Source organism: Dendrobates tinctorius, unplaced genomic scaffold (assembly GCF_039654945.1).
Source record: "Dendrobates tinctorius isolate UK_male_01 unplaced genomic scaffold, ASM3965494v1 ptg000098l, whole genome shotgun sequence".
Classification (NCBI taxonomy): Eukaryota; Metazoa; Chordata; class Amphibia; order Anura; family Dendrobatidae; genus Dendrobates; species Dendrobates tinctorius.
The window spans coordinates 16846827-17098183 of record NW_027361766.1 but is presented as its reverse complement, the minus strand read 5'-3'; the positions used below and the strand labels follow the sequence as shown (position 1 = coordinate 17098183).

Sequence of the window (251357 nt, the reverse complement as noted above, 5' to 3'; positions counted from 1 at the left end):
ATTTCAGGTACAATTTTTTTTTATTTTTGCAAGGGTAACAGGAGAAATTGGACCCCAAAAGTTATTGTGCAATTTGTCCTGAGTACGCTGATACCACATATGTGGGGGGAACCACTGTTTTGGCTCATGGCAGAGCTCGGAAGGGAAGGAGCGCTGTTTGACTTTTTCAACGCAATATTGGCTGGAATTGAGATCGGACGCCATGTCACGTTTGTGCCAAAACAGTGGAAACCCCCCAATTCTAACTCCAACCCTAACCCCAACACACCCCTAATCCCATCCCTAGCCCTAACCCTAATGGGAAAATGGAAATAATTACATTTTTTAAAATTTTATTATTTTTCCCTTACTATGGGGGTGATAAAGGGATGGGGGTTTGATTTACTATTCATAGCAGGTTTTTATGTTTGGCAGCTGTCACACGCTAAAAGACGCATTTTATTGCAAAAAATAGTTTTTGTATCTCACCACATTTTGAGAGCTATAATTTTTCCATATTTTGGCCCACAGAGTCACTTGAGGTCTTATTTTTTGCGGGATGAGTTGACATTTTTATTGGTACCATTTTCGGGCGCATTACTTTTTTGATCGCTTTTTATTACGATTTTTGGGAGGCACAATGAACAAAAACCAGCATTTCAGGAATTTCTTTGGGGGGGGCATTTATACCGTTCCGAGTGTGGTAAAATTGATAAAGCAGTTTTATTTTTCAGGCCAGTATGATTACAGCGATGCCTCATTTATATCATTTTTTTATGTTTTGCCGCTTTTATACAATAAAAACAATTTTATATAAAAAATAATTTTGCATCGCTTTATTCGGCAAGCTATTTTATTTTTTCGCTGATGTATGGTGGCTCGTTTTTTGCGGGACAAGATGACGTTGTCAGCGGTACCATGTTTATTTATATCCGTCTTTTTGATCGTGTGTTATTACACTTTTGGTTTGGCGGTATGATGATAAAGCATTGTTTTTCTGCATTTTTTTGAAGGGGTTCACTAAAGCGGATAACTAGTGGGACAGTTTTATAGGGCGGGTCATTACGGACGCGGTGATACTAAATGTGTACTTTTATTGTTTTTTGTGTTTTTTTACATAAAGAAATGTATTTATTGGGGAATGTTTTTTTTCTTTATTTAGGAGGTTTTTTAAAATTATTTTTACACAGTATATATATATTTTTGTACTTTTTTGCATTGTCCCAGGGTGGGACATTACTATGCAAAGTCAGATCGCTGATCTGACACTTTGCAGAGCACTGTGTCACATCAGCGATCTGACAGGCAGTGTAGGAGGCTTCTCGGCCCCTGCTCTCAGCAGACACTGAGAAGCCACCTCCCTGCAGGACCCGGAAGGACCCTGTGGCCTGCAGGGAGGAGGTCCTCGGAACAACGCGATCACATCGCGTTATGGGGGTCTCAGGGAAGTACGCAGGGAGCCCCCTCCCTGCACAATGCTTCCCTATGCAACCGGAACACTGCGATCATGTTTCATCACAGTGTGCCGGGTAGAGTTGAGCAAAACGGGTCGGTCAAATTGATAAGTCGCCGACTTTCGCTAAAGTCAGGTTTCGCCGATCGAAACCCGACCATAGCGTGAGGTCGGCCATGAGGTCACCAACCCGCACGCCAAATTCGTGTTTCCCATGATGCTTCCAGCGCCTTTTCTCAGCCAATCATCAAGGACGCACACTGTGGGCAATGCGATGACATCGGCAGCGGCCACCACCATCTTAGAGAAGGGCATTCGTGTGATTGGCTTGCTTTGTGTGGCGTCACAGTGGCTATAAAAGCCCTAACCACCGACCGCCATTTTACTTCTGCCGATCTTAGCATAGAGAGAGGTTGCTGCTGCTGATTCTCAATAGGGAGAGCGTTAGGCAACAAAGAAAAAAAAACTGCTTCTTCTAATAGCGATTTCAACTGTACAGTTAGTGTGCAGCGACAGGGGAGGATTTTTGTGTGTGCAGCAGCGCTGGTGGTTATTAGGCTGCCTTATAAGACTACCTGATAGCTGCATTGCTGTGTGCACACTGCTGTGCAGACTGCTTTTTTAAAAGCAAAAAACTTTTATTCTGATTTTCTGCACAGTTGCAGAGCGTTCATTTTTTCACACACCGTATAGAGGTGTACGCTCCTCACACACTACCGTGTACCAGCTGGTATCACGGACTTATACATGCTGTGTGTGACTCTGTAAAAAAATAGTCGGAGATTTTAAATTTTCCATACATACACCATATAGAGCTCTCCGCTTCTCAAACAGTATCGTATATCTGCTGCTTGTAGTGCGGTCAAATCTATACAGAGACAGCGTGTGTGTGTGAGACTCCGCCAATACATATACGGACATTTCAATTTTTCCATACACCGTATAGAGCTGTCCGCTTGTCAAACAGTATCGTATATCCGTTGTTTGATCACGGTCAAATCTATACAGAGACAGCGTGTGTGTGACTCCGTGAAAAAATAGACAGAGATTTAAAATTTTCCATACATACACCGTATAGAGCTGTCCGCTTGTCAAACAGTATCGTATATCTGCTGTATGATCATGGTCAAATCTATACAGAGACAGCGTGTGTGACTCCGTAAAAAAATAGACGGAGATTTAAAATTTTCCATACATGCACCATATACAGCTGTCCGCTTCTCAAACAGTATCGTATATCTGCTGTTTGGATTACGGTCCAATCTATACAGAGACAGTGCGTGTGTGTGTGAGTGCATAAATAAATAGACTTACATTTCCATTTTTCCATACACCGTATAGAGCTGTTCGATTCTCTAACAGTATCATATATCTGCTGTTGACTCCGTAAAAAAATATCTGTATCAGTATCATATATCTGCTGTTTGATTATGGTCAAACCTATACAGAGACAGCATGTGTGTGTGATTCCGTAAAAAAAATAGACGGAGATTTAAAAATTTCCATACATACACCATATAGAGCTGTACACTCCTCACACACTACCGTGTTGTGAGTTCATTTTTCGGTCCACCAGTTGTGAGTTCTCCTTCCAGGCTCCCTCTGGTGGTAACTGGAGGTAGTGAGGCTGATTTAATCAGTAGAAATCTGCCACCTGATAATGAGGATGACGATTGGACCTCAGGAATCTCAGACTGGATTTAAGACAGCCGATGCCCTAGTCTGGTGCTGGTGATTCCTTCTGGCTTGTCAGGTCCTGGTTTTCAGCTCTGTTCCAGTCATTTCAAGCTAAGTTTTTCTGCTAATGTTCACACTTGATTTTGTTGGTCTATTCAGTTTTTTGTGTGGTCAGCCAGCCCCGGCTGGGGCTGCGCTAATTTCCACTCTTATTTATCTGTATTTGCCATTTGCTTTTTGTCCCTTATTAGATTGGCCTCTTTTTGCTCTGTCTCAGAATATTTCAGAGTGCTGATATAGTGGGAGAAGTCTAGTGACTTCAGGGTTAATTTTGCTATCAGAAGTGTTGACTTTATTTTTGTAGGGTTTTTTGCAGATTGCAGACAGTGTCTTTCCTTTCCTATCCTTTCTAGTTAGTTTGGGCCCCATCATTTGCTGAGCCTATTTTCCTGCCTGTGTTTGTGCTTTCATCTTGTTTCACCGTCAATTCATGTGTGGGGGCTGTCTTTCCTTTGGGGTCTGCTCTGGGGCAGTTAGTTTTCCCCTTTTCTTGCTTCAGGCTTGTTTAGTCCTCCGGCTGTGACAAAGCATCTAGGACCATCGTAGGTATGCTCCACGGCTGCTGCTAGTTGTGTGGTTAGGATCAGGGATCTGCAATCTGCATAGTTACCAACCTCTCTGGTTTTCTGTGACTTAGCTTGTTTTGTTTTTTTCTCCTATTCATAACACTACCATGTACCGGCTGGTATCACGGACAAATACATGCTATCTGTGTGTGACTCCGTAAAAAAATAGACGGAGATTTTCATTTTTCCATACATACACCGTATAGAGCTGTCCGCTTCTGATACAGTACCGTATATCTGCTGGTTGGATTACGGTCAAATACATACTGGGAGAGCGACTATGACTAAGGAAATATATACGGAGATTTAAAATTTTACCTGCACATTATACAGCTATACGCTCCTCATACAGTACCAAATATCTGCTGGTATGTTTGTTACATTTTCACAAACATGAGGAAGTATGGTGGAAGAGGCTGTGAATGTGGGCGGGGGGGCAGCTGGTAGTGATGGTGGTGGTGGTGCATCTGCTGGTTATGCCAAAAGCACAATAGCATCTTTTAAGCAGGAGGTGTTGAGCCTGCGTCATCGTCTGGCACAAGAAGGCCTGTAAAGTTCCCTTTTCTGGGATTCTGGGAGTAGGAAAACCGCTTTTAAAGCAAAAGCATCAGGAACAGATTTTGGCTTACATTGCCGAAACAGCCACCAGTTCTATTGCCTCCTCTTCTGAACTTTCAAAACCTGCAAGCACTGAGTCGTCAGTGCAGGATTCTGGTCAGGAAAAACACCTTTCCTGGTATCCTTCACCCCCACCAAAAGTGAAGGATGCGGCAGCCCACACTTCAGATTACTCCATGGAGCTCTTTTCACATACCACGCCAGGGTTATCCAGTAAAATCCTGAATTTCCCAGTCCAAGATGAATCTGACATGGAGTGCACTGATGCACAGCCACTGCTAGATGATTCTGCTGGTACATTGACCCAAAGCACTACATTGCCCTCAGTCTACTGAGCCAGAATCTGACCCTGATGAAACTCAGGTGCCCCTTCCCGCATACTATACCACCTTACATGGTGACACAGAGGAAGGTGCAGATGAAATTAAAGAGGAGGTGATGGATGACCCAGTTGTTGACCCGGATTGGCATCCTTTGGGGGAAGAGGGTGCCGCTGGCAATAGCTCAGATGAGGAGAAGGATCCGCAGCAGGCATCGACATCACAGCAGTGGTTATCTGGCAGGCCCGTAGCTGTCCAAAAACGTGGAACAAAAAACAAAACAGGTGCAGGACAGCTTGGCCACACGGTCAAATTAACATAGCGTGCAAGCCCTGAAAATTTATACCATAGTGGGAAGAGTGCAGTGTGGCACTTCTTTGTCCAAAATCCTACTAATGAGGCAAAGGTTATTTGTAAGAAGTGCGGAAGGACCTTTAGCCGAGGGAAAAATCTCTGAAATTTGAATGCAACGAATTTGAATACCAGTTGCATGCTTAGACATTTAACCACCATGCACTTGCAAGCGTGGACGGACTTCAAAACCTCAGGTACCACATGTGCACCTGCTCCGACTGAAGGTAGCCAGCAACGCTTCATCGCTTCCCCCACTGTAAGACCACCGCCACCGGTAAGCACACCACCAGCAATAAATGTTGAGGTGTCGTCGCAAGGCCAAAGCAGTCAGGGAATCACAATGGTTTTGCAACGAAACACTGAATCTAGGCCATCAACACCATCACCAACCCCCTCTCAGTCCGTCTGGTCCACCGCTAGTTCTCCCATATGCAGCTCTCAAGTCCAGCACACCCTCTGAGTAGGACAAGAAAGTACTCATCTGCGTACACTGGCTTTGAACGCCTATATTGCCAAACTGATCTCATAAGAGATGATGCCCTTCCGTTTGGTTGAAAGCGAAGCTTTCCAAGAGCTCATGGCCTACACTGTCCCATGCTGTGACCTACCCAGTCGGCACTTCTTTTCTCGAAAAGCCATCCCTGCCCTCCACCTGCATGTGAAAGACCGCATTGTCCATGCACTCAAACAATCAGTGAGTGGAAACGTGCACCTCACAACAGATGCATGGTCGAGTAGGCATGGCCAGGGCTGTTATATGTCCATCATTGCGCACTGGGTTAATGTGGATGCAGGCTCCACAGGGGACAGCGGCAGTGGAACAGTGCTGCCTAGCCCACAGTATAGGAAACAGTTGGCTGTAGGCATTCGACCCTCCTCCTCCAGAAGCAAAAGCTCGTCTTTCAGTTGCATGAGCACTCTATCCATAGCTGCCAGTTTTGCACACGAGTTGTCCCACTATTGGACAGCTAGTGGTAAGCGGCAGCAGACTGTTTTAAAGATGATGTCTTTAGGCGACAACAGACACACCACGGAGGTACTACCTGCAGCGACAAACTGAGTCATGGCTGGGCAGTCTACATCTTGAGCCAGGCAAGGTAGTCAGTGATAACGGCCGGAATTTTGTGGCAGCCATAGCCCTTGCAAAACACACATACCTTGCCTGGCTCACACTTTGACCCGGGTGGTGCAGTGCTTCCTAAATAATTATCCGGAGTTAACAGCCCTGCTCCAAAAGGTGCAAAGACTGTGCTCGCACACTCCCGTACACTCCAGTCGTATGCAGAAGCTGCAGCGATTGCTCCACCTCCCCAAGCATCGCCTAATCATAGACGTTGCAACAAGGTGGAACTCCACCCTGCACATGGTTGAGAGGCTGTGCGAACAGAGGCAGGCTGTAATGCATTTGTAAGAGGATACATGGGCAGGCAGTTTGAGGGCAGACATGGAGTTGTCGGGTGTGCAGTGGTCAAAGCTGAAAGACCTCTGTAAAGTCCTTCAGTGTTTTGAGGAATACACATGGCTGGTAAGCGCAGACGATGCCATCATAAGCATGAGCATCCCACTTATGCGTCTGCTCATGCAAATTTTGACGCACATTAAGGATCAGTGTTATGAATGGGTCACCGAGGAGGAAAAGACTAAACAAGCTAAGTCACAGAAAACCAGAGAGGTTGGCAACTATGCAGACTGCAGATCCCTGATCCCAACCACAACAACCAGCAGCAGCCGTGGAGCGCACCCACGATGGTCCTAGACGCTTTGTCACAGCCGGAGGACTAAATAAGCCTAAAGCAAGAAAAGGGGAAAACTAACTGCCCCAGAGCAGACCCCAAAGGAAAGACAGCACCCTCACATGTATTGACGGTGAAACAAGATGAAAGCACAAACACAGGCAGGAAAATAGGCTGAGCAAATGATGGGGCCCAAACTAACTAGAAAGGATAGGAAAGGAAAGACACTGTCTGCAATCTGCCAAAAACCCTACAAAAATAATGTCCAACACTTCTGATAGCAAAATTAACCCTGAAGTCACTAGACTTCTCCCACTATATCAGCACTCTGAAATATTCTGAGACAGAGCAAAAAGAGGCCAATCTAATAAGGGACAAAAAAGCAAATTGGCAAATACAGACAAATAAGAGTGGAAATTCAGCACAGCCCCAGCCGGGGCTGGCTGACCATACGAAAAACTGAATAGACCAACAAAATCAAATGTGAACATTAGCAGAAAAACTTAGCTTGAAATGACTGGAACAGAGCTGAAAACCAGGACCTGAAAAGCCAGAAGGAATCACCAGCACCAGACTAGGGCGTCGGCTGTCTTAAATCCAGTCTGAGGTTCCTGAGGTCCAATCGTCATCCTCATTATCAGGTGGCAGATCTCTACTCATTAAATCAGCCTCACTACCTCCAGTTACCACCAGAGGGAGCCTGGAAGGAGAACTCACAACTGGTGGACCGGAAAATGAACTCACAACAGATCAGGCGTCTGCAGCGGAGGAGGAGGAAGAGGAGGGAAGCCTTGATGACAGTCAGCCATTGTCTGATCAGGGAACTGTCCTGGACGAGGTGGAGGAAGAAGAGGAGGAGGAGGATGAGGGGGATGATTATTTTGGGGAGGAGGATGCTTCTCTGGGGGCAAGAGAAAATGTTGGCATGGCAAGGTCAGGTACAGGGTTTGTGTGTGACAGGAGGGATGTGGATTTGCCAGAAAGTGCTCCTCCACCCACCACTGTCAGTGCGTCATTGACACCTGGAACATTGGCCCCACATGTGTGATTATGCCTTGCGGATCCTAAAAAGGGACCCCCGCATTGTCAAAATGATGAAGGATGACGACTACTGGTTGGCCAGCATCCTCGATCCACGCTATAAAGGCAAATTGCACAACATCATTCCACAGGAGAACCTAGAGATAATATTGGCTAACAATCAACTTTGGTGAACCGTTTGTTTGAGACATTCCCAGCACACAGTAGCGGTGCTGGTTCTCCCATGAGCCGAAGTGGGCAAAATGGAAGAGGTGTTCGTGGTGCACACAGCCGAAGTGACGTTGGAGACAGGGGTTTCATGACCATGTTGTGGACTGATTTCTCAAGTACCGCTCACATGACTGGTAATACTGCATCAATTGCAAGTGACAGGAGACAGCAGTTGTCAACTTTGGTTACAAACTACTTCTCCCATATCGATGTTCTCCCTCACAGGTCATTCCCCTTTGACTATTGGGCCTGTAATCTGGACACCTGGCCTGAATTGGCACAATATGCCTTACAGGAGCTTGCTTGCCCTGCTGCTAGTGTGCTATCTGAAAGAGTCTTCAGTGCTGCTGGATCAATCCTGACAGAAAAAAAGACCCGTCTGTCGGCCCAAAATGTTGATCCTTTTGGATAAATTATTAGGCTTATTGTGCGCTGCTGAGACCAAGATAAAGTCACCACATGAGAAACTTTTTAACTCTTTATTCCCAACGCGTTTCAAAGTGGAATATCACTTCTTCAGGGGATGTTCAAGGGTTAATGAAATGCAAAGGCAATTTACAAAGGTTCTCATTATTTAACAATTGTACTATCTTAATTTACTTTTATTTTCTAAATTTAAGATAGTACAATTGTTAAATAATGAGAACCTTTGTAAATTGCCTTTGCATTTCATTAACCCTTGAACTCTGACATCTGTTCCCTCATCACATGGGACTTTTTGGCACCCAAATTCAAATTTTGAATGTATTTAACCAGAGAAGGCTGTATCTATTCACTCTATGTCATCCCCTGAAGAAGAAGTGATATTCCACTTTGAAACGCGTTGGGAATAAAGAGTTAAAAAGTTTCTCATGTGGTGACTTTATCTTGGTCTCAGCAGCGCACAATAAGCCTAATAATTTATCCAAAAGGATCTTTATCTGTGGTCACGGACGTGAACCTCGGGCGTGCAGCAGGCTGACATTGATCTACATGCTTTAAACTATCTTGGAAAAGGTGAGTAGATTCCCTGAATTTATTTCATCTGTTACCCAGATAAGACCCTATTGCGCTCTTTCTCTCCTCAGTTTTATCTTGGCCCAAAATGTTGATGATTTAACCTTCATTAAAATGAACCATGCATTGGTTTCAAAGGATTTTGTCCCACCTTCCCCTGATGACTCATAGGTTGCCAGAAATTTGGCTCGCTTTTGTCCTCCTCTTCCTCGGACTTGTCAAATTCCTCCATTTGCAGCTGCTGAATGTACAGAATACACATCAACATATGCCATTTTTTAAACCTCCCTAACTGGGCTTCCCCCCCTTTCCCAAGGGCTGGGGTCACCACCTGGTGCACCCGGGCAAGTGCCGTTGCTCTGAACAGGTGGGTGGGCCCACTCATGGCCGATGGCACTGGCACAGGGCCCCTCATAGTACAATACAGTGTCTCTGACGGTGAGGGGGGCCCCCTCGCCGTCAGACACACCAGCGTACTATGAGGGGCCCTGTGCCAGTACCGTCGCCCACAAGTGAGCCCCCCCTGCTTGCTCATGGCCACAGCACTTGCAAGTTGCAATACTTACCTCTCCCTGCTCCACCAACTTTGCTTCCCCATTGACTTGCATTGGGTTTCATGTTTCAGTCAAACCCCCGACTTTTCACTATAGTCGGCCGATTTCGTTCGACTCGACTTTTGAGAAAGTCGGGTTTCATGAAACCCGACTCGACCCTAAAAAAGGTAAAGTCGCTCATCTCTAGTGCCGGGGGTTAATATGCCGGGAGCAGTCCATGACCGCTCCTGACACCCGGCTGCGATCAGTTGCACTGCCCCCGTGAGCGCAGCTGATCGCATATAACATACTATTCCGTCCATGGGCATTAAGTCCCAGGGCACATGGACGGAATGGTACGTCCAATGTCAGAAAGGGGTTAAAGGGTATCTGTCAGTAGGGTTAACCCTCCTAAATCGTCTATATTGGAGAGTAGTATAAATAAAAAACCTTGATATCGGTGATCTGAGATCTTAAGGCAGATTATTATTATGATTATTATGATCCTGTACAGCTATTGAGCTTTTATAGTAGTTTTTCCACATGTAAAAGTAAAACATTTAAGCATGTGAACATGTTTGGTAATTAGTGACCTACTCGCAACTAACTGTGATAATAAATGCTAGAATATTTAGCTGAATGCGTTAGAAAATTATAGAAAACTGTACTTACCTTCACAATTCTCCTTCATCTTTGCAATTCCTATCCTTAGGATGTGATGTACAGCTTTGGCAAAAATTAAGAGACCACAGCACAGTTTTATAAAAATCAGCTTCTCTACATGTCTGACAGCCATTCCATTCCAGTGTCAGTTGAATTCCAACTAGAGTACACCTCATTCTACTGTATTTAATGTGCTTCTGATTACGTGATCACCTGAACCAAATCTTATTTAATGAAGGAAAGTTTAACCCCTTCACTACCAAGGGTGGTTTGCACGTTAACTCCCGGGCCAATTTTTACAATTCTGACCACTGTACCTTTATGAGGTCATAACTCTGGAACGCTTTCATGGATCCCGGTGATTCTGACATTGTTTTCTCGTGACATATTGTACTTCATGGTAGTGGTAAAATTGCATTCAAATAACTTGCGTTTATTTGTGAAAAAAACGGAAATTTGGCGAAAATTTTGAAAATTTCGCAATTTTCCAACTTTGAATTTTTATGCCCTTAAATCACAGCGATACGGCACACAAAAAACTTAATACATAACATTTCCCATATGTTTACTTTACATCAGCACAATTTTGGATCCAAAATTTTTTTTTGTTAGGAAGTTATAAGGGTTAAAAATTGACCAGCGATTTCTCATTTTTGCAACACCATTTTATTTTTAGGGACCACTTCACATTTGAAGCCACTTTGAGGGGTCTATATGATAGAAAATACCCAAAAGTGACACCATTCTAAAAACTGCACCCCTTAAGGTGCTTAAAACCACATTCAAGAAGTTTATTAACCCTTTAGGTGCGTCACAGGAATTTTTTGAATATTAAAAAAAAAATGAACATTTAGCTTTTTTTCACAAAAAAAATACTTCAGGTTCAATTTTCTTTATTTTACCAAGGGTAACAGGAGAAATTGGACTGCAAAAGTTATTGTGCAATTTGTCCTGAGTACGCTGATACCTGATATGTGGGGGGGAACCACTGTTTCGGCGCATGGCAGACCTCAGTAGGGAAGGAGCGCTGTTTGAGTTTTTCAATGCAAAATTGGCTGGAATTCAGATCGGACGCCATGTCGCGTTTGGAGAGCCCCTGATGTACCTAAACAGTGGAAACCCCCCAAGTGACCCCATTTTGGAAACTAGACCCCCCAAGGAACTTATCTAGATATGTGGTGAGAACTTTGAACCCACAAGGGCTTCACAGAAGTTTATAACGTACAGCGGTACAATTAAAAAATCATATTTTTTCCACAAAAATGATCTTTTCACCCCCAATTTTTATTTTTCCAAAAGTAACAGGACCCTAAAAGATATTGTGCAATTTATCCTGAGTACGCTGATACCCCACATGTGGGTGTAAACCACTATTTGGGCGCATGGCAGAGCTCGGAAGGGAAGCAGCGCCATTTGACGTTTTTGGCTGGAATTGAGATCGGACACCATGTCGCGTTAGGAAAGCCCCTGATGTACCAAAACAGTAGAAACCCCCCACAAATGACACCATTTTGGAAACTAGACCCCCCAAGGAACTTATCTAGATGTGTGGTGAGCACTTTGAACCCCCCAGTGCTTCACTGAAGTTTATAACATCCAGGCGTGAAAATAAAAAAATCGTATTTTTTCCACAAACATCATCTTTTAGTCCCCATTTTTTTATTTTCCCAAGGGTAACAGGAGAAATTGAACCCCAAAAGTTGTTGTCCAATTTGTCCTGAGTACGCTGATACCTCATATGTGGGAGAAAACTACTGTATGGGCACACGTCGGGGCTCGGAAGGGAAGTAGTGACGTTTTGGAATGCAGACTTTGATGGATTGGTCTGCGGGTGTCATGTGCGTTTGGAGAGCCCCTGATGTACCTAAACAGTGGAAACCCCCCACAAGTGACCCCATTTTGGAAACTAGACCCCCTAATGAACTTATCTAGATGTGTGGTGAGCACTTTGAACCCCCCAGTGCTTCACAGAAGCTTATAACGACCGGGCGTGAAAATAAAAATATCGTATTTTTTCAACAAACATCATCTTTTAGTCCCCATTTTTTTTATTTTCCCAAGGGTAACAGGAGAAATTGGACCCCAAAAGTTGTTGTCCAATTTGTCCTGAGTACGCTGATACAGTAGTTTTCTCCCACATATGAGGTATCAGCGTACTCAGGACAAATTGGACAACAACTTTTGGGGTCCAATTTCTCCTGTTACCCTTGGGAAAATAAAAAAAATGGGGACTAAAAGATGATGTTTGTTGAAAAAATACGATATTTTTATTTTCACGCCCGGTCGTTATAAACTTCTGTGAAGCACTGGGGGGTTCAAAGTGCTCACCACACATCTAGATAAGTTCATTAGGGGGTCTAGTTTCCAAAATGGGGTCACTTGTGGGGGGTTTCCACTGTTTAGGTACATCAGGGGCTCTCCAAACGCACATGACACCCGCATACCAATCCATCAAAGTCTGCATTCCAAAACGTCACTACTTCCCTTCCGGGCCCCGACGTGTGCCCATACAGTAGTTTTCTCCCACATATGAGGTATGGGCACACGTCGGGGCTCGGAAGGGAAGTAGTGACGTTTTGGAATGCAGACTTTGATGGATTGGTATGCGGGTGTCATGTGCGTTTGGAGAGCCCCTGATGTACCTAAACTATTGAAACTCCCCACAAGTGACCCCATTTTGGAAACTAGACCCCCCACGGAGCTTATCTAGATGTGTGGAGAGCACTTTGAACCCCCAAGTGCTTCACAGAAGTTTATAACGCCTGGGCGTGAAAATAAAAAAAACATTTTTTTCCGCAAAATTATATTTTTGCCCCCAATTTTTTATTTTCCTAAGGGTAACAGGAGAAATTGGACCCCAAAAGTTGTTTTGTAATTTGTCCTGAGTAGGCTGATACCCTACATGTGGGGGTAAAACACTGTTTGGGCACATGGCAGAGCTTGGAAGGGAAGGAGCACCATTTGACTTTTTCAACACAGAATTGGCTGGAATTGAGATCAGACGCCATGTTGCCTTTGGAGAGCACCTGATGTGCCCAAACAGTGGAAACCCCCAATTATAACTCCAACCCTAACCTCAACACACCCCTAACCCTAATCTGAGCCCTAACCCTAGCCCTAACCCTAGCCCTAACCCTAGCCCTAACCCTAGCCCTAACCCTAGCCCTAGCGGGAAAATGGAAATAAATACATTTTTTTTATTTTATTATTTTTCCCTAACTAAGGGGGTGATATCGGGGGGTTTGATTTACGATTTATGGCGGTTTTTATGTTTGGCGGCTGTCGCACGCTAAAAGACGCTTTTTATTGTAAAAATAGTTTTTGCATCACCACATATTGTGAGCTATAATTTTTCCGTATTTTGACCCACCGAGTCATGTGTGGTCTTATTTTTTGCGGGACGAGTTGACGTTTTTATTGGTACCATTTTCGGGCACGTGACATTTTTTGATCGCTTTTTATTCCGATTTTTGGGGCGCAGAATGAACAAAAACCAGTGTTTCATGAATTTCTTTTGGGGGGGTGCGTTTACACCGTTCCGCGTGCGGTAAAATTGATAACGCGTTTTTATTCTTCGGGTCAGTACGGTTACAGCAATCCTCATTTAGGTCGTTTTTTTATGTTTTGTCGGTTTTTTGCAATGAAAACAATTTTATATAAAAAATAATTATTTTTGTATCGCTTTATTCTGCGAGCTATAACTTTTTTATTTTTTTGCGAATGATACTGTATGGCGGCTCGTTTTTTGCGGGACAAGATGACGTTTTCAGCGGTACCATGCATATTTATATGTGTCTTTTTGATCGCGCGTTATTGCACTTTTTGTTCGGTGGTATGATAATAAATCATTATTTTTTGCTTCGTTTTTTATTTTTATTTTTTAAGGGGTTCGCTAAAGGGGTTAACTAATGGGACAGTTTTATAGGGCAGGTCATTACGGACGCGGCGATACCAAATATGTGTACTTTTATTGTTTTTGTTTTTTTTATTTTGAAAAAATGGATTTATTGGGGAATATTTTTTTTTTTTTTACTAATTTATTTAGCGATTTTTTTAAAATTATTTTTAACACTTTTTTTTTTTTTTTTTACTTTATTACCTTGTCCCAGGTGGGACATCACTGTCCTGTGACAGATCGCTGATCTGTCACATCACAGATCACTGTGACAGATCAGCGATCTGACACAGGCACTGCTGAAGGCTTCCTCATGCCTGCGCTTTGCAGGCACTGAGGAAGCCAGCTTCCTCAGGCCCCCGAAGGCCCCCGTCGCCATCTTGGATTCGGGGGCCTGGAGGAAAGGAGCCCCCCGCAGCAGCACTGCACATTGCGCTGCTGGGGGGGGCTCAGGGAAGCACGGAGGGAGCCCCCTCCCTGCCGATGCTTCCCTTTAACCCCGGTACACCGCGATCGCGTTTGATTGCGGTGTGCAAGGGGTTAACGTGTCGGGGGCGGTCCGTGACCGCCCCTGACACATTGTGCCGGGTGTCAGCTATGATAATTAGCTGACACTCGGCCGCGATCAGCGGCGCTCACCACGTGGGCGCCGCTGATCGAGATGACGGAATATTCCGTCCATGGTAATTAGGTCCATGGTCACATGGACGGAATATTACGTCAATTGTAGGTAAGGGGTTAATAAAACCTGCTGTGTTGTTCACAATCCTCTTGCAATAGGACAAGCTGGATGGCAAAACAAGTGCTAGTAATATCCCAAAAGTAATAGGAATGAAAAAATAACTTTTAACCATGCCAAAAGAGTTGAAAAGAAAAGTTTTGAGTGAGGAAAAGAAGGGCTCAATTCTGGCTTTACTAACAGAGGGATACAGTGAGCGCTCCATCCTTAAAATTTCTAAAACGGCAATCCATTACAACAAGGTCAAGCAGCAGACATTGGGGACAACAAAGCTACAGAACGGCAGAGGGCCCAAACGACTCTCCACTGACCAGGATGACCATCATCTTATTCGAATGTCACTCAGCAAGCTCTGGATGACTGTTATGATTGGGTCACCGAGGAGGAAAGCAAGACCAAGCTAAGCCACATAAAACCAGAGAGGTTGGTAACTAAGCAGATTGCAGACCCTTGATCCTATCCACACAACTAGCAGTAGCTGTGGAGCGTACCTACGATGATCCTAGATGCCTCGACACAGCCGGAGAGCTAAATAAGCCTAAAGCAAGAAAGTGGAAATCTAAACTGCCCCAGAGCAGACCCCAAAGGAATAGATAGCCCCCAAACATATATTGTCGATGAGACAAGATGAAAACACAAACACAGGTAGGAAAATAGACTGAGCAAACGATGGCGCCCACACTAACTAGACAGGACAGGAAAGGAAAGACTCTGTCTGCAATCACGCAAAAAACCCTGCAAAAAATGCCCAACACGTCTGATAGAAAAATACAGAAGTCACTAGACATCGCCCACTATATCAGCACTCTGGTATATTCCGAAAGCAGAGCAAAAGAGCCCAATCTAATAAGGGACAAAAACAAACTGGCACAAGCAGTAACATAAGGATGGATATTCAGCACAGCCCCAGCCGGAGCTGGCTGAACACACAAAACTGAAATAGACAAAACCAGATCAAATGTGAACAATAGCAAAAGAACACTTAGCTGAGCATGCAGGGACTGAGCTGGAAACTAAGAACTCAGGAGGCAGGAAAAAAATCACCAGCAGGTATAGAGGGAGTCGACTGTCTTAAATCCAGTCAGAAACTCCAGATCTCCAGTCATCCTCCTCATTATCAGGTGGCAGGCCTCTGTTACTTAGATCAGCTCCATTACCTCCAGTAACCACCAGAGGGAGCTCGGAAAGAGAACTCGTGAACCCTCTGTCAATACAACCAGCTCCACTACCTTCACTAGTAACCAGAGGTAGGCCAGAAAGCGAATTCACAACAGATGACATCAAATGATCTACAAAAGGAATGGCAAATGGCAGCTGGGGTGAAGTGCATGGCAAGAACAGTTTGTAACAGGCTTCTAGAGGCAGAGCTTAAGTCATGTATAGCTAGAAAAAAGCCTTTCATCAATGAGAAGCCAGGCTGAAGTTTGCCAAAGACCATAAGGATTGGACTATAGAAGACTGGAGTAAGGTAATCTTCTCTGAGTCTAATTTTCAGCTTTGCCCAACACCTGGTCGTCTAATGGTTAGACGGAGACCTGGAGAGGCATACAAGCCACAGTGTCTTGCACCCACTGTGAAATTTGGAGGAGGATCAGTGATGATCCGGGGATGCTTTAGCAAGGCTTGAATTGGGCAGGTTAATGCTTGCGAAGGACGTATGAATCAAGTCGCATACAAGGTTATCCTGAAAAAACAGTTGATTCCTTCTGCTCAGACAATATTCCCTAACTCTTGAGTACTGGTTTTTCCAGCAGGACAATGCGCCATGTTACACAGCTAGGTCAATCAGTGTGTGGATGAAGGACCACCACATCAAATCCCTGTCATGGCTAGCCCAATCTCCAGACCTGAACCCAATTGAAAACCTCTGGAATGTAATCAAGAGGAAGATGGATAATCACAAGCCATCAAACAAAGAACTGCTTAAATTTTTGCACCAGGAGTGGCATAAGGTCACCCAAAAGCAGTGTGAAAGACTGGTGGAAAGCATGCCAAGACGCATGAAAGCTGTGTGTAAAAATCATGGTTATTTCACAAAATATTGATTTCTGAACTCTTCCTGAGTTAAAACCTTAGTATTCTTGTTTCTAAATGATTATGAACTTGTTTTCTTAGCATTATTTGAAGTCTGCAATCACTGCAATTTTTTGTTATTTTGACCATTTCTCATTTTCTGAAAATGAATACAAAATTTAGTGCTTGGAAATTTGAAGACATGTTAGTGGTTTATAGAATGAAAGAGCAATGTACATTTTACTCAAAAATATACCTATAAAGAGAAAAATCAGACAAACTGAAAAATTTGCAGTGGTCTCTAAATTTTTGCCAGATGTACACAAGCCACAGTGTCTCCCTTGTGATGTATGAATACAGCCCCATTGTCCTCTATGTGATATATGCACAGTGGAATGTAAAAATGTTGGCACCTCTGGACAAAATCACTGTTATTGTGAATTGTTAAGCAAGTTGAAGATGAAATGAACTCTAAAAGGTCTAATGTTAAAGATGACACATTTCCTTTGTATTTTAGGCAAACAAAAATATTTACATTTTTTACATTTTAAAAATTACATAAAGGAAAATGGGCCAATTCAAAAGTTTGGGCACACTGCATGGTTAGTACCTAGCTTGTAAACGCTTTTTGAAGTCAGCCAAGAGCCTTTCAATTCTGGTTTGTGTGATTTTCATCCAATCTTCCTTGGAAAATTCTTCCAGTTCTGCTATTTTGAGGTCAGATTTTTAATGATGTTCAGATCAGGGGACTGGAAGGGGCAACACAGAACTTTCAGCTTGCACCTTTTGAGGTAGTCTATTGTGGATACTGATGTGTGTTTTAAGATCTTTATCCATTTGTAGATGCCATCCTCTTCATCTTCAGCTTTTTTACAAATGGTGTTTTGTTTGAACAAGAATTTGTCATAATTCTATTGAATCCATTCATCACTCTACCTGTGAAATGTTCCCCGTGCCATTTTCTGCAACACAGCCCCAAAGCACGATTGAACCACCCCCATGCTTAATGGTTGGCAAGATATTCTTTTTCCGGAAATTTTGTGCCCTTTTTTCTCCACACATACCTTTGATCATTGTGGCCAAAGAGTTCAATTTTAGCCTGATCTGTTCACAAACTGCATCAGGCTTGTTTAGATTTTCTTTTGCATACTTCTGAAGCTGAATTTTTATGGTGAGGACGCAAGAGACATTTTCTACTGATGACACTTCCATCTGTTTGTTGCTGCCATCAATTATTTTTTATAAAGTAAATGGAAAAATATCTAACTTTTATCTTCTAATGTGTTCTATGTTGTGTTGTGAATAAAGTACAGCTCTAAGTGATTTCCAAATCATTGCATAATTGTTTTCTTTACATTTTACACAGCATCACAACTTTTTTTTGGATTTTGGTTGTATAATCCACAGCAGATTACAATCCATACCAGTTTATAATTCTGTATCCAATGATGCATTAACCAGAAGTTCTTGTGGAGCAGTAGGTGTAGTTTGTAGAAATCTGGGACAATGATGGCAACAAAGCTGGGATGGTGGCAATCTCCAAACACATGGCAAGTGAACACATTATAGTCTCAATACTCAGACACAGGGGTATGTCTAAATATGGGCCTTAAAAGTCATTGGGATGTGAGGTTACTGAGCTCAAAGCCACTTGTAAAACCCGAAATGGAGCACACTAAAGGGCTGAAAGAATGATGCCCAATATTGAAGATGAGATAGGTGCGTATCATTTTGTCAGTCCTGAACAACCCCTTTAATTTCTACTGGATCAACCAAACATACTAGGGAACAATTCCATGTTTTTTCTTATTGTCTAGCTTATGCTACATTATTAAAATTACGGTAGTTTGTTGTGTCTTTGAAGGGAGTGCATCTCCTGCCTGTCCTAGCTCTTCTCACGGTGATTAATATGAATATATAGGATGGGGCCAGAATGGAGACATTATTACAGGATGGTGGCAAGGACTAACGGAGGATATTATTATAGGACAGGGGATATTATTACAGGATGGGGGCGTGGACAAACGACATTACAGGATGGTTACAGGTTAAAGGCCATTATTACATAATTAAATTTTTACTGGATTGGGGACAGAATGGGGGATTATTACAGGATGGGGGGCATTACTAGAGCATAGTTACCAATACAGGGGACATTATTACAGGATGTAGAGGCGGACGGGAGATGTTAATTCAGGAGAGGGGCCAGGATGGGGACATTTTTGCAGGATGGGGGCCAAGATCGTGGACATTATTACAGGACGGGGGACTTTACAAGATGCTGGACAGTTAGGGTTTGGATGTGGGACATTATTACCAGATAGAGACCTGGATGAGGAACATTATTACACGATGGAGGACATTATTGCAGGATAGGGGGACATTATTACAGGATGGAGAACATTATTGCAGGATGGGCGTACATTTTTACAGGTTGAGTGACATTATTACTGAATAGGGGCCAGGATGGAGGACATTATTACAGGATGAGGGCCAAGACAGGGGACATTATTACAGGATGAGGGCCAAGACATGGGGACATTACTACTGCTTAGGGACAAGGACATGGAACATTTTTACAGGATGGGGGACATTATTACAGAAAGGGTTCCTGATGGGGTCATTATTACAGGATAGGGGACATTATTACAGGATGCAGGTGTTGATGGGAGACATTAATAGAGGATAGGGGCCAGGATGGGGGACATTTTGGCAGGATGGGGCCAAGACCATGGACATTGTTACAGGATGGGAGACATTATTATAGAAAGGGTCCAGACAGACTGGAAACATTATTACAGGGTGGGGAACATTATCACAGGATAAGGGACATAATTCCATGATGTGGACTAGAACGAGGGACAATTATTACAGGATAGGGACTAAGATGGTGACATTATTATAGAATAGGTGCCAGGACATCTGACCAACATGATGTTGAAATGCCCATATGATTCTAATTACACCACTGCTCATAACACTTCTTCAAGGGTATTATTAAACATCTATATGTGACTGACAGAGAGAGCCAAATACGCTTGACTATCTTTGCCAATCCCATATACTTTGGAGTGGAAATGCATGCACCCTGGACTCACATTTTTGTTATCAGTGGCAGACCCGTTTAAGAATTATTCACATAAGAAAAAAAAATTACCGTAACTAAACAACATTAATCACGGTCCAGCTGTTTTTGATGCTCGAATATATTTATCCACTAGGTGGCACTTTAACCTTTACATTACACAATTCTTTCAATTACTTTCTATGCTTGAGGCATGATTATTTTTTTTACGGAAGTAATCCTATCAATTTCTTTTTATTAGATGTGTGTGTATTTGCATGTAATCAGAGGCATCCATCTAGGACACTAGTTCTTGCCTCCAAAAGACTGCACACTTTGGGAAAAAAAAACCCGAGACTGCTAAATGCCTGCATCCCTCTGGGACAAAATTGAGTAGTGACAGTGAGTCACTGACACAACTCACTCCTCTCTGCCTTCGCTCCAGCCATCGTTCCCTCCATGCACTCAGTTATATTCACATCTATAAGACGCAAATACAATTGATGTGAGTGCTGCCCCGACACAGGAGCAGAGGAGCTGTAATCGTCCCCCTGCTGCGTCAGGAACTCCATCAGAACACAGGCTACTTCAACCTACTCAGGGAACATTGGACGGTGCAATGACATCACTGCATCGTGCTGTGTGTGCTCATTGCTAGAGTTGAGCGATACCGTCCGATACTTCAAAGTATCGGATCGGAATGGATCGGCCGATCTTTTAAAAAAGTATCGGTATCGCCGATTCCGATACCGGAAGTCCCATTCAAGTCTATGGGACTTCCGGTATCGGAATAAGAAAAACCCTGTTTTTGCCTTGTACAGCCTCTCTGGGGTCTGTACGGGCCTTTCGGGGGGCTGTGCCGGCCTGCCAGGGGGTCTGTGCAGGCTCCGGTGGTCTGTGCCGGCCTGCCGGTGGTCTGTGCAGGCTCCGGTGGGCTGTGCCGGCCTGCCGGGGGGCTGTGCAGGCTCCGGTGGGCTGTGCCGGCCTGCCGGGGGGCTGTGCCGGCCTGCCGGGGGGCTGTGCAGGCTCCGGGGGGCTGTGCCGGCCTGCCGGGGGGCTGTGCCGGCCTGCCGGTGGTCTGTGCAGGCTCCGGGGGGCTGTGCCGGCCTGCCGGTGGTCTGTGCAGGCTTCGGGGGTCTGTGCAGGCATCGTCCGATGGGACTACAAGTCCCATCGGGCGATGCCTGCTACCATGACAGTGATTGACACATTAGCCAATGATGGGACAGTAGTAGTCCCATCATCCGGCTAATGTGTTGAATGTAAAAAAAAAAAAAATTACATGCTACATACATACAACATGCATACTACATACATGCTACATTCATACTACATACTACATACATGCTACATTCATACTACATAAATACTACATGCAACATACATACTACATATATACTACATACATACTACATGCATGCTACATACATACTGCATGCTACATACATACTACATGCTACATACATACCACATATATACTACATACATACTACATGCATGCTACATACATACCACATACATACTACATACATACTACATGCATGCTACATACATACTACATGCTACATACTACATATATACTACATGCATGCTACATACATACTACATGCTACATACATACTACATATATACTACATGCATGCTACATACATACTACATGCTACATACATACTTCATATATACTACATGCATGCTACATACATACTACATGCTACATACATACTACATATATACTACATGCATGCTACATACATACTACATACATACTACATGCTACATACATACCACATATATACTACATACATACAATACATTCATACAATACATACATAGACATACAGTACATATAACATAGAGTAACATACTTACCAATACTTGTCACATTGTTCCCCGAAGCCATTGTCTTTTCCGGAATAAATATTAACATAACAAACCACAAAAATACTCACCCACGATCCGAAGCAGTCCACGAGTGTGTCCCACGACGATCTTGGGTAGAGAACTGCAGCATCAGCCGTTCTCTACGGGCTGTAGGAATCCAATGACGGAAGGTAGGTATCCTTCCGCACTGTATTCCTCCGCCACTTAAAAAAAAAAAAGTCCCTAGTCTCACTTTATGCCATTGCTGTGTGGGAATTTCCCACGCAGCAATGGCATAAAGTGAGACTAGGGACTTTTTTTTTTTTAAGTGGCGGAGGAATACAGTGCGGAAGGATACCTACCTTCCGTCATTGGATTCCTGCAGCCCGTAGAGAACGGCAGCATCATCTGATGCTGCAGTTCTCTACCCAAGATCGTCGTGGGACACACTCGTGGACTGCTTCGGATCGTGGGTGAGTATTTTTGTGGTTTGTTATGTTAATATTTATTCCGTAAAAGACAATGGCTTCGGGGAACAATGTGACAAGTATTGGTAAGTATGTTACTCTATGTTATATGTACTGTATGTCTATGTATGTATTGTATGAATGTATTGTATGTAGTATGTATGTAGTATATATGTGGTATGTATGTAGCATGTAGTATGTATGTAGTATATATGTGGTATGTATGTAGCATGTAGTATGTATGTAGTATGTATGTAGCATGCATGTAGCATGCAGTATGTATGTAGCATGCATGTAGTATATATGTAGTATGTATGTAGCATGCATGTAGTATATATGTAGTATGTATGTAGCATGTAGCATGTATATAGTATGTATGTAGTATGTATGTAGCATGTATGTAGTATATATGTGGTATGTATGTAGCATGTAGTATGTATGTAGTATGTATGTAGTATGCATGTAGCATGCAGTATGTATGTAGCATGCATGTAGTATGTATGTAGTATGCATGTAGCATGCAGTATGTATGTAGCATGCATGTAGTATATATGTAGTATGTATGTAGCATGCATGTAGTATATATGTAGTATGTATGTAGCATGTATGTAGTATATATGTAGTATGTATGTAGCATGTAGTATGTATGTAGCATGTATGTAGTATGTATGTAGCATGCATGTAGCATGCATGTAGTATGTATGTAGTATGTATGTAGCATGCAGTATGTAGCATGTATGTAGCATGTATGTAGTATGTATGTAGTATATATGTAGTATGTATGTAGCATGTAGTATGTATGTAGCATGTAGTATGTATGTAACATGTAGTATGTATGTAGCATGCATGTAGTATATATGTAGTATGTATGTAGCATGTAGTATGTATGTAGCATGTAGTATGTATGTAGCATGCATGTAGTATATATGTAGTATGTATGTAGCATGTAGTATGTATGTAGCATGCATGTAGTATGTATGTAGTATGTATGTAGTATTTTTTTTTTTTTTTAACATTTAACACATTAGCCGGATGATGGGACTACTACTGTCCCATCATTGGCTAATGTGTCAATCACTGTCATGGTAGCAGGCATCGCCAGATGGGACTTGTAGTCCCATCGGACGATGCTTGCACAGACCCCCGGACATCGGCACAGCCCCCCGGCAGGCCGGTACAGACCCCCACAGGGTGCACAGACCACCGGCAGGCCGGCACAGCCCCCCGGCAGGCCGGTACAGACCCCCACAGGGTGCACAGACCACCGGCAGGCCGGCACAGCCCCCCGGCAGGCCGGTACAGACCCCGGGCAGTCCACACAGCCCCCGGCAGGCCGGCAGAGACCCCCGGAAGGCCCGAAATGACGGCGCATCATGATGCGCACACACCGCGCATCATGATGACGTCAGGCTGTCAATCAACTTTGAACTTCCGATTCCGATGCCGAATTCCGATATTGAAAAAATATCGGAAGTCGGTATCGGAATTCCGATACAGCAAGTATCGGCCGATACCCGATACTTGCGGTATCGGAATGCTCAACACTACTCATTGCTGTACCAGATAGAAGAAGAGACGGATGCTGCACTGGACGGCAAGTCTGGATTAGGTGCATATAAACTATTTTTTTATTATTCCAATGAACGGGCTATCACAATAGGGGCTGGCTGTGAGGACATTACAAGAGAGGCTGTGAGGAACATCACAAGAGGGGCTGAGGGGACATCATATTATATGGGAGACTGCAGGGGACATTATACTGGGGAATGTGGGTGACTTTACACCTGGACTGTAGGAACATCATACTACATAGGATATGTGTGAGGGAATAGTACTGTAGAGGGGGACTTGCAGGACATTATATTGGGGCTGTGGAGACATACTGCATAAGGGCTGTGGGGGGGCATTATGTAACAAATGGAAGCAGGGGCAAAGATGGTGAAGTGCGCATTCGTTTATTGCTATTTTGGTGGAACCACAAGACCACGGTCGGGGGCTCCGAAGGGGGCGCCACTATGCAAACCCCTGACACCAGTAATAAGACCCCCTCAAACAGGATCAGAGTGGGATGTCAGAAGGACACAGGTGGTACCTCCAGTTAGACCCCGGACACGTGGAAGTTGGCCCAGCGAAACAGGTGCTCAAACAGGTATAACAGTGTAGAACTTGACAGGCAGGATGCGGCTGGCCGGGACAGAGCTGGCAGGCAGTACTGACGTCGTCATAGGTAATGGAGAGACGGACGTCTGAGCTGGATGGAACTTGCATAAGTAGTACTGGTGTCGTCCCAAGGATGGAGTAGCAGGTCCCAGATAATCTGAGACGACAAGCAGTATTAGGTGGGTACTGGCAGGACACAGGCAAAGCACAACAGGTCACAGGATCGTCAGATCACAGAACCGGAAACTAGCAACAGGAAACAGTTGTTGCTCTGGCGCCTTCTCTATGGCAGTGGGGCCAGAAATGGCACACACAAGAATATCATTGGTTAACAACATTTTTGAAAAATGCGCGCTGTCTCTTTAAGAGACTGGGAGCACGCACGCGTGTGACCTAAGCCTCATACCCGAGGATGTGCTGGCCGTGCGCCAGGAAGCAGGAGCAGGGGAGAGAGCCAAGGCAGGGCGGCAGTGAGCAGACTGAGAGCAGGGCCCCCCGATGGGGGCCCCACGGAGGTACGGGCGTCACAGCAGGGGCACAGGGACCCAGCATGGGCATAGGTGTTACAATATCCCCTTCCTTATGCCCCCTCTTTTTCAAGCCTGCGTAAAATCTCTCCAATAGGAGAGGAGCCTGGATGTTCTCTTTGGTCTCCCAAGACCTCTCCTCAGGACCGAAGCCCTTTCAGTCCACCAAGGAGTAGGTCTTACCCCTTACTCTCTTTGTGGCCAAGATATCTTTTACCTCAAAGACATCCTCCTCACTCACAGGATCAGGAGTGGTGCCCAGGTGCTTAAAGAAGGAGCTCAGAACTACAGGTTTGAGGAGGGAAACATGGAAAGAGTTAAGCACATGTAATGAAGCAGGCAATTTCAATTTATACGAGACTGCGTTAATTTGTTTTAAGACTTCAAAAGGACCGATGAAGTGGGGACCAAATTTGTAGGAGGGCATCTTCAAACGGATGTACTTTGAGGAGAGCCATACCTTATCTCCAGGCCGAAAGATTCGAGCATCCAGGCATCTTTTGTCCACATGTCTCTTCATACGTTGTGAAGCTTTTTCCAGGGCGGATTTGGTATCACTCCATATTTTGGAGAATTCCTCTGCAAAGGGGTCAGCTGCAGGGCACCTGAGGGCCCAGAGATGGGAAGAGGGATTCTGGGTTGCAGTCCAAACACAATCTGGAAGGGAGACCTTCCAAGTGGATTCACTTACTTGATTATTATAAGAAAACTCGACCCAGAGCAGTAACTTAACCCAGTCATCATGATGCGCATTGACAAAGTGACGCAGGAAACCGGACAAGACTTGATTGGTCCTCTCCACTTGCCCATTGGATTGAGGATGGTAAGCAGACGAAAAATCCCGTTCTACCTTCATTAGTTTACAGACCGCTCTCCAGAACTTCAAATTAAACTGAACGCCCCTGACGGACACAATGTTGTGGAGAGGAAACCCAAGGAGACGGAAGATGTACTGTACGAAATAGTCAACAAGCTCAGGAGCAAACGTAAGACCAGACAGAGGAACGAAGTGAGCCATCTTCGAAAAGCGATCTACAATGACCCAGACAACGGAGCAGCCAGAAGAGATGGGAATATCCGTAATAAAGTCCATTGCGATGTGCTGCCAGGGAGCAGAAGGGATAGGAAGTGGCAGAAGCTGCTCAGACGGCAAACGTCTTGCGGTCTTGTTACAAGCACACGAAGAACAGGCTGCGACATACTCCAGGATATCTTTGCCCATGGTAGGCCAACAGTAGTAACGGGAGATAAGTTGCAAAGTCTTTCTCTGATCGGCATGTCCGCCCAATTTGGAGGAGTGACCCCACCGAAGGACACGATTTTTGTCCAAAGGGGGCACAGCACAAGAGTTTTTCCTGGGTGAAGCCGAGAGAGTTTGGCAGAGGCTACTGGCCCTAACCTGGACGGGGCAATGATATTTTGCGGTTCTTCCTCTGAGTCGGGAGGCCAGAAAGAGTGCATCGGCCTTGACATTCTTGTCAGCTGGACGAAAGTGAAGAACAAAATTAAAATGAGAAAAACAGGGCCCACCTGGCCTGGCGGGGATTCAATCTCTGTGCTGACTGGAGATAAGCTAGGTTTTTATGATCGGTGAGTCTGACAACCTTATGAACTGTTCCCTCAAGAAGATGTCACCATTCTTGCAGAGCCAACTTGATTGCCAATACTTCCCGATCTCCAAAGGAATGGTTCCTCTCTGAAGTGGAAAAAAACCTTTGAGAAAGAACCACAAGAGACCATATGACCTGTAGAGGATATTTGAGAGAGCATTGCTCCAGTGCCTATGGAGGAAGCATCTACCTTAAGAAAAAATTGTCAGAGTCCGGTCGATGGAGAACGGGCGTGGAAGAGAAGGCTTCCTTCAATGAGGCAAAGGCCTCTTCCGCTTCTAGGGTACAATCCTTGCGATCAACGCCTTTTCAGTTAGAGCCAAGATGGGTGACACTCGCGTAGAGAAATGTGGAATAAATTGGCGATCATAGTTGGCGAAACCCAGGAACTGTTGTATCGCTTTCAGCCCGGACGGTCGAGGCCACTTGAGGATAGCAGATAGTTTCTCCGTATCCATCTTTAGACCTCTGGACGAGACTACATAACCGAGAAAAGGCAGAGAGGATTGCTCAAGGACACATTTCTCAAACTTGGCGTACAGTCTATTCTCTCTGAGCCGCCTTTGTAGATGCTGGCGCACGTGTTTCTGATGAGTGGCTAAGTCTGTGGAGTAAATCAAGATGTCATCCAAGTAGACCACAACACATAAATAGAGAAGATTTCTGAAAATGTCATTTACAAACTCCGGGAAGACCGTGGGTGCATTACTGAGGCCAAATGGCATTACCAAGTATTCATAGTGTCCATCTCGAGTGTTGAAGGCTGTTTTCCATTCGTCCCCTTGACATATACAAATCAGGTTGTAGGCCCCTCTGAAATCTAGTTTGGTGAAGTTATTGGACCCTCGGAGACGATCAAACAGTTCTGAAATAAGTGGTAACGGATATTTATTTTTTACCGTGATCTGGTTTAACCCTTTGTAATCGATACAGGACCGAAGAGATCCGTCCTTTTTCTTAGCGAAGAAGAACCCTGCCCCCGCCGGGGAAAATGATTTCCAGATAAATCCTATAGTCAGGTTCTCCTGAATGTAGTCCGACATGGCCTGGGTCTCTGCATGGGAAAGAGGATAGATTCGCCCCTGAGGGGGAGTTGTTCAGGGAAGCACATCTATGGGACAGTCATAAGACCTGTGTGGAGGTAGTCTCTCTGCTTCCTTTTTCCTAAAGACATTGGAGAAGGCCCAGTAAGAGGAGGGTAAACCCGGTAGGGCAGCTGGCTGAACTAGAGGAGGAACAGGACGAATGGGAGTGATGTAATGATCGGAGCAGAAATCTCCCCAGCGCAGGATTTCTCCAGTCCTCCAATTTAAGACAGGTTCATGCATCTGGAACCAGGGCAAACCTAGAAGCAAGGGGTGAAACAAACCACGCAAAACATAAAAACAGATTCTTTCTGAATATGTTAGACCTACCCGAAGTTCCATTGGCTCAGTCTGGAACTGAACGGGCTCGGTCAGGGGTTTTCCATCTACGGAAGTTGCTAGCAGCAGATTTAGAACGTGCTGGACTGGAATCTGGTAACGGTCCACAACCGATGTTGAATGAGGTTCCCAATGGCTCCAGAATCCAAGTGACAAAGTTCTGAGAATTTAACTGTGCCGAAGGATACAGAAACAGTCATTTGCAGAGATGGAGAGCAATGATCTTTACCCAGGGAAGCCTCTCTTACCGACCCCTAGGCACTGGAGTTTCCCGACCTCTATGAACAGAAGCGGATCCGATGCTCCGAACTACCACAGGAGAAACATTTGCCTTCCATGCAATGTGCCTCCTGGCGCTGCCTGGTCAAGCTCATTTGATTCACTTGCATTGGTTCAGGAAGAGAGACTGGAGACGGAGAAGCAGGCGGTTTTTGGACAGTAAGATCCATACGATAAGGTCTCTTCTCCCGCTTGGACTCCCTGGAATGTTCTTGAAACCGAAGATCAATCCGAGTTGCTAAAGATGTCAGGTCATTCAGATTTGCAGGAGTATCCCAGCCTGCCAGCTCATTCATAGAATCATAGAATCGTAGAGTTGGAAGGGACCTCCTGGGCCATCTGGTCCAACCCCCTGCTGAAAGCAGGATTCGCTAAATCATCCCAGTCAGATGTCTGTCCAGCCTCTGTTTGAAGACTTCCATTGAAGGAGAACTCACGACTTCTCGTGGCAGCTTGTTCCACTCATTGATCACTCTAACTGTCAAAAAGTTTTTTCTAATATCTAATCTGTGTCTCCTCCCATTCAGTTTCATCCCATTGCTTCTAGTCTTTCCTGGTGCAAATGAGAATAAAGTTGATCCTTCTACAATGTGACAGCCCTTTAGATATTTGTAGACAGCTATTAAGTCTCCTCTCAGTCTTCTCTTTTGCAAACTAAACAATCCCAAATCCTGCAACCTTTCCTCATAAGACAGGGTTTGCAGACCGGTCACCATTCTGGTTGCTCTTTTCTGAACTTGCTCCAGTTTGTTGATGTCTTTTTTAAAATGTGGTGCCCAAAACTGGACACAATATTCCAGATGAGGTCTGACCAAAGAGGAGTAGAGGGAAATAATGACTTCACGTGATATAGTATGCTTCTGTTAATACATCCTAGAATTGCATTTGCCTTTTTTGCTGCTGCATCACACTGTTGACTCATATTCAGTCTGTGATCTATTAGTATACCCAAGTCTTTTTCACATGTGCTGTTGCTTAGCCCTATTCCTCCCATTCTGTATATGCTTTTTTCATTTTTATTGCCAAGATGTAGTACTTTGCATTTTTCCCTGTTAAAAACCATTCTGTTAGTTGCTGCCCAATTCTCCAGTTTATTTATATCTTTTTGAATCCTCTCTCTCTCTTCTCTAGTATTAGCTATCCCTCCTAGCTTTGTGTCATCAGCAAATTTAATCAGTTTACCCTCAATTCCTTCATCTAAATCGTTGATAAAGATGTTGAACAATACAGGGCCCAGGACAGAGCCCTGTGGTACCCCACTTGAGACATTCTTCCAACTGGATGTGCAGCCATTTACGACCACTCTTTGGGTCCAATCACTAAGCCAGTTATGAATCCACCTAACAGTTGCCTTGTCCATTCCATACTTAGTCATTTTTTCAATAAGGATTGTATGAGATACTTTGTCAAATGCTTTGCTGAAGTCAAGATATACTATATCTACAGCATTTCCTTGATCCACCCAATCAGTGATACCGTCATAGAAGGAAATTAAGTTAGTCTGACATGACTTATTAGTTACAAACCCATGCTGACTCTGTTTAATCACTTCATTCTTATCCAGGTACTGACATACATGTTGTTTAATAATTTGTTCAAAGATCTTTCCTGGTATAGAAGTCAGACTCACCAGTCTATAGTTGCCTGGGTCCACCTTCTTCCCCTTTTTGAAGATAGGAACAACATTTGCTCTTCTCCAGTCTTCTGGGACTTCTCCTGTTCTTCAAGAATTTTCAAAGATTATGGAGAGGGGTTCAAAAATTTCTTCTGCTATCTCCTTCAGTACTCTGGGGTGTAATTCATCTGGACCTGGAGACTTGAATTCATTTAGGTTAGCTAAGTGTTTCCTCACTATCTTTCTGTTTATAGATATCCTGGATTCTTCTATTCCCTTAATAGGACAGTGAAGAACAGTTGATGTTACATTTCCTTTCTAAGAGAAAACAGATGTAAAATAGGAATTTAAAAGTTCGGCCTTCTCAACATCCTGTCTTACCATTTCATCATTTTCATCCTGTAAAAATCCTATAGCATCTTTGACTTTTCTTTTACTTTTGACATATCCCCAAAATCCTTTATTATTGCTTTTGACATCTCTTGCAAGCCTCAATTCATTGTCAGCTTTAGATAATCTGATTTGTGCCCTGCAGGTTCTGCAGACAGCATTATATTCTTCTTTAGATATGCCTCCCTCTTTCCATTTTATAAAGATTTTTTTCTTCCTTTTTAGCATGTGCTTAAGTTCTGTGTTCATCCATCCTGGCTTCCTTAAATGCTTCCTATTCCCTCTTTTCGGAATTGTTAACAATTGTGCTTTGAGAATTTCATTTTTCAAGATTTCCCATCCTTCCTGGACATTTTTGTCTTCAAGGATATCCAGCCATTGAATCCCTCCAATTCTCTTTCTGAATCCCTTAAAATCTGCCTTTCTGAAATCTAACCTTGAAGTCTGAGTCTTCACAGGTCTTCCTCCTCTAGTTATCCAAAATTCTAAAATAGCATGGTCGCTACCTCCTAGGGTCCCAGCCACTTTTACCTCAACCATTTCCTCCCTGTTTATAAGGATTAGATCCAAGGTAGCAGTTCCCCTTGTTTTCTCCCCTACCTTTTGGAAGATAAAGTTGTCAGCAAGAGAGGATAAGCATTTCGTTGAACTGTTAGTTTTGCCTGAGAGAGATTCCCAACAAATGTCTGGATAGTTGAAATCTCCCATGACAGCTATGTCATATTTTTTGGAGAACTTGGCCATTTGATGCATAAAGAGTTCATCCATATCTTCAGCTTGCACAGGCGGCCTGTAGTAAATGCCAAAATGGTGTCCTTTCCATTGTTCTGTCCTTGTATTCTTACCCGAACAGTTTCCACAGAACTCCCAGTCTCTGAAGCTTCAATCTCTGTGCAGATATACGCGTTTCTAACATACAATGCGACACCTCCTCCTCGTTTATCAAGTCTGTTTCTTGCAAATAAGTTGTATCCTTCTAGTGTTGTATTCCAATCATGTGTATTGTCCCACCAAGTCTCAGTGATTCCAATGACATCATATTTCTTTTCCTGTGTTAGTAGTTCCAATTCTCCTTGTTTGTTGCCCATGCTTTGTGCATTAGTATAGAAACATTTTAGTTTGTGATTGGTTTCTCTTTCTCCAATATTTTTATTAATTAGATTCTTTTGTCTTTGTTCTTCCTTTCCACTTCTAATAGCAGAGTTCTCAATAGCATTTGTCAGGTGTATGGATTTTTCTGGTCTTTTGCTTCCCTTCCCATTTTGTTCTAGTTTAAAGCTGTCCTTACAAATGTAGCAAAGTGACTTCCAAATACATGTTTTCCAGTCTTCGTAAGGTGCACCCCATCTCTAGCAAGTAGTCCATCGTAAAGGTAATTCACTCCGTGATCCATAAATCCAAATCGTTGCTGACGGCACCATCGACGTAGCCAGTTGTTCACCTGCAGAATCTTATTCCACCTCCTTGTTCCATGGCCATCCACTGGGAGGATGGAAGAGAAGACCACCTGCGCTCCCAGTTCTTTCACTTTCTTGCCTAAGTCTTCAAAGTCTCTGCAGATGGTTTCCAGGTCGTTTCTTGCCGTGTCATTTGTCCCCACATGTAGTAGCAGGAATGGGTAGTCATCTGTAGGTCTGAAGAGTCCTGATATCCTGTCAGACACATCTTTAATTTTTGCACCTGGAAGACAGCACATTTCTCTTGAAGTTATATCCGGTCTGCAGATAGCGGCCTCTGTTCCTCTCAACAGGGAATCCCCCATGACCACCACTCTCCGTTTCTTCACAACATTTTTCTTTCTCCATCCAGGAGGACTCTGAAGGCGTACAAGGTTGCTGTTTGTGGGCAAAGTCTTATCCTGATGTATTTCTTCATCATTTTCCTGCGTGAGAGCCTGGTACTGGTTCCTGAGAGTATGGGTGCTGACTGCCTCCTGATCCTCCTGCTTCTCTGGGTCACATGTCTCCATTCCTCTGTTTCTTCAGGTGCACTTCGAATTTCTTCTCTTTCTGTAACATGAAGAGATAATTCTGCTCTGTCTAAGAACTCTTTACCTTCCTTAATGATCTTCAACGTAGCTAACCTCTCTTCGAGATTTTGCAACTTTTCCTCCAAATGGGACACAAGCTTGCATTTGTGGCATGTGAAGTTTGGCTTTTCCACTGGTAAGTCTGTGAACATGTAGCAAGAAATGCAGCTCACCAAATGGCTTCTGGCCTCTTCCATATTGAGATTTCTAAAAAACGATGAAAGATGAGCCAAAATTCGGCACGCGGTTTTCCGATCTCCTCTTTTCAGCTGCAACGGCCAAAACCCAGTGATCGTTGAGCTCACGGAGACTCTTCACTTATCCCAGAAGGCACTGGGAATATGCAAATGATCTCCTCAAGACTCTTCCTTTGGTTTTTATTATTCTTTATTCTCCTGGACAAACCTTCTCAAAAGGTAGCCACAAAGGCCTTGTCATTCCAGGATACCTCTGAGGAAAGGGTCCAGAAACGAACTGCATAATGAGCCACCATGAGATTCTCCTGACAAAGACAAAGCAGCAAGAAAGCTGTCTAGGAAGTATGGCCAGGCTCGTAAAAAGTTCCTGCGGAACGCCTCTAGAAAAGACTGGAGGTTATTAACCAGAGGATCCCATCTCTCCCACAGCGGATTTAGCCAGGCGAGGGCCTCTCCAGCAAGGTATGACATAATGAAGCCCACCTTGGCCCATTCAGAAATGAACATTTGCCCCAGGAGTTCAAAATACAGCATGCATTGATTAATGATCCCCCGATATTGGGCGGGATCGCCATTAAACCGAGGGGGAGCTGCCACACGAAGTCCTTTACCTGCCGTACAACAGGGAACCTGGTAGCCGGTGGTCGCGATGGGAGTAGCTGAGGATATCACTGAGTCCATACGTGTAGACAAGTTGGGCAGATAGGTCGTGATCATGTCCTGCTGATCTTTCAGGCGATTAACCTCTTGACACAACTCTGCAGCTGGAGGTGCATGGGACCCAGCGGATTCCATGGCCGGAGCAATCTGTAACGGACAGACGGAACTGGCAGGCAGTACTGACGTCATCGTAGGTAACGGAGAGACGGACATCTGAGCTGGATGGAACTTGCACAAGTAGTACTGGCTATGTAGCAGGCCGCAGATAATCTGAGAAGACAAGCAGTATTAGCTGGGTATTGGCAGGACACAGGGAAAGCACAACAGGTCACAAGAACGTCAGATCACAGAACCGGAAACTAGCAACAGGAAACAGTTGTTTCTCCGGTGCCCTCTCTATGGCTGAGGGGCCAGAAATAGCACACACAAGAATATCATTAGTTAACATTTTTGTAAAATACACGCTGTCTCTTTAAGAGACTGGGAGCGCGTGCGACCTAAGCCTCATACCCGGGAATGTGCTGGCCGTGCGCCAGGTAGCAGGAGCAGGGGAGAGAGCCAAGGCAGGGCAGCAGGGAGCAGACTGAGAGCAGGGACCCCGATGGGGGCCCTGTGGAGGCACGGGCGTCAAAGCAGGGGGACGGGGACCCTGCGCGGGCACAGGTATTACACATTATACTGAATAGAGGGCTGTGGGAGACGTTATATTCAGGGCTGTGGAGACTGTAAAGGCACTGTGAAGACTATACTGTATAAGGTGGTGTAACGTCTGCCACAGACTCAAAAGGTTACCTTGGATAGACTTGGCACAAGCCACTTTGGCAGACTCAATAGGACCCAGTGGAATGCTACCACGGAAGGGCTTCTGTCCAGATGTAGGAATGGTCGCCAAGCAGGGTCAGAGCTGAGAGGTCATGTATAGGATAAAATCATGGTACGTAAGAATGGACAGAAACAAGCCAGGGTGAACACAAGAATACACTAAACCAAACAGAAGCAGAAGATACACACCTAACCAGGGAAACACTAAACTATATCTGGAAGCTTCCAGCAGCAAGCTGGAAGCCATAGTAGGTTGCGGTGCTTTTCAATTGGCTGAAGCTGGGAGCTGGTAACTTCAGCTGGACAGCACACATCCCCATACTGCCAGACTGGATGGCACTAAAGGTCCCAGCCACTCTAACATCAGTGGCTGGACAGAGCCCATCGTACAGTTTCTGGTTCCGGCATCTTTTCTAAAATCAATGCTGCCTGCAAAGTGAATACAGCGGCGCCTGGCAACACAAGCAGGAGTAGGTTCTGGTGGAGATGTCATAGTACCCCTCTTTTATGATGGGCCTCAGCAACCTAAGAACCAGGCTTATTAGGAAACCGAAGATTAAACTTCCTGATCAGATTTTTGGCGTTGCTATTCTAGAGATAAATGATTTGCATTGAGGACACATAACAGGCATGAAAGAGTCTGGAGATGTTGTGACCATTGTTCTGCCTGCAACATGATCCTGGTTGACTACTCTGGAGGTGGGTCAGTGATGGTCTGGGGATGCAAATCTATATAGGGTCACACAAACCTCCAATTCCCAGTGGTACCCTGATAGACCTTACACTGATATAATGGGTCATGGGTCCCAACTGGTGCAGGACAACATCCAACCTGTCGTAACTATAGAGTCTAGACAGTTGCTGGATGATGAAGAAATTGATGCCATTGACTGGTCCACACCTTTCCCAGACCTGAATCCAATTGAGAACCTCAAGGACATTCTGTTTCAGTTTATCTGACACTGTCAATGCAGAGACAAATGATTGAAAAAAAATTTTAGTGTGCAAAACTAGTAAAACATAAACTTTTATAAGTTTCAGGGGGATCTGCAAATGGTGAACAACAAACAACTATAGGAAACTATGCCCCAAAAGTCAAACAATGCTTTTTCTCATCTGAGCCCAGCCATGTTCTCAAACAGACTCCTTCCCTGTCTCTAACGCTAGTGGTGCCGTAGCTCGTCCTATTCCCCAGAATACTTCTGATGATGAAAATGCAAGGGCCACGTACCTTGCCATTGCTCCTGAATCAGCCCTCAGTCTGTACCCTTCCCCCACCCAGGGAAGAGGGGAGTAATAGTGTACAGTAATACACCAACTAGACTAACAAAGAAATACAAACAGGGATAAAAGAAAATACTAATCATAAAAATATACTCACACAAACAACAGAGGTAAACAACGGGGAGTGGAGGATGGGGTAAAAACAAAGTAGGAGGAGGGGAATTAGCACACACCCAAAACCTAGCAACATTCTCAGATAAATCCACCAAACACATTCTCAAAAAACAATCATAAATCACCATGCAAGCATGAAGCTAGCTCTTGAGTGCTTGCCAGGGCCCAGAATGTATAGGAGAGGGGACTGGCCAACAGTGAACAGCTGAGCCTTAATGCAGGAAAGCTCCCAGGAGCTTTCAACAGAGTAGATTAAAATCCAGGACTGCTAAAAGAAACATGCACCATTTAATATGAAGGTGAAGTGCTTCTAATCAGTGCTGGAGTGGGAGAAAACAGATGCTGCGTTCTTCTGGCTCCTCTCTGTCACAGTAAACTCGTGACACAAAGTTAACATATTGTCGTACTTGAAAAAGCGTAATAATTTACAGGATGATTTTTCTCTTATCAGCCATGGTAAAAACATATCATTTTTAGCTAAAGCTACATATTATTGTAACAAAAGAAGTTTTAGGAGGGAATTCATTAACCCCTTCATGACTGGAGCTTTTTTCGTTTTTGCTTTTTTTTGTTTTTTGCTCTCCTTCCCAGAGCCATAATTTTTATTTTTCTGTCAATATAGCAAAATGAGGGCTTGTTTTTTGTGGGACGAGTTGTACTTTTGAACGACACCATTGGTTTTAACATATCGTGTACTGGAAAACAGGAAAAAAATTCAAATTGCGGTGAAATTGCAAAAAAAAAGTGCAATCCCACTCTTGTTTTTTTTACATTTTTTTTCACCTTGTTCACTAAATGCTAAAACTGACCTGCCATTATGATTCTCGAGGTCATTACGAGTTCATAGACACCTAACATGTCTAGGTTCTTTTTTATCTAAGTGGTGAAATAAAATTCCAACCTTTGTTAAAAAAAAAGTCATTTTCCGCTACCCATAGCGTCTCCATTTTTAGTGATCTCGGGTCAAGTGAGGGCTTATTTTTTGCGTGCCGAGCTGACATTTTTAATGATACCATATGGGTGCAGATACGATCTTTTGATCACCTGTAATTGCATTTTAATGCAATGTGGTGGCGACCAAAAAACTTAATTCTGGCATTTTGACTTTTTTTACTTGCTATTTATTTTTATGATTCTGAATGCGGCAATACCGAATAAGTGTATGTTTGATTTTTTTATTATTTTATTTTGAATGAGGCGAAGGGGGGGATGATTTGAACTTTTATATTTTATTAAAAAAAATTTAATATTTTTAAAAACATTTTTTTTTACTTTTGGCATGCTTCAATAGTCTCCATGGGAGACTAGAAGCTGCCATAACCCGATTGACTCTGCTACATACAGGCAATCAGATCGCCTCTATGTAGCAGAATTGTTGTCTTGCTATGAGCGTTGACAACAGGGCGGCGCTCATAGCAATCAGACACTGACAACCATAGAGGTCTCCAGGAGACCTCTGGTTGTCATGCCAACCTACCAGTGACCAGAAATTTACGCTAGTTCGAGGCTGCCGAGCAAGTGTGGAGTAAGATGCCACATTAGTAGTGTAAGGTATGATGAATTTGATGGGTGGGGACGCCAACGTTTCATCCCACCCATGTCCTACCCATGCCAAGCCCATATTGGTGTAGCCAGGCAAGACTGGCATGTAGAAGCCATAAGTTGCAATATTTTTATGCAACTTCCAAGTTGCACAAAAATATTGCCACTCATTTAGGTGTTTACACCAGATTTCTGGTGTAAGCACCTTAATATATTGCCCCCGTAGTTTTCACACTACCCAATGGTAAAGGATAGGTGAAACATTTCTCTTTCCAATAATGTTTATTAACATTTTTTAAGCCAAACATTTAAAACATTGACGAGGGTAGGGAGAGGAAGGGTACTGGGTAGGGAAAGGGAAACAAAAGGGAAAAGGAAACAAATTAAGGAGAATTCATTTATAGTAAGATGCTATTGCACATCAATATTTAGAGTATTAAAATGTTTTGAAAGGCATATAAAGTAACAAGGCTACAGAAGTTGGTTAACGCATTTTAGTTCAAACCCTAATGTAAGTAAAACAGTGGGGGGACATATACATGAGCGATTATTCAAGGGTAGGTTTCAGACCCAGAGAGCCCATATTTTAGAGAATTTGTTGAAACAGCCATTGGCAATGGCAATCCTATGTTCATAGGTTTTGTGGAGATTCAGTCTACAATATCTTGAAAATTAGGTGGGTCTGTTTTTTTTCCCCAATAGAATATGATGGCATTTTTAACTACAAGAAAAACATGTATTAGCAAAGATCTGTTTGAGGGGTTTGTACCTTCCATATCTAAAGATAACAAAGCCATATGTGGGGTAATTGTATCATTGCTATTGGATAGTTTATTGATGAGACCAGAAATTTGGGCCCACAAGGGTTCTAATTTTGGGCAGCTCCAAAAAATATGGTGAATGAGGTGAAACATATGTGAAATAAAAATGCTCATTGCAACCTTACATAAATTCCATGAGTGGTGTAGCTTCCAAACTGGAGACACTTTGGGGGTGTCTAGCACCTCGGGGAAATCTGCAAGTGACACCCATAAACTATTGCTGCTAATATTGTGCTTCAAAAACCTCAGTGATTCTTCCCTTTTGAGCCTTCCCGTGTGCACAAACACTACTTTTCAACCATAAAATAGGTATTACCGCATTTGGGAGAAATTGCTTTTTACATTTTCTCTTACCAGTAATGAAAATGAAAAATTTCAAGGAAAAACAATATTTTAGTGGAAAATGTTTTTCATTTTTATGACCTAGCATTATAAAGTTTTGTAAAGTCCCTATGGTTTCAAAATGATCACCACACCCCTATATACATTTTCTTGATTAGTGTAGATTCTGAAATCTGGTCACTTTGTGTAGTTTTCTGCTGTTTTAGCACCTTGGAAGCTTTACAAGGGGTGCACAAAACTGGCTGCGACAAATTTGTGCTCCAAAAGCCATATAACATTTCTTCATTTCACGAGTCCCGCCCACCACAATTTAGGTATCACCACATTTTAGAGAAATTGCTTTATGAATCGTGTGGTTACCTTGTTACTTTCCTCCTATTAGCCCTTGTTGAAATGAAAAAAGAATTGGCTAAAGCATTATTTTAGTGGAAAAAAAAACTTATTTTTTAGTTTTTACATCCAAATGTTACAAGGACAGTTCAGATGCACGGAATGCTTGGATAGGCACACATTCAGACACTCAGTTCTCGATTACAGATTCAGATACTGACTGCAGACGGACCAAGGGATGAGGTTCAGGCACTGGCCACACTAGGATCAAAGACTACGGGTTTAGGACTGGCCATGCAAGGACCAGAGATTACAGGTTCATTAAGGGATTACGGGTTCAGGACAGGCCACACAAGGACCAGAGACTTCAGGTGTGGACCTCTAGCACACTAATGGAAACTTGTTGCTTCTGCACCCCCCTATTTTGGAGGGTGCCTTTTAAACAAGATGCCTTCCTGCTATTGACTGGGGACCATCTTGCCGGTGCTCACTCTGGCCCTTTAAGAACAAAGCAGTGCACCACCCTGAAACCTGACAACTAGAAAGCAGTGAGCATGTCGTGGAACACATCGCGAGGCTTGGGCGGTGAGTATGCCGGCATCCCTGCATGAAGGAGGAAGGGAATCATGCAGGGGCGCCGGCAATACACTATGTAGTGTCCCAAGGAAAGGTGTTACCTGTGACTTAAAAGTGTCAGGTACAGCACAGGTTAAGAGCATGTGCTAGAGGTATTCCACAAGTTAGTAGCATGGGCCAGAGGAATACCTTTAGGGGCTCTTTATCAGATTACAATGGTAGCTGATATCACTTTATAAATATTGTCAACGAAAAATTGTACTCTTAGAATTTTTTTATGAAAAGTTTTTAAACTGATTTATATTGACAATTTGTAATTTTCTATGATGAATTTAATAAATTATAATGGGGGCATGGGTAGAATGATGGGAAGGATTCAACACAACTTTAGTAAGCCCTAGTCATGTTTTCTATAATAAAGAAACTTAAATTACACAACTAACCCAAATGCTGGGACAAACACATTTCCAACATGCATTCATTAGCACAGCAGGCAAATAAGGAGTTAATGTAATTAAAAAAATGACAGTATCACCTCAGCAAAGAACTGAAAGGAGGAAAGAGTAGGGGAGAAAAGGCGGAAAGTCTGAATCTTGTGGCTTTCTTAATTTCCTGTTTAAACAAATGCACGCTACAATGTGACAAGAGAGCGAGGTGTAAAAGTGTCTTATCTAGACATCACTAGGAGCTGTGAGAAGTGCATCCATATAGAGAGGCTGGACCTTGAATCCATTACTTCGCCGAGCAGTGCAGGTAACCATTAGATGTCATTTATAAGGGGTTTATATGGTAGAATCAGGGAGGTGGAGCGGCTGTAGCTATTCTGGAATGGGCTGGACTCTTGCATTTCTACTTCTGTATTTTCATTTTCTGTTATGACAGAAGAACCGGTTGATAAATTCATGACTGCATCAGAGAAACAAAAGAATGTTCTAATCTGCTGCAAATCCGAAAAGGAAGACGACATCTGATGTTTTCTGTTGTTAAATGATACGACAGGCAGGTTGCCTGACGTCCGTAGCAATCCTTAACTGACCAGTATGGCCTGTTGTGAATATATATTATTTTTTGGAGCACATATCAGATATTATGGAATTGGAAATATTAACTAACTGCATTAACACCCCCTCCTAATAAATGATGTCAGTGCCTAAGGTAATACATATAAAGCTTAAATGGCATTTATTTCTGTACATAATTTTGCAACAAGTGCATTATTTTCCCTAAGAGCAGATATATATTGTATCAATGGTGGCTACTATTGGCTGGGTAGCCACATGCGGCTTGTCGGCTTCTTTTATGGCTCCTGACTATGCAGGCTGATGATAAATGTTTTCAGTATTCATGAGATAGTCTTGGATTCAATCCTTTTCCATAGATAACTCTGCCCTGATTATCATAGATAATTGATCAATTGAGTTATGCAGTGCGGGCCTCTCCATAGACTGACATGATATAAGTATAACTACAGTTATTTGGCTGCTGACTGGCTGTTCAAGTATAAATGAAGTACAGAAAGGTATGGGCATGTAAAAAAGGGTGCAGTATTATAGAATTAACTCTGGCTCATGTGTATGGGCACTGATAAGCCATAACCATAGTGGCATGTACAAGTTTGGGCACCCCTGATCAAAAGTACTGTCATTGTGAACAGTTATAGCAAGTTGAAGACGAAATTGTCTCTGTCAGGGATTTTATTTTGTCAAGACTTTTTTAATCCCACAAATTCCTAATATCACAGGCCAGGAAGGTCACGAGTACCACCCGCTGTGATCTTTGGAGCGAACAGCTCTCTGCTGCCCTCCCCGGACAATTACACGATTGGCCGACGATCAAAGGAGAAGGCAGCAACCACCTATTCGCACCACTAGGCCGGTTATTGGAAAACTAATGGCGATCGTATGGTCTATACACCTCTGGATACCAACACATGGATTATGTGTATATACCCCAGTACGGTCAACGCTAACTCCACACTAACCCCAGACTACTCGCCGCCACTACCAATCTGTCTGTCAATTGGACACCGCTTACGGTAGCTTATCACTTCGAGGCGCAGTTTACAGGACAGAAGGAACAGAACTATTACATTTTATATTTAATCCAAAGGGAGGCAGTCATTATGAAAAATATACAAAAGATTTTAAAAAGGAGACAAAACAATACAGAATAAACAGGTACAAAGAAATTAAATGGAAAACTTGCTACGCCGATCACAGCGTGATGGAGGGCCAGTACAGCAGAGGTGACAGTGCTATGAAAGGAGGAGAGCCGATAAAGTGGTTTGTAATGTGACATAACTAAACTCAGCTGCACTACTCCCTCCCTACATTGATTCATGCAGGAGGATAGTGTCATAATCCAGGGTGTATCTGACAAAGTAAATGGATAAAGTGAACATTTGTCTCCTTTGGCTGTGTGCCAAAGTGGTGTGATTGCCCCCGGTGGCCATTAGAATTATTGCACTGTGGTGTCGTTTGTTCTAAGTTGTCCCGGTGGTGGTGAGCGGTAGTGCACTTTAGTTTCTTTGGTTAAGTGCACGTAATTATAAAACAGGTGTGATGCTCTATAAGAGTGTCAGGTGTGTTGATCACTGTGGGTGATAGTCATTCACAAGTAAGCCTGGGTGAAAATGGAGCTGAACAAGAGTCCTGGGCAGCCCAATCAGAGGGGACGAGTGGCAGCTATGGAGTCTGCAAGGAGTGCTGGCATGGATTGGTGGAGTCCAACGATGGGGTCTGCTAGAAGGGCTGGCATGGCGTGGTGGAGTCGCAGTTTATGGTGTCAGCAGGAAGTGCTTGTATGGCTTGGTGGAGTGGCGACTATGGTGAGAGTTGCACTCAGCTTGCTGGACTTGGTTGCTGAAAGCTGGACTCAAGCATGCTGGACTTTTTGGCAGAAAAGTTGGACTCAAGCATGCTGGACTTTTTGGCAGAAGCTGGACTCATCTTTGGGACTTTGTTTACTGGGCAGCTGCAACTGGTGGTGGACTCTGCTCCAAGGCTGCACTATGGTGATGGATCCGGTTATGGTGATGGATCCTGTTGGAGGAGAAGATGCACGCAGGTGGTGGGGCTCTGTTGCGGGGAGCACAAGCAACAGAGCAAAAAGCTAAGTGGTGTCCCCCTGTATTGTCATTTTCCCTTATGTGTGTCTAGTGCAGTGGTGGGATTAGTTTCCGCACCAACCAATTCCCTAGTGAGGGTTTAGGTGCAGGGCGAGTCAGGGTTTTAAAGTTCATGTGCGTTGCCTGGTGCGGAATCGGCATAGGGACTGTTGAGCAGTGTCGGGCCTGTCGGGCACTTCTCCGTTCCCTATTGCAGGGCCCCATTGTTATTGTTACCCAGGTTTCCCCTTTATTATTTAAATTCGCCTTACTGGAGGCGGGGTTTCCAGACTTTTGTATATATACGTGTAATATCTAAATTCGCCAGTTGGAGGCGGTGTATCCAGCTGCACGTCTTATTATTTAAATTCGCCCCACTGGAGGCGCTGTATCCAGGGTCACGTGTGTCATATGGGTTCACTTGCGGTACTCGCTGCGTCCAGACACACATAACCATGACAGATAGAGCAGGAAATCAGAACTGTACCATTACATCTCATACATTGAAATATTTGCACTAATCTATTGGGGGATGTATTCTTGATTTTGAGTGTTGTTGCCTGCTTATGATTAGCAAAACCAACAACATGGAGGCATAAAAGAGCCGAAATGGCAGAGAACATTATGCCCATAAATATTTTAGTAAACAATGTAATTTCACGTACAGTGAATATAAATAGTCATAGCAAGGTGCTACATAATTTGCATGGGTGCACGTTGAAATTAATCCAGCAAATTAAAAATGTCACGGTAACATAAATTGCAGGACAGAAAAAAAGTTAATAGACAAGAGTATACTGAGTGTGTCATACAAAGTGCCTTACTGCTCAAAGAATTAGATATATAAAGAATTACTTTGGTGCTTACATGTATTGAAGTTGGTAGAGACACACTCGGGTCCCTACGAAACTAGTGATAACACCCACTTAGACATAAAGTGGTGGTCTGAAACCAAAGGTGAATTTCATATAGAATGTCTAGCTATTTATTTAGTAATCAATTTAAAATTCCCTTCTGTTCCCTGTCTACTCTAACTTCCTATCTGTTTTTTTTTTTACTTTCACCAGTGCTACTGTCACTTCTGCAGCTGCTGTCCCTGCCCTGAAATGAAGTGTCACCAATGAAGTCTGTTTTGGGGGCTGGTCTCTATTCTCCCTGCTTGCAGTGTTCACTACCTTTCAACACGCACTACAGTACACTGTCTTGCCTGCTCATCACTTCTTTTTAGAAACAACAAGGGAGCGCAATGTCAGTAAACATTTAAAGAAATATAGCACACAGAGTGCATACTGATTGTTCTGCCTTCTTCCACGTATGACGCTGTGTGGATTCCAGCATACGGCTTAACCTTTCATCCACTCCCAGAAACAAGACTGTATGGGTTCTTAAGTCTATATTTATTGGGATGATATGGACAACAATGGGAGATGATAACAGATGGTATAGTAGAACACAGTAGTAGATAATATCAGAGGTTGTTGAACACAGTTATGGATGATTCAGGTAAAAACTATAAGAAACAGATAATGCAGCATGTCAGTACTGGTAGACAATATGCAATACACAAATACTGGCAGGTAATCACAGCAATACAGGGTATTATCACAGCAGTAGTAATGATACAGGATGCTGTTATATCGGTAGCATGCATTATAATAGAAGCTGAGCAATATAACATACACAGCAGTAAAAGAGAAAGATATCTAAAACAACTAATGGCTGCCAGCTTTGCACTCACTGACAAGAGGATGCATATCCAGAGGATGCATATAACTAACATGCATTGCAAACATCATGAGGAATGCATTATGGCTTCTAACACAGATGCATAGCATAGTTTACATAAATGCATTAAACCTTACCGGAATCCACTTGTTATAAGCAGTGGTTTTGCAGAGAGCTGAGCAAATGTGAGCTACTCAGAAGATGGCTGAAAATGGTTACATGTTGTTGACCAGGGCAGGAAGAAGGGGCAGTTCTGAACAGTTAACCATTTGGGGGAACAGAAGATTCAAAACACATGAATAAAAAGAAGAAAGGCAATTATGACACCTAATGGCCATAGCTGGGACAGCACTTAAAATATCTTGCTGCACAGAATGGGAAGAACACTGATTATGGATCGGAATTGCTCTATTGAACAGGGACTAGCCCAACCACTGAAATACTGATGACTCTTTATTTCAAATTTCAAGGTAGGTTCAGCAGCTGCAGCATTGATCGCAGCCCAGGCCTAATAAAAACTTCCCATTTGAGTATCCCTGCATGAAATCAGGATTCTCAAACAAAATATTGGGGGAAGTAAAAAAAAAAAGAAGGACCATAGCGTGAGCGGGAACAATAGGAAATTTGTAATTATTAAATTAAATAGGCATTTAGTGTTAGACTCACCTTTTGTTTTAGAGCACCCAATTAACAAAAATTTACTAACAGAGCCAAATAGCATGATTGTTCATATTCCCACAACGAAGAAGCAAATTAAAAAAAAAAATTTCCACTTCGCAGCAACTAATACAGTATCCCAGCTCCCTATGTGCAGTGCGCTACATTTCTTCTTATGTGCCAAATTCCAACCGAGCATATCACTCGGCCATCTTCAGCGCTCCAATTAAGAATAAATAGGGGATAGCTTCCAAACTTGAGAATTCCTCTATCAAGGGATTCTATTAGGACAAAATGCTCAGACCAATCAGAGCATTTTGAATGGAACATAGCCCAAAGGCCACATTCACACATTGAGTATTTGGTGAGGCTCTTACTTCAGTATTTATAAACCAAAACCAGGAGTGGAACAGTCAGGGGAGAAGTACTGTATATTAGAAATGCATCACTTCTGTATTTATCATCCACTCCTGGTTTTGGCTTACAAGTGCGGAGGTAAAATACTGACCAAATACTGAACGTGTAAACGTGGCCTTATTCAAATTGTATTTTTAGTGTCCAAAAATCTGGTGCTATATTTGCCAGAAACCAATGTATCTATCTTCCATCTATCTCCTATGTCTCCATGATTTTGATTATGACCATTAGGCTGCATTAAAGTCCTGTCTTTTTGCTAGCACATTTATAGGAAACTTTTAAGTTAACAAAGTAGCCACTATATGTACAAATATTTTGAATTAAAGATATTCACAATACAACATTTGTATATTATTAATCAATTCTCGACATAACATACATGAACAGCACACTGTGTACACCTATCCTATGGATATTTGATAAATTTAACATGACAGATGGCCCAACCTCTGGGATGATGAGCTATCCCGAGATGAGGGGTTCCAAAGTCCCCTGTTTGAAAAAATCAGTAGTACACATGTGTGACCACTAGAGATGAGCGACTTTGCCTTTTTTAGGGTCGAGTCGGGTTTCATGAAATCGGCCGACTATCGGGAAAAGTCGGAGGTCCGACTGAAACACGAAACTCAAATGCAAGTCAATGGGGAGGCAAAGTCGGCAGGGAGTGGAGGACAGTAAACACCTACAGTGCCCATTTCAATGCCAACGACATCAATTCTTATTACTTAAGCTTGTCAAGCTTAATTTACTTATAATAATAGATATGCATTGAAAACTGTGGGTTATTTGGCTAAAGTTGTGGGGGGGGTAGGGCTGGCTCCAGGTTTTCGTGTGCCCCGGGTGAAAAAGTGTCAGTGGGCCCCTTTAACACATACCCCAATTCATGATGCTTCGATACGGCAGAGAAATATAGGTATAGTACAATGACAAATACTTCACTTCTTACATTACATGACTGATATCTATTTTAAATTCTGCAATAGCTCAAAAACTGGACAGTATATTCCTCCATACAGTATTATGGCCACCACATAGTGCGTCATACAGAATACTGAGCCCCATATATTGCTCCATACAGAATTATTGGTCCCATATAATGTTCCATACAGTATATGATGAGCTCCACATAATGCTACAGTATATGATGGTCCCCATATAATGTGCCATACAGTATAAGACGGTCCCCATAGAGTAGAATGAGCCCCACATATTGCTCCATACAGTATAATGAGTCGCATATAAAGCTCCATACAGTATATGATGGGCTCCATATATTGCTCCATACAGAATGGGCTCCATATAATGCTCCATACAGAATAGGCCCCATATGTGCTCCATATAATGCTCCATACACTATATGATGCCCCATAAATAATGAACCCCATATGATGCTCCAGTATATGATGCTCCAGTATATGATGGTCCCCATGGATGATTCTCCATTGTATGATGGGCCTATATAATGCTCCATATATAATGGGCCCCATATGATGCTGTAGTATATGATGGGTCCCATGGATGATGCTCCAGTGTATGATGGGCCTATACACTGTGTGCAGAATTATAAGGCAAATGAGTATTTTGATCACATCATCCTTTTTATACATGTCCTACTCCAAGCTGTATAGGCTTGAAAGCCAACTGCCAATTATGTAAATCAAGTGATTTGCATCTCTGTAATGAGGAGGGGTGTGGTCTAATGACCTCAACACCCTATATAAGTTGTGCTTAATTATTAGGTAACTTCCGTTCCTTTGGCAAAATGTGTCAGAAGAGAGATTTGACGGACTCTGAAAAGTCAAAAATTGTGAGATGTCTTGCAGAAGGATGCAGCAGTCTTGAAATTGCCAAACTATTGAAGCGTGATCACTGAACAATCAAGCGTTTCATGGCAAATAGCCAACAGGGTCGCAAGAAGCGTGTTGATAAAAAAAGGCTCAAAATAACTGCCCATGAATTGAGGAAAATCAAGCGTGAAGCTGCCAAGATGCCATTTACCACCAGTTTTGCCATATTTCAGAGCTGCAACGTTACTGGAGTATCAAAAAGCACAAGGTGTGCCATACTCAGGGACATGGCCAAGGTAAGGAAGGCTGGAAAAAGACCACCTTTGAACAAGAAACAGATAAAATGTCAAGACTGGGCCAAGAAATATGTTAAGACAGATTTTTGTAAGGTTTTATGGACTGATGAAATGAGAGTGACTCTTGATGGGCCAGATGGATGGGCCCGAGGCTGGATCAGTAAAGGCCAGAGAGCTCCACTCTGGCTCAGACGCCAGCAAGGTGGAGGTGGGGTACTGGTATGGGCTGGTATCATCAAAGATGAACTTGTGGGACCTTTTCGGGTGGAGGATGGAGTGAAGCTCAACTCCCAGACCTACTGCCAGTTTCTGGAAGACCCCTTCTTCAAGCAGTGGTATAGGAAGAAGTCAGTATCGTTCTTGAAAAAATTTCATGCAGGACAATGCTCCATCACATGCATCCAAATACTCCACAGCGTGGCTAGCCAGTAAAGGTCTAAAAGAAGAAAAAATAATGACATGGCCCCCTTGTTCACCTGATCTGAACCCCATAGAGAACCTGTGGTCCCTCATAAAATGTGAGATCTACAGGGAGTGAAAACATTACACCTCTCGGAACAGTGTCAGGGAGGCTGTGGTGGCTGCTGCACGCAATGTTGATCGTAGACAGATCAAGCAACTGACAGAATCTATGGATGGAAGGCTTTTGAGTGTCATCGTAAAGAAAGGTTCTGGGTTGTATCCTGGTCACAAACGGATCATGCACTAATAAAAAGATTTTACTTCACCCTCTCCCTTCTTTGCGCTCCGTTTGTGACCAGGATACAACCCAGAACTGTAACCACTTCCTCTCATGAGGTACCTGGCTGGAGCTGCAATTTTAAATAGCGCACCTATTCCTTGACCGTCTCTACGTTGTCTGATTGTAAAGAAAGGTGGCTATGTTGGTCACTTTTTTTTTGTTTTGAATGTCAGAAATGTTTATTTCTAAATTTTGTGTTGTTATATTGGTTTACCTGGTGAAAATAAACAAGTGAGATGGGTATATATTTGGTTTTTATTAAGTTGCCTAATAATTCTGCACAGTAATAGTTACGTGCACAAGCAGATATCCTCCTAAGATAGCCAAATCTAAAAAAAACCCACTCAAACTTCCAAAAATATTAAGCTTTGATATTTATGAGTCTTTTCGGTTGATTGAGAACATATATTGGCATGTATAAGTATGGGCACCCTTGGTCAAAATTACTGTTGTGACCAGTTAAGCAAGTTGAAGATGGAATGATCTCTAAAAGGGCTAAAGTTAAAGATGACACATTTTCTCTGTATTTTAGGCCAAAAAAATTATATATTGTCATTTTTTACATTTTAAAAATTACAATAAGGAAAATAGGCCAATGCAAAAGTTTGGGCACCTTGCATAGTTAGTAACTAGTAGCCCTCCCTTTTAAAAATATCACAGCTTGTAAACACTTTTAGTAGCCAGCCAAGAGTCTTTCAATTCTTGTTTGATGGATTTTCATCCATTCTTCCTTGGAAAATTCTTCCATTTCTGTGAGATTCCTGGGTCGTCTTGCATGCGCTGCTATTTTGAGGACTAGCCACAGATTTTCAATGATGAGTGAAAAACCTTTAGCTATCGCCCTTTGAGGTAGTCTATTGTGGATTTTGATGTGTGTGATCATTATCCATTTGTAGAAGCCATCCTGTTTTCAAATTCAGTTTTTTTACACATGGTGTTATGTTTGCATCAAGAATTTGTTGAAATTTCAATGAATCCATTCTTCACTCTACCCATAAAATGTTTCCTGTGCCATTGTCTGCAACACAACTCCAAAGCATGATTGATCCATCCCCATGCTTAATGGTTGTAGAGATGTTCTTTTCCTGAAATTCTATGCAATTTTTTCTCTGCACATACCTTTGATCATTGCGACCAAAGAATTTTATTTTAACTTCAACGATTCACAGGACTTGTTTCTAAAATGCATTGGGCTTGTTTAGATGTTCTTTTGCATACCTCTGATGCTGAATTTTATGGTGAGAATGCAGGAGAGGTTTTCTTCTGATGACTCTTCCATGAAGGCCATATTTTATAAGGTGTCTCTGAACAGTAGGACAATTACCACAACTCCAGAATCTGCTAAATCTTTCTGAAGGTCTTTTGCAGTCAAGTGGGGGTTCTAATATGCCTTTCTAGAAATCCTATGAGCAGCTCTCTTTGAAATTTTGCTTGGCCTTCCAGACCTTATCTTGACCTCCACTGTTTCTGTAAACTGCCATTTCTGGATTACATATTGAACTGAGGTAAGGACAACTTGAAAACGCTTTGCCATCTTCTTATAGCCTTCTCCTGCTTTGTGGGCCTCCACCATTTTCATTTTCAGAGTGCTAGGCAGCTGCTTAAAAGAACCCATGGTGGCTGTTTTTTCGCACAAGGTTAGAGGAGGCTTTCTTTCTAAACCTGTGGAATCTGCATCAGCTGGCCTTTCCTAACATTGAGGGTGAACAAGCCATAACCCTTACAGGCTAATTAAGGTCTGAAACCTTGGTCAAAGTTATCTGAGCACGCAAATCTCCAAAGGTGCCCAAACTTTAGCATCAGACCATTTTTTTTTTTGCAATTTTTAAAATGTGAAAAAGTGACAATGTGTATTACTTTTTAGCCTAAAATACAAAACAAATGTGTCATCTTTAACTTTAGGCCTGTTAGAGATCATTTTATCTTCAACTTGCTTAACTGTTCACAATAACAGTAATTTTGACCAGGGGTGCCTAAACTTTTACATGCCACTGTAGTTGTTGTTCAATAATAAAAAGAATCCTCTCAAATACAACTTGCCTAATAATAATTATTCAAACAGTGTATAATGCTCCATATATAATGGGCCCCATTTATAATGCTCCAGTGTATAATGGACCCCATTTATAATGCTCCAGTGTATGATGGGCCACATTTATAATGCTCCAGTGTATGATTGGCCCAATTTATAATGTGCAGTTGTATGATTGGCCCCATTTATAATGCGGAGGTGTATGATTGGCCCCATTTATAATGCTCCAGTGTATAATGGGCCCATCTAATGCTCCATATATGATGCTCCAGTGTATAATGGGCCCTATCTATGATGCTCAAGTGTATGATGGGCCCCATATATAATTCTCCAGTGTATAATGCTCCCCATATATTGCTCCAAACATTAAAAAAATGAAATACCTCTGCTCACTGGGCACTGCTCTACTCTAGACTCCTCAGCGTCACCATCTTCCAGCTCTGCACTTGGACTGTTCAGGCAGAGGGCATACAGACGTGACGTCATCGCGCCGAATGTCACTGTCAGGAAACGCGGAAGAGGTCACAGCGGTGGAGCAGGGAGAGGTAAGTATTGCAAGTGCTGGTGCCATGAGCAAGCAGGGGGGCCCACTCGTGGACGATGGCACTGGCACAGGGCCCCTCATAGTATGACGGTGTCTCTGACAGCGAGTGAGACCCCCACCGTCAGAGACACCTGCGTACTGTGAGGGGCCCTGTGCTAGTGCCGTCACCCATGAGTGCCCCCCCCACCTGCTCAGGGCACCGCCACTTGCCAGGGTGCGCCAGGTGCTGACGCTGGCCCAGGGGGGGTACAGCCCAGTTAGGGAGGTGGAAAAACTCATGTTGAGATGTAGGCTGGACATTCAGCAGCTGCAAATGGAGGAATTGGAGAAGTCGGAGGAAGAGGAGGACAAAGCGAGCCATTTTTGCTGGCAACCTATGTGTCATCAGGGGAAGGTGGGACAAAATCCTTTGAAACCCATGCATGGTTCATTTTAATGAAGGTGAGATCACCAACAGTTTGGGTCGACAGTTGGGTCCTTCTTTCTGTCAGGATTGATCCAGCAGCACTGAAGACTCTTTCTGATAGCACACTACCAGCAGGGCAAGCGAGCTCCTGTAAGGCATATTGTGCAAATTCAGGCCAGGTATCCAGTTTACAGGCCCAGTAGACAAAGGGGAATGAACTGTGAGGGAGAACATTGATAGGGAAGGAGAGGTAATTTTTAACCATAGTTGACAACTGCTTTCTCCTGTCTGTTGCAATCGATTCAGTATTAACAGTCGTGTGAGCGGTACTCGAGAAATCAGTCCACAACATGGTCATGAATCCCCTGTCTCCAACGCCAGTTGGCCGGTGTGTGCACCACGAACACCTCTTCCATTTGGCCCAGTATGACTCGTGGTAGAACCTGCACCACTGCTGTGTGCTTGGAATGCCTCTAACAAACAGTTTGCAAGAGTTGCTTGTTCGCCAATATTAGCTGTAGGTTCTTCTGTGGCATGATGTTCTGTAATTTGCCTTTATAGCGTGGATCGAGGATGCTGGCCAACCAGTAGTCATCATCCTTCATAATTTTGGCAATGCGGGGGTCCCTTCTTAGGATCTGCAATACATAATCACACATGTGGGTCAATGTTCCAGGTGTCAATGATGCACTGACAGTGGTGGGTGGAGGAGCACTTTCTGCCAAATCCACATTCCTCCAGTCACGCACAAACCCTGTACCTGACCTTGGCAAGCCAACATTTGCTCTTACCCCCGAGAAGCATCCTCCCCAAAATAATCATCCCCTCATCCTCCTCTTTCACCACCTCGTCCAGGACAGTTCCCTGAGCAGATAATGGCTGACTGTCATCAAGGCTTCCCTCCTCCTCTTCCTCGTCCGCTGCAGATGCCTGATCCTTAATGTACGTCAAAGTTTGCATGAGCAGACGCATAAATGGGATGCTCATGCTTATGATGGTGTTGTCTGTGCTTACTTTACAGAGGTCTTTCAGCTTTGACCACTGCACACCCGACAACTCTATGTCTGCCCTCAAACTGCCTGCCCGTGTATCCTCCCACAAATGCATTACAGCCTGCCTCTGTTTGCACAGCCTCTCAACCATGTGTATGGTGCAGTTCCACCTTGTTGCAACGTCTATGATTAGTCGGTGCTTGGGGAGGGGGAACGATCGCTGCAACCTCTGCATACAACTGGAGTCTACGGGCGAGTGACGGATGTGCGAGCACAGCCTTCGCACCTTATGGAGCAGGGCTGTTAACTCCGGATAATTATTTAGGAAGCACTGTACCACCAGGTTCAATGTGTGAGCCAGGCAAGGTATGTGTGTGAGTTTTGCAAGGGCTATGGCCGCAACAAAATTACGTCCGTTATCACAGACTACCTGGCCTGGCTCAAGATGTAGACTGCCCAGCCATGACTCAGTTTCTCACTGTAAGTAGTAGGCCAGTACCTCCGCGGTGTGTCTGTTGTCGCCCAAAGACATCATCTTTAAAACAGCCTGCTGACGCTTACCACTAGCTGTTCGATAGTGGGACACCGTGTGCAACACTGGCAGCTGCGGATGGAGTGCTCGTGTGACTGCGCTCTGTCGACGAGCTTTCGCTTCTGGAGGAGGATCGAACACCTATAGCCAGCTCTTTCCTATACCGTGGGCTAGGACTGTTCCACCACTGCTGTCCCCTGTGGGGCCTGCATCCACCATATTAACCCAGTGCGCAATGATGGACACGTAATGGCCCTGGCCATGCCTACTGGCCCATGCATCTGTTGTGAGGTGCACCTTTCCACTCAATGATTGTTTTAGTGCATGGACAATGCGGTCTTTCACATGCAGGTGGAAGGCAGGGATGGCTTTTCTAGAAAAGAAGTGCCGACTGGGTAGGTCATAGCGTGGGACAGTGTAGGCCATGAGCTCTCGGAACACTTCGCTTTCAACCAAACGGAAGGGCATCATCTCTAATGAGATCAGTTTGGCAATGTAGGCGTTCAAAGCCAGTGTACGCGGATGAGAGGATGAGTACTTTCTTGTCGTACTCAGAGTGTCTGCTACGGTGAGCTGGACTTAAGAGCTGCATATGGGGGAACTAGCGGTGGACATGACGGACTGAGAGGGGATTGATGATGGTGATGGTTGTGGTGGTAATGGCCTAGATTCAGTCTTTCATTGCAAAAACATTGTGATTCCCTGACTGCTTTGGCCTTGCGACGACACCTCAACATTTCTTGCTGGTGGTGTGCTTACAGTGGGGGAAGCGATGGAGCGTTGCTGGCTACCTTCAGTCAGAGCAGGTGCACATGTGCTACCTAAGGTTTTGTAGTCCGTCCACGCTTGCAAGTGCATGGTGATTAAATGTCTAAGCATGCAAAAAGTATTCAAATTTTGGAGATTTTTCCCTTGGCTAAAGGTCCTTCCGCTCTTCTTACAGATAACCTTTGCCTCATCAATAGGATTTTGGTCAAAACAGTGCCACACTGCACTCTTCCTACTATGGTATAAATTTTCAGGGCTTGCACGCTGTGCTAATTTGACCGTGTGGCCAAACTGTCCTGCAACTCTATTTGTTTTTTTACCACGTTTTTGGACAGCTACGGGCCTGCCAGATAACTGCTACTGCGATGTCGATGCCTGCTGCGGATCCTTCTCCTCTTCTGAGCTATTGCCAGCGGCACCCTCTTCCCCAATGGATGCCAATCCGGGTCAACAACTGGGTCATCCATCACCTCTTCAATTTCATCTGCACCTTCCTCTGTGTCACCGTGTAAGGTGGTATAGTATGCGGGAAGGGGCACCTGAGTTTCATCAGGGTCAGATTCTGGCTCAGTAGACTGTGAGGGCAATGTAGTGCTCTGGGTCAATGTACCAGCAGAATCATGTAGCAGTTGCTGTGCATCAGTGCAGTCCATGTCAGATTCTTCTTGGACTGGGGATTTCAGGATTTGACTTGATAACCCAGGCATGGTATGTGAAAAGAGCTCCATGGAGTAATCTGAAGTGTGGCATGCCGCATCCTTCACTTTTGGTGGGGGTGAAGGACACAAGGAAAGGTGTTCTTCCTGACCAGAAGCCTGCGCTGACGACTCAGTGCTTTTATTTTTTGAAACTTCAGAAGAGGAGGCGATAGAGCTGGAGGCTGTTTTGGCAATGTAAGCCAAAACCTGTTCCTGATGCTCCGACTTTAAAAGCGGTTTACCTACTCCCTGAAAAGGGAGCCTTCCAGGCCTTCTTGAGCCAGACGATGATGCAGGCTCAACACCTTTTGCCTTAGTTGCTATTGTGCTTTTGGCACTACCAGCAGATGCACCACCACCACCATCAGTACCAGCTGGCCCCCCCCACCCACATCCGCGGCCTCTTCCACCATACTTCCTCATGTTTGGGAAAATGTACCAAAAATACCAGCAGATATATGATACTGTATCAGAAGATACCAGGTGTATATAGTGTTGGGGTAATTTTAAATCTCTGCATATATTTCAGGAGTCACACACAGATGCTCTCAGGCTCAGTATGGATTAGACAAGAATATAAAAAGCTGAAAAAGGGTACTGTATCACAAGCGTACAGCTGTATACAGTCTAGGGGTAATTGTAAATCTTCGTATATATTTCCGGAGTAACACACAGACGCTCACAGGCTCAGTATGGATTAGACAAGAATATAAAAGTTGAAAAAGAGTACTGTATCAGAAGATACCAGGTGTATATAGTGTTGTGGTAATTTTAAATCTCCGTATATATTTCAGGAGTCACACACAGATGCTCTCAGGCTCAGTATGGATTAGACAAGAATATAACAAGCTGAAAAAGGGTACTGTATCAGAAGATACCAGGTGTATATATTGTTGGGGTAATTTTAAAGCTCCGTATATATTTCAGGAGTCACACACAGATGCTCTCAGGCTCAGTATAGATTAGACAAGAATATAAAAAGCTGAAAAAGGGTACTGTGTCACAAGCGTACAGCTGTATACAGTCTAGGGGTAATTGTAAATCTCCGTATACATTTCCGGAGTCACACACAGATAGTCAGCATGTATTTGTCCGTGATACCAGCCTGTACACGGTAGTGTATGAGGAGCGTACAGCTCTATACGGTGTGAGAAAAAATGAACAGCAGTGTACACACAGCAATACAGCTAGCAGGCAGCCTATTAACCATCTCTGCTGCTGCACAAAAGAAAATCCTCCCCTGTCACTGGCAGGCAGCCTAATAACCAGCGCTGCTGCACACAACAAAATCCTCCCCTGTCACTGCACACTAACTGTACAGCACAATTGCTATCAGCACAAGCACAGAATCACTTTTCTTTCCTGCCTAACTCTCTCCCTACTGAGAAACAGCTGCAGCAACCTCTCCCTACGCTAAGATTGGCAGAAGTAAAATGGCGGTCGGCGGTCAGGGCTTTTGTAGCCACTGTGATGCCACACAAAGCAAGTCAATCACTGCAATGCCCTTCTCTAAGATGGTGGTGGCTGCTGCCCATGTCATCTCATTGCCCACAGTGTGTGTCCTTGCTCATTGGCTGAGAAAAGGCACCTGCAAGCATTATGGGAAACGCGACTTTGGCGCTCGGATCGACGACCACATGGCCGACATCACGCTATAATCGGGTTTCGCTTGGCAAAACCCGACTTTAGCGAAAGTCAGCGATTTTTGAATCTGACCGACCTGTTTCGCTCAACTCTAGTGACCACCACTCCATAAAATCTTGTAGGACCAGAGGTCGAATAGGTGATGAATACATCCAGTCAGACAACCAAAGTGCAGCTCTACCTTTGTGCGATATGCTACATGATATTCAAAATTATTACTATGTCTATTACAGTTATTACAGTTTCTAGTAAGATCCAAGATCTTACTAGACACTGCCATGTTTCTAGTTTGGGTGCTTATAGACCAGTGATGGACTGGTGCTGATGGGGGAATTATTGGTTTTTCTCATATGGAAATTACTTATTTTTTGTTTGTATAGTTTGTTGGTAAGAAACCACCGAAAGTTCCCACAACTTCTATACTGAAAATTATCAGTACTAGCAGTGCTAAGAAACTTCCAGATAAAATTGGCTAAACACATTCCCATTGCTGTCTGTTGTACAGAGATAACAGGCTCAAAGGACCTTGCTGAGTATCACTGTCACTACTAGTCGTCACAATTTCTTGTAAAGGCTATGCACAAACCTCTCACTATTGGGGTATGTATTTTATAATCATTATGATAATAGAACTTAATTTTATCTGCATTCCTTCCTTTACATTTTTAAGGTATATTTGCAATTTGACAGATGGTTAGTTTTGTCCTGATGTCCTGTGTTGGTAGCAACAGTAGTCTTCTGTTTGAACAGATCAGTTTTAACTTATGCTACAGTAAAAATGAGGACAGAAAAGTGACATGTCTGTATATCACAGTGTTCTCCGAGTCAACATCAAGTGGGGCATGGCTTCTCCTTTTATTGCAGCCTTGTGGCTGATAAAGTTGAAATGAAAGATCGCTGCAAATTATTTTAGGGAACATTTATAAAAAACTGTCCTTTAACATTGTAGAGCAAATGTATAAAAATGACACAGTGGCATCTGTAAAAGCGACGATCAAGTCAAACTTATTCTTAAAGGTTGTTTTTTTTTTTAAATGTAATTGTGATAACCTTAAAAATAACTACATATATTTCAATAACGCCAATGTTAATTAATGCAATAAATTATTAATAAATGATGATATCAATGCAACTGCTTACTTGTATATTGCATAATATACATCTGTAAGACTTGGCCTACGTTGATATGTCGAGATGCTGAAATCTCAGTGTAGTCATGTTGAGGCCCCAGTATTGCATTGCAAAAATGCATGTAATGAAACTCCATGGTTGTCACATCAGAACCTACTGATTGTGTGTCAGAGTCGCAAATGTTTCTAACTATGTTGGATTCTCTAGTCGCAAGTCACCCGTGACTCACTTGCCGTAGACGTCATTGCAAGTCAATGCGACTACAATTTGCATGCGCCTTGTCTGCATTTATGGAAGAGACCTTCTATCCCATGTAATAATCTAATTGCAAGCCTTTGAATTGATTCTAGCTTTTCAATATACTTTTATAATGTGGATCCCAAACTGGATTGCATATTGCCTCACAAGTGATTTATAGAGAGGTAATAATACCTTGACATCACAGGATTTTATCTTTCTATTTATACACCCTAAAATCTAGTCTACTTTTGCAGCTGCTGCCTGACATTGAGTACTGCTGCTCAGCTTACTTGTAACCAGAATATGCAGGTGCTTCTCCTGTTCTGTAGTCCCTAATATATTTCCATTTAAAGGGAACTTGTCATGTAAAAAAACACTATAACCCTGCAGATATAAGGTTAACCTGCAGGTTAACAGCGTTCTAAACCTGCCCGGTGCCCGCACCTGAGGCCAGCTGCTGGGAGGAAATTAACCTTGTTTTTCCCGGGAACCTCAGACTTTCAGTTATAGGTGTTCCAGCGTGGCTTCAGTCACTGCTCAATGTATAGTGAGTGACAGCTGTAACTGCGCTCCCAGCATTGACTGAAGATGCGCTGGCTCTAGTGCTGAGTCAGTGCCCAGACGCGGTTACAGCTGCCTCACCATATGCACTGCTCGGTGACTGAAGATGCATCGGCTCACCCCTATGACTGAACGCCTGAGGTTACAGGGAAGAATAACATTCATTTCCTTCCATCAGCTGGGCTCTCAGTGGGGGTGCTGGGCAGTTTCAGAACGTTATTTATCTGAAGATTAACCCTATATCTGCAAGTTAATAGTGTTCTTTACATAATAGGTTCTTTTTAACCAGTTTTTACCCATCTGCATATAGTTTCCCCTAGTTCCCACTTCTGGAGCTTCAGTACGAGGCTGTTATGTGATACAGTATTAAATCATTTTCCATTGTTCGAATATCTAACATCAACTGTATTACCAACATCTGCATGACAATCTAGTTTTTATTGGTACCCTTATAATTAGTATGTGGAATATAAAGTTATTGATCACTTTTTATTACATTCTTTTAGAGGCAAAAAGATCTTCAAAAAAATTGAATTCTGAATGTATTTTTTTAAACACCTTTCATTGTCAGGTATAATTGTCATGTTATCATTATTCTGTGGGTTGATACAATCCTTGACAATACCAAATTTGTTTAAGTATCTTTTTGATTTACTTCTTTTGCACAAATAAATCCCTTTAAAAAACAAACAAGAACAAAATAGTTTTCCATACTTAAAATACTGTTGGTCAGGTGACCAGTCACACGGCCACTAGAGGACGCTATGGCTGCCTCTGTTCTGTACACACAGCTCAGCAAGCACAGTCTATATGAAAATTGAAATGGTCAGGGCTGGTTTTAGACAAATTGTGACTCTGGGCCTACTTATGGTGTCTACTTTTGGTATGCCAAAATTACTGTAGCAGATGTTGAGTGAGGACACCTGACGTCGAAGCGGTCCCTGTAGCGAGTTCAGGACTACATTGCTGTCGCTGTCACTGTTTTTGACACATCCTGATGCTGAACGGTGGCTGTTAGGGTACAGTATAGCAGTGTGCAGCTCAGGCAGGAGAAGGATTGGCAGACGTGCGCTCCTCAACTCTGCTGCAGCGCCATACCTCACAACTTTGAAAGATAGGAAAGGGTTGTGACGACTCCTGGAGTAGACCCTCTGCGCCGTGATACCAACCCACCCTGAGCAAGCTCACCTAGTGAGGACCACCCCCTATACAGGGAGCATCAGGGGCAGACCCGGGGGGGTAAAGTACCACGACTGCTGGAACCAAGTGTCCGGCTCACAGAGGACGTGAGAGAGCGTGTCTAGCAAGGTGCAGGTGAGGACACACAGGATACAGGAGTGTACAAAGCGTGGACACGGGCATGCAGGGTACGGGATAGTGCAGGGGGTGTACACGGGGGCATGCTGGGTACAGGAGTGCGTATAGCGTGCACTGACAAGCACGCCCGGGTACGAGGCAAAACAGTGCGTGCAAGGAAGCACACCTGGGTACAAGTTAAAGCAGAGCGCGTGCTGGGAAGCACGCTTGGGTATAAGGCAAAGCAGAGCGCGTCCTGGGAAGCATGCCTGGGTGCAAAGCAAAGTGGAGCACGTGCTGGGAAGCACACCTGGGTACAAGGCAAAGCAGAGCTCGTGTTAGGAGGCATGCCTGGGTACAATGCAAAGAGCACCTGGGTACAAGGAAAAGCAGAGCACCTACTGGGGAGAACGCCAGGGCACAAGGTATGGAACCTGAGTACAGAGAGCAACCAAGCAGGGAACAAGCAGGTCTAGCAAGGGAGCCAGAACGATAATCAGGTGCCGCCTACAGGAAGAGGCAGCCTGATATAGGACATGTGTGCCGAGACTTCCGGGTCAGGTCCTCCTGGACCATAGAGACGTCAGATGGTGCGGCCGCGGTCAGGCTATGGGGAAGCGCATGCGCGCTCGACAAAGTCATGGAGTCGAGTGAACAACCACAGAGTCAAGCGTGGGAGGTGTCGGTGCGCACTCGATGGGACCCCCGGACCGGCCGTGATACGGAAGTGATGACGTCGGGTGCTGAGCCCCAGCGGTGAGAGCGGCATGACAAAGGTATCATGTATAATAGTATGCTTAGCACGTCGGCATACTCGACCAGTCATTTATATGTGCCCATATAGAAATAATGCCCCTAGAGAAATGCATTAGTTTTGCAACACAGTAGGTGTACAACTCTCATGGTCATCACACAATATGATGCCACAACAGTTTCCTCACGCACAGCTAGTATAGTGCTCATAATCACCCCCTTCTCCCCACACAGTATATTGCAAGTTTGGTATTGCCATAATTATATCGACCTGGAAAATGATCTGCACAAGGATCTTTGGAAAAACAAAACCCCGAACCAGGTTATATTCTCATGGCAGCCACTGAGTTTCCCATGACGACGATGCTTCAGGCAAATACCGGTAATTATTTACCTGAGGTGATTTCGCCAGCGGCTTTGCCATCGTTCTTGTGGGGTAACCAGCAGCTTTCATTCTATACTCTCAGTGCTGGGAAGTCACCCGAAGAATGAACGTCACTTTTAATTGTTTCAAGGTTTCTGAACCTTGAAATGGCTAAAAGAAGCAACGTAACTCTACTGTGAGACGACCATAGATTCTCTCATCCGAGACAATTGGAATGATTATGCAAATGACACTCTGATCAAACTCTTGTCAGAGTTTGATTTGTGTTAGTATTAGTATGCCCTTATTCTTCCGGATTAGAGAACTGTAGCACTCTGTGACTATCAGATGGAGAACAAAATTTCTCCATCTTCTCCATTGTATGAGTCCACATGAATTGGACTGCACTCAAATGTCAGTCCAATATTTTCCATGCACCCATAGACTTCAATGGGTAAGTGGTATCCAATTTCTAAATGAAATTCCAGTAAGCTGTGATTTTTTTCTCCGGCAGATTCTGTTCAGGAAAAAATCGTGCATCAGCACTGCCCTAAGGATTAACATTAGTCCTAGTGCTATCCAATAAAAAGTTGGATAGCACTTGTCCGATTTATATGCTGGTGGGAGCGAACCCTAAGATGGAATATATCCACAGCAGTGATGAGCGAGCGTGCTTGCCACTGCCCGATACTTGATCGAGTATCAGGGTGCTCGGGTACACTCGTTTCTCTATCGAGTATCTCGTGTGCTCCAGCGACATGCTCGGATTCCTACCTCGCAGCCAATAAACATACGGGGATTTCCTACCATACACGGTTGTGTCATAGGCTTGTTGGCTACTGGCATTACTGTGATTGGATGGCCACATCATGTTATCAGAGCTTATAGAAGACCCGTGATGCAATACTTGGTGCACGCTCCTCTGGAAGCAGTTCAGGGAGAGTTGATCTAGGAGGGAGACCTTTGATTAGAGCAGGTATATAGGCAGTGTTTAATTGATATTGCAGTACTTGTATATCACTGCTGCATCTTTAAAACAAAAGTTGTCTTTTCTCTAATAAAAGTATTGTTACCTACATTCAGTGTAGGGATAGCTGGTGGAGGATCGATAGTTTTTGGATTAGAGTCATATAGGAAGGGTTTGTTGTCCTACAGTCCTTCTATAGGGATACTGCTGCTGCACAAAAAACAAAAGTCCTTTTCAGGGCTTCATATTTTCTTTTCTCTATTGTGGTGGTGTAGTGACCACTGTGTCCGCTAGGGGGTGCTGTGTGGATGTCCCAGGACGAACGGATAGCCTTGTCCAGAGTGGTAACAGGAGCAGGGTGCTAAAGGATTGTTATGTATCTCAAGGTGGGTAGCCTTGGGATGGAGGCTTGCTTATGTGCTGATCAGCAGAGCTAATCTTTCGATCCAATGTGTCGGGGAAGTCTCCAGGTAGCTGGTGAGATGGGCTGGACCAGTTACCTACAAACCCACCCAGAGGGTGTGTTTGAGAACGCTATTGTAAAGTGTGTATGAGTGGTTGAAGGACCTGTGATGAGGTCATAGCCATGTGACCCGGTGGGCATGGCTACGGACCATATAAGGTGGCCAGGGTACGTCACATGGAGTAAATGCTGGGACCTGGTTGGCCCGTTGTGGAAGGTCCCGTTGGGAGATGAGGCTTCCTTTCCTGACAGCAAGTGAATGCTGTGTTTAATGGCTGCACGTGCCTGATAGTTCCCTGGAGAGAATGGACGTCTGCAGCATGGTGAAGCAGCCATGAGGTAAACCCAGAGAGGGGATATAACTGTGAGGCTAAGAGAGCCTGGGTGCTGGACATGGCACAACCTGTGTGACCACAGGGATGACAGAGTGAAGCTCTGTCATGGATGCTATGCTGTTAATATGAACTTTATGTTGCTGGTCATCGTTTATGATGCCTATATAAACCGCATGGACTGTGATTGTTTTCTGGAAAACCCGTGCCGGATGTGGTTATTTGGCTGCCAAGCGAGTATCCCCTACCCGAATGACAGAGCTACGTTACAATTGGTGGAGAATGCTATGGGCAATGTTGTAGCCTTGTTGCTAGGAGCAACGGAAGAGGACTGCAAATTCGGTTGCTAAGGGCAACGGTTTCCAAAACACATGGTGCAGTGCTGGCAACGCTGAGCCAGGAGGGCTGACGTTTGTGAAAGCCAAGTGATATACTGACAACAGGTCAGTGGAAGAGACTTATAGGGCACCTCTGCGGTAGAGGGATCCGAGAACCTGCACAGCCAGCAGGTGACGTCGTGAAAACCGTGTAATATGCTGACCGGGGTCAGAGAAAGAGACTGTTGATTGCTATAGGGTGCTTCTGAGGATATGAGGTACCCAAGGACCTGTGTGGCCGGCACAGGTAAAGGACAGGTGTTCGTGTTGCACTGACCTGGGTCAGTGGAAAAGACTGTACCTGGAGGGTTCAGTGAGCAAGGTCCTGGAGGGTCAATGTTGGGAGGTTCTGGGAGAAGAATCGGATCCCTGGAGCACGTGGTATGACCTTGGACCTGGTGAGGCGTGAGTGTTGGGCAGTCTCAGGAGGAGATGGATGTCCTGAAGAGCACCCACTGAGCCCCTGAACCTGGTGAGGCCAGTGTGTTGGGAAACCCTGGGAGGAGGGTCGGCTCCCTGAATAGCACCCGGTGCGCCCTGTGTGTTGGACGGTCTCAGGTGGAGACGGGGCATCCTGAATAGCACACAGACAGGACACGTGAGTTTTGTGTGGTGTTTTTTTTTCTTTTCTCTCTAAAATCAGCTTGCTGTGGCTCAGGAGAGTCAAGAAGGTGACAAGCGGCTTGCTGTAACTCGGCGGGGTTACGAAAGTGACAAGCGGCTTGCTGTAACTCGGCGGGGTTACGTAGGGGACAAGCGACTTCCTGTAACTCGGCGGGGTTACGAAGGTGAAACCAGCAGCTGTGTGTGAACGGCAGCCCGTGGTGTCGGTGATCAATGACAGCAGGAGCTGTGGTGGTGCCAGCAAGGACGGGTGTGGTATCGTAAAAGAGACATAAACTGTGTTGTGTGAACTGCTGTCTAAGGAGACCGGTAAAATGGACATGGGGAAATCCCGAAAGGGGGTGGTGGCCCAAATCGGGGTGGTAACCCAAAAGGGGGTGGAGTGCCAGAAGGGGGCGGTGACCCAAACTGGGGTGGTAACCTAAAAAGGGGTGGAGTCCCAGAGGGAGGCTGTGGCCCAAATTGGGATAGTGATCCAGAAAGGGACCGAGTTTGCAAAAGGGGCAGCACTGGGTACCTCAGTGGACATGTCTGGGGAACCGCAGTGTGTGTGTATGTCTTTTGAGGAGTGCGACATGTATTTTCCAGATAACGACGGGCCACAGGTGTGTACTGTGATGCTGCACTGGGAAGGAATCTCTGGTAGACTGGACTCAAAGAGTCAGGTGACCCTGACAGGAACTCCGCTCGTTTTATCTCTGACTGAGAAAAACGTCAGTTCGCTGCGACCATGGAGTCATTGTAAACTATACGGTGGACAGAGTCATGATGGAAATGACAAAGGGGGTTAACTGTCATGGTGGTAGTATGTCACCAAACTTAGTGCATCCCTTTGAGAGGGGCCGGGACTTTGTCTTGTTTGATGATATATGGCAGGAGGATGGAGACATTCCTACTGTTGGGTTATCAGATGTGATGGTGACGCCTGCTAAGCTGGACAGGTCAGTTGTAAAAGTGACCGGAAGAAGGGGTACATCTGCCCAACTTACGGACCTGACGTCTCGTGACATGACGGATGGTGGGCTGGGAGATGAGACGACTGAAGTGGACACACAGTCAGAGGGTAACTGGAGGGTTCTCTTGGATGATCGGCGTGGCTCAGACTCTAGGGGTGACTGTGGCTCTGAGAGAGAGAGAGGGAGCACAGACTAGATGAGCTAGAGAAAGAAGTCTTCGAGCCCAAAGGTCACCTGGCATCGTGGCAAGGTCTGAATAAGTCCCTCAGAGAAGAGGTAGGAGTACTCACAGAAACTGTAAGACGTCTTCTGCGGGAGAAGAAGTAGGACAAAGACTTACAGCGGCCAGGCCTGAGTGATGAACAGAGTGAAGACAAGAAGAATGGAGAGTATGGAAGCAGAGATGATCCATATGAAAGAGAAGCTTGCTGCTGCAGAGCATGCTAAAAGGCAAGCACAGCAGGAAAGAGATGAACTGGCAGATGTGATTGGCAACAACAGTGGTAAAGATGCTCTGGCTTTGGAAGAAAAGAGGCGGTTAGAGTCTCGCATTGTTCAGCTTGAAGAAGTGGAGGAAGAACACGGCAACGTTGAATTAGCCAATGACAGGCCGAGAAAGGCCACACTTCAGGTTGACCAGATGAATGCTGATCTGAAGACAGAACATAGTAATGCTCAGAAGAATGAGAGTGCCCGTCAACAATTAGTTCGTCAGAATAAGGAGTTAGAAGCAAAGGTTGCTCTACTGGAGGAACAGCTTGATGCGGAAATTAAAGTGCGACAATCTGCAAGCAAACAAGTAAGTCATACGGAGAAAAAACTGAAGGTTGTACTAAGGCAAATGGATGATGAAAGGCGTAGTTCTGAGCAGTACACAGACCTGGCAAAGGGAAATAATGTGCGTCTGAAACAGCTAAAACACCAGGTGGAAGAAGCAGAGAAAGAGGCTCAATGTGACAATACGTTGCACTGTAGATTACAGTGTGAACTGGAGGATGTTACAGAGACAGCAGGTGCAATGAACCGTGAGGTTAATGCATTGAAAAGCAAACTTAGACGTGGTGGGGTACCATTTGTTACAAGACGCTTAGATAGAGAAAGGATGGTGACTGAACAGTGTCTGACAACGCAGACAGACAGTGACTGGAGGGTCAAAGACAACGACTGATATTCTGACCGCTGGGGGCGGGGGAGGCCTAACGTAGGGATGAGGCCGTATGACAGATGGAGATGGTTCTCTCGACCTGTGGGGCAGGGTGTAATGAGTGCCCGGTCTCAAGATCCTGGTGTAATGTTGTGTGTTCAGCCCCACAAGTTTGAACAGAGGGGGAAGGTGTGTGGTGTAGTGACCACTGTGTCCGCTAGGGGGCGCTGTGTGGGTGTCCCAGGACGAACGGATAGTTTGTCCAGAGTGGTAACAGGAGCAGGGTGCTAAAGGATCACTATGTATCTCAAGGTGGGTAGCCTTGGGATGGAGGCTTGCTTATGTGCTGATCAGCAGAGCTGATCTTTTGTTCCAATGTGTCAGGGAGAAGTCTCCAGGTAGCTTGTGAGATGTGCGGGACCAGTTACCTACAAACCCACCCAGAGGGTGTGTTTGAGAATGCTATTGTAAAGTGTGTATGAGTGGTTGAAGGACCTATGATGAGGTCATAGCCATGTGACCCGGTGGGCGTGGCTACGGACCATATAAGGTGGCCAAGGTAGGTCACATGTAGTGAATGCTGGGACCTGGTTGGTCCGTTGTGGAAGGTCCCGCTGGGAGATGGGGCTTCCTTTCCTGACAGCAAGTGAACGCTGTGTTTAATGGCTGCACGTGCCTGATAGTTCCCTGGAGGGAATGGACGTCTGCAGCGTGGTGAAGCAGCCATGAGGTAAACCCAGAGAGGGGATATAACTGTGAGGCTAAGAGAGCCTGGGTGCTGGACATGGCACAACCTGTGTGACCACAGGGATGACAGAGTGAAGCTCTGTCATGGACGCTATGCTGTTAATATGAACTTTATGTTGCTGGTCATGGTTTATGATGCCTAAATAAACCGCATGGACTGTGATTGTTTTCTGGAAAACCCGTGCCGAATGTGGTTATTTGGCTGCCAAGCGAGTATCCCCTACCCGAATGACAGCGCTACCTTACACTATTAATACCAGAAAGTTTTGCGACATATATTGTATACCTAATTTAAAATGTGCAAATCATGCTGTAAGGGATGGGAAAGTGGAAGTCCTGTTGCTGGTGCACCGTAGGCCAGGTGAAACTGTGCCTGCTGCGGGAGCACAACAAACACACTCATCCACAAAATCTTGTCCCACTTTGGAGGGGGGGAGCGGGACACCACTTTTGAATCCAGAATTTTGAGAACAAGTGGTTGGTTAGATGGCAGATAATGCTTCCAGTATATTTTCCAGCACCACCCTGTGTTCCACGCGGTCCAGTCTCACTGGCAAAGAGTCTGGGCCACATATCCTCACTCTGATCCACCATGATGAGTCCCAAGGAGACAAATGATCCCACATTTGGACACTCTGAGATTCTCCTTACATTTCCTTTTATTGATTCTCAACCTGCATGTTTCAAGAGGAGATTGTGTGTAGTGATGCCCAAATATTTAAGCAGCCACAGTCAGAATAAGATGACGTTGGGGAATGCAATTAGTGTCTCAAGAGATGATGATGAGATACAGTGTATAAGGCCCTCCTTTATGTCTAATACAGGGTGTATCAGAGTCCCTCTTTCTTCTAATTTTTGGCAGTTCTTGCATTGTCCGCATAGGCTTTGTGAGTTTGAGTCTCATTCATAAATTAAACAGGATGTCTCTGACCATGTCACATACCCCAGATGCCCAGATAACATAGTAAAATTTTAAAATTACATTTAGGGTATGTTCACACTGGGCATTTTTGCAGCATTTTTTTTCTGCAGCAAAACCTGATTCTTGGCAGGAAAGAAGTTGTGCAAAAACGCATGTTTTAGTGCATTTTTGGTGCGTTTTTGTTGGCGGTTTTGGTGTGTTTTTTTCCATGTGCACAAAGGCGGAGGTAGCGGTCCTGCTGCTGGGTTGTTGTCCTCCTATGGCCCCCTCCACGTCTCCTGGTGTACTGGCCTGTCTCCTGGTAGCGCCTCCAGCCTCTGGACACTACGCTGACAGACAGCAAACCTTTTTGCCACAGCCTGCATTGATATGCCATCCTGGATGACCTGCACTACCTGAGCCACTTGTGTGAGTTGTAGAGTCCGTCTCATGCTACCATGAGTGTGAAAGCAAAACCAACATTCAAAAGTGACCAAAACATCAGCCAGAAAGCATTGGAACTGAGATGTGGTCTGTGGTCCCCACCTGCAGAACCACTCCTTTATTGAGTGTGTCTTGATAATTGCCATTAATTTCCATGTGTTGTCTATTCCATTTGCACAACAGCATGTGATATTGATTGTCAAACAGTGTTGCTTCCTCAGTTTTTGAGCAGTGTATATATATATATATATATATATATATATATATATATATACAGCTCTTTCAAGAATTAAGAGACCACTACACAGTTTTATAAAAATCAGCTTCTCTACATGTCTGACAGCCATTTCATTCCAGTGTCAGTTGAATTGCAACCAGAGTACACCTCATTCTACTTAACGTGCTTCTGATTAGGTGATCACCTGAACCAAATCTTATTAAACAAAAGAAAGTATAAAAAAAACCCTGCTGTGGTGTTCGCAATCCTCTTGCAATACGACAAGCTGGATGGCAAAACAAGTGCTAGTAATATCCTAAAAGTAATATGAATGAAAAAATAACTTTTAACCATGTCAAAGGAGCTGAAAAGAAAAGTCTGGAGTGAGGAAAAGAAGGGCTCAATTCTGGCTTTACTAGCAGAGGGATACAGTGAGCGTCAGGTTGCCTTTATCCTTAAAATTTCTAAGACGACAGTCCTTTACAACAATGTCAAGAAGCAGACATTGGGGACAACAAAGCTACAGACCGGCAGAGGGCGAAAACGACACTCCATTGACTGGCATGACCTTCATCTTATTCGAATGTCACTCAGCAATGGCAGGATAACATCAAGTGACCTCCTTAAGGAATGGCAAATGGCAGCTGGGGTGAAGTGCACAGCAAGAACAATTCGTAATTGGCTCCTAGAGGCAGGGCTCAAGTCATGTAAAGCTAGAAAAAAACCTTTCATCAATGAGAATCAAAGGAGAGCCAGGCTGAAGTTTGCCAAAGACCATAACCTCTGGAATGTAATCAAGAGGAAAATGGATAGTAACAAGCCATCAAATAAAGAAGAACTGCTAAAATTTTTGCACCAGGAGTGGCATAAGGTCATCCAAAAGCAAAGTAAAAGATTGGTGGAAGACATGCCAAGACACATGAAAGCTGTGATTAACCCCTTCCTGACATCCGACGTACTATCCCGTCCATGGGACCCGGGCCCCTATGCCCATGGACGGGATAGTACGTCTACCGCGATCAGCGGCGCCCACGTGGTGAGCGCCACTGATCGCGGCCGGGTGTCAGCTGATTATCACAGCTGCCACCCGGCACAATGTGTCAGGGGCAGTCACGGACCGCCCCCGACACGTTAACCCCTTGCACACCGTGATCAAACATGATCGTGGTGTACTGGAGGTTAAAGGGAAGCATCGGCAGGGAGGGGGCTCCCTCCGTGCTTCCCTGAGCCCCCCACGGCAGCGCAATGTGCAGCGCTGCTGCCGGGGGCTCCTTTCCTGCAGGCCCCCGAATCCAAGATGGCGACGGGGGCCTTCGGGGGCCTGCAGGAAGCTGGCTTCCTTAGTGCCTGCAAAGCGCAGGCATGAGGAAGCCTTGTGCACTGCCTGTGACAGATTGCTGATCTGTCACAGTGATCTGTGATGTGACAGATCAGCGATCTGTCACAGAACAGTGATGTCCCACCTGGGACTATTTAATAAAGTAAAAAAAAAATAAAAATAAAGTGTTAAAATAATTTAAAAAAAATCGCCAAATAAATTACAAAAAAAAAAAAATATTCCCCCAAATAAATCCATTTTTGAAAAAAAAAAAAAAACAATAAAAGTACACATATTAGGTATCGCCGCGTCCGTAACGACCCGCCCTATAAAACTGTCCCAATAGTTAACCCCTTTAGCGAACCCCTTAAAAAATAAAAATAAAAAACGAAGCAAAAAATAATGATTTATTATCATACCGCCAAACAAAAAGTGTAATAACGCACGATCAAAAAGACGCATATAAATATCCATGGTACCGCTGAAAACATCATCTTGTCCCGCAAAAAACGAGCTGCGACACGGCATCATCAGCGAAAAAATAAAAAAGTTATAGCTCGCAGAATAAAGCGATGCAAAAATAATTATTTTTTATATAAAATAGTTTTCATTGCATAAAACCGACAAAACATAAAAAAACGACCTAAATGAGGTATCGCTGTAACCGTACTGACCCGAAGAATAAAACCACTTTATCAATTTTACCGCACGCGGAACAGTGTAAACGCACCCCACCCCCAAAAGAAATTCATGAAACGCTGGTTTTTGTTCATTCTGCGTCCCAAAAATCGGAATAAAAAGCGATCAAAAAATGTCACGTGCCCGAAAATGGTACTAATAAAAACATCAACTCGTCCCGCAAAAAATAAGACCTCACATGACTCGGTGGATCAAAATACGGAAAAATTATAGCTCTCAATATGTGGTGATGCAAAAACTATTTTTACAATAAAAAGCGTCTTTTAGCGTGCGACAGCCGCCAAACATAAAAACTGCCATAAATAGTAAATCAAACCCCCCGTTATCACCCCCTTAGTTAGGGAAAAATAATAAAATGAAAAAAATGTATTTATTTCCATTTTTCCATTACGGTTAGGGTTAGGGTTAGGGTAGGGTTAGGGTTAGGGCTAGGGTTAGGGCTAGGGTTGAGATTAGGGTTAGGGGTGTGTTGGGGTTCGGGTTAGAGTTAGAATTGGGGGTTTCCACTGTTTGGGCACATCAGGGGCTCTCCAAATGCAACATGGCGTCTGATTTCAATTCCAGCCAATTCTGAGTTGAAAAAGTCAAATGGTGCTCCTTCCCTTCCAAGCTCTGACATGCGCCCAAACAGTGTTTTACCCCCACATGTAGGGTATCAGCCTACTCAGGACAAATTGCAAAACAATTTTTGGGGTCCAATTTCTCCTGTTACCCTTAGGAAAATAAAAAATATCATTTTTGTGGAAAAAAATGATTTTTTTATTTTCACGTCCGAGCGTTATAAAATTCTGTGAAGCACTTGGGGGTTCAAAGTGCTCACCACACATCTAGATAAGTTCCGTGGGGGGTCTAGTGTCCAAAATAGGGTCACTTGTGGGGCGTTTCAATAGTTTAGGTACATCAGGGGCTCTCCAAACGCACATGACACCCGCAGAACATTCCCTCAAAGTCTGCATTCCAAAACGTCACTACTTCCCTTCCGAGCCCCGACGTGTGTCCATACAGTAGTTTTCTCCCACATATGGGGCGTCAGCATACTCAGGACAAATTGGACAACAACTTTTGGGGTTCAATTTCTCCTGTTACCCTTGGGAAAATAAAAAAATTGGGGACTAATTGATCATGTTTGTGGAAAAAATACGATTTTTTTATTTTCATGCCCGGGCATTATAAACTTCTGTGAAGCCCTTGGGGGTTCAAAGTGCTCACATCACATCTAGATAAGTTCCTTAGGGGGTCTAGTTTTCAAATGGGGTCATTTGTGGGGGGGTTTCCACTGTTTAGGTACATTAGGGGCTCTCCAAAGGCAACATGACACCCGCAGACCATTCCATCAAAGTCTGCATTCCAAAACGTCACAACTTCCCTTCCGAGCCCCGACGTGTGCCCATACAGTAGTTTTCTCCCACATATGGGGTGTCAGCATACTCAGGACAAATTGGACAACAACTTTTGGGGTCCAATTTCTCCTGGTACCCTTGGGAAAATAAAAAAATGGTGACTAAAAGATCATGTTTGTGGAAAAAATACGAATTTTTTATTTTCACGCCCGGGCGTTATAAACTTCTGTGAAGCACTGGGGGGTTCAAAGTTCTCACCACACATCTAGATAAGTTCCTTGGAGGGTCTAGTTTACAAAATGGTGTCATTTGTGGGGGGTTTCCACTGTTTAGGTACATCAGGGGGTTTCCAATCGCGACATGGTGTCCGATCTCAATTCCAGCCAAAAACGTCAAATGGCGCTGCTTCCCTTCCGAGCTCTGCCATGCGCCCAAATAGTGGTTTACCCCCACATGTGGGGTATCAGCGTACTCAGGACAAATTGCACAATAACTTTTAGGGTCCTGTTACCCTTGGAAAAATAAGAATTGAGGGTGAAAAGATCATTTTTTTGGAAAAAATATGATTTTTTAATTGTACGGCTTTATGTTATATACTTCTGTGAAGCCCTTGGGGGTTCAAAGTTCTCACCACACATCTAGATAAGTTCCTTAGGGGGTCTAGTTTCCAAAATGGTGTCATTTGTTGGGGGTTTCCACTGTTTTGGTACATCAGGGGTTTTCCAATCGCGACATGGTGTCTGATCTCAATTCCAGCCAAAAACGTCAAATGGCGCTGCTTCCCTTCCGAGCTCTGCCATGCGCCCAAATAGTGGATTACCCCCACATGTGGGGTATCAGCGTACTCAGGACAAATTGCACAATAACTTTTAGGGTCCTGTTACCCTTGTAAAAATAAGAATTGAGGGTGAAAAGATCATTTTTATGGAAAAAATATGATTTTTTAATTGTACTGCTGTACGTTATAAACTTCTGTAAAGCCCTTGTGGGTTCAAAGTTCTCACCACATATCTAGATAAGTTCCTTGGGGGGTCTAGTTTCCAAAATGGGGTCACTTGTAGGGGGTTTCCACTGTTTAGGTACATCAGGGACTCTCCAAACGTGACATGGCGTCCGATCTGAATTCCAGACAATTTTGCATTGAAAAAGTCAAACGGCGCTCCTTCCATTCTGAGCTCTGCCATGCGCCGAAACAGTCGTTCCCCCCCACATATTAGGTATCAGCGTACTCAGGACAAATTGCACAATAACTTTTGCAGTCCAATTTCTCCTGTTACCCTTGGTAAAATAAAAAAAATTGAACCTGAAGTACTTTTTTTGTGAAAAAAAGTTAGATGTTCATTTTTTTTTAAATATTCAAAAAAATTCCTGTGACGCACCTAAAGGGTTAATAAACCTCTTGAATGTGGTTTTGAGCACCTTAAGGGGTGCAGTTTTTAGAATGGTGTCAATTTTGGGTATTTTCTATCATATAGACCCCTCAAAGTGGCTTCAAATGTGATGTGATCCGTAAAAATAAAATGGTGTTGTAAAAATGAGAAATCGCTGGTCAACTTTTAACCCTTATAACTTCCTAACAAAAAAAAATTTTGGTTCCAAAATTTTGCTGATGTAAAGTAAACATGTATGTATATATATATATATATATATATATATATATATTTATATACTGCTCAAAAAAATAAGGGGAACACATCCTTGTACATTGTGTTGTTTAGGTCGTCCCTTTATTTTATATATATATATATATATATATATATATATATATATTGTGAGGCAGTGACCCCTGTTACAGCTAGGGGGCGCTGTGTGTTCTCCCCAGGATACGCACATATTGAGGCTATGGGAATGCATTGCGGTCTCAGGCGTAGCTTGGATTGCAATAGTGAAGTAGTGACCGATGTCATAGGTAGAGGTCACTGTTTTGGTCCCAGGGTCAACCCTCTCACGGTTAAGGTTGTGCTGGGCATAGAACCCGGAGATGATGAGATACCTGCCATAGGGGTCGCCAACCTAGGGACAGAGTGTAATCTCGATAGGCTCCCCCTAGAGGTGTTGGCAGGAGAGGATGAAAATGTTGTGCCGGGTTAAGAAACAAAAGATGTGAAGTCAGAGATATCTGCCACAGGGGTCGCCAACTTAGGGACAGAGTTTTACCCCTCATAGGCTCCCCTAGAGGTTGTGGCAGTATAGGGCGTGGAAACTCCACTGAATCCAGAGCTGGAATTGTCCCTTGGTAAGTTCGGGACAGCTCAGTTCCAGGGTCCCACGCAGAGAAACTGGGATAAAAACCGCAGGTTTAAAAGGAACGCCGGGAAGAATCGGGAGTGTTTGGTCGCGGAGGCAACTGGGGACGTGCGCAAGAGAAAACCTCTGGCACCGGCCAAGGATGTAGCTGGTGGTCAGGGTAAAATAGATGGAGCGCTCACTAGACAGCAGTGTCAGGAGGCTCAGGTTCGGGTGTGACGTAATAAAGATGGATGCCCGGAGTTGACTTGGCGGACCGCGATGTTTCAGCTTGATATAGTCACCGAGGCATGGGTAAGGGTACAGAGGAAATGGTACCAGGGGCCCGAAAGCGAGTACTTAGGTGACAGGATGAGATGTGGGGTTACTGAACCCAAAATAAACAAGGTCGAGACCACCCAAAATCGGCCCAAATCTACGGTTAAATGTGAAAGTGAGCGTGGTGTCTGCAATGGAGAACTGCGAGGTGGGTGGTTCCGTAATAAAGTATGGAGGAGAAACGCAAAGGGGAAGTATGTATGTGCTGATCGATGGTTCCAGACCCTATTTTGGTTTCTTAGTGCAGTGTCGGGCGGAGATGTCACAGGAGTGTCATGATCCATGCTGTATCATGACAGATAAAAAGCACTAGTAACCTTTTTTTTCCCTTAAGCTGTGTGCTTAATGATAGTTTTGCCCCCGATGGCCATTAGGGTCATTGCACTTGATGTTTTATTTGCTTTGCCTTTTGCCCCCGGTTGTCAGTGGGGTTATAGCAGCTTTTTGCTCCTGATCATTTGATCATCCCCTTTTCCTATATAGGATCACATGGTCTATGAGCAGGTGTTGGTGATATTGCTCTTTTCCAACCATGTCTGGTGGAGAAAGGAACTACAGAGAAGAGTTCCTGGCAACTCAGGGGAGCTCTGGTGTATAGCTTCTGGTGGAAGCTGAACTCAGGTGTCGAGCTTCAGGGGAAAGCTGCATTCTGGTGGTGGACTCTGTTGCTGGGAGCAATAGCCACAGAGAAAAGCTAAGTGGTGTTTCCCTGTTTGTATTTTTCCCTGGTGTGTATTAGTACAGCGGTGGGGCCAGTGCCTGCACCACCCAGCTCCCTAGCAAGGGATAGGTGTAGGGTGTGCTAGGGTGACAGGTATCCTGATCGGCGCCCGGTGCGGAACCGGCCTAGGGAATGTTAGGAGTGTGAGGGACACTGACTCAGGGGAGTGCAGGAGGTCTCCACGTCCCCGTTACCTATCGCAGGGCCCACCGTTGTAACTGTTTCCCTTCCCCTTGTCTTGTTGTTTTAGTTACAGGCCTGCGGGTCGTGTCACACAGGACAGTTACACCTGCCGTGTCTTGTTGTTTTAGTTACCGGCCTGCGGGTCGTGTCACACAGGATGGGTCCACGTGACATTATCACCAACGATACATTTTTTTTTTCTGCTGAGCCATGGACCCAATGCAGCCCTTTGCCCAAATGCTGCAGATCCCTACTGATGAGATTAGGGGGCTGCGCGGAGGGTTGGTGCGGCAGCTGCGGCTGTTGGTGGGCTTTGGGAGCTTGGTTCAGGAACAGGCTCAGCCAGAACCCAAGATATCCCTCCCTGACAGGTTTTCTGGAGGGAGAGATCAATTCTTGGTATTTCAGCAAGCCTGTAAACTATACTTCAGGCTGCGCCCTCGTTCATCAGGGAGTGAAGAGCAACGGGTGGGAATCATTATGTCCCTTCTTAAGGGGGATCCCCAATCCTGGACCTTCTCCCTGCCAGACGATTCACCATCATTAGAGTCCGTGGATGAGTTTTTTGCGGCTTTGGCGCTAGTGTATGGGGATCCTGATGGCGTCGCCCTGGCGGAATCCCGACTCCGTAGGTGTAAACAGGGAGCCCGGGTTGCTGAGGAGTACTGCTCAGAGTTTAGGAGGTGGGCCACTAACACTCAGTGGAATGACCCTGCACTTAGGAGTCAATTTGTGCAGGGTCTGTCTCCAAAGTTGCAGGATACTCTGGTGCATTACGCTGCCCCCAGGTCGCTGGAGGCCGCCATGTCCCTAGCCATCCACGTGGATAGACGCCTTAGGGAGAGACATACACAAAATGTGCTCCCTGATGTCCTCGCTTGGGAGGAGGACCCACCAGTGCGGACGGAGGAACCCAGACAGCCCGGTGTTGTTGGTACAAAAAAGGGGGTGTCTGCAGCTCGTCGTGGTGGGGGGTATGCTTTTCCTGTGGGAAGCCGGGCCATTTTATGAGAGCCTGCCCAGTTCGTGCCAAGTCTCCAGACGAACCTATGCAAGTAGGAGGAGCTAGTGTGTGCTCAGGCCTGCCTACGGTTCAGGGAGTGGTGTCGGTATGTTTTTACTGTGGGCAGACTGGTCATGTCCTTAAGGCTTGCCCAATGCGCGCCAAATTATTCGTGTCATCTCAGAAGCCGCCTTCCCCTGGTCTTTTGGAGGGAGACGACCAGGGAGTGTATATTTCCTCCATTTTGCCCTCCCAAGGTACTATGTCAGCAGAGGTGTTGGCTGGCGGGGTACCGGAGGTGATACCGGTGCTTGTGGACAGCGGAGCAGGAGTCAGTCTGGTGGATGCTCGCTTTGTCCAGACTCATGGCTTGAGGTGTAGGACGCTAGCCTAATCTATAAGCATCCAGGCCATAAACTCTGGTCCACTGAGCTAGGGGAGCTTGACCCAAGTCGTAGAAAATATCCATCTACGTATAAACACAACCCGGTAATTGATTGGCGGGCGAGGGAAGTAGTCAGCTGGGGGCAGTCGTGTGAGGGCTGCTGCCTAGGGACTACTGTCTCTGCCGTCTCTCTTCAATGGACCCCTTCCTCTCCAGTGAGAGCAGCAGATGTGCTGCAGGAGAGTAGGGGCAAGTCTCAACCCTCGCCATTAGCCAACCCTGGGAGGCGCAGACCTCGTGGTGGAAAGGGATGGAGGGTGGTGTAGAGGGTGGTGTACCCCTTGGTGAAGTGCGGGGCTGTGAGTGTGGTGACACAGGGGGACGCCTCTGTTGTCAATCCCAGAAAGAGTTCACCGAATTGTGACAAACGAATGTGTAGCAATAAACGTTCAGGTCCGGACCTGTGTGTGAACAAGCATGTACGGGTGGCCACCAAAAAACATCCAGTGGAAGTGTGTTGCGGAGTATTACCAGCTCGAGTTACCCCCAAACATACACATACACAACTCTTTCCCCAGGTCAGCACTTCGGAGATGTGTGGTGCCTCCAGAACATACATTGCCAATACCAGCGGTGCTCGTTTGTCATAAACCTGAAGTGCAGGTAGTTGCAGGGGTGAACTCTGGATCTGGGCGTCCCCTCTGTAGGTGGTTCCCTGATGAGGAGCGGTCTTGAGGGTCCTGAGGCCCCTCATTAAGGGGAGGGTACTGTCATGATCCATGATGTATCATGACAGATAAAAAGCACTAGTAACCTTTTTTTTCCTTAAGCTGTGTGCTTAATGATAGTTTTGCCCCCGGTGGCCGTTCAGGTCCTTGCACTTGATGTTTTCTTTGCTTTGCCTTTTGCCCCGGTGGTCAGTGGGGTTATAGCAGCTTTTTGCCCCTGATCATTTGACCATCCCCTTTTCCTATATAGGGTCACATGGTCTATGAGCAGGTATTGGTGATATTGCTCTTTTTCAACCAAGTCTGGTGGAGAAAGGAACTACAGAGAAGAGTTCCTGGCAGCTAAGGGGAGCTCTGATGTATAGCTTCTGGTGGAAGCTGAACTCAGGTGTCGAGCTTCAGGGGAAAGCTGCATTCTGGTGGTGGACTCTGTTGCTGGGAGCAATAGCAACAGAGCAAAGCTAAGTGGTGTTTCCCTGTTTGTATTTTTCCCTGGTGTGTATTAGTACAGCGGTAGGGCCAGTGCCTGCAACACCCAGCACCCTAGCAAGGGATAGGTGTAGGGTGTGCTAGGGTGACAGGTATCCTGAATGCGCCCGGTGCGGAACCGGCCTAGGGAACGTTAGGAGTGTGAGGGACACTGACTCAGGGGAGTGCAGCAGGTTTCCACATCCCCGTTCCCTATCGCAGGGCCCACCGTTGTAACTGTTTCCCTTCCCCTTGTCTTGTTGTTTTAGTTACCGGCCTGCGGGTCGTGTCACGCAGGACGGGTCCACGTGACAAGGAGCATGTGGATGCCTTGTCTCGCGCCCATGTGGGGTGTCAAGTGTTCAATCCCACAGGTTTGAACAGGGGAGGAGGATATGTGAGGCAGTGACCCCTGTTAGAGCTAGGGGGCGCTGTGTGTTCTCCCCAGGATACGCACAGAGGCGTATTGAAGCTATGGGAATGCATTGCGGTCACAGGTGTAGCTGGGATTGCAATAGTGAAGCAGTGACCGATGTCACAGGTAGGGGTCACTGTGTAGTCACCCCAGGATATGCACGCAGGTGTATGAAGGCTATAGGTGATAATAATAATAATACTCTTTATTTTTATATAGTGCTAACATATTCCGCAGCGCTTTACAGTTTTGCACACATTATTAGGTGTGCATGGTAGTCACGGGCGTAGCTATGACTGCAATGCAGACTGATAATAAAACTAAGTGTTAGTCTTGGACATGTTAGTGTCCAAGACAGAGGTAGGGGAAACCTGTTCTGGATGTTGTGTTTGAAGCAGACTGCAGTATGATAGTGTTGCAGTCTGTTCCATTCCAAACCCAGGTTTTCCAGGTGGCTGAAAGCCACAGGTTGCCATGTTAAAAACTCTGCAGAAAAGGGTTAGTGACATCTGAGGAATTCTGATTGAGTCTCAAGTGTGTCAAGGCCAGAGTGAGTTGGTGCTTGTTGCTGTGCAGAGCAGTTGGTGTGCAGAGCGCAGGACAGAGCAGAGCCAATAGGTCTGGCACTGACAGCATTATTATTATTATTATTATTATTATTATTATTATTATTATTTATTGTTATAGCGCCATTTATTCCATGGCGCTTTACATGTAAGGAGGGGTATACATAATAAAAACAAGTACAATAATCTTAAACAATACAAGTCATAACTGGTACAGGAGGAGAGAGGACCCTGCCCGCGAGGGCTCACAATCTATAAGGGATGGGTGGTAATACAGTAGGCGAGGGTAGAGCTGGTCGTGCAGCGGTTTGGTCGATCGGTGGTTACTGCAGGTTATAGGCTTGTCGGAAGAGGTGGTTCTTCAGGCTCTTTTTGAAGGTTTCGATGGTAGGTGAGAGTCTGATATGTTGTGGTAGAGAGTTCCAGAGTAGGGGTGATGCGCGAGAGAAATCTTGTATGCGATTGTGGGAAGAGGAGATAAGAGGGGAGTAGAGAAGGAGATCTTGGAGGTTGCGTGCGGGAAAGTACCGGGAGACGAGGTCACAGATGTATGGAGGAGACAGGTTGTGGATGGCTTTGTATGTCATGGTTAGGGTTTTGTAATGGAGTCTCTGGGCAATTGGGAGCCAGTGAAGGGATTGACAGAGGGGAGAAGCTGGGGAATAGCGGGGGGACAGGTGGATTAGTCGGGCAGCAGAGTTTAGAATAGATTGGAGGGGTGCGAGAGTGTTCGAGGGGAGGCCACAGAGCAGGAGGTTGCAGTAGTCAAGGCGAGAGATGATGAGGGCATGGACTAGGGTTTTTGCAGATTCTTGGGTGAGGAATGAACGGATTCGTGAAATATTTTTGAGTTGAAGTATGCAGGAAGTGGAAAGGGCTTGGATATGTGGTTTGAAGGAGAGATCAGCATCAAGGATTACTCTGAGGCAGCGAGCTTGTGGGAATGGGGAGAGTGGGCAGTCATTTACTGTAATTGATAGGTTCGTAGGGGGGGTCATGTGAGATGGGGGAAAGATGATGAATTCTGTTTTGTCCATGTTGAGTTTCAGAAATCTAGCGGAGAAGAAGGATGAAATAGTGGACAGACATTGAGGGATTCTGTTTAGTAGGGAGGTGATATCTGGTCCAGAGATGTAGATCTGTGTGTCATCAGCGTAGAGATGATACTGAAAACCATGAGATTCTATGAGCTGTCCCAGGCCAAAGGTGTAAATAGAGAACAGGAGGGGCCCAAGGACTGAACCTTGTGGGACTCCGACAGATAGGGGGCGAGGTGAGGAGGTGGTGTGTGAGTGGGAGACGCTGAATGTCCGGTATGTTAGGTATGATGAGATCCAGGATAGGGCCAAGTCTGTGATGCCGAGGGATGAGAGGGTCTGTAATAATAGGGAATGGTCCACTGTGTCAAAGGCAGCTGACAGGTCCAGGAGGAGGAGGACAGAGTAGTGTCGCTTGCTCTTGGTGGTTAAGAGGGCATTGGTGACCTTAGTAAGGGCAGTTTCAGTGGAGTGGTGTGACCGGAAGCCAGATTGTAAGCGGTCGAAGAGGGAGCAAGAAGAGAGATGGGAGGACAGTTCAAGGTAGACGTGTTGTTCCAGGAGCTTGGAGGCGTAGGGGAGAAGTGATATAGGGCGATAGCTAGTTACAGAGGATGGGTCAAGAGAGGGCTTTTTGAGGATAGGTGTGATGGAGGCATGTTTAAAGCTTGAGGGGAAAACACCAGTTGTTAGTGATAGGTTGAAGAGATGGGTTAGGGTTGGGAGGAAGACTGTGGTGAGGTTTGGTATGAAGTGGGATGGGATCGGGTCGAGTGCACAGGTGGTGAGATGTGATCTTGAGAGTAGAGTGGAGAGTCGATCTTCTGTAATGGTGGAGAAGTTGGTATACACAGAGATGCAAGTCGTCCACGGTGACTGGTCTCGGATGTGGACAGTCCTGTGCCCCGAGATGAACTGGAGGTGGATGTCCTGTTCCTGACAGAAGACAGGCATGTGTAATGATTGCAAAACAGGTGGATATGGTGCCCGGCTGCGATCCGGAAAATATCCTGGACTGTGTACGGCTGTAAGTAGAGACTGTGATACAAGCGGTGCAGGACACCCACGGGAACTAGTCAGAGGAGGACTAGCGGGTGTACTGACTGCAATCTAAAGGATGCTGTGTACTATGGAGTACTATGAACTGGTGTGAACTGAACACTGATAATATGCACTGAAATTATATGCAATTGTGTGAATTTGGACTTTTATGTGTGAAGACAACACATTAAAAATACTTTTGTGTTTGAATTTTGTGGGTCACTGCCTCTTCACTGCATACGGTGCTACCGCTGCCTTACAATAAGTATATATATATATATTGCGTAGAGAGAAGAAAAGCCTGTAATTCAGCAGCCGGGGTAGTGTATAATCACAGCAGGAGCCGACAGAAGATATGGATTACACACAATAAATACATACAGAATAGGTAGATATATAGATTTCAGTGACAAATACAACTAGTACAGTGTATATGCAAATTACCGGACATGTATTTAATTTATTAAAGATTATGTTTTGGGAAAAAATGGCTTGGGCTCCCGCGCAATTTTCAAAACCAGCAGAGGGATATCCAGCGACTGGGGGCAGATGTTTATAGCCTGAGAAGGGGGTTATACCCATGGAACTTCCCAGGCTATTGATATCAGCTCACAGCTGTATACTTGGCCTTTATTGGCTATTAAAATGGGGGACCCCCCCAAAAAATGACGTGGGGTCCCCCTATAATTAATAACCAGCAAAGGCTATGCAGACAGCTGCGGGCTGATATTAATAGCCTAGGAAAGGGCCATGGATACTGGCCCCCCCGGCTAAAAACATCAGCTCTCAGCCGCCCCAGAAAAGGTGCATAGTTGGGGTGGTTGATAACACCGTCAGGTGACATCAAGCCCCGAGGTTAGTAATGGAGAGGCGTCAATAAGACGCCCCCATTACTAACCCCTTAGTCACATTGTAAGAAAACACAGAAACCCAGAATAAAGTCTTTTATTTGAAATAATGACACAGATGACTCCTTTAATATTCTTAATTAAACCATACTTATGACCTCATCTAATATTTATGAAGCCCTTGATCTCCTGCAATAACAGTAAAATAAAAAAGCAACAATATATCATACCTATCCATCGTTGTGTCCCACGCCGTAATCCATATCTGGGGGATATACAGTTGTCAACCTGGATGGAGTTAAGATGCCACCGTCCCGGCTAAAAACCACTGGTGAATGAGATGCTGCGGGCGCAGATTCAGTGACTAACTGTGAAGTCACTGAGCCTGTGCTCCTTGCCAGCCTGAACTGAACAGCTGTTTTTTTTTTTTTAATTTATTTTACAGCGCAGGAGCAGCAGATAAAAACTCCCATCCGCCGCTCCAGCTCTCACTGTAATTAACGGCTGTAGGTGTCAAAGGATGGGAGCTGTAGTCCCATCAGCTGACACCAGTGACCAGAGGTAAACTCTATACCTCCGATCATAGCTGAGCGCACTCTCTGTCTTCTGACAGCGTGGGAACCACGGCTCTCTGACCGGCGGGGATGATTTCCCCGCCGATCAGAAGCAGTGTTTGCTGTGCTGTCATACATATGACAGCGTGTCAAACACTGTATTGGGCCCCCCCGTTTTTTTTCCATTCTGCTGGATGACAGGCTGTATGGACGCATCATTCAACCTGCCATCTAGAGGTAACAGAGACGAGTGTGAGGTCACATCCGGCTGTCCTTGACTTTTCTGCAGGAAATACACTGCAAAAAAGTCAACCTGCGTATTTGCAGCATTTTTGCACCATCCATTCCAGTCAATGGGTGAAAAACGCTGCAAAAACGCTGAAAGAAGTGGCATGCTCTATGTAAAAAAAACACTGCAAAGCAAATCTCATAGGCTTTGTTGGTACTGTAAAAACAGCTGAAAATTTGCATAAAAAAGCAGCAAATAAACGCTGCAAAAACAAGCAGTGTGAACATACCCTTACTGGAGAATACCGTTGGTGTAGTGTTATTTCCCCCTCTACTATGTCATTTACTGTAGTCATAGGTAACTGTGAAATACAGTGAGAAATGGCCCACCAGGGAGGAGGCGTATTTTTTTCTCTTTATAATTTTTATTTATGTACAAGTCATTACAAAGGAAAGAATGTTTTTTACAATGGATTTTATAGGAAAAAAATGTTATGTTTTCTTGTCAGTCCATAAAAGTGGAGTAATGCTCTGACAACATTGTTCCCAGCAGCGACATGGGAAGTCAGAGGTACGTTTTGGCGCCTTCCCAATGCTGTTCCCATTCTATTTGAGCACTGTTTCCATCCATTTCAGCTATTTCCTTGCCCCCCCCAGCCCTCCTGGTAGGGTCTTCTGGAAAAAAATGCTTGAGTTTCCCACTGACTTTCATTATATTGGGTATTAAGCTATGTGCACACGTAAGCAGAAAATTTCTGCATAAAAACCGGACTCCTTCCCAGAAACCACGCCGTTTTTTATGCATTTTTTTTACGCGCGGCCCCAGACACATAGAAATAGCCAGAAATGCGGAAAAATCCGCAAAATTAATGAGCATTCTGCGTTTTTTACTGCGAAACGTTTTAATCGCGGAAAAAAACTCATCAATATGCACAAAAAGTGCAAAATGCATTAAAATGAATGGGAAGCTTCTTTTAAGCGTTTTTTAAGCGGATTTTTTGGCAAATCCGCGAAAAAAACGCTGTGTGTGAACACAGCCTTAAAGTCAAGCCCATTCGATGCATTGTTAATTTTATGGAGCACTTCTGCGTCGCTTTTCCAAATAGATTCCAGGTGGAATCCACCTGAAAAAGTTGTTGTGTGCACACACCCTAACAATTGCAGAATTGTGGCATATTTTCACCATTAGGCCATGTGCACACGTTCAGTATTTGGTCAGTTTTTTACCCCAGTATTTGTAAGCCAAAATCAGCAGAGGAACAATCAGAGGAAAAGTATAATAGAAACACGTCACCACTTCTGTATTTATCACCCTCTGTGGGTTCTGGCTTACAAATACTGAGGTAAAAAAACTCACCAAATACTGAACGTTTGAATGCGGCCTTTAACCCCACTTGGATTTTTTTGCTGTTTTTCTTTACATTATATGTAATGATCTTATTCAAAACTACAAATCATCGTGCAGTAAACGAGCTCTCATTCAACTATGTCAATGGAAATCTAAAAAAGTTATGACTTTTGGAAATGGCAATAAAAAATGAAAATGCAAAAATGAAAAATGTGCAGTATCTTTAAGGGATTAAATTGTAATAAATGAAAATTAAACATAGAGACATTGAGTGTTTTGATTTCTGTCTACATACACAGTGGTTTTTGATGACGTCCCTAAGGGGTTATATGGCAGAACGGTGCTTAGTGAACATGGGCAAGTTACATGCATTGTATAAAGAAGACAGACTCCTAAACATATGACAAGAGGAGACATGTATCTGTTACACCTATGTGTCAGCATCCAATCCCCAGCCTCGCACACAGCACATGACCAGCCCCAAAACACTTTATGGTCTCAGGGATGCAGACACAATAACACAAAGTAGTGAGACCTTCTCCTGACAGAAAGCTCTAGCGACTTGCTGCGTTCTTGGAAGTATGTGCTTGTTTTATGTTTTCAGTCAAAACTTCCTCAGAGCGACAGAAGGAGGAAGGTAAGGACTTGTTTTCCTACAATTACTTCTCCCATGCTAGAAGGCGGCGATACGTCCTCACAGGTTATGTGTTTGTATCATGCCGCACAGGAACTTTGGTATAGTTGCTGAATGAGAGAGTACATTTATGGTAAATGTTCTAGGATAGTGTGCAAAAGAAAATGCTCAAAAGAATCTTCCAGCTAATTTATCCAATAGATATAAAAGGTCTATACACCCTGTGAAAAAAATCATACCAAGAAGAGTTACTTCAGAACATTTTCCTCCTTTTAATGTCACCCATAATCTGTACAATTCAATTGAGAAACAAACTTGGATCTTTTTGAGTGGAAAACGAAAAAAAAACTAAAATCAGCATTCAGTCTTTTTGGGTAGAAGTCTATCAGGATCTATCAGCATGGCATATCTAGAATTGGCAATCTGTGCCCACTCTTCCTTGCAGTAGCTCTATAAATCAGTCAGGTTGAGAGGGCATCTCCTGTGTACAGCGCCCTCTTCAGGTCACCCACGGGTTTTCAGTTGGACTCAAGTTTGGGTTCTGAATGAGCAATTGCAAAGCTGTGATCATTTTCTGGCGAAGCCATTATTTTGTTGTTTTGCAGGTATGATTAGGATCGTTCTTATGCTGAAAGGTGAAATTCCTCTTCAGCTTGTCATACAGAAGCCTGAAGGTTTTATTGCAAAATTGACTGATATTTGCAACTGTTCTTAATTCCCTCTGCCCTGACTAAGCCCCCAGTTCTAGCTACCAAAAAACAATCCTCAAAGCATTATGCTGCCTCCACCAATCTTCACTGTGGGTATGATGATCTTTTGGTGATGTGCAGTGTTGGCTATGCCCCAAACAAACCTTTTGGAATTATGGCCAAAAAAGTGCAACCTTGATCGCATCAGACCATAACTTGTTTTCCCATATGCTTTTGGCAGACGTGACATAGGATTTGGGCAAAACGTATCCCGGATTGGATATTTTTCTTTGTAGAAAAATTAAAATTAATAAACTTCTGCATTGCCACCCTACCCCACATGACACACATCTGAAGAAAATGAAAGATTATTGTCACATTTAGTATAATACAAGTACTTGCTGGAAAGTTCTGCTTCTCCTCTAGGCTAAGTTCACATAGGGTGTTTTTTTCTGCAACAAAACCTGATTTCTTGGCAGGAAAGAAGCTGCAGCAAAAACTCATGTTTTGGTATGTTTATTGTTGCAGTTTTGGTTCATGGTTTTCATGCGTTTTTGGGGCTAACTTGTGTCTCTTTGTGCATTCTAATAAAGTTGAGTGCCCCTAGAGGAAAAAAAAACAACTACTTCCTGTAGAACCATACCTCTCGATCACGATCAGACTGGAAAAAAATCGCATAGCACTTGGACCATGCGAGTGCTGTCTGATTTTTACACATCTTTGAAAAGTCGGAAATTCAGCAGCCTAGTGCAGTAAAATTACAGCAGGACCTGACAGATTATATACAGTATATACACATAGAATAGATATATAGATGTCAGAGACATGTACATTTAGTACAGTGTGTGTGCAGCTTACTGTACATGTATTTAATTATTAAAAGATTATTTTTCTGAAAAAAATGGCGTGGGCTCCCGCATAATTTTCTTAACCAGCAGAGGGAAAGCAGAAAGCTGGGGGCCGATATTTATAGCCTGGGAAGGAGCTTCTCAGGCTATTAATATCAGCTCACACAGCTATTACTTTCTATTGAAATGAGTAATTTGCCCAAAAAATTTTGTTTGGTCTCCCTATAATTAATAGCAAGCAAAGACTATTCAGACAGCTGTTGGCTGATATTAATAGCCTAGGAAGGTGCCGTGGATATTGCCCCCCCAAGCTAAAAATCATCAGCTCTCAGCCACCCCAGAAAAGGTGCACCTATAAGATGCACCATTTCTGGCACTTACTGTAGCCTCGCTCTTCCCACTTGCCCTGATACGGTGACAAGTGTGGTAATAGCTGGGTGGGTGATGTCACCTTTGTATTGTCAGGTGAAATCAAGCCCAAAGGTTAGTAATGAAGAGGCATCTATAAGACTCCCCCAATACAAACCCCATCTCCATATTGAATAGAAAAACACACTCAGAATAATGACTTTTAATTGAAAGAATGAAACAGATTCCTTTAATAAATCTAAATTAAACCATACTTACTGCATTGCCTATTCCAGTGATGCCATTGTCCCCTGCAAGAAAATTAAAATAAAAACCAACAATATATCTCATCTGTCCATCGTTCTGTCCCATGCCGTAAGCCATGTCTGGGGGATAAAGAGTTTTCAACCTGGACAGTGCCAAGATGCGACCATTCAAGCTGAAAACCACTTGTGAATGAGCTGCTACGAGTGCAGCATCATTTACTAGCGGTGACATTGTCGAGGTTACCGCAGGTCACTGAGGCTGTGTGAGATCTCCTCTAGCACTGTGAGAAAGTCGCTCGGTGCAGAGGCCAGTTCACCGCAATTCAAATTCAGTTCAGTGAAATTCTCCTGGTGAACTCGCCTCTGAGACTTTCTCAAGGTTCCAGTGGGGATCTCACAGAGGTCACCACAATTCAGCCCACAGGTAACGCAGCCTCAGTGACCTGTGGTAACCTTGATGATGTCACCAATACTCACTGATGCTGCGCTCGCAGCAGTTCATTCACCAGTGGTACTGAGCCTAGATGGTCGCATCTTGGCACTGTCTAGGTTGAAAACTGTGTATCCCCCAGACATGGATTACGGCATGGGAAAGAACAACGGAGAAGTGAGTGATATTGTTGTTTTTTTATTTTTGTTTTATTACAGAAGACAAAAGATTCAGTGGAATTAGGTGTTGGGTGAGTATAACTGTGCTTGTTATTTTTAAATAAAAAAGTAAAAGTGTTTTGTTTTATTTCAAATAAAGGACTGTATTGTGACTGTGCCTTTATTTACCAAGTAACTATATGATTAGAAATGAATGGATGTTTTATAGACGCCTCTCCATTAGTAATCTGTGGGCTTGATGTCACCTGACAATACAAAGGTGGCATCAACCACACAAATATGAGCCCTACTTGCTATCGCTACAGGGCAAGTGGGAAGAGACAGGCAAAACGCCAGAATTGGTGCATCTAATAGATGTGTATTTTCGGGGCAGCTGTGGGCTGCTATTTTTAAGCTGGGGGAGTGAATTTACATTGCCTCATACCGGCCTGAGAATACCAGCCCCAAGCTGTCTGCTTTAGCAAGGTTGGTTGTCAAAAATGGGGGTGACCTATACTGTTTTTTAAATCATTTAAATAGTTAAAAAATACGGCGTGGGGACTCTTCTATTTTTAATAACCAGCCTTGCTGAAGCTGACAGCTGAAGGTTTTGCCTGGTTGGTTTTCAAAAATACTGTTTTTTTAAATTATTTATTTACATGGCAGGAGCTGGCTGATGAATATTCCCATCAACCACTCCAGCTCTCACTGTTCTTAGCGGCAGCTGATAAGACCAGTAGTCCCATCAGCTGACACCAGTGGCTGGAGGTAAACTTTATACCTCCAATCACAGCTGCTGGCTCATGCTGTAGTTTGACAGCGTGGGAACCGGGCCTGTCTGACCGGCGGTGATGATTTTACTGCCAATCAGAAGCAGTGTTTGCCGAGCTGTCTTGCACATGACAGCTTGGCAAACACTGGATGTTCAGGTCCCCCATTCAAGTGAATGCTGGATGACAGGCTGTATCGTCGCATCAGGCAACCATGCAGCCTGTCATCTAGATGTAGCAAAGCTGAATGTGAGGTCACATCCTGCTGTCCTTGACTTTTCTGCAGCAAATACACAGAAAAAATGATACCTGCGTATTTGCAGCATTTTTTCATCACCCATTCAAGTTAGTGGGTGCAATGTTTAAATGTTTCCACTTTAAACCTTATTGGTTTACTCCGCCTGGAAAAAACAACACTTGCACATGCACTTGGAATCCTGAAAAAATCTACTATAGACTTTATTATTAAATAAAAAAAAATAATGTAGATATGTATAAAAAATAGATCTGTCTCACAATGAACCAAGAGTTCCAAAAAGTAAAAGTACAAAAAGCTAGGAGCTATGTGGTATCAGTATACTTTTGTTGATATGCTTTCTCCTCATTGTTATTGGAAAGTGCCATCGATTACACATAAAAATATAGTTTATAATTTTTTTTATTTTCTCTTAAAGGGTTAGACTCATGTCACGGAGGTATATTGCATGCCTCATCGGCGCCGCCCTACTCACTGTGGTCACCATGCGGCTTCTCATGTCGGATCGACTCGTTGAGTTTCCCTCGTGTAGAACTCCTCTGGACTCCTGCATCTGCATGTGCTTTCCATTTGGCTTTAGGGGGCTGTAGCCGGTCTCTGGAGGAATTAAACCCAGCTGTGTCCTGCAGAGATTAGGTTTCCTGGCCTATCCTGTGTCATCAGGGTCAATATTAGGCACCTCCTCCCACCACTCCTCGCCTGAACGTTGGTTCCTAGCCTACTAACATTCATTTATGCATATCTCTGTATTCTGTCTCCCGTTATCAACCTAAACTGATTTGCGCTCAATTTGACTTCTCCATCTGTGACTCCGGCTTTGTATTGTGAACCTGTGCTGCCAGACTGTCTGACTATGCTTTTTTCTCATCCTCCTGTGCCTCTTACCTGCACCTCTGGCCCTCCAGTCAGCTGCTTCAGTCCCGGGTACTGCCCTGGAATGGTACCTGATGTGTAAAGGCAGACAAGCAAATCCTCACCATCATAGGCCCTAGTGAAGACCCGGTAGACACTTAATTACACCCTCCAGGATGGCACAGTTGTGAAATATTTACAGAAAATAACATGAATGTCATATTTTGACACTCTTCCACATCTGTATCAAGGCTGGGGCCCCATAGTGCACTATGTCTTTCGTCATTCATACAAAAGAAATAGTGAAATATGCAGATGCTCAGCACCATCTCCATTTCTTTTAAATAGCCTCTTAACAGAGAAAGAAAGCAGGGCAAGGTCCCTACTACCATGTATAGGTGGTAGCAATCCTAAAATTCAATATTGTCCCTAGCTCTCTTTCTTCCAAGCCCTACCTTTCTCTGCTTGCCTGAAAATGTACTGGCTCATCTACGCAGTCAATGAGCTATTAAACAAGCAGAGGAACATGGGGTTTGTTGAGTAATAGAGGCAGGGAGGCAGAGATTTGAGAAGTGCTTTGCCACTGCCAGAGCACTTAAACCTTACTCAGTATACAGTAAGTGTAGATAGCATTATTTTATAGAGCGGAACATGGCCATTTAATCAGTTTGGAAAGAAGGAGGATTGTTTTGATAGGCTCCCTTCAAAGAGTTTTGCCACATGAGGCTATAAAGCCAAAGCAGAATTGCCATTTGTGTTCAGCTCATTTGGGGTTTTACCCATCATCAGTGTAAAGTATGAGGTCTGGTTGGCTGGGTGAGTGGATTTTGACTGCAGATCTGAGGGAGAAAGTTTCTTTCACGCTTTTAGTGCGATGGCCAGACACCTTCAGAATGCTATTAACCTGCAGATTAACCCCATATCTGCAGGTTAATAAAGGGGTGGTTGGAAACTAATATTTATTTAATCCTAAATGTCTATTTAATGTAATAATCTAATCGCTTTTCTAATACACTTTAATTAAATGTCTTTACCTTTCCCTCTCTACTATATCTAACTGCTTTATTTGTATTTTTTTTACCAACTTAATGTTTGATAACGCTTTGTTTAAGAATTCCCAGTGCATTTTGGGATACTCAAATGAGATGTCATGAGGGGGCAGAGGCTGCGGTGACTCCTGCAGTCTCTGTCCTCACACCGAAATGATGCATCATCAGAGACATTCATTTCAAAGGCTGAGCTAGTCTCTGCTCTACTGAGCATGTGTCAGTTGATCTTATCAATGTGTAAAATTCTTTTTACTTCACAGTGACAGTGCTCTCCCTCACCGACTCTGATGAGAAGTGATTAGTTGGCAAGAGAGCACACAGTCAATGTGTAATGTAAGGAGAGAATCAGGTAAGCAAAAAACGCAAAGACCAACCCTGCCCCCAAAGCCAATGTCACTTTCGCACATTTGGCTGTTATGACCTGCTGTAAATGTAATGCATAGACAGACACCAGCTTCTGACAGCATTTCTGAGGAATCTTAGCCTGTTTCTTATGGGCAATGGCCTCCAGATCATTGCCTTGGGCAAATAAGTAAAAGGACTAAATAAGATTGGAAAAACATTGACTATTCCTAGAGATACAGGTGCAAGCAGAGTTCATGAAGTTAAAAGTGAAAGGAACACTGACAAGAGTACCTGGACAAGGAAGTGGAAGCTATGACCAGCTGACACTAGCTACTAGGTTTATGAGGAGGCAGGTGGTCCAAAGTCTTCTAATGACTGCAGCAAGATTTAGTGACAGCAGGCATTGGGGTTTCAGCTTGCAAAGTAAGATGTACAGGTGCTTCTCTGTGATGTTAAGATCTGGTGAGTTTGCTGGCCTATCAAGCACAGTGATACTGTTGTTTTTAAACCAGATATTGGTACTTTTGGCAGTGTGGACAGTTGCCAAGTCCTGCTGGAGAATGAAATTTCCATCTTCAAAATGCTTGTCGGCAGAGGAAAGCATGAAGTGCTCTAAAATTTCTTGGTAGACGGCTGTCCTGACATTGATCTTGATAAAACACAGTGGACCTACACCAGTAGATGACATGGCTCCCCAAACCATCACTGATTGTGGAAACTTCACACTAGACCTCAAGTAGCTCGGATTGTGTGCCTCTCCACTCTTCCTCCAGACTCTGGGACCTTGATTTCCAAACGAAATTCAAAATTTGCTTTCATCTGAAAACAACACCTTGGACCACTGAGCAACCGTCCAGTTCTTTTTCTCCTTGGCCCAAGTAAGACGCTTCTGGCATTGTCTATTGGACACAAGGAATGTGACACTTGTAGCCCATGTCTTGGATATGTCTGTGTGTTGTGGCTCTTGAAGCAGTGACTCCAGCAGTAGTCCACTCCTTGTGAATCTCCTCCAAATTTTTGAATGGCCTTTTCTTAACAATCCTTTCAAGGCTGCAGTTATCCCGGTTGCTTGTGCACCTTTTTTTACCACACTTTTGCCTTTCACTCAACTTTCCATTAATATGCTTGGATACAGAACTATGAACAGCCAACTTCTTTAGCAATGACCTTTTGTGACATGATTGTGGAGCCTACTGAAGCAGACTAAATTGACCTTTTTAATCGCTTAGGAAGCCTTTGTAGGTCTTTATTGTTAATTCTAATTTACTGAGATAATGACTTTTGGGTTTTCATTGGCTGTAAGCCACAATCATCAACATTAACAGAAATAAACACTTGAAATACATCACTCTGTAATGACTCTGTATAAAAATGAGTTTCACTTTTTGTATTGAAGAACTGATATAAATTAACTTTTTGATTATATTCTAATTTTGTGAGAAGTACCTGCATACTAAATGCTAAAGGGCTCTATGCCAGGACTCAAAGACATACAGCTCAGCTGATCCAAAAGCACAAGATTGTCAGATTCAATATGCTGAAAACTATATAAATAAGCCACAGTAATTTGTGGATTCTGTACTGTATAATGATGAAACAAAACCAGAGCTTTTCAGGCCTATAGATCAACTATATGGCTCAAGAGGAATGGGCTAAGATTCCTCAGAAACGCTGTCAGAAGATGGTGTCTGCCTAGGTATCAAGTTTGCATCAGCTCATAACAGCCAAAGGGGCTCTACTAAATTCTAAAGACGCTTGTTGTGTAGGGGTAGAGTAATTCAGAGACTGCAGTAGTAGTAGTGTTGTATTTAGAGAAGCCACTTGTTATATTAGTTAGTAGTGTTGTTGGACAAACCACTTGTTATATTAGTTTTGTTGAGCTACTTAAATCATTTTACTTTGGTTTGCAAGCAACAGAAAGTTTCTAAATGTTATAATAAATCTAATTTGCAATGGGGGTTGAATAATTTTCATTACTACTTTATATGGGTTCTCTACTTCAGTGGAGCGGAACAACTATCAAACAAAACCTATGGGAGGATGCTGTTTTTTTTTCACTGTAAATTCACATTTGTTTTAAGGTTTATGAGAATTTAATGTGATTGCGCTATTATTTTTATGATAATGATGTAAGGGGTTGTAAAGTCTTTAACCCCTTAAGTTATGTCCCGGTTACTGTATATATATGTTCCCTCCCCTTTAATAAGGTTTTCTTTATCCCATGTGCAAAGTTTTGTATAGAGTATACATATATCTGAGCAATGTTATATATCTATATAATATATATATACTGTATATTTATGTGTAATGTCATGATATTGATAGGGTGAGTGTAGTACCCAGGTTTGGTCACAAGATGGGGGTACATTTTAGTGTAGGAATAGTAGTGTAAATAGTTAAAATAGAAGGGGAACGGTTGATAAGGTAGTAAGGACTTCCTTATAGAAGTCAATTGGGGCCAGGGCGCCCGTGCCGCTCACTTGGGCTAACTAGCCCTGGGCAACACCATGTCACGTAATGTTGCCAAAGATTAGTGTCCAGCCTTTTGGTGTTCATGGCCAGGATTTCACCAGAGGGAGCAACAGGAATAGTGCTAGCAGTGAAGTATTAGTGGGACTGCAGTTGCCGGGGAAGAATAAGCAGTACAGGCAGGTCTCTCAATATTTGGCAGCTTATTGTGTGGGCTAATGCCCTCAGGACTGGGGCAAAACGGCTAAGGGAGTCCCCTACCGAAGTAAGGCTGAACAGTGAGGACACTGTAGGATCGAAAGGTACGGTCTGTCCCGGTAGCAAGCTTAGTACGGGGAAAGAGAAGGAGTTGCACGTTGTGAAACCTGATGTGGATGCTGGAAAAGAATACAAATATGCTGTGTACCAGATTCAATAAAGTTATCAATTTGAAAGTCGAATTGGACTGTGGCCCATTTTGTCATAAAGCGGGCTGCTGAGAACTCCAGAAACTGACAGAGGACCCTGACAGCGATGGGGGAAGAAGCCACAGGTATGCAGTGTTATGGCCAGTACGTATATGTGACGGGAGGGCAGGGGGCGCTAACGCAAATGCTATCAGCCACGACTACCGCCCTGTACCTCCCTCACAGTGACACAATCTGCTGCACTATTTTTGTCTTCAAAAACACCAGAAAATTGATGGTCCTCATAATAAGTTAAGGTAATCCAACAGAATCCATCATAACTGGCATGATTTCATTATATACAGATCCTTTAATGTTAGTGAAATAAAAAATACTAATCTTAGTAAAGATTGATAGTTACATAACTGTTATATTTCTGTATGGATATACTATACACTGATCATTGCCATTTTCTTCTTTTAGGTTGAAGTCTTCATTTAGTAAATAATATCACACTGATGGTCTTCATCCAGTTTAACCATGGTTTTTAGAAATGGAAAGTCCCCAGTTCGGCAAAAACTAAGTATTGAGAACTATGAAGAGAAGTATGACAAAAGACTTGAATTTCACGAAACTTTGAGAAATCGCCACAATACCACTTCTTGTCGCCAGGACAATCCCTTCTGGAGCAAAGAACAAGAGAGACATTCCCCAAGAGAGCAGGAGTTTTTCAGGAGACGACATCTTTGGACTGATGAGTCAGGCGATAAACGAGTAAGATCTCCTCCCAATTCAAAGACATCTGTCACACAGAGTTGTCAGGTATGGTCGTTTTTTCAGAGTACCAATCAAGTGCAAAAACATATATGGATGTATACAGTAGTGCCTCTAAAGGGGCATTTAATAATCACAATATTGATAGCCAATTATTCAAATTTTCTACGCATCATCTACAGCATTGCAGAAGTGCAGAATATTGCAGCATTGTATGCCTCGCTTCAATGGGACAATGTTGCAATACCTTGTAATGCTGATGTGAAGCAGTGGTCTTCAAGCTAGATAGAGCAACAAGGAACATTGAAGAGGTTGTAGCACTTGGACAAGTGCTGTGGTCCCTTCAAGGACCTGATAAGTGTAGTTCATTAGGTTGCCACTTATCTTATATTGATTGTTTACTTTAACAGTTAGTCAATATCCCGATCTCGGAAAAACCCTTAAAAATAGTGGTTTTGTTTAGCATAGCTTTTTTAAAAATAAATTACTACACTATATGAGCGGTAGTAGTAGATCCAGCAAGAAGGAGAAGTCAGTTAGATAATATATTCATTTTTCTCATATTTCAAGTTGACTGGACACACGTTCAAATAGTAACTGCAGAGTGGAATGAAATCTTTTTATCTTTAACTTCGCCTCCTGTATGATGCTGACTAATTATAAGCAAGCAATAACATAGAAGTGCAGAAGGGCATGTGATGATGTCATCAGAGTCACATGACTAGAATACATAGAAAGTGCAGTCTAAATAAGTACTGAAGATATATTACACAGCACAGAAGTGTGGAAATATTAACTGGGGTTAATAAGCTTCAGACTTCTTTGCCAAATATTTGATTGCTAACATATCTGCAACAGAGAGCGACAAAAAAAACACTTTTTATTCCACTCTGCAGTCACTTTTAAATAGTTTGTCCAGTTCAACATGAAAAATTTGGTAAAAGGTCCTCCTCAAAGCGATCCTTAAACTGTAAAGAAAAATTTGCTCTTAGATAGAAAAAGCTCAAAAGTTTCTATGTTTTTGGCTGCACTGTTTTTGCTTAAAGATTTTGCAGCAAAACAAAAAAAAAAACTGACTAAGTTTTAATGGGCGCACCCTTGTAGCAACAAATGAATAATAAATAAATTTAGTGTGAATATTTGTTTCACTCTGAAATTAAGAAGTCATTTTCTGATTATCAGTATGTAAACCCTTAAGTCCAAGAAGGGTTGATGATATTTTCTAAGCACTATAGAACCATTTAAAAAGGTTGTCCGGCTAAGTGTACAAGTCTCCAGTCACTCCATATGACTGCAGACTTTTGAATCCTCACAGCGTGCACAGTGTGCACTGTCAGGATTCTTCTGTGCTTGGAGCTGGCAATTTGCATACTTCCAGCTACAGTTCGACTAGATTTGTCCCACGTCACTCAATTCACTTGCATTGAGCGAGGCTGTGCACACTATCGGCACCGGACTTCTACCCTAAGGCTGGTTAGCCCCTTTAAAAAGATAGTACTAATATTAACCCCTTCATGACCCAGCCTATTTTGACCTTAATGACCTGGCCATTTTTTGCAATTCTGACCAATGTCCCTTTATGAGGTAATAACTCAGGAACGCTTCAACGCATCCTAGCGATTCCGAGATTGTTTTTTCGTGACATATTGGGCTTCATGTTAGTGGTAAATTTAGGTCAATAATTTTTGCGTTTATTTGTGAAAACATTGGAGCTCCCCCACAAATGACCCCATTTTGGAAACTAGACCCTCCAAAGAACTTATCTAGATGCATAGTGAGCACTTTGAACCCCAGGTGCTTCACAAATTGATCCGTAAAAAACAAAAAAGTTCTTTTTTTTTCAGAAAAAGTTTATTTAGCCTCAGTTTTTTCATTTTCACATGGGCAACAGGATAAAATGGATCCTAAAATTTGTTGGGCAATTTCTCCTGAGTACATCGATATCTCATATGTGGTCATAAACCACTGTTTGGGCGCACGGCAGGGCCCGGAAGGGAAGGAGCGCCATTTGACTTTTTGATTGGAAAATTAGCTCCAATCGTTAGCAGGCACCATGTCACATTTGGCGAGCCCCTGTGTGCCTAAACATTGGAGCTCCCCCACAAGTGACCCCATTTTGGAAACTAGACCCCCGAAGGAACTTATCTAGATGTGTGGTGAGCACTTTGAACCCCCAAGTGCTTCACAGAAGTTTATAACGCAGAGCAGTGAAAATAAAAAATCATTTTTTTTTGCTCAAAAATGATTTTTTAGCCCACTATTTTTTATTTTCACAAGGCTAACAGGAGAAATTGAACCACAAAAGTTGTTGTGCAATTTGTCCTGAGTACACCGATACCCCATATGTGGGGGGGAACCACTGTTTGGGAGCACGGGAGAGCTCAGAAGGGAAGGAGCGCCATTTTGGAATGCAGACTTTGATGGAATGTTCTGCGGGCGTCATGTTGCGTTTGCAGAGCCCCTGTGTGCCTAAACAGTAGAAACCCCCACAAGTGACCCCATTTTGGAAACTAGAACCCCCAAGGAGCTTATCTAGATGTGTAGTGAGCACTCTGAACCCCCAAGTGCTTCACAGAAGTTTATAAACTCAGAGCCATGAAAATAAAAGAATATTTTTTTTCAAAAATGATTTTTTTTAGCCCGCGATTTTTTATTTTCCCAAGGGTAACAGGATAAATTGGACCCCAAAAGTTGTTGTCCAGTTTGTCCTGAGTACGCTGGTACCCCATATTTGGGGGGGGGACCACTGTTTGAGCGCACGGCATGGCTCAGAAGGGAAGGAGCGTCATTTGACTTTTTGAATGGAAAATTAGCTCCAATAGTTAGCGGACACCATGTCGTGTTTGCAGAGCCCCTGTGTGCGTAAACTTTGGAGCTCCCCCACAATGACCCCATTTTGGAAACTAGACCCCCTAAGGAACTTATCTAGATGCATAGTGAGCACTTTGAACCCCCAGGTGCTTCACAGAAGTTTATAACGCAGAGCCGTGAAAATAAAAATGTTTTTTTTCCTCAAAAAATATTTTTTTAGCCTGCTATTTTTTATTTTCACAAGGGTAACAGGATAAATTGGACCCCAAAAGTTGTTGGCCAGCTTGTCCTGAGTACGCTGGTACCCCATAAGTGGGGGGGGAACCACTGTTTGGGCACACGTTGGGGCTTGGAAGGGAAGTAGTGACGTTTTGAAATGCCGACTTGATGGAATGGTCTGTGGGCATCATGTTACGTTTGCAGAGCCCCTGATGTACCTAAACAGTGGAAACCCCCCACAAGTGACCCCATTTTGGAAACTAGACCACTCAAGGAACTAATCTAGATGTGTGGTGAGCACGTTGAACCCCCAAGTGCTTCACAGAAGTTTATAACGCAGAACCGTGAAAATAAAAAATCATTTTTTTTCCACAAAAATAATTATTTTAGCCCCCATTTTTTATTTTCCCAAGGGTAACAAAAGAAATTAGACCCCCAAAGTTGTTGTGCAATTTTTCCTGAGTACGCTGATACCCCATAAGTGGGGGTACACCACTGTTTGGGCTCGAAATGGAGGGAGCACCGTTTGACTTTTTGAACGCAAAATTGGCTGGAATAAATGGTGGCTCCATGTCGCGTTTGGAGACCCCGTGATGTGCCTAAACAGTGGAAACCCCTCAATTCTATCTCCAACCCTAACACACCCCTAACCCTAATCCCAACCCTAATCATAACCCTAACCACAACCCTAATCCCAGCACACCCCTAACGAAATCCCAACTCTAACCCTAACCACAAGCCTAACCGTAATCCCAACCCCAACCCTAACCCTAATCCCATCCCTAAGTCCAACCCTAACCCTAAGTCCAACCCTAACCCTAAGTCCAACCCTAACCCTAAGTCCAACCCTAACCCTAGCCCTAACTCTAGCCCTAACCCTAGCCCTAATGGAAAAATAAAAAAATATATTTTTTTTTTATTTTATTATTTGTCCCTACCTATGGGGGTGATAAGGGGGGCGGTGATTTACTTTTTTTTTATTTTGATCACTATGAAAGTTTATCATAGTGATCAAAATAAATGAATGAATCTGCAGCGTTGCAGATTCGATTCGGCTCACTGCGCAGGCGCCCGCCATCTTCCAAGATGGCGGCGCCCATGACGCTGGACGGCGGGACACCGGGATGGATAGTGGGAGGTCGGAGGCACAAAGGAGGGTGAGAGGGAGTGATCGGAGGGTGAGAGGGGATGATCGGAAGGCGGGGGGGCAGATTATGACGGCGGCTGCCGATCGGTGCCGTCAGACGATGGCGGCAGCCGATCGGTGCCGTCAGTCGGTGTGTGGGGGGGGTCGGGTCTCGGTCTCCAGCCATGTCCAATGCTATTTCAGCATCGGCCATGGCTGGATTGTAATATTTCACCAATTTTCATTGGTGAAATATTACAATCGCTCTGATTGGCAGTTTCACTTTTAACAGCCAATCAGAGCGATCGTAGGCTCGTGGGGGCTAAACCACGCCCCCAGGTGTTAACTCTGAAGGGTCCTTTGTGTGCTGGTCGGGTGACCTTTCAGTGACCCCGGTCACCCGACCCGCAGGGGGGCAATCAATTCATGACGCCACATAGGCGTCATGGGTCGTATTGTCACGACTTTTCATGACGCCTACGTGGCATCAAAGGTCGTGAAGGGGTTAAAATGTATAAAAATTATCCCCTACCAAAAGCATAGGAGATAACATATTGATGATTACTGAGGCTTCCACCGCTGAACCCCACACTGGTCCCAAGAACTAAGCTCTGCAGAACCCCATCTGCATGGGCCAGATATCAAACATGTACATTTCTGTTCCATTTGTTCTCTATTGGGCTGCCAGACAGAGTCAGTTTGGTCCTTGCGTTTAAAGAGAATCTGTATTGAAACAGTGATTTTTATTTTCTTTTTCATTCATTTTCATCTATGCAGAGGTCCTGGAATCATTACCGCTCCAAGACATATCCTTTTGACCATAGAATTGCATTATCAGAGCCCAGTTTGGAACCTGTCCACAATAAAACACAAAAGAATGATGTAACTATGAGAGAAAGAGGTGAGAAAATAATCCGTGTTACTAACCATTTTCCATACATTTTTTTAACTGAAAATTTTGTAGCACAGAAAGAGTTAATGATTAGGCCTCAAACCTTACTGTTCTTGTCTCTAGGGAAGCAAAGAATTATGCATGTTGAATCCAGCATTTTGCCGACTCCATATGATGTATAGTGTTGGATCCACATATAAATCTTTGAGTATTTTTTGAGTGATTAGCCATTCACGAGAAATACATTCATGTTTGTTTGTTTTTTAATTTAAATAGGTCCTACAGTTCATAAGACATCATTTTTCTTCTAATCTGTAATAAGCAATTCATGTAAGGGACAAAATCTTCCAGGACTGTTGAAACCCAGTCTTAATGTAATTTGAGGTTTGCTTAGAACCATTATCCTGTTGGAAAGTCCATTGATGCCCAAACTTCAGCTTCCTCATAGAAAGCATGATGTTTTATCCTATGATTTCCTTACACTTGATTTAAACCATGTTGTCTCCACATGCTATACTTTTACAGTACTAGAGGAAGAAAGCCACCCCAGAGCATCACCAAGATACCGCTATGCTACCGCTTGTAGGCAAAGTGTGTGCTTTTTCTGCTTTTATTCTTCCTCCTCCAGATATACCAGTGATCCATAGGCCTAAAAAGTTCCAATAACGCTTCCTTGCTCCACCGCTCACAATCTCAAAACTTCTGTTTACAGTGGCATGTAAAAGATTGAGCATGCCTGTTAAAAATTACTGTTATTGTGAACAGTTAAGCAAGTTGAAGATGAAATGATCTCTAAAAGGGCTAAAGTTAAAAATGACACCTTTCCTTAGTATTTTAGGCAAACAAAATATAGTCATTTTTTTACATTTTAAAAATTACAAAAAGTAAGGTGAGCCAAAGCAAAAGTTTGGTCAGCCTTTGAAATTTGTGTGCTCAGATAACTTTGACCAAAGTTTCAGTCCTTAATTAGCATATTAGGATTATGGCTTGCTCACCATTATCTTTAGGAAAAGCCAGGTGATGCAAATTTCACTGCTTTATAAAAACCCCGGCTCCTCTAACCTTGTGCCAAAAAACAGCAGTCATGGGTTCTTCTAAGCAGCTCTCTAGCATTTTGAAAATGAAAATGGTGGAAGCCCACAAGCAGGAGAAGGCTATAAAAAGATAGCAAAGCATTTTCAAGTTGCCCTTGCCTCAATTCGAAATGTAATTAGGATATGGCAGTTAACAGGAACAGTGGAGATCAAGAAAAGGTCTAGAAGACCAAGTAGATTTCAGTGTGCACTGCTTGTAGGATTCCTAGAGAGGTAAATCAGAACCTCACTTGACTGCAAAAGACCTTCAGAAAGATTTAGCAGACTCAAGAAGTGTTGTACATTGTTCTACTGTTCAGAGACACCTGCACAAATATGACCTTCATGGAAGAGTCACCAGAAGAAAACCTCTCCTGCATCCTCACAATAAAATTCAGTATCAGTAGTATGTAAAAGAACATCTAAATAGAGATGGGCGAACCCGAACAGTAAAGTTCAGAGTCCGTACCGAACACTTACAGTTCGGTGTTGTGAATTCTCTTTCTGGGCTCCATCTGGTGGTTACTGAAGGTAGTGGAGCTGGTCAGATTGACAGAGGTGTTGCGAGTTCTCTTTCTGGGCTCCCTCTGGTGGTTACTGGAGGTAGTGGAGCTGGTCAGATTGACAGAGGCTTGCCACCTGATAATGATGATGACGATTGGAGATCTGGGGTTTCTGACTGATGTATTTAAGACTGCTGACTTCCTTCAATCCCTGCTGGTGATTTTCTTCCTGTGCCTTCTGAGGTCTGATGTCTGATGTCTCCTGCTCTGTTTCTGCATGGTTCAGCTAAGTGGTTCATTTGCTAATCTTTTTGCATTTGATCTGGTTTTGTCTTTCTCTGCTTTGTGCGGGTCAGCTTGCTCCTGCTGGGGCTGTGCTGGATCACCACCCATATGTTACTGCTTGTGTCAGTTTGTTCTGTCCCCTGTTATATTGGTCTCTTTTTGCTTTGCTTTCAGTATATACCAGAGTGCTGATATAGTGGGGGTGAAGTCGTGTGACTTCAGTGTTTTTTTTTGTGTCAGATGTGTTGGATTTTTCAGGGTTTTTGCGTGATTGCAGACAGTGTCTTTCCTTTCCTGTCCTGTCTAGTCAGTTTGGGCCCCATCATTTGCCCATTCTGTTTTTCTGCCTGCGTTTGTGTTTTCATCTTGTCTCGTCGACTATATGTTTGTGGGCTGTCTATTCCTTTGGGGTCTGCTCCGGGGCAGTTTAGATTTCACCTTTCTTGCTTTAGGCTGAGTTAGTTCTCTGGCTGTGCCGAGGCGTCTAGGGCATCGTAGGTACGCTCCACGACTACTGCTAGTTGTGTGGTTAGGATCAGGGTTCTGCAATCCGCTTAGTTACCAACCTCTCTGGTTTTCTGGTGGCTTAGCCTGGTCCTGCTATCCTCCTCGGTGACCCATTCATAACAGTTCGGGTTCAGACCCCAAACATGGACTTCACCAGAAAGTCTGTGTTACTGTTCGGGTTCAGCACCCTGAACACCTGGTGTTTCTCACACTGTCATCTACATGACAACACAGCAAATACTGCCTCTGATTGGCGGTAAAATCATTACCTCCGGTCAGAGAACCGTGGTTCCCAAGTCGATCAAATTTGACAGCGTGAGCCCGCAGCTGTGATCGGAGGTAAAAATTTTACCTCCGGTCACTGGCATCACCTGATGGGACTACTGCCCCCATCAGCCTACGCCTGCTACTGCTAATAACAGCGAGAGCAGGCATCTGCTGATGGAAGTATTCCCCAGCCGATGCCTGTGCTCTAAATAAGTAATTTTTTGTATTTTTGATAACCTGCCAGGTAAAATGTACAGCTGCGGGCTCCAATCATCAGCTGTCAGCTTTAGCATGACAGTGAGGCAAACACGCAATGTTTGGGCCCCCCGTTCAAGTGAATGGGGTCCATGATCATGTACTGTTCTTTTACCCAAATCAAACTTTTTTTTAACTGTTCGGCCAGACTCGAACATCCAGAGGTTCGCCCATTACTGCATCTAAATAAGCCTGATGCATTTTGGAAACAAGTCCTGTGGACTGATGAGGTTAAAATAGAACTTTTTGGCCACAATGATTAAAGGTATGTGTGGCGAAAAAGGGCACAGAATTTCAGGAAAAGAAAGTCTTGCCAACCATTGCAGGAGAGTGGTGCATGGACTTGAGAAACTGAAGAGTGTGTGTTCTGCTAGCTGTGAGCGGGAGGAACCCCGCTCACAGAAGGACTGTGTTTGTCCTGCCACCATTTTGTTTTGTTTTCCTGTTTTGCCCAAAGGGGATGTATTGTCTTTACCACACCTGGGTTTATACTGCCTACAAATAAACCCAAGGAAGTTCTTAAAGTCGCAGTGTAACCGTGTCTACCTCCGTGTACAGCCAAGTGAGCCGACCTACCACAGGTGGTGGAGAATGCGGGCAGCATTTCCAGTGAACACGTGGGATGGCCACAAGCCAGTGTACGATGTTAGGCAAGATGGGGGACCTACTGAAACATCTGCTACAAGCACAGCAGCAACAGCACCAACAGCAATTACAGCAGCAACAGATGGCTCAGCAAGAGACAAGTAAGCTGCTTATGCAGCAGATGCAGAAACAGCATAAGTAGCAGCAGCATCAGATTGACTTGTTGGCAGAGGCGATTCGTGGAAGACCAGCAGCTCCCTCCCCAAGTCCAGGCAACGACACGTATGTCCGGAAGGTGGTAAGATGAGCTATGCAAAAAAATGACCCCGGGTGATGATGTGGAGGCATTTCTGACTGTATTTGAGCGGGTGGAGGAGCGTGAGAAGCTACCACCAGAGCAGTGGGCGTAGGTGCTGGCCCCCTATTTGACTGGTGAGCCCCAGAAGGCCTATTATGATCTGGAATTGTAGAATGCGCAAGAGTGTGCAAAGTTAAAAACTGAAATTTTGGCACACGCAGGAGTGACTATTAGTGATGAGCGAATTTACTCGTTACTCGAGATTTCCCGAGCATGCTTGGGTGATCTCCGAGTATTTGGATGTGCTCGGAGATTTAGTTTCTGTCTCCCTAGCTGCATGATTTGCGGCAGCTAGACAGCCTGAATACATGTGGGGATTTCCTAACAAACAGGCAATCCCCACATGTATTCAGGCTGGCTAGCAGCCGCAAATCATGCAGCTACAGTGACAGAAACTAAATCTCCGAGCACATCCAAATACTCGGAGATCACCTGAGCATGCTCGGGAAATCTCGAGTAATGAGTATACTTGCTCATCACTAGTGACTTTGTCAGTGAGAGCACAAAGGGTTCACCACTGGGCATATTGTTGGCATAAACCGCCTCGGTCCCATATGTTTAACCTACTGTATCTGGTGCAAAAATGGCTGCAGCCGAGTCCTCCACTTCTGCCCAGATGGTCGAGCGGGTTGCCACGGACAATTTTGTGCGCTTCCTTCCTAGGCCGGTGCAGACCTGGGTTGCCAAGGGAGATCCCCAAAATGCGGACAAATTGGTGGGCTTAGTGGAACGAATCCAGGTGGTCGAAAGGTTCCCAAGGAAACCAAGGGGAAGGGTATCCCCATACTGGGGTACCCAGAGGGAACCTAAGCCCCAAAAGAGGGGTAGTAGAGCCACCACTGGGGGGAGTCCTAGATCCCCAGGGGTCGCTGAGGGGTTGTCAAAGGCCACGGTGAGAGACTTGCTTTGCTGGAGATGTTGTGGTCCAAGACATATAGCCGCCTGTTGTCGCTTGTTCCCAGTAGAGATGGACTGCAGTCTAGGAAGGCACTGCTCCTACTATGCATATCCTGCCTACAGTGTGAACAATCAGCCCAGAGAGGGGTCACAGTCATGTCCTGTGACCATAATCGGAGTGCTGGTGTCAGGACTGTTAGACTCAGGGAGCTTGGTGACCCTGATAAGGGCCACGCTCCTCCACAGGTTGGTCGTAGGGAAAAATGTGGGTGTCCGCTGTATCCATGGGGACGCCAAGGACTATCCCGTTGCCAGAGTGACTATAAAAACTAACTCTGGGGTTGAGTCACATGAGGTCGGGGTGGTTAAGGGCTTGCTACACCCGGTGATAATATTGCCGGAATTTAGCCTGTTCTGGGACTTTTGGAAGAAGTCGGAGATACCAAGGGTCCCAGACCGAAGCCAGCTCAATCCTGAGGAAACCCCATTGCAGTTGGAGCTGGATGAGTTCTCCATGTGTGTCCTGGCTGGTAATGAGGACAAGGCGGTGACCAGTGAGGCCGAGATTCCAGAACTGGGGGTTTCTGGTGGAAATCTTGGGACTGTGCAAATGCTGGATCTTACCCTTAAAGGGACGTTGGAAAATGTGACCGTGATAAATGGGGTTGCCCAAGAGCTGGGGGCTGAAACCAGGTGTTCACATTTTGCATTAAATAGAGAGCTGCTGTATCGAGTCACTTAGCTAAGAGAAGAAGTGGTAGAGCAGTCAGTTATTAGTACCGGGTCCCTATAGGCATAGGGTATTAGACCTGGCCCATTCCCATATCTTGGGTGGACATCTGGGAGTTGACCAAACACAAGAGTGGGTCATTAGGAGGTTCTACTGGCCTGGGTGTCACTGGGAGGTCGTTAACTATTGCCGATCCTGCCCTACTTGGCAGTTTACAGCTCCCATGTCCCATTTCCAAAGTCCCCTAGTGCCATTGCCTGTTATAGAGGTCCCATTTGACAGGATTGCCATGGACCTTGTGGGGCCCCTGTTTAAGTCCGCCAGAGGGCACCAATACATTCTAGTGGTGATGAACTATGCAACATGGTACCCGGAGGCAGTACCCCTTAGAAACTCCTCCTCCAGGAGCATAACCCGAGAGAGTCCATATTTTTTCTAGGACGGGCCTGCCAAAAGAGATTCTGATTGACCAAGGCACACCGTTTATGTCCAAAGTGATGAGGGAGTTGTGTAAGGCTCTTCAGGTTGCACAACTGTGAACGTCGGTGTGCCATCCGCAAATGGATGGCCTGGTGGAGAGATTCAACAAGACATTGAAGTCCATGCTTAAGAAGGTCGTGGAAAGGGATGGCCGAGACTGGGATTGCCTATTGCCATACCTGTTGTTCTCTATCAGGGAAGTTCCTCAGTCCTCTATGGGATTATAACCATTCGAGCCGTTGTATGGACGACACCCCTGTGGACTTCTAGATGTTGCAAAGGAGACCTGGGAGGCAGAAGCTACACCCCACCGGAGCGTTATGTGGCCAAATGCAGGACCGGATCGCAAGGGTGATGCCGATTGTGAAAGGGACAAGCAGCCCAGGCGAGGGTCTATAATCGAGCCACGAGGCTGAGACAGTTTAACCCTGGAGACCGGGTGTTGGTTCCCACCGTGGAAAGTAAATTCCTGACCAAGTGGCGAGGGCTATACGAGGTGGTTGTGAAGTTGAGTGACGTCAACTACAAGGTCCACCAACCAGGGAGATGGAAACCATACCAAGTGTACCACATTAACCTGCTGAAACCATACCAAGACAGGAATCCGGTAGAAGCACCATGCCTAGAGGCCAGTCTTGAAGCCAGGGTCGAGGATGTCACAGTGGCAGAGACACTGTCACCGGCCCAGAAACAACAATGCTGTGAGCTGCTTCAGTGGAAGCGAGACTTGTTTATGGAGCTACCAGGTTGTACGCAGATTGTAGAGCTCGAAATTCTGACTGAACCACATGTGAGGGTGAATCAGAAGCCATTTCGGATTCCTGAAGCCCGCCGTGAGGTGATCTCCAAGGAGGTGAGGAGACTGTTGGGCCTGGGCATTATCAAGGAGTCAAAAATCGGTTGGTCCAGCCCTATTGTCCTTGTGCCGATGGAGAGTGGTGCTTCTGTAATGATTAGAGGAAGCTGAATGAGGTGTCTAAGTTTGACGCGTATCCAATGCCACGGGTGGATGAGCTCATCAAGAGGCTAGGGTCAGCCAGATACACCACTCTGGACCTAATGAAGGGGTACTGGCAGATTCTCTTGTCCCCAAGTGCCAAGGAGAAGATGGCCTTTTCTACACCTGATAGGTGCTTTCAATATTACTGGTTGCCGTTTTGACTACAAGGAACCCCAGCCACCTTCCAGAGGGCTATGGACCGGATTCTAGCCCCTCACAAGAAGAATGTCACTGCTTATTTGGACAACATTGTGATTTTCAGCCCGGAGTGGGGAAGTCACCTGCAGAAGGTCCAGGCGGTACTGCATGAACTGAGGAAGGCAGGGTTTACCATAAACCCAAAGAAGTGCGCCCTCGGGAAAGAAGAGGCAAAATATTTGGGCTACATTGTCGGAAGGGGCGAAATAAAGACGCAAATAAACAAAGTGGAGGCAACCCAAAAGTGGCCGCAGTCGGTCTCCAAAAAGCAGGTCAGAGCATTTCTGGGCATTGTGGGATATTACCACCGGTTTAGCCTGAACTTCGCCATGGTAGCCACCTCTCTGACGGACCTCCATAGAGGGACAAAATCGATGGTCAGATGGTCCTCTGAAGCAGAGATGGCATTCCAGAAGTTGAAACTTGTCCTGTGCAGACAGCCAGTCTTGATCGCACCAGAATTCACTAAGGAGTTTGTGCCCAAACAGATTCCTCCGAAATCGGGTTAGGAGCTGTGCTGTCCCAATAGATAGATGGCGACGAACACCCAGTCCTATACCTGAGTAGGAAACTCTCCTCATGTGAGAAGAACTATGCCATCGTGGAGAGAGAGTGTTTGGCCATTAAATGGGCGATTGACAGCTTGAGGTACTACCTGCTAGGACGTAAGTTCAGGCTAGTATCAGATCATGCACCCCTGAGAATGATAGGGAACGGAAGAGGAAGAATGCTCGAGTGACAAGATGGTTTTTAGAACTGCAGGGTTTTAATTTTCATGTCGAGCACAGGCCAGGGAAGCTGCATGCCCTGTCCAGACCCCCTGCTTATCCAGTGAAGATACCAAAACCCCCGGCTTTGGGCAGAGAGGGGAATATCTGACAGAGTCACTGGTAATGTAATATAGAAGAGATATGTTTCACTATGCCTAATAGTGTCAGTGATATAAAATCCAGAGTTGTATTTCCTCCAGCACACTAAGTGTTGCGAGGGTTAAGTTATGTTATGGGCTGGTTTTTAGGGGGACATTCATAGAGTGGGTGGGAGAGTGTCTGCCCATATCTCCCCCTACAGAGCTAGCACCACTGTGTGCTGACAGGACCTTCGTGAGGTGATCAGTCATGTGGGAAGGGCTTAAATGGCTCAAGGAAAGAACTTTCAGTGTTCAGTGTGTGAACCGGGAGAAGGAGCACTGCAGGAGAGTGCTGCATGGACTTGATGAACTGACCTCGCTCACAGAAGGACAGTGTTTGCTCTGCCACCATTTTGTTTTGTTTTCCTGTTTTGCCCAAAGGGGATGTATTTTCTTTACCACACCTGGGTTTATGCTGCTTACGAGTAAACCCAAGGAAGTTCTTAAAGCCGCAGTGTACTCATGTCTACCTTCGTGTGCAGCCAAGTGAGCCAACCTACCACAATACATATATATATATATATATATATATATATATATGTATATATATATATATATATAATGTGGTACAGTAAAGGGTGTTTTACTGGATGGGAGATATGTTTCTCCCAGCAGATTAATGTTTGGCCGGGTTTTTCCCTAAAGACAGGACCTGCGATGATGTCAGGGTCACGTGATCAGCCCATGTGATGTCTATCTCACTGGTGGGAGGGGTTGGTCCCTATGTAATGGAGGTTGGTAATTGCCAAAAAGAGAGTGTGTTTCTGAAAGCTACAGGAACTTGGCTGGACTCAGCCTGAAACTTGTATACAGGATCCCCATGCTGCAGGACTATAGCAACAAGACTCGGAAGAACCCCGGGAATGGCACCTGGCGGATGCTGCAGGACCTGGCAGCCGCTTAGTTAAGCCCGTCCTGTGCAAGGGGTGAGTCTGGGACCAGTGGTTCTCCAAGCTGGAGTATGTGTATGGTTTTTCCTTATGTTCTGTTAACCTGCTGGCTACTAAGTGACATTAAACGACTGAAACTGGACTTTATTCCTGTGTGTTGCCTCATTACTGCCGCCCTGCCATTACCTACCAGAGCGAATCCCTACAATATATATATATATATTTTTTTATTTTTTTTTTCGCCTAAAATCCAAAGTACCGTAAATGTGTCCTTTTAGATATCATTTCATCTTAAACTTGCTTAACTGTTCACAATAACAGTAATTTTGACCAGGGGTGCCCTAACTTTTACATGCCACTGTATTTGTTTATGAGAATTTTGGATTGACTTTTCATGGGTATGTCCTGGCATGGAGAATGGAGACCTTCAGCACCTTGCTGTGTGCAAACTGGAGCCTGCTGCCACCAAAATCTTGCAACTTTTTTACAGTCACTCAAGGGTTTTTCACCACCTACCTCCTGAGGAATCTGGTGGCAGCCGGTGATCACTTCCTCTTTTTGCCAAGTGCATGGAGTGTAACCCGTGTTACTTTAACATTGAACTTATGAACTATGTTTCCATTCCATTATTCAATGTATTTCCTATTTTTTTTTTAATCTTTTCCTTGTTTGTGCAAAGCAATGATTTTGTAAACTTTTTAGACCATTCTATTGTGAATTGGGCTAAAATTCCTCAGGAACGCTGCCAGAAGTTGGTGTGTAGCCAAGGGGTGCTCTCTTAGGTACTAAAGATGCTTGTCATTAAAGGATTCAGTAGTCCTAAAATTGGCTTTATGTGATGAATTTGGAGAAACCTTTACATTACTTGTGTTGAGATATTTCTAATGTTCTTGTTTGTTTTTTTATTGAAAACAGGAGAAAGTTTGACATCTTTGCTAATAAACCTAATTTGCAATGGGGGTTGAAAAGTTTTAATTGCATCTGTATTCCAACTGCACCTTGAGCTCTATTTTAGGACACATTAGCAAAATGCAATGGGAACAACAGCAGTGGAAATAGGGTGCTACTATTTTGCGCACAAGAGTAAGTATGTAAGGAAGAAAGATGAATGCTGCACAGAAAAATATAGTGCACACAAAAAAGCCCCATAATGGCATATGATGTATATTTACGTCATATGTTATGTCCCTGAATTTAATGCAGGCTCACACGCTTGGACTGTATCTTTCCCAGCAGATGTTGGCTGATTTAATTAGGCATTATGTGCCTCTTTCACATGTCATGATATTACCGGTACTGGAAAAAAACAGTACCGGTACTATCGGTGTCTGTGTGTCACATCTGTGTGCTGTCCGTGTGCACCATCAGTGTGAAACGTACCAGCTTCTGGGAAAAACCAGTACATTTAGCACTGTTCCCAAGCGCCGAATGTTGAATCCAACTCTCTTTATGAGATGTCATGATAACAGTTGAACTCAGCACACGCCGCCTAGAAATATCATATTAAATAAATACTGTATCTTTAACAAAAACAGTGTGGGGTCCACCATAATTTTCCTAACAAGCTTAGGGTAAGCAGACAGATGGGGGCTGTTGTTATTATTCTGGGAAGGGGGGGAAATACCCATAAAGGTTTCCATCCTATTAATAACAGCTTATAGGTGTCTGTGTAGCCTTAACTGGTTAGTAAAAAGGAGGACCCCAAAAAATGACGTGGAGTCCCCCTAGTTTTACTAACCAGCAAAAGCTAAACAGAATGCTGCGGGCTGATATTAATAGGTTGGGAAGGGGCCATGGATATTGCTCCCCCCAGACTAAGAACACCAGCCCTCAGCCTCCCCAAAAATGGTACATTCATTAGATGCTCCCATTCTAGCACTTAGCCTAAGCTCCTCCCACTTGCCTTGGCAAGTGGAGTAATATTTTTGGGGTTGATGTCAGCTGTTTTATGTCTGCTGACATCAAGCCTAGAGGTTAGTAATTGAGAGTTGTCTATTAGACACCCCCATTACTAACCCCGTAGTCTAAATTAATAAAGACACCCACAGGGAAAAGTCCTTTATTTGAAAGTAAAACTCCCCGACCCTCTTTTACCCATTTGTTAACCTAAAAATAAAAAAATGTAAGTAATCCTCACCTGTCCGCTGTTAATTCATAATGAAGAGGTCCCATGACAATCCCCAACTCTTCTATATCCGGATTGTGTGGTGAACGGTGACATCAGTAATGTGATCATTCACTGCGCCAGTCAGAACACACTAAGCTTAGTGTGAGAGCACGGCGGTAGTGACAAGCGGTGACGTAATTAAGCTTACCACAGGTACAGGCGGCGCTTTTCATGGTAAGTTCTGTGTGAGTAGCTTCGTCAGGGAAAATCTATTCAGTGACTCACGACTCTTGTAATTTACATGTGGTGTCAACTGAATGCAAACTTATAAGTAATGCTATAATGGAGACTTGTATTAATGTTGTATTACCCTAAACTTCAGAAGTATAGTGACTTGCTGGTGTTTTACTGTATAAAAATCTAGTGAAAGATTCCCTTTAAAAAATATTTGTATATTTGCAGAGCAATGTGTATAAAGCCGTACAGGCTTTGTCAGTTGCTGTAAGTGTGGAGCTATGCTGCCTCTGCATATAGAGCAGGATAGAGCAGTGCCTCCGACCAAACTGTATGTAACTCCTCACTGGTAAAGGTGTCCATTTTTAGGTTAGCAAAATTGACTCATTGTCTGTTTTTTAATGTTAAACTGGGAAGAGAAATTGACATGCTGCGGATTTGAAAACTGCAGGTCTGTTTACGCTGTGTTAAAAAGAAGCACAGTGGGCCTGAGTTTTCTATCAATTCTATAAACACTTTGCTTGAACTGTAAGACGCTGCATTTTTTACACAGCATCAAAAACGCACCAAAACCTCATGGTGGAAACGTATCCTAATATGACCATGTGCCTGAGGCCTAACCCTGGATGGTGAGCTAATGTACTGTAAAGGTTAAAGTCTCACTAAAGTAGAGGGGCTCAACTATTTTAGAGCACCTTTTAACTGGTTTACTGGAGCAGGGACCACCGGGAGAAAATGAAGTTTTATTCTCACATCAGGATGTTAATCAATGTGCAGGGAAGTGATTACAGCGCACTCGCTGTGTAATGAGCAATGACTGCATCATCTCCCTGCTCCGCCCCAATGACGGGAAACAAACTTCTGCAGAGAGAATAAAATTTCTATTCTAGCTGCAACTGCTGTTCCAGTAATCCGGCCACTTAGGATTTAAACACTATTTATCTGCAGTTTTACCCTGCATCTGCAGATAAGTAGGGTTTCTGGATGAGATATGATCTTTTTAAAACATGGGCAAGCATATGTATGGGATCGAGTCCTGTTTTAAAGAAATACTTGCAGCTTTCTACAATTTTTTTAATCTATTTCTTAACAGGGGTACAAACAACCCAGGAAATACAAGCAATCTGTATGAAAAAGGACTTCAGCCAGCAAACCGAGTGAGCAGTTTTGCACTAGATAATATTTATGGGTTTGCTTATTAATGTCATTTTTTATGTAGTACTTGGTGTATCATCACAAACATCAAAAATGTTACTGTATATACTCGAGTATAAGCTGACCTGAGAATAAGCCGAGGCACCAAATTTTGCCATAGAAAATTGGGTAAGCTCATTGACGCGAGTATAAGCTGGGTATGCATTGTCACCTTATCCTTGTCCTGCTATGCGTGGCTCCCCCCGTTTTGTCCTGGTATGGGTGGCTCCTCCGTCCTGTCCTGCTATCTGTGGCTCCCCCCATCCTGTCCTGCTATGTATGGCTCCCCCTGTTGTATGCATGGCTCCCCGGTCACGCATGGCTCCCCTGGTCCCACATGGCTTGGTTCCCGCAGTCCCGCATGGCTCGGCTCCCCCGGTCCCGCATAGCTCGGCTCTCCCGATCCCGCGTGGCTCATATCCCCCCCGGTCCTACTCAACCTGTGAGTGGAGACGCGGGCATATTCATTACCTTAATGAGCAGTACCACGTGACCGCTGAGCAAAGGAAGAGCTGCTGGCTCCGGGATGGAGATGCAGGGACTGAGATGCAGTGATGGCTTTAGGAGGGAGAGTATGATGTCTTCTGTTAACCAGCGACTGCAGCTGTCTCTGTGCCACAGCCACCGGCTCCTGCCACTGCTCCGCCGCCGGCTTTCTGGACAATGACTCGTGTTTAAGTCGAGGGTGGCGTTTTCAGCACAAAAAAGTGCTGAAAATCTTGGCTTATACACAAGTATATATGGTACATGTAAAAATCAGCACAGAACATAGTAGCATTCCACATACTTGCTTGTTGCATAGATTCTTACATCTCTTGACGAAGCACTCCTCCCATCAAAGTTTTTATCCTGTTAATATATTGCAATCATCATATTATATAGCACTGTGTGGTTACAATTGCTCATTTTTCCCTTCCCCTTGTTAATTTTTCTCTTTTCCATTAGGTCTATGACATCATGTGATTAAAAATTTACTAACTGAATCCTTCCAAGTTCTATGCAGAAACAGAAGGTCAATTTTCCCTGTATGACTCATCAGTCACTGCAAAAATCAGTGGCAGGAGGGAGGGGTTGAGCAGAGAATCAGCTGACACTCAGATCAAACTGACAGTTTAAGCCAAGTTTCATTACCATAATCATCCCAATTCTCTTGCATGAGAGAACATAAGCTCGTGTGACCCCAACCATAGCTGTAATTTATACAGCATGTCCTACGAACACCAAAATTTCCAGTGTATCATTGCAAACAGTTGAAAATCTCATCTCAGAGCAGTCATTGTGGGGGGAGAGTGGAGAGTCATTGTGGGGAGAGAGAGAAAGCTGACAAAACTGTGAGATGAGCTCTAGAAGTGTTTATAATAATACGTAACTCAGCTGTGCATTGTAGCTACACGGCAGCTGCAGAGATTAGTGAGGAGAGGCGGGCATGTTCTTTTCTCTGCTGCATTATGCTGCCAGCTTATCATTGGTCAACCTCATGTAGGGGAAGAAATGCACACGCCCAGAGAAATCTATGGTAATGCCCAGTAAATATAAATTATACGCTAAATATTGTAACCTATTATTTCCACAATGGGAAGGAGATAATAACTAACAACTATTTCATGATGTGGCAAGCTTAACATACTAGATCTGGTGAAAGGTCCTCTTTAAGCCAAGCCCACCCGCATCTTCAGGTCAAGTGAGTATACACTGGGTATGGAAAGTATTCAGCCATTTGGTAAATTCAAAAAAGTTCTTTTTTCTTCTCATTATTGTACACTCTGCACCCCATCTTGACTGAAAAAATCAGAAATGTCGAAATTTTTGCAAATTGATTAAAAAAGAAAAACTGAAATATCACTTGGTCATAAGTATTTAAACCCTTTGCTCAGACACTCATATTTAAGTCCCATGCTGTCCATTTCCTTGTGATCCTCAAGATGGTTCTAGTCCTTCATTGGAGTCCAGCTTTGTTTAATTAAACTGATAGGACTTGATTTGTAAAGGCACACACGCGTCATTATAAGACCTCACAGCTCACAGTGCATGTCAGACCAAATGAGAATCATGAGGTTAAAGGAACTGGCCAAGTAGCTCAGAGATAGAATTGTAGCAAGGCACAGATCTGGCAAGGTTGCAAAAGAATTTCTGCTGTACTCAAGGTTCCTACAAGCACAGTGGCCTCCATAATCCTTAAATGGAAGAAGCTTGGGACCACCAGAAGTCTTCCCAGACCTGGCCGTCCAGCAAAACTGAGCAATCGTGGGAGAAGAGCCTTGGTGAGAGAGGTAAAAAGAACCTCAAGATCACTGTGGCTGAGCTCCAGAGATGCAGTAGGAAGATGAGAGAAAGTTCCACAAAGTCAACTATCACTGCAGCCCTCAACCAGTCGGGCCTTTATGACAGAGTGGCCCGAAGGAAGCCTCTCCTCAGTGCCAGACATATGAAAGCCCGCATAGAATTTGCTAAAAAACACATGAAGGACTCCCAAACTATAAGAAATAAGATTCTCTGGCCTGATCAGACGAAGATAGATCTTTTTGGTGATAATTCTAAGCGGTATGTGTGGAGAAAACCAGGCACTGCTCATCTCCTGCCCCATACAATCCCAACAGTGAAACGTGGTGGCAGCATCATGCTATGGGGGTGTTTTTCAGCTGCAGGCACAGGACAACTGGTTGCAATTGAAGGAAACATAAATGCGGCCAAGTACAGAGATATCCTGGATGAAAACCTCTTCCAGAGTGCTCTGGACCTCAGACTAGGCTGAAGGTTCACCTTCCAACAAGACAATGACCCTAAGCACACAGCTAAAATAACAAAGGAGTGGCTTCAGAATAACTCTGTGACTATTCTTGACTGGCCCAGACAGAGCCCTGACCTAAACCCAATTGAGCATCTCTGGAGAGACCTGAAAATGGCTGTCCACCAACGTTCACCATCCAACCTGACGGAACTGGAGAGGATCTGCAAAGAAGAATGGCAGAGGATCCCCAAATCCAGGTGTGAGAAACTTGTTGCATCTTTCCCAAGAAAACTCATGGCTGTACTAGCTCAAAAGGGTGCTTCTACTCAATACTGAGCAAAGAGTCTGAATACTTATGACCATGTGATATTTCAGTTTTTCCTTTTTAATAAATTTGCACAAATTTCCACATTTCTGTTTTTTTCAGTCAAGATGGGGTGTAGGGTGTACATTAATGAGAAAAAAAATTAACTTTTTTGAATTTACCAAATGGCTGCAATGAAATAAAGAGTGAAAAATTTAAAGGGGTCTGAATACTTTCCGTACCCATTGTATTTTTGCGTTTACTCAAACGACCAGTAGCGCAGACAAAGTAGCCAAAGCAACCCTGTATTTTTGTCTAAAAGAAGGAATGCAAGTGATGATGATTTATAGTAAGTAAAATAACCTGGGCAGTAAGGTCATTTTGAATTTGAGGATATTAATCCTGCCAAATTAAGGGTACTTCTTGCGGTTCCACGAGTCAAGATTTCTAATCCTGGGAGAGCAGAATTTGCTGCAACAAACTAGGAGGAAGGTGCTTATGGGATATGTCTAGAAGTCATTTAATTGCAGACAAGCTTTCAATAGGTGTTTGAGGGTTGGGTTGAAAGGCCTTGTTTGTGGGACAGTTGTAGCAATATGTTATATGATGATGTGGCCTCTAGGGGGTCTCACTACGTTTATGTATGTACTATAGTCATTTTTGGAACTTGTTGGTTAGTTGTTGTTAGGAGACATCTTGTAATGGTGGATCGTACCTCATGTATTAAAAAGCCTGCAGATATCCACAGAGTGTGATCCATGACAGGAAACAACTAACAGAACACATTTACAGAATAGCAACTTTTTGAAGTGCTAATTTTAAAGTTCGAGTTTTTTCTTTTTTTTTTAACTTGGCACCATCTTTTATGAGGACCCCTCTGAATACAAATTTGATAGTTCACCATTTTATTATGAAGGGCCAATGATCTGAAAGAAAATTTTATATATACACTCACTGGCCACTTTATTAGGTACACCTGTCCAACTGTGTGTTAAGACTTAATTTCTAATCAGCCAATCACATGGCGGCAACTCAGTGCATTTAGGCATGTAGACATGGTCAAGACAATCTCCTGCAGTTCAAACCGAGCATCAGTATGGGGAAGAAAGGTGATTTGAGTGCCTTTGAATGTGGCATGATTGTTGGTGCCAGAAGGGCTGGTCTGAGAATTTCAGAAACTGCTGATCTACTGGGATTTTCACGCACAACCATCTCTAGGGTTTACAGAGAATGGTCCGAAAAAGAAAAAAAATCCAGTGAGCGGCAGTTCTGTGGCCGGAAATGCCATGTTGATGCCAGAGGTCAGAGGAGAATGGGCAGACTGGTTCGAGCTGATAGAAAGGCAACAGTGACTCAAATTGCCACCCGTTACAACCAAGGTAGGCAGAAGAGCATCTCTGAACGCACAGTGCGTCGAACTTTGAGGCAGATGGGCTACAGCAGCAGAAGACCACACTGGGTACCACTCCTCTCAGCTAAGAACAGGAAACTGAGGCTACAATTTGCACAAGCTCATTGAAATTGGACAGTAGAAGATTGGAAAAACGTTGCCTGGTCTGATGAGTCTCGATTTCTGCTGCGACATTCGGATGGTAGGGTCAGAATTTGGCGTAAACAACATGAAAGCATGGATCCATCCTGCCTTGTATCAACGGTTCAGGCTGGTGGTGGTGGTGTCATGGTGTGGGGAATTTTTTCTGGGCACTCTTTGGGCCCCTTGGTACCAATTGAGCATCGTTGCAACGCCACAGCCTACCTGAGTATTGTTGCTGACCATGTCCATCCCTTTATGACCACAATGTACCCAACATCTGATGGCTACTTTCAGCAGGATAATGCGCCATGTCATAAAGCTCGAATCATCTCAGATTGGTTTCTTGAACATGACAATGAGTTTACTGTACTCAAATGGCCTCCTCAGTCACCAGATCTCAATCCAATAGAGCATCTTTGGGATGTGGTGGAACGGGAGATTCGCATCAGGGATGTGCAGCCAACAAATCTGCGCCAACTGTGTGATGCCATCATGTCAATATGGTCCAAAATCTCTGAGGAATGCTTCCAGCACCTTGTTGAATCTCTGCCACGAAGAATTGAGGCAGTTCTGAAGGCAAAAGGGGGTCCAACCCCTTACTAGCATGGTGTACCTAATAAAGTGGCCAGTGAGTGTGTATATATATATATATATATATATATATACAGTCATATGTAAAAGTTTGGGCACCCCTATTAATGTTAACCTTTTTTCTTTATAACAATTTTGGTTTTTGCAACAGGTATTTCAGTTTCATATATCTAATAACTGATGGACTCAGTAATATTTCTGGATTCAAATGAGGTTTATTGTACTAACAGAAAATGTGCAATCTGCATTTAAACAAAATTTGACCGGTGCAAAAGTATGGGCACCCTTATCATTTTCTTGATTTGAACACTCCTAACTACTTTTTACTGACTTCCTGAAGCACTAAGTTGGTTTTGTAACCTCATTGAGCTTTGAACTTCATTGCCAGGTGTATCAAATCATGAGAAAAGGTATTTAAAGTGGCCACTTGCAAGTAGTTCTCCTATTTGATTCTCCTATGAAGAGTGGCATCATGGGCTCCTCAAAACAACTCTCAAATGATCTGAAAACAAAGATTATTCAACAGAGCTTTTCAGGGGAAGGATACAAAAAGTTGTCTCAGAGATTTAACCTGTCAGTTTCCACTGTGAGGAACATAGTAAGGAAATGGAAGAACACAGGTACAGTTCTTGTTAAGCCCAGAAGTGGCAGGCCAAGAAAAATATCAGAAAGGCAGAGAAGAAGAATGGTGAGAACAGTCAAGGACAATCCACAGACCACCTCCAAAGACCTGCAGCATCATCTTGCTGCAGATGGTGTCACTGTGCATCGGTCAACAATGCAGTGCACTTTGCACAAGGAGAAGCTGTATGGGAGAGTGATGCGAAAGAAGCCGTTTCTGCAAGCACGCCACAAACAGAGTCGCCTGAGGTATGCAAAAGCACATTTGGACAAGCCAGTTACATTTTGGAAGAAGGTCCTGTGAACTGGTGAAACAAAGATTGAGTTGTTTGGTCATACAAAAAGGCGTTATGCATGCGCTGTATTGTTGACCGATGCACAGTGACACCATCTGCAGCAAGATGATGCTGCAGGTCTTTGGAGGTGGTCTGTGGATTGTCCTTGACTGTTCTCACCATTCTTCTTCTCTGCCTTTCTGATATTTTTCTTGGCCTGCCACTTCTGGGCTTAACAAGAACTGTACCTGTGTTCTTCCATTTCCTTACTATGTTCCTCACAGTGGAAACTGACAGGTTAAATCTCTGAGACAACTTTTTGTATCCTTCCCCTGAAAAGCTCTGTTGAATAATCTTTGTTTTCAGATCATTTGAGAGTTGTTTTGAGGAGCCCATGATGCCACTCTTCATAGGAGAATCAAATAGGAGAACTACTTGCAAATGGCCACTTTAAATACCTTTTCTCATGATTTGATACACCTGGCTATGAAGTTCAAAGCCCAATGAGGTTACAAAACCAATTTAGTGCTTCAGGAAGTCAGTAAAAAGTAGTTAGGAGTGTTCAAATCAAGAAAATGATAAGGGTGCCCATACTTTTGCACCGGTCAAATTTTGTTTAAATGCAGATTGCACATTTTCTGTTAGTACAATAAACCTCATTTGAATCCAGAAATATTACTGAGTCCATCAGTTATTAGATATATGAAACTGAAATACCTGTTGCAAAAACCAAAATTGTTATAAAGAAAAAAGGTTAACATTAATAGGGGTGCCCAAACTTTTACATATGACTGTATATATATGTGCGTCTCACTAAATAAGAATATCATCTAAAAGTTAATTTATTTCAGTTCTTCAATGCAAAAAGTGAAACTCATATATTATATAGAGTCATTACAAACAGAGTGATCTATTTCAAGTGTTTATTTTTGATAATATTGATGATTATGGTTTACAGCCAATGAAAACTCAAAAGTCATTATCTCAGTAAATTAGAATATTTTATAACACCAGCTTGAAAAATGATTTTAAAATCCGATATGTTGGCCTACTGAAATGTATGTTCAGTAAATGCACTCAATACTTGGTTGGGGCTCCTTTTGCATCAATTACTGCAACAATGCGGCGTGGCATGGAGGCGATCAGCCTGTGGCACTGCTGAGGTGTTATGGAAGCCCAGATTGCTTTGATAGCAACCTTCAGCTCGTCTGCATTGTTGGGTCTGGTGTCTCTCATCTTTGTCTTGACAATACCCCATAGTCTATGGGGTTAAGGTCAGGCGAGATTGCTGGCCAATCAAGCACAGTGATACTGTTGTTTTTAAACCAGGTATTGGTACTTTTGGTAGTGTGGACAGTTGCCAAGTCCTGCTAGAGAATGAGATTTCCATCTCCCAAAAGCTTGTCGGCAGAGGGAAGCATGAAGTGCTCTAAAATTTCCTGGTAGACGGCTGCGCTGACTTTGGCCTTGATTAAACACAGTGGACCTACATCAGCAGGTGACATGGCTCCTCATACTTCACACTAGACCTCAAGCAGCTTGGCTTGTGTACCTCTCCACTCTTACTCCAGACTCTGGGACCTTGATTTTCAAAATAAATGCAAAATTCACTTTAATCTGAAAAGAACACCTTGGACCACTGAGCAATAGTCCAGTTCTTTTTCACCTTGGCCCAGGTGAGACACTTCTGGTGTTGTCTATCAGTCATGAGTGGCTTGACACAAGGAATGCGACACTTGTAGCCCATGTCCTGGATACGTCTGTGTGTGGTGGCTCTTGAAGCAATGATTCCAGCAGCAGTCCACTCCTTGTGAATCTCCCCCAAATTTTTGAATGGCCTTTTCTTAACAATCCTTTCAAAGCTGCAGTTATCCTGATTGCATGTGCACCTTTTTCTACCACACTTTTTCCTTCCACTCAACTTTCCATTAATATCCTTGGATACAGCAGTCTGTGAACAGCCAGCTTCTATAGAAATGACCTTTTGTGGCTTACCCTCCTTGTGGAGTGTGTTTCAATGACTGCCTGGACATCTGTCAAGTCAACAGTCTTCCCTGTGCTTGTGGAAGCCTTTGCACGTACTTTTTGTTACTTATTCTAATTTATTGGGTTTTCATTGGCTGTAAGCTATAATCATCAACATAAACAGAAATATACACTTGAAATAGATCACTCTATTTGTAATGACTCTATATACTCTAGTAGTAATGACTCATTAAGGCCTGTTTCACGCTTCATTTTTTTGACGTCAGTCAAAATCCACCAGAGTGTGAAGAAACGGATCCATTTCCGTTTTGTGACAAATGGATGTCATCAGATTCGTTTTTTGGACGGATCAGTTTTAGTTGCAAGTAAATGAAATCTAAAGCTACACGACTCTGGGAGAGAAAGAGAATGCTCAGTATGAAAAGGCGGATCCGTTGGAGTATTCCGTCAATTAACGGTTGCCGCCGACCATAGGCATACATTATAAAGCATGGCGGACAGCGACGGATCCGTTGCCATCCGCTGTTTCGAAAAACGTTTCATAGTCCGTCCACTCAAGACAGCGGACGACAAAATTATGACGGATCCGTTAAAAAATGTATGACCATCTGTCAAAATCCGCCGCAATGCTAGTCAATTGGAAAAAAAACGGATCCGCCAAAAAAAATAGCGGATTCGTTTTTTTTTGCAAAACAACGGATTTTGACTGACGTCAAAAAACTGAATTGTGAAACAGGCCTAAGCTTACAAGACCATGCAGTTCTTAATGCACAGAAAAACTGTTGTATGATTAGACCAGAAGATATGTGCGGGCATGCTGCCACAGCTCGACCAATTCATGACGAGCTATGGCATTACTAATGCCAGAAATTTTATTCCATTCAGGACTAGAGTAAGGCTTCTTAGCCATCTGTTTTACCACTATACTTGATATACCGTATCTAAAATAAACAAATAACTGCCTGCGACTTGTGTAAAATGGCCACAGCTGCCTTTATTAAATATTACACACAAACTTTGGTCGCTCACAACCCTGGTGCCCCAAACATTATAAACCATGTAAACATTATATGAAAAAAACAGCTGATATGTCTGGTCCAGAGGCATAACCCACAACCTTAAAAATTTTCTCCCTGGCCTTGCCGCACCAGAGAGTGAGGTATTAATAACACTTTGCAGGTCCTATGCTCACAAGTTACATTGGCCTATAACAGAAGCCACCATTCCCTAATAGTGCCTTCCCACTAAAGGCCACCACCAATTGGCAGCCTCTAAGGGTACCATTACACTTAGCGACACACCAGCGATCCAGACGATACAACCTGGTAAGGATCACTGGTGCGTCGCTAAATGGTCGCTAGTAAGCTGTCAAACAGGCAGATTTACCCAACGACGCAGCAACGATCCAGTGATCCATATAACAACCTCAGCGGTCGTTGGGACCTGGTCACACAGCAGCGATTCTGATTACTCCCGCCTGCGTCCATGATTTCTGATTCGCTAACGAGGTCGCTCGTCAGTGTCAATCACAGCGATGCGCGCTGGCCAGCGGGACACCAGTGATCAAAAAATGGCCCAGAACATTCAAGCATGATCAGAGACATTGCAGCAGGGGCCTGGTCACCACTACATGTCACACGTAGCGAGATCGCTGGCGAGGTCGCTGTTGCGTCACAAAATCGGTGACGCTTCAGCGATCTCGCTAACGATCTCGCTATGTGAGACAGGGCATTTACCCAGACCAATCCCCTGCTGTAACGGAAACGCATTCTATTTTTTTTTTTTTGAAAATAAGAAAAAAGAAAGTGGGTGGGTGGGCAGCTGTATCCAGAAAGCAAGAGACGGTAAGATTTCTCTCCCTCCTATTAAATAGGTCCCCATAACCCTTCCCCCTATTCCTCCCCCCACCAAACAGACTCCCTGCACATACACTACAATGATCCACCCCATTCTTATTTTCAAATAAGTTATCCTCTTCACTTACACCCTCTAAATTGTCATGAGGCATGTCTATGCTATGGAATCCCCGACCTTTCTTGATAAGTTAAAGAGGTATTTTGGTTGTTCCAATTGTAACCATCAGTTTCATCAATATACCTGATCTTGTAGATTGTGAGCCCTCGTAGGCAGGGTCCTCTCTTCTCCTGTACCAGTTATGACTTGTATCGTTTAAGATTACTGTACTTGTTTTTATTATGTATACCCCTCCTCACATGTAAAGCGCCATGGAATAAATGGCACTATAATAATAAATAATAATAACAATATATCTGAAATAAACACATGACTGCCTGCAACTTGGGTAAAATGGCCACCACAGCATTTATTAAACATTGTGTAGTACGTGTGCCGACTGAGGGGTGGTCCTTTTCAGCCGCAAGACAGACTGACGACAGACGCAGAAACACGTTCACTCAGGTCCACTTTATTGGTTGTCTTCTTGGACATCCACAGTAATATGACAGCTTCTGCACCTTGGTCCGGGTACCCATCACCTCCTCCTACTCCTGTTGGCGATGACCCTCTGGGTTCTTTCACCATGGCTGTCGTTAGGCTCACAGCCACAGCGCTTCCCCCAGTCGAATCTGCCCGCTCTTTACTCTTTATAGAAGGACACCCAGTCCCCCATCTGCAGGGCCCTCCCATGCTTAATGGAGGCTGCTTTGAGGTAAACTTTGTTGCCAGTCTCTGCCTGTTTAATAAACCCATAGCCCCGCTCAACGTTGGTATATACGAGTCGCCCGTTGCTCCGGGGGCAGACATGGCGGTTTCCCCCTTCTCATGGAGGACCGCCCAGAACTCCCGCTCCTTGCTCTTTTTCAGGGCGATGTCTGCGATCCAGCCAGATGGCCCCATATAGGCCGCAGACCCGCTCCGCGCTGGTGACACGGGACAAGGAGAAGCTGGGCAGGGAGGCTGGGGATCAATGGCGCGGACATCAGCTGGCCCAGCATAGGCCGCGGATTCGTCGGGCGCCGATGTCGGTGAGGGGTGGCCGGGTGGGGAGGCTGAGACTCAGGAGCACGGACCTTAGGCCTCGCACCCCCTTGGCCGGTAACTTATGACAGGGCGGAGCTGGGCAGGGAGGCAGGGAATCACTATATGGTATTTTGGGCCTAGCATCCGGAAGAGGCGGGGGGGCTGCCTGCGGTGCTGCTAGCCAGGGCAGGGAGACGCTCACCTTCCCCGGCGCTGCGGCTTCCTTCTGGCTGCTCCGCAGCTCCTCCGGGGACTCGGGCACCCGAGCGACTGGAGTTTCCACAATGCCACCGGTCTCCTCCCGTTGGATGGGCTTGATGTCGCCAGCGTCACCCGCGGGAAGGGCCCCGCCGTTCCTCCGCTGCTTCCGGTCCCGTCGCCTCATGTCCGCTGCTGTTTTTCATCCCGCTGTCCGGCAGGACCGGCCTCCAGGCCTGATGGTTCCGCAGGACGTGTCACCGACGGCTTCTCCAATGACTGCTTTGGCACGGCATGTGCTACAGGCGGGCACGCCTCCTCCCTCAGCTCCGTAGGTCCAGCCGTCAGCAGCTTCAGCTTGGTCCTGGGTTCTTCTTTCCGGGTAAGTGTCCGGTACACCGGCTGTGACTCCCAGGCACAGGTGATGCGGTGGGCCTTGACCTCCCGCCGCCATCTCAACTCCACTCATCCAAGGCCACGGCAGCTGCAGCGTTGCATCGTGTCCATTCTTCCGTGGCTCAATGGCGCCAGACAGCTGCACCCAGCCTCATAAGCAGTGCCACTCCCGTTCCAGGGTGGTGCATCGGCCGGCCCCTCCACCCATTTTCCAGCGTTCAGTCGGAAAGGGCGGTTGTCACTCGATGTACACCACTCCCCCAGGGGCGGGCTCGGCTTAGCTGCCCCTGATAGTCCAATTTAGCGACAATGTCCTCCATCCCGACAGTCGCCATTTCTGGAGGTGCGCAAAGTCTCTTTCAGGGTTCCTTTTAGTCAAATCCAGCTATTCCAATCACAGTCCCAAATTGTAAACCACTCTAGCGCAATCTTCAACCCGTTCAGCTCGGTTCCTTTAAATCTTCGGCGCGGTCCCACCGCCTGTGTTGGGCAGTGATGATTCTGTTGACTACGGCACTTGTAGTACGTGTGCCGACTGGGCGGTGGTCCCTTTCGGCCGTGAGACAGACTGACGACAGACGCAGAAACACGTTCAATCAGGTCCACTTTATTGGGTGTCTTCTTGGACATCCACAGCAATATGACAGCTTCTGCACCTTGGCCCGGGCACCTATCACCTCCTCCTACTCCTGTTGACGATGACCCTCTGGGTTCTTTCACTGTGGCTGCCGTTAGACCCATGGCCACAGCACTTCCCTTGGTCGAGTCTGCCTGCTGCTACACTTACTGACCCTTCAGTGTCCAGCCATCCGGTACCCCAGGCGTCTGTTAGTCAGCGTCCTTTGGTCTGCAGCTGTCCTGTCAGGGCCACCCCCGACTATCCGTCTCTCTCTCCTCTGTCTCTTCCTGAGCTCTTCCTCCTCCTTCTTCTGCAGAGCTCTTCTCTCCTCTGTCTCCTCCTGGGTGTTCTCCCTGACCCTGGGACTCGCTCTCCTTTTATCCACTTTCTTGGGAATTCCCCTCCTCAGTCCCGTAACTCCGCCCACCATGACTCTGTGTTTCCCAGCATCAGCTGCTGCTACGTCCTTTACTCACTATCCTATGTCTCCAGCTAGTGGCCAAAACAGTACTACACGTCTCTTACTAATTCTAGCTGTTTCCTTAGACATGTATACGAATTCTCGTCAAACGGTGTACACAACATATTTTACATGTTCCTTCTTCATCAGACGGGTCCACATGTCAGTCCACCCTCCTACAATTGCACACAAACTTTGGGCACTCACAACACTGCGCCCCAAACACTGTAAACAATGTAAACATTATATGAAATTAAACAGCTGATACGTCTGGTCCTGAAGCATAACCGACAACCTTACAAATTTTCTCCCTGGCTGTGCTGCACCAACCCAGAGAGTGAGGTATTAATAACAATTAATACCCCTAACTTTGCAGGACCTACGCCCGCATGTTTCCTTGTCCTATAGCAGAAGCCACCATACTCTAATAGTGGCTTCCCACCAAAGGCCATCAACAATTGACCAGCCTCTAATCCAGAGCACTTTAGGCAAAACTAAAAACAATCACAACACCATTAATACCATATTACCACATAATGTCTACCAGCCCTTCATATCGTCATCAAGTCAAGGCAAACATAAGAACTAAAACGCGACGGTTCCCATTGTCCGACATGGTGAACCATCTCATCCCCAAAACCATTGTGAATCCTCAGTTTCTGCCCCAATACGAAAGGAATGCGATTCATATTCTGCAGGCTTCTCTCCAAAATGCAACAAACATTCTTTGAACACTGATATAAACTAATATTTATACAAGATACCTAACAAAAAAGCTTCACACAAAGCCATAGTATAAAAGCCACATATTCTTTATTATAGACAAAAAATAATAATTAAAAACAAGGCAGATACCACACAATACAAGGAAAAAGAGGGGTACACCCAGGAAAAAAGACCTCACAAAAAATTAAATAGTAAATAAATAAGGCCATATACTGTATATCACCTAAAGATGGTATTTATGCTATTATGCATATCAACCCAATCATTTAACATATCTGTAAGACATCAATAATTGCTAATTCGCTGCATGCAACAGGGAACACATAATAAATATGAAATATTATAAGTGAAATATAAGTAAATACAAAATAAGAAAGTGTGCCACCAATTGAACGCAGCAAGACGCATGCAAGTGTGACAATTATACAATTGACAGTACTATAAACCGTTAGGTAAATATTACCATAGAGACATAATGAAAATAAAGGTATAGCTACCACGAGGTCTCACCCAAGGAACCCACCACACCCGACGCGCGTTTTGCACTGAAATGCTTCGTCCAGGGGTGGTTGGGTACTGGCCAGATAGGGTATTTATGTAGGGAGATACCAATCATCAAGAATCAGTTAATTATTCCCCTCCCATAAGCCTGTGGCAAGGTGTACTGATTGGACACAGAAACAATTGTAGGGAAGGTGACCTGACGGACGGACGGACTAGTCAGAGTGAAGAAAGATAGGTTTGCACAGTGTAGGTAGGAGACAGTGATTACAGTGGGGAAACAACTAGAAAAGTGTAGTGGACGTGCAGTACCTTGGGATGACCATTAGATGGCAGGGTGGAGTGTGAGTAAAGGACTTTACAGCAGCTTAGGGCTTTAGAAACCGTTGGTCATGGGGGGCGTGGTGACAGTTAGTGACAGTTTCAAGGAACCGGGGAAGTTATAAATTCTGAGGGAGGGTTCCAGAAGGTTCCAGTCCCCAGGGGGAGCCCAGGTGACAGGAGGACTTCGCCAGTCTGTGTGCCCTGAGGAGAATCCGACCAAGGGGACTGAGGAGAGGAAACGTCAAGGGGGTGGTCCTGACAGGGAAGGACCGCAGCAGAGACAAGGCTCTGGGTGGAAGACACCGTATGTGTTATGACGAAACTGACCAGTAAAGTGCTGTTGGTGTACGGGCCTAAGGCGGCCACAGTAACCGAGCTGTCAGGATTGTTACAGTGTGAGACGGGACGTGACGTATAAATACGTCCCTAGTGTAACATACGGTGTTGGAGCGGCCCTGAACACGGAGGGCAGAGAGAGATATCGCGGTGTACCGCGAGGACCGTCAGTCGGACGGTGAGCAATAAACTTGGACCTGTTGCACCCAGAATCTGCCTCATCGTGTCTCTGTATCATCTCTGCGCGGTACAAAAGTAGGACCACCCCCCCAGCTCGGCACCCCACCACCGACACTACATTTGGCGTAGTCGGCAGGATCGCCGCCGCTAATACGCTATCTTCTGCTGCAGGCCTGCAACTGAAGGACTGAGGAAAACTTGGACTGCTCTATTTCGGATTATAAACACCTGTGGACTAAAAATTACTGACCTGTGGATTACAAATTAGGACGCTGTGTCGGATCTGTGTTGCTTGCAGAGGATCCAAGGCAGTAGCTGATTCTGCCCAAGATGGCGGTATTACTTCAGCGCAGAGGAGAGGTCCGGGTGTTTGCAGTTGTTCAGAATGGACTGGGACCCCCTCCAACGTACCCCAAAAGGAAGCAGTATATGCCCGGAGACCGACGTTTCCATATATTGGACCCTGGCAGATGGATGGAAAGGTCTGCCAACGCCCCACCCAGCAGGAGGAGTGGCACAGAAGAAAAACTTGGCTGCGGCTGTCTGACGCCATTCGAGTGCTGCCCAACGGACGGTATGAGATGCTGCGGGTGTCGGGGCATCGGCCGCCTAGAGTGGCAATGGCGGCGAGAGATAGAGCTGCACCAGAAGTCATCTTCAGATTTACGGGCAGGCAGCGGGATGCTGAGCCGGGGAGCGGAGCCTGAGGGGAGTCAGCGAGAACGGCTGCCACCAATACCAGCAGAGGACTTCTCAGCGGAGCCCCCGAGTCCGGAGGGAAGGCCCGCAGGACAGTGGAGCAAGGAACGGAGGCTGCGGGGGAAACTGCGTGATGATGGAACGGAGGCCGCAGCGCCAGGGAAGGTGAGAGTACCCCCGGCCCTACCAGTGCCTCCGCAAGCGGCCCCCACCATTCTGCTGCAGCACGCGGCCCCCTGCGCACCGGAAGGCCTAGTTACCACGGGCCCCGTGGTGTATGCAGAGCTGAGCGAGGTCCCCGCTCATGTCCCCGAACTACCCCGCCCGGAGTCACCAGTGCAGAGCTCACCCAAAGAAGATGCTGCTGCGCTTTCCCTGCTAATAGCAGCTGCATTGTTGAAATCGGCCGTTACTCCGACTCCGTTGGAAGTAGTGGATGCGGCCTGTCCTGAGGCCGCGGTTATGCCGCTGCTGGAGTCGGCTGCGACCGATTTAGCGGGCCCTGTGATTCCAGCCCCCGAGGACCCGGTTCTCCCCATTTGCCACCTGACCCCAGCGGCTGCTGGGCCGCAGAAATCTTCGGCCGTTTCTGTCTTGCGGTCTTTTTCAGCGGAGTCCCGCCCACCGGACTCCAGGGCCCGTGCTGTTCCCTCCGTGTGGGAAGCGGAGGTGATCAGGAAGAAAAAGGCCCGGGAGCAGGAAGTGTGGAACCTGCTCCACACTCAAGGAGAGGCCGTCATGGAAAAGAAGAGGACTTGAATGGACACCCTCAGTATCCCCGTGGAGCCCTCACCTCTGTCCATTGAGAGTGGTATAGACTGTCAGGAGTTCGATGCACCGTTGTGCAGATTATAAGGACAGTTGCATTTAGAAAAAAGTTTTGTTGTTGTTTAACTGATGCAACTATTTTCTCTCTCTTTCTTTCTTCTTTCTATGTTCTTTATATACGAAAATATGCTTACCTGACAGAACGGGGATACGGAAAAGTGGAGGAGTGTCCAGGTCCAAGGAAGGGGGGGAGGAAGAAAGAGGAAATGCAATGTTATGTTATATTTTGGTTTTAAAAGTAAGAAAAAAAAAAAATTATAAAAAAATGGGTACTTGTGCTATTATAAAGTTGTATGATGTATAATATGCAAAGTAAAATGCAACAGGTCCGGGTTAAGGGAAGGTCTGCGGGACCAAAGGAAAGTGTGAGATCCGGTAGGGATCTAAGAGTTGAGGTCTGGGAGACCGGGACGCCGACCATGACATGTAATTGAAAGAAGGAAAATGAATGGGAAGATGTGAGAAAGACAGCCGTCCTAGGTCAGGTCCCCGACACCACGGACACCCCTGAAGAAGGAAAGGCGGGCGCCGGCAATGATCTGGTAGGTGAGTGGCCTCGATCATGGCGTACCGGATAGTGAAAGGTAACAGTAGGGGAGAGTAGGGGAAAGATACACGCCGTAGAGAGAATACGGGTGTACCTTGCCCAATTTGAAAGACGTTGTCATGTGGCGTGCGCGCTGGTGAGTAGCAGTAGGCTGCTCAGAGCATAGTGCTCCCAGTATGGTTCGGTCCCCGCAGATAGTGGGTTTGGCTCAACTTCTGGTCCGACAACAGAATGTAGGTGTAGATTCAGAACGACGAAGGCAGGGATGACGATTGTCGAGGACGACAATGGACAAAGGAAGGGGGAGTGTAGGGAAGGTGACCTGACGGACGGACGGACTAGTCAGAGTGAAGAAAGATAGGTTTGCACAGTGTAGGTAGGAGACAGTGATTACAGTGGGGAAACAACTAGAAAAGTGTAGTGGACGTGCAGTACCTTGGGATGACCATTAGATGGCAGGGTGGAGTGTGAGTAAAGGACTTTACAGCAGCTTAGGGCTTTAGAAACCGTTGGTCATGGGGGGCGTGGTGACAGTTAGTGACAGTTTCAAGGAACCGGGGAAGTTATAAATTCTGAGGGAGGGTTCCAGAAGGTTCCAGTCCCCAGGGGGAGCCCAGGTGACAGGAGGACTTCGCCAGTCTGTGTGCCCTGAGGAGAATCCGACCAAGGGGACTGAGGAGAGGAAACGTCAAGGGGGTGGTCCTGACAGGGAAGGACCGCAGCAGAGACAAGGCTCTGGGTGGAAGACACCGTATGTGTTATGACGAAACTGACCAGTAAAGTGCTGTTGGTGTACGGGCCTAAGGCGGCCACAGTAACCGAGCTGTCAGGATTGTTACAGTGTGAGACGGGACGTGACGTATAAATACGTCCCTAGTGTAACATACGGTGTTGGAGCGGCCCTGAACACGGAGGGCAGAGAGAGATATCGCGGTGTACCGCGAGGACCGTCAGTCGGACGGTGAGCAATAAACTTGGACCTGTTGCACCCAGAATCTGCCTCATCGTGTCTCTGTATCATCTCTGCGCGGTACAAAAGTAGGACCACCCCCCCAGCTCGGCACCCCACCACCGACACTACACAATGACGATATACATCTTTATTGATAAGCAGGAAAATGACAGACTTGACCCGGTAGTGAATAAACTACCACCAGGGCATGAAGGAGCCATGCACATGCGCATAAGTGTCATAACTTCGTGCCCAGTATGACGTAACACGCGTGCGGACTCAGCTAATGCCATGGCAGCGATAAGTATACTAACTTCCCGCCCAATATGACGTAACACGCATGCGCAATCAGTTCATACGGACAGCAAAATGCCGTCCACTAATACAACGTCACTAGAGAGTATGTGCATGTTGACATGGCAACAAAAGGTAACGTAACATCACATCCGGTATAGCGTCACTTCCAGGGAACGCACGTCTAGATTGCTATGACAAATGTTTAATAAGATATAATGAAAAGGAAGCCGGAAATACAAAATTAAAAAAGTATTCTTTCCAAACATCACATATGTAAATGCATATCAGCGGCATAAAAATCATCACCTACAGGGAGTACACAATTTGTTGTCATAGAAACCAAAAACAAAAAAATACCACACTGAAAACTGATAGAAAATCCAAGGGACAGAAAAAATACCTGCTATAAATATAAAAACATAAGGATTAAGTCAACAATAAATGATACAAAAAGAGGGATATGACAAGACAGAAAACAACCACAAGATCATTAATAAAGTGACAAGTGCAAAGGTAAACATAACAACATACAGTTGTGGCCAAAAGTATTGACACCCCTGCAATTCTGTCAGATAATACTCAGTTTCTTCCTGAAAATGATTGCAAACACAAATTCTTTAGTATTATTATCTTCATTTAATTTGTCTTAAATGAAAAACCACAAACAGAATTGTCCTAAAGCCAAATTGGATATAATTCCAGACCAAACATAAAAAAGAGGGTGGACAAAAGTATTGCAGACTGCAGGAGGGCCGTTCAGATCTTCTCCAGCCACGAATTTGGCAACCAGCTGGGACATCACTAGGGTCCTCCGCTATCGCCTACTGCATCCTGGCAGGCTGCACTACAGAGGCATACCGCAACCCTCCCTACCGACCACAGAGAAGTCTCTTGACGTTCCCCTGGGGCTGGGTTCGACACCCAGGCAGCACATCACCGGGGGCCACCGCTGTACAGGTCCAAGGCCTGGTAGACTGGACTCTGGAGGCCGCAACGCTCCCCGCCAACCTCAAGGTGGTCCCACGACACCCCCCTGGTGCTTAGTTCGACCCCAGGAGGCATATCACCGGGGATCAACACTACACGGGTCCGGGGTCTAGCAGGCCGTGAACTGGAAGTAGGTTGCAGGGCAGGAGCAACCTCTTCCGGTAAGCCGCTGCGACGATTACTCTTGGGATTTGGAGAAGAAGCTGCAGGCCCGCAACTCTCCAGCCCCAGTGTGTCCCCAAGGGGGATCCTGGGACACCTTCTGGCCCCTCTCGTGCTCTCGACTGAGTAATGCTCTGGCAGTCGTGACCGCTGAGAGCACGCAGCGGGGGTGGATTGTCTCACCGCTACCACCAGAGGGGATGTGCAGACCATGCAAAGCTGTTCCTGTACTATCTGGGCCCTGTGAACTGCAGTGGCTGCTCACATCAGGTTCAATAATGCCACCTGTTCTGCCATCCTTCTGTGTCCTTTGAGTCCTGCTGCAGCTGGATCCAGGAAACAAGAGACTGTAAGATGCCTTCTCTTTTCATTGAATAGCTTTCCATAACCCTGCCCCCCATTCCTCTCCCACCAATCAGACTCCCTGCACGTACAGCACAACTATCCACCTCATTCTTATTTTCAAATAAGTTAACCATTCACTCTCTAAATCCGTATAAGGCCTGTTCACCCTATGGGCTCCCCAACCATTGTGTGGCACGCAGATTCACGCGACCTTCGTCAGTTGCTTCTGATTCATGAAGATGGCGCATACGCTCGAATTCCGTTTAGTTGGGGTGGGTTCGGACGTAAGCCCCAAAGGGACTAACGAATGTGTGACAAAGTGCAGTGTTAAAGGGTGCTTACATAGCAAAAACCCGCTGACAGTTTCAGTTTAAAGAGAGAATGAAGAGGAGGTCATAGGAACATGAGAAGCTCATTCATTCTTTCATCCTGGGTTCTCAAATTCAAACTTCCAAGGTATTCTGTACAATTGGGAGTCGTTTTCACATCTTTTACTGTACTGCCTTGTAAAATGCAGGCACTGTAGTATTTTATATGGTGTTATGTATTATGATGTATAGGACATCTTGAAAACCTTAACAAGAGTAAAAAATCATTGATGGTAGAGTTGGTGCAAATTGATTCATAGGACCCAGTGCAGCAGCAAGATCAGTAATCTTTATCTGCTGGATGGGAGCCCTGAGAACCACCTCCTATCTCCTGGCATTCATGGTTCTTATTTCATTAGCACCTTGGCATGACATGTGATGTCATGCCAGACAGGCTAATCAAAAGTAGAGCCACCGGTCCCAAAGAGAAAGAAACGGGTCCCATACAGCGAATCAATTTGCAGCAATTACCATCATTTAAATTTTTTACATGAATGAATACAAATGAGAAACTTTGTAATATATTTTTCTCCTTCTGGATTTATTGTTCATTCTCAATTCATGGGTAAAATCTGTCTTCAGTGAATTAAAATATTCCTATTACTGAGATAGGAAATAACAGTTGGTGCTTATAGAGTTCTACGGAGAACTGTAACTGTTGTTTTAGAAGGATGGGCAGTGGAATGGCTGTGTCTGCCTCTAGCTCCTCCCTTCTTCTTGCCATTCCATGGAATCTTAAAAGCACAGAGGGTAGTACAAAGTTGTTTATTTTTATGTATGCTATTGATTTGTTAAATCAAATTTAACATGACAATTACTCTTTAAATGACCCTCCTAGGCCCAGAGCTCACTGGCAAATATAATGTTGACTTTTTTAATAGATTTAATGCTTATGTTTGTACATCTGTATTTTAGCTGTAGTTTCAGTTTTTGATGATGATGTATGAATTCTGTTTCTTATTTTTTATAGTTGTGCCATAGCTGTAATGGATTGGGTAAGGACACACAGGATTTTTGCTTTACTCATTTATGCTATGTGATGTTGTGACATAATCCGGCATTTTCTAATTGTCAGTCCTTTATTTTTTTTATATCCTAACACTATTTTATTGGCAAAAGTTAGCTCTGTACACAGAACATAAGCACTGCAATCCGTCTATGTTCACACTATGGCTCACATCGCAAACCCGATTTCTCCAGCGATGCTCTAAGTGTGCTGAAAACTTGCACACCAGAAGACTTCATACACTTCAAATTTATGTTAAGAACCTATAATTCTGCCCTTCACTTCGTCAAACAGACCTACTTCACCACCCTGATCTCCTCACTATCCAACAACCCCAAGAAACTTTTTGACACCTTTCACTCCCTCCTCAGGCCGAAAGCACAAGCCCCTATCACAGACATTTGTGCTGACGACTTGGCCTCCCACTTCATAGCGAAAATAGATAATATCCGTCAGGAAATCTGCTCCCATCCCCCTGAGGCATTGACTCCCATCCCTCCCTGTATTTCCCCTGGCTCACTCTCCACATTCGATCCCATCACAGAAGAAGGAGTCTCCAGGCTCCTCTCTTCTCGTTTGACTACATTCACTTCTCACCCCATTCTCCAGTCGTCACAGCTCATCTAACTACAATCTTTAATCTCTCCCTCTCCTCGGGCATTTTTCCCTCCTCCTTCAAACACTCTATCATTACTCCATTATTAAAGAAACCCGCTCTCGACCCATCCTGCACAAACAACTACAGACCAGTCTTCATTCTCCCCTTCATCTCTAAATTCTTGGAGTGCCTGGTCTACTTCCGCCTTACTCATTACCTCTCCACTCATTCCCTCCTAGACCCTTCACAGTCCGGCTTCCGCCCCCTACATTCGCCAGAAACTGCACTCATCAAAGTGACCAACGACCTTCTGGCAGCAAAATGTAACGGTGACCATTCTCTGCTCATTCTTCTCGACCTTTCTGCAGCTTTCGACACTGTTGACCACCACCTCCTACTCTCTAGGCTCCAGTCACTAGGCATTAAGGACACTGCTCTCTCCTGGTTCTCTTCCTATCTTTCGGACCGCTCCTTCAGTGTTCTATTCGCTGGCTACTGACCTCTCTAAATCTGACATTTCCCTCTCTGTGGATGGCACCATAATAACACCCCGGCAGCAGGCGCGCTGTCTGGCTGTTATGTTTGACATCAATCTCTCCTTCACCTCCCATATACAATCTCTTGCCCGCTCTTGTCGCTTACACCTAAAGAACATCTCTAGAATCCACCCTTTTGTCAACATGGAAGCTACAAAAACGCTCACTGTCGCCCTGATCCACTCAAGCCTGGACTACTGTAACACTCTATTAATTGGCCTCCCCCTCACTCGACTTTTCCCTCTCCAGTCCATTCTTAATGCAGCAGCCAGGGTCGTCCATCTGGCTAATCGGTACTCAGACGCGTCCACCCTTCGCCAGTCGTTACACTGGCTGCCCATTCATTATAGGACCCAATTCAAAATACTTGTTCTCACCCACAAAGCTCTCCACAGTGCGGCAGCCACTTACACCTCCTCCCTCATTTCTGTTTATCGGCCTAACTGATCGCTACGCTCTGCAAATGACTTTTGACTAACCTCTGCACTAATCCATACCTCCCACTCCCTTCTCCAAGATTTCTCCTGCGTTGCGCCAATCCTCTGGAATGCTCTACCACAAGAAATTAGGACCAGCCACAACTTGCACAGTTTTAGGCGCTCCCTCAAAACACATTTGTTCAGAGCAGCCTATCACTTTCACTAATCAAAGTAATTTTATGTGTAGCCCATTCACTTTCTCTATCTATCCCCACCCCCTCAGGATGGCTGGATCATCACTGTAAATACATAATTGTAAATACACACCTGTACTTTGTATCTCCCCCACCTCATTGTAGATTGTAAGCTCTCACGAGCAGGGTTGTTTTATTTTGCTTTAATTATTGTATTATTGTTAACGTTGTTATTTATGACTGTTGTGTTTGAAACTGTTTTACTGTAAAGCGCTGCAGAAAATGTTGGCGCTATATAAATAAAGATTATTATTATTATTATGGCTCACACTGTAATCTTCCTATACTTCATGCCAACACACATCGGGGATCAATGTGATATGAAGTCAATTAACGTACCAACGTATTTTTGTAGTCTGGCAATAAAGAGAAATACATAAAAGGAAATGCATGCAAATACATTGAGAACATGCAAAATCTATGCAATTGTCGCCCTGATTTTAACTTAGGACCCATTTTTGAAAGGCAAAAGAGTCAACCACCAAACCACAGTGCAGCCCACATGCAAAGACCCAATTCACATTAAGTTTATCCCAGTGTCATCTAATATCCTTATAGCCTTCTTCACCATGTTAGGAAAATGAATGAAATAATACTACAATATTTAAAAGTTCTTGAGCTCAACTTTTTACCCGTTCCCAACATGTTACCTACATATACTTCACATGTTGAGTACAGGTATAACCCCAGTTCTAAAAAAGTTTTAACACTGTTTAAAACGCAAAGTAATCAAGATTTGGAAATCTCTTACTGCCATATTTTACTCACAATAAAGCATAGAACATCTATCAGAAAAAGAAAGACCTTTGCAATTCCATTTGAAAAATTAAAGGTGTTGTCTAAAACTGTTATATTTTATTTTTTATTATGCACCTAAAAACTAACAGGAAGGTAGTTGCTAACAGAGGTAATTACCTGCCTGTTCTATCCAGCTCGGGCATTGAGCAGATTTCCAGGCAGCTCTGTGGACAGGGCCTGACTGCCAACATCATGATGATTGACAGCTGGCTCCCCCCAGTTAGGAAGCTGTTTTTAAAGGTAATCTGTAAGTAGGATCAACCATCCTAAGCCGTCTATATGACATGCAGGTCACAGGAAGTCGAATGAAATGATATCTTACTATCTGTGATCAGATGCCTTATTCCAGAAAAATCAATGTTTTTCTTATATGTAAATAAGCTGTTCAGAGCTATGGGCCAGACACTGATCTGCATGTGAATCCACCTTCTAAGATTATTTTACATAAAAGGCGGCATTACCAGTGTGATATGTGATGTGTAATGGCTGCTCTTTGCTCTCTTGATCTCACAGCAGAGCCATGTTATAAGGGCACAGTCAGACTGCTGTATTACCCTCGTGAGGATTGAATCGCAATCATTGGACTGGCTGTCAGCTCTTCTGACCTCAGTGTGACCACCTGTATTTCTATGAAGCTCTCACACTCAGGTCAGGAGAGCCAACGGCCAGCCCTAGGATTGTAATGCGATCATAGCTCAAATACTGTATTTTTCGGATTATAAGACGCACTTTTTTCCCCCAAATTTGGGAGGAAATGGGGGTGCTTCTTATAATGCATATATACCTTACTGGTACCATTGCTGCAGGCAGCAGGCTGGGATGAGGGGGTGTCCGGCGGTGCTGTGGGGGTGTGTGGCGCTGCAGGGGTGTCCGGCGGTGCTGCCTGGTGCTGCTGCTGGTGTCTCCGGTACTACCGGTGCTCTGCCGACATTTTGTGAGAAGCCAGAGCCTCGGCAGTTCCATGGTTTCCTGTGCAGTGGACTCCAGGAAAATGGCGGGGTGGCGCATGTGCAGATGAAATTCTCAGCAACAAGATCTCGGGAGATGAGATCTCAGCGCTAAAATCTCATCTCCCGAGATCTTGGTGCCGAGATCTTCATCTGCGCATGCGCCACCCCCGGCGGCCATTTTCCTGGAGTCCACCGCACAGGAAACCATGGAATTGCCGGGGCTCTGGCCTTTCACAAAATGTTGGCAGAGCCCCGGCAGCAGCGGAGACACCCGCAGCAGCACCGGGCAGCAGTGCCGGACACCCCCGTAGCACCGTCGGGCACCCGCAGCACCGGAGACACCCACAGCAGCAACGGATACCCGCTGCAGCACAGGCAGCAGCACCTGACACCCACAGTAGCATCGGACACCTGCAGCAGCACCAGACACCCGCAGCAGCGTGCTGCACATCGAAACACCCTCTCATCCCAGCCTGTGGCCTGCAACATCAACCCTGAGACCCCGCTTCACCGCAGCCACCACCCCCGGTAAGCAATAAGACCCATGGACTAGAAGAAGCACCACCAATTTATTAAAAAAAAAAAAAAAATTCCTATTTTTCTCCTCAAAAATTGGGGTGCGTCTTATAATCCGGAGCATCTTATAATCCGAAAAATACGGTAATATTGCTATCTGACTGTGCCCTAACACATTTGTAGATTCCTGTCAGTGTTTCAGCTTCCATCCCACAGGCAACCATTTGTTGCAATATTGTTGAATACAGCTGAGCTACAGAGCTGCAAAAATTGTGTTTGCAAGAAGACAAAGTTGAAGTTTACTGTTACGTGTTAGTTACATGTCTCACACTGATAGCTCCCGCTTTGATTTATATTAAGCTGTTGGGGCAGGTTCTCATGCTGATCTATGCCCAGCCCATAGGCGACTTAGGGGGGGTTGATGTTACTGACAGATTCCCTTTAATTTTGTGCCCTAAGATACCATATATGATGGGCATCCAATATTGACTGTCTGCATTGTGCGCATGGATTTCTCAAGCATCTCTGAATCTTTTCATAATATTATATACTGTAGATGGTGGAATAAGTCTTTTCAATTTTTTGGGGGGAACATTTTAGACACAGTTGTTCAGAGTTTGGTGAACCTCTGATCGTATTTGCTTCTGAGAGACTCTGCCTCTCAAACATGCCTTTTTACACACTGCTATGTGACTTAGTTATAAAATAACCCTCCAGTTGTTTCCATTAGTACCACTTACTTTTTTTAGCCTTTTGATAACACTGTCCCAATTTTTTGGAGATCTGTTGCTGCCATCAATTTATAACTTAGGCATTTGTCAATTTTACTTGAAAAAATTAACTAACTTTCAACTTCTTATATGTGTTCCATGTTCTGTTGTGAATAAAATATGACTATTCGAGATTTCCAAATGATTACATTCTTGTTTTCTTTACATTTTACACAGCGTCCCAACTTTGTGGGATTTTGGGTTGTATACCAAGTGTGATGTGGAGCAGAGCTTGCTCCATGTACAAACTATTTTCTGAACCTAACAATCACCTGCAAATCTCATGGTCAGTGATGACTTCAGTTGTAGAACTTTTCCCCTTAAATGACTGTCCACTATTTTAATACTAATTCTAAGCATTGATACAAGGAATTTGTAACCAGATTTCATTATTCAATTGATCTATTAGACCTGATGAGGCTGATGAGCTGGTACTGCTTCCAAAATATAAAATTAAGCCACCTGATATCCCAAGAAGCAGAATGTTGTACGTCATATTGCTATAGATATACACGAATAGACAGCTAATTAGTGTGTTCAATTCAGAAAACAGGTGTTTTACCAGAATATTGACCATGATAAAATATTTTAATTTGAGTCCACCACAAGCTGAAAAATGTTATTTCTATTATTTTTTCATACTTCTTTATGCTTTCAGGAGTTACTTCAGCTCTCTGAATACCTGATGGTAAGTACAGTAATCTAAAGGTAGATTCACACACTGCACCTTGTAATGCATTTTTTCAACAAAAGCTAGACATACAGTGTTAAGGATAAATATACGCTACTCACAAAAAGTTGGGATATTTGGCTTTTGGGTGAAATTTCAGGATGAACCTAAAAGTCACTCTAACCTTTTCAGTGGAACTTAATGTGCCCTTTTCTAAACCTTTGAATGCATATGTCCAACTGTTCAAGGTTTTAGCACATTTTGTACAACTTGCTATTCTCTAACAAGGAGCTTAAAGAGAATCTGTCACCCTTTTTATTGACTATCAGCTGCCGCCACTGACATCAGGGGCTTATCTACAGCATTCTGTAATGCTGTAGATAAGCCCCCGATGTAACCTGAAAGAGAAGAAAAATACGTTAGATTATACTCACCAGAGGGGGCGGTCCGGTCCGATGGGTGTTGCGGTTAAGTCCGGCGCCTCCCATCTTCATACGATGACGTCCTCTTCTTCCCGTCCTGGAGTGGATCCGGCGCAGGCGCACTGCTCTGCCCTGTTGAGGGCAGAGCAAAGTCCTGCAGTGCGCAGGCGTCGGGAGAGGTCTGGCGCCCGCACACTACAGTATTCTGCACTGCCCTCAACAAGGTGACAGATTCCCTTTAATGGCAAAATTCACAATGGGTATTTGATTCATGAATTTCGGGGTTAAATTAGAATTGGTATTAAACAGTCCTTCACATAATGCTGTTCACATTTTGAAGTCATGAGATTGAGACGACACCTAACAATTGATCAACAGTACCTCGCCATTGCGAGGCTTCAAGCAGGATGTTTTCAGACAGAAGCTCAGAGTGTCATAAGCAGGTTGTAACAGAAATATTGGAAGAGTCACAGAAAGGCAGAGAAGTGGTGTCCATTGACCACATCCCACACTAATGACCACTTCATTGTGAACAATGCCTTTGGTGAATGCCACACAACTCCAGGCACATGTTAGGGAGGTAAGAGGCACCCAAGTGTCACGTCAGACCATAACCATTTACATCAGTGTGGTCTGCATGCTTGATGACCTGCAAGAGTACCTGATCCCACCATCTGGCACAGGTGTCCTCCTCTTGTATTTGCCAGGGAGCATTACACTGGACAAGAAACCTGTGGGCCTCAGTGCTGTTCACTGATTAAAGTCTGTTCACACTGAGCAATAATGATGGCCGCTAACGATGTTAGAGACATCAAAGAGAGCACTAGGCATCAGCCACTGTTGTCACCAGATGAGCTTTTGGTGGTGGTGGTGTTAGTATGGGCAGGTGTCTAGTCAATACAGAACTGCCCTACATTTTGTACAGCGATAAGCCCCTACTATTTAAATAATATTAATCCAGTCATTGTGCTTCTGCATTAACAACACAGGCCTAATTTCATCTTCATGGACGAAAATGCTCAAGCTCATTGAGGCCGCATCATTAGGGAACGGCTGCTGGAGACTGGAGTACCTCAAATGGAGTGGCCTGCCCTTTCTCCAAACCTGAATCCCATAGAAAACCTATGAGATCAGCTGAGTCGCTATGTAGAGGCTCGTAACTCTGTACCCCAGAACTTCAAAGACATGAGGGCCGCAGTTCAAGAAGAGTGGGATGCCATACCTCAGCAGACAATAACATGACTTGAGAACAGCATGAGAAGTTGTTGTCAAGCTGTAATTTATGCTCAAGCCCACATGAAAAGTTATTGAGTGACATTTTTGGGCTGATATACCCACAATTGTTGTTGGCTTTTGTTTCAATAAATTGTTTGAGATGAGGAAATCACCTTTGCATGCTTCTAGTTAAATCCCCTATTTTCATGATAACTGTAGCGTGAACTTTTTAAGTTTTCCATAAATTTTGCCTGAAAGCCAAGTATCCCTAACTTTTTGTGAGTAGTATAAGTTCTTCCTCTATTTAAATAATACAATTCCTGATCCTTTGCCATTCCAGTGCAGTTCATCTACAGGGATTCACCTTAACAACCACCTACCTTTACTGTAACTATATATGGTGCAGGGTTGAATGGGGTAAAGTGCCAAGACACTTAATGTAACATCTGTGCGAAATCACGCATCTTCTGTTTCAATTTTCACTGCTGGGTAGCAGTGCGCTTTTTTTGCTTGTGACATGTGACAGCACCAGTCCTGTTTATTCCCGTGGACTTTTGGTACTACTTTATAAGGGAGCTATGGGGTTAATTTTAATCTAGGTTTTGATCACACCTTCCTGAGAGCTCTGGCTGGAGCAGTCAGCTATTTAAAACCCTGAAGCTCTGACTCTAGTGCCAGTCAATAGCATTACTGACCCTGCTTGACGACCCTTCCTGCCTCTGGTTCGCTTTTCCGGAGAGCAGCTTTTCCATGGAAGCAATCCACTGGACCCTGTTGTTAGACCAGATTCCTGAACAGGGGTTAAAGTTGTGATTCCTCTGGAATCTGCCAGACGTAGAAATTTGTGCCAAGTCTGTGTGAGGGTAGCCTTTTTGAACCCGTGGCCTCTGAGAATCGTGGCATTAGGCCCTGACTTGACTTGAGGCATGGCTACGCCCACCCACCATATTCAACAAAAGTGGTGAAATTTCTTACTTCAAAAATGTTACTTCAATCCTTAACTAGACTAATATTTCTGGTGAAGCACATAGAGGCGTACGTCACTGATAAGATACACTGAATTCATTAGGTGGCGTGCATTTTATTCCTGTGCAATACTCATTAAGAATGGCATACAAATTTTCTGTCTTAATGAATCGGGCCTTACTCTTTATTTTCTCATGCCATTGTGGCTGGTTATATCAATCTAAATACCTAGTTATAGTTAGTCAAGGTATTACCTTTTTTATCTAAATGATTGTTTAGGTCTGAGATATTAATACGTTTGCGGTCACCAGAAAATTGTTAAATGAGTAATATGTATTTATTGAGATCCATTATCATTTTGCAGGAAGCCCTACACAGGGAGCGGAAACTGAAGAAGAAACTTTGTATCTTACAGGAGCTTCTCAGTGTACTTGTGCAAACCTCAGAGAAGTCATGGATGGTAATTACTCACTGTTTTAGTATACAATTACAGATCACTATTAAGCAAAAGAAGAAAATCTATATAAATTATCTAATTGTAGTAAAAACAAAGCGAACTATGTATCTATAACTGCTTTCTGATGATATCTATTAACCAGTTTCCCAATCACTATGTGTGCATAATTAAATGATAAGGGAATACAATGTAAAAAAAATAGATGAACATTCAGTGAATATAAAAAGTTAAAATGCCAGGTTTTTGGCATATTAAAAATTACACTGTCTAAACATTGGAGATGTCGTTGTGTTCAGAATTAGCCAATTACATTTAAGTGCATGTTAAATAGTAGTCAGTCAATACACAACTGCCATTATTTACTGTGATTCTGACAATTACATATGGAATTTGGCTGTCCTAGTAGGATTTTCCTGACATCTTCACTAGAAAAATACGATACTGGACATGTGACCGTGATCTCAGTGTTGTACTCCCATCATTTTATACCATGTAGAAACCCGATTTATGCAACTCTATATAAAAGAAATGTATATAATGCCCGTACACTGTGGTAAGATAAAAGAAATGTATTTGTATAACACTATATAAAAAACAAAGTACATACTTTTGTATATATAGTATGTATATATTTATACACTGTATATACAGTTGTGCTTAAAAGTTTATATACCCCGAGCAAAATTTTTGCTTTCTTGGCCTTTTTTCAGAGAATTTGAATGATAACACCAAACATTTTTCTCCACTCATGGTTAGTGGCTGGGTGAAGCCATTTATTGTCAAACTACTGTGTTTTCTCTTTTTAAATTATAATGACAACCCAAAATATCCAAATGACCCTGATCAAAAGTTCCCATACCCTGGTGATTTTGGCCAGATAACATGCACAGAAGTTGAGACAAATAGGTTTGACTGGCTACTAAAGATAACATCCTCACCTGTGACCTGTTTGCTTGGAATCAGTGTGTGTGCATAAAAGCTGCATGGGTTTCTGAGATCCAGGCAGACTCTTGCATCTTTCATCCAGCCACTGCCATTTCTGGATTGTGAGTAATGGGGAAAGCAAAAGAATTGTCAATGGATCTACGGGAAAAGGTAGTTGAACTGTATAAAACAGGAAAGGGATACAAAAAGATATCCAAGGAATTGATAATGCTAGTCAGCAGCGTTCAGACTGTGAATAAAAAAATGGAAAATCAGGGGCTCTGTTAAAACAAAACCAGTCAGGTATACCAACAAAAATTTTGTCCACAACTGCTAGGAAAATTGTTCGGGATGCAAAGAAAAACCCATGAATAACATCAGCTGAAATACTGGACTTTGTGAAAACTAGCGGTGTGGCTGTTTCAAGATGCACAACAAGGAGGCACTGGAAGAAAAATAGTCTGCATGGTCGAGTCGCTAGAAGAAAGCCATTACTGTGCAAATGCCATAAAGTATTTCGCCTACAGTATAAAAAACAGCACAGAGACAAGCCTCAAAACTTCTAGAATAAGGTAATTTGGAGTGATGAGACCAAAGTTGAACTTTTTGGCCACAACCATAAACATTACATTTGGAGAGAGGTCAACAAGGCCTCTGATGAAAGGAACACCATTCCTACTGTAAAGCATGGAGGTGGGTCGCTGATGTTTTGGGGATGTGTGAGCTACAAAGGCACAGGAAACTTGGTCAAAGTTGAAGGAAAGTTGAATGCAGCACATTATCAGAAAATACTGGAGGCAAATATGCAATCATCAGCCCGGAAACTGCGCATTAGACATATTTGTATGTTCCAACATGACAACGATCCAAAACACAAGGCCAAGTCGACCTGTTGTTGACTATAACTACCACAAAAGACTTCAAGCTATCATTGATGTTAGATGGGGCATTGCACAGTATTAAGAAATGGGGTATGTGAAATTTTGATCAGGGTCAATTGGAGGTTTTGAGTTGTCATTATGATTTAAAAAGAGAAAACACTGTAGTTTGACAATAAATGGCTTCACACAATCGCTAACCATGAGTGGAGAAAACGGTTTGGTGTTATCATTCATAATCTCAGAAAAAAGGCCAAGAAAGCAAAAATTCTGCCAGGGTATGTAAACCTTTGAGCACAACTGTATATAGTGTTCTGTGCTAGAGAAAAGTACATCACATTAGTATCATGATAATAACTAGAACTAGTTATCTCTTGGTGAATCTGACATCTCAGCAGAGGAGGTTTTTCAAGTTTCCTCTATGGTGGGTTGCGAGGCTGATGACAGGATAGAAGTAGAAAGTATTGACAGGAAGTACAGCTGAGTAGATCAGATGAGCTGAGCTAGGTATGTATGTGCAGACAATATGTTTTCATGTACGTGGTAATTAAAGCATCGTCACTGCCCATTTTGCTCATGCTTGCTTTCTGTGCATGGTGGTGATCTTTCCTGACAGTATTGCACATGCCTTCTAATAACACCTGCATTACCCTTCCTGTCGGTGCACGTCTTACAGGCCCAGCTTAATGAGGACCATTTAAAGTCAAAAGTGGCAAATCTTGAAAACCAGCTGTTCTTCTACTCCCAGGTACATTAGATAGAAAAGTCCTTTCTTTCTGTATTTCTGTATGCATGAAGGTTGTTTTTCCAGATATGTCGTCCTGTGATATATAAACTACAATTAGGCTTCTCCAATTAAACATCAGCTTTCCCATGTGCAGTGTTTTACAATTGGTGGAGGCTGATGAACAGATCTGGTCACATGCTCCTCCACCAGCAGCCATTGTGAGGACAGCATAGCCATGCGGTCTGTAAAGAAGACAGGAATAAGTGCATGAGGAGAACCTATAATACTTATATTGAATATAGTTTCCAAGAGAAAAATGTCGCACTCTGCGGGATAATGATGAATGTTTATTGACACTGAATTACATGTCACGTCGGAGATGTGAAGGAGAGTGTGTCAAATGGCTGACAATGATGAATGTTTATTGACACTGAATTACATGTCACGTCGGAGATGTGAAGGAGAGTGTGTCAAATGGCTGACTACGGCCGTTTCACGCTACTCGAGCGCTTCCACGGGTCAAAGTGCAGGAGGAAATGACGGATACTTATGCATACCAATCACTCCTCCTGCCAGCCACTAAAAAAATAACAAGTGAAACAGACAAGTGTTACGTGCAGACATATAAAAACATACAATTTACCGCCTCAGCGGGAACAATAACTTTACATATAAAATTACTAAGATTACAAGGAGCAATAAATCATTATCAGTGTTACTGGTTAACCCCTATAATTAAGTTAACTCTTCTGGATAATCTATTCCGGACCAAATATGTGCTCCCATTAAATATAATATAATTGTGATATATTGCGACTATGTCGTAGCTCCTGTTTCCAGGATAAAAATCACTGACAGCTATCTTATTGCCATTTATATTATAATAATATCCTAGAAAAACTATTTTCTCACGATCAAAACGGATTAAGACAAATTTAACTATGTAGTACAAAATTAAGCGAATAATAAACTGCCCCAATTTTATATAAATTTTTTATCAAGCAAAATACCACGCCGAATGTCATAAATTTATATACCTCCCAGACATGATTCTTGTGTTATAATCTCATAATATTAAGCAAAATACATTTATATGAATCAATTATCATAAAAAAATAGCCATATCTACTTTATCATTGAAACCTGCGGGACCCGTCGCCCGTGTATCCATGATCCATTTCGATTCCCGCTGCAATAATAATTTATGCAAGTTCCCCCCTTGTGGGGGTAACATCACTTTTTCAATACCCGCAAAAGTAAGGACACCCGGATCCGTCCCATGTACAGTCCTGACATGGTCAATGAGACGTGGCACTCCTTTCCCAGATTTTATCGACTTGAAGTGCTCCCGAAATCGAACATAAAGCGGGCGTATTGTCTTTCCTATATAAAAAAACCGACATGTACAGAAGATAACATAAACCACATGATCTGTCTTGCATGTAATAAAGCTGGACACCGTATGTCTAACTGCACCCATTTGCAGTGTACGATCAGTACAATGATACCTACAATAGGGACATTGTCCACATTTATAATTACCTTTAGGTATTCCTTGATTTAACCATGTGTCACGTTGAGTTATTAAACGATTCTGGACTAAAACGTCCCTAATCCTTGTACTGCGTCTATTGGAAATCAAAGGTCCTCTGGACACTATATCAATCAATTCCCTGTCTTGTTCCAAAACATGCCAATGTTTCCTTATTACGGATCTGATTTGTCTATCCATGGGGCCATAACGAAAACAAAAGGTAAATCTTTTTTCTTTCTTACTTTCTTTACTCTGTTGATTTATTATGCATCTCCTGTTATCATCCCATTGTGATTTCACTTTTTGAAGTGTAGTATCTAATAAATGGTCAGGGTACCCTCGTTGTCTCAATCTCTCATGTAATTCTCTGGATTGTCGTTCCCGACCCTCAACTGTATTATTGACACGAAATATTCGTAAAAATTGACTATATGGTAATGAATTAACAGTATGTGTGGGGTGATAACTGTCAAACCGCAATACGGAGTTGGTGGCTATAGATTTCCTAAAAACCGATGTACATATAGTATCATCCTTGATCTCCAAAAGGACATCAAGAAACTCCAATTTGGTACCTCCAAAATTATATGTGAACACCATGTTCATGTGATTCATGTCATTTAAATAGTTAACAAATTCAACAAATGTCTCTTTTGTACCCTCCCAGATTATGAACACATCGTCCACATATCTGAGGTATAATCTGATATGTCTGAAATACCTCTGCATATTATAAACGTATTTCTCCTCAAAAGCTCCCAAGAACAAATTCGCAAACGTGCAAGATACCGGCGTGCCCATCGCAGTTCCCACATTTTGACAATACCATTTTGAATCAAAAGTAAAAGCATTGTGTGTTAGAATAAAACTCAATGCATCACAAACTAAATCTATGAAACCTTGCTCTTTCCCTGTCGTACCTAAAATTTCCCTAATAGTGTCAACTCCCAATTGTTGAGGAATTCTTGTATAGAGACTTTCTACATCTATTGATGTTAAAAAGAAACCAGGTTGCCACCCAAACCCATGTATTACTTCTAGAAAAGCTTTAGTGTCTCTTATATAGGACGGGATCTGAATAAGCAATGGCCGTAATAGCCAATCTACATATTGTGAAAGTGCCTCCGTCACTGATCCTATCCCAGAAACAATGGGGCGACCTGGAGGACAGGATAGGGATTTGTGTATCTTAGGTACATGGTACCAATGGGGACGCGTAGGAAAATCAGGCAACAGTTTTTCTGCCTTTTTTTCAGAAATAATATTTTTTATGACATATTGCCTGAGTAAGGACCTCAAATCTTTTATGAATTTGTGGGTAGGATCCCCCATCAATTTCGTATATGTGACTGTATCTGATAGATGTCGGTGGGCTTCTGCTAGGTACATATCTCTCGGCAATAACACTGTATTCCCTCCTTTATCTGATGGTCTCACCACTGTGTCTGTCCATTCTCTAATTTCTCTCAGTGCTGACTTCTCTGCCACTGTCAAATTTGAGGGAGCTGTGGGATATACTAATGCCTCTACATCTTTAATGACTAACGTCTCAAATAAATCAATAAGATTTCCTGGGGAGACAGGGGGCATATATTGTGATGTTACCCCCCCTAAAAAAGGTGTATATATCGTTTGTGGGTAGTCACCCCTAGATTCAGTGATACTCAACAATAGGGCAGCATCTTCATGCACTTCTGCCAATGTACCTACTCCTGCCATAAATCCCAAAGGACCCACTTCACATTGCACCTCCCCTGATAATGGAGTGTTAATGGGGGTTTTTTGTAAAAATTGCTTATGCAGATGCATCTTCCTAATGGATTTAAATAAATCAATCTTAAATTCTGTCAAATCAAAACTATCTGGTATACAAAAATTCAGACCCTTGGCTAATAATGAATGATGTGAATCATTCAACACATGATCAGTTAAATTTATTACTGCATGCGACAGTGTGTCCCTTATCGTCTCGATCTCCATGAGACTTGCTTTCTCTTGCGGTTTTGTCCATACGGCCTTCCTCCTTCCTCTTCTGATCCTCCGCCTAAAGGGATATTATGTCCAGACACACCTGCTTCTGCTGATATCTGCTGGTCAATTGCAGACATGGATAAACTGGCTCCCTCTCCCATGCTTGAATCAGAATCCGTTGTTAAATAATCTCTCCTGTGTGGAGCCTGATTCTGTTTACGATAATGGCGCTTATATTTCCCTTTTCCTGACTGTCCATTATGTACATTCGTTCTTTGCTTATTCCAACTGAATATCTGGCCATTCAAAAAATCATGTTTGTCTCGTAAAAATTTGTCTCGTTTTCTAGACTTAATCTCTGCCTGCATTGGCAACAATTTACTGTCCATTTTTTTATTAAATGTAAGCCACTGATTATCTGTCATTCTCGATTTTAACTCGTCTTGTGATTTCATTAAATCCTCTTTAACTGTGTCATAATTACGCAAGTTGGTATCCAAGACCAATTGCAATAAATCTTGCGAACATTTAAGTAGAATTTTCTCCCATTCCATTCTAAAGGAAGCATCACCTTTGAACTCAGAAATTTCCTTCCACACTCTCAATCCGCGAGGTATGTGTCCACAGTCTCTGTAGGACTTCAATGAATTATTGGTCCAAAATAACTTTGTTTCCCTCTCAGCCAGATTCATTAATTTAAATTCCAAAGCTTTAGTGCTTAAAGCCTGCACTTCATCACACGTTTCACACTCTTTGAAGTAATTATCAACATCCTCCCGACCAGCCTGTAAGCTCTGTCCCAGTGTAGCTGTATCCGCCTCCATGTCCAAAGACATGGTTAAACTACTTCATGTGCTGCGTCTGGATAATCCAAACTAACAATCCGGTAACCAAGCGTGCTCAGTCCAGAAACAAATAATGCTAATGAAGTCAATGCAAGAAAGCGGACGGCACCGCTGTTACCGTGCTAAGGTCCGTGGCTGGCAGCAGGCGGAGAGCTCACATCCAGGACTCCCGGGTGCTTGACCTCGTAGCAAGACGAATATAGTTTCAGCCATTTGACACACTCTCCTTCACATCTCCGACGTGACATGTAATTCAGTGTCAATAAACATTCATCATTATCCCGCAGAGTGCGACCTTTTTCTCTTGGAAACTATATTCGTCTTGCTACAAGGTCAAGCACCCGGGAGTCCTGGATGTGAGCTCTCCGCCTGCTGCCAGCCACGGACCTTAGCACGGTAACAGCGGTGCCGTCCGCTTTCTTGCATTGACTTATATTGAATATATTAAAATATATTATTAAGTGCCACAAAATCATGTCCCAAACATATCTGTTGAAATAAAGATATAAAGTGTCGGACCCCTTGAAATTTGCATCACTGCAAATATATCATTTTTAAGTAAGCATCCAAACCATATTGCCCTTATCTGTGGTGTAAATGTTTTTGACAACTAATATTATTCCATTGTTTTGTAACGATGAATTGGTTTAGTTTGTGAATTACAATATAGCAGCGGTTGCCAACCTTCTTTACCTTGAGAGCCATATTCAAGTCTGAGAGAGAGACGCAAGCCACATCCAATACCCTCACCGCCCCAGGAATAGTGACATTCAGCTCCAGCCTCCCCCGAGAACCCGCATTATTGGTAGAATGACAGCCAAAGCTTCCTCACAGAAATAGTACCTTACCATTATTGGGTATTCGCACATCAAGCACTCCCAACACGCAATCATATCGAGCTTCAATCATTTCCTCTATCCTCTATCTCTGCAATCCAAAGGGCAGTATATGTGCGTCCAGATCTGCACTTCTACTCTCCAAAGTCACTATCTGCAGACCATAGTTGTTTGCTAGGCCTGCTGCTAATACACCAAGCCACACATCATAGACCTGCGAGCCACATGCGGCTCACAAGCTACAGGTTGGGGATCCCTGCAATACAGTGGGGTTAGCCTGTATATGTGATATGGAGAAATAAAGTAATCCCCGGCTAGTCTTAAACTGTATGTACTTCTTAGTAAACACAGATTACTGTTCTGGATTGGAAATATAGTGTCTGCCTATAGTGGTATTTCCACTGATCATTAAAGTGTTGGAGACTTAAAAGTCGAAAAAAGGTTCTCCAAACTGATAAAATTAAATTAAAAACATAACTGTTCTGCTTAAAGGGTATCTGCCAGTAAGATCAACCCACCTAAGCCATCTATGTGGCCAAGTAGGCCATAGGAAGCTGAACAAAATGATACCTTGATATCTGCGATCCGATGTCTTACTCCAGAGATATCCATATTTTTTAATATGTTAAATGAACTGTTAAGATCTATGGGCTGGACACTGACCTGTATGAGAATCTGCCTCCGGGGAATTTTTTTTTAAATGAAAGATGGCGTTACTTGTGTGAGAAATGTAATGACTGACAAGTCTGCTCTTTATATCTCTATGTCGCACATTGCTCAGAAACGCTGCAGAAATTGTGCAACATCAAAAACTCACCAAAAGCTCATTGTGGGAACCTTTAGATTACATACATGTGCAGCCAATATGACGCAATCATCCCAAATTCTCAAGGTAAAATTGCTGTGATTTCCCAGCAATATTCACATTTGTTACTTGTGGTCTTTACGCAAAAAAGGTTATTGAATTGCCGCATATGTCGGAATTCTGCAAAAAGAATTGATATGCTGCGGATTATTTGAAAATCCACAATCCATGTCAATTTACATCCAGATGACATTGACAACATGTAGATGAGTTTTGTTAAATATCACCCACTTTGGCTTGTACTGTTTTACACTGCAGATTTACCACTACAAAATTGGCACGGGAAATGGGCAGGAAGTTTCCCAAGTGCAATGCTGCTCAGTGCTGGGCCTTTGCTGCAGTTGGACTTAATCCAAGCATTCTGTTGGGAACTAAACAACCTGTACTCTTACCTGTACACAGTTCTCAGCTATTTAAAAAATATTGTTATTTCCTTGACATAAACAAGGGGGAAAAGGAAAATGTGAAGGATCACCATCACTACAAGCTGTAGTTATAGTGTTCATTCTGTGCTATGGAGCAGGATGCTGAAGACACATTGGTGCCAGTCTGAAGTATAGGCACAAACATTAGCCCCCTGGTGGAAATTCAGTGAGCACAGCAGAAAACCAATTTCCGGTTGGCAACCCATGTATTCCTAGGTATTGCTCTACAATACACCGGTACGCTCTGCTTGATGTGGCTCATACAGTTGCATTGTAATGGAAATTATGGGGCACTTGAAGGCTGCAGTCGAGCAAGTTAAATTGGGGTGATAGTTCTGAATAAACAGGAATCTTTGTGAGTCATCACCACAGGAATGACTGCCTGAATGACTGTAATCAATGCTCTAATAAAATCAAGTGAAAAATCACTGAATGCAAGCAGTTATCATGTCTGATCTTGCCAGAGTCCTAATGTGCGATCTCAGCCATATCTTCTGCTTGATGCAGCATTTAAAGCTCATTCAGGAACACTGCATGCTCCTGCAAAAAGATACCGGCTTGTCACCGAGACACGGAGACTGTGTTGACATGTCCTTGGACTGAGTCCCCCCAAACCACCAAAATGAGGTGTCTGTGGCTCTCTATTGTGGACTTTTCTTTCTTCATCTTTAGAAAGGAATCTGTCAGCAGGCTTTCGCTATGTAATCTGAGGGCAGCATGAGGTAGGGGCTGAGGCACTGATTTCATTGTTGTGTCACTTATTAGGTTTTGTGCTGTTGTTTCAATACAAGGAGTGTTTTATCAGCTCTAGATTACCACTGCCGAACTAAGTGCCCGTGTACATCCTGGTCCAATCACGTCCCCAGCACTGTTTTTCAGCTTTCTGTCAATATACAATGTACACAGAAAGCTGGTAATCGAGGATGTGGGCAGAGTAGCTTTTGAGCTCTGCTACTTCTAAAAACTCTGATTGTGTCAGAAATGCTGCACCCAATAAACTAAGTGATACATCGCAGGAATCAGGATCTCTTTCTCTACATTATGCTGCTATCAGATGAAGAAGCAAAAACCTGCTCACAGATTCCCTTTAAGATTGATGGAGTATTGAATATTCATAAAGCTGAAAAGTCTCTGAAAACCATAAGAAAATAATAGTTTTGGTCCGTGAGCTGGGCTTCTCACCAATGCTAAGGAAATCTCACTGGCTTGAACAAACCCAAAGAGTAAGGTAGGTGTATTTCCAGTAATTAGTTATATATATTAGGAAATTTATTCCCCAAATGTCGTAGCATATGGTAATTAGGGTGTTGGCACGGAGTCTGTACAGAAATACATGGAACCATGCAACCTCCTTGAATTGTTATATTAGCTTTATAGGACTACACTCCTACAGAATAGGAGCCATGCAGGGTTCAGTAGAAGGCCCATCCGCCACTTTTGATATCAGGGCCATGTGTATGAGCCTCTATATTATTTGTATTATGAGGATAAAATACCTAATTTCTATCTCATTTTATAGAGTTTTCCAAAAACAAGTGTGAAAAAACTTCTGTTAGAGATGGAACATCACAAGATGAAATATCAGGAGAAAGCCAAAGAGTCACTTCAGAAGATATCAGATGATAAAATCGCAGCGGAGAGACAACTCCAGAATGTGCAGGTCTGTGCTGACATAAAATGCTTCTTACTAACAGTAAAGGCTGTTTTTACATTTACCAATACCAATATGTGTGCTAGTTCTATATTTCTTGTGAAAATTGATAGGATCAAGTTACGAGAAATGCAGGGAAAGTTTATTTTTCAGGGGGTAAGAATGGTTTACCTTACCATCATACCTATCATATGGACAGACGTCTGATGATTTAGTGAATCCTGCATGGAGCAAGGGATAGGGCACCATGACCTATCCCTATCCTCCATTCCAACATTCTATGATATGGCTAAATCTCTTAGACCCTTCCATAAGTTGTGTGTTAGCTATAAAACATTAGCTGTCGTGAGGGGACTGCTTTACTGACTGCTAGAGGCTGCATTACCCCATAGCTGTTTGTCATTATGACGTCTGATAAGGCAGCACACATATGTTCGTTATTACATCCCACCCCATCACATACTAGAAGTTACTATGTTCCTGTAGTCCTACACTATTTCTTTTTCATCCCAAATTGCAGATGTCGTTATCAGTATCTTCAGATGAGTGTGAGTTGTGGAAAGAAGAATATGAAAAACTGAAAGCCGACTGGATTGAACTGAGCAACAAACATTGTGAGCTGAAGAATGAGAGAAGCATTCTTCAAAGCAAACTCCAGGTAGTGTAAGGGTACCGTTACACCTAGCGATGTACCAGTGATCCCGACCAGCGATATGACGCGGTCAGGATCGCTGGTGCATCGCTAAGTGGTCGCTAGAGAGCTGCCACACAGGCAGATCTCACCAGCGACATCGGAATGGACCAGGAGCTTCTCGCGCGATCAGCGATAATCAGCGGGGGAGCCGGTCGGAGGTAAGTATCACATGCAGCGATATCGCTAGCATTATCGCTGCAACGTCACAAAATCGGTGACTTTACAGCGATATTGCTAGCGATATCGCAATGTGTAACGGGGGCTTAAAGTTAACATGTAGCCTGGTTATATGCAGAGCCAGCCAGATGCAAAAAATCAGAGCCTGTAGAGCTAAGATTTAACCCTAACCTACCTGACTTTGCTACATACCCACTTCCCACCCGCCCAAAGCTCAGGGCTGGGTACCATCTGCCAACACACAGGGTCTACAGGGCTTTAAATTGACCCGAACATGAGGCTTATGATTGATGACACGAGGATGACCTAGTATCTCCAAGACCTTTTCCCCACGTTACGTAGGGATTTTCGGTCGTGTCGATTTTTGAAAGGTGGCAAAATTCATGCCACTTTGACACCCGCAATGTTGGCTTCTGACCTGGCCAATCAGCAGGAGGGTTTCACTGGGTCCCTGGCCGTTTCCAAGGTTTTAGTAGGTTGCCCTTTTTCATATGTAAAGCACCATTGAATAAATGGCACTATAAAAATGAATAAAAGGCCTTCCTTTTCACTGGTAGGTGTACTTTATAGTTGATCTCACCTTTTCTACCTCACTATAGGGTCCCCAAAAAAAATAAAAAATTCAAAGTCGTAATGCCTCCTAAAGGTCTTTTATGACCTCATGGGGGCACAGTATATAGAATAAATGATAAATTAAATAAATAAAAAGGCAGGAAAAAATGTAAATGAAATGAAATAAAAAAGAAAGTTATTACCAATTTAAATCGCAGTTTATAGCCATGCACGTGTAAAAAACAAGATAACTTGTGTCCACTATACAAAATTAATTGTTACGGAAAGGGAAACACAATTTAAAATATGTTTTAGTGATTCATTATGGACACGTTTTTCCTTTTTTTTTCCATTTTATTTCCTCTCCCCATATCTGATAACAAAGAAGAATTTAAAAATTACTTAAAATTTGGCCTAACATATCACATAAAAAGAGGCAAAAACCATTTGCATAATTCAATGAGAAAATTTTTTTAGGGCTCTTAAATCCGCATGTACAAAGAAATCCCTTAAATATACTTGGTCATGAACCGGAAAAGGGGCTTCATCTTAAGGGTGGAAAGTGCACATATGGGAAAATGTGTCATTATTTTGCATCGGTCTTTTCACTTTTCTTTTAAGAATGCACAGGACTTCGCTATAGGAGAAAAGCAAATTTACTATAATGAACCCTAGGAAACTGGAGCAAACTGTAGTTAAAATGTATGCCAGTTCATAGCTAGAATAAATTTTATTTTGCAGCGCAGGAACAGCCCAGATTTGCCACCAAATTTTTGTTAATAAAGGCTCATCTTATCCCCAGCTGACTTTGGGTTCTAGACTGATGTATGAAACTCCAGCTTTGATATATGACATGCTTTATCTTTCGACCTTACCCTATTAATCCCGTTATGTTCCCTGTATTTTAACTGCTTAAATCATGGGTGTGGGTAGTTTAAATCTGGGGTCCTCATACTAGGGGGGTCTTGTTCCCTTTATGCCAGGTTTACAGGATCAGATATAGCAGCTCTGCGCTGCAAAGATGAATATGAATAGTAGGCATGATTTCAGCCAAACATTTTTCAAGTTTTTGGAAGTTAGGTTCATTACATAAAGGTATTTGCATATGTGTAATAAACACTTGAGCTTGTGGGGTCTCATATGTACGGTAAATGTGCCCATATTAATCAAAGTACAGTCTTCATTTTCAATAATGCACTGGGAATATGAGAAATGGACTCAAGAGACAGTTTTCATGCAGTATTACCTAATACAAAAATGTTCTATCTACACATTTTATTGTCATTTCTCATTATCAAATGTTTCATTTTTTAATTTTTGTTTTTAGTGGGTAGTATCTCAAGAGTCACAATGTCAACATCTTCATAGTCGGATTCAAGGACTGGAAAAAGAGCAGATTGAGCAGCAAACCTGGAATGAGCACCTTCAGGAGGAAAATGATCTCCTTAAGGAGCAGCTGAGCTCCCTACAAGGTTTATTTAATATATATATATATATATGTATAGAAACAGACAGGCGCATCCAGCATATAAACGATAGGTACTACAGGTTCTCATAGCAAAAAAGCATTCACCATTGAATAAAAAGCCCAGGAGCTATAAAGTAATAGAAACGCACACTAGGTTTACTTCTATTTAAAATGTACCTGTCATTTCTGGAAACTTCTCAAAATTAGCTGTTATGTGTTCTGGCCATTATAATCCTTGTATCCTGAAATTGTTTTACAGTTATTTCTTCTCCAGACTCTCTCTTTAATTTTCAGTTCTCTCAGTGGAGAAAAGCTGTTACAATATCTCCCATACACTGAATACACAGCAAAGGATTCCTGCTCTTTATTCTCTGTGTAGAACACAGACAGAAACAGCAGAGGCATGGAGGATATTATACAGCAGTCCTGAGCTGTGTGACTGTGAATCCAGAACTGTAATGAAGTATACCAGTTGCTTGCAGGTGTATTACAATCTCCCTTTCACTCACTGTGTTGAATGCTCCTCACTCCTCCTACCCACTCCCCTCTCCATAGATTATAATACAGTAGGCGTAAACTGACACATCAGCGTGCTGATGGTCCGTCATGTTTTGCCCAAACCGGGTTTGATCTGGTTTTAAAAGTGGTGAGTTAAGGAGTAGGGGAAGAAGTGACTCAGAAGTGGAGAAAAAAGCATATTTAGCAAAAAGGAAGGGGAAATTAGTCAGCTCATCCTTATGGAGATCCACTGCAGGGAGACTTGCGGTGCAACAAGAAAATTGGAGACAAAGGAATTCCAGCATCGGGATCTTCCATAAAAGCCATACATTTATTGTGAAAAAATAGAAAAATTCAAAATCACAAATTCACACCACCACTATAAAAATCAATGAAGTACAGCACAAAGTTGTCCTGAATCATTGTATATCGAAATGTTCAATTTATTTACCACATCGGAAAGGTGTCTTTTTATCTGAACTTTCAATTGACCCGACATGCTTCCAACATACTGGAGATAACATGCAGTGCATGTAATCACGTAGATGACATTTGCTGTATTGTAATTGATGCAAGCATTAATATTATGCAGTATGTATGATTATTAACTGATGAACTGAAAGTTTTCGTATTATGCATATGTTTATAACACGTTCATACCGTATAACTGCACTTATAGGAGCCCAAATCATTTACTAAATATAGTATTTATTCCCAACAAATCCAACAATTTATACTCATGTCAGTGGAATTTTGATTGGGACATATATTTTTTTCCAAAGGGGTGGGGGAAGAGAACCTCCAGCGATGAAATCAAAAAGGAAAGTTTTTTTTTTGTAAAAAAAAATGAACAAGTTTTATTCGGTTAAATAGTACATTAAAAAAGACATGGATGCATATGTAACATCCTGGACTGAACAGTTTTCTAATATAGATCACAAGTTAGTGCTGCGCATGTGTGAGCTAATGAAGATAACAAAACACCTGAAAAATTAACTCAATAAAGTGCCACATAAATTTAACACATAAAGATGGAAGAAAATAGACACATATACAGTTGCACTCAAAAGTTTATGTACCCCAGCAGAATTTTTGCTTTTTTGGCCTTTTTTCAGATAATATGAATGATAACACCATAACATTTTCTCCACTCATGGTTAGTGGTTGGGTGAAGCCATTTATTGTCAAACTACTGTGTTTTCTCTTTTTAAATCATAATGACAACCCTAAACATCCACCTGACCCTGATCAAACGTTCACATACCCCATTTCTTAATACCGTGTATTGCCCCCTCTAACATCAATGACAGCTTGAAGTCCTATTAAACCAATTTATCATGCTCTCCCTAAATTACATAAGGTGCTTTTCCCTCCTCCCTTTAGACCCATTATTGCTGGTATTGGAGCTTTAGGAGAAACACTAGGGGAATGGGTGGATCTATAACTTCACTCACTAGTGAGAGCACTGGCAGGTTTCATCAGTGACACTAAAATGCTTATTACTACACTGGATAAATACCCCTGGTGCTCCTCTGACAAGTGGCTGAGTTGTGATGTCGTCAATCTATACCCCTCTATACCACACAATGTGGCTATCACCAGTCTGAGTTTTTTTTCTTGATTCATACAAAAAAGATACTGGAATTTTTATTGCTAGCAGTTTCATTCTTGTTCACTCATAACTATTTTTCATTTTGCAGGGACTTTCTTTCTTCAAACCAAAGGAGTTAGCATGGGAGGGAAATTCTCACCCTTCTTTGCTAACTTAGTGGTCGCGGTTTGGGAGGAAACTTTTTTGTTTTCTGAAAAAAATGTTTTTCACAACTTGATGGATTTTTAGTCACTATATAGACGATATCATTATTGTTTGGAAGGGTTCTGAAATAGAAGCTCATAAATTCATTTCATATGTCAATGACAATGAATTTAACTTATCTTTTACTTATAAACTCTCTGCAACGTGTATTAATTACCTTGCTATTACTCTAACTGGTAATACAAATACTGAGTCTATCATTATTTCTCCTTTTAAAAAATGCACAGATAGCAACCCCATTTTGGAAGCTAGCTCTTGCCGTCCACCCTACGTAATTAAGAATATCTCCTTTGGTGAACTTATTAGGAAGAGAAGAAACACTTCTCTGCCATCAACTTATAGAGGCTAATAAAACTGTAGATTACAACATAGAGATTACTCTAATTGGACTCTGAGAAAAGCTGATGCAGCTGTGAAAAAAAAACTAGACAGAATCTAATGTCAGATAAACCCAAATCCAATAAGGCTATATGCACACTTTGCAGAATTGCCACGGAAATTTCCGCTTAAATTCGTGAATTCCATTCGGCGGGAAATATGCGAGCAAATCGCATTTTAATTTCCGCCTATTTCCCGCGGAAAAACTAGCGATTTGCAAGCAAAATTAGCTTGCAGAATGCTAGCGTTTTCCAAGCGATCTGGAGCATCGCTTGGCAAACTGATTGATAGGTTGGTCACACCTGTCAAACATAGTGTTTGACGAGTGTGACCAACTTTTTACTATTGAGGCTGCCTATGTGGCATCAGTAGTAAAAAGATCTAATGTTAAAAATAATTTAAAAAAATAAAAAATCATGTTTTTCTTACGTTCCGGCGTCCTGCGCAGCATTCCCGATCATCAACGGTAGGTCCCGTTCCCAGTGATGCATTGCGCCAATGACCTTTGATGACGTCGTGATACCGTAGTGGTCTCACGAGACCACGACATCATCAAAGGTGATTATCGCAATGCATCACTGGGAACGGGACCTGCCGGGAGCAACGGTGGGGCCTGGGGACGCAACGAGGGATATCGGAAGGTGAGAATATGACGATTTTTTTATTTTAATTCTATTTTTACAGGGATATGGTACCCAGAGCCTGGAGGACAGTCTCCTCTCTTCCAGCCCGTGGGTACCATTCGCAAAAGTTCTGCTTACTTTTCGCATGGTGGGCACAGCCACATGCGGAAAGTAAGCAGAACAATGCATTCCTATGTGGGTGGAATTGCCGCGATTCTGCAAAATTGATGAGCATACTGCGTATTATTTGGCGATGTGATTCCGCCGCGGAAAAATCCGCAGCATTAGCACAGCACTGCGGAATCCCATTGAATGGGATGCTTTTTTTTGCGTTTTCGCGGGAAAATCTCGCATTTAAAAACGCTGCGAAAATGCAAAAAAAGCTACGTGTGAACCCAGCCTAACACTAATAATTTTATTATTTTTTCCACTCAATATAGTTCCCAGTATACAGAAATTATTAATATCATATGTAAATATCTGCCGATGTTAAACAAAGATCCTAAACTTACTGATATTTTGAAAAAAAAAAAAGTGCTTTTTGTTGGTAAGAAATCAGCTACACTGGGGAGTATTCTCTCACCCAGTTGTTTTTCTAATGAAACACTCTCATATCAGCCTACCTGGTTATCTACAAAAGGTTATTTCAGATGCGGACATACTCCCTGTAAAGCATGTTCACATGTAGTTCATAACAAACAAACAAATCTGTTAATCTTTCTCAACGAACAAAGAATTTTCTATTAATCATTTTACAAATTGCAATACAACAGGTGTTATTTATATCATTGAATGCGAACAATGCAATATCCAATACACAGGTTGTACCACCGGACCTTTGAAAAACGACATAAGATGGCACATGTCTGGCGCGGATAATATGAAAGCTGTCCGTATATCAGCAGTCTCAAAACATTTTCTCCAATATATAAGGGTAATATCAGCTCCCTAAAATTTTATGGCATAGAAAAAGTGTATAGACCTAAGAGAGGAGGTGATCTAAGGCATAAACTGTTGAACTGCAAATGTTTTTAGATTTTTAAGTTACAGACCAGAGTCCCCCACGGTATGAATCTACGACAAGATCTTATTTTACAATACAATTAAGCTTAATCGATTTCTCTATTTTGTTTTGGTATGTTATATATATATATATATATATATATATATATATATTTATATATTTATTTTTTTTCATACCGCTTTTGGTCATTTATGTTTGATATATGTGTCTATTGTCATCCAACTTTATGTGGCACTATATTGAGTTGATTTTTCAGGTGTTTCGTCCATTATCTAATCTCCATTAGCTCACACCTGTGCACCACTGACTTGTGATCTATATTAGAAACCTGTTCTGTCCAGGATGTTACATGCCATGATTAAGGCTCTCAGCTGAAGCGGGTTGGTTCTTCATCCCTGGTTGTTGTCACCAGGATCCATGTCTTTTTTAATGTACTACCGAATAAAAGTTTTTAATTTTCTTACAAAAAAAAACTTTCCTTTTTGATTTCATCCCTGGAGGTTCTCTTCCCCCACCCCTTTCTATCTGCTGACGTCCAAGATTGAGACAGCTCCGGGTGTTACTTGACCCAGCAAGGTGCTGTAGCAGACATTTTTCCCCACTATTTCCCTTTGTTTTCTCTATAATTATTTTTCTTTAAACCCTTAGCGACAGAGCCAGTTTGCAGCTTAATGACCAGGCCAATTTTTACAGTTCTGACCACTGTCCCTTTGAGGTTATAACTCTGGAACGCTTTAATGGATCCCGCTGATTCTAAGTTTGTTTTTTCGTGACATATTGTACTTCATGTTAGTGGTAAAATTTCTTCGATAAGTCTTGTGTTTATTTATGAAAAAAACGGAAATATGGCGAAAATTTAGAACATTTTGCAATTTTAAAACTTTAAATTTTTATGCCCTTAAATCAGAGAGATGTGTCACACAAATTTCTTAATAAATAACATTTCCCACATGTCTACTTTACATCAGCACAATTTTGGAAGCAAAATTTTTTTTTGTTAAGAAGTTATAAGGGTTAAAATTTGACCAGCGATTTCTCATTTTTACAACAAAATTTACAAAACCATTTTTTTTAGGGACCACATCATATTTAAAGTCATTTTGAGGGGTGTACATGACAGAAAATACCCAAAAGTGACACCATTCTAAAAACTAGACCCTTCAAGGTGCTCAAAACCACATTCAAGAAGTTTATTAACCCTTTAAGTGCTTCACAGGAACTAAAGCAATGTGGAAGGAAAAAATTAACATTTAACCTTTTTTGCAAAAAATTTACTTCAGAACCAATTTTTTTTATTTTCACAAGAGTTAAAAGAGAAAATCAACCACAAACTTTGTTGTACAATTTCTCCTGAATGTGCCGATACCCCATATGTGGGGGTAAACCACTTTTTCAGCACACGGCAGAGCTCGCAAGGGATGGAGCACCGTTTGACTTTTTCAACGCAGAATTGGCTGGAATTGAGATCGGATGCCATGTTGCGTTCAGAGAGCCCTTAATGTGCCTAAACAGTGGAAAACTCCAATAAGTGACCCCATTTTGGAAACTAGACCCATTAAGGAACTTATCTAGATGTGTGGTGAGCACTTTGAACCTTCAAGTGCTTCACAGAAGTTTATAACGTAGAGCCGTGAAAATAAGAAATCTATTTTTTTTCCACAAAAATGATCTTTTTGCCCCCAAATTTTTATTTTTACAAGGGTAACAGGAGAAATCATACCCGCAAAGTTGTTGTGCGATTTGTCCTGAGTACGCTGATACCCCATATGTGGGGGGCAACCACTGTTTGGGTGCATGGGAGAGCTTGGAAGGGAAGGAGTGCCATTTTGGAATGCAGACTTTAATTGAATGGTCTGTGGGCATCATGTTGCGTTTACAGAGCCCCTGATGGGCCTAAACAGTGGAAACCCCCAATAAGTGACCCCATTTTGGAAACTAGACCCATTAAGGAACTTATCTAGATGTGTGATGAGCACTTTGAACCTTCAAGTGCTTCACAGAAGTTTATAACGTACAGCCGTGAAAATAAGAAATCTATTTTTTTTCCACAAAAATGATCTTTTCGCCCCCAAATTTTTATTTTTACAAGGGTAACAGGAGAAATCATACCCGCACAGTTGTTGTGCGATTTGTCCTGATTACGCTGATACCCCATATGTGGGGGGCAACCACTGTTTGGGTGCATGGGAGAGCTTGGAAGGGAAGGAGTGCCATTTTGGAATGCAGACTTTAATGGAATGGTCTGCGGGCATCATGTTGCGTTTATAGAGCCCCTGATGGGCCTAAACAGTGGAAACCCCCAACAAGTGACCCCATTTTGGAAACTAGACACATTAAGGAACTTATCTAGATGTGTGGTGAGCACTTTGAACCTTCAAGTGCTTCACAGAAGTTTATAACGCAGAGCCGTGAAAATAAAAAATCCATTTTTTTTCCACAAAAATGATCTTTTCGCCCCCAAATTTATATTTTTACAAGGGTGACAGGAGAAATCATACCCGCACAGTTGTTATGCGATTTGTCCTGAGTACGCCGATACCCCATATGTGGGGGGGAACCACTGTTTGGGCGCATGGGAGAGCTCGGAAGGGAAGGAGTGCCATTTTGGAATGCAGACTTTGATGGAATGGTCTGCGGGCATCATGTTGCGTTTGCAGAGCCCCTGATGGGCCTAAACAGTGGAAACCCCGCACAAGTGACCCCATTTTGGAAATTAGACCCCCTAAGGAACTTATCTAGATGTGTGGTGAGCACTTTGAGCCCCCAATTGCTTCACAAAAGTTTATAAACGCAGAGCCGTGAAAATAAAAAGTCTTTTTTATTTCCACAAAAGTGATTTTTTTAGACCCCAATTTTTAGACCCCCAAAGTGGGTAAATAGTGGAAACCCCTCAATTCTTGCTCCAACCGTAACCCCAACACACCCCTAACCCTAATCCCAACCCTAATCCCTAATCCTAATTCTAACCATAATCCTAGTTCGCCCTAACCCTAATTCTAACCCTAGCCCTAACCCTAGCCCAACCCTAACCCTAGCCCAACTCTAACCCTAGCCCAACCATAACCCTAGCCTAACCCTAACCCTAGCCCAACCCTAACCCTAGTCCAACCCTAACTCTAGCCCTAACCCTACCCCAACCCTACCCCTAACCCTAGCCCAACCCTAACCCTAACCCTAATGGAAAACTGAAAAAAAAAATATTTTCTTTATTTCGTTATATTTACCTATATAAGGGGGTGATAAACGGGGGGGGTTATGTACTATTTTTTTTATTTTGATCACTATGATCGTTTATCATAGTGATCAAAATAATGAATGGAATCTGCCAGCCGGAGCCGGCAGATTCCCGGCGGGCGCACTGCGCATGCGCCTCCCATTTTCAAGATGGCGGCGCCCATCGGAGGACGCCGGCGGGACGTGGGACCACCGGGAGGGGGCGGAGGGCCTTGGAGAGGTACCGGGGGGATCGGGGACCCTATTTCTCTCTCCTCTGATGTGCGATCACATCAGAGAAGAGAGAAATTAAATGTAAAATCGCGGCTTTTTTTTTTGTGGTTGCCGTTATAGAATTAATAACGGCGATCGCAAAAGCGAGGTCGGTAAAAACCGACCGATTCATGTTCTCTGGGGTCTCGGCTACCCCTGGCAGCCGAAACCCCGGAGAAAATCTGACACTGGGGGGCGCTATTCACTTAAGTCACAGCGCCGTGAATTAACGGCACTGTGGTTTTAGTACCCTTAACTACCGCCGTTAAAAGGCGTATCGGCGGTCGTTAAGGGGTTAATAGTAAATTTTTCTTTCAAAAACAAGATGCGTCAATTAGGGCCGGTTTCTCACCAGCCATTGCTTATATCTGTATGTCTAGGTGGAAGGAAATGTTTATTTTTTCCGATGCCAATTCCTTCTCCTCCCATGTCAGGTGGTACGGTCGCTGTATAGATGACCTGCTCCTGATATGGGATGGTGGCCCTAGGAAGCTGGCATAAGATTTTTTGAGATACATCAATTAAAATGACGTAAACTTAAAATTCACATCCCATATTCGGGAAAAAGAAATACATTTTTTAACTATCACATTCAGGGCTGTGGAGTCGGAGTCGTGGAGTCGGAGTTGGAGTCGGTATAAAATTGACCGACTCCGACTCCTAAAATATATAATAAATTGGGTACAGTAATTCAATGCAGGATGTGCTGAATATTTTTTCATAGGAGTTTGGGAAAGTTATGAAATGTCCTATAAATGGCTGTTCTATTCCTGATCTAAGGCTACATTCACACACAGCGTTTTTCCTGTGTTTTTTGAGGATACGTTTTTCAGCTGCAAAAGCTGATCATCTTTTTAAAAAACTGCATCACCTGAAAGGTTTTTGAGCTCATAGATAATGTTTTCAATAGCAAAAGCAGATTAGAAATCTGCTCTATCTATCCATTTATCCATATCTGTCTATCCATATCGTATCTGTACCAAAAAGAATGAAAACCGGGTAGTACACCAATATATATTCTGTTCTATCTAAATATCTTGATTATTGGATCATAAAAATGATTAAATGTCTGAGGTTCACATTGTACTACAATAAATTTTTCACTTAAATATAAGCAATATGTGTGGGAGTCGGAGTCGGAGTAAGGGAAATTGAGGAGTCGGAGTCGGAGTCGCAGGTTTGGCTTACCGACTCCACAGCCCTGATCACATTAACGCATGATTCAATAGAGGTTGTAATTATTTCCCCCTTTAGGAAAAACACAGCCACCAACTCTACCTTATACGCCACATTGTGTATTTTGAAGCACAACACAAAAAATATCCATACTGGGGAAATTTATAGATATAAAAGAAATTCAACTAAGGAATCTCATAATCAGCAAGAGTTAAATTGAGTTTGCAAGAGATTGTGGGAACGCAAGTATCAAAAATGAAATTGTCCAAAATAATAATTGACACCAAATATTAATGGAGACAAGAAATAATAAAAAAGAAAATAATAATTACATTAATTTCTACATATAGCCCCAGCTCACAGTTATTAGCAAAATCATCAAACAGTACATCCTGATGTTGTTTCAACATAAAAAGTTGAAACATACTTAATCTCATCCTGTGAGATCCATGGCCAAAAAAAGCTCCGACTCATCATGACATTCTTTCACCGAGTTATTATTTGATTAGTAAAGCATCTTCTGAGAAAACTTGGTTATCAACAAAGGCTCCTAGAAGTGCGGTCTTACGATATGTACTTCTTGTAAACCTATACATAATACTAAAACGTTCATTTTATCAGGTAATAATCGTACATACTGTACAATATTAATTCTTACATTAACTGCAATACAACAAACGTCATCTACTTGGTTACATGCACTGCATGTTGTCTCCAGTGTGTGGGATGCCTGTCGGATCCATTGAAAGTTCGGATACGTAGAAACCTTTCCTATGCAGTAAATAAATTAGTGTTCGAATGCTCGGCATTCTCTCGACATTTTGCGGAGATACATAATTGCAATTTCTCCACATTTCAAGTGATCGTTAAACAACCCATCAGGGAAGGTGATTACAAACGAAAGCTGTAGAATTGGGAAACGTGATTGATCCGTACACTGCAGGCTAGATCTCCATTAGGGATAAATATTTGTTTTTTTTTATTATTTATTATGCTTTGCTTATATAGCGCCATTAATTCCACAGCGCTTTACAGACATTATCTGCGCTGTCCCCATTGGGGCTCACAATCTAGATTTCCTATCAGTATGTCTTTGCAATGTGGGAGAAAGCCACAGAACCCGGAGGGAACCCACGGAAACATGGGGAGAACATACAAACTCCTTGTAGATGTTGTCGTTGGTGGGATTTGGACCCAGGACCCCAGCGCTGTAAGGCTGCAGTGCTAACTACTGAGCCACCATGCTGCCCTGATATATATATCAGACAAGGTCTTATGTACCAATATGAATAAATTCAGTGATATTCATATGACAATGTTTGTTTTTATTTTGACTTAATTTTGTGACCATAGAAATGCTGTAGTTCCTTGATTGGCTCCCGTCCATCATGTGTAATGACAGGATATGACTTATCACACCGTCCTTTTCACAGTTTGATATGCAGTGATTAAGGACAATCTTCTGAGACGTGTTTGCTTAGTATTTTATTGATTTTAAAAGGTTGTGGTGTGGATTTGTGATTCTTGAATTTTTCTGTTTTTTCTCAGTAAAATTATGGCTTTTTATGGAAGAACCTGATGCTGGAATTCCTTTTTCTTCAGAAAGGCATATTTCTCCATTTTTTTGCAACGTTAATGTACTTACATATGAAGCAAAATTAACTTATAATATTGATTTATGCAAAGATTGATGAAACGGCACTGACCATTTAGGTGTCCATTGTAGAAATCAATGTACTAACATGTAGTAAACTATTTAGAAGCTAAGGCCAGAACAGTCATTGTTAAAGCAAACCTGTCACCTGTTTTGCCCGCTATAAGATGCGGCCGCTGCCTTTCAGGGTTTATCTACAGCATTCTATAATGCCGTAGATAAGCCCCCGGTCCGACCTGAAAGATAAGAAAAAATGCGGTCCAGTCCGATGGGTGTCGCAGGTCCAGGTCCGACGCCTCCCATCTTCTTGCGATGTCATCCTTCTGCTTGCTTCATTGCTCCCCGGCATCGCGCTCCTGCGTAGGCGTACTTATCTGCCCTGTTCAGGGCAGACCAAAGTACTGCAGTGCGCAGGTGTTGAGCCTCTTTGACCTTTCCCGATGCCTGCACACTGCAGTACTTTGGTCTGCCCTGAACAGGGCAGAGAAGTATGCCTGCACAGAAGTGCGATGCCGGGGAGCGAGGAAGCAACAGGAGGGCGGCATCGCAAGAAGATGGGAGGCGCCGGACCCGGGACTTGCGACACCCATCGGACTGGATTGCAGGTGAGTATAATAAAACTTACTTTTCTTATCTTTCAGGTCGGACCGGGGGCTTATCTACAGCATTATAGAATGCTGTAGATAAGCCCAGAAAGACAGTTGCCGTATCTTATATCGGCCAAAACTGCCGATAGGTTCGCTTTAAAGGCTGACGGCAGACTCTTGTTTATCAAACAAATAATTTGTCACTCACCTTGGAATTTTTCAGGCGTTCTCTGAAACTTAATGTATATGACATGATTTATCTAATATTTGCGATCATTTTACAGTTTGCACTACTGCATGTTCTGTTTTTTAGGCATATACATATATACAGTATATATACTGTATATACTTGATATGTCTGTCTAGTCCAGCGTGCTGCTTGTTGGATCCTTTCTATGAATGATCCGAAAAACAATTGATCAGTTATATAATGGTTGGTTATAACCATATGTATTTTGCCAGCTTAAAAGGGTTGTCCCACAATCACAACTTATTACATGCGTGACCATCACATTATTTAACCCCTTTGTGACATGTGCCATACTAGTACTGCGCATGTTGCTTCTCTCCCTATAATGTGGGCTCCGGTGCTGAGCCCACATTTTTACCTGCACATGTCAGCTGTTTTGAACAGCTAACATGTGCCCATAACAACCGCGGGTGAATTGCAATCCACCTGCGGAGATTAACACATTAAATGCTGCTGTCAAACTCTGACAGCAGCATTTAACGCGCGGTTCCGGCCATCAGGCCAGAAATCCACCCATAGGTGTCCCCGTCACGTGATCGCGGGTCACCGATGGGTTGGCAACCAGAGGTCTCCTGCAGACCTCTATAGCTGTCAATGCCAGTTGTCGGCGCTCATAGCAAGTCAGCAATTCTGCTACATACAGGTAATCTGATCATCGCCTATAGCAGAGCCGATCGGGTTATGGCAGCTTCTAGTCTCTAATGGAGACTATTGAAGCATGCCAAAAGTAAAAATAAAAATAAAACGTTTTTAAAAATAAAAAAAAATATTAAAGTTCAAATCACCCCCCTTTAGCCCCATTCAAAATAAAACAATAAAAAAAAATCAAACATGCACATATTTGGTATTGCCAGATTCAGAATCGCCGACCTATCAATAAAAAAAAGGATTCACCTGATCGCAAAACAACGTAGCAAGAAAAAAAACCTCCAGAATTACTTTTTTTTGTCGCCATGACATTGCATTAAAATGCAATAATGGGCGATCAAAAGATCATATCTGTACCAAAATGGTATTAATAAAAACAAAAATAAGCCTCCACCCGACCCAAGATCACGAAAAATGGAGATGCTACAGGTATCGGAAAATGGCGCATTATTTTTTTTTAACAAACTTTGGATTTTTTTCACCACTTAAATAAAAAAAAGAACCTATACATGTTCGGTGTCTATGAACTCATAATGACATTAATGACATGGAGAATCATAATGGCAGGTCAGTTTTAGCATTTGGTGAACACGGTAAAAAAAATTTAAAAAAACGTTGTGGAATTGCACTTTTTTTGCAATTTTACCGCATTTGGAATTTTTTTCCCCATTTTTGAGTACTAAGTTATGTGAAACTAATGGTGTCGTTCAAAAGTACAACTTGTCCCGCAAAAAACAGGCCCTCACATGGCCATATTAACCAAAAAATAAAAAAGTTATGGCTCTGGGAAGAAGAAGCGAAAAACAGAAACACAAAAATGAAATTAGGCTACGGCGCGAAGGGGTTAATAGCGGGACACAGGACCCCATGCTCATGATTGCTAGGTGACACCCAGTGTGTAAATACCACCTATGCTGGGGATAGGTGACAAGTTGGAATTATGGGACAACCCTTTAAGTGTAGATGACACTAGATTGTGAACATTTTTTCTAGCTCACAATAACTGATAGAAAAAGTCAATAATACTAACAGAAGTTTAACATTTTTGGAATGAATGTGTAAATTTAGAGATTTATTCATAGGATAGAATTAATCTGAAACTGATACTGCTTTATAATTCAGAATTTTTTTTATTTACAACAAATTGGAAGACAACATTAAAATGTCAAATTTGTTGCTAAAAGTGTCAAGATCAATGTGTACAATGATATTTGACATGAGTGGGAATGCACATTCTTTATATATACCTGAAATATTTCCAGGTGTGTTCTTATAATACCACCTGGGGCGATATTTGCTGCTCAGTCTCTTTCTTAGGCCGGGATCACACATGCGAGAAACTCAGACGAGTCTCGCATGTCAATACCCGGCACTGCCGCCGGTACTCGGATCGGAGCGTGCGGCTCCATGTATTGCTATGCTGCCACAGCTCCGATCCGAGTACCGGCAGCAGTGCCGGGTAATAACATGCAAGACTCGTCTGAGTTTCTCGCATGTGTGATCCTGGCCTTATTCCATGTTTGCTCTCTCTCTTGACCGCAGTACTGATATTAAATTTGCTCTGCTTAGAGGAACACTAATCACATGGTGTATACAAAAACTTGTATTGTTGCCACTCAGTGCCATTGCTTCAAGTATCAGGCCAAGCAAAAATAAACCATGAAACCTAACTATCCTGTATTCAAAAGAAGATGTCAAAGCAAGTGTATGAGTTATAATGAGGAGCAGAGATAACACAACACTGTATCATAAGTAAAGATCTGTAGCAATACTGTATATAAAGTGGATCTGGATGGGGTTAAAAATATATGAATAGAGGCAAACAATGTATTAAGTAATGTCAAGCAGTTTTACAATCAATATATCCAATATGCATTTTCCAAAGTGCTTCTTACCTTTTGATCCACTTCTTCTCTCCCCCCTGACACTCTAACTACATTTGTCCTACTCAAGACAGGGCCCCTGGACTGCCTGCTCACTTCGGGATCAGATTATAGCTGCCTTTCCAAATCTAGGGAGGGGGAGAGGAGGAGCAGTGAGAAATAGAAACAGAAACATTTAGTTTGTTTTCTAGTAAGTGTTTCAACTCACCACAGATCTGGATTCACAGTTAAACTGCTCAGTATTGCTATGTAATGTCCTCGAGGATGTAGTTGCTTCTTTGATATGCTACATACAGACAGGAGAGCAAGAATCCCCCATTCCTCTGTGTACTGTGTATTGAAGACATCAGACATGTAGGGAGAGCCACCATCTGAGTGTGTGCGCCACATCTCTTTTTATCTGTAGGGTGCCAACTTCTGTGGCTAGGCAGTGCCAGTGTAGGTCACCAGTATAAGGATTCACAGGGTCTTTGGGGTTGCCTGGTGTTTGAATGGACAAGACATCTATATTTTGATATTTATATCTTGGACCACAATGTCACAGGTTCATAACATAACACTCTTTGAGTTTTTATTCCTATATTTCTACGATCTTGCACAGTTTCTATTTGGTGTAGTTTTATATACATATGTAATAAACATTTATATTTTAAGGGAATTATATGTTTCTCTCAAAATTGAATAGGCCAAATTCATGCATGCTTCCACGGGCCACAGTTCCTGGCACCTTTGCTTGTCTCCTGTATTTTCAGCCTTTTAGGCATAAATGAGGCTGATAATTAAAGTCAGAACACGGAGTTGGGCTAAGATTTGTGTCCTGGGCATGGATCCTAAAATACAGATGTGTGAATTCGGTATTGAATATTCATATGCTGCTTATTTTTTGGTATTATTTTGGAGAACAATAACCATAGTTTCTTTTCCACTTCTCTTTAGTTAGGCTGAGGAATTCAGAGGAGCAGAAGCTTGAAATGCAGAATCAAATAAAGTTTTTACAAAGTAAGTTGCCTTAAAGGAAACTTGTCACCTCGGAAAACACTATTTACCTGGACTTATGGGGTTAAACAACAAGTAAATATCATTACTATGCTGCCCGGCATTCTTTCTGGAAGTGCAGCTACTGAGAGGAATTAAATGTATTTCCTCCTGTGAGCTGACTGCTTTCAGTCATGGCGCTGTGCAGAGTTACAGCAGTTACAGTCATCGCTCACAGCACCACTCATTATACTGTGAGCAGCAGCTGTAAACATATCCTGGCACTTTGATTGACAGTTTACTCTGCAGCATAATCTATCAAAGTACTAGGGCGTGTGCTGCGGAGAGCTGCCAACCAAAGTAGTGAGGCGTGCTTACAGCCGCCGTCGCTCACAGTATACCGAGCGGTGACTATAGCCGCTCTTTGCACACCCCAGTGACTGAAAGCTGACGACTCCCAGGAGGAAATAAGTTTATTTTCTCCCAGTAGCCGCACTTTTAATACTATTTTCCTGAAGATTAACTCTATATCGGTAAGTAGCGTTTACAAAAGTGACAGTTTCCCTTTAAATGATTGATAAATTCAACTCTTTAGTTTTAGAGATGACTGATTTCCATATAAATTGTCTCCTTATACCAGCAGTATCTTCTTTATCACCATCTCAATTTGGTTTCAAAAATATGTTTCTGCGAGAATACGTACACATCTATGTAAAGTTTTACAGAATTATTAAAATTAGGATATGTTGTCTGAAGCTTCAATCTACTGTTTGCAAGTCTTTTATGCATAATGCACAATGTGTTGCTCATATTAACACTATATGAGCCACTACTAAAGTCAGTATCCCTCGAATTACATGCCTACCTATGAAACCTAATAACATTTAGGCTATGTGCACACGCTGCGGATTCTGCTGCGTTTCCGCAGCGGTTTTGGCCCTGCGGAAACGCAGCAGTTCCGCAGACATGGTACAGTACCATGTTAGCATTTCAAAACCGCTGTGCTCACGCTGTGGTTTTTTCCGCGCGGTTTACAAACCGCAGCATGTCAATTGTTTGGGCGGATTCCGCAGCGGTTTCACACCTTTAACATAGTAGAGGTGTGAAACCGCAGGCTAATCCGCAGGTCACTTTACCTGCGGTTTTACCTGCAGATCCGCGCGGAAAAACCCGCAGGTGAATCCGCAGCGTGTGCACATAGCCTTAGGCAAGTGTTTTCTGCACAAGTCCTAAAGATGTTATCCTGCCATAAACATAAAAAGTTATAAGTTCATACATAGACAGACCGCGCAGAAGTGGGGATGCAAATAGTGGTGACGCAGACTGTGTATTTTCCAGATGTTTTTGTTGGTTTCCTCTCAACGATTTTTATGAAAATTGACATTACTCTGTGTTTCTTTAAGATTGCTTGTTCATTTGTTACCTTTACTAAGGGACTTGTAAAGGCGTCTTGCAAAGTGGACAAATACTGGTTATGTAAACCGGTCTTATGTCTTGTGTTGACCTGGTTAGTGTAGATTTTAGACATTCATCACAATAGCAACACCTTTATGCAGCCTGTCATGTTCCTGCATACTTTTACAGGGAGAGGCTCAGTGTATTTGTGTTCGTGGAGACAGAGGTTGTATAACTATGAACTATATAGCTGTGGACACTATTCAAGAGGCCAAACAATGGCTGCCCATCCATAAACATTTCATTGGTTTGTCCGAATGTTGTTACATTTATTTTGGCAAACATTGAATTAGTGTTCAACGTGAAATTTTATTCCATAATATAATGGGGATAATAGAAGTGAAACTTTGGCTTTTAGGCCATCTCCGAGTGACAAAAAGTTTCAGGTCACTTTGACAATTACTTTCAGATACAATATAAAACACAAGTGGGAACATGAACAGCAACTATGGTTTTGGTCGTCACCACAATAATGTCCTCCTAGCCGTGGTGTTGATCACAGTAAATGAAATTTAAAGATGCATCCTCCAGCAAAGCAACAGTTAATTCTCCCAGTTTCTGAGTTCTGTTATTTTGATACTTGTAGCAAAAGAAAAACATTTGACAGACTAGAAGCATGTGGTCATATCCAAAAGATCTAACTTAAGACAAGCCTTCAGATATTTCTAATAATTTAGTAAAGTGAATCTGTGGTCAAGTTTTCACCTCCAAACTATTTATATGCACAAGTAGCTCTTTCAAAGAAAACTCCAGCAATACGTTTATATGGCCAGTCCATTACTAAGAAATCAACATTGGTATTGATATGCAAATGAGGCTGAAGGGCTATGGTAGATCTGAAACATCTGTCACTCCAGCTCTATTCCCCATACAGTACCGCCTCCTCCAGCTTGACTGTCAGCCTCTATACTGTGTAACTTTAGATAAAAAATTACAGAAAACTGACAGCACATCTAGAACTAGTCTGAACAGGTGCATACCAAAAAACAGCTTACATTTCAAAATGATGAAATGGTTGCACTCAAATGCATTAAGGCTTATCAATGTGAAATACAAGAAGTGTGAATAGCGTAATGGCTTTTGAAATTTAGAAAAAACACATGAGATACTTAGCACAAAATTTGCTCAGTATCTCATGTGTTTTTTCTACATTTCAAAAGCCATTACGCTATTCACACTTTTTGTATTTCACATTGATATGCCTTAATGCAATTTAGTGCAACCATTTCTTCATTTTGATATGTTTTAGATAAAAAAGAGCCATCAGTCAAGCAAGATGAGGAGGTTCTGGGCAGTGAATAGAGCCAGAGTGACAGAGATTACAGATCCTCATTTGCATATCAGTTCAAACACTGATTTTTCAGTAATGGAAAAACCAACAAATCATGTAAAGGTACTGTATTTTTGGACCTGTCTTTGAGAGAGCTGCATGTGTATGTAAATAGTTTGTAGTCTGAAATCCAGCTGATAGTTTCCCTTTAACCCCTTAATGACATATGATGTAGTATGTATGTCAGATGTTGTCTCGATATCTCCATGCACTCTGAGCATGCCCTTTGGGCCGCTCTTGAGTAACACCTCATATGGTGGAACTCTCCTGTCACGGCTGCCATATCCCCTGATGAGTCCCGGTGGGATGAAATGCGTTGGAAGGCAGTCCCTATTTGGAGTGGCATAAATATCTTTACTCCTGACCTGGATGTTTGTCCTTACGGTGTAATGCCTACAGCTCTATAGGAGACTCTTTCAACTACTTTGGAGGTCCTACTCCCTACTGGATGGGTGAGATCGTTCCTGTTTTTTGACATGGATCTCTATTATATATGTGGGACATAGTGGGCATATTGTTTATTGCACTCACTTGTATTTTGGCCCCTATGTTTATTTAGGTCTATTTTTGCTGCATTGTGATTGGTTCTTGTATTGGTGTTTTTTTTTGATAGACAGTCAGTCCCCCCCGGATTCGATATTCTGAGCACTTTGGCCTGTCCTGTTGGGGGATACTGACTTTTATGGTTGTTGTGTCTTTGTATTTTAACAATTACTATTGAATGTTATGTTTTAGTTCCCTACAATTGCTACCTTCTTCTGTGATAATCAGCCATCATCTGTCTCTAACAGCCGCGGGTGGAGTATCTATTAAATGCAGCCACTAATCTGTAACAGCTGCATTTACATTGCGTGGCATGGGGCACGATATTTTAACGGCTCATCGGCACACCCACAACATGAATGCGGGATGCCGATGGGTTTAAGACCGCTTTTGAAGACCCCTGTGTCTGTTCTCGCAGTACTCCTGTGAAAGCCAGGTGGTGACTGGCATTCATAGAAGACCATAGTTTTTACTATTTACAGCAATGCTGTGGCATAGCTATATATAGCACAAGCAATCAGACGATTGCAGATTCAAGTCCCCTGAGGGGACTTACAAGTATGGTGAAAAGTAAGAAAAAAAGTTTTCAAAAAAGGAAAAAAAAAAAAATATATAAAAGTCCAAATCGCCCCCTTTTTCCCTATTAAAAATTAAGACATAAAAACAATAAAAAAAACACATATTTGGTATTGCCACGTTTGTAAAAGTCCAATCTATCAATGCATAAAAAGAATTAATGGGATCGGTAAACAGCATAGTGAGAAAAAAATCAAAACGCCAGAACTGTGGTTTTTCGGCTGCCACAACAATACAAGAAAATGTACTAGCAGGCGATTAAAACATCATGTACAGGCCAATATGATATCCATAAAATCATTAAGTTCAGGGCGAAAAAAACAGGTCCTTACACGGCTTCATATTTTGAAAACATTACGGCTCTTAGAAAATGCTGACATGTTCACATTTGTTTTTCTTTTACATTTCTTAATTTTTTTCACCACTTAAATAAAACTATATATACTTGGTACTGCGGCAATCATACTGACCTGAAGAATCTGGGTCAGTTTTACGTTAAAATGAATGCTATAAATAAACAACCAACCAATAAAGCAATTGCTGAATTGCACTTTGCTTGGTATTTTGTTCCCGCTCTCCAGTACATCACATGATAATTTGGATGGCGTCATTCAAAAGTACAACTCGTCCCCCCAAAACCTCGCCCTCATACGGTAATGTGGACGGAAAAATAAAAACATTATGGCTCTTGGAATAAATGGAAGAAATAATTAAAGTGCTAAAAAAGAAAAATCGCATATTAATTGTGATTTAAGTAATCAGGGTAAGAAAGATTTATATTTATATACAACGATACAAATAAATACGGTACTGTTTTTTTCAGCTGTGATTTATACAAACAAGAAAACTTATAATTTGCCAGTAAAGATTTCACTGGATTAATATTGCCCAGGCCATTCTGCATTTTATGATTGGTAAATTAATCCAATTTGTCCTAGAAAAAATCAATGGCACTTCAAACAAGAATATATATCATAAACCAGAGTAAATAAACTCCAGGTAGAAGAGATCCATTATTAAAATTAGATTTATTTCATTATTTATAAAGGAGACATACAAAAATTAAAACAAAAAACAGGATGTCTCCAAAAAGAGACCAGCACAAATCAATAGATCAGCATATACAATTCATATGGCAAACTAAATTCACATTACAAAATCTCTCTATATATACATACAAGTGAGGCTACCAGGGGTCAGTTATATGCCCCATTATAATAAGAACTGTGCTTAAACATAGCCATCCATTATAGGGTGTATTAGGTGATATAATGCCAGTTATTAGACAATATGATGTGCTGATGGAAATTATAAAAGTTTTTAAGTGCCAGGTAATAAAATATTATATATAGTCTATTTCACTTAAATAGTGAAAAAGGAGCCCAGTTAATGATAACCCCGCAATCACATATATACTCACAATGAGGTAGATAAAGCATATCAATTATATTATAAAGGGCTTCTTATAATAAATATATATATACCTGGCAGCATGTAGTGGCGGCTTCTCCCTACCTATTGACTCTTTAAGTCAGCAAATAAGAGTTTAAGGTTTTAAATTATCATCACTCAAAATTCTATAGAAATCTGGTCTTGAGCTGTGACGTTTTCATACCGAAAAGTTTATATGTTTTATTTGTCCACTGTAATAATGCTTTTTCTTTTAATATTATACTTTTTTGTGCACTTTCCCTTTACGGTAGGTTTCAGTAGATAGAGCAGAAATAACTTTACACTTTTTGTTCCTTAACCAGCTGACCTTGTAACGCTGGAGCAGAGAAACATGTCTGACTTTACCAGAGACACAACATTGCTACTCAATCAGACTCCTGGAGGAGCAGAACTGCAAAACAACCAGCTCCAGGCTGTGAGCGAAAAGTTACTATCACAGGAGAAGGAGGTACATTTTTTCCAAGTGACCAGATGTCTTTTCAGTCTCAGGTGTAGATCACACAGACCTTCTGGACCAGCTTAAAGTAAATTAAATCTGTTTTATAAAACACAAACCTCACAGGTCTTCAAAATGACATCATATCCTATTGAGCTCTGTTCACACTGGTGTCATGGCTTTCATTTGCATAAATGATCATGGTAAATCCATGATGATGTTATGGGCCGATAGAATTATCTGTTGTTTTTCATCCTCTTCTTACTTATAGTGATTCCACCTTAAATCCATCAAGCGGCATTTTGACTCCTTAAAATCAATGGAAACCTAGAGAGAGGTTATATGTATGCGTGTGTATATGTATGTATGTATATATATATATATATATACTGCTCAAAAAAAAAGGGGACACTATAACATAGGATCCAATGTTATAGTGTTCCCTTTTTTTTTTAGCAATATGCGGTGTGTGTGTATACATATATATATATATATATATATATATATATATATATATATAATTTTTTTTTTTTTCTTCATCTTTAACATTTCAAAAATTACAAAAAGGAAAATGGGCCATTGCAAAGGTTAGCACACCCTTGGATATTTGTGTGCTCAGATAACTTTGACCATGGCTTGCTCACTATCATCGTTAGGAAAGGCCAGGTGATTCAAATTTCCCAGCTTTATAAGAACCCAGCCTACAGAGACTTCTGTATATACAGTTGAAACCAGAAGTTTACATACACTATATAAAAGACACATATGCATGTTTTTCTCAATATCTGACATGAAATCAGTATCAGAATAAACCTTTCCTGTTTTAGGTCAATTCAGATTACCATAATTTTTAATATTTGCCAAATGCCAGAATAATGAGAGAGAATGTTTTAAGTTCAATTTTAGTTTCATCAGACCACAAGACCTGTCTCCAAAAATTAATATCTTTGTTCCTGTGTACATCTTCCTGATATCTTGGCTGAATTTTTGAGACTCCCCCATGATGCTACACAAAGAAGCAGGAGTGCATTAAAAGACATCCACAGGTGTGTCTCTAATTAACTCAGATGTTGACAAAAAACCTATCATCATATGGACAGTCCAGGATTGTTTAAAGGCATAGTAATCTTAGTGTATACGAGGGGCTGTTGATAAGTCTTTGGCTTTGTGATTTTTGTTATTTCTATTATTTCTATGTACCGTATATACTCGAGTATAAGTCGATCCGAGTATAAGCCGACCCCCCCTAATTTTGACTCAAAAACCTGGGAAAACTTATTGACTCGAGTATAAGTCTAGGGTGGGAATTGCCGAAGATACTGGTAAATTTCAAAAATAAAAATAGCTAAGAATAAAAGTAAAATTAAGTGAGACATCAGTAGGTTAAATGTTTTTGAATATTTATTTAAAAGAAAAACATTAAACAAGCCCTGTAAGTTGAAAAGAGGGTCAACAAAACCAATAGGGCAACAACAATGACTTTAAAAGTACAAAAACCTCAGCTCAATGTAAAACACAAGAGTTAAAATCCTTCAAAGTCACTGGATTCCTCATCATCTGTATGTCCAAACAGAGCTTCAGCTGGTAAGAGGTTATCAGCATAGTCATTGTCGTCATCATCACTGAGTTGGTCATCACCGTCACTGCTGTCGTCTTCATGCAAAGCGCTGTCTTAACTGCCATCCATAGCATTACTAATGCCACATTTCTTGAAGGCGCGTTGCACCATGTCCTCTGGAATCTCTTCCCATGCATCACGAACCCACTTTGCTATTAATTCTATGTCCGGCTTCATCAGATTTCCAAGTTTTGTTAGTCGGGCTTGACCAGATGACATCCATTCATGCCACATCCTCCGCACACGGTCTTTGAAAGGTTTATTTAAACACACATCTAGGGGCTGCAATACAGATGTAAGTCCACCTGGAATAACCGCCAAAGTAATTTGAGAAGACTTTGCCAATTTTTTTATGTCATCACATGTGTGGGCTCTGAACATATCCCAAACTAGCAATGATGGTTTTTTCTTTAAGGCTAGAGTCACACTAACCTGCGTAAAATACGGTCAGTATTTTACATGCGTAATACGGATGACAGACCCCTAAACAGTGCTCCGTATGTCATCCGTAATCAAGGTGTGGTCGCGTATTTTGCGCATGTCAGCATCCGTATGTAATCCGTATGGCATCCGTATGGTGAGATTTTCTCGCAGGCTTGCAAAATGGACATATAATGGAGCCCTATGACAGTTTTAATAAAGAAATGAAAGAATAGATATAGACACATAGAATGCATATATATATATATATATATATATATATATATATGTATTCTATGTGTCTATATCTATTCTTTCATTTCTTTATTAAAACTGTCAGTGTGAGTTTACTGTATCGTGCACTGAATTGCCGGCTTTGCTAAAAGACACCGGGTGCGTATTTCTCGCAGGTCACACGTGTGGTCCGTGTGTAATCCGTATTTTTTGCGCACCCATAGACTTGCATTGGCGTACTACGGCCGTAGTACGCTGACAATCGCAGCATGCTGCGAGTGGCACGGAGCGTAGGATACTGAGGAGAAATATACGCCTGGTGCGAGGTACCCCATAGAGAATCATTGGTCCGTGTCTAATGCGTGCTTTTTGCGCCTCTCACGCACCCGTATTCCTCGCCAGTGTGACTCCGGCCTAAGGCTGTTCCTGGTCGTCCATTCCAAATTTCTTCCAGCCATTTTTTTGTTCCATCTTCATCCATCCAGCCTTTAATATGAGCGCGCACTGTAATTCGTGGTGGGAATTGGACCTTTTTAGGCAGGGTCTTTCTTTTAAAAATAATGACAGGCCGCAGCTTAGTTCCATTAGCCAAACATGAAAGAACGACTGTGAAATGATTTTTTTCATTTCCTGTGGTTCTGAGTAGAATAGTTTTTTCTCCCATATTTGCCACAGTTCTGTTGCTGGGAAGATCAAAAGTCATAGGTGTTTCATCCATATTTCCAATATCTCCCAGGTCATAGTTATGGATCCTTCTTTGTTTTATGATGAATGAATGGAATGACATCACTTTTTCATCAAGGTCTTTTGGCAACTTCTGTGAAATCTTTGTTCTTTGCCGCAAATATAGGCCAAATCTATTCATGAAACGGGTACACCATCCTGCTGATGCAACAAATTTTTCAATTCCTGGTGCTTTCAATTGATCTTCTTTAGCCATTTGAAGGGCACGTAAGCGAATTCCCATGCATGTTGCGCAGTAGCCATTTTGACGACACTCCATAACCCATTTATGCAATTCAGTCTCTAGAGCCTCATACGACACCTTCAAACCACGTTGAGCTTTTTTTGCCTTTGGAGTCTTTTCCAAGTCCGCTTTCATTTTCCGCCAATCCCTCACTTGTTTTTCGTTAACACAAAATTCCCTACTTGCAATACTGTTATTGCTTTCTTCTGCTCTTGACACAACCTTAAGTTTGAAACCAGCTTCGTATGACCTGCGTTTTTGCTTTGGTCCGGGATTTGAAGTACTGGGATCCATTTCTAACAGGATAAAAAAAAACGCTCCGTCCAAATACCGTAATGCTGCACAACATATGCCCCCATAAATGATGCACAGTGAATAATGGTGGCCCAAATACCATAATGCTGCACAACATATGCCTCCATAAATGCTGCACAGTGAATAATGGTGGCCCAAATACCGGTACCGTAATGCTGCACAACATATGCCCCCATAAATGCTGCACAGTGAGTACCGTAATAGTGGCCCCAATGCATGATTTATTGGCCAAGTGATAGGATTACCGGTAATCCTATCATGTTGCTGCTGCCCCTGCTGGAATAAAAAAAAAAACACACTATATACTCACTTCCGTTGCTGACAGCTGCTCCTGAGCGTTGCCAGCTCTTTAGTGACTCAGGCAGAGGGCGCGTGCTATCCACATCATCGCGCCCCCTGTACGTCACTGCCAGAAGACGGAAGGCGGGAGAGAGCGGCGCACTGGGAGAGAGCGGCGCGCAATGACTTGTAGCACCGCCGCCGCCACGGACCTATCATCACCCGCCGCCGCCGGGACACTGACAGGCTGCAGGGGACCGCAGACACATACCGGGGAACGCACAGACGACGGGGACCAGGTAAGTTTGAACCGTGACCCGAATATAAGGCGAGGGGGGTCTTTTTCAGCCCAAAAAGGGGGCTGAAAAACTCGACTTATATTTGAGTATATACGGTATCTAAAATTTTATGTTTTTAACTTATGGCATCAGTGTTCTACGCACACAGGAAAACAAATTAGCGGAGTCTAATGCGATATTCACAACAAATGAGAGCAGAGGAATGATAAAATTCTTGTTTCTGCAAGGAAAATCCGCAAAGGACATTCATGGTGATATGTCACAGACATTGGGGGATCAATGCCCTTCATATTCTTCAGTTAAGAACTAGGTTGCCAAATTTAAAACGGGCAACTTCAGCACCAACGATGAGGAACGTCCTGGACGACCGAGAGGGGCTGTTCCGTAGATCCTCGATGCTGTGCACAACCTCATACTGGAGAATCGGCTAATTTCAGCTAAAGCAATAGCAGACATCATGGGGCTTCCCAGTGAACATGTGTAACTATCCATGAACATTTGGACATGAAGAAGCTATCTGCCAAGTGGGTCCCCAAATGTTTGACAACAGATAAGAAAAGCACGCGAGTGAAAACTTCCCGGTCCTTTTGTCAGCACTTCCAGACTGATAAGAACTTCCTGGATCAACTGGTCACTATGGATGAGACCTGGATTTATTTGTACGACCCTGAAACCAAGAAGCAGTCAAAAGAGTGTAGGCACAGTGGTTCTCCTTGTCCAAAGAAGTTGAGGGTGCAAAAATCAGCCACTAAGGTGATGGAGTCTGTGTTCTGAGATAAGGAGGGCATGCTGCTAGTGGACTACCTTCAAAAGGGTTCCACCATCAATGCAAAGTATTACACTGAACTTTTGGACCAAATGAAGGCAGCTCTGAAGGCTAAAAGGTGCAGCAAGCTGTCCAAAGGAATCTTGTTCCTGCAAGACAACGCCCCCGCTCACACTGCACAAGCAACCAAGGCAAAACTGGCGGAGCTGGGCTTCCAGCTGGCCACCCAGCTTATTCACCGGATCTAGCTCCCTCCTACTATCATCTGTTTCCAAACCTGAAAAAACACCTCATGGGCTCCAATTTTCACACCATTTCTGATTCCATGGCTGCTAGGCTAAGTGCACACGCTGCGGTTTTTGCTGCGGTTCCGCTGCGGTTTTGGCCGCAGCAGAACTGCAGCAGTTCTGCAGACAGTGTACAGTAGCATGTTATCCTATGGGATTTACATTCTGCTGTGCAAATGCTGCGGATTTTTAACTGCGGAAAAGCTGTGGTTTTGAATCTGCAGAAAGAATTGACATGTCACTTCTTTTCTGCGGATTCTGCTGTGGTTTACCATCTTCTCCATTGTAGAGATGATAAACCGCAGGGAAAACCGCAGGCCAATCCGCAGGGAAAACCGCAGGTAATTTTACCTGCGGTTTTACCTGCGGTTCTGCAGATAAAAAATCCGCAGACCAATCCTGAGCGTTTGCAGTACTTAGCCTTATGGATGCCTGATTTGAGGCACAACCAAAATCCTTCTTTTTGCTAGGCTTACAAAACTGGGAATACCGATGTAAAAAGTGTGTTGACATCAGTGGAGAGTATGTGGAATAAATGTAAAGTTTCATCTAAATATCTTATTTCTTTCTGGGTAAAGCCAAAGATTTATCAGCAGCCCCTTTTATAAACTTTTGACTTTGCAGTATGTAATAAAAATGCCTTTAAACATTCTCTGTCTGTCTTATTCTGGCATTTGGCAAATATTAATAATTATAGTAATCCTAATTGACCTAAAATGGGAAAGGTTTATTTTGATTTCATGTCAGATATTGAGAAAAACATGCATATATGTCTTTTTATATACGTAGTGTATGTAAACTTCTGGTTTCAACTATACAGTACATGATTTAAGAAACACTGATAATGCTGTATTATATATCACTTAGACATTGGAGACTCTACTGTTTACATCACATAGGAGACATCAAGACTGCTTTACCCATAACATAAATACACTGAGGCTGCTTTATATATATCACATAGAAGATAGTGAGACTAGTGTATACATCACATAGAATACAGTGACAATGCTGTATATAGTTCACTAAGGAAATACTGAGACTTCCGTATATACATCACATAGGAAACACTGAGACTGCTGTATATGCATCTCAAAAGCCAGTGTTCAGAACACGCTAAGTCTGCCTACAAAGAATTCCCTGGCACTGGCCAATGTTGCATGTAATCCAGCATTGCATGTGCCTTGGCATTCATTAGTGAACCACTGTGCATAACAATAAAAGTCAACTGGAAAAACAGGGTTGAGGGGCCAACGGAATCTGCCTGAAAGCCGGAATAAGTGACATCACAGTCTGCAAATGGCCCATGGGGGAGGGTTCCGCACCCAAACACTATGTAGAGATGAAAAGGAGGAGGAGAGGAGCAAACTGAGTAAACAGGCAGAGGATGACACAGAAATATGGTGCTGAGCTTTCTAATATATCTTTTACATTGCACCAGAGTTTGATCACATCCAGACTTCTCAGAACTGCTGTGTAAAATCCTCCGTGCTGCAGCTTGGCTATATGTACTAAAACAGAAAGAGAGTCAGAAATCCCTCTCTGTGTGCTGCCTTGGGTATGGAAGAGATAACAGCAGCTTGTCTACTCCCTTCAGTTTAGAGTAGATTGTAAATTAAGAATCATAGAATGGTGTAGTTGGAAGGGACCTCCAGGGTCATCGTGTCCCACCCCCTGCTCAATGCAGGTTTCACTAAACCATCCCAGACAGATGCCTCTGTTGGAAGACTTCCATTGAAGTAGAACTCACCACCTATTGTGGGAGCCTGTTCCACTCATTGATCACCCTGTCAAAAAGTTTTGTCTAATATCTAATCTGTATCTTCTCCGTTTCAGTTTCTTTCCATTGCTTCTGCTATTTCAATGTGCAAATGAGAATAAGGATGATCTCTCTACACTGTGACAGCCCTTCAAATATTTGTAGACAGCTATTAAGTCTCCTCATAGCCTTCTCTTTTGCAAGCTAAGCATTCTCAGATCCTTTAACCGTTCCTCGTAGGACATAATTTGCAGTCCACTCACCATCCTGGTCGCTCTTCTCTGTACTTACTCCAGTTTTTCAATGTCTTTTTTAAAATGTGCCCAGAACTGGACACAGTATTCCAGAGGAGGCCTGACCAAGGAGAAATAGAGGGGATAATTACTTCACGTGATCTAGACTCTATGCTTCTCGTAATACAGTCATATGTAAAAGTTTGGGCACCCCTATTAATGTTAACCTTTTTTCTTTATAACAATTTTGGTTTTTGCAACAGGTATTTCAGTTTCATATATCTAATAACTGATGGACTCAGTTATATTTCTGGATTCAAATGAGGTTTATTGTACTAACAGAAAATGTGCAATCTGCATTTAAACAAAATTTGACCGGTGCAAAAGTATGGGCACCCTTATCATTTTCTTGATTTGAACACTCCTAACTACTCTTTACTGACTTTCTGAAGCACTAAATTGGTTTTGTAACCTCATTGAGCTTTGAACTTCATAGCCAGGTGTATCAAATCATGAGAAAAGGTATTTAAAGTGGCCACTTGCAAGTAGTTCTCCTATTTGATTCTCCTATGAAGAGTGGCATCATGGGCTCCTCAAAACAACTCTCAAATGATCTGAAAACCAAGATTATTCAACATAGCTTTTCAGGGGGAAGGATACAAAAAGTTGTCTCAGAGATTTAACCTGTCAGTTTCCACTGTGAGGAACATAGTAAGGAAATGGAAGAACACAGGTACAGTTCTTGTGAAGCCCAGAAGTGGCAGGCCAAGAAAAATATCAGAAAGGCGGAGAAGAATGGTGAGAACAGTCAAGGACAATCCACAGACCACCTCCGAAGACCTGCAGCATCATCTTGCTGCAGATGGTGTCACTGTGCATCGGTCAACAATACAGCGCACTTTGCACAAGGAGAAGCTGTATGGGAGAGTGATGCGAAAGAAGCCGTTTCTGCAAGCACGCCACAAACAGTCGCCTGAGGTATGCAAAAGCACATTTGGACAAGCCAGTTACATTTTGGAAGAAGGTCCTGTGGACTGATGAAACAAAGATTGAGTTGTTTGGTCATACAAAAAGGCGTCAGGCATGGAGGCTAAAAAACACAGCATTCCAAGAAAAACACTTGCTACCCACAGTAAAATTTGGTGGAGGTTCCATCATGCTTTGGGGCTGTGTGGCCAATGCCGGCACCGGGAATCTTGTTAAAGTTGAGGATCGCATGGATTCAACTCAGTATAGCAGATTCTTGACAATAATGTGCAAGAATCAGTGACGAAGTTAAAGTTACGCAGGGGATGGATATTTCAGCAAGACAATGATCCAAAACACCGCTCCAAATCTACTCAGGCATTCATGCAGAGGAACAATTACAATGTTCTGGAATGGCCATCCCAGTCCCCAGACCTGAATATCATTGAACATCTGTGGGATGATTTGAAGCGGGCTGTCCATGCTCGGCGACCATCAAACTTTAACTGAACTGGAATTGTTTTGTAAACAGGAATGGTCACAAATACCTTCATCCAGGATCCAGGAACTCATTAATAGCTACAGGAAGTGACTAGAGACTGTTATTTTTGCAAAAGGAGGATCTATGAAATATTAATGTCAGTTTTATGTTGAGGTGTCCATACTTTTGCACCAGTCAAATTTTGTTTAAATGCAGATTGCACATTTTCTGTTAGTACAATAAACCTCATTTGAATCCAGAAATATAACTGAGTCCATCAGTTATTAGATATATGAAACTGAAATAGCTGTTGTAAAAACCAAAATTGTTGTAAAGAAAAAAGGTTAACATTAATAGGGGTGCCCAAACTTTAACATATGACTGTACATACTAATCATGTATCGGCTCACACAAGAACCCTTTATAAATTGTAACTGTACTTTAAAGTAATCTTTCAAATTTACCTGTCATGTGGATGCACATTCAACTGAAAAGTATTGCAGACATCAGTGGCCCCCAGGATAGGGTCGTTATCATTGTGGGAGACATGGACCCTGTGGGCCACATGAGACAGGCTCAGGGGCCACATATGGCCTGCATGTTTGAGACCCTTGATCTAAGCGAATCTAATGACAAAAAATAACTGCATCACTAGAACTATATAAAAGGCACAGTAGAGACGAAGCGCAGAGCAGTACGAAACGGCCATCTCCTACATGCTCCCGCTGTATCTTCGCTGCCATATTTTTTATACTACAGAAAGATACAAGATACTTATGGTGAGTGCCGGTTTTTCTTTCTTCCTTATTTATTAACTGGACTATCTTTTTTTCATTCCAAGCACCACCTGTTGTCATCTTTGCACAGTTCACAGTGTTATTTGTTGCACGTCTGGTTACATTTGTGCCATTCAGAAGTTGCCCACTTTTAGCCTTTATAGAAATAAGAACCATTTTAATACTGGTGGTTCGATTCATAAAACTCCTAGTCGGGCTTGCAAAAAATCCATATGCATGATGCAAAAACAGACCCATTTTGATGCATAAACAGATTTTAATCTCAGAAAAGTCTTCAAGAGATCTGCCTTTTGTGAATATACTGTTATTCATGTTTCTGTTCTGTTTCCCAGTGTGCAGGCCTGAAGGCAGAACTCGAACTAATCACTGATGAATATCAGTCTTGTCAGAGAAAACTGAAGCAGTGTCGAGAAGCGCTCAAGGGACTATCCAGACAAAAACCAAAGGTACATTTATTACAGGTGGGTAAACAGGTCAACTCAATCTATTATAAAGATTTAGCTCCTGTCCTGTGGCGTCAGGAAAGCTGATCCTATTGGCTTTGGATACATGGCTCTTATGGACAAGGTATAGACTTGGTTGATATGCAGTGCTAATTCTCTGCCATAAAACAGCAACAATTTTTAGCACATGTGGATGAAGTTTTCAAAATGACATGTCCTGGAAACTTTCCACACAGAAATCAGAGAAAAAGAAGCTGTGCACTGTTAGGAAAGTATATTTTTTAAGAAAAGGGACCCAATATATCCCAATATCCTCTTTGTGAAGCAGAATGAAAAAAAAAAACAGCAGGTGAATTGGTTTTATTTATTTTTACGCCATTCCTCGTGCGGTATAAGTGATTAGGCGACTTTATTCTTCGGATGGGTGCGATTACTGCGATACCAGATTCATATAGTTTTTTTCATGTTTGACTGCTGTCACACACTAAAAGACGCTTTTATTGCAAAAAAAAAATTTTTGCATTGCCACATTTTGAGAGCTATAATTTTTCTATATTTGTGCCGACAGGTTCATGTGAGGGATTGTTTTTTTGTGGGATGAGTTGAGGTTTTTGTTGGTACCATTTTCTGTTACATAGCTTTTTTTATCATTTCCTATTCCGATTTTTGAGAGGCAGAATGAACAAAACCAACAGCTCAGAGATAATTTTTTTTCAAGATTTTTTTATGCCGTTCATTGTTTGGTGCAATTGATAAGGCAGCTTTATTCTTCCGGTCAGTACAATTACAGCGATACTGCATTAACAACCAGAGGTATTTCAGTTTTTTCGTTTTCATTTTTTGCTCTCCTTTTTCCCAGAACCATAACTTTTTTCCCGTCAAAATGGCCATGTGAGGGCTTGTTTTCTGCAGGACAAGTTGTACTTTTGAACGACACCATTGGTTTTAACATATCGTGTACTGGAAAATGGGAAACAAATTCCAAGTGCGGAGAAATTGCAAAGAAAATTGCCATTCAACAATTTTTTTTTTTTACAATGTTCATTAAATGCTAAAACTGACCTACCATTATGATTCTCCAGGTCATTACGAGTTTATAGACACCAAACATGTCTAGGTTCTTAGGTTCTTTTTTATTTAAGTGGTGAAAAAAATCCAAAATTTGGTTAAAAAAAATGGAGCCATTGATACCATTTTATTGATACCATTTTGGTGTAGATACGATCTTTTGATCGCCCGTATTGCATTTTATTGCAATGTAGTGGCGACCAAAAAAACTTAATTCTGACATTTTTAATTTATTTTGATTGTGCGATTCTGAACACAGCGATCCCAAATATGTGTATGTTTGATTTTTTTATTGCTTTATTTTGAATGGGGTGAAAGGGGGGTGATTTAAACTTTTATATTTTTTTAACCCCTTCATGACCCAGGCTATTTTGACCTTAATGACCTGGCCATTTTTTGCAATTCTGACCAGTGTCCCTTTATGAGGTAATAACTCAGGAACGCTTCAACGCATCCTAGCGATTCTGAGACTGTTTTTTCATGACATATTGGGCTTCATGTTAGTGGTAACTTTAGGTCGATAATTTTTGTATTTATTTGTGAAAAAATGGAAATTTGGCGAAAATTTTGAAAATTTCACAATTTTCAAATTTTGAATTTTTATTCTGTTAAACCAGAGAGCTATGTGACACAAAATAGTTACTAAATAACATTTCCAACATGTCTACTTTACATCAGCACAATTTTAGAAACAATTTTTTTTTTTTGTTAGGAAGTTATAAGGGTTAAAAGTTGATCAGCGAATTCTCATTTTTACAACAAAATTTGCAAAACCATTTATTTTAGGGACCACCTCACATTTGAGGTCACTTTGAGGGGTCTATATGGCAGAAAATACCCAAAAGTGACACCATTCTAAAAACTGCACCACTCAAGCTACTCAAAACTACATTCAAGAAGATTATTAACCCTTCAAGTGCTTCACAGGAACTAAAGCAACGTGGAAGGAAAAAATGGACATTTTAATTTTTCCAACAAAAATTTTCTTTTATCATCAATTTTTTCACTTTCACGTGGGTAACAGGATAAAATGGATCATAAAATTTGTTGGGCAATTTCTCCTGAGTACATCGATACCTCATATGTGGTCATAAACAACTGTTTGGGCGCATGGCAAGGCTCAGAAGGGAAGGAGCGCCACTTGACTTTTTGAATGGAAAATATGCTGGAATATTTAGCGGTTGCCATGTCGCGTTTGGAGAGCCCCTGTGCGCCTAAACATTGCAGCTCCCCCACAAATTACCCCATTTTGGAAATTAGACCCCCCAAGGAACTTATCTAGATGCATAATGAGCAATTTGAACCCCCAGGTACTTCACAAATTGATCCGTAAAAAAAAGTACTTTTTTTCACAAAAATTTTCTTTTAACCTCAGTTTTTTCATTTTCACATGGGCAACAGGATAGAATGGATCCTAAAATTTTTTGGGCAATTTCTCCTGAGTACACCGATACCTCATATGTGGTCATAAATCACTGTTTGGGCGCACGGCAGGGCCCGGAAGGGAAGGAGCGCCATTTGACTTTTTGAATGGGAAATTAGCTCCAATCGTTAGCGGACACCATGTCGTGTTTGGAGAGCCCCTGTGTGCCTAAACTTTGGAGCTCCCCCACAAATGACCCCATTTTGGAAACTAGACCCCCTAATGAGCTTATCTAGATGTGTGGTAAGCACTCTGAACCCCCAAGTGCTTCACAGAAGCAAAATAAAAAATGAAAATAAAAAATATTTTTTTTTCCCTCAAAAAATGATTTTTAGCCCACTATTTTTTATTTTTACAAGGGTAATAAGATAAATTGGACCCCAAAAGTTATTGTCCAGTTTGTCCTGAGTACGCCGGTACCCCGTAAGTGGGGGGGACCACTGTTTGGGCACACGTTGGGGCTCGGAAAGGAAGTAGTGATGTTTTGAAATGTCGACTTGATGGACTGGTCTATGGGCGTCATGTTACATTTGCAGAGCCCGTGATGTACCTAAACAGTGGAAACCACCCACAAATGACCCCATTTTGGAAACTAGACCCCCTAAGGAGCTTATCTAGATGTGTGGTGAGCACTCTGAACCCCCAAGTGCTTCACAGAAGTTTATAACACAGAACCGTGAAAATTATAAATATATTTTTTTCCCTCAAAAAATGATTCTTAGCCCACTATTTCTTATTTTTACAAGGGTAATAAGATAAATTGGACCCCAAAAGTTGTTGTCCAGTTTGTCCTGAGTACGCTGGTACCCCATATGTGGGGGGGACCACTGTTTGGGCATACGTTGGGGCTCGGAAGGGAAGTAGTGACGTTTTGAAATGTCAACTTGATGGAATGGTCTGCGGGAATCATGTTACATTTGCAGAGCCCCTGATGTACCTAAAGAGTGGAAACCCCCACAAGTGACCCCATTTTGGAAACTAGACTACCCAAGGAACTAATCTAGATGTGTGGTGAGCACGTTGAAACCCCAAGTGCTTCATAGAAGTGTATAGCGCAGAACCGTGAAAATAAAAAATATTTTTTTTCCCTCAAAAAATGATTTTTAGCCCACTATTTTTTATTTTCACAAGGGTAATAAGATAAATTGGACCCCAAAAGTTGTTGTCCAGTTTGTCCTGAGTACGCTGGTACCCCATATGTGGGGGGGTCCACTGTTTGGGCACACGTTTGGGCTCGGAAGGGAAGTAGTGACGTTTTGAAATGTCGACTTGATGGAATGGTCTGTGGGCGTCATGTTACGTTTGCAGAGCCCCTGATGTACCTAAACAGTGGAAACCCCCCACAAGTGACCCCATTTTGGAAACTAGACCACCCAAGGAACTAATGTTGATGTGTGGTGAGCACGTTGAACCCCCAAGTGCTTCACAGAAGTTTATAACGCAGAGCCGTGAAAATAAAAAATAATTTTTTCTCCACAAAAATTATTTTTTTTAGCCCCCAATTTTTAATCTTTCCAAGGGTAACAGGAGAAATTAGACCCCCAAAGTTGTTGTGCAATTTTTCCTGAGTACACTGATACCCCATATGTGGGGGTAAACCACTGTTTGGGCACACGTCGGGGGTTGGAATGGAGGCAGCACTGTTCGACTTTTTCAACGCAAAATTGGCTGGAATAAATGGTCGCGCCATGTCGTGTTTGGAGACCCCCTGATGTGCCTAAACAGTGGAAACCCCTCAATTCTATCTCCAACCCTAACCCCAACACACCCCTAACCCTAATCCCAACCCTAATCATAACCCCAACACACCCCTAACCCTAATGGGGGTTAACTTAGTGTCTCCAGCCATGTCCGATGCTATTTCAGGATCGGCCATGGCTGCATTGTAATAGTTCATCAAATTTCATTGATGAAATATTGCTATCGCTCTGATTGGCTGTTTCACTTTCAACAGCCAATCAGAGCGATCGTAGCCATGTGGGGGCTAAGCCACCCCCCCTGTGGTGAAGCACAAAGGGTCCTGTGTGTGCGGGTCGGGTGACCCTTCATTGATCCCGGTCACCCGACTCGCAGGGGGGCTATTTATACCATGACGCCTACGGGGGCGTCATGGGTCGTTTGGGCACTAGTTTTCATGACGCCTACGTAGGCATCATGGGTCGGGAAGGGGTTAATATTAAAAACTTTTTTTACTTTTTGCATGTTTCAATAGTCTCCATAGGAGACTAGAAGCTGCAGTACTTTGATCTTGTCTGCTAATGATGATCAGTTCGCCTGTGTGTTACAGAAATGCTCACTTGCTATGAGCGCAGACCACCGGGCGGGGCTCATAGTAATCTGGCAATGACAATCATAGAGGTCTGCTGGAGACTTATGGTTGTCATGCCGACCCATCTATGACCCGCAATCATGTGACAGGGTCACCGATGTTCGGGATTAGCAACGTATTTCCGGTAAGCACGAGTTAAATGCCACTGTCAGATTGACAGTGGCATTTAACTAGTTAACAGCCGCTGGTGGATCGCAATTCTACCCGTGGCTGTTGCGGGCATATGCCACTGTATAGATCAGCTGGGTGCTGTGGCGTGCACCTGTAATCCTAGCTACTATGGGAGGCTTTGGCTGTTGGATCACTTGAACTTGTCAGTTCTGGTCCATTCTGTGCTATGTGGATCACGGGTAGAGTTGAGCGAAACGGGTCGAAAAATTTCAAAAGTCGCCGACTTTTGGCAAAGTCGGGTTTCATGAAACGAAACCCGACCCTAGTATGAGGTCGGCCTCGAGGTCGGCGACTTATGCGCCAAAGTCACGTTTCAAAAGTTTGTTTTGCGCTCTTTTTCAGCCAATCAGGATCCACGGACACTGTGGGCAACGTGATGACATAGGCAGGGGTCACCACCATCTTTCAGAAGGGCATGCAAGTGATTGGCTTGCTTTGGTGGGCGTCACAGGGGTTATAAAAGGGCGTGCACGCCGACCGCCATCTTACTTCTGCCGATCTTAGCATAGGGAGAGGTTGCTGCTGCTGATTCTGTAGGGAGAGCGTTAGGCAGGGAAGAAGAAAAAAAAACTGCTTCTGCTGCTAGCGATTTTGCCTGTACAACACACCAGTCACTGTGTGTGCAGTGCAAGGGGAGGCTATATTGTGGTGGATCAGCGGTGTTGGTTGTTAGGCTGCCTTCTAAGGCTTCCTGACAGCTGCATTGCTGTTTACCCACTGCTCTGCAAACTGCTTTTTTAAAAGCAATCCCAATTTTTTTTTGTCCTGCTGAGGTACTGAGTGTGCATTTTTTCACACCATACAGCGGTGTACGCTCCTCACACAGTACCGTGTAACGGCTGTTATCACAGCCACAGTGAAGCTATCTGTGTGTCACTCTGTGAGAATAAGTCGAGGACATGTTCCGTTCTTACAGACCTGCACCTACTAGTTTTGAGAAGCTTTCAAACAGTTAAATATATTTGCTGTTTGATCACATTCAAAACTATAGAGAGACAGCGTGTGTCAGTCTGTATACTTAAAAAACACGGAGCTTGACAATTTTACGTACACCGGACAGCCGTGTACATGCACGCTCCTCTCAGTACCGTGTAACGGCTGTTATCACGGCCACAGTGAAGCTATCTGTGTGTCACTGTGGAAGGATAAGTGGAGTGTCATGATCTGACAGTTTTAAATTGCACTGGGTGAACTTTTTTTACTTTGGAAAGTTCCAAGGTGTCTTGACTGTCCCCGGTGGTGGTTAGTGGTATCGCACTTTAGGTTTTTTGTGCACGTAATTATGGATCAGGTGTGACACCCTATAAAGGTGTGCTAGGGGTGTGCAATCACTGCCTGTGATATTGTGAGATTGTGTTCACTCTGAGTTTGAGAGCCTGGTGGAAGGATGGAGCTGGAGAGGAGTCCTGCGCAGCTTAGCCAGGGGGGACGTGTTTCAGCTATGGTGTCTGGACGAAGGGCTGGCATGGCGTGGTGGGGTCGCAGTGATGGTGTCGGCGGGAAGTGTCTGCATGGACTGGTGGAGTGGCGACTATGGAGAGTGGCACTCACCATGTGGGACTTGGCTGCTGAGCTGGACTCAAGCATGCTCGACTTCGTGGCAGAAGCTGGACTCATCTTGGGGACTCTGTTACTAAGCAGCAGCAACTGGTGGTGGACTCTGCTCCAAGGCTGCACTAAGGTGAAGGATCCTGTTATGGTGATGGATCCAGGTGGAGGAGAAGATGCACGCAGGTGGTGGGCTCTGTTGCTAGGAGCGTACGCAACAGAGCAAAGCTAAGTGGTGTTTCCCCTGTATTGTCTTCTTTCCTCATGTGTGTTGTTAGTGCAGTGGTGGGATTAGTCTCCGCACCGACCTATTCCCTAGTGAGGGTTTAGGGTCAGGGTTAGCAAGGGTTTTAAGGTACGCATGCGGCGACAGGTGCGGAGCCTGTATAGGGAACGTAAGGAGTGCAGGGACACTGGCTCAGGGGAGCTTAGGAGGTCTCCACGTCCCCCATTCCCTATCGCAGGGCCCACCATTGTTAAAGTTTCCCAGGTTCCCTTTTTATTATTTAAATTCGCCTTACTGGAGGCGGGGTTTCCAGAATTATTGTATAACGTGTAATACCTAAATTCGCCAGGTGGAGGCGGCGTATCCACCTGCACGTTTTATTATTTAAATGCGCCCCACTGGAGGCGGTGTATCCAGGGTCACGTGTGTTATGGGTTCGCCTTGCGGTAACCGCTGCGTCCAGAGACACGTGACCGTGACATGGAGGACTTGTTCCTTTCTTACAGACCTACACTCTAGGAAGATTCCTATTCTGCCCAATTCTACATACACCTTGGAGTTTGTGATACACTAGCCAATTTCTGCCTGTGACATAGCGCTCTGATATTCAGTGGGCCTCACACAATTCAAAAGTGTCCAGTGTCCACAAGTGTGTGCAGAAATTCAAAATCTCTGTGATCCTGTAGTCACTTTTTTCACACCTGTGCCATCGAGCCTGTGACATAGCGCTCTGATATTCAGTGGGCCTCACACAATCCAAAAGTGTCCAGTGTCCACTAGTGTGTGCAGAAATTCAAAATCTCCCTTATCCTGTAGTCACTTTTTTCACACCTGTGCCATCGAGCCTGTGACATAGCGCTCTGATATTCAGTGGGCCTCACACAATCCAAAAGTGTCCAGTGTCCACTAGTGTGTGCAGAAATTCAAAATCTCTGTGATCCTGTAGTCACTTTTTTCACACCTGTGCCATCGAGACTGTGACATAGCGCTCTGATATTCAGTGGGCCTCACATAATCCAAAAGTGTCCAGTGTCCACTAGTGTGTGCAGAAATTCAAAATCTCCCTTATCCTGTAGTCACTTTTTTCACACCTGTGCCATCGAGCCTGTGACATAGCGCTCTGATATCCAGTGGGCCTCACACAATCCATAAGTGTCCAGTGTCCACAAGTGTGTGCAGAAATTCAAAATCTCTGTGATCCTGTAGTCACTTTTTTCACACCTGTGCCATCGAGCCTGTGACATAGCGCTGTGATATTCAGTGGGCCTCACACAATCCATAAGTGTCCAGTGTCCACTAGTGTGTGCAGAAATTCAAAATCTCCCCTGTCCTATAGACACCTTGTACCTTGTTTTACATTACTATATAGTTTGTTGGATTTTGTCTACATTTCTACAAAAAATGAGGAAGGCTGGTGGAAGAGGCCGTGGAATTGGGTGGGGGTTGGCAGCTGGTAATTATGGTGTTGGTGGTGGATCTGATGGTAGTGGCAAGAGCAAAATAGGACCGAATGCAGGAGGTGTTGAGCCTGCGTCATCGTCTGGCTCCATAAGGCTTCGAAGGCTTAGTTTTCTAGGAGTTGGCAAACCGCTTTTAAAGCCAGAGCATCAGGAAAAAGTTTTGTCTTACATTGCTGACTCAGCCTCCAGCTCTATCGCCTCCTCTTCTGAAGTTGTAAAAAGTAAAAGCACTGAGTCGTCATTGGAGGCTCATGTTCATGAACCACACCTTTCCTTGTGTCCTTCACCCCAACCAAGATTGAAGGATGACGCAGGCCATACTACTGATTACTCCATGGAGCTGTTTTCACATACCATGCCTGGATTATCAAGTGAAATGGTGAATTACCCATGCCAAGATGAATCTGACATGGAGTGCACTGATGCACAGCCGCTGATAGATGATTCTGCTGGTACATTCACTCAGAGCACTACATTGTCCTCGCAGTGTACAGAGCCAGATTCTGACCCTGATGAGACTCAGGTGCCCCTTACCGCACACTATACCACCATACATGGTGACACAGAGGAAGGTGCACATGACATTGAAGAGGAGGTGATGGATGACCCAGTTGTTGACCCAGATTGGCATCCATTGGGGGAAGAGGGTGCTGCTTCCAATAGCTCAGATGAGGAGCATCCACAGCAGACATCGACATCGCAACAGCTGTTATCTGGCAGGCCCGGAGCACTCCAAAGACAGGTTCCAAAAATCAAAAGAGTTGCTGGACAGCTTGTCCAGAGGGTCAAAAGATCACAGCGTGCTAGGCCGCAAAATGTCTGCCAAAGTAGGAAGAGTGCAGTGTGGCACTTTTTTGAACAAAATCCTCATGATCAGGCCAAGGTTATCTGTAAGAAGTGCGCAAAGACCTTTAGCCGAGGGAAAAATCTGAAAAATTTGAATACCAGTTGCATGCTTAGACATTTAACCACCATGCACTTGCAAGCGTGGACACAACACCAAACCTCAAGTGCCACATGTGCAACTGATCACAAAGAAGGTAGTCAGCAACGCTACATTGTTTCCCCCACTGTAAGCCCACCGGTTAGCACAGCAGCAAATGTTGAGGTGTCGTTGCAAGGCCACAGCAGTCAGGGAATCCCACTGTTATATCAACGAAATACTGAATCTAGGCCATCAGAAAGAACACCAACTCCATCACCATCATCAACCCTCTCTCAGTCCGCCCTGTCCACCGCTACTTCCACCATATGCAGCTCTCAAGTCCAGCTCACCCTCCCAGACACTATGAGTAGGTCAAGAAAGTACTCAGTCTCTCATCCGCGTACACTGGGTTTGAACGCCCACATTGCCAAACTAATCTCGTTTGAGATGATGCCCTATCGGTTGGTGGAAAGCGCAGCTTTCCGCAAACTCATGGCCTATGCAGTACCACGCTATGACCTACCCAGTCGCCACTTCTTCTCTCGCAAAGCCATCCCAGCCCTCCACCATCATGTAAAAGACCGCATTGTCCATGCACTCAAGCAGTCAGTGAGTGGAAAGGTGCACCTCACAACTGATGCATGGTCCAGTCGGCATTGCCAGGGCCGTTACGTGTCCATCACTGCGCACTGGGTTAATGTGGTGGATGCAGGGTCCACAGGGGACAGCGGTGGTGGGACAGTGCTGCCTAGCCCACGGTATAGGAAACAGTTGGCTGTAGGCGTTCGACCCTCCTCCTCCTCCAGAAGCGAAAGCTCGTCCACAGAGCGCAGTCGTACGAGCACTCCATCTGCAGCTGCCACTGTTGCACACGAGGTGTCCCCCTATCGAGCAGCTAGTGGAAAGCGTCAGCAGGCTGTGTTGCAGATGATGTGTTTGGGCGACAGACACACCGCCGAGGTGCTGGCCGAGTACTTGAAGCGACAAACTGAGTCATGGCTGGGCAGTGAACATCTTGAGGCAGGCAAGGTAGTTAGTGATAACGGCCATAATTTTGTGGCAGCCATAGCCCTTTCAAAACTCAGCCACATACCTTGCTTGGCTCACACCTTGAACCTGGTGGTGCAGTGCTTCCTCAAAAATTATCCGGAGTTAACAGCCCTGCTCCAGAAGGTGCGAAGACTGTGCGCGCACATCTGCCGGTCGCCTGTACACTCCGTTCGTATGCAGAAGCTGCAGCGATTGCTCCACCTTCCCAACCACCGCCTCATTATCGACATTGCAACAAGGTGGAACTCCACCCTGCACATGGTGGAGCGGCTGTGCGAGCAGAAGCAGGCCATAATGCATTTGTGGGAGGATACACGGCCAGGCACTTTGAGAGCAGACATGGAGTTGACAGGTGTGCAGTGGTCGAAGCTCAAAGACCTCTGTAAAGTCCTTCAGTGTTTTGCGGAATGCACACGGCTGGTAAGCGCAGACGACGCCATCCTAAGCATGAGCATCCCACTTATGCGTCTGCTCATGCAAACTTTGACGCACCTTAAGGAGCAGGTGTCTGCAGCCAATGTTGATGAGGAGGAGGGAATCCTTGATGACATTCAGCCATTGTCTGCTCAGGGACCTCTCCTGGACGAGGTGGAGGAAGAGGAGGAGGAGGATGATGGGGACGATTACTTAGGGGAGGAGGATGCATCTCGTGGGGCAAGTGAAAATGTTGGCGTGGCAAGGTCTGGTACAGGGTTTGTGCGTGACTGGAGGGATGTGGATTTGCCAGAAAGTGCTCCTCCAACCAGCACTCGCAGTGCATCATTGACACCAGGAACATTGGCCCACATGTCAGATTATGCCTTGCAGATCCTAAAAAGGGACCCCCGCATTGCCAAAATGATGAACAATGACGACTACTGGTTGGCCAGCATCCTGGATCCACGCTATAAAGGCAAATTACAAAACATCATGCCACAGGAGAACCTTGACCTAATATTGGCTAATAAACAAGCAACTCTGGTAAATCGGTTGCTTGAGGCATTCCCAGCACACAGCAGCGGTGATGGTTCTCACACGAGCCGTACGGGCCGGGGGCAGCTTGGCAGAGGTGTTCATGGTGCACACAGCAGAAGTGGCGTTGGAGACAGGGGTTTCATGACAATGTTGTGGACTGATTTTTCAAGTACCGCTCACACAACTGGTAATACTGCATCGATGGAACGTGACAGGAGACAGCAGTTGTCAACTATGGTTACAAACTACTTTTCCTCCCATATCGATGTTCTCCCACACAGGTCATTCCCCTTTGACTATTGGGCCGCTAAACTGGACACCTGGCCTGAATTGGCACAATATGCCTTACAGGAGCTCGCTTGCCCAGCTGCAAGTGTGCTATCGGAAAGAGTCTTCAGTGCAGCTGGATCAATCCTGACAGAAAAAAGGACCCGTCTGTCAACCCAAAATGTGGATGATCTAACCTTCATTAAAATGAACATTCATGGGTTTCCAAGGATTTTGTCCCACCTTCCCCTGATGACACATAGGGTGACAGAAAAATGGCTTGCTTTGGTCCACCTCTTCCTGGGACTTGACCTATTTCGCCTTTTGCATCAGCTGAATGTCCAACATCAACATATGCCACTTTCTAAAACTCCCTAACTGTGCTGCCTCCCCCCCCCATGGCCGGGGTCACCACCTAGCGCACGACACCGTGCGAGTGCCGTTGCCCTGGACAGGTGGGTAGGCCGACTCTTGGGCGCAGGCACTGGCACAGGGTCCCTCATAGTGCAATCAAGTGTCTCTGACGGTGGTGGTGCACACCCGCCGTCATACACACCGCCGTACTATGAGGGGCCCAGTGCCAGTACCGACGCCCACGAGTGGGCCCCCCTTGCTTGGGCAGGGCCCCAGCATTTGCAATCTTTACCTCTCCCTGCTCCTCCGCTGTGTAGTCTGGGCCGTCAAATCCATACTGTGCCTGACACCGTCTGAGCCTGCCTCCTGATGTATAGACATATATTTTGAATGTGTACGCTATCCATACATGTTATCCGGGGATACGGTACCCTTTCTCACCTTTGTGCAATCACGTGCAAGCCATACTGGGCCTAACACCGTCTGAGTCTGCCTCCTGATGTATAGACATATATTTTGAATGTGTACGCTATCCATACATGTTATCCGGGGATACGGTATCCTTTCTCACCTTTGTGCAATCACATGCAAGCCATACTGGGCCTAACACCGTCTGAGCCTGCCTCCTGATGTATTGACATATATTTTGAATGTGTACGCTATCCATACATGTTATCCGGGGATACGGTACCCTTTCTCGCCTTTGTGCAATCACGTGTAATCCATACTGGGCGTGAGAACGGCTGGCGAGCTGTTAAGCAAGCTACAGCACCTGTGGTTTGCACACGTAAGTTTTTCATTTTTTCAGGAATGACGGTTAGGCCTAATTCCAGAACTGCGGTTGACCTGCACTTACTGGGAAATCATCGTTCGCGGGTAATAATTGTAATCAGTGATCCCCATCACTAACGTTGTTCAGCGGGTTATCTGCACCCATAAGCGACAAACGCTGGCCTTTTCAGTGTAGCGCACATGCAGCCACGGACATGTAAGGGCATGACACACCAGTTATTGGCCAATCTCATGTGCCAGAGCCTCACGTGTCCCTCTAGTAAGCCGGACTTGGACCGCGGGGCATGACGGAGTCTCGTTCGTTAACGGAATTAAGCTTGCAATGTGTGCATCTTTTCTGTAGCTGGCATGGTTGAGGTTTCCCAGGTGGAGTCGAATTTAACCGTAGGCTCCACTCCTGGTGGTGCCCTTCTGGACATTCCTTTAAGGTTCAGCTTTGCAACCACACTGCCCACGTAAAACAAACACTTTGCCTTCATGAACGCTGTTTGGAGGGTCATGACTCGTGGGAATAACGCCGCCCAATCAGTTAACCTGCTAGAGAGATCCTTTGTTGCTCCCAAGCATGACATCACACTCCCTAGGAGGAAGGTAATGCCACTGTGGCGACCGTACTCCTGGGGGCGACACAAGTGCACTGATGCCCAGCCACTGCTCGATGAATCTGCTGGTACATTGACCCAGACCACTACATTCCCCTCGCACGCTACACGGCCTGAATCTGACCCTGATGAAACTCAGGTTACCCTTCCCATATACAGTTCCATCTTACACGGTGACAAAGAGGAAGCTGCAGATGAAAGTGCAGGTTCGGCCCACCCACCATCAGACACACCACCGTACAATCAGGGGCCCTGTGCCAGTGCTGTCGCCAATGAGTGGGCCCCCCCTGCTTGCTCAGGATCACAGCACTTGCAAGGTTGAAATACTGTGCAGTGAGATGGAAGATGGGGACGACGAGGAGTCCAGACTAGTACAGGGATTCCCTAGCGAGGAGACTTATTTGATTGTTTTGAATGTTGGGACAGCAATTTTTGGGGAGCACTATACTCTGGAGGATAGATGGGGCCCACCATACACTGGAACATTCCAAAGGTGGACATCAGACACTGGAGCAGCATTTACAGGGCCCATTATACACTAGAGCATTAGAAATGGGGCCCATTATGTTTGGAGCATTATTTGGGCCCATAAGACAGTGGAGCTTCATCCATGGTGACCAACATATACTGTTTCAAACATTATATGGGACCAATGATTCTGTATGGAAAAATAGATGGGCCTCATCATGAGATGTAAAAAGTGAAGTATTTTTCATTGTACTATACCGCTATTTCTCTGCCGTATCGGAGCATGATGAGTTGTGGTATGTGTTAAAGGGGCGCTTTTTCGCCCAGGGCATATGAAAACCTGGAGCCAGCCCTACCCCCCCACAACTTTAGCCAAATAACCCCCATTTTTCAGTGTGTAACTTGTATTATGAAGTTAATTAAGGTTGACAAGCTTAAGTAAGAAGAATTGTTGCTTTTGGCATTCAAATGGGCACTGTAGGTGTGTTTCCTGTCCTCCTCTCACTGCCGACTTTTATTCCCCATTGACTTACATTGGGTTTCGTGTTTCGGGACGACCCCGACTTTTCCCTATAATCGGCCGATCTTGCTCGACCCGACTTTTGGAAAGGTCGGGTTTCACGAAACGAAACTCGACCCTAAAAAACCAAAAGTCGCTCAACTCTAATCACGGGTCTTCTCTGTCCTCAGATCAGTATGGTGACTCGGAGCCAGCTGCTTGGAGACATTTTGTATAGATCAGTTGTCATGTGCCCGGAAAGGTGCGGGCTCAGTGCCGGAGCCCGCACCAAACTTAAGGAGTCGAGCATCGGCGTACTATTACACCCAATGTTGGAAAGGGGTTAATATCTTTTATTATGTTTTGGCACTTTTACACAGTAAAAACAATTTTATAGAAAAAAGAATTGTTCTCCTTATTCTGAGAGGTATACCTTTTTTACTTTTCTGCTGATGGAGCTATATGACGGCTTGTTTTTTGCGTGACAAGATGAAAGTTTCAGCGATACTATTTTTATTTATATTCGACTTTTTGATCGTATTTTATTTATTTTGATTACATTTTATTTTTGTTCAGCGATGTGATGAAAAAGCTTAGTTTTTTGCCACTTTTTTATAGTATTCAGTGAAGGAGTTAACAGTTTTATAGGTCAGAACATTCCGGACGTGGCGATATGTGTTCTTTATTTATTTTTACATAAATATATGTATTTATTGGATTCATATTTTTTCTTTATTACATATTTTTTTCAGTTTTTTTTTTTACCTTGTCCCATTATGGGATATCAACTTTCCCTGCCCTTTTGCATTGCAGGGCATTAGATTAGAGTCTCGCACACAGGGAGAAGGCATGTCAGTTTCTGCTCTGAGCAGGAGCTTACAGGCAGTGGCAGTACCAGGATGACCCATCGGCCATATTTCAGCCCAGGGTTTCCATCGAGACCATTGGCACATAACCGCAATCTCGTTGTGCCGATCGGAGCAGAGAGGAAGCCACCTCCCTCTGCTCTGCCTATCGGAGTGCGGCATTAGAGGGGTTAATACGCCTTGTACGGCGGATGTCGTTAAGGCGTAAATTGTTGGATAACCTGAATGACTGACTGAATGACTTATCAGTTTCTTATCTTTCCACAGAGACGCTGCTATTTCTTGATGCCAGTCTTTATTGTGATGTTGGCTGTAGCGATGGCGTTCTTTTTCTCCAGTCACATACAATATTATATGCACTGAAATATTCACCTACCTCAGGTTTATTAGGTAACTCCATTAGTTCATTAATGTTCATGGACAGTTGTTAGTTTTACTATTTTTATTAATGATAAGTAAATGTAAAAGCATCTAAATATTTTTTAGGAAGGAATGTTCGGAATTGTATTTACCTGTGCCTTGTGTAATGTGAACAGAGGTGTATTTGCAACTTAATAAAGTGCCTTATGGAAGACGATTGATCATTATTAGTAAAGTTAGATCACCTTATAATAAAGGAGGTTTTCAAGAAGGACCTTTATTATACATTAAAACTATAAACCAATTTTAGCACAGTACTGTCATGTAAAACTGTCTAGAATCACTACACTCGCGTAGATGTCTGTCTATATATTCAGTTGTGGCACAATAATAATAATAGTAATAATGATGATGAAATCCACACAATGACTTCTACAGAAGGAGAGATGTACCAGAATATTTTAATAATGTGTCTGGATATATTCAGCAAAAATGTACATACAGTGCCTACAAGTAGTATTCAACCCCCTGCAGATTTAGCAGGTTTGATAAGATGCAAATAAGTTAGAGCCTTCAAACTTCACACAAGAGCAGGATTTATTAACAGATGCATAAATCTTACAAACCAAAAAGTTATGTTGCTCAGTTAAATTTTAATAAATTTTAAACATACAAGTGTGGGTCAATTATTATTCAACCCCTAGGTTTAATATTTTGTGGAATAACCCTTGTTTGCAATTACAGCTAATAATCGTCTTTTATAAGACCTGATCAGGCCGGCACAGGTCTCTGGAGTTATCTTGGCCCACTCCTCCATGCAGATCTTCTCCAAGTTATCTAGGTTCTTTGGGTGTCTCATGTGGACTTTAATCGTGAGCTCCTTCCACAAGTTTTCAATTGGGTTAAGGTCAGGAGACTGACTAGGCCACTCCAACACCTTGATTTTTTGCCTCTTGAACCAGGCCTTGGTTTTCTTGGCTGTGTGCTTTGGGTCGTTGTCTTGTTGAAAGATGAAATGACGACCCATTTTAAGATCCTTGATGGAGGAGCGGAGGTTCTTGGCCAAAATCTCCAGTTAGGCCGTGCTATCCATCTTCCCATGGATGCGGACCAGACGGCCAGGCCCCTTGGCTGAGAAACAGCCCCACAGCATGATGCTGCCACCACCATGCTTGACTGTAGGGATGGTATTCTTGGGGTCGTATGCAGTGCCATCCAGTCTCCAAACGTCACGTGTGTGGTTGGCACCAAAGATCTCGATCTTGGTCTCATCAGACCAGAGAACCTTGAACCAGTCTGTCTCAGAGTCCTCCAAGTGATCATGAGCAAACTGTAGACGAGCCTTGACATGACGCTTTGAAAGTAAAGGTACCTTACGGGCTCGTCTGGAACGGAGACCATTGCGGTGGAGTACGTTACTTATGGTATTGACTGAAACCAATGTCCCCACTGCCATGAGATCTTCCCGGAGCTCCTTCCTTGTTGTCCTTGGGTTAGCCTTGACTCTTCGGACAAGCCTGGCCTTGGCACGGGAGGAAACTTTCAAAGGCTGTCCAGGCCGTGGAAGGCTAACAGTAGTTCCATAAGCCTTCCACTTCCGGATGATGCTCCCAACAGTGGAGACAGGTAGGCCCAACTCCTTGGAAAGGGTTTTGTACCCCTTGCCAGCCTTGTGACCTTCCACGATCTTGTCTCTGATGGCCTTGGAATGCTCCTTTGTCTTTCCCATGTTGACCATGTATGAGTGCTGTTCACAAGTTTGGGGAGGGTCTTAAATAGTCAGAAAAGGCTGGAAAAAGAGATAATTAATCCAAACATGTGAAGCTCATTGTTCTTTGTGCCTGAAATACTTCTTAATACTTTAGGGGAACCAAACAGAATTCTGGTGGTTTGAGGGGTTGAATAATAAATGACCCTCTGAATAAACTTTTCACAATTTAAAAAAAAATTAAACAAAGAAATAACATTCTTTTTTGCTGCAGTGCATTTCACACTTCCAGGCTGATCTACAGTCCAAATGTCACAATGCCAAGTTAATTCCGAATGTGTAAAACTGCTAAATCTGCAGGGGGTTGAATACTACTTGTAGGCACTGTATAACCTATATGAAAACCAATACGTTAAAGAAAAAATAATTTACATGGGACAGGGGGACATACTGAAAACCAGGCAAATCATAAAAGGAAGGCCACTTAGCCTACATCACAAATATACATTAAATGCTCACAAAAACAGAAAATATATTAACATCAAATTGACAAGCCAATAAAAGCACAAAGACAATGATTACAAACAGTTTACAAGATGTTAAAAGATGCAAGCGGTGAGAGGAACAGCATGGAACTACTGTTATTAGACAATCAGTACCAGTCAAAATTTGGGACACACCTGTTCATGAATAGAGATAAGCAAATATCTTTGGCTCCCTCCTTACTCGGCAAGCTCTAGCGCTTACCAAAGAAGCTGCAGCGGAAATCCGGATACCTGGAGCGCTCCCGATAATCAGGTGTCCAGCGCCGCAGCTGCATGTGTCACAGCTGTGTGACAGTCACAACACATGCATGAAGAGCCCAACAAATATGGGGAGTGGGGGGATTGTGTGAGGAGGCACTGTAAACATAAAAGGGTCATATGAAAATAAGCAATTTTGCTCTTAATTCATGTATAAAATCTGAATTCGGTAAAGACTGAATTTCACATTACTGATATAGGAGATGGCAGATTTTCTCTTAAAATTCTATTCATAGAGGAGGAAGGAGGAGCTAGAGGGCAGGCAGATATTCCGCTGCAAGTTCCCCTGAAACATAAACTTACAGTTCTCCATAGAGCTTTGTGGGCACCAACTGTCATCCCGTATCTCAGTAATTGAAAAGCCTGTATTCATTGAATAAAGATTTTACTTGTGAATTGAGAATTAATTTTTTTACTGAAGTTTTACTGAAACTTTCCCACAAAAATATATATCAATCTGATCAGTTCCCCCCTGCTCTACAACATCCTGCCTGTAGATCACATAACATTTTCAACATGACAGGTTTCCTCTAAGTTTAAGAACTACAGCTTCTAAGTAATGAGAAACTCAAGCTTTTCTACAAGAGATTTAAAGTCCCCAACACTTAAAGGCCCTTTTACACACAACGATGTCCCAGCGATCCCACCAACGATCCGACATGGATGGGATCGCTGGGACATAGACAGACTCACCAGCGATCAGGACCAGCGAGCAAGCTGATATCTAGGGTAAACAGCGGGTATCCAAGAGCGGCACGGCTCTTAGTTACCCGCTGTTTACCCTAGATACCAGGGTGCAGCGTCGCTGATCGTTGGTCTCCCACTGCCACACGCAGCGATGCGTGCTGGCCAGCGGGAGACCAATGATCAAAAAATGGCCTAGGACGATCCTGCACGATCAGCGATACCCGGTGGGGGGGGGCGCGGTCGCTGATGGATGTCACACACAGCGAGATCGCTGGTGAGTCACAAAATCAGCGATCTGCTAGCGATCTCACTGTGTGTGACTGGGCCCCAAGATAGCTGTTGGCTCAACGATGGTTGAGGCTGGCTGAGCACTCCTGTGTTCTCTATTAGAGAGCAGCTGACAAACATCTGTGGTGGCTTATCTCTTTGAGAACAAAAGGATGAGGAGTCTGAAATCAGACAGTCCGGATCCTTATCTTCCTCAAAAGCATAACATTAGACTGTGGCCCAAGCTGGTTGTTATTGGCATCTTCAGTCAACATGTATGGGGACCTTTAGTCTCTATTGTTGTTTTATCAGAGAGCGACCGCTGGTAGTGTCACAGTTTCCATATTAATTTCAAGGTCTGTAAATTCACATTGTCCATCGAACGTACGCTGCAAACTCTCCGACCAAGCCTGTACGAGCAACTGCAGAGTATGGAATACTGACTCTGGAATAGTGAAAGAATAAATTTGCAGTTTATGGAGACTTATTTTGGAACATGTGATCTCTATAGTGACATGCTTCAGTGGTGTAAAAGACAAACAATTCTCAAAGTTTACGGTAGTGTCAAACCAGTAGACGGCAGGGTAACACAAGAGGAAACCAAATATGGTGCATAGATTCCATGTAGTACAAGGGATGTCTGCTACAGATATGCTTCCTGCTAGTTCACTCTGGTAAGTGGTTAGATGTGTCAGAAGGTCTGAAAGATGGGACTTTATGGTCAGAAGACAATCTTGGGAACACATCCTAGGGTGCTTGAGTGTGGCAGAAACATCGATTACATGTAACTCAGCACTATTTAGAAGCTTCGTCAAGTAAGAGACTGCCCTGGGCACATTAATGATAAGTACAGTTTCTTCTATGCTAAGAATATGTAATGGTCCCAGTATAAAACCGATCTGATGAAGCTCGCTGACATATCTGTGGATCTGCAGGACATCTTCTGTACCCAAGTCATAAAGAAAGCATGGTTTTAGGCCACAATCCACAGCCAGGATTTCAGCAGCAAGCCTCAGAGCAAATGACCTTTTGCATCCTTTAAGATGACGCTTTGCAGTAGAGTGGAGGTCTATGATGAGAGACATCAGAAGATGGATGTTCTTCTTCAGGGTATTTTGGTCTGAAACAATATAATAATCATGGATGATGCAATTATTCAGACATGACACAAAGCCACATTTATATTATCAGTGTTACATCAAAGCAGATCCTTCACCAGCAGATCCTTTACAATGGCATACTTAATAAAAACATATCATAGCCCTAATGAGTAGTGATGGGCGAATCTATGGATGTTCAGGACTGGCGGGTTCGGCCGAACAGCTAAAAAAAAGTTTGGTTCAGGAACCTTGAATCCGTTAGTTGCCACACTGTCATCCACATGACAGCGCAGCAAACACAGGTTCTGATCTGCAGTAAGATTATTACCGCTGGTCAGAGAGCTGCGTTCCTAAGCTGACAGATGACAGCGTGAGCCAGCAGCTGTTGCCGATAGTAACGTTTACTGCCACTCACAGGCGTCGGCTGATGAGAGTGTGGCGGTAAACAGGAGGTGGCTGATGAATACTCACATCAGCGATAGCAGGCATAGGCTAATGTGAGTATTCATCAGCCGGCGCCTGTGCTATAAATAATTTAAAAAATTTACGTGGGTTCGCTTCAGTTTTTGATAACCAGAGCTGACAAAACTGACAGCTGCGGGCTTCAATCCTCAGGTTTCATAGAATCATAGATTCTATGACACTTGAGGATTGAAGCCCGCAGCTGTCAGTTTTGGGCTTCAATCCTCAGGTGTCAACTTTATCATTTCTGGTTATCAAGAATAGAGGGGTCCCCCTGCTGTTTTTTTTTAAATAATTACAAAAAAAGGTGTGGGATCTCCCCATTTTTGACAACCAGTCGAGTTAAAGAGGCTATGATATTGGCCCCCCAGCCTGAAAATAGCAGCTAACTAGCGTTACTGAAGCTGCTCTGGCAACACACATCAATTTCCCATGGTTTTCAACCTGAACGGTCAGATCATGGCACCGTTCAGGTTGCAAACCAGTTCTCGCAGAAATGGAATACGGCTTGGGACTATAAGGCTGTGTTCGCACGTTCAGGATTTTTCACTTTTTTTCGCGTTTTTCCCCGCAAAAATGCTTAAAAAACGCATACATTAAGCATCCTATTATTAGAATGAAATCCGCATTATTTGTGCCCATGATGCGTTTTTTTTGTGGAAGAAAACGCAGCATGTTCATTAATTTTGCAGAAAATTTGTGGATTTCATTGTTTTAGGATGCTCCGGAAAAAAACGTGAAAAATCCACAAAAAACCCACGCAAAAAACGCAATAAAAACGCAAATAAAAAATTGCGGATTTCCTGGGAAGGAGTCGGGTTTTTCTCAGGAAATTTCTGCGTACGTGGGTACATAGCCTCAGACTTCTCTTCACTTCAGACGGGTGACGGATATGGTTGTATTTTTTTTTTTTTTTTACAGGGGACAAGGTCTTCATTGGAATAGGCGCAGGGTGAGTATAACTGCTTTTTTATTTTTAAACAAATCTATAAAACAGGGTGTTGATTTTTATTACAAATAAAGGATTTTATTCATGCTGTGTGTTTATTTCCAAGCCCTCAGCTGTCTGCTTTCCTTTGGTGCTTTTGAAAATTATGGGGGACCCCACGCCTTTTTTTAATTTATTAACAAGTATAGTAAAATACACACCGAAGGTAACCTTAGTTCACAGCCTCCAGGTACCTTAAAATATCCCTCGAAGTTTGCCATGACAATTCTGAGCCTAACTGCCGAGAACCTGGAGGCTGTGAACTCTGGTAACCTGGAAGGTTAACTGAGTTCAAGCCACCTGGTCTCACAATAGCACCAGTGGCAGACTCATGGGCGTTTATCAGTCCTGCACTTGCAAAACAAGAGAAACAGTTGCTATGTGATAATATGTGGGTAATAAATTAAAAAAAATAAAAATGTGTGTGCAGCAAAGGGAAAGCTGACAGCTGATGTTAATATTCTGAGGAGGGCAATATCACTAAAGGTTCCTAGGCTATTAATATCAGCTCACAGCAGTTTACTTAACCGTTACTGGTTATTTTATGGGGAACCCCAGAAAGAATCACGACGTAGGGTCCCCCAATAGTTTCAAACCAGCAAAGGCTAAACAGAAAGCTGTAGACTGATATTATTAGCCAGTGAAGGGGTCAGGAAAATTGGCCCTCCTCCCAGGCTAAGAACACCAGCCCTCAACTACCCCAGAAATGGCGCATCAATAAGATGCCCTGAATCTGGGGCTTAGTCTCAGTGGCAAGTGGGGTAATATTTGTGGGGTTGATGTCACCTTTGTACTGTCAGGTGACATCAAGCCCAGGGGATAGTAATCGAGAGGTGTCCATAGTAAATTTGGAAATAAACACACAGCCAGAATAAAATCCTTTATTTGAAATAAAAATCAACACCTTGTTTTACATATTTATTTAAAAATAAAAAAACAAAAGTTATACTCACCTTATGCCTAATCCATTAAACCCCTTATCACCTGTAAAAACCCTCCAAAAAAATAGTTAACCATAATACTCACCTTATGCCCAATCCATTGAAGACCTTGTCCCCTGTAAAGAAAAATATTAAACAACCATATCCCTCACCTGTCCGACATGAAGATAATCCATACTGTCCCACAATAATTCAGATGATGTGGAGAGCAATCGCATCAGTGACCGCTCTCCATGTCATCCGGCTTACATTGACAGGAGTGTAATCACATTAAGGTTGGTTTCACATTAGCGCATTTTCAGCGCGCGCACGGCCGGGGGTAGCTCCGCCCCCGAGCCGACTCTCTGCCCGGCGTGCCCGCCCCTTGCTTGTAGCGCCGCCTACTAGCGGACAGCGGCGCCTGCGATCGGCGCACCCTATCTTTAGCATAGGGTGCGCAGATCGTGCGCAGGCCGTGCGCTAGTTGCGCTTTGACCTGTGCTGCGCACTTTTGACGGTGCGCCGTGCGCGCCAAAATCAAACTTTTCGGATTTTGGCGCGCACGGCGCACCGTCAAAAGTGCGCAGCGCAGGTCAAAGTGCAACTAGCGCACGGCCTGCGCACGATCTGCGCACCCTATGCTAAAGATAGGGTGCGCCGATCGCAGGCGCCGCTGTCCGCTAGTAGGCGGCGCTACAAGCAAGGGGCGGGCACGCCGGGCAGAGAGCCGGCTCGGGGGCGGAGCTACCCCCGGCCGTGCGCGCGCTGAAAATGCGCTAATGTGAAACCAGCCTAATACACTCACGCTGCATGCACTTATATACACATTTAATAAATAACTTGGTGGGAGAGCTTCTTTCACATGGAAAACTGTTTTTGGTCTTGTACATTTTATTCAACGCTAATGTATAAAAGCAGACAACAACATACATGGAAAAAATGTCAGTTTTTTTCTGGATGAAAATCGAATGGTTTTTTTTTTTTTGGAAGCTCTGTGACAAATAACATTTGCTTTGATATTAGCACAATCTGGCTCACGTTGGCACCTAGTATATAGCTGGAAAGACAGGACTGCAATCGTGGCTGCCATTTACGGTAGATACATGGACACTAACAGTCCCAGAAGAAAGAAGGAAGCAATGCTGTGTAGGAAAAGCAAATTTTACTGGACTTGTTTAATAGGAACTTGTTGCTGCCAATGGGAAGGATAAAGGACACATTTTAGATTTGATCTGATGAGTTTAGTTAAATGGAGAACTGCTCTCTCTGGCTCCATTTGCATCTGTGTCGGAGCTCTGTTCCGAGCTACTATGGATTCTGTACAAATTGCCAGAAAAAAAAACTGCAGCATGCTATCCTATATGCTTTTCTTTGGTAGAATTACAAACTTTAAAAAGGTTGTCCACTACCTTATCATCCTTAGGATAGATCATCAATGTCTGATCCGTCGGCACCGCCACCGATCAGCTGTTCTTGGTGTTGGCAGCCGAAGCTGCTCAAATGCTTCTACTCCATCTTCTGATAGTGGTTGCGTACTACACATCCGCCTCATATTTTAATAGGTGGATGTGTAGTACCATACCGTGGCCACTATCAGAAGATGGAGCAGCTTTGGCCACAGGCTTCTGCTGATCAGACATTGATGACATACCCTAAGCATAGGTCATCAATGAAAGTAGTGAACAACTTCTTCAACAATGGATTTGATCAACACAGGCGTGACCACTGCAACAGGGTCGGTGCAATAGCACCCGGACACCAATGGGGCCCACTTTGCCCAGATTTCCATTGGTGACATCTGCCATACCTGTACAGTGCAGGTATGGAGTGCAGCAGTTTAGTCTCTTAGATGCCATGGTTTACAGACAGCAACATGCAAGCGGTTTAAAATTGGGTGCGGTTCATTATTTCTCTTCTCTTAGAAAACATGATTGTGGCGTTCCAGTGGCAGCTTGTGGCTGCCATGTCTGTACTGCTATGAGGCCCTATCTATAACCTAGAGACCTGTCAATCCAGGGCAGCGGGTTGGGAGAAGCCACAGGGGCCCCACCTAAGGCCGGCCTCACAATAGAGAGAAATACGGACGAGTGCTATGTGATAAAAAAAAAAAAAATCGCATTGCACTCGGACCAATGTTAATCTATGGGTCAGCTCCCATCATTCGTTTTTTTTCTCGGCCGTATTATACGTTTGCGAGAAATCGTAGCATGCTTCGACTGTCAGCGTATTACGGCCAAGACTCGCCAATGCAAGTGCGAGAAAAAAACGGATTACACACGGACCATGCGTATGACTTGCGAGAAATACGCACCGGTGTCCTTTAGAAAAGCTGGCAATTCTGTAAAATCACACTGACAGGTTAAAATAGAATAGATAGAATACATGTATACACATAGTATAGGTATATGTATATGTCATTGACACACATATATATATATATTTATATTTCATACAGAGCTAGATAGCAGAATAGGTGATAATTCAATTGTCGACTTCTGTAAAATCATTACAGAACCTGACAAGATATGACACATGGTTTACATACAGATTTATATATGTCCCTCACTAATAATGTTAGTAGTGTGTGTAAAATTTTGGAGCTGTAGGTGTTAAAGAATTAATTCACGAAAAAACTGGCATGGACTCCCGCACAATTTTCTCCACCAGAGAGGAGGGAAAGCCAGTGACTGAGGGCAGATATTAATAGCCTAGAGAGGGACCAAGGTTATTGCCCCCCCCCCCGGCTAAAAACATCTGCCCTCAGCCACCCCAGAAAAGGCGCATCTGTAAGATGTGCCTATTCCGGCACTTAGCCTCTCTCCTCCCATTGCCCTGTAGCGGGTGGCATATGGAGTAATAAGGAGTTAATGTCACCTTGCTATTTTAACCCCTTCATGACCCAGCCTATTTTGACCTTAATGACCTGGCCATTTTTTGGAATTCTGACCATTGTCCCTTTATGAGGTAATAACTCAGGAACGCTCCAACGCATCCTAGCCATTCTGAGATTGTTTTTTCGTGACATATTGGGCCCCCACAAGTGACCCCATTTTGGAAACTAGACCCTCCAAGGAACTTATCTAGATGCATAGTGAGCACTTTGAGCCCCCAGGTGCTTCACAAATTGATCCGTAAAAAAAAAAGTATTTTTTTTTCACAAAAACTTTCTTTTAGTCTCAGTTTTTTCATTTTCACATGGGCAACAGGATAAAATGGAACCTAAAATTTGTTGGGCAATTTCTCCTGAGTATACTGATACCTCATATGTGGTCATAAACCACTGTTTGGGCGCACGGCAGGGCCCGGAAGGGAAGGAGCACCATTTGACTTTTTGAATGGAAAATTAGCTCCATTCGTTAGCAGACACCATGTCGCGTTTGGAGAGCCCCTGTGTACCTAAACATTGGAGCTCCCCCACAAGTGAAACCATTTTGGAAACTAGACCCCTCAAGGAACTTACCTAGATGTGTGGTGAGCACTTTGGACCCCCAAGTGCTTCACAAGTTTATAACGCAGAGCAGTGAAAATAAAATATAATTTAGCCCGCTATTTTTTATTTTCACAAGGCTAACAGGAGAAATTGGACCACAAAAGTTGTTGTGCAATTTGTCCTGAATACATCAATACCCCATATGTGGGGAGGAACCACTGTCTGGGCACATGGGAGAGCTCAGAAGGGAAGGAGCGCCATTTTGGAATGCAGACTTTGATGGAATGTTCTGCGGGCGTCATGTTGCATTTGCAGAGTCCCTGATGCGCCCAAACAGTAGAAAGTCCCTACAAGTGACCCCATTTTGGAAACTAGACCCCCCCCCCCCCCCCCCCAAGGAGCTTATCTAGATGTGTGGTGAGCACTTTGAACCCCCAAGTGCTTGACAGAAGCAGTGTGAAAGACTGGTGGAAAGCATGCCAAGACGCAGGAAAGCTGTTTTTATAAATCATGGTTAGTCCACAAAATATTGATTTCAGAACGGTTCCTGAGTTAAAACCTTAGTATTCTTGTTTCTAAATGATTATGAGCTTGCTTTCTTTGCATTATTTGAGGTCTGAAAGCACTGGTTCTTTTTTTAATTTTGACCATTTCTCCTTTTCAGAAATAAAAAAAACAAAATTTATTGCTTGGAAATTCAGAGTCATGTTGTCAGAAGTTTGTAGACTAAAAGAACAATTTGGAAGTGGTCTCTTAATTTTTGCTAGAGCTGTGTAATATATATATTATAAAGTAGTAACAAAACATTGAGAATTTTTGTAGTTGTCCCTTTAATCCAGGGCAGATCTTTGGGTCCCGAGTTTCCCGGAGATTGATCATACTTCTTGGGGTATGTTCCCACAGACAGAAACCGGTAGTGCTTTGGGCGCAGCACATGTCCGCTCCATCCAAAGCGCTGCCGGCTTTTGAACACCGGTGATTCTGCATGTGTTCATTGAACCGAGCGGATTCACCGCGTCCCTATACATTGCACAGTGATATTTATCTTGCGGAGACTCGCATCTGTGCCAGATAAATAGACACGCTGTGGTCTGGAAACTACGCTGTAACATCTGGACGCTGTGGATTCGCAGAGTCCAACCCCCAGCGTTTCCTGACCGTGGGAACATACACTTGGGCCCTGTGCACACGCTGCAGATTCTGTGCAGTTCTGCAGCAGATTTGGCCCTGCAGAACTGCACGTGATGTACAGAACTATTTAAGGCTATGTAAAACAAAAACCGCTGTGCACATGCTGCAGATTTTGTGCGGAATAAAAGCAGCATGTCGCTTCTTTTGTGCGGTTTTGCTGCAGTTTTCCATCTGCTCCATTATAGAAATCTGCAGGTGAAAACTGCATTAAATCTGCAGGTAAAACGCAGGTCATTTTACCTGTAGATTTAGCAAAATCTGTGCGGAAAATTCCACAGCAGAATCCGCAGCGTGTGCACATAGCCTTAGAAGCACACAGTTCAAAATACAAGGGTGCACGGATTCCAAAGAAAGTCTATGACCCCCTCCCCCTTGAACAGAAATAAAATCTTTAAAAAAAAAAATGATAAAAACCCGCAAACCATCATATCTAAGATCACTGCACATAATATTCTGAATACAATAACAGATCTGCAGCTCACTGTGATTGCCAAAACGGAAATCAATTCTCTAATGGCAGAACTGGGGCTTGGGACACTGCTTCTACCAAGAAAGGCAAACACTGTATGATAATGGCGCCCCCTGCTGGTGCTGCATGTCCTCCAGGCTGCGGCTCTGCTGTGTGGATGAGGCTGATGCTGCGGTAGAGGTGACGGCAGTGCTGAGAATTGGTCCCCGCCGCGCTCCGTACATAGTATCATACACGCCGGCTGCTATGTTACTCCTCTATCCTGCTTGTACAGGATCCCGGTGCCTTGTGTGCCCCGCGCAGGGGATGCTGGGGCGTGAGCACAGCTGGCACTCGTGGTGTCTTACATTCCGGCAACACCCAGCAGTGTACGGGCCGAGCACATACCGTCTGCCGCCCGAGCAGCGCCGCCCACCGTGACCGTCCTTCCGTCTTCCTGTCACCTAATATGGCGCGTGTAAAACACACCCACACTCTGCAGCCCGGCGTCATGGCAACCGAATACAACAGCCGCCATTACCGCCTGAAACTGCCTGTCTGCTCCCGGCCCCGTCATTATGGCGATAGCCGCAGGTCCTGTGAGCACCATATGTAGTGTACGGTTACACCACGTCCTATGGGTGGTCTCATGCCGCCATAAATGCACTGACAAGACCCTTCTAACGCTAGTACGATTATAATGTACGTATATTTGTTGTGCTTGTCGCTGGGTCTATAGCGCCTGTATAATGTACAGCGTGCCAACAATAATGTACGGCGTGCCAGCCCTAATGTACAGCGTGCCAACAATAATGTACGGCGTGCCAGCCCTAATGTACAGCGTGCCAACAATAATGTACGGCGTGCCAGCCCTAATGTACAGCGTGCCAACACTAATGTACAGCGTGCCAACAATAATGTACGGCGTGCCAGCCCTAATGTACAGCGTGCCAACAATAATGTACGGCGTGCCAGCCCTAATGTACAGCGTGCCAACACTAATGTACAGCGTGCCAACAATAATGTACGGCGTGCCAGCCCTAATGTACAGCGTGCCAACACTAATGTACAGCGTGCCAACAATAATGTACGGCGTGCCAGCCCTAATGTACAGCGTGCCAGCCCTAATGTACAGCGTGCCAACAATAATGTACGGCGTGCCAACAATAATGTACGGCGTGCCAGCCCTAATGTACAGCGTGCCAGCCCTAATGTACAGCGTGCCAGCCCTAATGTACAGCGTGCCAACACTAATGTACAGCGTGCCAGCCCTAATGTACAGCGTGCCAACACTAATGTACAGCGTGCCAACAATAATGTACAGCGTGCCAGCCCTAATGTACAGCGTGCCAAAAATAATGTACAGCGTGCCAACAATAATGTACAGCGTGCCAGCCCTAATGTACAGCCTGCCAAAAATAATGTACAGCGTGCGAACAATAATGTACAGCGTGCCAGCCCTAATGTACAGCGTGCCAACACTAATGTACAGCGTGCCAACAATAATGTACAGCGTGCCAACAATAATGTACAGCGTGCCAACAATAATGTACAGCGTGCCAGCCCTAATGTACAGCGTGCCAAAAATAATGTACAGCGTGCGAACAATAATGTACAGCGTGCCAACACTAATGTACAGGGTGCCAACAATAATGTACAGCGTGCCAGCCCTAATGTACAGCGTGCCAACAATAATGTACGGCGTGCCAACAATAATGTACAGCGTGCCAGCCCTAATGTACAGCGTGCCAAAAATAATGTACAGCGTGCGAACAATAATGTACAGCGTGCCAACAATAATGTACAGCGTGCCAGCCCTAATGTACAGCGTGCCAAAACTAATGTACAGCGTGCCAGCCCTAATGTACAGCGTGCCAAAAATAATGTACAGCGTGCCAGCCCTAATGTACAGCATGCCAACACTAATGTACAGCGTGCCAACAATAATGTACAGCGTGCCAACAATAATGTACAGCGTGCCAGCCCTAATGTACAGCGTGCCAAAAATAATGTACAGCGTGCCAACACTAATGTACAGCGTGCCAACAATAATGTACAGCGTGCCAACACTAATGTACAGCGTGCCAAAAATAATGTACAGCGTGCCAGCCCTAATGTACAGCATGCCAACACTAATGTACAGCGTGCCAACAATAATGTACAGCGTGCCAACAATAATGTACAGCGTGCCAGCCCTAATGTACAGCGTGCCAAAAATAATGTACAGCGTGCCAGCCCTAATGTACAGCATGCCAACACTAATGTACAGCGTGCCAACAATAATGTACGGCGTGCCAGCCCTAATGTACAGCGTGCCAACACTAATGTACAGCGTGCCAACAATAATGTACAGCGTGCCAGCCCTAATGTACAGCGTGCCAAAAATAATGTACAGCGTGCGAACAATAATGTACAGCGTGCCAACAATAATGTACAGCGTGCCAACAATAATGTACAGCATGCCAACACTAATGTACAGCGTGCCAGCCCTAATGTACAGCGTGCCAAAAATAATGTACAGCGTGCCAGCCCTAATGTACAGCATGCCAACACTAATGTACAGCGTGCCAACAATAATGTACAGCGTGCCAACAATAATGTACAGCGTGCCAGCCCTAATGTACAGCGTGCCAAAAATAATGTACAGCGTGCCAACACTAATGTACAGCGTGCCAACAATAATGTACAGCGTGCCAACACTAATGTACAGCGTGCCAAAAATAATGTACAGCGTGCCAGCCCTAATGTACAGCATGCCAACACTAATGTACAGCGTGCCAACAATAATGTACAGCGTGCCAACAATAATGTACAGCGTGCCAGCCCTAATGTACAGCGTGCCAAAAATAATGTACAGCGTGCCAACACTAATGTACAGCGTGCCAACAATAATGTACAGCGTGCCAACACTAATGTACAGCGTGCCAGCCCTAATGTACAGCGTGCCAAAAATAATGTACAGCGTGCCAACACTAATGTACAGCGTGCCAACAATAATGTACAGCGTGCCAACACTAATGTACAGCGTGCCAAAAATAATGTACAGCGTGCGAACAATAATACGGCGTGCCAGCCCTAATGTACAGCGTGCCAAAAATAATGTACAGCGTGCGAACAATAATACGGCGTGCCAATAATAATGTACAGTGTGCCAACAATAATACGGCGTGCCAACAATAATGTACAGCGTGCCAACAAAAATGTACTGCGTGCCAACAAAAATGTACGGCGTGCCAGCACTAATGTACAGCGTGCCAGCACTAATGTACAGCGTGCCAACAATAATACGGCGTGCCAAAAATAATGTACAGCGTGCCAAAAATAATGTACAGCGTGCCAACAATAATGTACAGCGTGCCAACACTAATGTACAGCGTGCCAGCCCTAATGTACAGCGTGCCAAAAATAATGTACAGCGTGCCAGCCCTAATGTACAGCATGCCAACACTAATGTACAGCGTGCCAACAATAATGTACAGCGTGCCAACAATAATGTACAGCGTGCCAGCCCTAATGTACAGCGTGCCAACACTAATGTACAGCGTGCCAACAATAATGTACAGCGTGCCAACACTAATGTACAGCGTGCCAGCCCTAATGTACAGCGTGCCAAAAATAATGTACAGCGTGCCAACACTAATGTACAGCGTGCCAAAAATAATGTACAGCGTGCGAACAATAATACGGCGTGCCAGCCCTAATGTACAGCGTGCCAAAAATAATGTACAGCGTGCGAACAATAATACGGCGTGCCAACAATAATGTACAGCGTGCCAACACTAATGTACAGCGTGCGAACAATAATACGGCGTGCCAACAATAATGTACGGCGTGCCAGCCCTAATGTACAGCGTGCCAACACTAATGTACAGCGTGCCAACAATAATGTACAGCGTGCCAGCCCTAATGTACAGCGTGCCAAAAATAATGTACAGCGTGCCAACAATAATGTACGGCGTGCCAACAATAATACGGCGTGCCAACAATAATACGGCGTGCCAACAATAATGTACGGCGTGCCAGCACTAATGTACAGCGTGCGAACAATAATGTACAGCGTGCGAACAATAATACGGCGTGCCAACAATAATGTACAGCGTGCCAACACTAATGTACAGCGTGCCAAAAATAATGTACAGCGTGCCAAAAATAATACGGCGTGCCAACAATAATGTACAGCGTGCCAACACTAATGTACAGCGTGCCAAAAATAATGTACAGCGTGCGAACAATAATACGGCGTGCCAACAATAATGTACAGCGTGCCAACACTAATGTACAGCGTGCCAAAAATAATGTACAGCGTGCCAACAATAATACGGCATGCCAACAATAATGTACAGCGTGCCAACAATAATACGGCGTGCCAACAATAATGTACAGCGTGCCAACAATAATACGGCGTGCCAACAATAATGTACAGCGTGCCAACACTAATGTACAGCGTGCCAACAATAATGTACAGCGTGCGAACAATAATACGGCGTGCCAACAATAATGTACAGCGTGCCAACACTAATGTACAGCGTGCCAAAAATAATGTACAGCGTGCGAACAATAATACGGCGTGCCAACAATAATGTACAGCGTGCCAACACTAATGTATAGCGTGCCAACAATAATGTACAGCGTGCGAACAATAATACGGCGTGCCAACAATAATGTACAGCGTGCCAACAATAATGTACGGCGTGCCAGCACTAATGTACAGCGTGCCAACAATAATGTACGGCGTGCCAACAATAATGTACAGCGTGCCAGCACTAATGTACAGCGTGCCAACAATAATGTACAGCGTGCGAACAATAATACGGCGTGCCAGCACTAATGTACAGCGTGCCAACAATAATGTACAGCGTGCGAACAATAATGTACGGCGTGCCAGCACTAATGTACAGCATGCCAACAATAATGTACAGCGTGCCAACAATAATACAGCGTGCCAGCACTAATGTACAGCGTGCCAACAATAATGTACAGCGTGCGAACAATAATGTACAGCGTGCCAACAATAATGTACGGCGTGCCAACAATAATGTACGGCGTGCCAACAATAATGTACGGCGTGCCAACAATAATGTACAGCGTGCCAACAATAATACGGCGTGCCAACAATAATGTACAGCGTGCCAACAATAATACGGCGTGCCAACAATAATGTACAGCGTGCCAACAATAATACGGCGTGCCAGCACTAATGTACAGCGTGCTAACAATAATGTACAGCGTGCCAACAATAATGTACGGCGTGCCAACAATAATGTACGGCGTGCCAACAATAATGTACAGCGTGCCAACAATAATGTACGGCGTGCCAACAATAATGTACGGCGTGCCAACAATAATGTACGGCGTGCCAGCACTAATGTACAGCGTGCCAACAATAATGTACAGCGTGCGAACAATAATACGGCGTGCCAACAATAATACTGCGTACCAACAATAATGTACAGCGTGCGAACAATAATACGGCGTGCCAACAATAATACGGCGTGCCAACAATAATGTACAGCGTGCCAACAATAATACGGCGTGCCAACAATAATACGGCGTGCCAACAATAATGTACAGCGTGCCAACAATAATACGGCGTGCCAGCACTAATGTACAGCGTGCCAACAATAATGTACAGCGTGCCAACAATAATCTACAGCGTGCCAGCACTAATGTACAGCGTGCCAACAATAATGTACAGCGTGCCAGCACTAATGTACAGCGTGCCAGCACTAATGTACAGCGTGCGAACAATAATGTACGGCGTGCCAGCACTAATGTACAGCGTGCCAACAATAATGTACAGCGTGCCAACAATAATACGGCGTGCCAGCACTAATGTACAGCGTGCCAACAATAATGTATGGCATGCCAGCACTAATGTACAGCGTGCCAACAATAATGTACAGCGTGCGAACAATAATACGGCGTGCCAACAATAATACGGCGTGCCAACAATAATGTACAGTGTGCCAACAATAATCTACAGCGTGCCAGCACTAATGTACAGCGTGCCAACAATAATGTACAGCGTGCGAACAATAATACGGCGTGCCAGCACTAATGTACAGCGTGCCAACAATAATGTACAGCGTGCGAACAATAATGTACGGCGTGCCAGCACTAATGTACAGCGTGCCAACAATAATGTACAGCGTGCCAACAATAATACGGCGTGCCAGCACTAATGTACAGCGTGCCAGCACTAATGTACAGCGTGCCAACAATAATGTACAGCGTGCCAACAATAATACGGCGTGCCAACAATAATGTACAGCGTGCCAACAATAATACGGCGTGCCAACAATAATACGGCGTGCCAGCACTAATGTACAGCGTGCCAACAATAATGTACAGCGTGCCAACAATAATACGGCGTGCCAACAATAATGTACAGCGTGCCAACAATAATACGGCGTGCCAACAATAATACGGCGTGCCAACAATAATGTACAGCGTGCCAACAATAATACGGCGTGCCAACAATAATGTACAGCGTGCCAACAATAATACGGCGTGCCAGCACTAATGTACAGCGTGCCAACAATAATACGGCGTGCCAACAATAATGTACGGCGTGCCAACAATAATGTACGGCGTGCCAACAATAATGTACAGCGTGCCAACAATAATACGGTGTGCCAACAATAATACGGCGTGCCAACAATAATGTACAGCGTGCCAACAATAATACGGCGTGCCAGCACTAATGTACAGCGTGCCAACAATAATACGGCGTGCCAACAATAATGTACGGCGTGCCAACAATAATACGGCGTGCCAACAATAATGTACGGCGTGCCAACAATAATGTACGGCGTGCCAATAATAATGTACAGTGTGCCAACAATAATACGGCGTGCCAACAATAATGTACAGCGTGCCAACAAAAATGTACGGCGTGCCAACAAAAATGTACGGCGTGCCAGCACTAATGTACAGCGTGCCAACAATAATACGGCGTGCCAGCACTAATGTACAGCGTACCAACAATAATACAGCGAGCCAATAATAATGTACAGCGTGCCAACAATAATACGGCGTGCCAACAATAATGTACGGCGTGCCAACAAAAATGTACGGCGTGCCAACAAAAATGTACGGCGTGCCAGCACTAATGTACAGCGTGCCAGCACTAATGTACAGCGTGCCAACAATAATACGGCGTGCCAGCACTAATGTACAGCGTGCCAACAATAATACGGCGTGCCAATAATAATGTACAGCGTGCCAACAATAATACGGCGTGCCAACAATAATGTACGGCGTGCCAACAAAAATGTACGGCGTGCCAACAAAAATGTACGGCGTGCCAGCACTAATGTACGGCTTGCCAACAATAATACGGCGTGCCAGCACTAATGTACAGCGTGCCAACAATAATACGGCGTGCCAACACTAATGTACAGCGTGCCAGCACTAATGTACGGCGTGCCAACAATAATACGGCGTGCCAGCACTAATGTACAACTTGCCAGAACTAATGTACGGCGTGCCAACAATAATACGGCGTGCCAGCACTAATGTACAGCGTGCCAGCACTAATGTACGACATGCCAGCACTAATGTACAACTTGCCAGCACTAATGTACGGCGTGCCAACAATAATACGGCGTGCCAACACTAATGTACAGCGTGCCAACAATAATACGGCGTGCCAGCACTAATGTACAACTTGCCAGCACTAATGTACAGCGTGCCAACAATAATACGGCGTGCCAACACTAATGTACAGCGTGCCAACAATAATACGGCGTGCCAGCACTAATGTACAACTTGCCAGCACTAATGTACAGCGTGCCAACAATAATACGGTGTGCCAGCACTAATGTACAGTGTGCCAGCACTAATGTACGACGTGCCAACAATAATGTACAGCGTGCCAACACTAATGTACAACTTGCCAGCACTAATGTACAGCGTGCCAACAATAATACGTCGTGCCAACACTAATGTACAGCGTGCCAACAATAATACGGCGTGCCAGCACTAATGTACAACTTGCCAGCACTAATGTACGGCGTGCCAACAATAATACGGCGTGCCAACAATAATGTACAGCGTGCCAACAATAATGTACAGCGTGCCAACAATAATACGGCGTGCCAACAATAATACGGCGTGCCAACAATAATGTACAGCGTGCCAACAATAATACGGCGTGCCAACAATAATGTACAGCGTGCCAACAATAATACGGCGTGCCAGCACTAATGTACAGCGTGCCAACAATAATACGGCGTGCCAACAATAATGTACGGCGTGCCAACAATAATGTAAAGCGTGCCAACAATAATGTACAGCGTGCCAACAATAATACGGCGTGCCAACAATAATGTACAGCGTGCCAACAATAATACGGCGTGCCAACAATAATGTACGGCGTGCCAACAATACTGTACAGCGTGCCAACAATAATACGGCGTGCCAGCACTAATGTACAGCGTGCCAACAATAATGTACAGCGTGTCAACAATAATGTACGGCGTGCCAACAATAAAACGGCGTGCCAGCACTAATGTACGGCGTGCCAACAATAATACGGCGTGCCAGCAATAATGTACGGCGTGCCAACAATAATACGGCGTGCCAACAATAATGTACAGCGTGCCAACAATAATACGGCGTGCCAATAATAATGTACAGTGTGCCAACAATAATATGGCGTGCCAACAATAATGTACAGCGTGCCAACAAAAATGTACGGCGTGCCAACAAAAATGTACGGCGTGCCAGCACTAATGTACAGCGTGCCAGCACTAATGTACAGCGTGCCAACAATAATACGGCGTGCCAGCACTAATTTACAGCGTGCCAACAATAATACGGCGTGCCAATAATAATGTACAGTGTGCCAACAATAATACGGCGTGCCAACAATAATGTACAGCGTGCCAACAAAAATGTACTGCGTGCCAACAAAAATGTACTGCGTGCCAGCACTAATGTACAGCGTGCCAGCACTAATGTACAGCGTGCCAACAATAATACGGCGTGCCAATAATAATGTACAGCGTGCCAACAATAATACGGCGTGCCAACAATAATGTACGGCGTGCCAACAAAAATGTACGGTGTGCCAACAAAAATGTACGGCGTGCCAGCACTAATGTACAGCGTGCCAGCACTAATGTACTGCGTGCCAACAATAATACGGCGTGCCAGCACTAATGTACAGCGTGCCAACAATAATACGGCGTGCCAATAATAATGTACAGCGTGCCAACAATAATACGGCGTGCCAACAATAATGTACGGCGTGCCAACAAAAATGTACGGCGTGCCAACAAAAATGTACGGCGTGCCAGCACTAATGTACAGCGTGCCAACAATAATACGGCGTGCCAGCACTAATGTACAGCGTGCCAACAATAATACGGCGTGCCAACACTAATGTACAGCGTGCCAGCACTAATGTACGGCGTGCCAACAATAATACGGCGTGCCAGCACTAATGTACAACTTGCCAGCACTAATGTACGGCGTGCCAACAATAATACGGCGTGCCAGCACTAATGTACAGCGTGACAGCACTAATGTACGACGTGCCAGCACTAATGTACAACTTGCCAGCACTAATGTACGGCGTGCCAACAATAATACGGCGTGCCAACACTAATGTACAGCGTGCCAACAATAATACGGCGTGCCAGCACTAATGTACAACTTGCCAGCACTAATGTACAGCGTGCCAACAATAATACGGTGTGCCAGCACTAATGTACAGTGTGCCAGCACTAATGTACGACGTGCCAACAATAATGTACAGCGTGCCAACACTAATGTACAACTTGCCAGCACTAATGTACAGTGTGCCAACAATAATACGGCGTGCCAACACTAATGTACAGCGTGCCAACAATAATACGGCTTGCCAGCACTAATGTACAACTTGCCAGCACTAATGTACAGCGTGCCAACAATAATACGGCGTGCCAACACTAATGTACAGCGTGCCAACAATAATACGGCGTGCCAGCACTAATGTAAAACTTGCCAGCACTAATGTACAGCGTGCCAACAATAATACGGTGTGCCAGCACTAATGTACAGTGTGCCAGCACTAATGTACGACGTGCCAACAATAATGTACAGCGTGCCAGCACTAATGTACGACTTGCCAGCACTAATGTACGGCGTGCCAGCACTAATGTACGTCGTGCCAACAATAATGTACAGCGTGCCAACAATAATGTACGACGTACCAGCACTAATGTACGGCGTGCCATCAATAATGTACGGCGTGCCAGCACTAATGTACGACGTGCCAACAATAATGTTCAGCGTGCCAGCACTAATGTACGACTTGCCAGCACTAATGTACGGCGTGCCAGCACTAATGTACGTCGTGCCAACAATAATGTACAGCGTGCCAACAATAATGTACGACGTACCAGCACTAATGTACGGCGTGCCAGCACTAGTGTACGGCGTGCCATCAATAATGTACAGCGTGCCAGCACTAATGTACGGCGTGCCAACAATAATGTTCTGCGTGCCAGCACTAATGTACGACATGCCAGCACTAATGTACGACGTGCCAACAATAATGTTCAGTGTGCCAGCACTAATGTACGACTTGCCAGCACTAATGTACGTCCTATGGGTGGTCTCATGCCGCCATAAATGCACTGACAAGACCCCTTTAACGCTAGTACGATTATAATAAACATATATTTGTGGTGCTTGTCGCTGGATCTATAGCGCCTGTACTGATGTACAGCGTGCCAACAATAATGTACCACGTGCCAGCACTAATGTACGGCGTGCCAGCCCTAATGTACGACGTGCCAGCACTAGTGTACGATGTGTCAGTACTGATGTACAGTGTGCCACCACTAATGTACGACGTGCCAGCACTAACGTATGGTCTGCCAGCACTAATGTACAACATGCCTGTACTGATATACAACGTACCAGCACTAATGTACGACATGCCAGCAATGATGTACAACGTGCCAGCACTAATGTATGGCATGCCTACACTAATGTAGGACATGCCAGCAATGATGTACGGTGTGCCAGCACTAATGTATGGCGTGCCAGCACTAATGTATGGCGTGCCAGCACTGATGTACGACATGCCAGAACTGATGTACGGCATGCCAGCACTGATGTACGGCGTGCTAGCAGTAATGTACGACCTGACAACGCTAATTTACGACGTGCCAGCACTAATGTACGATGTGCCTGTGTAGGTACAGCAGGTACGCGGGATGCTGTGGCGAGACACGAGACGGATGTGACTTTTGGTGGTGGCTTTTATATATATGGATGCCAATGGGGCTATCCTGAGCAACAGAACAAGATAACAATTGTCCTCGCAGGGACCAAACACAAAGAAACACTGGTAATGAGAACACGACTAACCCGGCAGAGGCCGGTCACTAAAGGGCCGCGGTATGGCCGACTACGGGTCCTTAGTTACTATGTGTCACTTAGCCGTCCGGACGTCCCTCGGTGTGCTGTCCGATGATGCTTCGGCGTCGCAGCCGCTGGGCCCAGCCACTGAGGATCTGGGGGAGACTTCGGGTGTTCCTACGCCCAGGCAAGGTGGGGGCACAACAGGCCCTGGGAGATTCCTTTGGCGGGGTAACCCCCCACGGAGGCAGCGGAAGACCGCCTGTTTGCAGGAGGATAGAGGCCGCAGCTCCTGGGCAGGGACGAGCCGCAGTGATGCGGATTGGAGGCTGGTAGGCCGCTGGCACAGCCTGGGGCTGTGCTGGGAGTCCCATGGATGGCGAGGGGCAGGCCCTAGCTGTGGGCAGGTATGAGGCGGCCGCGGGCGGCAGCGGACAGGCCGCAGCCGCGGGTTGGAGTGAAGCGGCAGCGGGCAGGCCGCGAGCTGGAGTGGAGTGGTAATGGCCACAGGCGGCAGCGGGCAGGCTGCAGCCGTGAGCTGGAGTGGAGCGGCAACGGCCGAGGGTGGCAGCGGTCAGGCCGCAGCCGCAGATTGGAGTGAAGCGGTGTTCCTTGGTCGGCTCGGTGCCGTCTCCCTGCGGTCCACTGCGAGTCTCCCTGCCGTCTCTCCTGCCGCTGTCTTCCTCTCTGGTGGCTGCTGGAGGCTCTTGCTCTCTGACATGCTTGAGGTCTCCTGCTCCTCCTCTGCCGATCTGCTGACTCACCCTCGCTAGCGTCCTCTGCCCCTTTTATATTAGCTCCTCCCCCAAACGTTTTGGAAGTCTCTACCGTCCGTCCTCTAATTCTGTCCCCCGGAAACAGTCCCCCTAGGAACCTTGGTGACGGTCCCCTTGGTTCCGGCCCGGACACGCGGCGGGGGCCTTTCCTCCTACACTTGCACTAATGTACGGCTTGCCAGCACTATTGTACGACATGCCAGCACTAATGTACGACTTGCCTGTACTGATGTACAACGTGTCTGCACTAATGTACGGCGTGCTAGCACTAATGTACGAGGTGCCAGCACTAATGTATGGCATGCCAGCACTGCTGTACGATGTGCCAGCACTAATGTACATTGTGCCAGCACTGATGTACGGCGTGCCAGCACTGATATACGACGTGCCAGCACTAATGTACGGAGTGCCTGCACTGATGTATGGCGTGCCAGCACTGATGTATGGAGTGCCTTCACTGATGTACGGCGTGTGCCAATTCTAATGTACGACGTGCCAGCACTAATGTACGGGGTGCCAGCACTAATGTATGGGGTGGTAGCACTGATGTATGGAGTGCCTACACTAATTATTATTATTATTATTTATTTATATAGCACCATTGATTCCATGGTGCTGTACATGAGAAGGGGTTACATACAAATTACAGATATCACTTACAGTAAACAAACTAACAATCACAGACTGATATAGAGGGGAGAGAGGACCCTGCCCTTTCGGGCTTACATGCTACAGGATGGTGGGGAAGGAGACAGTAGGTTGGACACTAATGTACGTCATTCCAGCACTAATGTGCGCGTACAGATTTTGCGCGAAGCCGAAAATCAGTAGTGCTTATACGCCAGCATACATAGTTGGTTTTTATGTCACGGAAGTATTTTGTGGCCATGCGCACTACTGATTTTCGGCTTTGCCCTCAGTTGGGCAAAGCATACTGCGCACTCGTGAGGTCACATTTCAATGCGCACGCGCAACATCTGTACTTGATTTTCAATATTCACAGCAAAGAATGAATACAGCAAGCCGAGGAGGGGTGGAGTGACGGAACAGAGGCAACGCCTATCGGACCGGACCGATTAACATACAGCACGAGACAAATAGAAAAGGTTTTTATGGGTGATACATTGGGAGTCAGGGGGTTTCAGAACTAGTTGTGGAACACATAGCTGACACTAAATTAAATTATATTTTTAGCTGGTACTCCAAAAAAGTGGTGACAGGTTCCCTTTACACACAGCGATTCCTCATTATTACAACAATTTTTTTTTTTTTCTGGGGACAACATCACATTTGAAGTCACTTTGAGGGGTCTATATGATAGAAAATACCCAAAAGTGACACCATTCTAAAAACAGCACCCCTCAAGGTGCTCAAAACCACATAGTTTATTAACTCTTCAGGTGCTTCACAGGAATTTTCGGAATGGTTTTTAAAAAATGAACACAACTTTTATAGTTTGTGCGCATGGCAGACCTCGGAAGGGAAGGAGCGCCGTTTGACTTTTCAATACAAAATTGGCTGGTTTGAGATTGGACGTCATATCGCGTTTGTGCCTAAACAGTGGAAACCCCCCACAAGTGACACCATTTTCGAAACTAGACCCCCCCAAGGAACTTATCTAGATGTGTAGTGAGAACTTTGAACCCCCAGGTGTTTCACTAAAGTTTATAACGCCCGAGTGTGAAAATAAAAAATCATATTTTTTCCTACAAACATGATCTTTTAGTCCCCAATTTTTTATTTTCCCAAGGGTAACAGGAAAAATGGGACCCCGAAAGGTGTCCAATTTATCCTGAGTACGCTGATACCCCATATGTGGGGGGAGAACCACTGTTTGGGCACACGGCAGAGCTCAGAAGGGAAGGAGCGCCGTTTGACTTTTTCAAACCAAAATTGGATAGAATTGAGATTGGACGCCATGTCGTGTTTGGAGAGCTCCTGATGTGCCTAAACAATGGAAACTCCCCATAAGTTACCCCATTTTGGAAAATATACCCCCTAAGGAACTTATCTAGATGTGTGGTGAACTCTTTGAACCCCCCATGTGCTTCACAGAAGTTTATAACGTAGATCCGTAAAAATAAAAAATATTTTTCTCACAAAAATGATTTTTTTCGGCCCAATTTTTTATTTTCACAAGGGTAACAGGAGAAATTGGACCCCAAAAGTTGTCCAATTTTTCCTGAGTACGCCCATATCCCATATGTGGGGGTAAATCCCTGTTTGGGCGCACAGCAGAGCTCGGAAGGGAAAGAGCGCCGATTGACTTTTTCAACGCAGAATTGGCTGGAATTGAGATCGGATGCCATGTCATGTTTGGAGAGCCCCTGATGTGCCAAAACAGTGGAAACCCCCCAATTCTAACGCCATCCCTAACCCCAACACACACCTAACCCTAATCCCAACCATAACCCTTACCACAAACCTAACCCTCACACCCCTAATCCCAACCCTAATCCTAAACCCAACCCTAGCTCTAATCCAAACTGTAACCCCAACTCTAGCCCTAACCCTAATCCCAGCCCTAACTCATCCAAACCCTAACCCCAACTGTAGCCACAACCCTAACCCTAACTTTAGCCCCAATCCTAAACCTAACCCTAACTTTAGCCCTAACCCTAGCCCCCACCCTAACCCTAACGTTATCCCAACCCACTTTAGCCCAAATCTAACTCTAATGGGAAAATGGAAATAAAAACTTTTTTTAATTTTATTATTTTTCCCTAACTAAGGGCTCATACTCACTTGCGAGAGACTCGCACGATTCTCGTGCAAGTCTCTCACATGAAAACCTGGCACTGCTGCTGACACTTGGACCGGAGCGTGTGGCTTCATAGAAATACATGTAGCCGCACACTCCGGTCCAAGTGCCGGCGACAGTGCCAGCTTTTCATGCGAGAGACTCGCACGAGAATCGTGAGAGTCTCTCGCAAGTGAGTATGAGCCTAAAGGGGGGTTTGATTTCCTTTTTTTATTTTGATGCAATAGGAAAAAATCTATTGTTGCTGGGTTCCGGATGGCAGATCTCGGCGGGTGCACTGCGCATGCGCCCGCCATTTTCTCCCGGAAGTAGAAGCCGGCGGCACGGGGAGGAGAGAGAAATTAAATGGAAAATCGGACCTTTTTTTTGCAGTCACCGTTATACCATTAATAACAGTGATCGCAACACCAGGGTCGGTAAAAACTGACCCAAATCATGTTCTCTGGGGGTCTCGACTACCCCCAGCAACCGAGACCCTGGAGAAATTCCGACGCAGGGAGGGCGCTATAACCTTAAACCTCAGCGCCGTTAAAAAGCAGTGCTGTGGTTTAAGCATACCTCCCAACTTTTGAAGAAGGGAAAGAGGGACAAAGGCTGCGGTGCGCACAGTGCGTCGCAGCAAATTTTAAACCACGCTCGATCACACCCATTTCACAACTAGTCACACCCATGTCCATGCCCAGCTACAACCATTTAGCACTGCTGATCACACTGACTGGTACTGAGGGCACAGTGGCTGGCATTATGGGCACAGTGGTTGGTACTGTGGGCACACTGACAGGTACTGAGGAAATTAAAGAAAGAAAACAGAGAGACAAAAAAGAAAACAGAGAGAGAGAGAAAGAAAGAACAGAGAGAGGAAGAACAGAGAGAGAAGAAAGGACAGAGAGAGAAAGAAGAAAGAACAGAGAAAGAAAGAGGGGACAGAAAAAAAGAACAGAGGGAGAGCAAAAGAAAGAACAGAGAGTTAGAAAGAGGGGAAAGAAAGAAGTAAAGAAAGATAAAAAACAGAGAAAGAAAGACAGAGGGGAAAGAAAGAACAGAGAGAGAAAGAAAGAGAGGGAAAGAAAGAACAGAGATAGGGAAAGAAAGAGGGGAAAGAAAGAACAGAAAGAGAAAGAAAGAACAGAGAAAGAAGGAAAGAGGGGACCGAAAAAAGAACACAGAAAGAAAGAGAGGAAAGAAAGAACAGAGAGAGAACAGATAGAAAGAAAGAACATAGAGAGATAAAGAAAGAGGGGAAAGAAAGAATGGAGAAAGAAAGGGGACAGAAAAAAGAACAGAGGGAGAGCGAAAGAAAGAAGAAAGAGGGGAAAGAAAGAAAGAACAGAGAGGGAAAGAAAGAAAGAATAGAGAGAGAAAGAAAAAGAAAGAAAGAAAAAAAGAAAGAAAGAGAACAGAGAGAGAAAGAAAGAGGGGAAAGAAAGAAAGAACAGAGTGATAGAGAGAAAGAAAGAGGGGAAAGAAAGAACAGAGAGAGAAAGAAAGAACAGAGAGAAAGAGAGGGAAAGAAAGAAAGAACAGAGAAAGAAAGAGGGGAAAGAAAGAACAGAGAAAAAGAAAGAAAGAACAGAGAGAGAAGGGAAGTGGGGACAGAAAAAAAGAACAGAGAGAGAGAAAGAGGGGAAAGAAAGAAAGAAAGAAAGAGGTGAAAGAAAGAACAGAGCGATAAAGAGAAAGAAAGAAGGGAAAGAACAGAGAGAGAGAAAGAAAGAGAAAAAAAGAAAGAAAGAACAAGAGGGGAAAGAAAGAAAGAACAGAGAGATAGAGTGAAAGAAAGAGGGTAAAGGAAGAAAGAACAGAGAGAGAGACAGAGAAAGAACAGAGAGAAAGAAAAAGAAAGAAAGAAAGAAAGAGAAATAACAGAGAACGAAAGAAAGAAAGAGGGGAAAGAAAAAGAAAGAAAGAGGGGAAAGAAAGAACAGAGAGAGAAAGAACAGAGAGAGAGAGAAAGAAAAAAAGAAAGATCAGAGAGAGAAAGAAAGAACAAAGAGAGAGAAAGAAAAAGAGAGGGAAAGAAAGAACAGAGAGAGAGAAAGAAACAGAGAGAGAGAAGGAAAGAACCAAGAAAGAAACAGAGAAAGAAAGAAATAAAGAAAGATTCTATAAAGATACTATAGCAGCCCGGCTCCCATTGCAATGCCCACCTGAGCCTCCCGGTGCAGGACATATCATGATCTGCTCACATGGCCGGCATCCCCAATTCTAAGGCGATCACGCTGTCCGCGCTGTCGGAGGAGGACACGGTGATGGATTGGAAGCATTCCCAGAAGTGCCTCCATGTTTCCGTCACAATCTCCTCATGAAATTACCTAATTTCCGGTCAGCTTCCAGCACATCACTTCCGGTGGATCGTCATGTGAGAGTTTTAAAGTGCCCCTCAGGGCTCCGCTGTGTACTCCTGTGTCCGCGGTAAAAGCCCGCTTTGTAAGCCTCATACACACTTGGCTCCTCTCCGTACATCCCGTACACACATGGCTCCACTCCGTACACACAAGGCTCAGCTCCACACCCCCCATACACACACGGCTGTGCTCCGCATACCCCTTACACAAGCGGCTCCGCTCCGTACACCAAGTACACACATGACTCCGCTCCGCACACCTCGTACACATGGCTCCACTCTGTACACCTTGAACACACGCGGCTCCACTCCGTACAGCTTGTACATGCGCGGCTCCGCTCCGTACACCTTGTACACACACACTCCGCTCCGTACACCTCGTACACACACGGCACCGCTCCGTACACCTCGTACACGTGGCTTCGCTCCGTACACCTCGTACACACGCGGCTCCACTCTGTACACCAAGTACACACACGGCTCTGCTCCATACATCTTGTACACACACGGCTCCGCTCCATACACCTCGTATACACACGGATCCGTACACCTCGTACGTGCACGGCTCTGCTCCGTACAGCTCATACACATGTGGCTTCGCTCTATACACCTTGTACATGCGCGGCTCTGCTACATCCACACAGTAAACCCCTCCTGACCCCACACAGAAACTTCACCTCAAACAGCACCATGACAACCAGCACAGCAGAGTCCTGCAGAGTGCAGACACGTGACCCCTGACGCCTCCCCTCCTGTGACCTCATCACAGGTCCTGTGTGCATAGCCACAGAACAGCCTAGGACAGTGAAGGCGAACCTTTCTGAGACCGAGTGCCCAAACTGCAACCAAAAACCCAATTATTTATGACGAAGTGCCAACACATGCCAAATGCCCCATCATGATCCCCTTCATGCAGAAATATGCCCCATCATGATCCCCTTTATGTAGAAATATGCCCCATCATGACCCTCTTCATGCAGAAATATGCCCCATCATGATCTTATTCATGTAGAAATATGTTCCATCAATGTCCCCTTCATGCAGAAATATGCCACATGATCCCTTCATGCAGAAATATGCCCCATCATGATCCCCTTCTTGTAGTAATATGCCCTATCATGATCCCCTTCATTAAGAAATATGCCCCATCATGATCCCCTTCATGTAGAAATATTCCCCATCATGATCCCCTTCATGTAGAAATGCCCCATTATGATCCCTTCATGCAGAAATATGCACCATCATGATCCCCTTCATGTAGAAATATTCCCCATCATGATCCCCTTCATGCAGAAATGCCCCATTATGATCCCTTCATGCAGAAATATACCCCATCATGATCCCCTTCATGCAAAAATATGCCCCATCATGATCCCATTCATGCAGAAATTTGCCCCATCATGATCCCCTTCATGTAGAAATATGCCCCATCATGACCCTCTTCATGCAGAAATATGCCCCATCATGATCCTCTTCATGCAGAAATATTCCCCATCATGATCCCCTTCATGTAGAAATGCCCCATCATGATCCCATTCATGCAGAAATATGCCCCATCACGATCCCCTTCATGTAGAAATTGCCCATCCACCACCTCCATCATTTCCTCCTCCCCCTCTCCCCATCACTCCCATCATTGCCTTCTCCATCACCCCATCAATCCCCTCTCCCCATCACTCCCATCATTGCCTTCTTCATGACCCCATCAGTCCCCTCTCCCCATCACTCCCATCATTAGCCCTCTCCCCATCACCCTCATCATTCCCCTCTCCCCATCACTCCCATCATTCCCCTCTCCCCATCACTCCCATTATTCCCCTCTCCCCATTACTCCCATCATTGGCCCTCTCCCCATCATTAGCCCCGGCCCGATTTTTTGGGGGGGAGGTGTGCTTATACCGTTCCATGTGTGGTAAAACTGATAAGGCGGTTTTATTCTTCGGGTCAGTACGATTACAGCGATACCTCATTTATATCATGTTTTTGTTTTGGCGCTTTTATTATTATTTAGTTTTAAAAACTATTTTCTAGAAAAAATAATTGTTTTTGCAGCACTTTATTCAGACAGCTATAACTTTTTTATTTTTTGCACTGATGACGCTGTATGGCGGCTCATTTTTTGCAGGATAAGATGATGTTTTTAGCGGTACCACGTTTATTTATATCCGTCTTTTTGATCACGTGTTATTCCACTTTTTTGCCTTGTTTTTTATGGTGTTCATTCACTAAAGGGATTAACTAGTGGCACAGTTTTATAGGTTGGGTCATTATGGACGCGGTGATAGCAAATATGTGTACTTTTATTGTTTAGATTTTTGTATTCAAATATTGATTTAATGATAGAATAAATATTTTTTTTTATTATTTTTTTATTATTTATTAAAAATATTTTTACAATTATTTTTTTTTTCATTTCATTGTTACTTTTACACCCTGTCCTACTATGAGACACTCATTTTGTGCAGGCTGATCGCTTCTATAGCATGCAGATGAATCAGCATGCTATAGAAGCTGTCAGCGCTGCACTTTCTGCACACAGACCTGAGAGACTTCCTGACATGCACGGATGTCATCATGATGACATTGGGTCATGCCGCGGGGTCTCCGATCCAAGGGCCTGCTTCAGAACTTTGCAATCTTGTTTGATCGCAGTGTTCTGGGGGTTAAAGGGCTGGGAGCCGTCCATGACCGCTCCTAGCACTTGGTGCCGTGTGTCGGCTGTGAGAATCAGCTGACAACCGACCACGATCGGCCACAAACCCCCCCCATGTGACACACCCTTTGTTTTTTTGTGTGTGGTTTTTTTAAATCGCACAATAAGTACTTGAAAGAGTTTCTTATACATCTCTATTGTAAAGCCAATTTGCTGTCCACTCTTTGGAGTGTTTTTCCAGCTTCACGTGGGAGAAAAGAAAGCCTCTCCTAAGGCCTCTTTCACACTTCAGTTTTTTACAATCAGTCACAATCCGCCAGGTTTTGAAAAAAACGGATCCTCAATTTTCTTTTGAGGATCCGTTTTTTTTCCCCATTGACTTCCATTATTGGCGGATTGTGACGGATTGCCGTCCGTTGCATCCGTTTTTTTTGCGGATCCGCCAAAAGTTGCTGTCCGTCTCCATCCTCAAAGAATTCAAAACGGAGCTTGCAACGTTTTTTCCTCTGGCGGATCCTCCAGACACTCATTTAACCCAAAAAAAAAAAATATCTCTCTCTCTCTCTCTCTCTCCTGCGATTCCTTTAAAATTCTTCATTTGTCGGATCCGTCAAAAAAACGGTCGGGTGGCATCCGTTGTCATCACTACTAAAACGGATCCGCCATCCGTCCTTTTGGTGGATTTTGACTGATGCAAAAAACTGAAGTGTGAAAGAGGCCTAATGCATTCTGTTGCCAGCTAGGTTCTGTCTACAGTGTAAATCACTGCTGTAACCAATCACTGAACTCAGTGGCTTATGCTGTCTACCACTGAGCTCAGTGATTGGCTGCAGAAGTGAAGCATGCTGTTGACCTAACATCACCACTACCCGCTCTGTTTATTTTTGGTATTTTAGAGCATTTGGGGTCCACTTTTATGACAGTGGAAAACCCCTTTAAAGTGGCCACTGTGTTTTTTAACAAAAAGAAAAATAGGAAAAGAATGAAAAGTTGTAAAAAATGCCATCAGTATTGTGGTTAAACTTCTCTTATGTTACTGTGTTTCAGGTGTATGAACTGCTTATACATCTGAACCTATAGTGTGGACAGTGTAGCAAATGCAGGTAGGACTGGGTTAAACCCAAGGCAGGTCTAAATTGGATGCACATGGCTAGCTTTGACTAAGAACCAGGAAATGCGTTCACTTTGCCTTAGTCAGCTGGGTGTTGAGCAGAGTGGAGTATGTTGAAGCTGGTGAGTGAACAGCCAAAATGTGAGCTGTAGCTTTGAGACAGACATGCCACAGTCTCTCTCTGAATGGAGACTGCATGGGTCAGATAAGAAAGCTGAGCAGTATGTGTGTTGGAGCTGCAGAATAACACGTGGAAGCTGCCACCTGTTAAGTGTGAACTGTGTATGGAGTTGAAAACTTCTGTTTGGAGATCAGTCTGAAAGGGATACCAAGACTGGTGGGATGGTGTCTCTTCTGTGTATGAAGCTTGCTTCTGGAGAGAAGCCTGTAATCTGTTTGGGTGAGCTCACACTGACATATATGTGCATGCCGGATGAACTTTTGATTTGCTGTTATACCTTTGTGCAAGACGAGGCTGTTTTGGTTATGAATCACATGGAGTTTTATGGAAGCAATAAAACTGCACGTTTGGGCCAAACTGCATTGCCTATGTGAACACTTCCTATTGCCTACCAGAGAGAGTGAATCCCTGCAACAGTCACAGCCATACTGGAGCCACACTTTGGTAAAAGTGTTTTTTTAGAGAGAATTTTTTTCCTGACGTGTTTTTCCATCCCATGGCTGTGTGTATACTGTTCATCCAGACATTCAATGGAGCAGTATTCATGAATTGGTGCATGTGTATATACTTAAGATTAAAGCACCAGTGCATAATTCTACCCTGGAGCAGAGGATGAAGAACAGCTGTAATTTTCCATTCTGCTATATCCCTTCAGGTTAATGTGTAGCTGCTTTTGCACGTAATATAACTGTGGTTGTACATCACTAGTGGGCTAGTTAGAACTAGATTATGGCTATAAAGTAAATTATGTGTTCTATTACTATATGGTGTGCAGAATTTCTTTTTTTCCAAGCGAAAGAACTAGATAATGTGCTCATCCAGGGGCAGAGATATCATTGCTGCAAGTTGTGCAGTCTCACAGGGGCCGAAGAGGTCGGGGGCCCATTTCCACCTCCCAAGCTGATGAAATTATTCATTATGATGAGCTATTATACTGTCCTTGCACAGGGGCCCTTTTCTGACTGTGTCCACCAGTGTACGATTTTCTGTTTTTATCTCCTGTTGCTTATACATGACCAGCATATTCTGACATTTACTCCAACATCTCTGGTGATGGACAGGCGCAGGAGATTGGGCAGTTTTGGAAGAAGTGAATACATGCTGCACAGGCCTATGTTATCAACAACATGTCTGTCTTATTTATTTTTATTTCTGTTGGGTTCAGAAGACAAATTTTATAGGGAATTTGTCAGTGTTTTTGCCGACAAAAGCACTGTTACTTCCTGATAGTTCTATTACTGCACTCTCCCCCAAGAGATCCTTAGTATTCCCTGTTAAAGTGTCATTTTTCTTGAAAAAAATCTGCCAGCAGGTTTTTGCTGTATAATATAAGAGCAGCATGATATAGTGCAGGAAAACCTGATTCCAGGCATGTGTCACTTACTGGGCTGCTTGGTTTAGTTTTGATAGAATCCCTGTTTTGTCTGATTTAGATGTAGCAGAGCTAACATTTCTGTTTTGTACATAACTCTACCCACACGCTTGACTGGCAGCTTCCTGTGTACACTGTACATTGTCAGCAAGCTGCTAATCAGTGATGGGGGCGGGGTTATACAGATTAGCTGGACTTCCTGGCACATGAGCTGTAGTCCTGTAGTGATAATCTCTTGCAGATAAAACAATGATTGTATTGAAACTATAACACACAGTATGATAAGTGACACATCTCTGGAATCAGGCTCTTGTGCTCTTTATTATGCAGATAAAATAGCAAAAAACTTACTGACAGATTCCCTTTAAAAAAAATTAAAAAATGTATTTCCAATTGCTGCTTTAATCAAATTAGTTCTGTCTGGTTATAAAGGAGGACACTCTGTAAAGCAGAGCTGTAGTTAGAGGTTTAGCTCAGGGGCGAACCAACTGAATGGACTCCTAACCAGGTAACCCTGATTACAACCATAGTGACACACCCTAGCTGTGAAAACCTCAGCAGATGACTATACTGTTACTGAAAACAGATTTCTATAACAAGACAAACATCGATTTTCCTGTAAAACACACAAGTGATTACAGTACAGTTATAGATGGTAACTTACAGCTGACATTCTTTCTGATTGAGTTATTCATTTTCCCATCTTTTCCATCTTGCCCAGAAAGCCATAACATCTTCTTCCAGACATTAATCTTCTGCAGAGTTTACAACAAAGACCCATTTGACTTTCCCATTTCCAGCACCATTCCCATCTATTCCAAGCCTGCACAAATTCCTCATCCTACGGATACCCCAATAGTGAGCTGTTGCTGTCGTATGTATCCCTATTACTGCACTTGCTGTTTGGCACAAAAACAGTGCTCCTCTTAATGCCCCACAGAGTAATGCCCACCACTGTGCCCCTTACAAAGTAAAATGCCTCCTCTGTCCCCTCTAGATGGTAAAATTGCCCCTAGAATATATTAATGCCCTAAGCAAGTGCCCTAGAAAACAGTGCCCATATTTTTATCCTAGAAAGAGATAATGCCCCATGTGCACCTTTGACAGTTACAATACTCTGAGTGCCCCTATAACAATAATGCTACTTAAGTGTCTATTTAACACTTAATAATGTACCCTGAGTCACTCAATGTTCAGATCCCACATAAACAGTATGATTGGTCTACAGGTTACCTATACACAGTATAATGCAACCAAACAGCTCACTATACACAGTAAGGTGGACCTACAGCTCCCTTATATGCAGGATGATGGGCTCACAACTCCCCTAAGCACAGTATGATGGGCTCACAGCTCATCTATACACAATATGATGGGCCCACAGCTCCCCCATACACCATATCATGGTCCCACAGCTCTCATATACACAGTATATATGCAGGATGATGGGCCCACAGCTCCCCTATACACAGTATGATTGGCTCACAGCTCATCTATACACAGGATGATGGGCCCACAGCTCCCCTATACACAATATGATGGGCTCACAGCTCATCTATACACACAGTGTTATGGGCCCACAGCTCCCCAATATGCAGTATGATGGGCCCAAATGTAGAGGAAGCCGAACTTTTAAATTCCTATTTTGCATCTGTTTTCTCTCAGAAATGAAATGTAACATCAACTGTTCTTCACTGTCCTATTGAGGGAATAGAATAATCCAGGATATCTATAAACAGAAAGATAGTGAGGAAACACTTAGCTAACCTAAATGAATTCACATCTCCAGGTCCAGATGAATTACACCCCAGAGTACTGAAGGAGATAGCAGAAGAAATTTTTGAACCACGCTCCATAATCTTTGAAAATTTTTGGAGAACAGGAGAAGTCCCAGAAGACTGGAGAAAAGCAAATATTGTTCCTATCTTCAAAAAGGGGAAGAAGGTGGACCCAGCCAACTATAGGCCGGTGAGTCTGACTTATATAACAGGAATGATCTTTGAACAAATTATTAAACAACATGTATGTAAGTACCTGGAGAAGCATGGGTTTGTAATTAATAAGTCATCTCAGACTAACTTAATTTCCTTCTATGACAGAATCACTGACTCGGTGGATCAGGGAAATGCTGTAGATATAGTATATCTTGACTTCAGCAAAGCATTTGACAAAGTATCTCACACAATCCTTATTGAAAAAATGACTAAGTATGGAATGGACAAGGCAAATGTTAGGTGGATTTATAACTGGCTTAGTGATTGGACCCAAAGAGTGATCGTAAATGGCTGCACATCCAGTTGGAAGAATGACTCAAGTGGGGTACCACAGGGCTCTGTCCGGGGCCCTGTATTGTTCATCATCTTTATCTTGTTCATCATCTTTATCAATGATTTAGATGAAGGAATTGAGGGTAAACTGATTAAATTTGCTGATGACACAAAGCTAGGAGGGATAGCTAATACTAGAGAAGAGAGAGAGAATTCAAAAAGATATAAATAAACTGGAGCAGTGGGCAGCAACTAACAGAATGGTTTTTAACAGGCAAAAAATGCAAAGTACTAAATCTGGGCAATAAAAATGAAAAAAGCATATACAGAATGGTAGGAATAGGGCTAAGCAACAGCACATGTGAAAAATACTTGGGTATACTAATAGATCACAGACTGAATATAAGTCAACAATGTGATGCAGCAGCAAAAAAGGAAAATGCAATTCTAGGATGTATTGACAGAAGCATACAGTCTAGATCACGTGAAGTCATTATTGCCCTCTACTCCTCTTTGGTCAGACCTCATCTGGAATACTGTGTCCAGTTTTGGGCACCACATTTTAAAAAAGACATCAACAAACTGGAGCAAGTTCAGAAAAGAGCGACCAGAATGGTGACCGGTCTGCAAACCATGTCTTATGAGGAAAGATTGCAGGATTTGGGAATGTTTAGCTTGCAAAAGATAAGACTGAGAGGAGACTTAATAGCTGTCTACAAATATCTCAAGGGCTGTCACATTGTAGAAGGATCATCTTTATTCTCATTTGCACAAGGAAAGACTAGAAGTAATGGGATGAAACTGTATGGGAGGAGACACAGATTAGATATTAGAAAAAACTTTTTGACAGAGTGATCAATGAGTGGAACAGGCTGCCACGAGAGTTGGTGAGCTCTCCTTCAATAGAATTCTTCAAACAGAGGCTGGACAGACATCTGTCTGGGATGATTTAGTGAATCCTGCTTTGAGCAGGGGGTTGAACCAGATGGCCCAGGAGGTTCCTTCCAACTCTACCATTCTATGATTCTAACTCCCCTATACACAGTATGATGGGCTCACAACTCCCTTTTATACAATATGATGGTCCCTCAGCTCCCCCATACACAGTATGATGGGTCCACAGCTCCCTTATATAAAATATGATTTCTCCACTGCTCCCCTATACACAATATAATGAACCACACAGTAGTCCTCACACTGTATGATGGCTCCCACAATTTATGGAGGATCCACACTGTGTGAGGGCCTCCCAGAGTAGTCCATGCAATGTATGAGGAACTGCTACAGTAACCCCCACACTGTATGAGGGCCCCCACAGTAGTTCCTATAATGTATAAGGGGCGTCCCACAGTAACCACCACATTGTATGAGAGCCAACCACAGTAGCCCCCACACTGTATGAGGTATTCTTACATCCTGTGCGTGCGCAGGTGCGTCTGTCCCTAGATCACCCTTCTGTTCTGTAGACCACATACATAAAGTGATCTGCAGACTACAGAAAGGAGAGTAGTAGAGCAGGGAGATCATGTCCCTACTTTACCACACAGCTTAACCATATCAGTGTGCCGCATACACCGATACAGTTAAGGATAACGGTAGCTCTGGGTGGGCCCCCTCTGCCTCCCTGGTAGCTACACTACTGCTGTAAAGGCAATGATTTGCGTATCGAATTCACCCAGGGTCATAAAAAACAACAGCAAACAAATCTTAGGAAATCATACAGAAGGTGAGTATAGGTTTGTTTATTTTATAGGGGTCAAACATTTAGTTTAAGAAGGGGTTGTTCTAGTAGTGGAAATCCCCTTTAAATTAATTTTCCACTACTGGGATAGTGATGACCTATTTCTAGGATACCACTGATACCCCCACAGATCAGCAGATGCTAGCTCCATCAGGGACTGAATGGAAACAGTGTACACTGTTGTGAACTCTCTTAATCCGACTTTTGAGGCAAGGCGCCCTCTGGTGGATACTGCTGGTAGTGGAGCTGGTCAACATGATGTTAACCCAACAGCTGCAGAAGATAATTGGAGGAGTGGGGGTAGTGACTGGGACTACATAAGAGAACAGACTTCTCAGTGGCTGCCGGTGATACTCCTTTCTTTGCTTATTGAGGATTTCTGTCTCCTGCCTGATCCTGCATTTTTCAGCTAAGTGTCATTTGCTAAACCCTTAGCATCTGATTTTGCCTTGCTGTCAGGGGTCAGCTTGCTCCCCCAGGGGCTGCTGGCTCCTGCCCTGTATTTTTGTATCTTGTGTTTGTTTGCTCAGTCCCCTGCTGTATTAGCCTGTTGCTAGCCGCCAGTTCCCACCTGAGTGCTGATATAGTGGGGGCGAGGTTTATACAAACCTCAGTATTTTTGTACATCAGTCGTGTTGGAATTGTTAGGGTTTTTGCGTAATTGCAGACAGTGCCTTTTCTGTCCTGTCCTATCTAGTCAGTGTGGGCCCCATCATTTGCTCAGTCTATTTTCTGTCTGTGTTTGTGCTTCATCTTGTCTCACCGACAATATGTGTTTGAGGGCTGTCTATTCCTTTGGGGATCTGCTCCAGAGCAGTTTAGATTTCACCTTTCTGTCTTTAGGTTTAGTTAGTCCTCCGGCTGTGACGAAGCGCCTAGGGCAACGTAGGAACGCTCCACGGCTACTGCTAGTTGTGTTGTGAAGATCAGGGGTCTGGAATCCGCTGAGCGACCAACCTCTCTGGTGTTCTGGTGGCATAGCCTATTGCGCTCTCCTCCTCGGTGACCCATTCATAACAGAATCACCGGCACAACTGTAGATTCTAGAGTACTCAAAAGAAGGAAAGAATTGCAAAAAAAAAAAGGGTTAGAATTTTTTATATATTTTTTCCTCTTTTTTCTCTGGGGCCGTAGGAGGATTTTTTCCTTAATGGAGACTAAGCAATTGTCCGATCGTGTTGAGCAGCTCGCTGCTGAAGTGCGGAGAATTTCTGCTTATCTCGCCCAATCATCTGTTGTAGAACCAAAGATCCCTACTCCTGATGTGTTTTCTGGGGATCGGTCTAAATTTCTGAACTTTAAGAATAATTGTAAACTATTTCTTGCTTTGAAGCCTAACTCCTCGGGGAGCTCAGTGCAGCAGGTTAAAATTGTCTTTTCCCTGCTGCGCGTCAATCCCCAGGACTGGGCCTTTTCTCTGACACCTGGAGATCCTATTCTGGTTAATGTAGATGCGTTTTTTTTCAAGCCAAGGGGTTATTGTATTATGAGCCTAAAGGCCCCATCACACTAAGCGATCTCGCTAGCGAGATCGCTGATTTTGAGACACATCAGCGATCTCGCCAGCGAGATTGCTGTGTGTGACGGGGATCAGCGACCGGCCCCCTGCCGGTTATCGTTGATCGTGCTCATGCGGCCTGGGCCATTTTTCGATCGCTGGTCTCCCGCTGCCCAGCGCGCATCGCTGTGTGTGGCAGCAAGAAACCAGCGATCAGCGACGCTGGTTGCTAATGAAAACGTCGGGTATCCAGGAGCCGCGGCTCCTGGATACCCGCTGTTTACCTTGGAAACCGGCATACACGCTGGTTTCCAAGGTATACGTCGGGTATCCAGGAGTCGCGCGGCTCCTAGATACCCGATGTTTACCTTGGAAACCAGCGTGTATGCCGGTTTCCAAGGTAAACAGTGGGTATCCAGGAGTCGCGCGGCTCCTGGATACCCGACGTTTACATTAGAAACCAGCGTCCAGCGTTGCTGGTCCTGATCGCTGGGGCTGTCTATGTGACAGCTCACCAGCAATCAGCCTAACGATGTCCCAGCGATCTCATCATGTCGGATCGTTGGTGGGATCGCTGGGACATCGTTTAGTGTGACGGGGCCTTAATGCTATTGATCAAGCTGAGAAAATCTTATTGGCATTAAAACAGGATCAAGATGCTGCTGAGTTATATTGTCAAAAATTCCGAAAGTGGGCGGTCCTTACTAAATGGAATGATGATGCCCTAGCATCTCGCTTTCGGAAAGGTCTGGCAGAATCCGTAAAGGATGTTATGGTGGGATTCCCTGTCCCTTCTGGTCTTGACGACTCTATGTCGTTGGCCATTCAAGTTGATCGACGTTTACAAGAACGTAAAACTATGCGAGAGGCAGTGCCGTCTTTCGAACAAACCTCTGAACCCATGCAATGTGATAGGGTTTTGTCTAGGGCGCAACGTCAAGAGTTTAGAAGGCGTAATAAGTTATGCTTCTTTTGTGAAGATGCTTCTCATGCTATTTCAGCCTTCCCTAAACGAGAGAAACGTTTTGCTCACTCATTTGCGATGGGCAGTGTGCAGCCTAAGTTTCTTTTGGCTGTTACCGTGATCTGCTCCTTGTTCACATTTTCCACTAAGGCATTTGTGGATTCAGGAGCAGCTTTGAATCTGATGGATTTTGACTTCGCTAAGTGTTGTGGTTTTCCTATGGTACCCGTGCGGACCCCTATTCCTTTGAGGAGTATTGATGCTACCCTTTGGTGGAGAATAAACCCCAGTTTTGGACCCAGGTGATGATGCGGGTCGCCCCAGACCACCAAGAGAATTGTAAATTTTTGGTGTTGTACAATTTACATGATATTATTTTACTAGGTTTTCCGTGGTTGCAGACCCATAATCCTGTGTTGGATTGGAAATCTGTGTCTGTGGTGAGTTGGGGTTGTCAATATGCTCTTGGTGACACTCCTGTTTTCTCCACCTCTCCCCAGTCTCAAGATGTTCCTGACTATTTGGCTGATTTTTCTGATGTATTTAGTGAGAGAAAGTCTGCGTCTTTGCCTCCTTATAGGAGTTATGATTGTGCAATTGAGTTGATGCCCCGATGTAAATTTTCCAAAGGTCGGCTTTTCAACTTATCGGTACCTGAACATGATGCTATGCGATCTTATATCAAGGAGTCATTAGAGAAGGGTCATATAAGACCATCCTTTAGGTGCTGGTTTTTTTTAGTGGCCAAGAAAGATGGCTCATTAAGGCCATGTATTGACTATCGTCTCCTTAATAAGATCACTGTTAAATATCAGTACCCGTTGTCCCTGATTTCTGATTTATTTTCCAGGTTCAAAAGTGCTTGTTGGTTTACCAAACTTGACCTTAGGGGGGCGTATAATCTTATTCGCATTAAGCACGGGGATGAATGGAAGACAGTTTTTAATACTCCGGAGGGACATTTTGAGTACCCGCTGATGCCTTTTGGGCTCACTAATTCCCCTTCCATCTTCCAGTCTTTTATGAACGATATTTTCCGAGACTTTGTGGATAAGTTTTTGATCATTTATCTGAATGATATTTTGATTTTTTCCAGTGATTGGGATTCTCATGTTCAGACTGTGTTCCGGATCTTGAGAGAAAATACTCTGTATGTTAGGGGATCGAAATGTCTCTTTGGTGTACAGAGGATTTCGTTTTTGGGATTCATTTTGTCCCCGTCTGCAATTGAAATGGACCCGGCCAAGTTACAGGCCATCTATGATTGGGTTCAGCCCACTTCTCTGAAGGCTCTTCAGAAGTTTTTGGGTTTTGCTAATTTCTATCGTAAATTTATAAGCAATTTTTCTGGTATTGTTAAACCACTGACGGATTTGACCAAAAAAGGCGCTGATGTGGTGAATTGGCCTCCAGAGGCAGTCTCGGCGTTTCAGGAGCTTAAGCAGAGATTCACTTCTGCTCCGATTCTGCGGCAACCTAATGTTTCACTCCCATTTCAGTTGGAGGTAGATGCTTCTGAGATTGGTGCAGGAGCCGTTTAGTCACAAAGGGATCCGGTAACCTCTAAGATGAATCCCTGTGCCTTCTTTTCTCAAAAATTTTCCCCATCTGAACGTAACTATGACGTGGGGAATTGGGAGTTGTTGGCCATGAAGTGGGCATTTGAAGAGTGGAGACATTGGTTGGAGGGAGCTAGACATCAAGTTGTGGTCCTTACTGACCACAAGAATTTGATTTATCTTGAATCAGCCAAACGCTTGATTCCTAGACAAGCTAGGTGGGCCTTGTTTTTCACGCGTTTTAATTTTGTGGTCACCTTTCTTCCTGGCACTAAGACTGTTAAGGCAGATGCCCTTTCTAGGAGTTTCTTTGCGGATTCTCTTGATGTGACCGAGCCTACTACCATTCTAGGTGAGGGTGTGGTTCTTTCTGCCATTTCACCCGATTTGAGACTTGCCCTGGAGGAATTTCAGGAGGACAAACCTGAACGATGACCTGTGGGGAAATTATATGTCCCTGACCAGTGGAGGAAAAGAGTGATGGCTGAAATTCATTGCTTCGCGCTGGCTGGTCATCCGGGTATTTTTGGTACCAGAGATTTGGTGAGTCGGTCTTTTTGGTGGCCTGCCTTATCTCGTGATGTCAGGAATTTTGTGCAGTCCTGTGGGACTTGTTCCAGGTCCAAGTGCTGTACTCGTTCTAGTGGTTTGTTGATGCCCCTGCCGGTGCCCAGCAGGCCATGCACCCATATTTCAATGGATTTTATTTCTGATCTCCCTGTCTCTCAGAGAATGACTGTTATCTTTGTGATTTGTGATAGATTTTCCAAGATGGTCCATCTTGAACCACTCCCGAAGTTTCCATCCTCTTCTGAGTTGGTGCCCCTGTTTTTACAACAGGTGGTTCGTTTGCACGGGGTTCCTGAGAACATTGTGTCAGACAGAGGAGTCCAGTTTGTTTCCAGATTTTGTAGGGCCTTTTGATCTAAACGGGGAATTCAGTTATCTTTCTCCTCTGCATTTCATCCTCAGACCAATGGACAAACTGAGAGAACAAACCAGACTTTTGAATCCTATTCGAGATGTTTCATATCTGCTGATCAGGATGACTGGGTCTCATTTCTGCCATTGGCCAAATTCGCTCTAAACAATAGAGCTAGTTCCGCCACTTTGATGTCTCCGTTTTTCTGTAATTTTGGTTTTCATCATCGATTTTCTTCGGGGCAGGTGGAGGCTTCTGCTTGCCCAAGTGTGGATTCTGTGGTGGACAGAATGCAGCAGATTTGGGACCAAGTAGTGGACAAGTTGTTCCACTCTCAGGAAAAGGCCCAACGGTTTTCCAACCGGCATAGGACCTTTGGTCCCCGGTTCAAAGTGCGTGATATGGTTTGGTTGTCCTCAAAAGATATTCCGATGAAGGTTGCGTCTCCAAAATTCAAGCCAAGGTTCATTGGACCTTATAAGATTTTGGAAATCCTTAACCCCGTTTCTTTCCGTTTGGCCCTTCCAGGTATGTTCAAGATTCATAATGTTTTTCACAAATCATTGTTGAAAAGGTTTGTGGAGCCAGTAGTTCCTGTGGCGGCCCCCCCTGACCCTGTATTGGTTGAGGGTAATTTGGAGTATAAGGTAGAGAAAATATTGGACTCTCGTCTTGCTAGACGGAGACTCCAGTACTTGGTCAAGTGGAAAGGTTATCGCCAGGAGGATTATTCTTGGGTCTCTGCTTCCGATATTCATGCCGAGAGATTGGTTCGTGCTTTTCACTGGGCCCATCCTGATCGGCCTTCTGGTGTGGATGAGGGTTCGGTGACCCCTCCTCAAGGGGGGGTACTGTTGTGAATTCTCTTAATCCGACTTTTGAGGCAAGGCTTCCTCTGGTGGATACTGCTGGTAGTGGAGCTGGTCAACATGATGTTAACCCAACAGCTGCAGAAAATAATTGGAGAAGTGTGGGGTAGTGACTGGGACTACATAACCGAGCAGACTTCTCTCAGTGGCTGCCGGTGATACTCCTTTCTTTGCGTATTGAGGATTTCTGTCTCCTGCCTGATCCTGCATTTTTCAGCTAAGTGTCATTTGCTAAACCTGTTATGATTGGGTCACCGAGGAGGAAAGCAAGACCAAACTAAGCCACAGAAAACCAGAGAGTTTGGTAACTAAGCGGATTGCAGACCCCTGATCCTATCCACACAACTACGAGTAGCCGTGGAGCGTACCTACGATGATTCTAGATGCCTCGACACAGCCGGAGAAATAAATAAGCCTAAAGCAAGAAAGGGGAAATCTAAACTGCCCCAGAGGAGACCCCAAAGGAATAGATAGCCCCCAAACATATATTATCGGTGAGACAAGATGAAAACACAAACGCAGGTAGGAAAATAGCCTGCGCAAACGATGGGGCCCAAACTAACTAGACAGGAAAGGAAAGACACTGTCTGCAATCACGCAAAAAACCCTGCAAAAAATGCCCAACACGTCTGATAGAAAAAATACTGAAGTCACTAAACTTCGCCCACTATATCAGCACTCTAGTATATTCTGAAAGCAGAGCAAAGAGAGGCCAATCTAATAAGGGACAAAAACAAACTGGCACAAACAGTAACATAAGGATGGAAATTCAGCACAGCCCCAGCCGGGGCTGGCTGACCACACAAAACTGAAATAGACAAAACCAAATCAAATGTGAACAATAGAAAAATAACACTTAGCTTGAGCATGCAGGGACTGAGCTGGAAACTAAGACCTCAGGAGGCAGGAAAAAATCACCAGCAGGGATAGAGGGAATCGGCTGTCTTAAATCCAGTCAGAAACTCCCAATGTCCAATCGTCCTCCTCATTATCAGGTGGCAGGCCTCTGTTAATTAGATCAGCTCCATTACCTCCTGTAACCACCAGAGGGAGCCCGGAAAGAGAACTCGCGACCCCTCTGTCAATATAACCATCTCCACTACCTTCACCAGTAACCAGAGGTAGGCCAGAAAGTGAATTCACAACAGTACCCCCCCTTAAGGAGGGGTCACCGAACCCTCATCCACGCCACCAGGCCGATCAGGATGGGCCCGGTGAAAAGCACGAACCAATCTATTTTCATTAATGTCAGAAGCAGAGACCCAAGAATTATCCTCCTGGCCATAACCCTTCCATTTGACCAAGTACTGGAGTCTCCGTGTAGCCAAATGAGAATCCAATATTTTCTCTACCTCATATTCCGCATTGCCTTTAACCAATACAGGGTCAGGAGGCGCCGCCATAGGAACTACTGGCTCCACAAACCTCTTCAACAGAGATTTATGAAACACGTTATGGATCTTAAACGTAACTGGAAGAGCCACTCGAAAAGAAACAGGATTAAGAATCTCCAAAATCTTATGAGGTCCAATGAATTTTGGCTTGAGCTTTGGAGACGCAACCTTCATGGGAATATTCTTTGATGACAACCAAACCATATCACTCACTTTAAACCGGGGACCAATGGTCCTATGCCGGTTGGAAAACCGTTGGGCTTTTTCCTGGGAGAGGGACAACTTATCCACCACTTGGTCCCAAATCTGCTGCATTCTCTCTACCACAGTGTCCACACTTGGGCAGGTCGAAGATTCCACTTGCCCTGAAGAAAATCGAGGATGAAACCCAAAGTTACAGAAAAAGGGCGACATTAAAGTGGCAGAACTAGCTCTATTGTTTAGCGTGAATTCGGCCAAGGGGAACAATGAGACCCAGTTATCCTGATCAGCAGATATAAAATATCTCAAATAGGACTCCAAAGTCTGGTTTGCTCTCTCAGTCTGCCCATTGGTCTGAGGATGAAACGCAGAGGAGAAAGATAACTGAATTCCCAGATTGGAACAAAAAGTTCTCCAAAATCTGGAAACAAACTGGACTCCTATGTCAGACACAATGTTCTCAGGAATCCCATGCAACCGAACCACCTGTTGTAAAAACAAGGGCACCAACTCTGAAGAAGATGACAACTTTGGGAGTGGTGCAAGATGGATCATCTTAGAAAATCTTATCACAAATCACCCAGATAACAGTCATTCTCTGAGAGACAGGAAGATCAGAAATAAAATCCATTGAGATATGGGTCCATGGCCTCTTGGGCACCGACAGGGGCATCAACAACCCACTAGAACGAGAACAGGGTTTAGACCGAGAACAAGTCCCACAGGACTGCACAAAATTCCTGACATCACGAGATAAGGGAGGCCACCAAAAAGACCGACTCACCAAATCTCTGGGACCAAAAATACCTGGATGACCAGCCAACGCGGAGCAATGTATTTCAGACATTACTCTCTTCCTCCACTGGTCAGGAACATACAATTTTCCCATAGGGCAATGCTCAGGTTTGTCCTCCCGAAAGTCCTCAAGGGCACGTCTCAAATCGGGCGAGATGGCGGAAAGAACTACCCCCTCACCTAGAATGGCAGTAGGCTCGGTCACAATAAGAGAATCCGCAAAGAAACTCCTAGAAAGGGCGTCCGCCTTAACATTCTTAGTGCCCGGAAGAAAAGAGACCACAAAATTAAAACGCATAAAAAACAAGGCCCACCTAGCCTGTCTAGGATTCAAGCGTTTGGCTGATTCAAGATAAATCAAATTCTTGTGGTCGATGATGACCACAACTTGATGTCTAGCTCCCTCCAACCAATGTCTCCACTCTTCAAATGCCCATTTCATGGCCAACAATTCCCGATTCCCTACGTCATAGTTACGTTCAGATGGGGAGAATTTTCGAGAAAAGAAGGCACAGGCATTCATTTTGAGTCACCAGATCGTTTTGGGACAAAACAGCTCCTGCACCAATCTCAGAAGCATCTACCTCCACCTGAAATAGAAGTGAGACATCAGGTTGCCGTAGAACCGGAGCAGAAGTGAATCTCCGCTTAAGCTCCTGAAATGCCGAGACTGCCTCTGGAGACCAATTCACCACATCAGTGCCCTTTTTGGTCAGATCAATCAGTGGTTTGACAATACCAGAAAAATTGCCTATAAATTTATGATAGAAATTAGCAAAACCCAAAAACCTCTGGAGAGCCTTCAAAGAAGTGGGCTGAACCCAATCATAAATGGCCTGTACCTTAGCCGGGTCCATTTCAATAGCTGACGGAGGCAAAATAAATCCCAAAAATGAAATCCTCTGTACACCAAAGAGGCATTTCGATCCCTTAACATACAGGGAATTTTCCCTCAAAATCCGGAACACAGTCCGGATATGTTCCACATGAGAATCCCAATCACTGGAAAAGATCAAAATATCATCCAGATAAATTATCAAAAACTTATCTACAAAGTCCCGGAAAATATCGTTCATAAAGGATTGGAAGACAGAAGGGGCATTAGTGAGCCCAAAAGGCATCACCAGCTGGTACTCAAAATGTACCGTACCTCCGGAGTATTAAACGCTGTCTTCCATTCATCCCCGTGCTTGATGCGAATAAGATTATATGCCCCCCTGAGGTCAAGCTTGGTAAACCAGCAGGCACTTTTAACTCTGGAAAATAAATCAGAAATCAGGCATAACGGGTACTGATATTTAACAGTGATTTTGTTAAGGGAACGATAGTCAATACAAGGCCTTAATGAACCATCTTTCTTGGTCCCAAGAAAAAAAACAGCACCTAAGGGTGAAGAGAATGGTCTAATATGACCCTTCTCCAACGACTCTTTGATATAAGATCGCATAGCATCATGTTCGGGTACCGATAAGTTGAAAAGCCGACCCTGGGAAATTTACACCTGGGCATTAACTCAATTGCACAGTCATAACTCCTATGAGAAGGCAAAGACGCAGACTTACTCTCACCATACATCAGAAAAATCAGCCAAATAATCAGGAATATCATGAGACTGGTGAGAGGTGGAGAAAACAGGAGTGTCATTAAGAACACACTGACAACCCCAACTCACCACAGACACAGATTTCCAATCCAAAACAGGATTATGAGTTTGCAACCAGGGATAACCCAGAACAATATTATCATGCAAATTGTGCAGCACCAAAAATTTACAATTTTCTTGGTGGTCCGGGGCGACCCGCATTATCACCTGGGTCCAAAACTGGGGTTTATTCTCTGCCAAAGGAGTAGCATCAATACCCCTCAAAGGGATAGGAGTCCGCAGGGGTATCATGGGCAAATCACAACGTTTAGCAAAGTCCAAATCCATCAGATTCAAAGCTGCTCCTGAATCCACAAAAGCCTTAGCGGAAAATGTAGATAAGGAGCAGATCAGAGTAATTGCCAAAAGGAACTTAGGTTGTACACTGCCCACAGCAAATGTGTGCGCAAAACGTTTCTCTCATTTAGGGCAGACAGAAATAGTATGAGAGGCGTCTCCACAGAAAAAACACAGCTTATTACACCTTCTAAACTCCTGACGTTGCGCCCTAGACAAAACCCTATCACATTGCATGGGTTCAGACATTTGTTCAAAAGGCGGCAACGCCTCTTGTGTAGTTTTACGTTCACGTAAACGCCGATCAACTTGAATGGCTAATGACATAGAATCATCAAGACCAGAGGGAACAGGAAATCCAATCATAACATCTTTTATGGCTTCTGATAAACCCTTCCGAAAGAGAGCTGCTAAGGCACCGTCATTCCATGTAGTAAGGACTGCCCACTTTCTGAATTTTTGACAGTATAACGCTGCAGAATCCTGACCCTGGTTCAATGCCAATAGGGTTTTCTCAGCTTGATCAATAGCATTAGGTTCATCATACAACAACCCCAAGGCTTGAAAAAATGCATCCACATTAGTCAGAATAGGATTTCCAGGTGTCAGAGAAAAAGCCCAATCCTGGGGATTGCCGCACAGCAAGGAGAAGACAATTTTAACCTGCTGCACAGAGCTCCCCGATGAGTTAGGCTTCAAGGCAAGAAATAGTTTACAATTATTCTTAAAATTCAAAAATTTAGACCGATCCCCAGAAAACACATCAGGAAATTCCCAGCACTTCAGCAGCGAGATGCTCAACAAGATCAGACAATTGCTTAATCTCCATTAGAGAAAAAAATCCTCCTACAGCCCAAGAGAAAAAGAGGAAAAATATATATGAAAAAAAAAAATTCTGACACTTTTTTTTTACAATTTTTCTCTCCTGCTTTTGAGTACCCTAGAATCTGCGGTTTAGGCTGGTGATTCTGTTATGATTGGGTCACCGAGGAGGAAAGCAAGACCAAGCTAAGCCACAGAAAACCAGAGAGGTTGGTAACTAAGCGGATTGTAGACCCCTGATCCTATCCACACATCTAGCAGTAGCCTTGGAGCGTACCTACGCTGATTCTAGAGGCCTCGACACAGCCGGAGAACTAAATAAGCCTAAAGCAAGAAAGGGGAAATCTAAACTGCCCCAGAGGAGACCCCAAAGGAATAGATAGCCCCCAAACATATATTGTCGGTGAGACAAGATGAAAACACAAACGCAGGTAGGAAAATAGGCTGAGCAAATGATGGGGCCCAAACTAACTAGACAGGACAGGAAAGGAAAGACACTGTCTGCAATCACACAAAAAACCCTGCAAAAAATGCCGTCTGATAGAAAAAATACTGAAGTCACTAAACTTCGCCCACTATATCAGCACTCTGGTATATTCTGAAAGCAGAGCAAAGAGAGGCCAATCTAATAAGGGACAAAAACAAACTGGCACAAACAGTAACATAAGGATGGAAATTCAGCACAGCCCCAGCCGGGGCTGGCTGACCACGCAAAACTGAAATAGACAAAACCAGATCAAATGTGAACAATAGCAAAAGAACACTTAGGTTGAGCATGCAGGGACTGAGCTGGAAACTAAGACCTTAGGAGGCAGGAAAAAATCACCAGCAGGGATAGAGGGAGTCGGCTGTCTTAAATCCAGTCAGAAACTCCCAATGTCCAATCGTCCTCCTCATTATCAGGTGGCAGGCCTCTGTTAATTAGATCAGCTCCATTACCTCCTGTAACCACTAGAGGGAGCCCGGAAAGAGAACTCGCGACCCCTCTGTCAATATGACCAACTCCACTACCTTCACCAGTAACCAGAGGTAGGCCAGTGTTAGGCATCAGGTTTCTGCATCTGCTCTGCAGGAATCCAGAGCCTCATATTCTGCGGTCTCCTGCTGTCTATCTCCTGCAGAGGAGATTGCTTTGCAGCAGATCGCTCCAGAGACCCTCTGTTCTCCTACTGGGCATGCTCACGAGACGATCTCCCATTGGAGATCGGGAGTCATGTGCCCAGGTCCTGCTCCAGATCTCATTGGTCCATCTCGGAGATCTGGAAACTTCCTGAAGGTCCCGGCTATAAAAAGCACGCATGACCATTCGGCCATGTGCTAGTATAGACACTAGATGCTGTGTGTATGATGATGGCTGTATGGACTTGCAAATGACTCATTATGATTCCCCCTCCCTCTGATATTACGTATGTGGACAGGGAACTAGTGTCAGAGTCAGCGCCAGTCAGTGGCACGTTACAGGCCACGGTCTCCATCTTCACAGTGCTAGCGCCTGACGGTGCGCCTGTCCGGGCATTGTCGTATTGCGGCTAGCTTAGTCGCCGTGCTGCAGTCAGCAGCAGTTGGGGCATTCGCGGTAGCGATGCCGCATGCACCGTAGGTCAAGACGGACTTTGACCCAGAGTCCTGTGACCGATTACCGTGTGTGCACGCCGCCGAGTCCTGTGAGGTCAACAGGCTCGGTATTCTTGTCTATGTTTAAAGCGTTTCTGTGAGTCAACAGGATACGCTCCGCACACAACGGGTGACGTTCAACCCGCGTGCGTTATACCGCCATATAGCGCGTCTGCCATTAGCTAGCAGCGGTGTAACACCTACTGCATGGTGGACCCCGGGCTGTGAACGCACTTATTATTTATTTATTTAGTGCGTTCCGCCATCCCTAACAGCCAGAAACTGAATTCACAACATAAACCCTTAGCATCTGATTTTGCCTTGCTGTCAGGAGTCAGCTTGCTCCCCCAGGGGCTGCTGGCTCCTGCCCTGTATTTTTGTATCTTATGTTTGTTTGCTCAGTCCCCTGCTGTATTAAGGGCCCGTTACACATAGCGATATCGCTAGCAATATCGCTGTAACGTCACTGGTTTTGTGACGCAGCAGCGATATTGCTAGCGATATCACTACATGTGATACTTACCTCTGACCGGCTCCCCCGCTGTCTGTCGCTGATCGCGCGAGAATGTTCTGGACCATTTCTCGTCGGGCGCTTCCTGCTGGGCTTCCTGTGGCGCCAACGAACGACGCATGGACGTGGGTGGAGGACGTCAGGATCGCTGCGTCTGACAGGTAAGTAGCGACCCCCGACCGCTGCTATGTCGCTGGTGAGATCTGCCTGTGTGGCAGCTCACTAGCGACCACTTAGCGATGCACCACCGATCTATATCATTGTCTGGATCGCTGGTGCATCGCTTAGTGTAACGGTACCCATAGCCTGTTGTTAGCCGCCAGTTCACACCTGAGTGCTTATATAGTTGGGGCGAGGTTTGTACAAACCTCAGTATTTTTGTACATCAGTCGTGTTGGAATTGTTAGGGTTTTTGCGTGATCGCAGACAGTGCCTTTTCGGTCCTGTCCTATCTAGTCAGTCTGGGCCCCATCATTTGCTCAGTCTATTTTCTGTCTGTGTTTGTGCTTCATCTTGTTTCACCGACAATATATGTTTGGGGGCTGTCTATTCC

The 251357-nt window shown here is 43.9% G+C and overlaps 2 protein-coding genes across 6 annotated transcripts; one reads left to right on the top strand and one right to left on the bottom strand.

The window, feature by feature from the left end:
• The first annotated feature begins 39590 nt into the window (after positions 1 to 39590).
• On the top strand, positions 39591 to 199363 carry TRAF3IP3 (TRAF3 interacting protein 3). Of its 5 annotated transcripts, XM_073587132.1 has the most exons (16): positions 82657 to 82910; positions 88834 to 88922; positions 92257 to 92595; positions 97481 to 97604; positions 109968 to 110031; positions 130982 to 131006; positions 136517 to 136546; positions 139496 to 139591; positions 142067 to 142138; positions 150113 to 150253; positions 150765 to 150902; positions 152995 to 153139; positions 168095 to 168157; positions 173792 to 173937; positions 183679 to 183807; positions 199059 to 199363. In XM_073587132.1, exons 3-16 carry the CDS (start codon positions 92314 to 92316, stop codon positions 199152 to 199154), a joined length of 1551 nt encoding a protein of 516 aa, XP_073443233.1. In that variant the 5' UTR covers positions 82657 to 82910; positions 88834 to 88922; positions 92257 to 92313; the 3' UTR covers positions 199155 to 199363. The 5 variants fall into 5 exon arrangements, with proteins under 5 accessions (XP_073443234.1, XP_073443235.1, XP_073443236.1 ...); XM_073587133.1 differs by lacking the exons at positions 82657 to 82910; positions 88834 to 88922 and adding an exon at positions 39591 to 39716; XM_073587134.1 differs by lacking the exons at positions 82657 to 82910; positions 88834 to 88922 and adding an exon at positions 55785 to 55909.
• Positions 199364 to 201257: 1894 nt separating this feature from the next.
• CUNH1orf74 (chromosome unknown C1orf74 homolog) lies at positions 201258 to 204274 on the bottom strand. The gene has a single exon (XM_073587136.1). The coding sequence runs from the start codon at positions 203699 to 203701 to the stop codon at positions 202925 to 202927; it is 777 nt and encodes a 258-aa protein (XP_073443237.1). The 5' UTR covers positions 203702 to 204274; the 3' UTR covers positions 201258 to 202924.
• Positions 204275 to 251357: the final 47083 nt, after the last annotated feature.

Excerpts from the sequence above, each read along its gene's own strand:
- TRAF3IP3 (XM_073587133.1), top strand. The coding sequence starts at position 92,314 with ATGGTTTTTAGAAATGGAAAGTCCCCAGTTCGGCAAAAACTAAGTATT. Across the intron at positions 136,547-139,495 it reads AGCTCTCTGAATACCTGATG|GAAGCCCTACACAGGGAGCG; the intron begins GTAAGTACAGTA and ends ATCATTTTGCAG. Across the intron at positions 150,903-152,994 it reads TTCTTCAAAGCAAACTCCAG|TGGGTAGTATCTCAAGAGTC; the intron begins GTAGTGTAAGGG and ends TTTTGTTTTTAG.
- CUNH1orf74 (XM_073587136.1), bottom strand. The coding sequence starts at position 203,701 with ATGTCTCTCATCATAGACCTCCACTCTACTGCAAAGCGTCATCTTAAA.